The sequence below is a fragment of the Salvelinus fontinalis genome, chromosome 38, assembly GCF_029448725.1.
Source record: "Salvelinus fontinalis isolate EN_2023a chromosome 38, ASM2944872v1, whole genome shotgun sequence".
Lineage (NCBI taxonomy): Eukaryota > Metazoa > Chordata > Actinopteri > Salmoniformes > Salmonidae > Salvelinus > Salvelinus fontinalis.
Genome location: NC_074702.1, coordinates 15,406,891 through 15,681,068, shown reverse-complemented (window position 1 = coordinate 15,681,068; position 274,178 = coordinate 15,406,891). Strand labels below are relative to the sequence as shown.

General features: G+C 43.5%; 1 protein-coding gene across 1 annotated transcript; it reads left to right on the top strand.

Moving 5' to 3' along the window:
• The first annotated feature begins 30,729 nt into the window (after nucleotides 1–30,729).
• On the top strand, nucleotides 30,730–201,030 carry LOC129837170 (t-SNARE domain-containing protein 1-like). The gene is made up of 12 exons (XM_055903090.1): nucleotides 30,730–30,836; nucleotides 71,660–71,772; nucleotides 82,336–82,413; nucleotides 82,614–82,683; nucleotides 103,730–103,820; nucleotides 103,940–104,014; nucleotides 104,193–104,249; nucleotides 107,315–107,482; nucleotides 117,234–117,306; nucleotides 127,051–127,133; nucleotides 160,152–160,263; nucleotides 200,744–201,030. The coding sequence occupies exons 2-11, from the start codon at nucleotides 71,685–71,687 to the stop codon at nucleotides 160,245–160,247; spliced, it is 879 nt and encodes a 292-aa protein (XP_055759065.1). The 5' UTR covers nucleotides 30,730–30,836; nucleotides 71,660–71,684; the 3' UTR covers nucleotides 160,248–160,263; nucleotides 200,744–201,030.
• The last annotated feature ends 73,148 nt before the right edge of the window (nucleotides 201,031–274,178 follow it).

The following is a 274,178-nucleotide window of genomic DNA, read 5'->3' as shown; positions in this document are numbered from 1 at the left end:
AGAGAGAGAGAAAGAACAAGAGAGAACAAGTTAAACTGAGCACAGAGCAGGAGGGGTGAGAGGGAGAGAGAGAAAGAACGAGAGAGAACAAGTTAAACTGAGCACTGAACAGGAGGGGTGAGAGGGAGAGAGAGAAAGAACGAGAGAACAAGTTAAACTGAGCACTGAACAGGAGGGGTGAGAGGGAGAGAGAGAAAGAACGAGAGAGAACAAGGTAAACTGAGCACTGAGCAGGAGGGGTGAGAGGGAGAGAGAGAAAGAACGAGAGAGAACAAGTTAAACTGAGCACTGAGCAGGAGGGGTGAGAGGGAGAGAGAGAAAGAACGAGAGAGAACGAGAGAGAGAATGTGTTCCCACTATATGTTGATCAGCTTCCCGGTATCGATGGCATATATAGCCTTGTCCTTATCTGTCATACCAGGGCCTTTACAGCAACAATAATACAGCAACAATAATGGGTTTAAGCTAGCAGCAGTTTGTGGGAATGTGAGTGAAGGCCTTGTTACATGTACAGAAGGGAGAAAGGTAAATTGTGCCACTGAAGTCACCCTTGCCAATAATTCTACATCTTACTCAGTGACACATGGTTCAGTCTGTGTCCAGGGATTCATAGAGAAACACAGACAAAGACAGATATCTCTGAAATAGCAATACAAACAAAGCACCTCAGAGATGTGGTACAGGTGACGAGGTAACCACATTACACAGAGGCTCTGGGGAGCAGCACCAAAATAAACTAGAGAGAGGGGAAGAGGGTGGGGAGGGAGGATGGGGCAGGAGAAAGGGGAGGAAATGTGATTGAGGAAATCAAGGTAGGAACCAGAAAGAAAAACTGTATAGATAGATGGAGACATCCAGAGAAAGAGTACTTTGGTGAAGGCCCAACAAGCCCAGACACATTGTAGAGCTTGTCAGCTCTGTCAATTGCATTGGCATGGATTCATAGCCAAGGCACACCCAGTTCAGTGAGCGGAACCATAGTGTGTCAGAGATGTGTCTTGCATCCCATATGATGCCTCGGCTCAAACTGATCCCAGAAAGCACTCTAATAGTCACCAGGTACCAGATGGTTTCCCTCCCTGACCAACTAGACACGGATCAACAGAGGGCCACACACACAGGCAGGTTAAAGAGGGCACAACCTGACACACAGGCTTTCCAGCCCCACGCACCAATCAAACGCTCCGCAGCTGCTCCCAAACGACTAATCAGATATGGGTCACTAACAGATCCCTTCCATAGAACCTGGCTATCAGACAGGGTTGAGTGGATTGCATGCTGTTATAAGTAGAAATATCCAAGTAGTGGTCATACATCATGTCAGGATTGTATTTCATTAGGGACATGTCATGACAGGATTGTATTTCATTAGCGACATGTCATGTCAGGATTGTATTTCATTAGGGACATGTCATGTCAGGATTGTATTTCATTAGGGACATGTCATGTCAGGATTGCATTTCATTAGGGACATGTCATGTCAGGATTGCATTTCATTAGGGACATGTCATGACAGGATTGTATATCATTAGGGTCATGTCATGTCAGGATTGTATTTCATTAGGGACATGTCATGACAGGATTGTATTTCATTAGGGACATGTCATGTCAGGATTGTATTTCATTAGGGACATGTCATGACAGGATTGTATTTCATTAGGGACATGTCATGTCAGGATTGTATTTCATTAGGGACATGTCATGTCAGGATTGTATTTCATTAGGGACATGTCATGTCAGGATTGTATTTCATTAGGGACATGTCATGTCAGGATTGCATTTCATTAGGGACATGTCATGTCAGGATTGCATTTCATTAGGGACATGTCATGACAGGATTGTATATCATTAGGGTCATGTCATGTCAGGATTGTATTTCATTAGGGACATGTCATGACAGGATTGTATTTCATTAGGGACATGTCATGTCAGGATTGTATTTCATTAGGGACATGTCATGACAGGATTGTATTTCATTAGGGACATGTCATGTCAGGATTGTATTTCATTAGGGAAATGTCATGACAGGATTGTATTTCATTAGGGACATGTCATGACAGGATTGTATTTCATTAGGGTCATGTCATGTCAGGATTGTATTTCATTAGGGACATGTCATGTCAGGATTGTATTTCATTAGGGACATGACATGACAGGATTGTATTTCATTAGGGACATGTCATGTCAGTATTGTATTTCATTAAGGACATGTCATGACAGGATTGTATTTCATTATGGAAATGTCATGACAGGATTGTATTTCATTAGGGACATGTCATGACAGGATTGTATTTCATTAGGGACATGTCATGACAGGATTGTATTTCATTAGGGACATGACATGACAGGATTGTATTTCATTAGGGACATGTCATGTCAGTATTGTATTTCATTAGGGACATGTCATGACAGGAATGTATTTCATTAGGGACATGTCATGACAGGATTGTATTTCATTAGGGACATGTCATGACAGGATTGTATTTCATTAGGGACATGTCATGACAGGATTGTGATCATAAACAGATTTCATTATGTTACACTCTTAGAAAAAAGGTGCTATCTAGAATCTAAAAGGGTTCTTCAGCTGTCCCCATAGGAGAACACTTTAAAGAACCATTTTTGGTTCAAGGTAGAACCCCTTTGTTTCCAGCTAGAACCTGTTTGAGTTCCATGTCGAACCCTTTACACAGAGGGTCTTACATGGAACACAAAATCGTTCTTTGTACCTGGATCCAAAATGGGTTCTCCTATGGAGACAGAGGAAAAACCCTTCTGGAACCCTTCTGTCTAGGAGTGTAAGGCTAGCTGAACTAACGATTCACAATAAATTAATGTATGCAATACAATACAAACTCCCCTCACATGTTTTCTTTTTACTGTGTTTCCCTCCATATAGGGCTCTGCTATATGGATTGAGAGATGAAACCTGTCCATCTCTCTGAGCTGTCTGAGTGAGCTGAGGTTTTATACTATTGATCCTGACTACAGTATATTTTTTCCGCCTCCAGGAACTTTTCAAAGTGTTTCTGTAATTGCTGCTGTCATCAGGTTCCTGTGCCAGGGCCCACATCCATTACATCAGCAATTCATTACATTATGATTGTAAGTCAGGTGGGAATTAAATACTGTCATTTACATCCTTCTGTAGATACAGGTTCCTGAATCTAATATGCCAACTCTATGAAAAGATGTAGAATGCAGAGTCTGGGCTTCATCAGTTTCATCAGTTTGTGTGTGTGTGTGTGTGTGTGTGTGTGTGTGTGTGTGTGTGTGTGTGTGTGTGTGTGTGTGTGTGTGTGTGTGTGTGTGTGTGTGTGTGTGTGTGTGTGTGTGTGTGTGTGTGTGTGTGTGTGTGTGTGTGTGTGTGTGTGTGTGTGTGTGTGTGTGTGTGTGTGTGTGTGTGTGTGCGTGTGCGTGTGCGTGTAGTTGATGTAATTATTGCACGGTATGTGAGTGTGTGTATGTCTGAGTCAATGTGATGAAAGGCCTTGGATGTGTGTGATAATATGGTTTACCATATTCACTCCTATTGTGTTTCTGTCTATAACTCAACTTTTCACACGTCCATTTGTCTCATGTCTGAGACCTGTCGCCCATAGGGACGTCTGTTGATGGTTTATCACACAGTTGTCATGTTGTAAAAATACACAAGTGTGTAGAAATCCCTGACTCTCTTCATAAAGCCCAGGAGTGACAGGAAATCCATATCAGTCTTATGCAATTACGTCCATGCTGATTAGGTGAAAAGACTGGCTGCTTTATATTGCTTCAAGGCCATGGAGGAGCTGAGCTAGGTCTACCCTGCCACCTGGCATCCTGGCCACCCCAGACCCAGTCTCTCTCTCTTTCCCTTTCTCTGCTCACTACTGTCCCGTAGAACCCCAGCGTACACACACAGGCAGCACACAAGTGTACACAGGCACGTGCTTGCACACACCCACCCACAGACAAACACACATATTTAAAACTTTCTTCACCAATATCTATATGAACATTACAACCTTGTGAAATACTGTCCCCCTCATATTACAGAAAATAACAACGTGCACTTTGTGTTGCATCCATGCTGTCGTCTAGTGCATAAGGCCTCTGTCCTTTAGGCTGCCTGTTCCATCACGCTAAGCACATACCAATTCTCCCAATAGCATTGCACTAAGCTATATACTGTGAAACCGTAAACACTTTTCTATGAAAATTCTCTCCTAGCAGTACCATTAAACTCTTGACTGAAGGGAAATTGAAGGCCTCAGGGTTGTTGTGATGGTATTGTGTGGGTTGGTTGGGTGGACAGGATGTACTGTAGATACCCAACAGAGCTGATTTCTCTCATAGTAGGAAATGAAGGAGTACCCTGGTTGACACACACATCCTCCAGCAGCAGCTCTCTCTCTCTGTTGGTCACGGACCACAACGCTCCAGGCTTGATACAGCACAGCTCAGGCTGGAATCCCACCAAATTATTAAATAAACTTGGCTAAATGAAACCGTACAATATATATATATATATATATACTGTATATAATATCCAGTTGAAGTCGGAAGTTTACATACACCTTAGCCAAATACATTTAAACTCAGTTTTTCACAATTCCTGACATTTAATCCTAGTAAAAAATCCTGTGTTAGATCAGTTAAGATCACCACTTTATTTTAAGAATGTGAAATGTCAGAGTAATATTAGAGAGAATGATTTATTTCAGCTTTTATTTCTTTCATCACATTCCCAGTGGGTCAGAAGTTTACATACACTCAATTAGTATTTGGTAGCATTGCCTTTAAATTGTTTAACTTGGCTTTCCACAATAAGCTTTCCACAATAAGTTGGGTGAATTTTGGCCCATTCCTCCTGACAGAGCTGGTGTAACTGAGTCAGGTTTGTTGCTCCCCTCTGCCTGTCTGAACCTGACAGGTGTCTGCAAGCTAAATATAGCCACTTGGCTTGTTAGCTCCACACTCGAAACCCACTTACCTATCTGTCACTGTGTGCCTGTGTCTGTGTGTGTGTCTGTGTGTCTGTCTGTGTGTGTGTCTGTGTCTGTGTCTGTGTGTGTGTGTGTGTGTGTGTGTGTGTGTGTGTGTGTGTGTGTGTGTGTGTGTGTGTGTGTGTGTGTGTGTGTGTGTGTGTGTGTGGGTGTGTCAGTGTGTCGGTGTGTGTGTCGGTGTGTCGGTGTGTGTATGTCTGTGGCTGTGGCTGTGTGTGTGTGTGTGTGTGTGTGTGCCTGCGTGAGCCTGTGTGTGTGTGTGTGTGTGTGTGTGTGTGTGTGTGTGTGTGTGTGTGTGTGTGTGTGTGTGTGTGTGTGTGTGTGTGTGTGTGTGTGTGTGTGTGTGTGTGTGTGTGTGTGTGTGTGAGTGTCGCCAGAATGATGTAGAAAACATATTCCTTTGTGCAAACTATATAATGTGACTTGGATCTGTCTTGGATTATAAGGAGAAACATACATATCTGTTCACAGGTGAGTTCTGTTTTAGTGACACAGTTTTCTTCTTCTGATCTGGACGGAGTCAGATCTATGGCACACGGTCGGGTCTGGGCTGGTCTGTTCTAATCTGCTCCAATCTGGTCCAGTCTGGTCCAGTCTGTTCTGGTCTGGGTTGGTCAGGTTTGTTTCTGTTCTGGCCTGTTTTGGTCCCGTCTGGTTCGGTCTGGACTAGTCTGTTCTGGTTTGGTTTGGTCTGGTTTGTTTCTGGTCTGGTTTGTTTTAATCTGCTCCTGTTTGGTCCAGTCTGACCTGGCCTGGTCTCTTCCGTTATGGTTAGATCCCAGGGACATGGAGGATAACGAGGAGATGACTCCATTACCGACCGCTTCCCTCTGAAGGTCCCCTTCAGCCCCGGAGCGCCCAGAACATACTGCCTGGACAAAAGCAGGCAGCAACAAATCGATATGCAAAACATAGGAATACCGGGCAAGACAAATGGACTGCGAACAGGGAAGTGAAGTGGGAAATGGATTTTTAAGTCGCCCTGCATAGCATTTGCAAATGGAATTTAGAATAAGAAAGACTTGGGGAGAGAGAGGAAATGACGCTCAGTCAGTCACTAAAGTAGTGGGCTGCCAGAGAGCTCTGGGTCTGTGGTAATTATGTTCATTAAAGAACATTTAAGTCTCAACACTGAGTGGAGGCCTCCGTTAGACACACACCTCAACCATGAACCGAACTCGTCAGATTAACTGAAGGTCATGTGTGTATAGTGATGATACCGAATCACGTAGCCAATATGTTGATAAGAAATTGCCCACCATGCTAGTAATCAATTACATCACTGGCGAATATCTTAGTATCTTGTAACGGCTTTTGTCTGGTGAAGGAGAATAGGACCAAGGTGCAGCGTGGTAAGTGTTAATTTTAATAAACAAAATAAACTGAACACTGAAATGACAAAAATAATAAAGAGCGAGAACGAAAATGAAACAGTTCTGTAAGGAATACACACAAAACAGAAAACAATCACCCACAACCAAAATGGGGAAAAACAGGCTACCTAAGTATGATTCTCAATCAGAGACAATGATCGACAGCTGCCTCTGATTGAGAACCATACCATGCCAAACACAGAAATGGAAAACATAGAAAAACAACATAGAATGCCCACCCCAACTCACGCCCTGACCAAACCAAAATAAAGACATAAAAAAGGAACTACGGTCAGAACGTGACAGTACCCCCCCCCCCCCCCCCCCAAAGGTGCGGACTCCGGCCGCAAAACCTGAACCTATAGGGGAGGGTCTGGGTGGCATTTCACCGCGGTGGCGGCTCTGGTGCGGGACGTAGACCCCACTCCACCATAGTCTTGGCCCACTTAGGTGGCGCCTTTGGAGCAGCGACCCTCGCCACCGACCCTCAGACTGGGGACCCTTGGTCGAATAGACGGGCGACTCCGACAGTGCCGGAGTGACGGGCGGCTCCAGGAGCTCCTGACTGACGGGCGGCTCCGGCAGCTCCTGACTGACGGGTGGCTCTGGCAGCTCAGGACAGACGGGCGGCTCCGGCAGCTCCTGACTGACGGGCGGCTCTGGCAGCTCAGGACAGACGGGCGGCTCTGGTAGCTCAGGACAGACGGGCAGCTCTGGCAGCTCAGGACTGACGGAAGGCTCTGGCAGCTCAGGACAGACGGGCGGCTCTGGCCTGGAGAGAGAACCTGGAGGGAGGAGACGGAGAGACAGCCTGGTCCTCGGAGGAGGCACAGGATAGACCGGGCCGGGGAGGCGCACTGGAGGTCTCGAACTAAGGGCCTGAACAACCAGTCCTGGCTGGATGGTGATTTTACCCCGGCACGTGCGGGGCACAGGCACAGACACACGGGAGACACAGTGCGCAGAGCCGACGCAGGATATCCTGGCCTGAGGAGACGCACTGGCTGTCTGGAGAGAAGGGCTGGCACCATTCGTCTTGGCTGGATCCCCCCTGTAGCCCGGCAATTGCGTGGAGTTGTAACAGGCCGCACTGGGCTGTGCTGGCGAACTGGAGATACAGTGCGTAGAGCTGGTGCAGTATACCCCGGGCCGAGGAGACGCACTGGAGACCAGATGCGCTGAGCCGGCATCATCCCTCCTGGCTCGATGCCCACTCTGCGTGCGCACTGGGGACACCTTGCGCTTCCCCGCATAACACGATGTCTGCCCAGTCACTCTCTCGCCACGGTAAGCACGGGGAGTTGGCTCAGGTCTCCTACCTGACTCTGCCACACTTCCCGTGTGCCCCCCCCAAAAGAATTTGGGGGCTGCCTCTCGGGCTTCCTTGCCAGACGTGTTCCCTCGTATCGCCGGTTCCCTTTTCCTGCTGCCTCCGCTCTCCTGGCTGCCTCCACCTGTTCCCATGGGAGGCAATCCCTACCAGCCAGGATCTCCTCCCATGTGTAGGATCCCTTGCCGTCTAGAATGTTCTCCCAAGTCCAGGAGTCCAGTACCCTCTGCTCCTGGTTACCACGCTGCTTGGTCCTTTTTTGGTGCGTGATTCTGTAACAGCTTTCGTCTGGTGAAGGAGAATAGGACCAAGGTACAGTGTGGTAAGTGTTAATTTTAATAAACAAAATAACCTGAACACTGAAATGACAAAAATAATAAAGAGCGAGAAGGGAAACGAAACAGTTCTGTAAGGAATATGCACAAAACAGAAAGCAATCACCCACAACCAAAATGGGGAAAACAGGCTACCTAAGTATGATTCTCAATCAGAGACGATGATCGACAGCTGCCTCTGATTGAGAAGCATACCAGGCCAAACACAGAAATGGAAAACATAGAAAAACAACATAGAATGCCCACCCCAACTCACGCCCTGACCAAACCAAAATAAAGACATAAAAAAGGAACTATGGTCAGAACGTGACATATCTAATAATTTTACTCTGAAAACACAATAGGGTTGGTACAGGGACAAAACAAAACAAAAAATAGAGAGCCCAAACTGTGCCATAAAGCTGGAAATAATTTGTATAAACTCAACCATTAGTAAGGCTAATGGTGTTTTCTTTCTGTCTAATACTAATAAAAAAGATTTACGGTGCGGTTTTTATCATCTTTTGTGAAGCTGCAGTAAATGACTGACTATGACTAGATGAGGCCATAGAGTCGGAGTAGGTAGATGTAGATGTCCACTTGACTCCAGGAGAGAGCAGAGTAATGGAGATGCTGGAGGGGTGAGAGGCTGATGACAGATACATGTTCAGTGTTCTGAGAAGTTTGAGGTAATGCATTTATTTTCTTCTTCAGGAAACCCCCTTTAATTAGGCTCATCAGTGATGGAGCCACCTCCATTCTGCTCTTTCCCTGCTGCTGTACTTAATTCAATAAATTTTTATGTTCCATTTCCAGCAGACAATAAATCTAATTTCTCGCTTCTCACTCCAGTCCCAACGTTTTCACAGCAAATTGATTTCAAAGATTACTTAATTTCATCACCAATATGGAATGCTGAGTACAACAAGATCGAGGGAGGCGAATTCTGGCAAAGTGTGAAAAATGAATTGTGAAAGATCCTGGCGGTGCCCCAAATACCTCAGATGGCCCATAGCTCTACCTTTAGGAGTGGGATTGAAGTGAGAGGGAATATGAACCCGTATTCACAGAATCGCAGAGTAGGAGTGCTGATCTAGGATCAGGTCCCCCCTGTCCATATAATAAGCACGTCTGCCCTGAGACACTTTTTGAATACGGGCCCTGAAGCTTTTGTTTTCCTTAAATGCCTATGGATAGGAACCTCATATAGAGATTGGTGGGAAGATAGCAGCTATGGTCTCGGTGGTACCTACTGCTGTCTGCAACTTTAGCTCTATACAATGGGAATCCAAAGTGATTTGATTGGCTAATAGATGTTGTTTGTTGTGCCCACAAGGAGAGGCAGGTACTGTAGCAGTGCTCATACATATGAGTGATTACTGAAACAACATGGAGGCAAGAATCATTCCCTAATAACACATCTTTCCCTGCTGGTAGAATATTTGTTTTCTGGCTTAGTAATTTGCTCATTCATCCTTAATCGCATCAGCAGAGATGAGAAAGAGAAAAAATTTAATTAACAGAGGCTTTTATATCTCGTCAATCAACACCAGGTAGTGAGCGTAAATATTGGCAATTTATTTTTACAAACAAGTCTAAGTTTTTAGTAAGAAACTGAATTGATTGTGCATTGAAAAGCTGGCTGCTCCAGCTCTCTCAGATGCAGAGCATCTCAAATGAATGAAGCTGGTTGGAGTACACAGTGTTCACGCTGTTCACATTTGCGATTCCTGCTGAAAGCGATCTGCAATTGTCTTAATCACATGTTCCGTCATGCTTCTGAGGGTGTGTGTGTGTGTATGTGTGTGTGTGTTTACATGCACATGTGTGTGTATGCGTGTGTATGAATGTGTGTGTTTACTTGATTTTTACGTCTCACTATGAAGTGAAACATTCTCTCATATGTTCAGTTGTCTACACAGTATGCCAAGACACATTGTTTCATGATATTGTTTGTAATTTCGGTAAATAGAGGAAGATGAGAAAGCCTCTACAGATGCTAGCTGCTTGACAGCCGCTGAGAGTTCCCTATAATTGTTTGTCTGCAGGCTAAAGGGTGGAGTAGTGCCCTGAAGGAAGTTTTATTTTACTCTTCTTGTGAAAATGTTCAATCCTTTGTTTGTTGAAGGTCAGCAGGAATGACAGAAGAGAGGAAGAAACAAAGGATGAGGAGAGAGAGAGAGAGAGAGATAGAGAGAGAGGAGGAGGAAGCAGGAGCTAGTACAGAGCTCACATTTAAGTTATTTATTATTAGCAGCTTTTTCAAGCATGAAAGATTCATAAAGTTTTCATTTTCTTTCACTTAACAGAAGTCGTAAATGAAGAAGAATGTTATAAAAAATGTACGATGACAAAGTACTTTGTTTAACACAGTTCAACTTTTCAAAACCTTTGGTTGGTACACATTCACACAAACACACACACACACACACTGCACACACGCTCATTGCCTGCTAAGAGGAAACCAGACATACTCTCACCTAGGCTGACCTCTCTCATGTCACCTCATTGCTCTGGCAACATCTTCCATCCTCTCTCCCTCTCCTTCTGGACATAATCCATTATCTGACGCCTACAGAAACAATATACCAGGAAGAAGGTGATCTCCGCTCGCTGCCTGGGGGCTTCACTCCCCTCCGCTTCCTCTGCAGGGTCAGCAGGGTCAGTCAGAGAAAGCCCCAGCCAGCCGCAGCCAGCCCCATTGCATCGCAGGCAGAAACGCTTAAGTCTACAGATCATGTAAATCAGTAGGCCAGCCCGGGCCACCGCTGGCACCCTGCACCCCCATCACAATGGGCCTCCCTCTTTCGCATCTTCCCTCTCTTCTCTCTTTTTATTCCTTTTAATTAATGTCATCTAATTCCCTCCCCTACCATTTCTTAATTGTGTCAGCATTCATTTAGAAAATCACAATGCATAATGGCTGCCGCCAGTGGGAACATTTGACCCCTCGGCTGACAGAAAAATTAAAACCCGAAGGAAAAAAGAGCTGGCCCCGAGGGAAGAAAGGAGCCCACAGCGGTTTTTAAAGTAGTCCTCGATGAAAGTTTGAGGTAGGAGGGCAGTTTAAAGGAGTCCTTTTATACTGCTACGTGAGGTGTTAAGTGTCAGTGGCTGACCATTTAAAGTTGGGGTTCTGGGAGGGTAGGTACTGTACGGTGCCAGGGCTGCAGGGTAAATGCTAGCCAATGGCAGTGTAAGGGAGAATCTGGCAGATGAAGTTTGGCTATACACAGTTTCCATTTTAGGGAAATTGCTTTAGCTTTTGGTCAGTGTAAAGGCTATTATTTTTGCCATATATACTTAGATGGTTGAATATACTATGTTGACCTACAGTACATGCAACCGGCAATTGAAGTAAGCCACACGCAGTCCCCATTGGTCTCTATAGGTTTTAATTATTTCAGCCAAATAGACTTGCACCATTTTAATGGTTGAATGACTATATCTCTTACTTCAGTATTGTAACGGCTGTCTAATTCCTCCTCCTCGGATGAGGAGAAGGAGTAAGGGTCGGACCAAAACGCAGCGTTGTTAGATGACATAATGATTTATTACAGAAAGACGAAACACGAAAACTCTTACACAAACTACAAAACAATAAACGACGTATACAGACCTGAACTTAAGAATTTACATATATACACAAAGAACGCACAAACAGGAAAGACTAGCCAAACGAACAAACAAACGAAACAGTCCCGTGTGGTGCAACAGACACAGACACAGGAACAATCACAAACCAACAAACAGTGAGAACAGCCTACCTTAATATGGTTCTCAATCAGAGGAAACGTCAAACACCTGCCTCTAATTGAGAACCATATCAGGCAACACATTTAACCCAACATAGAAACACATAACATTGAATGCCCAACCCAACTCACGCCCTGACCAACTAAACACATACAAAAACAAGGAATACAGGTCAGGAACGTGACAAGTATATGGTTTAATGATCTGTGTGTCTGTGTTTAACTGCACCACAGCCACTTTCTACTCCCCATGGTTATTATTATATGAAGGAGATAATGTTGCAGCAGGTCCATTGAATTGTTCTTTGTTCCCTGCTGCACTATAATCAGTCTGGTGACACTGCTGATGTTTTGTCAGTAATGTAGTGGGAGGAGCCACACAGATTCACCAGCACTTACTCTGATTCACAATGTAATGCAAGATCTTTCTGAGTCGGCTGAGTGGGACTCCTAATCACTGTTATGCGTTTACATTCCTTTTTCTTTTGGTCCAGGGCTCCTCAAGAACTGCAGTTTTCACTGTAGCTTGGTGCTGTATGTGTGTGTGTGTGTGTGTGTGTGTGTGTGTGTGTGTGTGTGTGTGTGTGTGTGTGTGTGTGTGTGTGTGTGTGTGTGTGTGTGTGTGTGTGTGTGTGTGTGTGTGTGTGTGTGTGTGTGTGTGTGTGTGTGTGTGTGTGTGTGTGTGTGTGTGGGAGTGAGTTAGTGAGTGATTACTTAAGCCCCTGAGTGTAGGAGTAGCTTAATAGCCCTAAGGTACTTCACTACAGCCTCTTCAACAGTGTTACATCTGCAACATGTAAAAAGTGATGAGATATGTAAAAGTATGTGGACACTCCTTCAAAATGAGTGGATTCGGCTATTTCAGCCACACTCGTTGCTGACAGGTGAATAAAATCAAGCACATAGCCATGCAATCTCTATAGACAAAAATTGGCAGAAGATTGGCCCGTACTGAAGAGCTCAGTGACTTTCAACGTGGCACCGTCATAGAATGCCATCTTTCCAACAAGTTATTTTGACAAATTTCTGCCCTGCTAGAGCTGCCCCGGTCAACTATAAGTGCTGTTATTGTGAAGTGGAAACCAGTGGAGTCTGCTGTAGGGAGGACAGCTCATAATATGGGCTGGAACGTAGCAAATGGAATGGCATCAAATACAAGGTTCCATGTGTTTGATGTATTTGATACCATTCCACTGATTCCGCTCCAACCATTACCACAAGTCCTCCCCAGTTAAGGTGCCACCAACCTCCTGTAATGGAAACGTCTAGGAGCAACAACGGCTCTGCTGTGAAGTGGTAGGCCACACAAGCTCACAGAAAAGGGACCGTTGAGTACTGAAGCACGTAGCGCGTAAAACTTGTCTGTCCCCAATTGCAAAAGTCACTACGAGTTCCAAACTGCCTCTGGAAGCAACGTCAGCACAAGAACTGTTCGTCTGGAGCTTCATGAAATGGGTTTCCCTGGCTGAGCAGCCGCACGCACACAAGCCTAAGGTCACCATACGCAATGCCAAGCGTCAGCAGGAGTGGTGTAAAGCTCACCGCCATTGGACTCTGGAGCAGTGGAAACCCATTCTCTGGAGAGATGAATCACGCTTCACCATCTGGCAGTCTGACAGACTAATCTAGGTTTGGCGGATGCCAGGAGAACGCTACCTGCCCGGATGCATAGTGCCAACTGTAAAGTTTGGTGGAGGAGGAATAATTGTCTGGGGCTGTTTTTCATGGTTTGAGCTAGGCCCCTTTGTCCCAATGAAGGGAAATCTTAACACTACAGCATACAATAATATTGTAGACAATTCTGTGCTTCCAAATTAGTGGCAATCATTTGGGGAAGGCCCTTTCCTGTTTCAACATGACAACGCCCCCGAGCACAAAGCGAGGTTCATACAAAAATGGTTTGTTAAAATCGGTGTGGAAGAACTTGACTGGCCTGCACAGAGCCCTGACCTCAACCCCATAAAACACCTTGGCGATAAATTGGAACGCCGACTGTGAATCAGGCCTAATTTCACAACATCAGTGCCCGACTTCACAAATGTTATTTTGGCTGAATGGATCAAGTCACCGCAGCAATGTTCCGACAATGTTCTGAAAAGTGGAGGCTGTTACATCAGCAAAGGGGGGACCAACTCCATATTAATGCCCATGATTTTGGGATGAAATGTTCGACGAGCAGGTGTCCACATACTTTTGGTCAAGTAGTGTACTTGAGATATGGACAACATTTCAGATTGTGCTTGCAATTAAAGTGTGCTTGAAGGTCTTTGTGTAGTCTGGTGTAGTGTTGTCACGATACCAGAATTTTGACTTTGATACCGATACCAGGTTTAGTATCACAATACTCGATACCGTCACGATACTCAATACCAATACCAAAACCATATCATAACACAACAAAAGAAGGAATATTAGCCAAAGTCACAGAATGGCACTTCATTCAGTCAGAAACTCAGCTACTACTCTGGTCAATCGTTGGGCATCTTTTGAGTTCAACAGCATTACATGTTCAGTTTTTTACATCAACATTTTTCAGAGACAGCCATGTAACGTTATGCATTAATTAATCAATTATACAATCGTACAATCAATTTGACTTTGTTTTTACCAATCTAACTGCACAACAACATAATGTTAATATTTTTTTTGAAAAGAAAATCTCTATTGATAAACAGAAAATCAAGAATATGTAGCATAGGCCTACTCACAATACAGGTGAATGGGGGCTTATTTTATTGTACTGATCAACAACATTTGCATAGAAGAAGCTTCTTTTATAAAAATGTGAGCTAACAATGTGAGCAAGAAGGATTTTATCTAACAAAACGACCATGCATGTTGTAGCTGGGACCCTTTGGATTGCAAATCAGAGGAAGATTTTTTTAAAGTAAGTGAATATTTAATCGCTATTTGTGATTTTATGACGCCTGTCCTGGTTTAAAAATATTTTAATGTGGGGCGCCGTCCTCAAACAATCGCATGGCATGCTTTCGCTGTAAAGCCTATTGTAAATTGAACAATGCAGTTAGATTAACAATAATTTAAGCTTTTAACCAATATAAGACAGTTGTATGTACCTAGATGTTTAATATCCATAATTTGTATGATTATTTATTTGAATTGCAGGCCCTCCAATTTCACCGGAAATTGCCGACAGGTGTCCCGCTGGCGGGAAGCCTAGCCCTAAGAACGTCTGTGCAGCATGAGTGAGGACTGGGGAGCTAACACGATGCAGCTCAGACTCCCAGTGCAGAAATACCAAAAGTAACAAAAATTCAATTACCGAACCGCTTTTCATGTTCTAGTATCAAAAAAGGACAGAAGCTTTGGTATACCTCGTAATACTAGTCTGGTGTGTAGTTATATTTTTTTGTTCCCACTTCTGTTGAAAGGGTTTGAATTTAATATGCTGAGCAGGTCAGTAGACGTGACACTGATGGTGACACTGATCTTCCAGGCATCTGTATGGTGTGGCCATTCACAGTTGACCAAGAGGATGTGTGCAGCCGGCCTCTCCCAGAGGTTCCCTGGGTCTCCCAGTGAAGAGATGCGTGAGTGTGATCACCGTGCCTGGAGAGCCCGGAGAGGAGAGACATTAAGGAGACCTGACAGACTTGTCCTCCGTCAGCAGATGGAGTCCATCTATAATTCAGTCTGGAGGCAGTTTCATGCTGTTTCTCTTCGTTTCTCATCACTGTTTCCCATAGCCATGGGAAGTAGGGAGTGCTGGAGGTGCTGCAGCATCCCCTGATAAATTTAAATAATTTTGGCAAATGATATAACACATTTTTTTTCAACAATTATAATACTCTTGTCTGAACAAAAAAACATTTGAAATGTTACGCTAGAGAGCATAATTTAGCCGCAGAGTATCAATAGCTTCTAAAAAATAGCTGTGGAGTGTAGAGTGGTTTTAAGACAAGCACTTACAGTCGGGAAGGCCGCAATTTTGTACCAAATACAGTGCTTTAGGAAAGTATTCAGACCCCTTGACTTTTTCCAGCATTATTCGAAAACTGTTTAAGTACATTGGATTCCTCATCAATCTACACACAATATCCCATAATGACAAAGTGAAAAAAGTTGTTTGACAATTTTGCAAATGTAAAAAAAATATATTATAATTTATTTACATAAATATTCAGAACCTTTGCTATGAGACTCGAAATTGAGCTCAGATGCATCCTGTTTCCATTAATCATCCTTGAGATGTTTCTACAGCTAGATTGGAGTCCACCTGTGGTAAATTCAATTGATTGGACATGATTTGGAAAGGCACACACCTGACTATATAAGGTCTTACAGTTGACAGTGCATGTCAGAAAAAAAAACAGGCCATGAGGTCGAAGGAATTCTCCGTAGAGCTCCAACACAGGTTTGTGTCGTGGCACAGATCGGGGGAAGGGTTCCAAAACATTTCTGCAGTGTTGAAGGTCCCCAAGAACTCAGTGACCTCCATCATTTTTAAATGGAAGAAGTTTGGAACCACCTAGAGCTGGCAGCCCGGCCAAACTGAGTAATCGGGGAAGAAAGGCCTTGGTCAGGTAGGTGACCAAGAACCCGATGGTCACTTTGACAGACCTCTAGAGTTCCTCTGTTCCAGAAGAACAACCATCTCAGCAGCACTTCACCAATCAGGCCTTTATTGTAGAGTGGCCAGACGGAAGCCACTCCTCAGTAAAAGGCACATGACAGCTCACTTGAAGTTTGCCAAAAGGCAGCTAAAGGACTCTCAGACCATGAAAAATAAGATTCTGTGGTCTGATGAAACCTAGATTGAACTCTTTGGCCTGAATGCGAAGTGTCACGTATGGAGGAAACCTGGCACCATCCCTACAGTGAAGCTTGGTGGTGGCAGCATCATGCTGTGGGTATGTTTTTCAGCGGCAGGGACTGGGAGACTGGTCAGGATCACGGGAAAGATGAACAGAGCAAAGTACATTTGCAAACATTTCTAGAAACCTGTTTTTGCTTCGTTATATGGGGTAATGTGTGTAGATTGATCAGGGAAAAAACTATTTCAAAATTTTAGAATAAGGCTGTAACGTACCAAAATGTGCAAAAAGTCAAGGAGTCTGAATACTTTCCGAATGCGCTGCAGAACAGCTTGTTGCGTTCTGGCCGTAGACATATAATCCATAGAAGGGTTTTGGAATCTCTAACCCTGGCAATTTGACTATTAAACTCATGGGTATACTAGCAATGACAGCCTGTCCTGGCTTAAATGGGAACTATCATCTATGGTTGGTTGTGGCCGTCAGTTGCTTTTTGCAAATTTTTAAATGCAAACGTGACAAAAAAGTGTACAGTTTGGAAAGCAAATGCGTACTGTTGAAAATACGAATCTATCTGTAGAAGCTCAAAAATAATAATTCAAGAACTTTGAGCGATTCTGAGCAAAGAGCAATGCTTTTCAAAGTAGCTTATCTTGGAATAGGCTATTGGCACGAGCACATCGGCCATCACCGGTGAGTAGCCTAGGCTTCATCTTCATCATTGAGGGAGTCAGTACCACTGGAATATTTATTTAGTAGCCTACTGTAGCATATACATTGTATAATATGTATGTCTCTTCATTGGCCTGGGCTATTGTTGGCATTCAAGACCAGGTCATTATTATTGCTCTCAGTTTCCCATTCTCAGAGTAGCCACTCATTTCGTGTGGTATTGAAAAATATTCTACTAATCTCTTTTATCGTGTAAATTGCATAGAATTGCATGAAATGCGTTTATAAAAGGCCCCAAAAATCCAGATCAAGATCAAAATCAAGATCCTGTTAAAAAAAATTACCCTTTTGTGTGGAAATCTTAAAAACACTTCTGCTCAACTGTATGCCACTACACACATGTGAATATACATACATGCATAGCTTTATTAACTTTTACCATACTTAGAGGAGCTTTTAGGGTTAAGTGCCTTGCTCAAGGGAACATTGACTGATTTTTCACCTTGTCAGCTCAAGGATTTGAACCAGCAACCTTTCAGTTACTGGCCTAATGCTAGGCCAGCCTTTGCTGGACCCCAGCTAGCTTTGTAGGAATCATCTTGATCTTGCAAGCTTCCATTCAGTTTTGCTACTTGGGTCCAGTCTGCATTCAAACCGCATTCAACCAGTCTGCATTCAAACCTTCCCCACATTCAAACCATTTGAGCCCCTCCCTACCGCCACAGTATGGCCGGACCAATCAGCGTCCTCTGATAATCTGTGGGGGTGGTTTAGTTGATTACGACAATGAGAAGCGACTATACTTGGCGCAGAAGTCAAAAATCATAACAATGGCTTCTCTTGAGGTTGGCGTTGATGCTGCCATAGCAGCAGTGATATCAGAACTTGAAGTTCATTGAAAGAACAGCAAATAACTACATTGAAGACTTTCTTGGGGGAGAAGATCTTTTGACTCTTCTCCCAACTGGGTTCGCCAAGAGCTTGATTTACCATCTTATTTCGCTGCTAGTAACAAAAATGGGATGGATCGGGAACTAAATTCGCGTTAATGTGTCGCCGTTCATTACCCTCCATGGACCAGATCAGAGAGGCTTGCAAAGCTGGGGATCACTGCTATGCAGTTTGGTGTTAATAATGATTCCAACATTCTCCATGGATGTTTTTTTGTGGCGGAATACGTTGGCATCAACAGTGTATTGTTAAAACCTCATGAGGATTGTTGTGGATGAGGTTCATGTCACAAACAAATTGGAAATACACTGAGTATACCAAACACTAGGAACACCTTCCTAATATAGAGTTGTCCCCCCCACTCCCCCAACACACTTTTGCCCTCAGAACAGCCTCAATTTTTCAGGGCATGGACTCCAAAAGGTGTCTAATGCATTCCACAGGGATGCTGGCCTATGTTGACTCCAATGCTTCCCACAGTTGTGTCAAGTTGGCTGGATGTCCTCTGGGTGGTGGACCATTCTTGATAAACACAGGAAACTGTTGAGCGTGAAAAACCCAACAGCGTTGCAGTTCTTGACACAAACCGGTGCTCCTGGCACCTACTACCATACCCTGTTCAAAGGCATTTAAATATTTTGACTTGCCCATTCACCCTCTGAATGGCACACAAAAACAATCCATGTACCAATTGTCTCAAGGCTTAAAAATCCTTCTTTAAAAACTTCTTATGGCTGCAAGGCAAAGTGTTGAGTAGCCAGTAAAATCGTGCCCATTTCAAACGGCCTCCTACTCAAATCTTGCTCGTACAATATGAATATTATTATTCTTCTTGGATAGAAAACACTTTCTAGTTTCTAAAAGAGTTGGAATTATTTCTCTGAGTGAAACAGAAGTCCTTCTGCAGCACTTTTCCTGACCAGGAAGTGAAATATCAGAAATCGATGCTCTTTTCAACCTGATGCCTAAACATGGTCTTAACACTTAGGAGTCTGCTGACACTCTATACACCTTCCTATTGGTGTAAAGAGGATGTCAGAGAAGAAATTGTTTTGCTTCTCTTGGTCTGTGGTGGAAAAAAAACTATTTCTTTGACGTGACGGTCCACTTCCGGTACTCTGAAGGAAGTGGGATTGATTTCTGTTTTGCCTTGGTAACGAACGGCTAACGTCTCCGGCTCGATTTTTTTTTGATACATGTGACCATATCATCGTAATGTATGTTTTTTCAATATAGTTTAATCAGATTATTGAAACTTTATTCGGGAGTTTTGCCGTGTTCCGTCCTCTGACTGTGTTTACGTTGGAGAAATTTATGCCACTCGGCAAGTGCCAATGCTAATTGAAGAGGGACATTTGCCATTCTGAATGGAAACAACGACTCATCTGGACAGAGGACACGTTCTTCAACATTCTGATGAAAGATCAGCAAAAGTAAGACCCATTTTATGATGTTATTTCATATATCTGTCATGCATGTGAACTGGCCGTGGGCGCCCAATTATTTCTGTCTATTGTAGCTACGCTAATATAGCGATACATTTTGTTTGCGCTGTAAAACATTTAATAAATCGGAAATATTGTTTGGAATCACAAGATGCCTGTCTTTCAATTGCTGCAGACTATGTATTTTTCAGAAATGTTTTATGATGAGTAATTAGCTATTTGACGTTGGTGTCTGTAAATATTCTGTCTGCTTTCGGTGCAATTTCGGATTGTAGCTGAAATGTAAACTATGGTTTATACATGAAATATGCAAATATTTCGAACAAAACATATGCTATACAATAAATATGTTATCAGACTGTCATCTGATGAATTTGTTTCTTGGTTAGTTGCTATTTATATCTTTATTTGGTCGAATTTGTGATAGCACCTGATGGAGTACGAAACTGATTGAGTTAGAAAAAGTTGTGTCTTTTGCTAACGTGGTTAGCTAATAGATTTACATATTTTGTCTTCCCTGTAAAACATTTTAAAAATCGGACATGTTGGCTTGATTCACAAGATGTGCACCTTTCATCTGGTGTCTTGGACTTGTTAATGTGTGAAAGTTAAATATTTAAAAAATATATATTTTGAATTTCGCGCCCTGCACTTTGAGTTGGATGTTGTCATAAGTGTACCGGTGTCGGGCTGCCCCCGTAAAAGGTTAACCTGCCTCCTTCCCTTCATCTACACTGATTGAAGTAGATTTAACAAATTACATCAACAAGGGATCATAGATTTCATCTGGATTCACCTGGTCAGTCTATGTCATGGAAAGAGCAGATGCACTTAATGTTTTGTACATTCAGTGTATATACAGTATAGCACTGCACATTTCACACACACACACTCAAACCGACAAGAGACAAATAAGAAGAGAAGATACATATTTTAACTCTGATCTGTCATTGAGCTTGACATAATAGGATCACCACTGCAGACTGTCCACTGTCCCCAATGACTCTGGTCACTGAATATTAGCTGTCTTTATACTAACTACTATTATCTGTTCTTGTCCCAGCAGGCGATTCTGCCCTTCATCAGCCCAAGACCCAGCCAGCTCGGACAAAGAGATGGCTGGTCTGCTAAATAGTGATGTCATCTCAGACATTCTGATTCACATTGTGATGGATGGTCCTTTCTACTTTACTTTAGTGGAGTCAGGCTTATTAAGTCATGAATATGATTCTGTTACAAATGTATACATTTTATAACTCATTATTAATGTATTTTGGAATGTTGCCTAGTTCCATAATGTGTCATAATGACTCTGGGTCTGAGGATGGTTTCAGGTCAGGATGGACACAGCTCTAGACTGAGGATATGGTGTAGTCAGTGAACATGGTCAATATTCACTCCACACAGGCATCATCATCATCAGAAAAATCATTAAAGGTCTGGCTCATGCTTGACCGTCAGAACAAGGAAAATTGCAATAATCAATAAGTACATTTTACTGAACACTTGTCTGTTTTGTTATTCGGGATTGACTTGGCAGGTGTCCTTAATGTTTTATTTATTCAGTGTATAACTACATCATTTGATATTTAATGAGTCTGCGCTATCTTGAACATTAATTGGACTCCTAGCTACCTAGTAGTGCATGAGTACATTTGACATGCTTAATGTTCAACAAGTCTGAGATCTTATTTTGATTCTAGAATACAATGAGATGACACCTTTAAAATTGGTTTACCATGTAATTATATAGTTGTTTTATGTGTCTGAAATTTTACAGCGCTGTTGTAATGTCTATTGCATGAACAAATATGTTTATATCATTGTTGTTATTACACTTTTTTCAATTTGTCTCACCAGATGTCTCAAACTGTTTCATTCCCGACCATGTCAGTACCGGTTCACCTGAAGGAAGGCACTGAATCTATTATCAAGTCATAATGTTTTTTCTCATGGTTCTGCCTTGCTTTGCTGTATGTGTAAACATTTCTGCAACCTGGCACACGACATGGGAGATGCTTCCTCTGTAGAGGTTGGCCCCTGGACGTATTTCTGACTCCGGTTGCAATGTCAATGATATCACCAAACATCTGTCCCTGATTTGTGACACAGAGACATGCAGCCAGCTCCTCTTACCCCAGCTGGCACACAGTCTTAGCTGGAACAGTTTCTAGTACACCTCAACAACTTCTTGAAGTCATTTCTGAAGGGCCTGGGTCCAAACATGACTGAGCGAGCAGCCGACAGGATTAGCAAGTCCATTGGTGTCCCGAAGGATTGATGGACACCACAGACGCTGAGTTAGACATCAAAGCCAAGTGGCATCAATCATACTGCTCGCCAGAACATGGACACTCTCGCATTGTGGAGGTTTTCATGGAGGCAGAGCTGTGCAAAACCCAACCAGACATTAAAACCCCTATTGTGTATTCCTGCGCCTGTCTCCAAAATCCTTTATACCAGCGTGACAGAATTACCAACCCGCAAAATGAACACAGCAGGAAAGACCGAGCTGGCAACCATTGGAAGGACAGTACTACAGAGTGAGGACTGTCTCTCCAAGACTCGGTATCGCCATGGACAGTGTGCTGGCAACCATCCTGTGCTTGGAGGGGAGTGTGCAGTCCCTCCAGTCTCCAGCACCGATTCTGGTACCAGCTCCCACACCACAACCTACCTCCGTTTCACCGGAGCCGGTCCGTGGAACACCCCTGCCCTACCCGGAGCGCTTCGACGGCGCACCAGCAAGATGCAAGGGGTACCTTCTACAATGCAACCTGTACATCACTCACTACGCCGGGGCTGTTTCCGGGAAGAGACAGGGTTTCCACCGTCATCTCGGCACTGACCGGATGGGCTCTGGACCGGGGTGCCACAGTCTGGGAGTCAGACAGACCCAAGGTTGAGTCCTACGAGCGCTTCACCCTCCTCTTCCGCTCGGTGTTTGATCATCCTGTGGAGGGCCGAGAGGAGGATGAGTGTCTACTCTGACTACACAAGGGATCTTGGACCGCCTCTGAGTTCGCCCTGAAGTTCCGGTTCATCGCGGCCTCCACCGGATGGAGCGAGTTGGCTCTGGTCACCATTTTCCACAGCGGACTGTGGGAGGAGTTACAGCTGTCATTTGACCAGTCTCCTCTCCTTGTCTGTCAAGTCAACCAGTGTGCTTTCCTGTTAAATTCCCTGAGTACCCTAGCCCTTCACTCCCGTTAGCTCTGATTGATTCCGGAGCTGCCGGAAATCTCTTAGATAGCGCACTGGCCACTGCATTACGCATTCCTTTCGTTTACATTTACATTACATTTAAGTCATTTAGCAGACGCTCTTATCCAGAGCGACTTACAAATTGGTGCATTCACCTTATGATATCCAGTGGAACAACCACTTTACAATAGTGCATCTAAATCTTTTAAGGGGGGGGGGGGGGGGGGGTTTCTTGATTCTTGTTCACCCATGACACTCGTTCAGAACAAATCACATTCTTGATTATAGACAGCCCCATGCACACCATTGTTTTAGGTCTCCCCTGGTTGAGTTTGCATAACCCATTTATTTCCTGGTCCGAGAGGAGACTGCTGGGTTGGTTGCAGGGGGAGGTGTCTCACGGTATCTGTCAACACCACTATGGTGGAAAGTCCGGACTGTGCTTCTCAAGTGGATTTACCGGAGGAGTACCAGGATCTGCACCAGGTTCTCTCAAAGACCCAGGCTGTCTGCCTCACCATCGCCCCTGGGACTGTGCCATTGACCTGTTGTCTTACCCAGCCCTCCTGAGAGAACATGTCTATCCCCTCTCCTATGCGGAGACCGAGGCCATGGAGACCTATGTACAGGAGAGTCTCCAGCAGAGTTTTATCCGCCCCTTGAAGTCACCAGCCTCCTCAAGGTTATTTTTTGTCAAGAAGAAAGATGGGGGACTGCACCCCTGCATTGATTATCAAACACCGAACAAGGCCACCGTCAAGTTCAGCTATCCTTTACCCCTCATCCACGCCACCATCGAACAAATGCATGGGGCGCAGTACTTCACGAAGCTGGACTTGAGGAGTGCCTGCAATCTGGTGCACGTTTGTGCAGGAGATGAATGGAAGACTGCTTTTTCCACAACCACGGGTCATTACTAGTATCTCGTAATGCCCTTTGGCCTGTCTAATGCTCCTTCAGTCTTTCAGGCCTTCATCAATGAAGTGTTTCGGGACATGCTGGGACGGGGCATAGTGGTGTATATAGACGGCATTTGGTATGTTCCTGCTGACAGCGTCTAGCATGTCTTAGTGAGGTTTGTGCTGAGAAGACTGTTGGAGCATGATCTATATGTTAAACAGGATAATGTTTTGTTTTTCCAGCGGTCCATGTCCTTTTTCGGCTATCTCATATCCATTGAGGGAGTGGAGATGGAGGAGAAACGCGTCAGATCAGGCAGGTAATGACCCATCCCCAACTCTGTGAAAGCAGTCCAGCGATTCCTGGGGTTCGCCAACTATTTCCGGAGGTTCATCTGTGGCTTCAGCACAGTGATTGCGCCTCTTAACTCCCTGCTGAGAGAAGGTCCCCAGCAGCTTCGCTGGACGGCGGAGGAGGAGATGGCATTCGAGACGCTGAAGGCACGTTTCACCACTGCTCCCGTGTTGGCACATCCCGATCCCTCACTCCCCTTCATCGTCGAAGTGGATGCCTCCGAAGTAGGTGTCGGGGCTGTGCTGTCCCAGCGTATCGGAACCACTCCAAAGCTGCGGCCCTGCGCTTTCTACTCTAAGCAGCTGAGTCCTGACCAGAGGAACTATGACATAGGTTCCAATTCACGATTTCCTATAGGCCAGGCTCGAAGAATTTGAAGGTGGACACCCTGTCTCGCTTCTATGATGCAGAGGAGAGGCAGGGAGAGGAGACCCCCATCAACCCTCCGTGCCACATCATCGCGTCAGTGGTATGGGACTTGGATGCCGACATGCGGCAGGCCCTGCGTACGGAACCCGCACCTGCACAGTGCCTGGAGAACCGCGCCAACGTGCCCACAGGTGTGTGGGACCGCCTCCTTTCCTGGGCACACACGGCACCTGTGTCGGGTCATCACCTGCCTAATGGAGATGTACTGGTGGCCCACCTTGGCTAGGGAAGTCCGGGTTTACATCTCTTCCTGCTCCATCTGTGCTCAGTCTAAGACACCCAGACACCTCCCTTTTGGAAATTTTTCCCCTGCTGGTTCCACAACTACCCTCACCTCTCAGTGGACTTTGTAACTAACCGTCCCACCTCCCAGGAGAACACCACCATTCTCGTTGTTGTGGACCAGTTTTCCAAAGCTTGTCGCCTCCTTCCTCTGCCTGGCTTCCTCTGCCTGGCTTCCGTCGGCCATGCAAACTGCGGAGGCTCTTTTTACGCACATCTTCCGGCACTATGGGATCAGAGGATATTGTGTCAGATCGTGGCCCTCAGTTCACCACACGGGTATGAAAGGCGTTCATGGAACGTCTGGGGGTCATGGTCAGTTTCACCTCCGGGTATCAGCCTCAAGCAAATCGGCAGGTGGAGAGGGTCAACCAGGAAGTGGGCAGGTTGCTGCGGTGTTACTGTCAGGATCGGCTGGGGGAGTGGGCGGAGTTTCTACCATGGGCGGAGTATGCGCAGATTTCCCTTCGCGACTCCTCCACTAACCTCACTCATTTCCAGTGTGTGTTGGGGTATCAGCCAACCCTGGCACCTTGGCATCTGAGCCAGACCGAGGCTCCTGCGGTGGACGAGTGGTTTCGGTGTGCTGAGGAGATCTGGAAGTCTGCGCACACTCAAATCAAATCAAATTGCATTTGTCACATACACATGGTTAGCAGATGTTAATGCGAGTGTAGCGAAATGCTTGTGCTTCTAGTTCCGACCATGCAGTAATATCTAACAAGTAATCTAGCCTAACAATTTCACAACAACTACCGTATACACACAAGTGTAAAGGAATGACTAAGAGTATGTACATAAAAATATATGAATGAGCGATGGCCGAACGGCATAGGCAAGATGCAGTAGATGGTATAGAGTACAGTATCTACATATGAGATGAGTAATGTAGTGTATGTAAACATTATATAAAGTGGCATTGTTCAAAGTGGCTAGTGATACATTTATTACATCAAATTATTTCATTATTAAAGTGGCTAGAGATGAGTCAGTATGTTGGCAGCAGCCACTCAATGTTAGTGATGGCTGTTTAACAGTCTGTTTTTTAGTCTCTCGGTCCACGCTTTGATGCACCTGTACTGACCTCGCCTTCTGGATGATAACGGGGTGAGCAGGAATTGGCTCGGATGGTTGTTGTCCTTGATGATCTTTTTGGCATCCCTGTGACATTGGGTGGTGTCCTGGAGGGCAGGTAGTTTGCCCCCGGTGATGCGTTGTGCAGACCTCATTACCCTCTGGAGAGCCTTACAGTTGTGGGCGGAGCAGTTGCCGTACCAGGTGGTGATACAGCCCGACAGGATGCTCTCGATTGTGCATCTGTAAAAGTTTGTGAGTGTTTATGGTGACAAGCTGAAATTCTTCAGCCTCCTGAGGTATTTCGGCACTGCTGCACCTTCTTCACAACACTGTCTGTGTGGGTGGACCATTTCAGTTTGTCCGTGATGTGTACGCCGAGGAACTTAAAACTTTCCACCTTCTCCACTACTGTCCCGTCGATGTGGATAGGGGGCTGCTCCCTCTGCTGTTTCCTGAAGTCCACGATCATCTCCTTTGTTTTGTTGACATTGAGAGTAAGTTTTTTCCTGACACCACACTCCGAGGGCCCTCATCTCCTCCCTGTAGGCCATCTTGTAATTGTTGGTAATCAAACCTACCACTGTAGTGTCGTCTGCAAACTTGATGATTGATTTGGAGGCGTGCATGGCCACGCAGTCTTAGGTGAACAGGGAGTACAGGAGAGGGCTGAGAACGCACCCTTGTGGGGCCCCATTGTTGAGGAACAGTGGGGTGGAGATGTTGTTATCTACCCTCACCACCTAGGGGGTGGCCCGTCAGGAAGTCCAGGACCCAGTTGCACAGGGCGGGGTTGAGACCCAGGGTCTCGAGCTTAATGACGAGTTTGGAGGGTACTATGGTGTTAAATGCTGAGCTGTATTCGATGAACAGCCTTCTTACATAGGTATTCCTCTTGTCCAGATGGGTTAGGAAAGTGTGCAGTGTGATTGCGATTGCGTCGTCTGTGGACCTATTGGGGCGGTAAGCAAATTGGAGTGGGTCTAGGGTGTCAGGTAGGTTGGAGGTGATATGGTGTTTGACTAGTTTCTTAAAGCACTTCATGATGATGGAAGTGAGTGCTATGGGGCGATAGTCATTTAGCTAAGTTACCTTCGCTTTCTTGTGAACAGGAACAATGGTTGCCCTCTTGAAGCATGTGGAAACATCAGACTGGGATAAGGAATGATTGAATATGTCCGTAAACACACCAGCCAGCTGGTCGGTGCATGCTCTGAGGATGCGGCTGGGGATGCTGTCTGGGCTGGCAGCCTTGCGAGGGTTAACACATTTAAATGTTTTACTCAAGTTGGCTGCAGTGAAGGAGAGCCCGCAGGTTTTGATAGCGGGCCGTGTCAGTGTCACTGTCCTGTCCTCAAAGCGAGCAAAGAAGTTGTTTAGTTTGTTTTTTGAGCAAGACATCGTGGTCCGCGACGGGGCTGGCTTTCCTTTTGTAGTCCGCGATTGACTGTAGACCCTGCCACATACCTCTCGTGTCCGAGCCATTGAATTGCGACTCTACTTTGTCTCTATATTGACGATTTGCTTGTTTGATTGGCCTGTGGCGGGAATAGCTACACTGTTTGTATTCAGTCATGTTTCTGGTCACCTTGCTCTGATTAAAAGCAGTGGTTTATGCTTTCAGGTTTGCACGAATGCTGCCATCAATCCACGGTTTCTGGTTGGGGAATGTTTTAATAGACGCCGTGGGTACAACATCACCGATGCACTTGCTACTAAACTCGCTCACCGAATCAGCGTATTCATCAATGTTATTGACCGACGCTATGCGGACCATATCTCAGTCCACGTGATTGAAGCAATCTTGAAGCGTGGAATCCTATTGGTTGGACCAGTTTTGAACAGACCTGAGCACGGGCGCTTCCTGTTTTAGTTTCTGTCTATAGGCTGGGAGAAACAAAATGGAGTCGTGGTCAGATTTTCCGAAGGGAGGGCGGGGGAGGGCTTTATATGCATCGCGGAAGTTAGAATAACAATGATCCAGGGTTTTGCCAGCCCGGGTCGCGCATTCGATATGCTGATAAAATTTAGGGAGCCTTGTTTTCAGATTAGCATTGTTAAAATACCCAGCTACAACAAATGCAGCCTCATGATATGTGGTTTCCAGTTTACATAGAGTCAAATTAAGTTCTTTCAGGGTTGTCGATGTGTCTGCTTGGGGGGGAATATACATGACTGTGTATGCTCGGGAGCCTGACCAGAAGACCGCTCCGTCTGCCCCCAGACGGAGCGGTCTTCTGGTCAGGCTCCGTAGACGGCCACATCGCGCACCGCTCCAGAGCATACTACTCGCTAATGTCCAGTCTCTTGACAACAAGGTAGACGAAATCTGAGCAAGGGTTGCCTTCCAGAGAGACATCAGAGATTGTAACGTTCTTTGTTTTAAGGAAAACATGGCTCACTCGGGATACGTCATCAGAGTCGGTACATCCACCTGGCTTCTTCACGCACCGAAACAAGAATCGCCGTTGTTTTGGGTCGCCGGCTGGGATCCGATCCATTGTCCTGGGTGATGGACCAAACAGAGGATCCGCTTCGGGAAAGTCGTATTCCTGGTCGTAATGTTGGTGAGTGGACATTGCTCTTATATCCAATAGTTCCAACCGACTGAATGTAATAAAACCTAAGATTTCCTGTGGTAACAATGTAAGAAATAACACATAAAAAAACTAAATACTGCATAGTTTCCTAGGAACGCGAAGCGAGGCGGCCATCTCTGTCTGCGCCGGAAGTCACCTGTCTCCAGCGAGCCGTGTGTCGGCACAAGGAACAGGCCGACCGCCACAGCAGTGAGGCGCCTGATTTCTCCCCAGTCCACCGGGTATGGCTCTCCACCCGGAACCTGCCGGAAGCTGAACCCGCGGTTTGTGGGGCCGTTTAAAGTCCTGAGGAGGGTTAATGAGGTAACGTACCGTTTACCGTCCAGGATGTCCACCGCAGGAACCCAGCACAGCTCCTCTTGGCCGTACCCCTCCCAGTCGATGAGGTACTGGAGACCCCCCCCCCCCCCCCCCCCCCCCCCCCCGATGCCTAGAATCCAGGACCTCGCGGAGTGAGTACACCGGACATCCCTCGATGTCCAGAGGAGGAGGCTGGGCGTCACTGGGTCCAGCCTCAGCGAGGGGACCAGGCACCAGTGGCCTGAGGAGAGACACATGAAAGGTCTTGTTAATGCGGTAATCAACAGGGTGTACTCAGTCCGGGAGGTCCCTGATTCGAGGCGTGGGGGGGGGGGGGGGGGTGTGTCTCCAGTACCTCATCGACTGGGAGGGGTACGGCCAAGAGGGGCAGTGCTGGGTCTTTATTTGTATTTATTTATTTGTACAACTATCTGCTTTTATCCGTATAACTTTCCATGTATCATTGTTCTGTTGTTTACTGTAACATAGTAAACATCTACATTTCATTAATTCTTCTTGATGAATTCATTGTCCATAATCGATGACAGTTGAAATTGAACATACCACTAAAAGTTTTGAGAAAGAGTAATAAAATACCACAGTCTCATATCTGAGCAGTGATTCAACTAACTAACTACTATAGAACCAAAGTCTGCAGCTAAAACGTTAACACCCCCCACCTCCAAAAAAAAAAAATAACTAATGTTACTGATGATGTGCAGCATTTCTCATGTTTCACCTCGACCCTCCCTCCCTCCCTCTGGCCAGCAGTCTTGTACACAGAGGAGACACACATGGCCCAAACCTACCACAGAACTGTGGACGATGCCAAACATCAAACATGTCAGTTGAAAATGGAAACCACAGATGGTACTGTGTACCAGTTATAGAGATTCTATATTTCTACTTAAGTCTGTGGTACAAACAATCAGACAAAACACAGAGAGCAGTAAGATGATTATACTTTACAGAAGACTGTACTTCAAGATACAATATCATACACAATGGCAGAGATGATAGTGGTGGATTTAGGTAAACAGTAACAGTTTAGAGGACTATCGTAACATTAGATTGCACATACTGCCTTGACGCCACTTGACATGCATGACTGAAAGAGATACGCACCAGAGAATGTAGAACAAATCTAAAAGCTTCTGAAATACTGACCGTCCAAGAGAACAGACTTAGGCAGTAGTCCCATCCCTCTGTCCCTCCGTGGCTGTGGCTGCCATAAACACCCAGTGTGAGGGTGTGAAGGTCGACAGAGAGAGAGGCAGGGAGGAGTGATATTTTGCCAATGTTAGTTAGGGCATTCTTCCCCTGGAGAGCCCAGCAAGTGTCTCTGTGTATCTCTCTCTTTCTCTCTGTATCTCTCTCTCTGTGTATCTCTCTCCGTCTCTCTGTATATCTCTCTCTCTTTTTCTCTCTGCAGACTCTTCTTGTTCTAAGGTCCATAAACTGTAAGGGTCGACGCCAGAGATAAGAAGCAGGTACGGGGAGTCAAACATTTAATTGGGAACAGACAGAGGGGAGGTACATAATGATCATGGCAGGCGTGCACAATGCTGGGGAGCCTGGCTCCCTCGAGCGCCAGGGGGGAAGCGCGGGAGCAGGCGTGACAATAACAGTATTAAGTGGAATACAACACCATCGAACTCACAGGATATATCCCAGATATGAAACACTTCATTGGGAAAATGGAAGAAGTCAACATAACCATTTGTTTCCAGTTATAGATTTAAAAATGTAGTTAATTTCTATCACCGCATGCGAAATGTATATTACACAAATGACAGACATAGATTACCCATTGCATAAAGCATTAAGAAAAATGAATCCACTTTGTTTAATTTTCAATTTTTTCTGTTTCTATCTCTGTAATTGCTATTGTTCCTTGATTTCCGCAGTCAATTTGGCACTCATTACTGCATATCCCAGAGAGCATTTCTCCTGCCTAACCTGTCATATGACCGTGCTGCAGGAGCAGGTGGCAGGTCATGTGATGTTTAAGCCATAGCTGTCTGGAAGCTGCTGCTAAATTGGAGTTGAATCTCAGAGCACGACACTCACTCTCTCTCTCTTTCCAGAGGAAGGTAATGTGTGGGAAATCCATCCCTATTTTTCATGCTGTTTTCTCTCGTTATCTGAATAATGCTGTGGTCAGAGACAAAGGGAGCGGAAGGAGAGAGAGAGGAGGGAATGAGGAGGAGGCAGGGATGAGAGGGAAGAGAGGAAGCCATTAAGGATGCTCTTCCGTTGATGCATCCAGGAAGCAGAACCAGGAAGGACTGATATTTATTGTACTTTGCTCGTACGCTATGTGTCTAGCCTGTGTGTGTGTGTGTGTGTGTGTGTGTGTGTGTGTGTGTGTGTGTGTGTGTGTGTGTGTGTGTGTGTGTGTGTGTGTGTGTGTGTGTGTGTGTGTGTGTGTGTGTGTGTGTGTGTGTGTGTGTGTGTGTGTGTGCATGTGCATGTTTGTGTGCGTGTGTGTCAAAATATAACCTCGGGAGATGGAGTGATACATATAGGAATAGAGAGATAGATAGATTGTGGGATGTACTGTATATGCTGTTAATCTGGCTATCTCTGTCTGTTGTTAATCCACGCTCAGCTGTCTGAATGAGAACACTCAGCCTGCATGCTGCCGGCTTCCTCTTCAGGCAGGCAACCAATCAGCAATGCTTGATGCTCTCTGTTTATCCCTCTCTCAGCCAATTAGTTTGCACATGGTTTCCGACTGCCCAATCAGCTCCTTCCCCTGCTGCTGATGTGCTTTTTGTTGTCATAGACGTGGCAAATCATATGTGGATGAGGTTTACAGGTTTTGTTACGTTCTTATTAAATGATTACACATCAATACACATAATAATACTTTATATTTACTCTGCCACATTACTACATATAATAATACTATAAATTTACTCTGCCACATTACTACATATAATAATACTCTAAATTTACTCTGCCACATTATTCATATAATAATACTCTATATTTACTCTGCCACATTACTACATATAATAATACTAAACATGTACTCTACCACATTACTACATATAATAATACTCTATACGGTGCATTTAAAATGTATTCAGACCACTTGACTTTTACACATTTTATTATGCTACAGCCTTGTTCTAAAATTGATTACGTCCCCCCCACCTCATTAATCTACACACAATACCACATAATGACAAAGCAAAAACAGGTTTTTAGATTTTTTTGAAAATGTATTTTAAAAAACTTATTACAAATTCTACATTTACATAAGTATTCAGACCCTTTACTCAGTACTTTGTTTAAGCACATTTGGCAGCGATAACAGCCTCACGTCTTTTTGGGTTAGACGCTACAAGCTTGGCATACGTGTATTTCTTTGTAGCTGTTTACATACCACCACAGTCAGAGTCTGGCACTAAGATAGCATTGTATGAGCTGTATTCTGCCATAAGCAAACAAGAAAACGCTCACCCAGAGGCGGTGCTCCTAGTAGCTGGGGATTTTAATGCAAGGAAACTTAAATCAGTTTTACCTCATTTCTATCAACATGTTAAATGTGCAACCAGAGGGAAAATAACTCTGGGCCACCTTTACTCCACACACAGAGATGCATACAAAGCTCTCCCTCACCCACCATTTGGCAAATCTGTCCATAATTCTATCCTCCTGATTCCTGCTTACACGAAAAAATTAAAGCAGGAAGCACCAGTGACTAAATTGATAAAGAATTGGTCAGATGAAGCAGATGCTAAGCTACAGGACTGTTTTGCTGGCATTGAGGAGTACACAACATCTGTCATTGGCTTCATCAATAAGTGCATCGATGACGTTGTCCCCATGATGACCGTATGTATATACCCGAACCAGAAGCCATGGATTAGAGGCAGCATCCGCACTGAGCTAAAGGCTAGATCTGCCGCTTTCAAGGAGTGGGACTCTAACCCGGAAACTTATAAGGAATCCCGCTATGCCCTCCGATGAACCATCAAACAGACAAAGCTTCAATACAGGACTACTACACCAGCTCTGACCCTCGTCGGATGTGGCAGGGCCTGCAACGCATTACAGACTACACAGGGAAGCACAGCCGAGAGCTGCCCGGTGCACGAGCCTACCGGATGAGATAAACTACTTCTATGCTCGCTTCGAGGTAAATAACACTGAAACATGTATGAGAGCACCAGCTGTACCGGAAGACTGTGTGATCACGCTCTCCGCAGCCAATGTGAGTAAGACCTTTAGACAGGTCGACATTCACAATGCCGCAGGGCCAGACGGATTACCAGGACGTGTACTGCGAGCATGCGCTGACCATCTAGCAAGTGTCTTCACTCACATTTTCAACCTCTCCCTGTCCAAGTCTGTGATGCCAACATATTTCAAGCAGACTACCATAGTGCCTGTGCCCAAGAACACTAAGGTAACCTGCCTAAATGACTACCGACCTGTAGCACTCACATCTGTAGACATGAAGTCCTTTGAAAGGCTGGTCATGGCTCACATCAACACCATTCATCCCAGAAACCCTAGACCCACTCCAATTTGCATACCACCCCAACAGATCCACAGATGATGCAGTCACTGTTGCACTCCACACTGCCCTTTTACACCTGTACAAAAGGATCAACTATGTGAGAATGCTATTCTTTGACTGCAGCTCAGCGTTCAACACCATAGTACCCTCAAAGCTCATCAATAAGCTAAGGACCCTGGGACTAAACACCTCCCTCTGCAACTGGATCCTGGACTTCATGACGGGCCGCCCCCAGGTGGTAAGGGTAGGAACCAATACATCTGCCAAGTTGATCCTCAACACGGGCCCGTCAGGGGTGCGTGCTCAGCCTCCTCCTGTACTCCCTGTTCACTCATGACTGAATGGCCAGGCACGACTCCAACACTATCATTAAATTTGCCAATGATACAACAGTGGTAGGCCTGATCAACGACAACAACGAGACAGCCTATAGGGAGTAGGTCAGAGACCTGGCCGTGTGGTGCTAGGCCAACAACCTCTCCCTCAGCGTGATCAAGACAAAGAAGATGGTTGTGGACTACAGCAAAAGGAGGACCGAGCAGGCCCATCATTCTCATTGACGGGGCTACAGTGGAGCAGGTTGAGAGCTTCAAGTTCCTTGGTGTCCACATCACCAACAAACTAACATGGTCCAAGCACACCATGACAGTCGTGAAGAGGGCACGACAAAACCTATTCCCCCTCAGGAGACTGAAAAGATTTGGCATGGGTCCTCAGATCCTCTAAAGGTTCTACAGCTGCACCTTCGAGAGCATCCTGACTGGTTGCATCACTGCCTGGTATGGCAACTGCTCAGCCTCCGACCGCAAGGCACTGCAGAGGATAGTGCGAACGGCCCAGTACATCACTGAGTGCAAGCTTCCTGCCATCCAGGACCTCTATATCAGGCAGTGTCAGAGGAAGGCCCTAAAAATTGTCAAAGACTCCAGCCATCCTAGTCATAGACTGTTCTCTCTGCTACCCCACGGCAAGTGGTACCGGAGCGCCAAGTCTAGGTCCAAGAGGCTTCTAAACAGCTTCCACCCCCAAGCCATAAGACTCCTGAATATCTAGTCAAATGGCTACCCAGACTTTCACATTGCACCCCCCCCCCCCTCTCCACACCACTGCCACTCTCTGTTGTCATCTATGCATAGTCACTTTAATTAACTCTACCTACATGTACATACTACCTCACCTAACCGGTGCCACCGCACATTGACTCTGTACCGGCACCCCCCTGTATACAGTATATTGTTTTTTTTACCGCCCCTCTTTAATTACTTGTTACTTTTAGCTCTTATTCTTATCTTTTTTTTAACTGCACTGTCGGGGCTTGTGAGTAAGCATTTCACTGTAAGGTCTACACCTGTTGTATTCGGCGCGTGTGACTAATACAATTTGATTTGGGGAATTTCTCCCATTCTTCTCTGCAGACCCTCTCAAGCTTTGTCAAGTTGGATGGGGAATGTTGCTGCAGAGCTGTTTTCAGGTCTCTCCAGAGATGTTCAATCAGGTTCAAGTCTGGGCTCTGGCTTGGCTATTCAAGGACATTCAGAGACTTTTCCTGAAGCCACTCCTGTGTTCTCTTGGCTGTGTGCTTAGTGTCGTTATCCTGTTGGAAGGTGAACCTCGCCCCAGTCTGAGGTCCTGAGCGCTCTGGAGCAGGTTTTCATCAAGGATCTCTCTGTACTTTGCTCCGTTCATCTTTGCCTCAATCCTAACTAGTCTCCCAGTCCCTGCCCCTGAAAAACATCCCCACAGCATGATGCTGCCACCAACATGCTTCACCGTAGGGATGGTGCCAGCTTTCCTCCAGACGTGACGCTTGGCATTCAGACCAAGTAGTTCAATCTTTATTTCATCAGACCAGAGAATCTTGTTTCTCATGGTCTGAGTGTCTTTAGCTGTCTTTTGCCAAACTCCAAGCGGGCTGTCTTGTGCATTTTACTGAGGAGTAGCTTCCGTCTGGCCTCTCTACCATAAAGGCCTGATTGGTGAAGTTCTGCGGAGATGGTTGTCCTTCTGAAAGATTCTAAGGTTCTAAATAAAGAGTAAAAACTCACAGACAATTAGTTAAGCTCAAACTAAGTTTTTTCACCCACAGGGTCACACAGCTGCATAAGACAAAGCCATGTTCCCACCAGCACAAGTATACATACCCCAATTTAGGTGACGTCTTCTCCTTCCTTCGAAACATTACATCTTTATTGCTAGGCAGGAAGTTAAGTAATGTGGGTAATAAACTGTTCCTTCTCCCTTACTGTGACCTGACCTAACCTCGGCCCCCATTCTTCACTAATCCACAGCTCTCCACCCTTATCAGTGACCGCAACCTTGTGACTGCCTTTCCCTTACTCAGTAACATTCCAAGCCCCTGGCTCACATTCAACCTTAATTGACACCAGCATATACATGCCTCCTACAGAAAACCATTAACTTCTGGTGTAACAACCAGACTGTGGCTCTTCTCCTTTCCATAGGATACCTGATGATTAACAATATTTCAAGTTTGGAAGAACCCATCAGTGCCTTTCCAAATCATGTCCAGTCAATGGAATTTACCACAGGTGGACTCCAATCAAGTTGTAGAAACATCTCAAGGAACTTCTTATGGCTGTGGGCAGTATTGAGTAGCTTGGATGGATAAGGTGCCCAGAGTAAACTGCCTGCTACTCACGCCCAGTTGCTAATATATGCATATTATTAGTAGATTTGGATAGAAAACACTCTGAAGTTTCTAAAACTGTTTCAATGATGTCTGTGAGTATAACAGAACTCATATAGCAGGCAGAAACCTGAGAAAGAATCCAACCAGGAAGTGGGAAATCTGAGGTTTGTAGGTTTTCAACTCATTGCCTATCGACGATACAGTGGGATATTGGTCATATTGCACTTCCTAAGGCTTCCACTAGATGTCAACAGTCTTTAGAACCTTGTTTGATGATGCTACTGTGAAGGAGGGGAGAATGAGGGCTCTTTGAGTCAGGGCTCTGGCAGAGTGCCATGAGCTGACCACGCACGTTCACGTGATAGTTAGACCTGCGTTCCATCGCATGTCTGAAGAGAAAGGAATTCTCCGGTTGGAACATTATTGAAGATTTATGTTAATAAAAACATCCTAAAGATTGATTCTATACTTCGTTTGACATGTTTCTACGAACTGTAATATGACTTTTTGTCTGAACTGTCGCATGGACTTGCCCGCACATCATGAGTTTGGATTGTGTACTGAACGCGCGAACAAAAAGGAGGTATTTGGACATCAATTATGGACATTAGGGACGCAGACCCTGCCCCGCTTTAGGCTCCCCCCACTTCGGTGGTGCCTCCGGTGCAGGGATTGTCGCCGGGACCTCTGGACCGCAGATCATCGCCGGAGGTTCCGGACTGCAGAACACCGCTGGAGACTCCAGACTGCGGACTGCCGCTGGAGACTCCGTACTGCGGACCGTTGCTGGAGACTCCGGACTGCGGACCGCCGCTGGAGACTCCGGACTGCGGATCGCCGCTGGAGGCTCTGGACTGGGGACCATCGCTGGAGGCTCCAGACTGGGGACCGTCTCTGGAGGGTCCGGACTGGGGACCGTCGCTGGAAGCTCCGGATGGTGGACCGTCGCTGACGGCTCCGGACTGTCGACTGTCGCTGAAGGCTCCGGACTTGTAACCCTCGCTGAATGCTCCGGACTGGGAACCCTCGCTGAATGCTCTGGACTGGGAACCCTCGCTGAATGCTCTGGACTGGGAACCCTCGCTGAAGGCTCTGGACTGGGAACCCTCGCTGAAGGCTCTGGACTGGGAACCCTCGCTGAAGGCTCTGGACTGGGAACCCTCGCTGAAGGCTCTGGACTTGGAACCCTCGCTGAAGGCTCAGTGCCATGGATCATCACTGGAGGCTTCGTGCCATGGATCATCACTGCAGGCTCCGGGCCATGGATCATCACTGGAAGCTTTGTGCCATGGATCATCACTGGAGGCTTCGTGCCATGGATCATCACTGGAGGCTTCGTGCCATGGATCATCACTGGAGGCTTCGTGCCATGGATTATCACTAGAGGCTCCGGGCTATGGATTATCACTGGAGGCTTCGTGCCATGGATCATCGCTACAGGCTCCGAGCCATGGATCATCACTGGAGGCTTCGTACGTGGAACCGCAACAGGTCTCACTAGACTGAGGAGATGTACTGGAAGCCTGGTGCGGGGAGCTGCCACAACACATCCTGGCAGGATACCCATTCGAGCTCAGTGAGTGTGGAGAACTGGCACGGAACGCACTAGGCTATGAAGGCGCACTGGAGGCATAGTGTGTAGAGCCGGCGCAGGATATGCTGGGCCGTGGAGGCGCACTGGAGGTCTGGAGTGTAGAGCTGGCACAACGCGTCCTGGCTGAATCCCCCCTGTAGCACGGCAAGTGCGGGGAGCTGGAACAGGCCACACAGGGCTGTGCTGGCGAACTGGGGATACCGTGCGTAGAGCTGGCGCAGGATATCCTGGACCGAAGAGACGCACCGGAGGCCAGGAACGCTGAGCCGGCATAATCCGTCCTGGCTGAATGCCCACTCTAGCACGGCAACTGCGGGGAGTTGTAACAGAGCGCACCGGGCTATGAATGCGTACTGGAGACACTGTGCGCATCACTACATAACACGGTGCCTGACCAGTCCCACGCTCCCCACAGTAAGCACGGGGAGTTGGCTCAGGTCTAAACCCTACCTCCGCCAATCTCCCTGTGTTCCCCCCCTCCCCACAAAATGTTTTGGGGGCTGCCTCTCGTGCTTCCGTCATTGCCTTGACTCCTCGTATCGTCGTCGTTCTTCTTTCGCTTCTTTCTTCCGCCTGCTTCCATGGCAGGGTCTTGTCCCCTGCCAATACCCCCTCCCAGGTCCAGGATGTCCTCCACTCTCTTTTCTCCCGGGCCCAGTATCCCTGCTCCTCCTGGCCACGCTGCTTGGTCCTTTTTTGGTGGGGTGTTCTGTAACGCTCGTCGTCGTAAGGAAGAGTGGACCAAAGCGCAGCGTGGAAAGTGTTCATGATCTTTATTTGTCAAGAATCACTCAAACAAAAATAATGAATACAAAAACGAAAGCGAACAGTTCCGTCAGGCACATATACTAAACGGAAAATAACCCCGCACAAAACCCAAACGGAAAATGACAACGTATATATGACAACAATAGACAGCTGCCTCTGATTGGGAACCACACTAGCCAAAAACAACAACGAAATAGAAAACATAGATTCTCCCACCCGAGTCACACCCTTACCTAACCAAACATAGAGAATAAATAAGGATCTCTAAGGTCAGGGCGTGACAAATTTTATCAATTTTAGAAAAAGGCTGTAACGTCACAAAATGTGGAAAAAGTCAAGGGGTCTGAATACTGTCCGAAGGCACTGTATTTACTCTGCCACACTACTACACATAATTACACTCGATATTTACTCTGCCACATTACTACAGATAATAATACTCTATATTTACTCTGCCACATCACTACGCATACTAATACTCTATATTTACTCTGCCACATCACTACGAATAATAATAGTCTGTTTACTCTGCCACAGTACCACACATAACACTACTCTATACTTACTATGCCACATTACTACACATAATAATACTCTATATTTAATCTGCCACAGCACTACACATAATAATACTCTGTTTACTCTGCCACATCACTACACATAATAATACTCTGTTTACTCTGCCACATTACTACGCATAATAATACTCTATATTTACTCTGCCACATTACCGCACATAATAATACTCTATATTTACTCTGCCATGTCACTACACATAATAATACTCTGTTTACTCTGCCACATCGCTATGCATAATACTACTCTATATTTACTCTGCCACATTACTACGCATAATAATACTCTATATTTACTCTGCCACGTCACTACACATAATAATACTCTATATTTGCTCTGCCACATTGCTTATTGAAAACAATATAGAACAATATTTTTTTTATCTCTTTCTCTAAGTTTGAACCATTCTCTTGCTCTCTTATGTCTGTCTGTCTCTGTCTCTCTGTCTCTCTGTGTCTCTCTCTCTATCTCAATCTCTGTTTGTGGGTGCATCCTATAGATGACTCATCCCCACCTTTCTCTGTCTCAGTCCACCTCTGTAGTGAAGCACTCATTGTGGACTGTTCAAGCAACTACCACCCCCTTATCTTCTCACTTTTGTCAGGCATGTTTATATGTAATCCCCTATTGACCATTCTGTAGTAATGGCTAGTACTTTTCTCAGAAATAAGCTGAAGTATTTCAGCCCACCAATGCATTTATCTCCATGTGATCTAAATATATCTCTATGTGCTCTTTGTTTTCATGTGTTGTTATAAAGGGAAAGAAAAAGCCCGGTTCAACATCAAAGGTGGATGTCACCCATCATTATTGTGCAGACTGCAGGGTTGGAGTACAGCTGCAGGGGGTGTAGGTGCTGTCCGTGGTCCTGATATGGTTAGATTGACTGGCGGTAACTTTGAAAGGTGCTCTCCGTGGTTGTCATGGGTAGAGTCACTGTACAGACTCTGTTTGTGGTCCTTGTGTAGTTAGATTGACTGTACAGACCCTGTCTGTGGTCCTGATGTCTCAATAGGTGGACTGGTGGTAACCTATATAAGTGCTGTCCATGGTCCTGGTTATTGTTGTTCAGAGCACAAGGTGTGGCCAATCGGTCATCTAACTAACATACACACTGTCACATTCCATTCAGCACCACCAGGGAAAGGACCACATCAGATGCTACAGATGCTGCCCGTGGGCCTGATTTGGTCCTTTCCCTGGTGGTGCTGAATGGAATGTGACTGTGTGTATGTTAGTTAGATGACCGATTGGCCACACCTTGTGCTCTGAACAACAATTGCCCCTAAAACCAACTTCTCATTTAAAAAACAGCCTGGCATCGACATGAGTCAGAAACATTTATTCAACTGTCAAAATTGACAACAAAGTGTAAATAGGTTAATTCTGGGGGAAAAAGTCAGTCTCATCCAAAACAGAGTTTTGTGAAATTTGTGGTCGTGAACAATGTAAATAAAGGTTGGGTTTGTTTTCATTCTGCCCAAATGCCCACAACTGGCAGCACACAAGTAATCATCAATTCAGAATTCAGCTGCAGGCGACCCAATCGTAATTCCCTTGTTAAATGTGGGTTGACTTACGGGGCTAGTTAGGGACCATTACAAAATTACACAATGTACATGGGACAATATGTTAAAATCTCCAAATTTCAATGACTTATAAAACAATTAAAGTGTATAAATTCACATGTTGAAAGCATTTATTGAGAAAGCTATAAGGTGTGCAACATGAAAATATTGTCGCATTTACAATTTTGTGACAGTCCCTAACTATCCCCAGAGATAGACTATCCAAAGTCAAACTAACTTCGCTCGATCGCACGCCAGCTGGCTGAAGCTAATTGGCTAAATAATTTGGCTAACGCTTCCCAACTGCGAACACACGAGACACCCACATCAAACCACACGTTTGAATTCAGTCATGGTCGCTAGCATTTGTTAATGAACCAAATCTAAAACGAGGCCAAATCAGGACCTTTAAATCTGACTCACCTCAAATCAAATGGAATCAGGACATAACCATCCATTGTTTGATGAATTTGATTGTTGGTGATGCTGTTGCCAACTAATAATCATATCTCAAAGATTGGAGGAGGGAGGACATCTTGATGATGAACTCTTGAGGTTGTCATTCAGTTATTAATATGCCTGTGTTATCAAATGAATCCTAGGTCAACTACTCTCATTAATTACACCATTATCATCAAGACTGTCTGACGGCATCAATTACTAATCCAAGGTCATTTTCTCCATTACACTGTCAACTTGGTTAGATTGCCCAGGCAGCAAAAGAAAGGGTAATTCAACAACAACAAGTCATCACAATGGTAGTGTAATTAAGGGAACCATTTTCAATGTATGTATAAAAACAGGCATATCATTAAAACTGTTTTCCTCCCAATTGAAAGATTATGTTGAGCATGAGCTGAGGTGAGATGGTCAGATGGGATGGTAATTCTTATGATTGCATACTGAAAGTAAGAGACTGAATCCTGGGTAGTAATTGAGGCCCCATTGTGAAGGAAGGAGACAAATGGAGGAGTAGGCCATGGCTGTGGATTTACTAATTTGTGGATCAAGGCGGACAAGGAGGCGTGGCCATCTCCGATTCCCAATAACAAGGCCAGTGGTCTGTGATGTGTGAGTAATGGCTGGACGGAGGGTTAGACATGATTTAAAATAATCAGTTCTCATGAGAACCCAGATGCACTCCAATACAAGAGAAGCCGACTAATGGGTTGATGGGACAATTAAAAGTTTGCTGGTACACCAATGTTCTCTCAGAGGACACAGAGACTGGGTCAGGCAAATCAAATGTCAAATGAGAGACAGTCTACAACAAACTTCCATAAAAGCATCAATTTTGGTGTTCTTGCTTGTCTGCTTTCTACATGATTCTGTATTCTTTTACCTGAGATTAAACTCTCATGGTGAAAATAGTTATTTTGATGTGGCAACAGGGAATACTTGATGTGGCTTGGACCACTTTTAATTGTATTTTAACAAACATTATAAACTTCATTGATCTATTTTTGAAGCAGTTTGGATTCTGCAGATTCCACCAGTGTAATATCACCATTAACACGTATCAACTGTAAATACATGCACATAGTATATGTACACCATATGTTATTTTATTGTCTATTCTAATAAAACATCCCATTACTACATGTCGAAGGTTTTATCGTATTCTGCCCCTCTTTTGGCTGCATGCTTCGTCAATTGGAGGACCTTATTGATCATATCAGATTAGCTAAGTAATTGATTGTTACTGGTTATTAACCTCTCAGAACTCTGGGCCGGGCTACCGCAGATGGAGGACAGCCTCTAATCATTCACCAATGGCAGCCAGACGCTAATGAAATGAGTTCTTGGTTCTGCCTCACAACTCTGTTTGTTCCAGTAAGAATTGGCAAGGGCAATGAGATGCCAGAGTATACTTTGCTGGAGAAGGAAAGAAAACATCCAGAAAAAGCAGGAGAAATTGATGATCTATTAATAAAGTGTGTGTTGGTGTGTAGACCTGTGTGTGTACATGGGTCAGAAAATTAGACAAGTAATTAGTGTGGTTAAAATATGTAACAAATGACAAATATGATCCATCACACACTACATATCATAGCACAGATTTAAATTAAAACAGCCATCTATTATGTTAATCGAAATGTAACGTTTTTTTGTTTAGAGCACTCATAATTCTCCTTTTGTGGAAGCAATACATTGCAAATTTTTTGATGCCTGCTACCTTTGTGAGTCATGATAATCATGACAAATACCCAAACACACTGCAGATGGATTGTTACCACCCTCTGCTATGACGCGTCAGAGTCAAGATTCCAGAAAAGTGTCACCCCGACCCAAAGTATGCAATCACGTCCCTAGCCAGCTTGAGAATTATGATAAATGATGTCACACTTACAGTATGTCACTATACACACCTTGAGCCTCAGTTGGAAAGTCCACAAGTGTACGTGCCCAGATGACTTGTTGAGGTGTTTTCTATGTTGATGAATGTCATTGCTGCAGGGTTGTGATTATCTTGTCAGAACCAATAAGTCCCAGCCATGTCTATTGGGCTTTGTTTACACAGGCAGCCCATTTCTGATCTTGTTTCCACTAATTGGTATTTTGACTAATGCGATTAGCTCTGAATACGATATGATTTGAAAATATCTGATTTGATTGGTCAAAAGATCAGAATTGGGCTGCCTGTGTAAAGGTAGTTGCTTATTTTTTATATTTTTTCTGAAATGTCCTTTTATCTCTTGATGGTTGGCTATAGTCCTAATGATTCTGCTTCATGTACTGTGATACATCTTCTCACACATTATTCATTGTTCAATAACATTTCAAATGTTTTTGCCATAGACAATAACCATGTGCAGCCATGTGTATGTGTGCGTGTTCCCCCTTTCTCTTTCTGGGGGTTGTGTAGCCATGGTGATGCTGTGAGGGATCCAGGAAACAGATAGCCACAGGGTGAAGCATATGTGACAGGCAGAGAGAGAGGCACCAGTAGGCCACAGTGTGGATGTCCAGTTGTCCATCTGCTCCTCTCCCCAGCAAGGGTCAGGAAACCCCACAACCACAGAGGAAGAGGCTGTCTCTCCTAATGCCAAGCCCAGAACAGCCACCCTCCCCTGGGAAGAAGACTCCCACACGTCTCCCAGACACAGAGCCAGGGATGAGCCATGTAGGCTGGCAGTACTGGCAGTGGGACTCAGTCAGGCAGGCCTCCCATAGACAGCCATTGATGCATGGCAATGATGGCATTACTTCATGCAGAGTGTTTGTTTCTCTGCAGTAGGATAGGAGGGTAAGGAAGGGGGAGCCACAGTAGTGTTTGGTTCATCAGCCAAATGCCATTGCTCTTTCTCATGGCAGGCCAAGTCCACAAGCTGCTCCACCACGGACAAATCTGGGACCACCCATCCAGTAATGGAACGACACGGCTGGCTTTATCCAAAGGATGTTTTAGGACACATATTAGAATTCAGGTGCTAATGTTTTATCAGAGACATGAGAATTAAAACGTATAAAAGCAATTCCTAGAAGATGATTTTAGAGCAGATATTATTTGGAATTGGGTCAGTTTGAAGTAGTTTGATCTCACTTTGTCTCTCTCTCTCTCTCTCTCTATCTCTCTCTCTCTCACACACACACACACACACACACACACACACACACACACACACACACACACACCCTGTGGGTGCAGCTGGTCTAATGAAATATGCCAGCACACCCTTCCATTTGTCACTGAGCCGTGGGCTTGTGTGAGTACTTGGGGCGTTGGTGTGTGTGTAATGTGTGTGTGTGTTGTGTGTCTGTAGCGCGGTGGCCAGCTTGGGGGTCAGAGTCTTGGTCTGCTTCTCTGTTGACTTGGACGTCTGCTTGCCTCCCTTCCATCGCCCCGGGAGATTAGGTTTCACCAGCTGGATGTGTACTTTTGCCCCAGAACACACTCTTCAGTTTGTTAGACAAAACCCTGCCTCCCAGAAGTGAAATAATTCCCAGGTATTGTGGTTTAAATGCTTTTACTGTTATTCTTAATCTCCTTAAGTTGGTGTTCTAAAATGTAGTCATGTGACTCTGACATATCGGTGTTGAATTCTGGGGGTTTCTGTATGACGGGGACACTGATGTGATACCGTGATATGTGGTGGGAAGTGTGTGCTTTTCGCTGTTGTAGCTATACTCAAAAACTGTGATCATTTCTAGCTTGTTAGGGTATTTTCTTTTTTTGAATGGTCAGTTAAAAAAGAGGTCATATAAAATCTGTTTTCGAGAGAGAGAGAGAGAGGAGTGGTTTATGAGCACAGATTAACGAGAGGAGGTTTGTAGAATAACGAATAGTTACCCCTCAGGAACATCACCTTTTCACCACTCTACATTCGTATGCATGTCAGAGCCTGTCTCTCTCTCTCTCTCTCTCTCTCTCACACACACACACACACACACACACACACACACACACACACACACACACACACACACACACACACACACACACACACACACACACACACACACACACACACAGACAGACAGACAGACAGACAGACAGACAGACAGACAGACAGACAGACAGACAGACAGACAGACAGACAGACAGACAGACAGACAGACAGACAGACAGACAGACAGACAGACAGACAGACAGACTGTTTGTCTTCTCCACATCTGTCATTGACAATCCAATCAAACAAGTGCAGAGATGACCACCTCTTAAGTCCTCTCAAACAAATGAAACTGTCAAGGTCCTTCACACCCTCTGTTCTCTCCTGGCTGTGAAGGTCGCCCTTCATTCAGCATTCCTCGCTTGCCTCGCGCCATGTGGACCGACACTCTTTAAAGTGTTATTGATGCTCACCTGTATGGGCTATTTGTCTGCACATGCGGCTCAGAGGTGTGACTGACTTACCTGACTGATAAAGACCCCTGCCGAACCACTGTACTAGACAACTGTTCAGACAGGACAGTCAACAGAGTAGGAACTGTTTCACAGGTTGTTATATGACTCTTCCCACTGACTAAACATTGTTGTTTCAACGCCATTTCAATGCCTAAACCTTTTTTGGTTGATTTTATGTTGAATTTACGTTAGTTGACAACTCATTGTGAATCAAAACTAGACGATGAACTGACGTCTGTGCCCAGTGGGTTGTTTGTAATTGTGATCTCCTTTAGAAGTCTTCCTCAGTCATGGACGTGACTTTGTTCCATGTTGTTTTTTCTTTCTCTACTGTTTTAATTGTTGCTCTCATACCTAAAAAAAGGATTCATCATCATGTGGTCCTGTCCTGTATACCTACTTGTATAAACAGATTGAAGATTCAAAGATTCTCTTTAAAGTCTTCTCCTAATCATTGCATGCTATTAGCCCACGCTATCACAACATAACTACACTATAACTTATCCGTGAGTAGGAAATTATTTTAGCAGGAAATAAAACCGCTCTCAAATTAGCACTTTGTTGAATACATTTAGGGAACAAAGGCTGAAAAACAGCAACTGTTTTTACATTTCTTTAGGAAGACAGACACTGTAGTTAAAAGTAAGTAGCTTTGCAGTGCTGCTTAAATCAGTGGTACAGCCTCCTTCACACTTTCCTTGTAATCTCTCAGCTTTCCTTTCCAGTGGTAAATGAAATGATGGTGCTTCAGTCAGTGCATTGCCATAGACACCTCACCCAGCCCAACTTTACTTAAATAAAGGTGTCTTCTTCAGCGTATTAAGGCTGCTGACAGAACCACTGTCTCCATGGTTTCCATGGCCAATTAAGCAGTTTGGCCAATTAGGGAGGGGAGAGAGCTGTAGTGTGACTGGGGACTGATAACCCAATTCTCCCCTGTGGGTGCCTGGCGCGATCCGCCCAGCTAGCAGAGCAGACTGACGGTGGTGAGTTTGAGTCTGGGCCTCGTTTCATACCTCATACCTCCGCCAGTCTAGACGGCCAACTCATCACTGTGGAAACTCATAACACCTCAGTGGTTATAGTAACGGGAGATTTATTTCAGACGCTTCTGTAACACAGGTGGTTTGTTGAAATCCCACTTGCAGTAAATCTTGCCTGAGAACTGATGACTTGCGTTAGCTCCAAAGCCAAAGCCTAGTTTTTAGCACAGCGACCTAACACATTCACGTGCCGAGCAAAAGACTCAGGTTCGAAATCCAGTTGGTTACACTTGTGTGTAATGGAATATTTAAGGGGTATTGTAGAGATTGTCTGTCTCTAGTTGAAAGCTGACTAGGCTAAAGCAGTTAAAGAACCAGTTGGAATGGAGGCACTAAGTTACATCCAGGGAGTGTTGATCATCCTCCAGTATAGGCTGTGTGAACGGGGCTTTAGTGCACTTTGATGGATTTAACCCTTCCTCCTAACCCTCTCCTCTTGAGAGACACGGCTAAGCCCATTGGTGAAGCTGTATGTTTGTTATTTGATATACACATGCTGGTAGACACAGACAGAGATCAACCTGCCTGTGAGTGTGATGCGTGTGAAGCCTAGATCACTCCTCGGTCTCTGTGCTGTAGTGGGTGTGTGTGTGTGTGTCTTGGCCAGCTTGTCTGCTTGTGTTTGGATCCCCAGGGCCAGCACTGTGACAGAGAACAAACAGAGATAACACTACCTTTGTGGGCTCCAGCTCCATACAAAGACAGCTCCCCCTCCTTTAGTCCTTTATTTTATCCCCTCATCCACCGATCTGGAGATCAGAATGGGGTGATAATAGGGGGGTCGACCGCGGGGGGTGAACACCTGAGAGGGAGGGAGGGAGATAGTGTCAGGTTCACTGTTTGTTTGTTGCTATTTTGTTATCATTAACCAGCTTGTTTTAGGATGGGGTGTGTGTGTTTCATATTGCTAGACTGCATGTCGAACATACTTCCAAACATAAGCAAGCATTTAAAGTTAAATGGGTTCTCGCACACAAAATGCATATCAGCCAATTAAAACGTACTTGCATGTGACCGAACTCTAAATTGTAGCTCGTCCCATCAGACAAGATGGTACAAGTTAGCCTTATGCTAACTTCAACAGGTGGCACTGATTATATCCTGGCACAAGTTAATCAGCCAATTACAATCGTTGAAGTGGTTGGACACTTTCCAACCTTTGTTCATGGATGGGCAGCATGTCCAACATCATGTTCTGATCATCAAAGCAACTATCTTGTGTATTTCACTCATTGGTCAAATTGCTCTCTGTGTAAAGTGACTATTTCATGTAATTGTCACAGATTGTGGCAAGGTTTCGAATCTCACCCCCCCCCCCCCCCCCCCCATTTTGAAATGTTAATTTACATGTAGTGTGCAGTGCATCACACTTCTGTGAAATCAAACTGTCCACTTAGGAAGCAACACTGATTGACAATAAATTTCACATGCTGTTGTGCAAATGGAATAGACAAAAGGTGGAAATTATAGGCAATTAGCAAGACACCCCCAATAAAGGAGTGATTCTGCAGGTGGTGACCACAGACCACTTCTCAGTTCCTATGCTTCCTGGCTGATGTTTTGGTCACTTTTGAATGCTGGCGGTGCTCTCACTCTAGTGGTAGCATGAGACGGAGTCTACAACCCACACAAGTGGCTCAGGTAGTGCAGCTCATCCAGGATGGCACATCAATGCGAGCTGTGGCAAGAAGGTTTGCTGTGTCTGTCAGCTTAGTGTCCAGAGCATGGAGGCGCTACCAGGAGACAGGCCAGTACATCAGGAGACGTGGAGGAGGCCGTAGGAGGGCAACAACCCAGCAGCAGGACCGCTACCTCCGCTTTTTGTGCAAGGAGGAGCACTACCAGAGCCCTGCAAAATGACCTCCAGCAGGCCACAAATGTGCATGTGTCTGCTCAAACGGTCAGAAACAGACTCCATGAGGGTGGTATGAGGATGTGCCATCCTGGATGAGCTGCACTACCTGAGCCACTTGTGTGGGTTGTAGACTCCGTCTCATGCTACCACTAGAGTGAGAGCACCGCCAGCATTCAAAAGTGACCAAAACATCAGCCAGGAAGCATAGGAACTGAGAAGTGGTCTGTGGTCACCACCTGCAGAATCACTCCTTTATTGGGGGTGTCTTGCTAATTGCCTATAATTTCCACCTTTTGTCTATTCCATTTGCACAACAGCATGTGAAATTTATTGTCAATCAGTGTTGCTTCCTAAGTGGACAGTTTGATTTCAAAGAAGTGTGATTGACTTGGAGTTACATTGTGTTGTTTAAGTGTTCCCTTTATTTTTTTGAGCAGTGTATTTTTCCCATAATAGTACATGGATGTGTGTGAAACTGATCAACCAAAACGTGGAACGTTGTCATATATGCGAAAATGAGAAAATGTTGTCAAACGTTAGTAGTAGCTAGTAACCTAGTCAAGGATACATCAGTGCAATAATGGCACATTACATTTTGTTACAGACCAACAGAACAAGTAAACCTTGAATTTGTAGGGTTAAAATGGTTGGCATATTTTAAGAAATGCCATTGGTTTGTGAATATAAAGTCTAAGATCTTTCATGGGCTGATGAAGAAGTTGTGCCAGGATATAATCAGTGCCACGTGTTGAGGTTAGCATAAGGCTAACGTGGGCCATGTTATCGGATGGGAACAACTACAATTTAGCGTTTTGTCACAATAAATCAACAGTTTGTGCATGCGAACACATTGAACTTGAAATGATAATGTTCGCTTGTATGGCCCTATTGCTTAATTTGTATATCGGGAGGTACAGGAACAAAAAGAGAGTTGGGGTGGGGGGACCTGTGGAGCTCTGAGGTACCAGAAAATACATCAGAAAAAATTTACCTTGATAATGATAAAACATTGCATGCATATAATTTAATTTGCATAGTGGCATAGAGCAGTAGAGTAGAAGCGTTAGAGAAGTTGCACACATGGGGAACATTTTGAATGGCCTTGGGTCTGGGAAAATGTTTGCTTTTATAAACGCATTTCATGCAATTCTATGTCTTTTTACATGACTGAATACTTTGGCATAATCCTTTTGAATGATGCGTTCAAAACAACAGGGAACTGGGAACTTGGGGGGAAAAAACTAGCACCGACTGGGCAAAGTAATTTTGAATGGTCATCCAACTCGGAGTTCCAAGGCTGGGACTCAGGCGCCTTTACAACCTGAAGATCACTGATGTAATGATATGACCTCTGTAACGGCTTTCTTCCTGGGATGAAGGAGAGGACCAAAATGCAGCGGAGTTAGTGTTCAACATGTTTAATTAAACATTAACAAATACCAAAATAACAAACGTGAAAGCCGAGACAGTCCTATCTAGTGCAGAACACAAACACAGAGACAGGAAACGACCACCCACAATCCCCAACACAAAACAAGCCACCTTTATATGATTCTCAATCAGGGACAACGATTGACAGCTGTCTCTGATTGAGAACCATATTAGGCTGAACACAGAAACAGACGAACTAGACACACAACATAGATTACCCACCCCAACTCACGCCCTGACCAACTAAACACATACAAAACAACAGAAAACAGGTCAGGAACGTGACAGAACCCCCCCCTCAAGGTGCGAACTCCGGGCGCACCCCTAAAACTCAAGGGGAGGGTCTGGGTGGGCATCTGTCCGCGGTGGCGGCTCCGGCGTTGGACGAGGACACCACTCCACCACTGTCTTTGTCCCCCTCCTTAGCGTCCTTTGAGTGGCGACCCTCGCCCCCGACCATGGTCCAGGAACCTTCACCAAGGCCCCTCCTAAATAGAGGAGACAACTCAGGACCGAGAGGTAGATCAGGACAGAGAGGTAGCTCAGGACAGAGAAATCGCTCCGGACAGAGAGGTAGCTTAGGACAGAGGGACAACTCTGGACTAATGGCAGCTCCGGACTGAGTGGCAGCTCCGGACTGGGTGGCAGCGCCGGACTGGGTGGCAGCTCCGGACTGAGTGGCAGCTCCGGACTGAGTGGCAGCTCCGGACTGAGTGGCAGCTCATGACTGGAGGGCAGCTCATGACTGGAGGGCAGCTCATGCCTGGAGGGCAGCTCATGACTGGAGGGCAGCTCATGCCTGGAGGGCAGCTCATGACTGGAGGGCAGCTCATGACTGTAGGGCAGCTCATGACTGTAGGGCAGCTCATGACTGTAGGGCAGCTCATGACTGGAAGGCAGCTCATGACTGGAAGGCAGCTCATGACTGGAAGGCAGCTCATGACTGGAAAGCAGCTCCTGAATGGCTGGCGGCTCTGGCGGCTCCTGACTGGCTGGCGGCTCTGGCGGCTCCTGACTGGCTGGCGGCTCTGGCGGCTCCTGACTGGCTGGCGGCTCTGGCGGCTCCTGACTGGCTGGCGGCTCTGGCGGCTCCTGACTGGCTGGCGGCTCTGGCGGCTCCTGACTGGCTGGCGGCTCTGGCGGCTCCTGACTGGCTGGCGGCTCTGGCGGCTCCTGACTGGCTGGCGGCTCTGGCGGCTCCTGACTGGCTGGCGGCTCTGGCGGCTCCTGACTGGCTGGCGGCTCTGGCGGCTCCTGACTGGCTGGCGGCTCTGGCGGCTCCTGACTGGCTGGCGGCTCTGGCGGCTCCTGACTGGCTGGCGGCTCTGGCGGCTCCTGACTGGCTGGCGGCTCTGGCGGCTCCTGACTGGCTGGCGGCTCTAGCGGCTCCTGACTGGCGGACGGCTCTAGCGGATCCTGACTGACGGGCGGCTCTGAAGGCTCGTGGCAGACGGATGGCTCAGATGGCGCTGGGCAGACGGATGGCTCAGATGGCGCTGGGCAGACGGATGGCTCAGACGGCGCTGGGCAGACGGATGGCTCAGACGGCGCTGGGCAGACGGATGGCTCAGACGGCGCTGGGCAGACGGATGGCTCAGACGGCGCAGGGCAGGCAGGCAGTTAAGACGGCGCTGGGCAGGCAGGCAGTGCAGGCAGCTCAAACGGCGCTGGGCAGACGAGCAGTGCAGGCGGCGTTGAGCAGACGAGCAGTGCAGGCAGTTCAGACGGCGCTGGGCAGGCAGGCAGCTCAGAGGGCGCTGGACAGACGAGCAGTGCAGGCGGCGTTGGGCAGACGGCCGACTCTGACCTGCTGAGGTGCACAGTAGGCCTGGTGCGTGGTGCCGGAACTGGTGGTATCGGACTGGAGACACGCACCTCAAAGCTAGTGCGGGGAGCAGGAACAGGGCACACTGGACTCTCGATGCGCACTAAAGGCCTGGTGCATGGTACCGGCACTGGTGGTACCGGACTGAGGGCACGCACCTCAGGGCGAGTGTGGGGAGAAGGAACAGTGCGTACAGGGCTCTGGAGACGCACAGGAGGCTTGGTGCGTGGTGCCGGAACTGGAGGTACTGGGCTGGAGACACGGACCACAGGGAGAGTGCGTGGAGGAGGAACAGGGCTCTGGAGACGCACTGGAAGCCTGGTGCGTGGTGTAGGCACTGGTGGTACTGGGCTGGGGCGGGAAGGTAGCGCCGGATATACCGGACCGTGCAGGCGTACTGGCTCCCTTGAGCACTGAGCCTGCCCAACCTTACCTGGTTGCATGCTCCCCGTAGCCCGTCCAGTGCGGGGAGGTGGAATAACCCGCACTGGGCTGTGTTGGCGAACCGGGGACACCATGCGTAAGGCTGGTGCCATGTACACCGGCCCGAGGAGACGTACTGGAGGCCAGATATGTAGAGCCGGCTTCATGGCACTTGGCTCAATGCTCACTCTAGCCCGCCCAGTGCGGGGAGGTGGAATAACCCGCACCGGGCTATGCACCCATACAGGAGACACCGTGCGCTCTTCCGCATAACACGGTGTCTGCCCGTACTCCTGCTCTCCACGGTAAGCATGGGAAGTGAGCGCAGGTTTCCTACCTGCCATCGCAACACTACCCTTTAGCCCTCCCCCCAAGAAATTTTTGGGGTTTCTTCAAGGGCTTCCAGCCCCGCTTCCGTACTGCCTCCTCAGACCACCGCTCCTGGGCTTTAGCTGCCTCCATCTCTTCCCGAGAGCGGCGATCTTCTCCAACCTTAGCCCAGGGTCCTTCTCCGTTAAATATTTGCTCCCATGACCATTCCTCCTGGTACCGCTGCTGCTGTCGCTGCTGCCCGTTGCCACGCTGCTTGATCCTTGTTTGGTGGGTGGTTCTGTAACGGCTTTCTTCCTGGGATGAAGGAGAGGACCAAAATGCAGCGCAGTTAGTGTTCAACATGTTTAATTAAACAATAAACAATGAACATTAACAAATACCAAAATAACAAACGTGAAAGCCGAGACAGTCCTATCTGGTGCAGAACACAAACACAGAGACAGGAAACAACCACCCACAATCCCCAACACAAAACAAGCCACCTTTATATGATTCTCAATCAGGGACAACGATTGACAGCTGTCTCTGATTGAGAACCATATTAGGCTGAACACAGAAACAGACAAACTCGACACACAACATAGAATACCCACCCCAACTCACGCCCTGACCAACTAAACACATACAAAACAACAGAAAACAGGTCAGGAACGTGACAACCTCAGAGTTTCCAGTTGTCTTGAAAGCACCATAATACTGCACAAATGATCGAAATGACAGGCTACTTTGACACTGACAAACAGAGAATTAACAAAGAGGCAACTCAAATGAACTTTCTGATAGCTTTAAAATGTTCATTTAAAATGTTCATGCCAAAAGAGGTACCGGGAGGTGTTGGATCCTGTTTCGGTAAGATCCGGCTCAAATTAAGCACTGTATGTCCACCATATGTCTTATGTTAAGCACTGTATGTCCACCATATGTCATATGTTAAGCACTGTATGTCCACCATATCTCTCAGCGTTGTTGTGTTTTAATAAGGAGTCACACAATGGGTTCATGTTTTTGATTGTCTCGTCATCATTCAATAGACTGTTTATAAGACTGTTAAATAATGTGTGAATGTGTGTGTGTATCTCTGTGTGTGTGTGTGTGTGTGTGTGTGTGTGTGTGTGTGTGTGTGTGTGTGTGTGTGTGTGTGTGTGTGTGTGTGTGTGTGTGTGTGTGTGTGTGTGTGTGTGTGTGTCTGCTGTGATAACAGGTGCTGGTGATCGGTGGGGGGGATGGATATTATTTGGGGAATAGAATGGGGTGATTTATCTCAATAATGAGTATTTTTATGTGACAGGGCAATTTCACTGTCCATAAATGTGTTTCTTGCTTTTCTTTTTTCCTCTCTTTTGTTGTTAGAGACTCAGTTTATTGGCCTTAGGTCTTTTTTATGGAGTGGACAGAAAGTGAAAGAGAGAGAGATGGGAGAGAGAAAGTGAGAGCTTTAGCAAAACACATGAACAATCCTACTGTTTGGTTGCTTCAGCTGAAGGTGAGGATGAGGAAGACGGGGTAAAGAAGCACAACACTTTACTTTCTCAGCCCTGACTGTCCTCATTGATGTCTGAAAACACACCACCACAGACAGAATGACATTACTGTCCTCATTGATGTCTGAGAACACACCACCACAGACAGAATGACCTGACTGTCCTCATTGATGTCTGAGAATACAACACCACAGACAGAATGACCTGACTGTCCTCAATGATGTCTGAGAACACATCAACAAGGACCTTGGAGACAGTCTTCTTTGTGTGTTGTTTACAGGTAGTTGTCATTATTGGGTTATCAAGGCAACATTTGATCTGAGTTTACACACACTCACACATAAATTAATGTTGTTACCTGTTTCTGAAGACACGTATGAGTGCTAGCTTAGCAGCTCAGTGTGAATGTGAACTTGTTGAACGATAGCCAGCAGGTCTCAAGGTAATATTGTCAGATTAGCAATAGTTTTGATTAGGTTAGTGCTAACGGCAAAGCTGCAGGCCGCCAAATGGTAGCTGACCTTTTTGTGTTCAGTAATATGTACTTTATTGATTATTGTATTTTTTATTGTTTTGAGGTTCAAGCATGAGCCAGACCTAATGATTTTTCTGATGATGATGATGATGATGATGATGATGATGCCTGTGTGGAGTGAATATTGACCATGTTCACTGACTACACCATATCCTCAGTCTAGAGCTGTGTCCATCCTGACCTGAAACCATCCTCAGACCCAGAGACTCAGGCCAGGACCTGAGTCGTCATGACACAGTATGGAACTGGGCAACATTCCAAAATACAATTGGATACATTTTATAACCCAGAAATGTATCTGAATAATATTTCCGGACCCTTTATGACTTAATAAGCCTGACTCCGTTGAAGTAAAGTAGAAAGGACCCATCCATCACAATGTGAATCAGAATGTCTGAGATGACATCACTGTAACGATTCTCTAAATCCTCCTCCTCCTCAGACGAGGAGAGGAGAGAGGGATCTGAAGACCAATGTGCAGCGAGGTATGATGACATGATTTATTTAAGACATGACAAAACAACAAACACGACGTAGACAGAAAACGAACTATACTTGAATCAACTACAAAACAAATAAACGATGAAAACAGACCTGGACACGAACTTACATATAACGTGAAGAACGCACGAACAGGTACACGACTACAAACAAACGCTACAGTCCCGTGTGGCACGAACATACATACTGACACAGGAGACAACCACCCACAAACAAACAGTGTGAAAACACCTACCTTAATATGGCTCTCAATCAGAGGAAATGAAAACCACCTGCCTCTAATTGAGAGCCATATCAGGTCACCCTTAAACCAACATAGAAACAGAAAACATAGACTGCCCACCCAAACTCACGTCCTGACCAGCTAACACATACACAAACTAACAGAAAACAGGTCAGGACCGTGACATAACCCCCCCCTCAAGGTGCGTACTCCGAACGCACCACCAAAAGTCTAGGGGAGGGTCTGGGTGGGCATCTGACCACGGTGGTGGCTCCGGCTCCGGACGCTGTCCCAATCCCACCATAATAAATCCCCGCTTCTGTGTCTTCCTCAAGGTGGCGACCCTCGCCACCGACCTTGGACTGGGAACCCTAGACATGGGTCCCGCTGGATTTAGGGGCCGCCCCGGACTGAGGGACGGCAGCTCCGGACTGAGGGACAACACCGGACTGGCTGGCGGATCCTGGCTGGCTGGCTCTGGCGGATCCTGGCTGGATGACGGCTCTGGCCGGTCATGGCTCGCTGACGGCTCTGGCTGGTCATGGCTCGCTGACGGCTCTGAAGGCTGGTCCTGGCTGGACGGCTCTGAAGGCTGGTCCTGGCTGGACGGCTCTGAAGGCTGGTCCTGGCTGGACGGCTCTGAAGGCTGGTCCTGGCTGGCGGAAGGCTCTGGCTGATCCGGTCTGGCGGAAGGCTCTGGCTGATCCGGTCTGGCGGAAGGCTCTGGCTGATCCGGTCTGGCGGAAGGCTCTGGCTGATCCGGTCTGGCGGAAGGCTCTGGCTGATCCGGTCTGGCGGAAGGCTCTGGCTGATCCGGTCTGGCGGAAGGCTCTGGCTGATCCGGTCTGGCCGAAGGCTCTGGCTGATCCGGTCTGGCGGAAGGCTCTGGCAGCTCCTGTCTGGCGGACGGCTCTAGCGGCTCCTGTCTGGCGGACGGCACTGTAGGCTCCTGGCAGACGGGCGGCTTTGCAGGCTCATGGCAGACGGGCGGCTTTGCAGGCTCATGGCAGACGGGCAGCTTTGCAGGCTCATGGCAGACGGGCAGCTTTGCAGGCTCATGGCAGACGGGCAGTTCAGGCGCCGCTGGGCAGACGGGCAGTTCAGGCGCCGCTGGGCAGACGGGCAGTTCAGGCGCCGCTGGGCAGACGGGCAGTTCAGGCGACGCTGGGCAGACGGGCAGTTCAGGCGACGCTGGGCAGACGGGCAGCTCAGGCACCGCTGGGCAGACGGGCACACCTGTAGGGAGGAGACGGAGAGACAGCCTGGTGCGTGGGGCTGCCACAGGACCCACCAGGCTGGAGAGACCTACAGGAGGCTTGATGTTAAAAGGCACCTGAAGGACCGGGCTGTGGGGGAGCACTGGAGCTCTGGTGCGCAGCCTTGGCACCACTCCCCCAGGCTGGCATACTACTCCAGCCCGTACCCTCCAGAGTGCAGGCACAGGTTGAACCGGGCTGTGGATGAGCACTGGAGATCTAGTGCCTACTACGCGCACTTCTCCCTTAGGCTCCACTCCCACATTTGCCCGGTACGAGCGGAGCGTAGGCATAGGACGCACTGCACCCTCCCAGCGCCCCGGAGACACAGCACGCAGAGCCGGCGCAGGATACCCTGGACCGAAACTGCGTACCGGAGACCAGACGCGCTGAGCAGGCACAATACGCCCCGGCTGGATGCCCACACTCACTTGACACTTTCGGGGGGCTGCCCTATAGCGCACCAGGCTATGGGCACGCACTGGCGACACCGTGCGCTTAACCGCATAACACGGTGCCTGACCAGTGACGCGTTGCTTATAATAAGCACGAGGAGTGCGCTCAGGTCTGCTACCTGGCTTAGCCACACTCCTCTCTAGCCCCCCCCCAAAAAATTTCTGGGGTTGCCTCTCGTACCTGTCCCGCTGCCGTGCTGCCTCCTCATATCGCCGCCGCTCAGCACTCGCTTCCTCCAGCTCAGCTTTGGGGCGGCGATACTCCCCAGCCTGTGCCCAGGGTCCTTCTCCATTCAAGATCTCCTCCCATGTCCATGAATCCTGGGATTTCTGCGGTTGCTTTCGCTGCCCTTTTCCCCGCTGCTTGGTTCTGGTAATTTGGTGGGTGGTTCTGTAACGCTTCTCTAAATCCTCCTCCTCCTCAGACGAGGAGAGGAGAGAGGGATCTGAAGACCAATGTGCAGCGAGGTATGATGACATGATTTATTTAAGACATGACAAAACAACAAACACGACGTAGACAGAAAACGAACTATACTTGAATCAACTACAAAACAAATAAACGATGAAAACAGACCTGGACACGAACTTACATATAACGTGAAGAACGCACGAACAGGTACACGACTACAAACAAACGCTACAGTCCCGTGTGGCACGAACATACATACTGACACAGGAGACAACCACCCACAAACAAACAGTGTGAAAACACCTACCTTAATATGGCTCTCAATCAGAGGAAATGAAAACCACCTGCCTCTAATTGAGAGCCATATCAGGTCACCCTTAAACCAACATAGAAACAGAAAACATAGACTGCCCACCCAAACTCACGTCCTGACCAGCTAACACATACACAAACTAACAGAAAACAGGTCAGGACCGTGACAATCACTAGTTAGCAGACCAGACTACACTGTATTTGTCCCAGCTGGTTGGGTCTTGGGCTGATGAAGGGCAGAATCGCCTGCTGGGACAAGAACAGATAATAATAGTTAGTATAAATACAGCTAATATTCAGTGACCAGAGTCATTGGGGACAGTGGACAGTCTGCAGTGGTGATCCTATTATGTCAAGCTCAATGACAGATCAGTGTTAAAGTATTTATCTTCCTTACTTATTTGTCTCTTGTTGGTTTGCATGTGTGTGTGTGATATATATCTATTACACATACTACCGTTCAAAAGTTTGGGGTCACTTAGAAATGTCCTTGTTTTTGAAACAAAAGCACATTTTTTGTCAATTAAAATAACATCAAATTGATCAGAAATACTGTGTAGACATTGTTAATGTTTTAAATGACTATTGTAGCTGGAAACGGATGATTTTATATGGAATATCTACATAGGCGTACAGAGTCCCATTATCAGCAATCATCACTCCTGTGTTCCAATGGCACGTTGTGTAAGCTAATCCAAGTTTATCATTTTAAAAGACTAATTGATCATTAGAAAACCTTTTGCAATCATGTTTGCACACCTGAAAACTATTGTTCTGATTAAAGAAACAATAAAACTGGCCTTCTTTAGACTAGTTGAATATCTGGAGCATCAGCATTTGTCTGTTCGATTACAGGCTCAAAATAAACAAAACACTGATTGACAATAAATTTCACATTCTGTTGTGCAAATGGAATAGACAAAAGGTGGAAATTATAGGCAATTAGCAAGACACCCCCAATAAAGGAGTGATTCTGCAGGTGGTGACCACAGACCACTTCTCAGTTCCTATGCTTCCTGGCTGATGTTTTGGTCACTTTTGAATGCTGGCGGTGCTTTCACTCTAGTGGTAGCATGAGACGCAGTCTACAACCCACACAAGTGGCTCAGGTAGTGCAGCTCATCCAGGATAGCACATCAATGCGAGCTGTGGCAAGAAGGTTTGCTGTGTCTGTCAGCGTATTGTCCAGAGCATGGAGGCGCTACCAGGAGACAGGCCAGTACATCAGGAGACATGGAGGAGGCCGTAGGAGGGCAACAACCCAGCAGCAGGACCGCTACCTCCGCTGACACAAATACAAACCAAAAAAAAATACTAATACAAAATAAACTGACACAAATACAAAATAACAAAGTAACCTAACCCGAAAACAGTCCCGTGTGGCACAAACACTGACACAGGAAACAAACACCCACAAATCAACAGTGAAAACAGGCTACCTAAATATGGTTCCCAATCAGAGACAATGAAAAACGCCTGCCTCTGATTGAGAACCATATCAGGCCAAATGACAAACCTACACATAGAAACACAGAACATAGACTGCCCACCCCAACTCACACCCTGACCATACTAACTAAAGACAAAACAAAGGAAAATAAAGGAAATAAAGTCAGAAACGTGACAGATTGGTACTGTGCATTCGGAAAGTATTCAGAATCCCTTGACATTTTCCGCATTTTGTTACGTTACAGCCTTATTCTCAAATTGATTAAATAAATAAAAAATACTCGTCAATCTACACACAATAGCCCATAAGGACAAAGTGAAAACATTTAGAAATGTTTGCGGAAATACAGAAAAAAATCAGAAACTTTATTTACATACATATTCTAAACAGAAATTGAGCTCAGGTGCATCCTGTTTCCATTGATCATCCTTGAGATGTTTCTACAACGTGATTGGAGTCCACCTGTGGTAAATTCAACCCATTGGACGTTATTTAGAAAGGTGCACACCTGTCTTTATAAGGTCCCACAGTTGACAGTGCATGTCAGAGCAAAAACCAAGCCATGAGGTCGAGTAAGTGTCCGTAGAGCTCTGAAACAGGATTGTGTCGAGGCACAGATCAGGGGAAGAGTACCAAAAAATGTTAGCAGCATTGAAGGTTCCCAAGAACACAGTGGCTTCCATCTAAGGCACCTAAAGACCCTCAGATCATGAGAAACAAGATTCCCTGGTCTGATGAAACCAAGATTGAACTCTTTGGCCTGAATGCCAAGTGGCACGTCTGGAGGAAACCTGGCACCATCCCTACGGTGAAGCATTGTGGTGGCAGCATCATGCTGTGGGGATGTTTTTCAGCGGCAGGGACTGGGAGACTAGTCAGGATCGAGGGAAAGATGAATGGAGCAAAGTACAGAGACATCCTTGATGAAAACCTGCTCCAGAGCACTCAGGATCTCAGACTGGGTTAAACGTTCACCTTCCAACAGGAAGGCTTCTTTACAGCTTCTACCCCAAAGCCATAAGACTCCTGAACAGTTAATCAAATGGCTACCCAGACTATTTGCATTGTCACCCCCATACCCCCAATTTTACGCTGCTGCTACTCTCTGTTTATTATCTATGCATAGTCACTTTACCTCTACCTACAGTACATGTACATATTACCTCAATTACCTCGACTAACCGGTGCCCCCGCACATTGGCTCTGTACCGGTACCCCCTGTATATAGCCTCGCTACTGTTATTTTACTGCCGCTCTTTAACCTCACTAGGGTATGTGGGACGGTAGCGTCCCACCTCGTCAACAGCCAGTGAAACTGCAGGGCGCCAAATTCAAAACGACAGAAATCCCATAATTTAAATTCCTCAAACATACAAGTATTTTACACCATTTTAAAGTTACACTTGTTGTAAATCCAGCCAAATTGTCCGATTTCAAAAAGGTTTTACGACGGAAGCACAACAAGCGATTATGTAAGGTATGAGCCAAGTCACAGAAATAGACAGCTATTTTTCCAGCCAAAGAGAGGAGTAACAAAAAGCAGAAATAGAGATAAAATTAATCACTAACCTTTGATGATCTTTATCAGATGACACTCATAGGACTTCATGTTACAAAATACATGTATGTTTTGTTTGGTAAAGTTCATATTTATATCCACAAATCTGAGTTTAGGCAAGACGCTACTGTATCACTTGGCAAAAAGCCAGAGAAAATGCAGAGCGCAAAATTCAAATGAATTACTATAAAAATCTAACTTTCATTAAATCACACATGAAAGATACCAAATTAAAGCTACACTGGTTGTGAATCCAACCAACATGTCAGAATTCAAATAGGCTTTTCGGCGAAAGCAAACTATGCTATTATCTGAGTATAGCATATTTCAACCCTGCAGGCGCGACACAAAACACAGAAATTTATAGTAATTCATGCCTTACCTTTGACAAGCTTCTGTTGTTGGCACTCCAATATGTCCCATAAACATCACAAATGGTCCTTTTGTTCGATTAATTCCGTCGATATATATCCAAAATGTTCATTTATTTGGAGCGTTTGATCCAGAAAAACACCGGTTCCAAATTGTGAAACGTGACTACAAAATATCTCAAAGGTTACCTGTAAACTTTGCCAAAAAATTTCAAACTACTTTTGTAATACAACTTTAGGTATTTTTTAATGGAAATAATCGATGAAATTGAAGAATAACCTCACCCAATTTCTAAAGACTGTTGACATCCAGTGGAAGCGGTAGGAACTGCAAGAAGGTCCTTTAGAAATCTGGTTTCCCAATGAAATCTCATTGAAAAGAGAGTAACCTAAAAAAAAAAAAATCTGAATGGTTTGTCCTCGGGGTTTCGCCTGCTAAATAAGTTATGTTATACTCACAGACATGATTCAAACAGTTTTAGAAACTTCAGAGTGTTTTCTATCCAAATCTACTAATAATATGCATATCTTATCTTCTGGGGATGAGTAGCTGGCAGTTCAATTTGGGCATGCTTTTCATCCAAAATTCCGAATGCTGCCCCCTACCCAAGAGAAGTTAATTATTTGTTATGTTTCAATTTTTTACTCAACCAACAATGCAGTTTTAAGAACAATAAGTGTTAAGGGCTTGTAAAGTAAGCATTTCACCTGTTGTATTTGGTGCATGTGACGGGTACAATTTGATTTGATTTGAACACATACTCGCGTGCGTACACAAACACACACACACATGCACACACACACATATTTCCCTATGGTTTTCAATGCATTATTATTTAATCTCACAACTTTATGTGAGATGTGTAATTGACCCTAGACTTCTCTCATAAAACAATTAATTTGATTTCCAAGGGCTGTTTGAAAAGCTCTCTGGCTCTCTCTGCCTGAGCTGCAATTAGACGCTTCTTGTGCCGACAAATTAATGAGAGAGAGAGAGAGAGAGAGAGAGAGAGAGAGAGAGAGAGAGAGAGAGAGAGAGAGAGAGAGAGAGAGAGAGAGAGAGAGAGAGAGAGAGAGAGAGAGAGAGAGAGAGAGGCTCCCATCACCAGGGAACCCATGGCTGCTTTATTATTGATAGTTGAAAATATGTTATATCCCAAAAATGTTCCAGCACATTTGATTCCATTTTTATGTGCCTATTGTCTAGTACTGTAGATTTACTCTAGTAGTACTACGCAATCTCAAGTCGAACCCATGTCTATAGAAGACCACCAGCCTCAGAGACAAGATGGGGAGTGATGTATCAGTCAGCACACTCTCTGCTCAGCCAATCACAGAGCTCTATTGTGAGTCAGAGACCAGGGCGAGTGTTGATGACATCATCAGGCCAGGCAAAGAGGGAGAGGCTGGGTGAAGGCCAGGGGTGCGTGGGGCTAGCTGGTGCAGGGACCAGGAACACTAAGGCAATGAGTAATGACACAGTGGGACACCATCCACTCATTGTGTCACTACACCATGCAGTCATCTGCTCTGCTCTGACCTCACTCTTCACAGGGGTGATTGGCTGTACTGTGGGAGACACATATAGGATCTGTGTGTGTGTGTTTGTGTGTGTGTGTGTGTGTGTGTGTGTGTGTGTGTCTGTCTGTCTGTCTGTCTGTCTGTCTGTCTGTCTGTCTGTCTGTCTGTCTGTCTGTCTGTGTGTGTGTGTGTGTGTGTGTGTGTGTGTCTGTGTGTCTGTGTGTCTGTGTGTCTGTGTGTCTGTGTCTGTGTCTGTGTCTGTGTCTGTGTGTCTGTGTGTCTGTGTGTCTCTGTGTCTGTGTCTGTGTCTGTGTCTGTGTCTGTGTCTGTGTCTGTGTCTGTGTCTGTTTGAGCAGGTGTATATGTGTGTGTGTTGTGTTTCTATGTGTGGTATACACACATACAAGTGTGTATATATTCCTGTATAGAATGTGGGAAAAGAAAAGAGAATGTGTCTGAGAAAGTTGATCTGAAAATCTGTATATTTCTGTGTACTGCTCAGAGTGAGAGCACGGATTGCCTATGCACACTTCAGAAGGCTGGAGCACCAGGCACTACAGTGACTAGTGACTGGGCTGGGATTCAAGAGGAGCAGAGAGAGATCGTTTATTGTCTGCCAACAGTAATTCATCTTGCTGCTCTATGAAAATTAATCAGATTAAATGAGCACGTGGTTCCAGTGAATCTGATCTTCTGTCTCCCACTGAAGATGGGACTGAATCCCCCCTTCTCCTCTCTCTCTCCTCTCCCTCTCTCCATATCCTCTCTCTCTGTATCTCTCCTCTCTCTCTCTCCTTCTACCCCTCTCTCCATCTCCCCTCTCTCTGTCTCTCTCCTCTCCCTCTCTACTTCTACCCCTCTTTCTATCTCCCCTCTGTCTCTCTCGTCTCCCTCTCTCCTTCTACCCCTCTCTCCATCTCCTCTCTCTATATCTCTCTTCTCTCATTTTCTCCTTCTGTCCTCCCCCCTCTCCTCTCCTTTCTCTCTCTCTATCCCTCTCTGCTCCCTCTCTCTCTGTTCCTTTGCCACCCTTATGAGACAGTCATGAATGCCAGTGTTCACATACCCAGACCCGGGTGCCAGACAACACCAGACTGGCTTCAAAACCACAAAAGGGCAGCTGGACAATGACATTAGAACACAATTCCAAGCCTACTTAGTTCAATGCCTGCTGTTCACAGAGGGCTGAATGTCTTACAGGACAGCTTATGGAATCATGATACCATGTGACCTTTGGTTGTGATGCTGGTAGACATAGGGCTTCATAGATCTCATCATGTCACCTGTGTGTCCATGTCTTGGATAGAATAAACATTCACTATGCATTCTTTAACCTTTTCAGTGATGTTTTGCACACCTCCATATAGACGAGGGGGAGGCTGAGTCACGATGCATAATGTCACTGTGGGATCGGGGATTCAGTTCATACACACACTTATATTTATGCAAACGTACACACACAGATTGCCACATCACAAATTGTCACGTCTTCCGCCAAAGTCGGCTCCTCTCCTTGTTCGGGCGGCGTTCGGCGATCGACGTCACCGGCTTTCTAGCCATCGCCGCTCCATTTCTCATATGTCCATTTGTTTTGTCTTGTTCCATACACACCTGGTTTTCATTCCATAATCACACTGCATGTCTTTGTGTGTAATTGTTTATTGTTATTTGGATATTGTCAGGCGCCATACTTTTGTTATGTTCTGTGTTTTTGCCACGTTTATGTTTTTATGTGCCGTCGTTTTTGGACCGGAATTAAAGTGTGCCTGTTTACTACACTCTGCTATCCTGCACCTGATTTCGCCTCCCGTACACACCCCTAACAGAATTACACACCGAACCATGGAGTCAGCAGGAGCAGGTACCCCGGTTAGAGGAGTCGAGGAGCACGTCCAGGAACATTCTGCTATGTTACATCATCTTGGTGCCATGATGGATCACGTTGTCCAGACTATGGACCGCTGGGAGAGACAGGAAGTCTCCCCAGTGCCTTGACAAGCGCAACTGGGATTACCTCTACCTGTCCCGTCCGGAGCCAGTCCCAGTGGGATACGTCTCTCTCTTCCTAGGGAGTATGATGGGACGGCAGCACAGTGCCAGGGATTCCTGTTACAACTGGACATCTACTTGGCCACTGTGCACCCAGCTCCCTCGGGAAGGGAGAGAGTGTCTGCCCTCGTCTCATGCCTCTCAGGAAGAGCTCTGGAGTGAGCAAACACAGTGTGGGGAGAATGAGACACGGCATTGGACCACTTTGAGGAATTCACCCGTCGCTTCCGGGCCGTCTTCGACCATCCGCCCGAATGGTAGAGCAGCGGTGGAACGGCTCTTCCATTTGAGAAATGGGACATGGAGTGCTCAGGAATTCCCCCATGGAATTCCGGACCTTGGCCACCGGAGTAGGCTGGAACAACAGGGCCCTCATCGATCACTATCGGTGCAGCCTGCGTGAGGACGTCCGACGTGAGCTTGGCCTGCAGGGATGCCACCATCTCCTTTGACCAACTGGTGGATTTGTCCATCCGGTTGGATAACCTGCTGGTCACCCGCGGACAGAGGGGGCACTGTCGGTGCCATCTTCCAGCACCCCCGCTCCGGTGCCCATGGAGTTGGGAGGGGCTGCGCGTAGGGAGACTGGATGAGGAGCCATCACGTGCACCATCTGTGGCCGCAGAGTGCACACTGCCGGTCGGTGCCGTGCCAGTTCCTCTGGGAGTCGAGGCAACAGGCAGGACACTCTGGCGTCACCCCTGGTGAGTCTGCACCACACTCATCCAGAGTCCTCTGTTGACCACCTGTTTGTACTTGTTTGTTTCCCTGATTTCCCCCCGCATTTCCAGCATAAGGCGCTCGTCGAATTCAGGCGTAGCTTGGAATTTTATCGACAGAGCGTTAGTCCTTAGGGATCCCCATTATTCCTGTAGTTAGACCTTTCCCGTTTCACGCTCTGGATAGTCGACCATTAGGGTCCGTGCTAATCAGGTAAGCCACCATCTCCCTGGCTATGGAGACGCAGGGGGGTCACGAGGAGAAAATCAGTCTCTTCCTCATTGACTATCCTGCGTTCCCCGTGGTACTAGGCCTTCCCTGGTTTGCTCATCATAACCCCACTATTTCCTGGCAACAGAGGGCTCTCACGGGGTGGTCGCGAGAGTGCTCGGGGAGGTGTGTAGGGGTTTCCGTTGGTGTTACCATAGTGGAAAGTCCAGACCAGGTCTCCACCCTGCGCATCCCCCCAGAATATGCCGATTTGGCTCTCACCTTCTATAAAAAGAAGGTGACTCAATTACCACCTAATTGACGGGGGGATTGTGCGATAAACCTCCTGGCAGACGCTGCGCTTCCCAGGAGTCACGTGTATCTCCTGTCGCGAGCGAAGACGGTGGCTATGGAGACATATGTCTCTGAATCCCTGCATCAGGGGTACATTCGGTCCTCCACTTCACCTCCCTCCTCAAGTTTCTATTTTGTGAAGAAGAAAGATGGAGATCTACGCCTGTGCATTGACTATAGAGGTATCAATCAAATCACGATGAGGTACAGTTACCCACTACCTCTTTTCGCCATGGCGATTGAGTCAATGCATGGTGCGCGCTTTTTCACCAAACTGGATTTAAGGAGTAGTATAACATATATCTGGTAGGGAGACATTTACATTTACATTTAAGTCATTTAGCAGACGCTCTTATCCAGAGCGACTTACAAATTGGTGCATTCACCTTATGATATCCAGTGGAACAACCACTTTACAATAGTGCATCTAAATCTTTTAAGGGAGGGGGGGGGTCAGAAGGATTACTTTGTCCTATCCTAGGTATTCCTTAAAGAGGTGGGGTTTCAGGTGTCTCCGGAAGGTGGTGATTGACTCCACTGAGCAGCGAACAGTTTTGACTGGGCTGAGCGGGAATTGTACATCCTCAGTGGTAGGGAGGCGAGCAGGCCAGAGGTGGATGAACGCAGTGCCCTTGTTTGGGTGTAGGGCCTGATCAGAGCCTGAAGGTACTGAGGTGCCGTTCCCCTCACAGCTCCGTAGGCAAGCACCATGGTCTTGTAGCGGATGCGAGCTTCAACTGGAAGCCAGTGGAGAGAGCGGAGGAGCGGGGTGACGTGAGAGAACTTGGGAAGGTTGAACACCAGACGGGCTGCGGCGTTCTGGATGAGTTGTAGGGGTTTAATGGCACAGGCAGGGAGCCCAGCCAACAGCGAGTTGCAGTAATCCAGATGGGAGATGACAAGTGCCTGGATTAGGACCTGCGCCGCTTCCTGTGTGAGGCAGGGTCGTACTCTGCGGATGTTGTAGAGCATGAACCTACAGGAACGGGCCACCGCCTTGATGTTAGTTGAGAACGACAGGGTGTTGTCCAGGATCACGCCAAGGTTCTTAGCGCTCTGGGAGGAGGACACAATGGAGTTGTCAACCGTGATGGCGAGATCATGGAACGGGCAGTCCTTCCCCGGGAGGAAGAGCAGCTCCGTCTTGCCGAGGTTCAGCTTGAGGTGGTGATCCGTCATCCACACTGATATGTCTACCAGACATGCAGAGATGCGATTCGCCACCTGGTCATCAGAAGGGGGAAAGGAGAAGATTAATTGTGTGTCGTCTGCATAGCAATGATAGGAGAGACCATGTGAGGTTATGACAGAGCCAAGTGACTTGGTGTATAGCGAGAATAGGAGAGGGCCTAGAACAGAGCCCTGGGGGACACCAGTGGTGAGAGCACGTGGTGAGGAGACAGATTCTCGCCACGCCACCTGGTAGGAGCGACCTGTCAGGTAGGAAGCAATCCAAGCGTGGGCCGCGACGGAGATGCCCAACATTTGGAGAGGGTGGAGAGGAGGATCTGATGGTTCACAGTATCGAAGGCAGCCGATAGGTCTAGAAGGATGAGAGCAGAGGAGAGAGAGTTAGCTTTAGCAGTGCGGAGCGCCTCCGTGATACAGAGAAGAGCAGTCTCAGTTGAATAACTAGTCTTGAAACCTGACTGATTTGGATCAAGAATGTCATTCTGAGAGAGATAGCAGGAGAGCTGGCCAAGGACGGCACGTTCAAGAGTTTTGGAGAGAAAAGAAAGAAGGGATACTGGTCTGTAGTTGTTGACATCGGAGGGATCGAGTGTAGGTTTTTTCAGCAGGGGTGCAACTCTCGCTCTCTTGAAGACGGAAGGGACGTAGCCAGCGGTCAAGGATGAGTTGATGAGCGAGGTGAGGTAAGGGAGAAGGTCTCCGGAAATGGTCTGGAGAAGAGAGGAGGGGATAGGGTCAAACGGGCAGGTTGTTGGGCGGCCGGCCGTCACAAGACTCGAGATTTCATCTGGAGAGAGAGGGGAGAAAGAGGTCAGAGCACAGGGTAGGGCAGTGTGAGCAGAACCAGCGGTGTCGTTTGACTTAGCAAATAAGGATCGGATGTCGTCGACCTTCTTTTCAAAATGGTTGACGAAGTCATCTGCAGAGAGGGAGGAGGGGGGGGGATTCAGGAGGGAGGAGAAGGTGGCAAAGAGCTTCCTAGGGTTAGAGGCAGATGCTTGGAATTTAGAGTGGTAGAAAGTGGCTTTAGCAGCAGAGACAGAAGAGGAAAATGTAGAGAGGAGGGAGTGAAAGGATGCCAGGTCCGCAGGGAGGCGAGTTTTCCTCCATTTCCGCTCGGCTGCCCGGAGCCCTGTTCTGTGAGCTCGCAATGAGTCGTCGAGCCACGGAGCGGGAGGGGAGGACCGAGCCGGCCTGGAGGATAGGGGACATAGAGAGTCAAAGGATGCAGAAAGGGAGGAGAGGAGGGTTGAGGAGGCAGAATCAGGAGATAGGTTGGAGAAGGTTTGAGCAGAGGGAAGAGATGATAGGATGGAAGAGGAGAGAGTAGCGGGGGAGAGAGAGCGAAGGTTGGGATGGCGCGATACCATCCGAGTAGGGGCAGTGTGGGAAGTGTTGGATGAGAGCGAGAGGGAAAAGGATACAAGGTAGTGGTCGGAGACTTGGAGGGGAGTTGCAATGAGGTTAGTGGAAGAACAGCATCTAGTAAAGATGAGGTCAAGCGTATTGCCTGCCTTGTGAGTAGGGGGGGAAGGTGAGAGGGTGAGGTCAAAAGAGGAGAGGAGTGGAAAGAAGGAGGCAGAGAGGAATGAGTCAAAGGTAGACGTGGGGAGGTTAAAGTCACCCAGAACTGTGAGAGGTGAGCCGTCCTCAGGAAAGGAGCTTATCAAGGCATCAAGCTCATTGATGAACTCTCCGAGGGAACCTGGAGGGCGATAAATGATAAGGATGTTCAGCTTGAAATGGCTGGTAACTGTGACAGCATGGAATTCAAAGGAGGCGATAGACAGATGGGTAAGGAGAGAAAGAGAGAATGACCACTTGGGAGAGATGAGGATCCCGGTGCCACCATCCCGCTGACCAGAAGCTCTCGGGGTGTGCGAGAACACGTGGGCAGACGAAGAGAGAGCAGTAGGAGTAGCAGTGTTATCTGTGGTGATCCATGTTTCCGTCAGTGCCAAGAAGTCGAGGGACTGGAGGAAAGCATAGGCTGAGATGAACTCTGCCTTGTTGGCCGCAGATCGGCAGTTCCAGAGGCTACCGGAGACCTGGAACTCCACGTGACGAGTGGAAGACAGTGTTTAGTACCAACTCAGGGCATTATGAGTACTTAGTCATGCCGTACGGGTTGATGAATGCTCCATCTGTTTTCCAATCCTTTGTAGACAAGATTTTTAGGGACCTGCACGGGCAGGGTGTAGTGGTGTATATCAATGACATTCTGATATACTTCGCAACACGCGCCGAGCAGATGTCTTTGGTACGCAAGGTACTTGGACGACTGTTGGAGCATGACCTGTACGTCAAGGCCGAGAAATGGCTGTTCTTTCAGCAGGTCGTCTCCTTCCGAGGGTATCACATTTCCACATCAGGGGTGGAGATGGAGAGTGACCGCATTGCAGCCATGCGTAATTGGAGGTGCAGCGATTTTTAGGGTTTGCCAATTGCTACCGTAGATTTATCAGGGGTTTTGACCAGGTGGCTGCTCCCATTGCCTCACTGCTGAAGGGGGGTCCCGTACGGTTGCAGTGGTCGGCTGAGGCGGACAGGGCTTTTGGGAAGCTAAGAGCTCTGTTTACTTCGGCTCCCGTGCTAGCCCATCTGGATCCCACTTTGGCGTTCATAGTGGAGGTGGACGCGTCCGAGGCTGGGATAGGAGCCGTGCTCTCACAGCGCTCGGGTACGCCACCAAAACTCCGCCCCTGTGCTTTCTTCTCAAAGAAGCTCAGCCCAGTGGAGCGTAACTATGATGTGGGGGATCGGGAGCTGTTGGCAGTGGTTAAAGCATTGAAGGCGTGGAGACATTGGCTTGAGGGGGCTAAACACCCTTTCCTCATCTGGAATGACCACCGCATCCCGGAGTACATCCGGGCAGCGAGGAGACTGAATCCTCGTCAGGCAAGGTGGGCCATGTTCTTTACCCGTTTTGTGTTTACCCTGTCCTTCAGACCAGGTTCGAGGAATACGAAGGCAGACGCACTGTCCCTGCTGTATGACACAGAGGAGTGGCCCATGGATCAGACTACTGGCCTCTTGCCTGGTAGCGCCGGTCATGTGGGAGTTGGACGCGGACATTGAGCAGGCGTTACAGAACCCGCTCCCCTCCAGTGTCCTGTTGGGCGTATGTATGTTCCATCTGCTGTCCGTGACCAGTTGATCTATTGGGCCCACACGTCACCTTCCTCTGGTCATCCGGGGATCGGTCGGACGGTGCACTGTCTGACCGGGAAGTACTGATGGCACACCTTGGCTAAGGACGTGAGGGTTTATGTTTCCTCCTGCTCGGTGTGTGCCCAGTGTAAGGCTCCTAGGCCCCTGCCCAGAGGTAAGCTACACCCCTTACTCGTTCCACAACGACCTTGGTCAGACCTGTCTGTGGATTTTTTAACCGATCTACCTCTTTCACAGGGAAACACTACGATCCTGGTCGTTGTGGATCGTTTCTCTCAGTCCTGTCGTCTCCTCCCTCTGCCCGGTCTTCCTACGGCCCTACAGACTGCGGAAGCCTGTTTACTCACGTCTTCCGGCACTACGGGGTGCCTGAGGATATAGTGTCTGATCGGGGTCCCCAGTTTATGTCCAGAGTCTGGAAGGCGTTCATGGAACGTCTGGGGGTCTCAATCAGCCTTACCTCGGGTTTTCACCCCGAGAGTAACGGCCAGGTAGAGAGAGTCAACCAGGATGTGGGCAGGTTTCTGCGGTCCTATTGCCAGGACCGGTCGGTGGAGTGGGCGGCGTTCGTGCCCTGGGCCGAGATGGGACAAAACTCGCTTCGCCACTCCTCCACTAACCTCTCCCCTTTTTCAGTGCGTATTGGAGTACCAGCCGGTTCTGGCACCGTGGCATCAGGGTCAGAACGAGGCTCCTGTGGTGTACGACTGGTTCAGGCGCGCGGAGACATGGGAGGTCGCCCATGTACACCTTCAGCGAGCCGCGCTTCGCCAAAAGACCAGCGTGGGCCGTCACCGCAGTGAGACCCCGGTGTTCGCACCGGGGAACCGGGTCTGTCTCTCGACACGAAACTTGCCTCTCCGCCTGCCCTGCCGGAAGCTGCGTCAGCGGTTTGTGGGGTCATTCAAAGTCCTGAGGAGGGTGAACGAGGTGTGTTACAGATTACAGCTTCCCTCTGATTACCGTATTAACCCCTCGTTCCATGTGTCTCTCCTCAGGCCGGTGGTGGCTGGTCCGCTCCAGGAATCTGAGGTGCGGGAGGTCCCTCCACCCCCACTGGACATCGACGGGGCCCCGGCGTACTCCGTTCGTTCCATCCTGGATTCGAGGCGTCGGGCAGGGGGCCTTCAGTACCTTTTGGAGTGGGAGGGGTACGGTCCGGAGGAGAGGTGCTGGGTCCCGGTTGCGGATTTTTTTGACCCCGAACTGCTGAGGAGTTTCACCGTCGCCGGCCGGATCGCCCAGCGCCTCGCTCTCCGGGTCGTCCCTGAGACGACCCGTCCCCGAGACGACTTTCTAGCCATCACCGCTCCATTTCTCATATGTCCATTTGTTTTGTCTTGTTCCATACACACCTGGTTTTCATTCCATAATCACACTGCATGTATTTATTTATGTATTTATTTATTTATTTTTATGTAGATATTGTCAGGCGCCACACTTTTGTTATGTTCCGTGCTTTTGGCACGTTTATGTTTTCATGTGCTGTCGTTTTTGGACCGGAATTAAAGTGCGCCTGTTTACTACACTCCTGCTCTCCTGCACCTGACTTTGCCTCCCTAACACACCCCAAACACAAAAGTCCATCTTTTTCCCTGATGATTCCAGGAATCTACCAACCAGGAATATTGAAAACCTACTCAGATCCATATAGTACATCCACCAATCCAACTGATGTTGTTGTGTTCTCTCTGTTCCAGACAGACCCAAAACCACCCGGACAGGATGTCTTACGGATCCATCGATGGAGGCGCCTTTGGAGGCAGCCGAAACCCCTTCAGAGTCCCCAAGAGGCAGGGCTACCAACCAGTAGGTAAAGACAAACATTCACTTCCATGATTTCATGCTAACTTGAGCACCATATTTGCACCATAACTGAAAGAAAATGTTTAATTGACACTAATACATTTTAGTACAGTATAGAAAACAATAATGAGTTTGTCAAAGTGACATCATTCTGCCACAGGGCTTGGTGGCTGACTATGGATGGATGGAAAACACTACCACCCCTTGAGGAGAGGCAATCATAGGGTTCACTGCTGTGGAATAGTGTGTGTGTATGTGTGTGTGTGTGTGTGTGTGTCTGTGTCTGTGTCTGTGTCTGTGTCTGTGTGTGTGAAGGAAGAGGTCCAAGAGGTCATACTGTATGAAGTCTCTGCAGAGAAATAAAGAGTAGGGGGAGGCAGAACATATAGTGTTCTTTGTTTTACCATGCACATCAGGAAGTGATATTGCTATTGCTATATGCTCAAGACCTTTGAATATCCATGCACTGGTTTGGAGGGAATATGCACTGGTTTGGAGGGAATATGCACTGGTTTGGAGGGAATATGCACTGGTTAGGAGGGAATATGCACTGGTTAGGAGGGAATATGCACTGGTTTGGAGGGAATATGCACTGGTTTGGAGGGAATATGCACTGGTTTGGAGGGAATATGCACTGGTTTGGAGGGAATATACACTGGTTAGGAGGGAATATGCATGGGTTTGGAGGGAATATGCACTGCTTTGGTGGGAATATCCATGCACTGGTTTGGAGGAATTATCCACTGGCTTGGAGGAAATATCCACTCTACAGCTCACAACAGATATCCTATATCAAAGGAGTGTTATCGTGTTAATGACCTGAAGCAGATTTGTTGTGTGGTGTCAGGAACTTGGAGAGTGTTAGGGGTCATGGGTCAGTCTGGCAGTTATGACGGGGTGGTTGCCAGCGTCACTGCGCTACTCCATGACCTTTCACCTTTCACACATTAGCCTTGTAGTAGGGCCAGATTAAGGCAGGTCTCCAATGGGAATGAGTATTGTGTATTGTTCACTACCCTCCGTGTGTGTTAGTGTGTGTGCGTGTGCGTGTGTGTGTGTGTGTGTGTGTGTGTGTGTGTGTGTGTGTGTGTGTGTGTGTGTGTGTGTGTGTGTGTGTGTGTGTGTGTGTGTGTGTGTGTGTGTGTGTGTGTGCGTGTGCGTGTGCCTCTTTATATTTGATATGCTCTGTGTATGTATTCATACTTTTGTTCCTGTGCTATACAGTTCATTTTAACAGTGATCACAGCTGACACTCCAGTAAGAGTTGCTGGTACAATGCATTAATTAGGGTGTAGCTCAAATACCCAGTGAAGTAAGATGAATTTGACAGGAACAAACAAACATCAAACAAGCTCTTTTGTCTCTTAACCTGTCTAGGATCAGCGTGGCGCTAGCGGCACCCCCCCCCCCCCCCCCACTGAAAAACCAGTGCCGCGAAATTCAAAAAAAATATTTTTTTAAAATATTTAACTTTCACACATTAAAGTCCAATACAGCTAATGAAAGACACAGATCTTGTGAATCCAGTCAACATTTCCGATTTTTAAAATGTTTTACAGGGAAGACACAATATGTAAAGATGTACATCTATTACCTAAAAACACATTAGCATAATCCACCATCTTTTATTTGTCCACCAACACCAGTAGCCATCACCAATTCGGCTAAACTAAGATATTTATAGCCCCTAACCAACAAAAAAACTCATTAGATGACAGTCTGATAACATATTTATGGTATGGGATAGGTTTTGTTAGAAAAAAGTGCATATTTCAGGTAGATGGCATAGTTTACAATTGCACCCACCATCACAAATGGACTAGAATAATTACAATGAGCAACGTGTTTACCTAACTACTAATCAAACATTTCGTAAAAATACACAGCATACACGAATCGAAAGACACAGATCCTGTGAATACAGACAATATTTCAGATTTTCTAAGTGTCTTACAGCGAAAACACAATAAATCGTTATATTAGCTTAGCACATAGCAATTAGCAGCCCAGCATTGATTCTAGCCAAAGTGAGCGATAAAAGTCAACATCGCCAAAAGATATTAATTTTTTCACTAACCTTCTCAGAATTCTTCCGATGACACTCCTGTAACATCATATTACACATTCCATATAGAGTTTGATCGCAAATGTTTATATTTAGCCACCAAAATCATGGTTAGACAATGTGAAATGTAGACAAGCTGGTAAAGAAAATGTCCTTGCGCCACTTAGACAGTGATCTACTCTTATACATAAATACTCATAAACGTGACTAAAAAATATAGGGTGGACAGGGATTGATAGACAATTTAATTCTTAATACAATTGCGTTATTACATTTTTTAATTTATCCTTACTTTTCAATACAGTTTGCGCCTAGCGAAGCTACGTCATAAAACATGGCGTTCTAAGCCACTAAAATGTTTCGACAGAAACACGATTTATCATAATAAAAATGTCCTACCTTGAGCTGTTCTTCCATCAGTATCTTGGGCAAAGGATCCTTTCTTGGGAGAAATCGTCTTTTGGTGGAAAGCTGTCCTCTTGCCATGTGGAAATGTCAACTGCGTTCGGGATGAACTGAAAAGCGTGCCCAACTTTTCACATCGTTGCAAAAATAAATGTCCCAAAATCGCACTAAACGGATATAAATTGCTATAAAACGCTTTAAATTAACTACCTTATGATGTTTTTAACTCCTATAACGAGTGAAAAGATGACCGGAGAAATATAACAGGCTAAACTAACGCTTGGAACAGGAGCGGGTCGGTGACCAGCACGCGCGTTACGCACCAAGGAAAGAATGACTAGCTTCAGGGTTTTTTCATTTGTAGGGCCTGTGAACGTGCAATCGACCCCGTTGGAATCGTCATCACGTAAAGGCATCCAGGGGAAGACGTAAGAAGTGTCCGTATAGTCATAGCAACGACAGTGCCCTTTTAACTGCCTTCAGAAGAGTGGCCAACATTTCTGAAATCTGACTCCATGTCAGGGAAATTGCTGTAGAATGGGCTCTGTTCCACTTAGAGACAAAATTTCAACTCCTATAGAAACTATAGACTGTTTTCTATCCAATAATAATAATAATATGCATATTGTACGATCAAGGATTTTGTGGGAAGCCGTTTAAAAAATTAGCCACATTAGCATAAATAGTCTAAACAGCGCCCCCATCCCCAACAGGTTAACTCCTACATACTGTATAGCTGAGAGAAAGAAATGTTCACATTCACTCAGTGACAGTCTCTCTCCCCCTCTCTGTCTATCTCTCTTTCTCTCTCCCCATCTCCCTCTCTCTCTCTCTCTCTCTCTCTCTCTCTCTCTCTCTCTCTCTCTCTCTCTCTCTCTCTCTCTCTCTCTCTCTCTCTCTCTCTCTCTCTCTCTCTCTCTCTCTCTCTCACTCTTTCCCCCAACTCTATCTCTCTCCCTCCCTCTCTCTTTTTACCCATCTCTCTCTCTCCCTCCCTCTATCTCACTCTTTCCCCCTATATCTCATTCTCTCTTTCCCCCTTTCTCTCTCTTTATTTCCCCATATCTCTCTCTCTCCCGCTCCCTCTCTCTACCTTCCCTTCCTCTCTCCCTAGTGTATAAAGAGCAAACTGGCAGCCTCAGTACTATGGGGAGACAGATGGGGGCCTGAGCCATCAGAGAGAGTAGCTTTGATCACAGTGAAGCCGGGGCCATTTCAGCAGGCCGGAGCCTGTCAGATTTGCTGTTTGTGGCTTCTGGTGCTTGCTGCATGCGCCGATTGAGCTGTGTGTGTGTGTGTGTGTGTGTGTGTGTGTGTGTGTGTGTGTGTGTGTGTGTGTGTGTGTGTGTGTGTGTGTGTGTGTGTGTGTGTGTGTGTGTGTGTGTGTGTGTGTGTGTGTGTGTGTGTGTGTGTGTGTGTGACTGAGCTGTGTAGCAGTGGAGGGGGCTCAGGAAATGATCAAAGCCCAGGTAGGGTCTCTAATGGAGCTGTCAGTCAGGATAATCTTTCTCCTCCTTTCTCTTGCCAAACCTTTCAAGCCCTTCCAGCATATATGCAACTCTTTTCTTCTACCCCGGGTGGGTGCTTAGTCTATCAAACTCCGAGTAGGGTCTGTCTGTGATCTCTCGTGAACATTCACTCACACTTATTCTCCAATCTCTTCTCTTCGATCGCTTGTGGTCAAAAAGTGGAGGCACTCTATTTTGTTCGCTTGTGGAGAAAACCTGTCTGTTGGGGCTCTGCTGTTCCTGGTGTGTGTGTGTTTGAACAGTTGTAATGCCAATAAAGAGAACCACAGGTTGGTCCGGCAGCACACACCAGGTTGGTTGGGCCTTTTCTCGCCGTGTTCTCCCTGTTTTCTGGGCCTGACCCTGGGATAGACCAGTCTCGTTAGACCCCTCTAATGCTCTGTTCCACAGCCCCAGCCCTGGTCATTAGGATTGGTTGGGATGGAGAGCTGTTTGTCTGGGAGGAGACTTTGATGAGAGACCACTCTACCAGCCACAGGTACCGCTGAGGGTCCTTAAGTGGCCCAAGTGGGGTGTGTGCTGAGCAGCCATGACAATGTCATTGGAGCCGCTGGGAGTGAATTGGTTGCAGTGGTCTGGAGTCACATATTGAGGTAAGAACTAGAATGTTACTAGAACTAGAATGGTAGAATACCATAAAGCTTGGAAGAGTTGGTTTTGCTCAAGAGTTGGAAAACATTGTGGGAGTAAGTTAAAGGTTGTTTGTTTTGCTTCTTTTGTCAGATTGATAATGCATAATCATGCACGCTAACAACGTTCCAATGGTGAATCACCACAAATAATTAAATGTGTTTATCTAGCTTAAAGAACATTTTGAAATAATCAACATCTGTATGAAAGAAGGTATTGTGAAAGATATATTTGTAATTACCATTCGAAAGGTCAAGTTTTGTGTCAGACTCTCACTGCATCAGAAAATATTCACAATGGTATTTTTAGAGTGCTACAGAAGGCAACCGTATTGATAGGAGATTCTCCCACACATATTTGTGTAGTTGCATACTATGCATCATCAGTCTAATTCAGGGAAAAAGAGAGCCAGTTAGCACCAAGCAGATGGCAGAAGAGGCTCACACTCATAACAATTTCTCAGTGCATTTAAGAAAGTCCATTAGAACTATATTTAACTTTAGTGGGCATTTGACGCCTCTCCAACTTCAATGTATTTAGTATATGGATATCTGAAATATCAGCTATGAGTGTGACACAATTCATGTTTTGAGTTGCTGAAGATATATTGTTGGCTACATCACAGGAAAATAGTTGTATTTTCTGCCTGTGTTTTATCTTTGCCAACTTGGTTAATTTGTTATGGACGGGGGAGTGGGTGAGTGATTGAGAACTGTAAAGGGACTATTATCATCAGCCTTCCTGGCAAACAGCAAGGCTTGAACAGCATGGTGTTCTGGCTAAATGCACTGTTATTTTGGAACAGGAGAAGAAGACGCTTTCATGATCATCATTGAATGTGCTCCTGCATTGTCTATGTCTTCTGACTGGAACACACCAACAGAGGAGAAGAGATCACTCTGGAGGGGGTGGAGGGTAGAGCTATGTTGAAACGGTGAATCTTTAATGCTTGTTGTGTGTTTTTGTTGGCTTGTCACTCCAGGTACTGTATCCCCAGGCCTGCTCACATCATGCCCCAAAATAAACCTAGCATGAACTTTGTTATAGCAACTGCAGTGTAAGCAGGCTAGGCTATAGCATGTTTTATGGCAACCCAACATGGTCTGTGTTTAGTTGCGTAGTGTGACTGTCAGGATTTGGCCAGGATTGTTCTGGTTTTGGTCACTAGATGCCCCCATTGTGCTTTTTTGACCTTTTTGTTTTTCCCTTGTTTCCAGTTATTATTTGCACCTGTGCCTCGTTTCCCTTGAATGTATTTAAACCCTTAGTTTTCCTCAGTTATTTGCTCTGTGTTTGAATGTTAGTACCCAGCCATGCTGTGATCATTTGTTACTCCAGTTGGATTCTCTTGAGGTACTCTGGTTTTGTTCTCGTTTACTTATTTATTTGTTTATTCTTTTGAGGTTGTTTCCCTGCTGTACTTTCCACTTTGTGGATTTACCTTGTGACTTGGAGGATTTACCTTTTTTCTCTTGGAATTACTTTTGACGTTGTGGATTTATATTTTTGCCTGAACTTTCCTTTTTACTTTATTAAAACACTGTCTCAAGTACTCCTGTGTCTGCCTCATCTTCTGGGTTCTGCCGACTATTAGTGGCTCAGTTTGTTAAGTGACTGGCAGTGACTGTTCGAGTGTTGAACTTACAGTAGATTGTTCGGAAAAATATGGGAGTAAACACGAGCTTGTGAGAATTATCTGAGAATTACCTGACCTAGGTTAGATAGCTAGAATCAAGAATTGGCGTGCTTTTTCTCTCAAACTATTTGTGTGTAAGTATAAAAAGGCATCACATACTGAAATAGTCTTTAGAAGTTGGAAGCTACCATCCTCTGGGACTTGGATGAAGCAAGAAAGGAGAAAAAGCTATTTTTCCTCTGCAGTGGGTCTATGCCCAGCCTGGCCGTGTTTTAGGAAGAGTTTCCACAGTGGAACGACAGCTGCTGACCTCGAAGGTAATGAGATGGGAGCTTTTGATTAAGTTGCTCTCTGATTTGAGAGAGTGCATTTGCCGTATCGACAAGCGACTCTGCAAAGGCCAGGAAGTTAATTCGTCTCTCGCGTGTTGCTGAGGTTTTCATTCATCACTGTAGCACTGTGTGTTTTGCGTGTTTGCGTATGTGTAGGGAGAAATCAGCAGCTTCTGTATCGGTTGTTCAGCATTTCTCAACCTGTCGTACTGCAGTGTGAAGACACATTTTAATCACTTCCCTTTACACTCTCTTTATGGAGATTGTGCTGAGTGATGCAGTTGGATGTAGATCTGATAGACATTATGACGTGATTATAGGACTTCTTCCAAAGCACTGTAGAGACAGATAGTAGACAGAGATAGTAGACAGAGGAAGAAAAAATACCCAATTAAACACATGAAACATTTTTAAACATTTTTAAATGCCTATCTAAAAATTTTCCCAGACCTGGCTACCTTTCTATCCCTATCTTAGTCTTTCATCCTGCCTCACCCTTCTCTATTCTCTCCATTCCTTTCCTCTCTCCACCTCCCTCCCTCCCTTGTTCTTTCTGTGCCAGCTTGTCAGGCAGAGAGCCAGGACACTGTCCAGTGTAGCCGCCAGGAATCCAAGACCACCTTGCGGGGACATGGGGACACTCGAGTAATGACTGTGTCAGATACCCTCCACTAGTCATTGTCATGTGTGTGTGTCAGATAGTGATAGGTAAATACAGTGAAAATGAAGGAGAGAGTTTGCTCATGACTTAAAGTTTGTATACAGTGCATTCGGAAAGTATTCAGACGCCTTCATTTTTTCCACATTTTGTAACATTACAGCCTTTTTCCAAAATTGATTAAATCGTTTTTTTCCTCATCAATCTACACTCAATACCCCACAATGACAAAGCAAAAACAGGTTTTTAGAAACCTTTGCTAATTTATAAAATATAACATAAATATCACGTTTACATAAGTATTCAGACCCTTTACTCAGCACTTTGTTGAAGCACCTTTGGCAGCGATTACAGCCTTGGGTCTTCTTGGGTATGACGCTACAAGCTCGGCACACCTGTTTTTTGGGAGTTTCTCCCATTCTTCTCTGCAGATCCTCTCAAGCTCTGTCAGGTTGGATGGGGAGAGTTGCTGCACATCTATTTTCAGGTCTCTTCAGAGATGTTTGATCGAGTTCAAGTCCGGACTCTGGCAGAGCCACTCAAGGACATTCAAAGACTTGTCCCAAAGCCACTCCTGCGTGTACTTAGAGTCATTGTCTTGTTGGAAGGTGAACCTTTGCTCAGTCTGAGCTCCTGAGCGCTCTGGAGAAGTTTTTCATCAAGGATGTCTCTGTACTTTGCTCCGTTAATCTTTCCCTCAATCCTGACTAGTCTCCCAGTCCCTGCCACTGAAAAACAGCCCCACAGCATAATGCTGCCACCACCATGCTTCACCGTAGGGACTGTGATAGATTTCCGTCAGACGTGATTCTTGGCATTCAAGCCAAAGAGTTCAATCTTGGTTTCGTCAGACCAGAGAATCTTGTTTCTCATGGTCTGAGCCCTTTAGGTGCATTTTGGTGAACTCCAAATGGGCTGTCATGTGCCTTTTAATGAAGTGTGGCTTCTGTCTGGCCATAAAGGCCTGATTGGTGGAGTGCTGTAGAGATGGTTGTCCTTCTGGAAGGTTCTCCCATCTCCACTGAGGAACTCTGGAGCTCTGTTCTTGGTCACCTCTGGAGCTATCGGGTTCTTGGTCACCTCCCTGACCAAGGTCCTTCTCTCCCGATTGCTCAGTTTGGCTGGGCGGCCAGCTCTAGCAAGACTCTTGATGGTTCCAAACTACGGACAATTCCTTCGACCTCATGGCTTGGTTTTTGCTCTGACATGCACTGTCAACTGTGGAACCTTAAATAGACAGCTTTGTGCCGTTCCAAATCATGTCCAGTCAATTGAATTTACCACAGGCAGATTCCAAATAAATTGGTGAAACATCTCAAGGATGATCAATGAAAACAGGATGCACTTGAGCTCAGTTTCGAGTCTCGTAGCAAAGAGATGTACATAAAGTATTTCTGGGGTTTTTTTATACCAAAATTTGGAAAAATGTCAAAAAACCTGTTTTCGCTTTGTCATTATGGGGTATTGTGTGTAGATTGCTGAGAATTTTATTTATTTCATTCAGAATAAGGCTGTAAAGTAAAAAAAATGTGGAAGAAGGGGTCTGAATACTTTCCAAAGGTGCTCTATTTGCATATCTTTTCATTTGGGAGTGCTGTTTTGATGCAGGTCTCTGTGTGTGCGTGTGTGTGTGCGTGTGTTCATGCGTGCGTGTGTGTGTGTGTGTGTGTGATAATTGAAGACAGTGTGGCTGGAACCAGGTGGTGGAAGATAAAGGGTTTAGAAGGGATCCCGTCGTGCTACCGCTTCCCCACCAGCATGGGGGTATTTACGTAACACAGCAGTCTGCAGTGGATGGCTGAGCCTGCCACGATATCTGTCTCACACACATTCAACTCATTCTACCGTGAACCGGGCGTGGTCAGACATCACACACACATTGCAGACCTGACTACACATAAGCATTCACTCACACACACACTCAAACCCAACTAGCTAAGCCAACCCAACTAGCTAAACGTTACACCCACACTCATATATGAACACTCACATACTCACGGAGACAAACAAAGCCTAATCAGATGTCATACAAGGATGAACAGACAGAAGAGAGACCAGGGTAATGCCACTGGTCAGTGGGTAGAATGGTGCAGAGTAATCAATGTCCCCCCTGAAATCGCACTGACCATCCGTGTCATTGGGTGACCTTGTGTCACCCTTCTGTAGTCCTCCATCCTTCCATCTCTCCCTCTATCCCTCCATCAGCAGAGTGTGAAACACTGGGTCACTGATGCGAGGAGAGGGATGACTTAGCCCTCTGAGTTCCTCCACATAGACAGCGATGGTTCTATGTGAAGTAGCATGAACATTGAGCATCCGCCATTTATCATAACAATGGGAAGAACTGGACAAGTGTGTGTCGAAGGCGGGAGAATGTAGATCACACTAGGGGAAGTAAAGTTCGTTGAACTGAACAATGACACCATTTGAAAATGTATCGCTATCATGTTGCGTGAACATTTGACTTAATCCCTATTTTTTCCGCCACAGCAAACTGTCCATAGTTTGTTAAATCAAGTGAATGACCCTTAATATGCAGACGTGACGATCATATGTCTCAGTGAACTGCAAACCTTTCTGGTTGTTATTCTGTGCCTCAGTTGTGGTTATAGAGCAAAGCTTAATGGAACAATGCTTATACAATATGCAGGTTCAACATGCTTCCTCTTTCTTTTCCCGTACCTTTTCATTCCATCCAGTAATCCCCCACCACCCATTGCCTTTTCACACCTGCCGAAACACTACTGGTAGTAGTTGGAGAAATTTTTCAAAAATAACTTTACAATTACTCAATTGCAGTCACTTTAAGGGTCAGAATTAGACAGTCAGACCTTGGCCTGTGTTTTCTGTGTGCCTCTATGTTCTACCGCTATTGTTTTCCCCCAGTTGACAATGGTCAGTTCTTTCTGGCGTTCTTGCTCTGTGACATTCTGTCCTTTTGATCAGGGAGAATAGTCTTGCCCACAACCCATCAGCTGGACTCACGACTCACAGCAATTTACTTCCTGCTCACTGCTATTAGAAAAAATAAATATTCTTACCTATCGCTACTACTGAAATGGAAAAGACATGTCCATGACCTTCAGGTCATTAGGAAAACAGTGTACATTCCCTCAGAGCTATTTAGCAGTTACCTAAGGTGTTTGGTTCATAGTCGATGGACCCGGATTACAGTCCCGGACAGGGCTAAACCCCAAATTCACTGTAACACATTTCATGATAGAACATTGTTGTGTTTTATCTCAAATATCTGCCTTGTTATTGGTGTGTTTTTATCATGCTCCATTGAACTGAAATCATGTCTTCTTCTCCAAGCAACACAGGTCAGCTCCTCAGAGCTGCAAGACGTGTTTCAAGAGACCTCCTCCAACATTTTCCAGATCAACGCAAATGGTGAGTCTTGTAAATATGTGTGTGTGTGTGTCTGTGTGTATGTGTGTGTGTGTGTGTGTGTGTGTGTGTGTGTGTGTGTGTGTGTGTGTGTGTGTGTGTGTGTGTGTCTGTGTCTTTTCTGTTCTACTTTTGATATATTACTTTAAAAGCACTTGAACGTCTTTGATGTTTACCATACTATATGTTCCTCCCCATCTCAGTTGTAACATTAGAGAAGAGTCTTCAATCATTAGGAACGACCAGAGACACTGCTGAACTGCGACAGAGCCTGTGAGTAATCACAACACGCACACACACACACGGAAATTAAAGTAGTTACATATTCATATCAACACATTAGTGTGCAACTCAAGCGAGTCAATCAACGGCTTCCTCCCTCAATTTCACCAACCGTCTGAACACAAACCATTTATTGGTGTGTTATTGACATCACATACTGCTGCAACCATGCATTAGCTACAGTTAGAGTGTAGCCTGATACATAGCCGCTGAGTGTTGATGCTGCTTGTCTGTCACATTAAACCCAGTAGCTCCAGAACAGAGCATATTTTCTCTTTGTTTCAACGTCCTTTTTCATAGCTGATATTGATTCTACTTGTTTTAGTTGAGCTGCAAGCAATTACCAAATTCCTGCCTGATGACAAAGTGGCCAATCTGAGATGATTGTGTCTGTTTAAAATGCATTACACCCCACTGTGCTGCCTTGCATGTCATCAATTCCATCAAAACAATTTTAGGATCACCTTGGAAACCTACACTGTCTGACTCTTTGTGTGTGTGTGTGTGTGTATGTGTGTGTGTGTGTGTGTGTGTGTGTGTGTGTGTGTGTGTGTGTGTGTGTGTGTGTGTGTGTGTGTGTGTGTGTGTATGTGTGTGTGTGTGTGTGTGTGTGTGTGTGTGTGTGTGTGTGTGTGTGTGTGTGTGTGTGCGTGCGTGTTTCTTTTGCTTTCTGTTCATCAATATTGATACAGGAAGTGAACCATTATACACAATGCTCTGGGCTCACTGCTCTGAATTACTAGAAACAAAATGGTTTCCCATGTGATGTGACCCCTCTGTGTCAGCTGTCAACAGCTACAGTAATGTATGTATTCTAGTGTCTTGAAACTATGGTTGAATGGTGCGGTTGAATGGTGCAGTTGAATGGTTGAATGGTGCAGTTGAATGGTTGAATGGTACAGTTGAATGGTGCAGTTGAATGGTTGAATGGTACAGTTGAATGGTTGAATGGTACAGTTGAATGTTTGAATGGTACAGTTGAATGTTTGAATGGTACAGTTGAAAGGTTGAATGGTACAGTTGAATGGTTGAATGGTGCAGTTGAATGGTTGAATGGTACAGTTGAATGGTTGAATGGTACAGTTGAATGGTACAGTTGAATGGTTGAATGGTGTGGTTGAATGGTTGAATGGTACAGTTGAATGGTTGAATGGTACAGTTGAAAGGTTGAATGGTACAGTTGAAAGGTTGAATGGTACGGTTGAATGGTTGAATGGTGTGGTTGAATGGTTGAATGGTACAGTTGAATGGTTGAATGGTACAGTTGAATGTTTGAATGGTACAATTGAATGGTACAGTAGAATGGTTGAATGGTACAGTTGAATGGTACAGTTGAATGGTTGAATGGTGCAGTTGAATGGTTGAATGGTACAGTCGAATGGTTGAATGGTACAGTTGAATGGTTGAATGGTACAGTTGAATGGTACAGTTGAATGGTTGAATGGTACAGTCGAATGGTTGAATGGGGCAGTTGAATGGTTGAATGGTGTGGTTGAATGGTACAGTTGAATGGTTGAATGGTACAATTGAATGGTACAGTAGAATGGTTGAATGGTACAGTTGAATGTTTGAATGGTACAATTGAATGGTACAGTAGAATGGTTGAATGGTACAGTTGAATGGTACAGTTGAATGGTTGAATGGTACAGTTGAATGGTACAGTAGAATGGTTGAATGGTACAGTTGAATGGTACAGTTGAATGGTACAGTAGAATGGTTGAATGGTACAGTTGAATGGTACAGTCGAATGGTTGAATGGGGCATTTGAATTGTTGAACGGTTGAATGGTACAGTTGAATGGTTGAATGGTGCAGTTGAATGGTTGAATGGTGCAGTTGAATGGTTGAATGGTGTGGTTGAATGGTACAGTTGAATGGTTGAATGGTACAGTCGAATGGTTGAATGGGGCATTTGAATTGTTGAACGGTTGAATGGTACAGTTGAATGGTTGAATGGTGCAGTTGAATGGTTGAATGGTGCAGTTGAATGGTTGAATGGTGCAGTTGAATGGTTGAATGGTGCAGTTGAATGGTTGAATGGTGTGGTTGAATGGTACAGTTGAATGGTTGAATGGTACAGTTGAATAGTTGAATGGTGTGGTTGAATGGTACAGTTGAATGGTTGAATGGTGCAGTTGAATAGTGTGGTTGAATGGTACAGTTGAATGGTTGAATGGTACAATTGAATGGTACAGTAGAATGGTTGAATGGTACAGTTGAATGGTACAGTAGAATGGTTGAATGGTACAGTTGAATGGTTGAATGGTGCAGTCGAATGGTTGAATGGGGCATTTGAATTGTTGAACGGTTGAATGGTACAGTTGAATGGTTGAATGGTACAGTTGAATGGTTGAATGGTACAGTTGAATGGTTGAATGGTACAGTTGAATGGTTGAATGGGGCAGTTTAATGGTGCAGTTGAATGGTTGAATGGGGCATTTGAATTGTTGAATGGTGCAGTTGAATGGGTATTGGTACAGTTTAATTGTTGAATGGTGCAGTTGAATGGGTATTGGTACAGTTTAATTGTTGAATGGTGCAGTTGAATGGGTATTGGTACAGTTTAATTGTTGAATGGTGCAGTAAGATACATTTCATGCTGAGTGGATGCCACATACTCACAGCTACTCACTGCCACTTCAAGCAACTACCGTAACTGTAGCGAGGATGGTTGATTGATGGGGTGGATTGTTTTAAAAGGAGATTGTCTTCATCTACTATTGTAATGGTGGGCATATTGTTTTGTACACACAAACACCTTTGAAAGAGTGAAGAAGCCAAATCAAAACACATTTCCTTCATGCCTCTGGTTAAGCATGTTAGCCGACCATCTGCACCCACGGTCTACCTCTCTACTCCCCGCTACAACCACAATCTCACGGTTAATAGAATTGGACCTGTCCTTGTAATCGTGGAAATGCACACAGCAAAAGTCTAAGTGGATTAATCGCTCCCACCCTCTGAGTGTTATTGTCTTTGTTAGTGCATTAGGCATTCGGTGGCGACTTGTCCATAACCCACCAGAGGACGAGGACACTGTTTAGAGGAGAGGAGAGAGGGAGAGGAGATGGGGAGGAGAGGGGGAGAAGAGGGAGGATAGGTGATATGAAGGAGAGGTGAGATGAAGGAGAGGAGAGAGGGAGGAGAAGAGAGGGAAGAGAAGAGAACAGAAGCGGCAACAGATTCTGCTCTGACAGACAGACAGAAGACCAACTGCCGCAGAGGGCCTCGGAGAGCCTCTCCTCAACCAGCCATAAGGCATACCTTCTGCCACGGGCTCCCCACAGCAAAGCCCTCACACAGTACAGTACATTACAGTACAGACACTGGAGCTATAGATGGAGGATACTGTAGGAAACGTTTTGTCAATTACTGTATGTACCCAGGGCTTTCATCTTGCAGAGACAGATCCACATGTATCATAGAGTTAACTTGGAACCTTTCAGCAAATAAACCCTATGTTGTTTCATGGTGCTATAAAATGATATGATGCCATTTTTGATGGGATATTAAATAGTGTTACATCAGACACACTGATGTTCCTATAAACAACCTCCACACATAACTGCACAGTAATACCATACTATACTGCTTTTTTACCATCAAGAAATATTCTGCTAAATTCACATCTATTACAAAATCCACAAAACGAATGTGCTGTGAAATATATTATTGATAAAACAAACATGTCAAATATGCTTCTATCTGTTGATGAAAGAAACATTTACTGTGAAGAACATTAGCTAAATTAGCCCTGTGCTAATATTTAGAAACATTATACATTTTTTCCACTAAAGTAATTAGTTTTCTACCATGCTACATGGGTTTATTTGAGTCAATATGATCAAACTCTATTTAGTTTTTTGAAGACAGCACTATGGAACAATTCATTTAATGAAATCACATGATATAGAGAGAGTGATATACAAGGCTTGAAGGAGGGATGAAGAAGAAACTATATACAACTGCTGTGGTGCCTGCATGCATGCTTGCGTGAGAGGCCTTGAACAAATACTGTCTAAATTCACCAAATCTCCCTAGACCGTGTTGTGGAGATGTGCAATAAGAACATTGATTTAGTGTCTGGTGCTGTCTGTGCAGGCTGGGCTTAGCCTCCGAGCCTGGTGCTCCCCTCCAGCGTAGCTTGGACACAACATACTGCACAGGACAGCAGACCTGGGATCAAGTACTATTTATATTCATTTCAGATACTTTATCGGGGCTTGACTGAGTTTATGTGGCGCAATGGAAACAATGAAATAATCGCACGACTGCAAAATCTGCCAAGTTGATTGTCCAGACAGTCTACAGCAGTGTTTCCCAAACTCGGTCTTGGAGACCCCAAGTGGTGCACATCTAGTTTTTTGCACTAGCAGTACACGGCTGATTCAAATAATGACCTCATAATCAAGCTTTGATTATTTGAATCAGCTGTGGAGTGTTAGGGCAAAAAACTGAACATGCACCCCTTGTAGTCCATGGGACCAAGTTTGGGAAACGCTGGGCTAAATCAAACACTAAAGGTAGGATTCTGAATATTATTTGAACCCAGGCCTGATGTACAGTACATTCTGTCCTGGTGCTCCCTGTAGAGACCCAGGGATGAACACGGCTAAAGAGACCTTCTCCATACCGCCCCACCCTGGTCCTCAAATATTGATCTAAATCTGGAGAGAGGAAATGAGGGGGGAAAATAGAGAGACAGACAGTCCTCAGTGTATTAGTGAACTCAGAACCAGGGCCATGTCACTGTAATTCTCTGGCCACTGTGAGAAGAACCAAGCCAACCTAGTGGAAAACAGTGGGAAAATAGACTTCCTGTTTTTTCAGAGAGAGAGAGAAAGAGTGAGAGAGAGAGAGATATCTCGAGGTTGAAGGCCAAGCAAAAGTACAGTCACGCTAGCTTCTGAGGGGAGAAATAAGTTGAGCTTCAAGTACGGCCCCTAAAGCCAGAGAAAGTATGACCTCTGTGTTTTTGGTGTATGACTTATTGTGCTGTGTCTCTGTCACTCTGCATTCAAACCACTCATGAAAACAGCCATTCATAATGTTGTGCAGGAGATGAATACTGCTTTACTTCCCCCATTCATGCAAGATCGGTTGTACTAGAACACATGTAAAAGCTGCTGTTAAATGGGTGGGCAGAGCAGATACTCTATCCTGGGTTAATTAGAGTCTGTAGCTGTGGGCTGGATGAGGAACTTATAATATCCATGAAAAAAATCTAGTCAATCATTTTACCCTGATGCAGCTGAAAATTGGAGTTGGTTCACCATGCTGGATCAACAGTGTGCTCTAAGTGCTTTTAAATCCACCTGCATACTGTCACTAATAAGCTTGTATTTAAATCCACCTGTATACTGTCACTAATAAGCTTGTATTTAAATCCACCTGTATACTGTCACTAATAAGCTTGTATTTAAATCCACCTGCATTCTGTCACTAATAAGCTTGTATTTAAATCCACCTGTATACTGTCACTAATAAGCTTGTATTTAAATCCACCTGCATTCTGTCACTAATAAGCTTGTATTTAAATCCACCTGCATTCTGTCACTAATAAGCTTGTATTTAAATCCACCTGTACACTGTCACTAATAAGCTTGTATTTAAATCCACCTGCATTCTGTCACTAATAAGCTTGTATTTAAATCCACCTGCATTCTGTCACTAATAAGCTTGTATTTAAATCCACCTGTATACTGTCACTAATAAGCTTGTATTTAAATCCACCTGCATTCTGTCACTAATAAGCTTGTATTTAAATCCACCTGTATACTGTCACTAATAAGCTTGTATTTAAATCCACCTGCATTCTGTCACTAATAAGCTTGTATTTAAATCCACCTGCATTCTGTCACTAATAAGCTTGTATTTAAATCCACCTGTATACTGTCACTAATAAGCTTGTATTTAAATCCACCTGCATTCTGTCACTAATAAGCTTGTATTTAAATCCACCTGCATTCTGTCACTAATAAGCTTGTATTTAAATCCACCTGTATACTGTCACTAATAAGCTTGTATTTAAATCCACCTGCATACTGTCACTAATAAGCTTGTATTTAAATCCACCTGCATTCTGTCACTAATAAGCTTGTATTTAAATCCACCTGCATTCTGTCACTAATAAGCTTGTATTTAAATCCACCTACATACTGTCACTAATAAGCTTGTATTTAAATCCACCTGCATACTGTCACTAATAAGCTTGTATTTAAATCCACCTGCATACTGTCACTAATAAGCTTGTATTTAAATCCACCTGCATACTGTCACTAATAAGCTTGTATTTAAATCCACCTGCATACTGTCACTAATAAGCTTGTATTTAAATCCACCTGCATACTCTCACTAATAAGCTTGTATTTAAATCCACCTGCATTCTGTCACTAATAAGCTTGTATTTAAATCCACCTGCATACTATCACTAATAAGCTTGTATTTAAATCCACCTGCATACTGTCACTAATAAGCTTGTATTTAAATCCACCTGCATACTGTCACTAATAAGCTTGTATTTAAATCCACCTGCATACTCTCACTAATAAGCTTGTATTTAAATCCACCTGCATTCTGTCACTAATAAGCTTGTATTTAAATCCACCTGCATACTATCACTAATAAGCTTGTATTTAAATCCACCTGCATACTGTCACTAATAAGCTTGTATTTAAATCCACCTGCATACTGTCACTAATAAGCTTGTATTTAAATCCACCTGCATACTCTCACTAATAAGCTTGTATTTAAATCCACCTGCATTCTGTCACTAATAAGCTTGTATTTAAATCCACCTGCATACTATCACTAATAAGCTTGTATTTAAATCCACCTGCATACTGTCACTAATAAGCTTGTATTTAAATCCACCTGCATACTGTCACTAATAAGCTTGTATTTAAATCCACCTGCATACTGTCACTAATAAGCTTGTATTTAAATCCACCTGTATACTCTCACTAATAAGCTTGTATTTAAATCCACCTGCATACTGTCACTAATAAGCTTGTATTTAAATCCACCTGCATACTGTCACTAATAAGCTTGTATTTAAATCCACCTGCATACTGTCACTAATAAGCTTGTATTTAAATCCACCTGTATACTCTCACTAATAAGCTTGTATTTAAATCCACCTGCATACTGTCACTAATAAGCTTGTATTTAAATCCACCTGCATACTGTCACTAATAAGCTTGTATTTAAATCCACCTGCATACTCTCACTAATAAGCTTGTATTTAAATCCACCTGCATTCTGTCACTAATAAGCTTGTATTTAAATCCACCTGTATACTATCACTAATAAGCTTGTATTTAAATCCACCTGCATACTGTCACTAATAAGCTTGTATTTAAATCCACCTGCATACTGTCACTAATAAGCTTGTATTTAAATCCACCTGCATACTGTCACTAATAAGCTTGTATTTAAATCCACCTGTATACTCTCACTAATAAGCTTGTATTTAAATCCACCTGCATACTGTCACTAATAAGCTTGTATTTAAATCCACCTGCATACTGTCACTAATAAGCTTGTATTTAAATCCACCTGCATACTGTCACTAATAAGCTTGTATTTAAATCCACCTGTATACTCTCACTAATAAGCTTGTATTTAAATCCACCTGCATACTGTCACTAATAAGCTTGTATTTAAATCCACCTGCATACTGTCACTAATAAGCTTGTATTTAAATCCACCTGCATACTGTCACTAATAAGCTTGACTGTGACCTTCTGTTGTATCTTAGGTAGGTAAAGGAAACATGCACACACACACAAACGCACACACACATGCACACACACCCATGCAAACACACACACAAACACACACACACACACAGGAACCAAAGGGATTAATAAAATGGCTAAACCTCTGACTGATGTGTCATCGTTTAACGGTTCAGTCAAAGACTTCTCAGACATCCAGAGGATTACACTAAACTCACGGCTAGTTCATGCATTATCACGCCACAACAGGAACAACATGTCTGATCTATGTGGAGAAGGACTGTGCCTTTGGATCTGCAGGCATGTAATGAGTTAACCTAATACACAGGAGGTGAATGTCCTAATTCTGTTGTCCTCAGGCCTACAGTGTATTCACTGTATGACATGGATTGGGATAACCTGTACGTCAATGGTTTTAACTTAAAACCATGCAACAAATGACATGTCAAATGTATGCATACAACACAGCACTTATCATCAACATTATCATCAACATCTTCCAATGCTTCATGTACCAAACATAAGAATCCATTATGACCTGTTTTAATGGATACCCGTGGGTCATCTATGAGTCAGTTTGCACCTGTTCTAGAGAGTTAGTTTCTATGGATCATCTGTGTAGGTTTATGCCACTGTACCGAGCAGTATGTTGTGCCAAACTCTCTCGGTTCACATCGCCCACTCTAGAGGACCCTCTCACACTCTTCTGACGTATCACATTACAAAGCTATTGAGATCTGTTAGTCACTTGCGCCCCCACAAAGATCTCAAGAGTAGGGACTCAGCAGCAGAAAAGTATGGAAAAATATAATGTGAATTGCAGTCAGTCACCTCCGATGACTTTCTCCTTTGTATTAGAGAGAGAGAGACTTGACTTTTTGTCTTTCTTTACTGAAACATTCTTATTTCATTTAAAACTCACCCCCCCTTAAAAAATAAAAACCCAAATTATATCCTGTACTTCATACATGTACCATACTCACCTTTCCATCTACCACATGATACAAACCACCATCATAATACCCAAAACAATGCCCTTTCCTACAACCGTATATCCAAAACATCTTCTCCAGCTATACAGACAGCCCCCCAACACACCATATCTCCTCAAACATCTCCACACATTTTATAATTTTATAGAACTCAAACTCAACCCTAAGGCGCGCAGAGACCATCCCATTAAACAATAGTAAAGGGTCTGTTATCCCACCACCTTTGACCCTATTCCTGCTTGTTAGCCAAATGGCTAACTTTGCCTGAGCAAACAGAAAATTCAACAAAACACATTTGGCTTTCTAGTTACTCGAATACCTGTATCCCATTATAAACATCCCAACAGCAAAAACCACCCCCAACCTCTCACACAGACATTCCAACAGAGACATTAATGGCATTAACCTGGTGCACACAGAAAACACATAAATCACAGTTTCTTTCATTTGACAGAAAGGACACCCCTTCCCGATTCCCTGTTCAACCCGTGCCAACCAGCTGTTAGTGGCCATGGCTCCATGAAGAACCCTCCACTGGAGGTCCCCTGACCTCTTTGGTACTGGGGGTTTGTAGAGCGCCCTCCATCTAAACCCCACCATACTCTCCTCCCCACATACCCCCTGCCACTTATGTGCCTTCACTCCTGTTAGGCTTCTAATGTTCCTAACCTTAACGCAGAGGTTGTAGAGGGCTTTACCTCCCACACCCTCAAACTCCCCCAGGCTCGGAGTGTTAAAATCTAACAAGTCCTCCAGACCCCCTTGCCAGTCTCCAGTCTCTGCCGTCACCTGCAGTGGCGGAAACATTGGTGGCCCCTCTCCCTTTGGCCTCTCAAACACCCCCCTTACCGGCTCAGACAGTGCCTCCTGGACCTCCTCCAGGAATCTCTCCAGCAGCCTAAGAGACGTTATTCCTGTTTGTTGCGCCAAGACCTCCGGGGTTTTCCACCCTTCCTCTCCCAGCAGTCTCAGGTCACCCAGCCTTTGTAAACCCCCTGCCATCAGTTGCCTCTGCAGGGTGGCCGACTGAACCGATCTCAAAGGGATGGCTGGGTTGTGGAAAATAGGCTCCTCCCACACCCACAGCCCAGGCTCCACACCCCCTTCTCGTGTGGCCCTTAGCAGCTGCAAGGCCCTCAGCATTGCAGAGTAAAAATCTGAGAGACCTGCTGTACCCAGCCTCTCCAGCTTCATGAGGTACAGCTGACGGTCCAACCCTAATCCGCCAGCTCTCCTCAGCAGCGCGCATGCTGGTTCCCTCCAGCCAACATCAGTATGGTACAGCAGTCTCTGCACCGCCTTTAGCCGGAAAGCAGCCATCCTGCTCTCCAGTTCCACCAGGCCCTGTCCTCCTTCGTGGACAGTCATGTACAACACTGCTGCCTTCAGCCAGTGATGGCCCGACCAAAAGAAGTCCACCAGCTTGCGTTGCAGGTCTGTGAGCAGACCGGCGGGGGGGTTGAGGACAGCCAGTTTATGCCATAGGGAAGATGCCACAGGTTGTTAATTATCAGCACCCTCCCTCTATATGACACTTGGGACAGGAGCCACCTCCACCTGGCCAGTCTTGACACCACTGCCTGTGACAGCCCCTCCCAGTTCTTCCTGACCCACCTCTCCGAGCCCAGGTACACCCCCAACACTTTAAGCCCTTCACAAACCCACTGCAAACCCCCTGGAAGCAGAGGAGTAGCCCTATTCCCCCATGCCCCGCCTAACAGAGCTTTGCTCTTGCCCCAGTTTACCTTGGCTGATGAAGCTCCCTCGTACACCTTCAGATTGGTCTCTAGTGCCAGCATATCTTGACCATCCCTGACCATCACAGAAACATCATCTCCATATGCTGACACTGCTATTCCTGTCACCACACCCATGCCTGTCCATCACACTCCCTGCAGTCTCCTGCATAGCAATCCTAAAAAAGGCTCAATGGCTAGTGTGTATAACTGCCCAGATAGAGGGCATCCTTGTCTAATGCCCTGTCTCACCCAGACTGGCCTACTGAGCCCCCCTCCCACCTTGACCATACATGATGCCCCAGCATACAACAGCTTCACACAGGTCACAAAACTCTTCCCAAACCCAAACACAGACATCACATTAAACAGAACTCATGATCCACTCTATCAAAAGCCGTCTCTTGATCTAAAGAGACCAGTCCAAAGTACACATTAGAACCTCTCGACAAGTCCAACATGTCCCTAATTAATGGGACTTTTGGAATTTTCCGTTCTTTCCGCCAAGAGAGGATGGGAATGTTCGCGCCACAATGCTAGCCAAGGTTGCTAATTCGACAGAAGAAATGGACATTCTAAAACCAAACAACGATTTCTTCTGGAAATAGGACTCATTGTACAACATTCTGATGGAAGCTCAGCAAAAGTAAGAAAACATTTATGATGTTATTTCGTATTTCTGTGTAATATGTTGATGCCTATTCTCCGCCGTGTTGGTGAGCGCTGTCTCACAATAACCCAAGCTGTATGTTGTGGTAAAGTTATTTTTAAAAATCTAACACAGCGGTTGCATTAACTTCTTTGAGCTGCAAGCCCGAAGCCGGGCACAATATGACAACAGCCACTTCAAGTGCAGGGCGCAAAATAAAAAATATATATTTTTGAAATATTTAACTTTCACACATTAACAAGTCCAATACAGCATATGAAAGATAAACATCTTGTGAATCCAGCCAACATGTCCGATTTTTAAAATGTTTTACAGCAAAAACACCACATATATTTATGTTAGCTCACCACCAAATACAAAAAAAGGACAGACATTTTTCACAGCACAAGTAGCATGCACAAAGCCAACCTAACTAACCAAGAACCAACCAAACAACCAAGAAACAGCTTCATCAGATGACAGTCTTATAACATGTTATACAATAAATCTATGTTTTGTTCGAAAAATGTGCATATTTGAGGTATAAATCTGTTTTACATTGCAGCTACCATCACAGCTACCGTCACAAATAGGACCAAAGCAGCCAGAGTAATTACAGACACCAACGTCAAATACCTAAATACTCATCATAAAACATTTCTGAAAAATTGATGGTGTATAGCAAATTAAAGACAAACATCTTGTGAATCCAGCCAATATTTCCGATTTTTTAAGTGTTTTACAGCGAAAACACAATATAGCATTATATTAGCTTACTACAATAGCCTACCACACTACCGCATTCATTTATCAAGGCACGTTAGCGATAGCAATAGGCACGTTAGCGATAGCGAATAAACCAGCAAAAGATATATAATTTTTGACTAACCTTGATAAGCTTCATCAGATGACAGTCCTATAACATCAGGTTATACATACACTTATGTTTTGTTCGAAAATGTGCATATTTAGAGTTGAAATCAGTGGTTATACATTGTGCTAACGTAGCATCTTTTCCCCAGAATGTGCAGATATTTTTATGGCACTCAACTATTCTGACCAAATAACTATACATAAACGTTACTAAAATATACATGTTGTATAGGAAATGATAAATACACTAGTTCTTAATGCAATCGCCGTGTTAGAATTCTAAAAATAACTTCATTACGACATCCAGTTTAGGTATAGCGAGAGAGTACCCAAAATCTGGGCGCAAACGACTATTTCACATGTTCGACAGATATATGAAATAGCATCATAAAATGGGTCCTACTTTTGACGATCTTTCATCAGAATGTTGTACAAGGGGTCCTTTGTCGGGAACAATCGTTGTTTGGATTTAGAATGTCCTCTTCTCCAGTCAATTAGCACGGAAAGCTAGCAAAGTGGCGCAAAGCTCTCCTTCCTGAACAAAGGCACACAACGCAACACGTCTAACGTCCCGAAAAAATTTCAATAATCTAATAAAACTATATTGAAAACACATACTTTACGATGATATTGTCACATGTATCAAATAAAATCAAAGCCGGAGATATTAGTCGTCTATAACGACAGCTGTACAGAAGGCAAAACCAGGTCCCTTCACACGCTCTCCAGAAAACAGGAAACTGGTGACACGTCATACAAAGAGCTTTTGTTCGACCCCAGATCAAGTTATTCACTCCATTTCTTCTCTCAATGCCTGTCGACATCTAGTGGAAGACGTATGAAGTGCATCTATACTAATAAATATCAAGGACATTAATAGGCAGGCTCTAGAACAGAGCATCGATTTCAGATTTTCCACTTCCTGTTTGCTGTTTGCTGCAAAAGGAGTTCTGTTTTGCTCACAGATATAATTCAAACGGTTTTAGAAACTAGAGAGTGTTTTCTATCCAATAGTAATAATAATATGCATATTGTACGAGTAAGAATTGAGTACGAGGCCGTTTGAAATGGGAACCTTTTATCCGGCTACTCAATACTGCCCCTCTAGCCCAAACAGGTTAACTTCTTAGGGCTGCAGCCCGACGTCGGTACACTTATGACAACAGCCAGCTCAAGTGGAGGGCGCGAAATTCAATTTTTATTTTTTTTTATATTTAACTTTCACACATTAACAAGTCCAATACAGCATATGAAAGGTATAATTCTTGTGAATCCATCCAACATGTCCGATTTTTTAAATGTTTTACAGGGAAGACAAGATATGTAAATCTATTAGCTAACCACGTTAGCAAAAGACACCACTTTTTTTACTCCACCAGTTTTTTACTCCATCAGTAGCTATCACAAATTCGACCAAATAAATATATAAATAGCCACTATGACAGTCTGATAACATATTTATTGTATATCATATGTTTTGTTAGAAAAATGTGCATATTTCAGGTATAAATCATAGTTTACATTGCAGCTACAGTCAGAAATTGCACCGAAAGCAGACACCAACGCCAAATAACTAAATACTCATCATAAAACATTTCTGAAAAATACATAGTGTACAGCAATTGAAAGACAGGCATCTTGTGATTCCAGACAATATTTCCGATTTATCAAGTGTTTTACAGCGAAAACACAATATAGCGTTATATTAGCTTAGCACAATAGCCAGAAACACTTGGGCGCCGGCGACTACAACAGATATATGAAATAACATCATAAATTGGGTCTTACTTTTGCTGATCTTTCATCAGAATGTTGGACAAGGTGTCCTTTGTCCAGAACAGTCGTTGTTTGGATTCAGAACGGACACTTTCCCTCTTCATTTAGCACGCGCGCTAGCCGGGTGGCACGGATCTCTCCATATCAACAAACGGAAGAGAACGGAACACGGCAAAACTCCCGAAAAAAATGTCAATAATCTGATTAAACTATATTGAAAAAACATACTTTACGATGATATGGTCACATGTATCAAATAAAATCAAAGCCGGAGATATTGGTCATCCATAACGGCAGCTAAACAGAAGGCAATCCCACTGTCCAGCGCGTGCTCCTCAGAGTACCGGAAATGAGGGACACGTCATACAAAGAGCCTGTATTCAACATCAGACCAAGATAAACACAAAATTTCTTCTCTCACAGCCTCTGGACACCCAGGGGAAGGTCTATGAAGTGAACGTAGACTCTTACGTTTCATGCCCATGTATAGGCAGGAAGAAAAGCAGAGCGTAGATTTCAGACTTTCCACTTCCGGGTCAGGAAATGTGCTGCAGAATGAGTTCTGTTTCACTCAGAGAAATAATTCAAACGGTTTTAGAAACTAGAGAGTGTTTTCTATCCAATAGTAATAATAATATGCATATTGTACGAGCAAGAATTGAGTACGAGGCAGTTTAATTTGGGAACAATTTATTACAAAGTCAAAATGGCGCACCCCTAGTGTCAAGAAGTTAATGATGTCCCTTAACACTCCCACTGACACTGAATGAGGCTCTTCCCCATTTCTGTCTTTTGTCAAATCCATTGTACAGTTCCAGTCCCCTCCGACCACCAGCGTCTCCTCAGGCGCTACCTGTGAGAGTTCCTGTCTAAGACTCCCAAATAGAACCCCTCTTTCTCTCCCTGTGTTAGGCGCATACACATTTATAAAGACAAAACCCATGTTGTGAATTTCTGCTTTAACAACAAGCAGCCTACCCTTACACACCTCCTTTGAGGAGCAAATGTTTACAGGCAGACCCGGTGCAAAAAGGACTGCCACCCCTGCACTAAGATTTGTCCCATGGCTCAACACACTTGCCCCTTTCCACCAGAGCCCCCAATCGACTTCATTCACCACATAACTATGCGTCTCCTGCAGAAACAACACCTGTACCTTTTTTGGTTTTACATATTTACACAACACACTCCTCTTTCCCGCATCTCTGGCGCCATTTATATTGAGCGAGCCTACGCGAAGAGAGTCTCCATAAGAAGTGGGAGAAAAGCCAGCAGAGAAATAGACCAATAGCAAAGCTCAAAAAGCCCCAGTGTCAGAAAGAAATTAAACATTTAAACAGTGTCTGAAGGTAAACCTTTACGCACTGTTGTGACCCACTTCCTCAACCTAAACCGTTTCTTGGGTGAGAGGACACCATGCCCCTCGTTTCTCATAGCATGTTGTACTGATCTTACAAACTTTCTAGGATCAGAAAAAAAAGCCTCAAGATTAACTTTTTTCCCCTGAGTCTCATTCAGGAACCTTGTCAGTTCTCTCAACGTGTACTTAGACCCCTCTGGTTGACTGGCTGTCAGCTCCGGGCCCATTGAAGAGGAGTCTGAAAAAAATAACTCATCATCCTCTTCCTCAGACTCACTTTCATCCTCATCTCTATCTCCCACCCTGACCACCTACCCTTTCTCTCTGGTTAGGGCCTCACCCACAGCAACAGGCAACATTTCCATGGTGCCTTTGTCCACACCCTTTTTCCTTTTCCGCTTGACACTCTCCTCCTCCCCCCTAATCTCTTACACTTCCCCACTATACTCTCCTCATCCACTAGAATAACCTGACTAGACCCAGTATCATCTACACCACCCTCCATAGCATGACTAGGCCCAGCATCATCTACACCACCCTCCATAGCATAACTATGCCCAGCCTCAGCTACCCCACCATCTCAATCCTGACTAGACCCAGCCTCCGCTATACCACCATCCATAGCCTGCCTAGACCCAGCATCATCTACACCACCCTCCATAGCATAACTAGACCCAGCCTCCGCTTCCCCACCTAGCCTGACTAGACCCAGTCTCCACTTCCCCACCATCTCTAGCCTGACTAGACCCAGCCTCAGCTACCCCACCATCTCTATCCTGACTAGGCCCAGCCTCATCTACACCACCATCTCTAGCCTGAATAGGCCCAGCCTCTGCTGTCTGCATCTCCTTACCCCCTGCACTTTGACCTCGATTTCCTCCACTGGCGCTTGCATCCTCACCTTGTCTACGATCTTTATGTGGGCACGCAAAGCTCTTATGCCCCAAATCCCCACACTCAAAACACCGTAGACTATCTGTGCTGGCAAACCCTGCATAGAGCCCCTCCCCATGCCTCACTTTAAAGTGCACATTTAGCTGTTGCTCATTGTTGTTCAGAAACATAAACACTTGCCTCCGGAACGAAACAACGTGTTTAACGGCATCTGCCTGAAATCCTGCTGACAGTACACGAAAACCGCTAGCCAACTTACCAAAACAACTCAGCTCTTTCCTGATTTGATCATCCGTAATAAACGGAGGCAAATTTGCCACTACCACTCTTGTTGAAGAGGTAGAGAGAGGTGAAATTGACACCAACACATCCCTTACAAATATTCCGCTAGCAATTAGCCTCTTTTCATGAACACAACCACAGCTTTGTTCATTCTAGAAGCAGAATGTATAAATTCAGCTCCTACCTGTTCACCGACCGCGAGCAGAACCTCCTCCACCTTAACTCTGTTCTCAGGAACACACCTGAATCCATGCTGTATTGACAGCGTCTCCTCCGCGCTAGGCTGAGAAGCCATCGCGCACACCACACCTTCCAAACCCCAGGAAAGTTACTCTGTCCTCTTCCACCCTAACTTTGAAAAAAACTTTGGATACCGCTAAAAACAATATTGCATTAACCTTCCACCATAGAAAATTACATGTAAAGATAAGAATCAAGAAAGTTAATTAGGATAGAGCCCTCCACACCAAACACTCAAACTCCAAAAAACACCCAGCATGCACTGCGAGAGAGAGAGAGAGAGACAGCAGGGTTCTGTTGAGACAGACTGCTTATTTCTAAGGTCATAAGAGCTCACAGACAGTTTAATTTCAACCAGTTCAGTTCCATCCACCATGTTGCCTCAACACAATATCACTAGCCTCAGCCCTCACCTGAACTTAAAAACAACTAACAAAACCTCATCCAGAGACATTACTACTCCACTGAGACTAGGGTTGGTTTGGTGATGCTGATTGCTGTTGGAGACAGAGTGGTTGTTCCACCAATTCAGTGCCTTTTAAGAAGTGTAACTTGGTGTCACGCCCTGATCTTAGAGATCCTTTTTATTCTCTATTTGGTTAGGTCAGGGTGTGACTAGGGTGGGCAATCTATGTTTTATATTACTTTGTTGGCCGGGTATGGTTCCCAATCAGAGACAGCTGTCTATCGTTGTCTCTGATTGGGGATCATACTTAGGCAGCCTTTTTTCCACCTGTAGTTTGTGGGATCTTGTTTTTGGTACTGTGCTGTTTAGCCCTACTAGACGTTACGTTTCGTGTTTGTTGTTTTTTCGGTGTTCTTTTAATAAATTAAAATGTACGCCTACGACGCTGCACCTTGGTCCGATCCTTCCATCGACGATCGTAACATTTGGTCAAAAACATTTTCTGATTTCATCTAATTTTAACATTCTGTCATAAAGAACACATTTCCATCTTCATAAAAACAAGAGGTAAAATTTAAGAAATGACCATAGTAAGTGCCGATTCAGTGCCAAATAATGTAACAGGGTTGTCGGTAACAGGGTTGTCGGTAACAGGGTTGTCGGTAACAGGGTTGACGGTAACAGGGTTGATGGTAACAGGGTTGACTGTAACAGGGTTGACTGTAACAGGGTTGACTGTAACAGGGTTGACTGTAACAGGGTTGACCGTAACAGAGTTGACGATTTAATCTTAAATCAGCCATGAATTCCCTTATGACAGGGAGAACGGAAGCTAGTTGTGTGCAACAGGGAGTGGCAATTTAATGCAAGTTCCACAAAAAACAGGTAATTGCTAAAATATTTCTATCCTGCATATCTATAGGTAGCAGCGATGATGTGTTATGCTCAGTTTTGCACCATAAAACACCAGAAAATGTCCAAAAAGAGTAGAACAAGCTCACTTGCTTTTAGACTATGATTTGTTTATAGTTTCTTTAAGAGAAAAACATATAAAAGGAATAGTTTCACCATATTATAATGAGATTCAGTTCATGTATGTCACGGCCGTCAAAAGGAGGAGACCAAGGCGCAGCGTGGTATGCGTACTTTCTTCTTTATTCTAAGAATGAACACTGAACAAAATTAACAAAATAACAAAACGAACTGTGAAGCTATAGAAATGAGTGCTGAACAGGCAACTACACATAGACAAGAACCCCTAGATACACAAAAACCCTAGACAAGACAAAACGAGCATACCCACTCTAGTCACACCCTGACCTAACCAAAATAATAAAGAAAACATAGATAACTAAGGTCAGGGCGTGACAGTACCCCCCCCCCCCCCCCCCCCCCCCCTCAAAGGAGCGGACTCCCGAACGCAAACCTGAACTTATAGGGGAGGGTCCGTGGGGGCATCTACCCTCGGTGGCGTCTCTGGTTCTGGACGCCGCCCCTCCTCTTTACACTGAACCCTCCGCCTTTATAGATCCGGACAATGGATCATCGCCGGAGGCTCTGGACTGCGGATCATCGCCGGAGGCCCCGGACGGGGGACCGTCGCTGGGGACCCCGGGCCGGGGAGCGTAGCTGGAGGTTCCGGACTGTGGCCCGTCGTTGGAGGTTCCGGACTGTGGCCCGTCGTTGGAGGTTCTGGACTGTGGCCCGTCGTTGGAGGTTCCGGACTGTGGCCTGTTGTTGGAAGTTCCGGACTGTGGCCCGTCGTTGGAGGTTCCGGACTGTGGCCCGTCGTTGGAGGTTCCGGACTGTGAAACATCGCCGGAAGCTCTGGACTGGGTACTGTCGCCGGAAGCTCTGGACTGGGTACTATCGCCGGAAGCTCTGGACTGGGTACTGTCGCCGGAAGCTCTGGTCTGTGGAAGCGCACTGGAAGCCTGACGCGTGGTGCCGGAACTGGTGGTACCGGGCTGAGGACACGCACCTCAGGGCGAGTGCGGGGAAGAGGCACAGGCCGTACTGGACTGTGGAAGCGCACTGGAGGCCTGATGCGTGGTGCCGGAACTGGTGGTACCGGGCTGAGGACACGCACCTCAGGGCGAGTGCGGAAAGAGGGCACAGGACGTACTGGACTGTGGAGGCGCACTGGAGCTCTAGAGCGTATAGCTGGCACAATGCGTCCTGGCTGGATGCTCACTTGAGCCCGGCAAGTGCGAAGAGCTGGAATAGAGCGCACCGGGCTATGAATGCGTACTGGAGACACCGTGCGCATCACTGCGTAACACGGTGTCTGACCAGTCACACGCTCCCCAGCACGCCTGCTCTGCAGTGCTCTCCATGCTAGAACCTCTCTCCGGAATCTTGCGTTAAACTCCTCATCCGGCTCCTTGACTGGCTCTATGTGCCCTCACAAAAAAAACTTCTTGGGGTTTCTGTGGCCTACCTCATTGGTATTTCTCCTCGTAATATCGCCGTTCCGCTTTTGCTGCCTCTAATTCCTCCCTCGGAAGGCAATACTCCCCAGCCTGCGTCCAGGTTCCTGCTCCGTCTAAAATCTCCTCCCAGGTACATTCCTCCTTAACACGCTGCTTGATCCTTTTATGGTGGGTTCTTCTGTCACGGTCGTCGTAAGAAGGAGACCAAGGTGCAGCGCGGTATGCGTACATTCTTCTTCATTCTAAGAATGAACACTGAACAAAACTAACAAAATAACAAAACGAACCGTCAAGCTATACAAAGGAGTGCTGAACAGGCAACTACACATAGACAAGAACCCCTAGATATACAAAAACCCTAGACAAGACAAATTAGGATACTCACCCTAGTCACACCCTGACCTAACCAAAATAATAAAGAAAACATAGATAACTAAGGTCAGGGCGTGACAATGTAATAGGGTTGACCTTAGAATGAGGGACACTAATCACATTAAATAAATACGATTCTTCAGAAATGACAGTAACTAGGGCTTTACAAGGATGGTGAAAATGTTGAGATTATTTGGGGGATTAAGTGATTTACAATCTCCCTAGAAGAAATGTATTGCATTTTTCATGTGGTCTATATTAAAGGACATTTTATGTAATATTGCAGGAGTTTAAAATGCAATATTGGTGCACAATTTAGACTGATAATAAAGGTACGCAAAAGGCACTACTCTCATGGAATGACCCAGAGATGCTTCAGTAAATTTGTTTAGGAGTGTTTAGGAGGAGACGTTGAAAATAAATGTGAAAAGATACAGGCAGCCAGGACTGATATTAGTGCAAGAACATGTTTTTGAGCATGTAAATGTGACTATTGTCTATCAGAGATTTTAATATGATTTCCACAATTACAAGAGTGTCTGAAATCAGTAAACTTACTGAGGGCATGTATCTTTTTGTGTTGTCTTCACAATGTACTGTTTGGCCAATTGCGCCATGAGTGACAGACTGACAAGTTGAATTGTCTAAAATTATACTTTTCGATTGAATCGCCATTGCCACTATTTGATAATAAATATGATTGTAGACAATAATTGGGATTCATTCGTTCAACATAATAATCCATATTGTCCTTGGCTGAAAGCTGTAGCCATAATGAGTGCACTTCAATCCTCCCACCACTGGGCAGCACTGTAGTTTGTAAGTTGCTGTGTTTTTTGACGGTGAAAGCCTGGGTGGCTCCTATTTGTTCATCCCTGGCAGAGAAAGAACACCCAGCGCCCCTCACTGTGCCACTGGATAGGGCCTAGCCCTACCTCTGCTCTGTCAGACTGTCGTTAATATTGATTCACTTAATTGGTTGAACTTAACTCTCTCCTATGGAACTCTGAGAGGTCGCCCTAGCCAGCCCAGAATGCACACTGTCCGTTCTAGAATCCAGCGCCAGGGGATAAAAGCTGCCATGTCCTGCCACGTCCTCCAGAGTTCACGACCCCGAGAATAACCTCACTAATACCACCTTAGAGGCTAAAGACTATGTGCGTCTCTTTCTCTCTCTTTCACTTTCTCCTTCTTTATCTCACTCGCTTTCTCTTTCACTCTCTTTCTTCCTTTCTTTCTCTATGTATTTATGTCATTCTCTCTGGCTCTCTTTCTCTTCAATTCCAGACATTCTATACAGCAGCAAACCAACAAAGTCATCACCAGCACCAGTCAACTCATCAAACAACTCTCTGACATCATCACTGGCTCTACACGGGTTAAAAAGCTTTTTTCATCTATTCTTCCAGACTTTGTATCTAATTAAATACACAGAAGCAGAGACAGGAATTAAGATAATTGTCACTAATCTTCGTTCTTCTTTTCTTGTTTTCACAGCAAGATCGTCTTCGCCTGACTAGACTTAAGACAGAACTCTCAGAGTCGGTTCAACGCTATGGAGATCTGCAAAAGGTTCCCTTGCATTGCCTCATGTCTTCTCATCTGTTTAGTGGGGTGTTGTTCTATAGAGAATGGTGACCTTGTGACATGAAAAATAAAGAGCTGCAATACACGGCTGCAATATACAGTATGTCTGACAATATGAACTAAATGCTTCTCTCATGCTCTCTCTCTTCTTGTGTCTCTTCAGAAAATTGCAGACCGTTCGAGGGCCTTGCTACCCCCGGCACAGACAGAAATGAAGCAGGTGAGTTTGATGCACAGTGTATCAGTCTGTACCTTCTTCACAATGGCCTTTGTTCCATTGTGAAGGTGACAACGCTCATTAGAGACAAAGATAATAAGCTTGGCTCTCCTTGTTTGATTGCCTTCTTATAAGAGGTTCTTTGAAGCTTTGTCTAGTGTCTCCTCTCTTCTCTTCGCTCTTCTTTCAGTTCTCTCCCCCTCTCTTCTCTTCCCTTTTCTTTCTGTTTTCTCTCCCTCTCTTCTCTCCACTCCCAGACAATATATTTGCTATACATCCAAGTCCCTTCAGTACTGCCACTGTTGTTCAACACATTATCTGTATTTTTATGTCAGTTGAAAAGTTCCAAAGGGACAGACACATTATGGGTTTGAGCTGGGTTATATGTACATTCTGCAGGACAAAGTTGTCCCGACTACATCAACACAGATCTTCCCATCCCTTCAGGGGAGGAGGAGGTATGATAAGAGATCTGTGATAGGATGATCCTGCTTTTTTTCACTGAGGAAGAGAGGCAGGTGAAAGTTAGGAAGAGAGAGAAAGATTGAGAGAGAGCGAGAGAGAGAAGAGACAACAGATAGGTTGGTATTGTATACGAGCCACAGACAGTATAGCCCAGAAGAACTAGATAAAAAATAATTTGAGGTAAAAAAGGAAGAGATGGACTCTGATACCATGTGATGATTCTATCCATCCACCTTTTTTATGCTTTCATTGGTAACCATCACTTTCAGACTACTAAAATGGAAAAATTATAATCCAATCTATATTCAGTCAGACATCACAGAAATAGACTCACATACAGTGGAAAATCATGACAATTAGTATGTCTACATTATGATTATACATATAGTCATGGGCTATACCATATTAAAACGGGCTTGAGGTCAGATAACAGGTATCATTTTGATACACCAGAAAGCATTGAGTCTGGAGACCTCTCTCTCTCTCTCTTCTGTGTAACCCGTCGTTCTTTCCCCAAATCTAAGGAGTATTTTGTCTCCCGTGGTGACAAATGATTACATGAGATATATATATCCTTCTCAGAACACCTTTGGGGACAGGAGAGGAGACAACTAAAACAACAATACACCAAAGTCATTTGTTGTAAGTCAGAGATGAATGAACAGTGAATCATTTTGAAGGTGTCACATTTCTATGAGTTCTAAGAGGGACTGAGCGGATTTTTTTTTTACCTCTTCACAATACAATTAAATCATGATTGAATTTATTCATATATCACACCGGCAATAACAACACTGAAAACTGCACTGGTCCTTATCAAAAGCACTCAATAAAGCTAATGAGAAACTCAGACATCCTTTATGATGCACTGTGTAGTGTTACTGTGTTGTATGTGACACTGTGTCACTGTATACTGAATCTTACTGGCATCCACTTACCTGTAAGTTACTGTAAAAAAAGGTACAGTATATTGCCGTACATTCAGAATAAATGTTTAACAATACATTACTGTAAAGTACATACAGAACCTTTTTTTTACAGTAACTTACAGGTAACTGACTGCCAGTAAGTTACTGTAAAAACAACCAGATATTTTTCTTTACAGTGATGTCTCATTTAGCTGTTCATGCTGGTAGCTAGGCTGTCATTGCCTGATCTCCATCTAACCTTGTATACTTCCTCGTGGTTTCACTGTAATGTCCTGGAATAATATCAGTACGATCATGTCAAGTAGAGCGTTGCCTGAAAATCAATGCAAATAGCTGTAACTTATGTTGATGTTATGGAAACATATTTCACATTATCCCTAACTTCCCCTGAAAAAGTTCTCGTTTGAAATCATACTGAGCTCAAATGACCCGCTGGAGAATACACAAACTCAGGTATCAAGGTTCTCCTTACACACCCCTGAACCCTACAGCACCAGGACACCAGAGGCTTATGTATTAAGGCTTATTTTCTGCTGAATCAATTTCATCAAGGTCTTTTCATTATGCTGGCTCAAGAGGAAAACGTCTCAGACTCCAGATATAAGGACAGGTTACGTAACAGTGATTATCTTCAGTGAAGAAAGAAACTTCAATGGACCGCAAAAGTTATTCCTTTTTTCATAAATGTGAATTTCTTCACAAATCACTACATTTCTGCAGTTTTAGGGAAAAGCAGTTGGTCTGTAATTTAGTAAAGCCCGGCCAAGAGACCTATACCTCGGATGTCAGTAACACTATTGTAGCAGATGGTGCATATTCATTGACAACAAAAAGCAAGAACAGCACAGAAGGCAGAGCAGATAGGCTGTGTGGTTCACATTGAGTGGGCAGACCAAAGACACAGGCCCCTGTGTCTAGCCCCTCCCTCCTCCGTACTGAAGAAGCTACCCACAGTAAGGGAGGAACGACAGGATGATTGGATACACTGTGGGCAGGAAAAACAAAAGCCACCTCAGGGTTTTATCAATGGCATAAATATGCAATTAGGGGTCAAAATTAGCAGATCAATGTGGGCCTCTTTCAGTGACCGACTCCCACGTTTCCATTGAGTGTGCTGAAAGGAGAGCGAGCTCAGTAAACTGTCTGCACAGAGAAGAAAGGGGTCCTAGTCCTTTTTGATTGAACTTGGGAAAACGGTGTGAAGAGGGGGTGGTAGCTGTCTAGAGTGATATATTTAAAGTGTAAAACATTCTAGTTGTGTTAAGGTGAAATTGTATTCCGGGTGTACAGGATGTTTTCCCCCCACTGTCTGGCCTCTCCGGTTGACTCGGGTACTGTGTCTCAGATCATGGCAAGCACAGACGACCATGAGTCAGCCAGGGGTTAGCCCTGGGCTGTGAATCACACTGTCTGGCCTAGACCATTAGTGGAGTCAGAGAGAAAGAGGTGCAAGACAGAAGCAATGTAGATTGGTATTCTCAAAACAAATCTAATTATAATGTTCTCTTGTTTACATGTTTGTTTGTCTGTCTGTTCGTGTGTGTGTGTGTGTGTGTGTGTGTGTGTGTGTGTGTGTGTGTGCGTGTGTGCGTGTGTGTGTGCGTGTGTGTGTGTGTGTGTGTGTGTGTGTGTGTGTGTGTGTGTGTGTGTGTGTGTGTGTGTGTGAGAGCACAGAGTCCCCAGACTCCATTTTCAGAGCTGTGTGAGGAGGGGGGTCCCCTGTTTGGCGGTGCAGCAGAGAGCTCCGAGAAGGATGGACAGGAGCAAGCGTTCCTCTCAGAGATCAGTGAGGAAGACGTGGAGGCCCTTCGCCAGAGAGAAGAGGCCCTGCTGCAGATTGAGGTATGGAGCTCAGACATCCACATGCTGTACCTTAGTTTACAACACCCTGCCTTAACGTCTCAGTGTTCCTGAGGAGAAACGGGCAAAAACCTTCTACTTTCCAATGGCACTGTTGCTTTCAAATGAATGGTTTGCTATCTAAAGAATGCAGTGTTCAAAGGGAGAGTTGAGGTAATCTATTTGCCAGTAGTAAGGGCAGTAATCCATCTATCCAGCATCAGCTTTGGGCTGGTAGCCGTGTCTTTAGTCGAGTTGTTTTGAAAATTACAACACTTTCCAGCCAAAGTGCCCAGAGTATCCGTAGATTGCATGGAGAGACAGAGAAACACTCAGAAATAACTAAGTAAAAAACAAACAAACATTGTGATAAAGCTTGTCGTTTACAAAGTGGCCAGAGAGTGCAGTGCCCCGACGCTATTGTCTTCAGAGAGGTCAATAAAAAACACTCTACTTTAGTAAATAGACACTCAGCCAATCCCAGACTCCACCTCCCATCTGGGCAACCTATTAGTATTATGTCTCAGTACTGAAGCCATTTTCACCATCTCTTCTGCATATTAAACGCTACCCAATTACCTAGGCGCCTTTACGGGCTTGTTTGTTCTCTTACCTAAGTGTGGATGGAATCACAATGTTCACCAGACTTCCTTTCACGGCTCGTTTTGAAATACAAAGCATCACATCAGGTAACTACAGAGTGACGTCCCAAATGGCACCCTATTCCATATTTAATGCACAACAAACCCATAGGACTCTGGTCAAAAGTAGCACACTATATAGGGGATAGGGTAGCATTTAGGATGCAATCAGGTCTGATTCCACCCAAACAGCTGTTTCCCTCTCTTCCGCCGGTGTCTGAGACAGATGTGAAACCAGATAGATGTGAACTCTAAACGACAGGATCACTCCGCTGTGGGTGACTTAAATGGGTCTGATTTCAGAGAGGTTTCAGATATTTGTCATCGGCATCTCCTGACGTTAGGTTTATCCTATAGGTCCCTCTGTGTATTTTGTGTACTCTTTGGAGAAAACTTGGGAGAAGAAAAAGAAACACTAATTGCTTTAATCAACAACAACATATGGACATCATTCAAGAAAGGAGACCAGAATTTCACACAGCTTTAGAAATGACACCTTGATACAGCCCATTCCAGCTGAAGGGAGTTTACAATCCACTGCAATGTGTGAAAAGACTTGAAGACTAATAACAATACTTTTGGGGGAGTTGTATCTATCTGTAGTCAGAGTCAGACATTTCAGAAGTTTTAACATCGATGTTCAGAATCACCTCATCTAGCCACATCGCATGAGCCTTTTCCGAACAAGACTGGAAAAGTAGCAGCATCAATCTGTCCTCATTGAGTGGTACAAAAGCACCAAACTACTGAATGAGCCTCAGACACCACTTACAGCTTAATTTGTGTGGAGCGGTCGGAGATGGAGGTAGTCATGATAATTGGTTGTTCAGAAAGGCACTGAGATGGAGAGATTCACTTGATTGGTAGCTCAGACAGGGTTGTCTGGCCTCTGTTTTAGTCATACCCACACAGATAAATGTCAGAGTGACTTCCCTGGCAGGTGCTAAGGGGCCTGATGGTGTACCTTGGTGAGCCTAATAATATCTGACAATGTGCTTTTCCCTATCCATAACCCCACCCCCATCTCTCCAAAGCCCCCCCCCCTCTATCTCTCCTCTTTCATTCTCTCCTCTTCCACTCTGTCTCCCCTCTCTTCATCCATCTCCCTGAGGACCTTAAGATCAGTTCTGTCTGCTGTTATCCAAGGAGAACAGTATCAGCACTTCCCCTCTGAGACAAAAACATGTTGATCTGTTGCCTTGGGTTGTTTGCCATCGTGTGTGTGTGTGTGTGTGTGTGTGTGTGTGTGTGTGTGTGTGTGTGTGTGTGTGTGTGTGTGTGTGTGCACTCAGGCAAGACGTTCTCGCTGTGAATGGAAGATAAAGAGTGCAGCAGTTTTCAAACAGGGACCAATGGGGAACATGGGAGGTTACAGTGGTTCTCTCCTACTGACGGTCCGCTACCTACACTAAGGATACTCTGCTGTTCATTTTACACACCAACACTGGGATCAGTCAGGAGGAGTTTGACACCATAGAAAAAGAATAACCATATTGGATGGACCCATGTGTAGCACATGGGGATGTGTGAAACGTACTCCTCAGCCTGAAGTGTCCCCACTTGCGCCAGCGAATAGCTAGCTTTTTGCGTGGCGCCGACTGGTAAGACTCTCTAGGAGGGCGGTGACGTGTGATAGCAAGGCAGAGGTCCTGGGTTCGAGCCTCGGTGTGAATCAGGAAGAAGTGGTGCCCACTAAGCAAGCAGTGTGACGTCCTTTACAGGTGCAGTCAGATTACTGTGGTCTGAGAGGCTTTAACACTGTTCTAGTCATTCTATGTTTAACATTCTTCTGGGATGGGTAAATCAATTCAGGCCTATCGTCCTTGACTACCATGATATTATTATAAATGCTTAGAGAGAGAGAGACAGAAGATAGACTATAAGGTAGTATCAGGCTTAGGTGGCAGAGGTTTATTCTGCCTCTGTACCATCTATACTGTCAGCTCCCAGCTGCCCGTCACACACACTGTGATCGTCGACGCCGAAGATCATTTCATCAAAAATAATTCAAAAAACAGCTCAGGGCAAAGCAGAGGCCAGCTTTCAAGGGGAATCTGAATACAACACCTGGCCCTGTGAAGAGGTAAAAAAACGGCAAAGCGTGTCTCTCCTACCAATGCATCCACAGGACAGTGAATCTGATGCTCTGCCCTTGGAGATAGGTAGCACCCCCTACATGCAGCGAGCAGAGATAGCATGCAGAGATAGCATGCAGAGATAGCATGCAGAGATAGCATGCGCTAGATGCAGCTCTCAGGTGTGGTCATAAAAAGAAAAACAGATTGATTTAAATCTTGCACATTATTTTGCAGTATGTGTAGGAACAAACTGCAACATCAATGGTCTGCATAGCACAGACCTGTAGGAATATATGGGACTTCCATGGATGTTGCAGGATCCCCAGATGATTATATGCAATCAGTTACATGTAATCTGATTACAAAAAACTGTAATCAGTCACGTTACCATCAAAAATATTGTAATAAGATTACAGATACTTTTGAAATACTAGATGATTACATCTTGGATTACTTTTAAATTCAGAAAGGATGTTTGTGAAAAAATATGTTAAAACACCTTTCTGTTTTCTCAATGACATTCAATTCAGCATTCAAAAAAGGTGCAAGTTAAAGTTTGTTCTAAATGAGCGAACTGACCACAAGTCAGACACCACTATGATGACACACCAAATGTGTCTGATGGATATTTTTGTCTTCTTCTAATGTAACAGAAAATAATCAGATTACGTTACTGACCTTGGGTAATCCATTAATTTCATTACTGATTACAATTTTGGACAGGTAATCTCACCATAAAAGGCTATGCATATGAAATACACACCTCCCTAAAATTGACCGTATTGTGGTAGAAGAAATCACAATGACATACCGTATCCTCATCATGGAGACACACAAACAAAATAAATCACAATATGAATGTAATAAATACACAATATAAATCACAACACAACCTCAACACAAACCTTCAGCAAACAGGACCCACGCAACAGGAAACCTTCAAATGGAAATAAACCCCCTTAAATATTGTCATTCTGGCCATGCCTCTGGCTGTCATTCGGTTCATGTGATGTGCATCTCTTTAGTGTGTGTTCTGGGGTTGTAGGTCTTTGGACAGCTGAAGGAAAGGCAACATTTGATTTTACATTCTAAACCGTTTACTCAGCAAGGGCAAAAAAGACACATATCATGCTCCAGCCCTTTGAAAGACAGTGCATGTGAGAAAATGTCATCGTTTTCCCTCTTCTTTTCACCAGTAAGTGTGCACATAAATCTGCTTAACAGTTTTTCTGCTGTGGCAGTGACACTGTGTCCTGTTGCCCAATGCCTTTGGGCTGGGGTGGTTAGATATGGAGAGAATTTTCTAGCAGTGCTTAACACATTTATCAGAAAGAGAGGGAGGGAGGGAAGAAAATGGAGGATGGGGAGAGAGAAAGAGAGAGAGAATGGTAGAGAGAGAAAGAGAAAAGGAGGGAGAGAAGGGGAGGGTGCAGGACAGAGAGAGAGAAGTCTGTTGGTTCACACTTTCATCCTCCAGGTATCTAGATGGTTGTAGAATGGATTTACATGATCGTCAGTGTTGTAATGCCTTGTCATAAGGGGTTGGTGATTTCAAGGTACTTTCATGTAATGGTGATGACAGCTACAGTAAACTGCCTTTGTATCTAGTCTACGGAAGATTCCTTTTCAACTATTGATAATGACAGGGAGAAAGGCCACAATCCATCATATAAGGGCACAAGGCGAGACCCAAATGCAGACACAAGAGGCAGATGATTGAGCTCCAATATTTATTATAACAAAAGGGGTAGGCAGAAGGCAGGTCTGGGACAGGCGAGAGTTCATAAACCAGGTCAGAGTCCAAACAGTACCAGGCGATAGGCAGGCTCGAGGTCAGGACAGGCAGGGGTACAGTGAACAGGTCCGAGTCCAAACAGTACCAGGGGATAGGCAGGTTCGAAGGTCAGAACAGGCAGAGTGGTCAGGCAGGCGGGTTCAGTGTCAGGACAGGCAAGGGTCAAAACCAGGAGGGCTAGGTAAAAACAGAAACTCGGGAAAAATGGAGCTAGAAAAAATGCTGGATGACTTGGCAAAACAAACTGGCACAGAGAGACAAGAAACACAGGGATATATACACTGGGGATAATAAGCGGCACCTGGAGGGGGTGGAGACAATCACAAGGACAGGTGAAACAGATCAGGGCGTGACACATCAATCATGGTTAATGCGTTTTATTCAAATTGACTGCTTGATTGAAAGTCATAGCAGAAAATGGACTGGCTCTGAGCTTTCAAAGAAGAGAAGTAGCCGTCCTTTCAAAATGAGAAAATGAGTGACCGTGCAACGGGAAGAAGGGAGGAGAAAATGAGTGACCGTGCAGTGGGAAGAAGGGAGGAGAAAATGAGTGACCGTGCAGCGGGAAGAAGGGAGGAGAAATGAGCAGTGTTGACAGCAGATGATGAGTAATGTGCCTGTGCAGGGTGAATACAACATCACCTCAAGGTGCCAGGATGAGAACAGGCATGGCAGGGCAGTAATGACTTGGTCTATCTCTTCAACCAGTGTCTGTCTGCACCTGAGAATCAACATACATAGCATTACCCCATCTATGTTCAGACAAAAAGTATCGATTTTATAGAAAATCCTCAGAGAGCTATTGTCTGTCTGTCTGTCTGTCTGTCTGTCTGTCTGTCTGTCTGTCTGTCTGTCTGTCTGTCTGTCTGTCTGTGTCTCTGTCTCTGTCTCTGTCTCTGTCTCTGTCTCTGTCTCTCTCTCTCCTCTGTTCCAGTCTGGTTGACAGGTATGCTCTCGTTCCTCGGCTGGTACACAAAGGACAGGTGGGTGGCTCACCTGTTGGAGGGTGACGGAGCAAGCCCTGAATCTCCCAGACTCCTCCTCATGGGGCGGTGCCAATGCCAGGCACTCATCAGAGCTTTGAGCCGTGTGGCTGCGTTCGTTGGTCGTGGCTGAGCTGCATACCCAATTAGGTCCTATTTCTGGTGCTGCTATCATTTACCTGGAGGAGGAGGGTATTATTTGCTTCACTAACCCACAGTTGAGTCCCTTCCACTCCGCAGACACCAGAGGTGATCTCTACACCCGGTCAACTCTAACTCTCACAGGAACTTCAATTCCAGCATATTCATGTCCTTCTAGAGTTTTGCTGGTCCTGGTTGAAAACGGAGTCATTGTTTGGGACTCCATGCATTTGTTCTCTTCTCCAAGGCTTCATATGTCCCTCATCTCAGCACGACAATGACTGTTTAAAAACATAATGGGCAAACTATTTCCTTTCCGTTGTGATCTTGATCCTCATGTTTAACATTTGGTAACATATTATATATGAGCCATAACTGGGATGGATCCCACAGGATACATCAGCTTTTTACAGAGGAGAATACAGTCCTATTCTTCCACTTCCTCCTTATTTAGTGTGCACTAAAGCACTATCCGTGCACTATCAGCCAATCGACTGGTCTTGTCTTCACCGCTAAGCCTTTGGAATCAACTCAACCTGCAATCTCTCATGGCAATGCTCATATCAGCCAATCGTCAGATCTAATTTCTGGCGGTGTCATCCCGACCCAGACTCTTGTTAGACTTCAGGAACATGAGGAATGGAACAGCGGTGGCGACCTTGTGGACTTGTCAATCAGCCGCTTGTTTTTGTCTCCTTTATCTCAGCGTACAGTTTAATTGTGTGTCTGGTATTGTTACGGTGGCCTCTGTGTCAGATGGAACTGATGTCTGCATCTGTCTGACATTTATTTCACATGAAACAAAGACAGGCCCCTCTGCCTCTTACAAGAGCTCTGTTTGTTGACTGTCAATTGCATCACAGAAACACCATAACAGATGTGGTATTGACATGAAGAGTCAAACTACTGACTCCCGTGACTTCGACATACTCTCATTGGTGGAGAAATGACCCAGTGGTCTTACTTGACTAAAAGTAAATATACCTTCAGAGAAAAAATGACGTAAGTAAAAGTCACCCAGTAAAATACTTCAGTAAGCGTATAAACGTATGTGGTTTTAAATATACTTAAGTATCAAAAGTAAAAGTATAAATCATTTCATATTGCCTATATTAAACAAACCAGATGGCACTATTCTTGTTTTTTTTATTTACAGATAGCCAGGGGCACACTCAAACTTACAAACGAAGCATGTATGTTTAATGGGTTTGCCAGATCAGAGGCAGTAGGGATGACCAGGGATGTTGTCTTGATACGTGTGTGAATTGGACAATTCTCCTGTCCTGCTAACTATTCAAAATGTAATGAGTACTTTTGGGTGTTGAGAATGGAGTAAAAAGTACATTATTTTCTTTAGGAATGTAGTGAAGTAAAAGTATTCTAAAATATATACATCCCCAAAATACACAGACACCCCCAAAAACTACTTAAGTAGAACTTGCAAATATTTTTACACCGCTGCATACTATAGACAAACTGACATGGGAAATTTCTTCACCACCGTGATTTATGAAAGAGGAGCTGAATTGCTAGCAAGACTACTATCACGTTTCAGGTAAGACCCAAATGCAGTAGTAAATGAAATAAATGTTTGTTACAGCATCAGGGGCAGGCAAACAACAGGTCAAGGCAGGCAGGGGGTCGATAATCCAGAGCAGTGGGGCAAAGATACAGGGCTGCAGGCAGGCTCAGGATCAGGTCAGGCAGAGGTTGGTAACCCAGAGTAGTGGGACAAAGATACAGGGCTGCAGGCAGGCTCAGGATCAGGTCAGGCAGAGGTTGGTAACCCAGAGTAGTGGGACAAAGGTATAGGACGGTGGGCAGAACAGTTCACAACTGGGAAAAACAAGAAAACAGGAACAAAAGCGAGACAGGAACAGAGGGTGAAAACCGCTGGTAGGCTTGACAAAACAAAATGAACAGGCAACAAACAAACAGAGAACACAGGTGATAAGTACACAGGCGATAATGGGGAAGATGGGTGACACCTGGAGGGGGGTGGGTACAAGCACAAGCACAGATGAAACAGATCTGGGCGGGACAACTACGAATAGTCTTGGGTAAGAGTAGGATTCCAGTTCCTAATACCTTAAGACCTTTTCCCAACATTTGTCTTTCAAAGGACTCTGGTTGTCTTTTGAGGTCATTGTTCTTTTGTCTGTTGATAATTAATTCAAAGCGTACAGGAAGTGCCGCAGAGCATATGGAGCATAGCCTGTCCCCATCCCAGCATGGGTCAACCCTCTCTGTGGGACATTATGTATGGTTGTTGGGGTGGGTGTGTGGGTAGACTGAGGACCTCCTGTTTAAAACCGAGTGAACCAGGCGCTGGGAGGCCAATGTGGAAGAGTGGCCATGAGCTTAATATAACCCTATAAAACATGGAAAAGGGCACACATCTGGCCCTAAGCCTGTCCACTACCACTCTACCCCCAGGGTGGCAGGGATCTGAACAAATAGGCAGGCTAGATGTAGATAGGCAGGCTAGAAATGTTTTAGCAATTACCTTTTTTTGTAAAACTTGCATTAAATTACCACTCCCTGTTGCACACAACCAGCTTCTATTCTCCCTGTCATAAGGGGATTCATGGCTGATTTAAGATTACATCGTCAACCCTGTTACGGTCAACCCTGTTACATTATTTGGCACTGAATTCCTTTTTTTAACCTCTTTTACCTTTTTTATGAAGTTGAAAATGTGCTCTTTATGACAGAATGTAAAAAATAGGTGAAATCAAAAAATAATTTGACCAAGTTACACTTCTTAAAAGGCACTGAATTGGTGGAACGACCACTCTGTCTCCAACAGCAATCAGCATCACCAAACCAACCCTAGTCTCAGTGGAGTAGTAATGTCTCTGGATGAGGTTTTGTTTGTTGTTTTTAAGTTTAGGTGAGGGCTGAGGCTAGTGAGGCTAGTCTCTCTCTCTCAATCTCTCTCTCTCTCTCTCTTCTACTCACACTCTCACTTATGACTTTGTCATAGCGTTCTGTCATTGGAATGAACTGAGTTCAGATTGCCAGCAACTGCTTTGCCAGGTAAAATAAATGTGTTGTTATTCTATTCCTGTGTGATGGAGAGGGTTGCCCAAAGACGAAAGCAGCAAGAAAGTCTTTAGCGTCACAAGGTTTTGCCAGAGGCCATTTTGGATCCAACCAGATGGTGTTTGCCAAGAGCCAGGATGGCTGCTGCCAGTTTCCACAGCAATATCAGACACCTGTGATGGATGGCCCAGTGGGTGAGGCTATACAAACGCAGCTGTGATTGCATGGTGCTATAATGGAGGAAAGGGGGACCTGTGAGAAGGAGATAGACAGAGGTTTTATACGCCTTCATATTGCTTTGAGCTGATACACAGTGAACAGATTCAGAAAACTGGCGATGAGGTAAAAAAGTGCAGGTCACCCAGTGTGGTAATTCTCCCTCTCTCTGCAGTGGCCAGACTGCACACTGAAACGAAAACAGAAGTGAACAACACTATCAATTACTGTGTTCATACATGTTTAAAAAGTTTTATATGAAAGACAAATTTACATTTAGTTTTTAATGGGCTTAGCGTGGTGGATTTTTAAAGGGGCAGTGCAGTCAAAAACTAGATTTAGCTGTCTTTTATAAATATTTCCACAATATGAGGTTGGAATAGTACTGTGAAATTGTGGAAATGAAGATAATTCCCTTTTAGTGTAAGAGCTGTTTGACAAGACAGCTTGAAATTTCAGCTCATTTTGCATTTGTGGAGTTTTGGCCTGCCTGGCATCATCACCAGGCGTTATAAGTTAATAGACTAATAAAATGCTAAATGCCTTTTTGCTAAGAAACTATTTTTTATTATTTTTGACCATTTTCATTGAAACAATGACAGTACTTATTAATTGTTAACCAGAAATGATTTGATATTCTGATTTTTTTTTAATGGCTGCATTGAACCGTTAACTTCTCAGAGAGTAGTTTCGATATATTTCTTGAAATTGTTTCATGCTTTGACTTACATATCCCTGTCTATTTTGGGGAATCCATCAGGAATATAGAAGAAGAAAGCCCGGGAATGCGGATGGCCCATGACCTCTGGAGTAGAATGCATTTATTTAACCCTTCGTTGTCTGTTTCCTTTTCAGAGGGACATGTTGGATGTCAGCCAAATCATGCGAGATCTGGCCAGTATGGTGCACGAGCAGGGAGATGCCATAGGTGAGACATCACGTGTGTGTGTGTGTGTGTGTGTGTGTGTGTGTGTGTGTGTGTGTGTGTGTGTGTGTGTGTGTGTGTGTGTGTGTGTGTGTGTGTGTGTGTGTGTGTGTGTGTGTGACGCATGTGTGTTTTTATGATTGCCTGAACTCCTGTGTGCAGTCATCCATGTCTGCATATTACTCTGTCTGTATTTTACTCTCTGTGTCTTTGTAATCCCTTTGATATTTTGAACAACTTTACAGCATCTCTTTCATCATGAGTTAGCAGACTTAATTAATCACCTCAGGACTCCCATCAATCAGACAAACTTTTGAACCTTAACACGTAATAAATGGTTGCTTGACAGGTGGGTTACAATAACAACAATGGTTAGAGGACAGGACAGCATGTCCCAGTCTTCTGTTATTGATAAACAAGTCCTGCAACCCAGCGGTGATCTAGACTTGGCAGAGAGAGGGAAAGTGTGGTTCAACGCACAGACAGAGAGATTCAACAGCACCACCATCACCCTGCAGAGAGATACAACAACACCACCATCACCCTGCAGAGAGATACAACAACACCATCACCCTGCAGAGAGATACAACACCACCACCATCACCCTGCAGAGAGATACAACAACACCACCATCACCCTGCAGAGAGATACAACACCACCACCATCACCCTGCAGAGAGATACAACAACACCACCATCACCCTGCAGAGAGATACTACAACAACACCATCACCCTGCAGAGAGATACAACACCACCATCACCCTGCAGAGAGATACAATAACACCACCATCACCCTGCAGAGAGATACAACAACACCACCATCACCCTGCAGAGAGATACAACAACACCACCATCACCCTGCAGAGAGATACAACAACACCACCATCACCCTGCAGAGAGATACAACACCACCACCATCACCCTGCAGAGAGATACAACACCACCACCATCACCCTGCAGAGAGATACAACAACACCACCATCACCCTGCAGAGAGATACAACAACACCACCATCACCCTGCAGAGAGATACAACACCACCACCATCACCCTGCAGAGAGATACAACAACACCACCATCACCCTGCAGAGAGATACAATAACACCACCATCACCCTGCAGAGAGATACAACACCACCACCATCACCCTGCAGAGAGATACAACAACACCACCATCACCCTACAGAGAGATACAACAACACCACCATCACCCTGCAGAGAGATACAACACCACCACCATCACCCTGCAGAGAGATACAACAACACCACCATCACCCTGCAGAGAGATACAACAACACCACCATCACCCTGCAGAGAGATACAACACCACCACCATCACCCTGCAGAGAGATACAACAACACCACCATCACCCTACAGAGAGATACAACAACACCACCATCACCCTGCAGAGAGATACTACAACACCACCATCACCCTGCAGAGAGATACAACAACACCACCATCACCCTGCAGAGAGATACTACAACACCACCATCACCCTGCAGAGAGATACAACAACACCACCATCACCCTGCAGAGAGATACAACAACACCACCATCAACCTGCAGAGAGATACAACACCACCATCACCCTGCAGAGAGATACAACACCACCACCACCCTGCAGAGAGATACAACAACACCACCATCACCCTGCAGAGAGATACAACAACACCACCACCCTGCAGAGAGATACAACACCACCACCATCACCCTGCAGAGAGATACAACAACACCACCATCACCCTGCAGAGAGATACAACACCACCATCACCCTGCAGAGAGATACAACAACACCACCATTACCCTGCAGAGAGATACAACACCACCATCACCCTGCAGAGAGATACAACAACACCATCACCCTGCAGAGAGATACAACACCACCATCACCCTGCAGAGAGATACAACAACAACATCACCCTGCAGAGAGATACAACACCACCACCATCACCCTGCAGAGAGATACAACAACACCACCATCACCCTGCAGAGAGATACAACAACACCACCATCACCCTGCAGAGAGATACTACAACACCACCATCACCCTGCAGAGAGATACAACAACACCACCATCACCCTGCAGAGAGATACAACACCACCATCACCCTGCAGAGAGATACAACACCACCATCACCCTGCAGAGAGATACAACACCACCATCACCCTGCAGAGAGATACAACAACATCACCATCACCCTGCAGAGAGATACAACAACACCACCATCACCCTGCAGAGAGATACAACACCACCATCACCCTGCAGAGAGATACTACAACAACACCATCACCCTGCAGAGAGATACAACAACACCACCATCACCCTGCAGAGAGACACAACACCACCATCACCCTGCAGAGAGATACAACAACACCATCACCCTGCAGAGAGATACAACAACACCACCATCACCCTGCAGAGAGATACAATAACACCACCATCACCCTGCAGAGAGATACAACAACACCACCATCACCCTACAGAGAGATACAACAACACCACCATCACCCTACAGAGAGATACAATAACACCACCATCACCCTGCAGAGAGATACAACAACACCACCATCACCCTGCAGAGAGATACAACAACACCATCACCCTACAGAGAGATACAACACCACCATCACCCTGCAGAGAGATACAACAACACCACCATCACCCTGCAGAGAGATACAACAACACCACCATCACCCTGCAGAGAGATACAACACCACCATCACCCTGCAGAGAGATACAATAACACCACCATCACCCTGCAGAGAGATACAACAACACCACCATCACCCTGCAGAGAGATACAACACCACCATCACCCTGCAGAGAGATACAACAACACCACCATCACCCTACAGAGAGATACAACAACACCATCACCCTGCAGAGAGATACAACAACACCACCATCACCCTGCAGAGAGATACAACACCACCATCACCCTGCAGAGAGATACAACAACACCACCATCACCCTACAGAGAGATACAACACCACCATCACCCTGCAGAGAGATACAACAACACCATCACCCTGCAGAGAGATACAACAACACCACCATCACCCTGCAGAGAGATACAACAACACCACCATCACCCTGCAGAGAGATACAACACCACCATCACCCTGCAGAGAGATACAACACCACCATCACCCTGCAGAGAGATACAACAACACCACCATCACCCTGCAGAGAGATACAACACCACCACCATCACCCTGCAGAGAGATACAACACCACCATCACCCTGCAGAGAGATACAACAACACCACCATCACCCTGCAGAGAGATACAACAACAACACCATCACCCTGTAGAGAGATACAACACCACCACCATCACCCTGCAGAGAGATACTACAACACCACCATCACCCTGCAGAGAGATACAACAACAACACCATCACCCTGTAGAGAGATACAACACCACCACCATCACCCTGCAGAGAGATACAACACCACCACCATCACCCTGCAGAGAGATACAACAACACCACCATCACCCTGCAGAGAGATACTACAACACCACCATCACCCTGCAGAGAGATACAACAACACCACCATCACCCTGCAGAGAGATACAACACCACCATCAACCTGCAGAGAGATACAACAACACCACCATCACCCTGCAGAGAGATACTACAACACCACCATCACCCTGCAGAGAGATACAAAAACACCACCATCACCCTGCAGAGAGATATTACAACACCACCATCACCCTGCAGAGAGATACAACACCACCATCACCCTGCAGAGAGATATTACAACACCACCATCACCCTACAGAGAGATACAACAACATCACCATCACCCTGCAGAGAGATACTACAACACCACCATCACCCTGCAGAGAGATACAACACCACCATCACCCTGCAGAGAGATACAACACCACCACCATCACCCTGCAGAGAGATACAACACCACCATCACCCTGAAGAGAGATACAACAACACCACCATCACCCTGCAGAGAGAAACAACAACACCATCACCCTGCAGAGAGATACAACACCACCATCACCCTGCAGAGAGATACAACACCACCATCACCCTGCAGAGAGATACAACAACACCATCACCCTGCAGAGAGATACAACACCACCATCACCCTGCAGAGAGATACAACACCACCACCATCACCCTGCAGAGAGATACAACAACACCACCATCACCCTGCAGAGAGATACAACACCACCACCATCACCCTGCAGAGAGATACAACAACACCACCATCACCCTGCAGAGAGATACAACACCACCATCACCCTGCAGAGAGATACAACAACACCATCACCCTGCAGAGAGATACTACAACACCACCACCATCACCCTGCAGAGAGATACAACAACACCACCATCACCCTACAGAGAGATACAACAACACCACCATCACCCTGCAGAGAGATACAACAACACCACCATCACCCTGCAGAGAGATACTACAACACCACCATCACCCTGCAGAGAGATACAACAACACCACCATCACCCTGCAGGAGATACGACAACACCGCCATCACCCTGCAGAGAGATACAACACCACCACCATCACCCTGCAGGAGATACAACAACACCACCATCACCCTGCAGAGAGATACAACAACACCACCATCACCCTGCAGAGAGATACTACAACACCACCATCACCCTACAGAGAGATACAACAACAACACCATCACCCTGCAGAGAGATACTACAACACCACCATCACCCTGCAGAGAGATACAACACCACCATCACCCTGCAGAGAGATACAACACCACCATCACCCTGCAGAGAGATACAACAACACCACCATCACCCTGCAGAGAGATACAACAACAACACCATCACCCTGCAGAGAGATACAACACCACCACCATCACCCTGCAGAGAGATACAACAACAACACCATCACCCTACAGAGAGATACAACAACACCACCATCACCCTGCAGAGAGATACAACACCACCACCATCACCCTGCAGAGAGATGAACTGGAGACAGGGGGGATGATATGGAACACTAGTCACTGAAAGAGAAAAACATGAGGAAGGAGAACAGGAGATTGAAGATGTACAGATACTGCAGCAGACTGGATGGAAGAGAGAGAAAGACGAACAAGGGAAGCATAAACGAAGCAGCATGACTGATCATACTTGTGCATATCAGTGTGTGTGCCAAACCAAATTCTGCTGTACATATGTCTCTGGTATGTGTGTGTACCTTTGTGTGTCCGAGGTTGAGATCTCATAAATGAAGGAAAAGGATTATTGTATTCTAATTGGTCCACTGTGTGGGAGAGTGGCCCTGAGTCTGGCTGTTTTAATCCATCTAGAGGACAATGACCTTCTCTTTGATCTATTTTGAAATGTTCTTACTTTTTAACTGCATTGTGGGGAAAGGGCTCGTAAGTCAGCATTTCACAGTAAAGTCTTCACTTGTTGTATTCAGAGCATGTGACAAATACAATTTGATTTGATTTGAATTATACTTTAGACTCATGCCAAGTTTCCAACTCTCACAGACTCAATGCTACAAGAGAGCAGGCAACAGGCAACGAGAGAGAAACAAAGAGGAACTGGAGAGCAATACACAATTTATCCCAGATTCTATCCATAATTAGGGTACTTAACATTTAGAGTGAATAATGTTCAGCCTTATGGAAGGCAATATTTAAACAAATGGCACTTTTGTTTCCTAGATAAGTTCTGGATGGAGCTGACTATGTGTGTTAGGACAGAAATAAGACTTGTTTGTTGTTTGGCCTTTAGAGAGAGGGTTTTTTGAGGTGAACACACAGGAGGGAATCTCTCCTTTCAAATTCAATGTCCCTCCTCATTTCTCTCACATGTAGAGCACAGGGAAAATAAGGGGAAATAAATAGTGGCGATTTCTAAGAAGTTAAATGTCAATTGTTGATGAAATTGAGTACACTAGTAAAATGCCATTAGAATCTCATTAAATGTATGTCTCTTCAATTTCTGTAGTCGTCCTTCATGTGAGGATATAGGGAGGATATATTTTAGTATGAATATGAGGGTACACATCATGGATACAGTGAGACTGTAGATACATTGAGACTGTGGCTACATTGAGACTGTGGATACATTGAGACTGTGGCTACATTGAGACTGTGGATACATTGAGACTATAGATACATTGAGACTGTGGCTACATTGAGACTGTGGTTACATTGAGACTGTGGCCACATTGAGACTGTAGATACATTGAGACTGTGGATACATTGAGACTGTGGATACATTGAGACTGTGGATACATTGAGACTGTGGCCACATTGAGACTGTAGATACATTGAGTGTTGTAGAGGGAAGTGGAACATTGGTGTGGTGGGAAAGTGCTAAAGTGTGTAAGGATGAACATGATGGCTTGAGGTGGTAACTGTGAGAGGGTGTTCAGCTCACCAGTGTACAGAGTCAAGGTGCTCTGTCCAAGTACCTGAGAGCTGTACTACTCTACTGCTGTAGTCTTTTCCACATCCATTATGGACCACAGACATAATGTTTCTCTCTCCCATCCAACCTTGAAATAGAATCAGGTAAATTGCCTTTTTTGCTTTTCTGTAGCTGCGGTGCACATGGTGAGCTTTTTATTTTTATGTGTATAATAAAAGCTTGGTCTGAATAAGCTGATGAGGCTATTGTAACGGTCCTGACCTGTTTTATGTTGTTTTTGTATGTGTTTATGGTCAGGGCGTGTGTTTTGGGTGGGCAGTCTATGTTTTCTGTTTCTATGTTGGTTTTGGTTGCCTGGTATGGCTCTTAATTAGAGGCAGGTGTTTTGCGTTCTCCTCTAATTAAGAGTCATATTTAGGTAGGGTGTTCTCACTGTTTGTTTGTGGGTGATTGTCTTCCGTATCTGTGTTATGTTTGCACCATACGGGACTGTTTGGATGTTCGTTTCGTTTTGATGTAGTCTGTTCCTGTCCGTGAGTTTTACGTTAGTTATGTAAGTTCATGTTCAGGTTTTTCGTCTACGTCGTTTTCTTGTTTTGTAATTTTGAAAGTGTTTTGTTTTCGTGTTGCCATCATCGTGTCAATAAAAAGATGGCTTATTTCCCGAATGCTGCATTTTGGTCTACTGATCCTTCTCTCCTCTCCTCGTCCGAGGATGAGGAGAACGACAGCCCTTACAGCTATAGGGGGGCAAGGGGGCTGAGGCATGTGGAGGTGTCCAGAGGAGCAGCGGGGGAGCGGTAGAGGGGTAAATTGAGAAATCAACAAACCCAGGAAGTTTGGATTAGTGCTTTTTGGAGGGTGTGGAGTTGAAAGTAGCTTCTCTGTGACAAAGCCTCTGCTTCCATGTGGTGACACATTCGACAAAGCCACAGGTCACGCTGTGCCAGAACTGATGCAACCAACAGCAACGAAAAAGACAGAGATAGAGAGACAAAGAGAGAGACAAAGAGAGAGACAGAGAGACAGAGAGAGAGACAAATAGAGAGACAGAGAGACAGAGAGATGATACAGAGAGACAGAGAGACAGAGAGACAGAGAGACAAAGAGATTGAGAGAGACAGAGACAGAGACAGAGAGAGAGAGACAGAGAGAGCGACAGAGAGAGAGACAGAGAGAGCGACAGAGAGAGAGACAGAGAGAGAGACAGACAGAGAGCGAGACAGACAGAGAGCCAGACAGAGAGAGAGACAGAGAGAGACAGAGAGACAGACAGAGACAGACAGAGAGACACAGACAGAGAGAGACAAAGAGACAGACAGAGAGCGAGACAGACAGAGAGAGAGACAGACAGAGAGAGAGAGACAGACAGAGAGAGAGACAGACAGAGAGAGAGAGACAGACAGAGAGAGAGACAGACAGAGAGAGTGAGAGAGAGAGAGAGAGAGAGAGAGAGGGACAGACAGAGGTGAATTTGTGTCCTGCATGCTTGAGGTTCGGCCAACCAAACATTTGTTTTTAGTAGGGGAAATAATTGGATTTAGGTTTGAATTAGTTCTCACTGGCTACAGTAACTATAGTTGGTGTGGTGTAATTAATAATTGGTTGACACCGTCATGAAATGTATGACAGAGTATGACTTTTGAAAGCTCCGTTCTCAGATTATTCTCAATTATTCTCTTCCAATGAGGAAGTAATTAAACATAGATATTCGATTAGAATGTTGTGCACCATCAAAACTCAATATACTACATCTTCGATCAAGCGTGACGCTATTTACAGTGTTGTGACAGAGAATGTGTGTGCATCCTTTTCCAGTTTATTAATGATCTTGTGCAAGTGATTATGTAAATAAGGAGAGAAATCCAACTGAGTTGGTCTATCCATAAACACAGTTGTGCGTTATTCTAAGATTTTGAAGCTTCACGACCATGGAGAGTGCACTCAAGGAAGTTGATAGTGACATCATACGAGCAGCTCAATCGGAGCGATGAGATATTATGACGGCTTATCAAATAGAACATCTTCTTTCTCTCTCTCTTTCCCTCCACTTCCACCTTCCTCCCTCTGTCACTGTATGTTTACAACAGCAGGTGATGCACTTTCTGAGTAAGATCAAACCTTTCAAGGCTACCAATGTGTGTGCAAAGGAACAGTGTGTACCCAATTCACCCATTCAAAGTATGAATGTGTCATACAAGCACAAGCACAATCACACAGACAACAGCACGCATGCACGCACAGCTCAGTCGGCGCAGGCCAAAGACACAAGGACCAGCGAACAGAGAGACATGAAATGAGCAGAAGAAACCCCACTTTGAGCCTCTAGGAAATTAAATAGAAGTGTAACTGTACATGTTAAAGAGGATGTGGAATATTTTTTCACCTTGCTCACATAACGGCACCACAACACAAATACTGTATGCTATGGTGTAGGGGTGTGAACGTTTAAACGAAATTGGGATCCTTAACGTTAAGAAATATCCGGGAGGCCCATGGGACCGGGAGGCCCATGGGGTGTCGAAAAATTGGCCCAGCGTCGTCCGGGTTAGGGAGGGGTTAACCGGCAGGGATATCATTGTCTCATCGTGCACTAGCGACTCCTGTGGCAGACCTGGCGCAGTGCACGCTGACCAGGTCGCCAGGTGTACGGTATTTCCTCCGACACATTGGTGCGGCTGGCTTCCAGGTTGAATGTGCGTTGGGTTGAGTTTCGGAGGGCGCATGGCTCTCGACCTTCGCATCTCCCGAGTCCGTACGGGAGTTGCAGCGATGAGACAAGACTGTAACTACTACCAATTGGATACTACGAAATTAGGGAGAAAAAATGGGATTTTTTTTTTTTCTTTTTTACTTTTTTTTTCTTTTTAAGATGCACGTGTTCTCAGAAGTACGACAACTAATCAGTCTCCTCCATTCCAAAAATACTGAACCTTAGAAGTCGATTCTTTTCGGAATCTAATCTTGATTAGAAGCCGTAGAGCTTCTTGACACACTGCTCATTTAACCCGGAAGCCAGCCGCACCAATGTGTCGGAGGAAACACCGTACACCGTACAACTGGCAACCGAAGTCAGCGTGCACGCGCCCGGTCCGCCACAAGGAGTCATCCCGGCCAGCCAAACCCTCCCCTAACCCGGTCGATGCAGGGCCAATTGTACACCGCCTCATTGGTCTCCCGGTCGAAGCCATAGAAGCTATAGAATGAAAGAGTACCCAGTGTGCTTCAACCTGGTAAGAAAAGGTCATAAACTGGGGGACATGTTGTACTGTGTTGCTATAAAATATATCTATGTTGCTATAAAGTATAATCATTATATTTACCATGCTTTTATGTCTCTTCAGATAGCATTGAGGACCACATTCAGACCACCACATCCAACGTGGAGTCAGCCAATCAGGAGCTAGCAAAGGCCAGCCATCACCAGGTGCAGTAGTGTCCTCGTTTCATTGTCCAGGTTCAGTGATGTGTGTGTGCGAGTGTGTGTGTCTGTGTGTGTGTGTGTGTGTGTGTGTATGTACTTGCAGGCGGGTGTGCGGGCAGGCGTTTATGTCAACTAAATGCAGTTCCTGTATATTGTCATGTCTGTGTATTGCTGGTACTGACATTACATTTTAATGGAGATTTTCAGGTGTCATGCTGATACACATCTATTTACAGGATCAGTAGGACAAACATGATATCAAATAAGAGGGTTTGCTATTTCATTACTACGTTATTGCGTTCATTACGATGCTGTGGAAATAACAATAAAGATCACATTTTCATGTCATATTTTATTAGCTTTTGCCGTTAGCTAAATTAATTGGACTGATTGAAATAGTAAAACGGTAGCCTAGAGTCTTATAGGAAAATCAAACAGATATACCAACACTGAACTCCAATTCCATAAACAACTGTTGCTTCCACCAAGATAATGATTATGAGGTTTCAATTTCATTGTACAACTTTATTGACTAAGAAGAAATATGTTAGTAATGTGCATCAGATGGTAGACTGCAATGAAGTATTACTTGGCTAGGATTTGTTTCTGATTTCTTTTGAGTGACTCTCAATTCCATTTGGTAGCACATTCACAAAATGCCCAAGGTATTTTTTTTTCATTTTCCTTGTGTATATTGACTAGCAATTTTATGTCATACTTTTCCCCCTTGTCATCCTTGCTAGGATTATATCACAGTAGGGCTAAGAAGTCAGTGTTGGTAGCATAGGCCTGTAGTGTTTAGCCCTCTGGCTATCTTAAATAATATATTGACAAAAGTGTTTTTGGGTTAATTAAAATGTCACCTTTTCTGTTACTAGTAGTAGATAGCTTCTATCCAACACAGTGAGGTTTTATGACTCTGATACTCTGTCTGCAAACACACACGTCATTTAGCGACTTACAGTTCATTCATCTTAAGATAGCTAGGTAGGGCAACCCCATATATCAGTCACAGTAAATACATTTTTCCTCAATAAAGTAGCTATCAGCAAAGCCAGTGCTAGTAGGGGGGTACATGGGAGAACTTGAACACCAGGTGGGCTGCTGTGTTCTGGATAAGTTGCAGGGGTTTGATGGCACAAATGGGGAACCCAGTCAACAGCAAGTTGCAATAGTCCAGATGGGAGATGACAAGTGCCTGGATTAGGACCTACGCCACTGCCTGTGTCACGTAGGGTCGTACTCTACGGATATAGTATAACTGAGCCCTGAGGGGCACCAGTAGTTAGAGCACATTGTGCAGACACAGATCCTCTCCACATCACATGGTAGGAGCGGCCTGCCAGGTAGCATGCATTCCAAGAGTGTGCAAAGCCTGAAATTCCCAGCCCTGAGAGGGTGGAGAGGAGGATATGATGGTTCGTCATCTCGAAGGCAGCGGATAGATCTAGGAGGATGAGAACAGAGGAGAGAGAGTCAGCTTTGGCTGTGCGGAGAGCCTCTATGACACAGAGAGCAGTGTGAGTGACCCGTCTTGAAGCCTGACTGGTTAGTGTCAAGAAAAAAGTTTTGAGAGAACTAGCAAGAGAGTTGGTCAGAGACAGCACGGTGAAGTGTTTTGGAAAGAAAGTAAATAAGGGATACCGCGGACTGTAGTTTTTGACGTCAGAGGGATCAAGTGTTTGTTTCCAGAGAAGGGGAGCGACTCTGGCCGTATTGAAGTCAAAGGTGACACAGCCAGTGGTCAGGAATGAGTTTGAGGGAAGTGAGGAATGGGAGAAGGTCTCCAGAGAGTGTCTGGAGAAGGGAGGAGGGAATGGGGTTGAGCAGGCAGGATATAATCTGGAGAAAGAGGTCAAGGTTTAGGGTAGTTCTGTGTGAGTGTCACAAGTGGACTAAATAGACTGAGTGAATGAGGAGCGGATGTTGTCAACCTTCTTTTCAAAGTGGTTGACAAAGTCGTTCGCAGAGAGGGAGGGGGGAGGGGGGGGTGGAGGATAAAGGTGGGAGGAGAAGGTTGAAAATCATTTCCTAGAGGTAGAGGCAGAAGCTTGAAATTGAGAGTGATAGAAAGTGGCTTTAGCAGCGGATACAGAGGAAGAGAATGTATAGAGGAGGGATTGAAAGGATAATAAGTCCTCCGGAAGTTTAGTTTTCCTCCTTTTTTGATCAGATGCCCGCAGCCCTGTTCTGTAAGCTCGCAGTGAGTCATTCAGCCACAGAGCAGAAGGGGAGGGCCGAGCTGGCAGGGAGGAAAGGAGACAGTGGGAGTCATAGGATGTGGAAAGCGAGGAGAGTAGGGTCATAGAGGCAGAATGAGGAGACAGGAGGGAGAGAGAGAGTAGTAGAGCAGATTTCCCCAACTGGCGGCCTGCAGGCCAAATCAGACCCGACAGCAATATTATTTGACCCAACAAATTAATTATTAATATTATTTTAATTTAAAAAACAATATAACAAAAAGAAAATTAATTAGAGGTAAACAGGCCTGGTGCTGAAAATATTATCATTCATTTCAACAATAATCTTAATTTGACTTTACAAATAACAAGAGGGCTTAATTGGAGTCTATTTCTTCCAAGCCTAGGTGTAACGGTCGTCTTTCGGTGAGTGAGTAGACCAAGGCGCAGCAGGTGATGAATACATAATGTTTTATTGACAAGACGGAAAACACGAAACGAAATACACTTGAAATGATAAACAAAATAACAAAACGAACTAGACAGACCTAAACTATGAACTTACATGAAACGAGGAACACATGAACAGGAACGACCGAACGAACGAGACGAGACAGTACCGTGTGGTGCAAAATACACAGACACAGCGACAATCACCCACAAACAAACAGTGAGAACAACCTACCTTAATATGACTCTCAATTAGAGGAAAACGCAAAACACCTGCCTCTAATTAAGAGCCATACCAGGCAACCCAAAACCAACATAGAAACAGAAAACATGGACTGCCCACCCAAAACTCACGCCCTGACCATCACACACATACAAAACAACAGAAAACAGGTCAGGAACGTGACAGAACCCCCCCCCCCTCAAGGTGCGAACGCCGGGCGCACCAGCACAAAGTCCAGGGGAGGGTCTGGGTGGGCATCTGACCACGGTGGTGGCTCAGGCTCCGGACGCTGTCCCCACACCACCATAGTCACTCCCCCCTTCCGTATCCCCCTCCCAATGACCACCCTCCAACTAAAACCACCTAAATGAAGGGGCAGCACCGGGATAAGGACCAGCACCGGGATAAGGGGCAGCACCGGGATAAGGGGCGGCAGGTCCGGGCTGAGGGACTCTGGCAGGTCCGGGCTGAGGGACTCTGGCAGGTCCGGGCTGAGGGACTCTGGCAGGTCCGGGCTGAGGGACTCTGGCAGGTCCGGGCTGAGGGACTCTGGCAGGTCCGGGCTGAGGGACTCTGGCAGGTCCGGGCTGAGGGACTCTGGCAGGTCCGGGCTGAGGGACTCTGGCAGGTCCGGGCTGAGGGACTCTGGCAGGTCCGGGCTGTAGGGCAGCTCATGACTGTAGGGCAGCTCATGACTGGAGGGCAGCTCATGACTGGAGGGCAGCTCATGACTGGAGGGCAGCTCATGACTGGAGGGCAGCTCCTGACTGGCTGGCGGCTCTGGCAGCTCCTGACTGGCTGGCGGCTCTGGCAGCTCCTGACTGGCTGGCGGCTCTGGCAGCTCCTGATTGGCTGGCGGCTCTGGCAGCTCCTGACTGGCTGGCGGCTCTGGCGGCTCCTGACTGACGGACGGCTCTAGCGGCACCTGACTGACGGACGGCTCTAATGGCTCGGGACAGACGGCCGGCTCTAATGGCTCGTGGCAGACGGATGGCTCAGAAGGCGCTGGGCAGACGGATGGCTCAGAAGGCGCTGGGCAGACGGATGGCTCAGAAGGCGCTGGGCAGACGGATGGCTCAGAAGGCGCTGGGCAGACGGATGGCTCAGAAGGCGCTGGGCAGACGGATGGCTCAGAAGGCGCTGGGCAGACGGATGGCTCAGACGGCGCTGGGCAGACGGATGGCTCAGACGGCGCTGGGCAGACGGATGGCTCAGACGGCGCTGGGCAGACGGATGGCTCAGACGGCGCTGGGCAGACGGATGGCTCAGACGGCGCTGGGCAGACAGGCAGTGCAGAAGGCGTTGGGCAGACGGCCGACTCTGCCCTGCTGAAGCGCACAGTAGGCCTGGTGCGTGGTGCCGGAACTGGAGGTACCGGGATGGCGGCACGCACTTCAAGGCTAGTGCGGGGAGCAGGGACAGGGCACACTGACCTCTCGAAGCGCACTATAGGCCTGGTGCGTGGTACCGGAACTGGAGGTACCGGGCTGAGGGCACGCACCTCAGGGCGAGTGCGGGGAGAAGGAACAGTGCGTACAGGGCTCTGGAGACGCACAGATGGCTTAGTGCATGGTGCCGGAACTGGAGGCACTGGGCTGGAGACACGCACCATATGGAGAGTGCGTGGAGGAGGAACAGGGCTCTTAAAACGCACTGGAAGCCTGGTGCGTGGTGTAGGCACTGGTGGTACTGGGCTGGGGCGAGGAGGTAGCGCGGGAAATACCGGACCGTGTAGGCGTACTGTCTCCCTTGAGCACTGAGCCTGCCCAACCTTACCTGGTTGCATGCTCCCCGTAGCCCGTCCAGTGCGGGGAGGTGGAATAACCCGCACTGGGCTGTGTTGGCGACCCGGGGACACCATGCGTAAGGCTGGTGCCATGTAAGCCGGCCCAAGGAGACGTACTGGTGGCCAGATATGTAGGGCCGGCTTCATGACATTTGGCTCAATGCCCAATCTAGCCCTACCAGTGCGGGGAGGTGGAATAACCCGCACTGGGCTATGCACCCGTACAGGAGACACCGTGCGCTCTACTGCGTAACATGGTGTCTGCCCGTACTCCCGCTCTCCACGGTTAGCCTGGGAAGTGGGCGCAGGTCTCCTACCTGCCCTCGGCCCACTACCTCTTAGCCCCCCAAGTAATTTTTGGGTAGTACTTGCGGGCTTCCAGCCTTGCTTCCGTGCTGCCTCCTCATAACGTCGCCTCTCCGCTTTAGATGCCTCCAGCTCCGCCTTGGAACGGCGACACTCCTCTGGCTCTGCCCAGGGTCCTTTACCGTCCAGGATCTCTTCCCATGTCCAATCCTCCTTTTCCCACTGCTGCTGTCGTTGCTGTCCGTTAACCCGCTGCTTGATCTGGGTTTGGTGGGTGATTCTGTAACGGTCGTCTTTCGGTGAGTGAGTAGACCAAGGCGCAGCGGGTGATGAATACATAATGTTTTATTGACAAGACGGAAAACACGAAACGAAATACACTTGAAATGATAAACAAAATAACAAAACGAACTAGACAGACCTAAACTATGAACTTACATGAAACGAGGAACACATGAACAGGAACGACCGAACGAACGAGACGAGACAGTACCATGTGGTGCAAAATACACAGACACAGCGACAATCACCCACAAACAAACAGTGAGAACAACCTACCTTAATATGACTCTCAATTAGAGGAAAACGCAAAACACCTGCCTCTAATTAAGAGCCATACCAGGCAACCCAAAACCAACATAGAAACAGAAAACATAGACTGCCCACCCAAAACTCACGCCCTGACCATCACACACATACAAAACAACAGAAAAAAGGTCAGGAACGTGACACTAGGCCTATATAAAATAACTTAACTGGCTGAGGTAGGCTATGAGGCTTAACAGCATCTTTCAAAATAAAAAAAAGATATGTCCTAATATAAGTGGGATGTTTTTATTAGGCCTATTTACAATTGCAAGTGGCCAAAACTGTAGCATCCTAAATAAAACAATAATTTAAAGAAAAAAAGACAATGTCTGTGTAACGCCCTGACCTTAGAGAGCCTTTTTATTTCTCTATTTGGTTAGGTCAGGGTGTGATTAGGGTGGGCATTCTAGTTTCCTTATTTCTATGTTGGGGTGGTTGATTCCCAATCAGGGGCAGCTGTCTATCGTTGTCCCTGATTGGGGATCATATATAATTTTTCATTTTCCATTTGGGTTTTGTGGGGTCTTGTTTTCTGTTTAGTGTCTGTACCTGACAGAACTGTTCGCTTTCGCGTTGTTATTTTGTTTGAGTGTTTTTTGATAAATAAAGTCATGAACACTTTCCACGCTGCGCTTTGGTCCACTCCTTTCGACGAGCTTTACAGTCTGTATCTGAATTTCTGTATCGGTATAGCGTGTTCCTGTAACAACAGACCAAACACAAAATACTGTCAGCCTGAGACCTAATTATCCCTGGATAAGTACTTACAATAATGTTAGTATTTACTCATTAAAGTCATGTAGGCCACTAAGTGACTTACTCAATGGGAAAAGTTGCATTTCCCCTCGGACACGATCTTGTGGATGTCGTGTGAGATGGATGTGATTTTGATTCGCAGGCAGTCCTCGATTGATTTATGTGAAAGCCGATTCCAGTTGTGAATCTATACTGCGTTCATAGAGGAAAATTAAGACTCACAGGTGTACATTGATCCAAACATTGTTGGCACATAAAATGCATGTTTCTTTATTGTGCTTTATTCCTCTGAGCATGCCACACAAAACGCACACAAGGACTCTGCACTCCTGAGTGCATCCCTGAGATGGCTCGATGTCTGGAATTCAATCAGCTCAGTTTGAATTGGGGACTCATCCAGCAAGGGTATCGTTTTCTTAGCAAGGGAGGAGAATACTCCACCTGGGCGGACAGTGAGAGGATCATGTACAAACGCAATGATATCCTTGGGCATGCTGTAGTCTTCAAATCTTGTGGAGAAGTTGTCTGGTCCCTCTGCCTGTCGTTCTTCAGTGTGCTGAAGTGCATTAGCCTTCCAGATGACAAGTTGAAATCAAACAACTCAAGCTTCCTAGTAAATGCCTCAAGTTTTTCCACCATATCCATGACTGTTTTCCCTCTTCCTTGTAACTGCAGATGTAACCTGTATAAGTGACAGAATTCATTATGTTATTGTCACTGAGTTTATTATGCACTAATCAGATGTGTTAAACATTTTGTTTAATTTGTAGGGTTAGCCAATTAATTGTGCTAGCATAATATACTAACTATGTTCTGGCCCGCCATCTATTAGCTCAGAAAAAATTGGGCCTGAGGCCATACCTAGATGACGAACCCTGGAGTAGAGGGAGACAGAGAGCAAAGACTACATGACCTTCTGGGTAGGGTTGGAAGAAAGGGAGACAGAAAAGGAAACAAAGTAGTGATTAGAGACCTGGAGGAGGGTTGCGGTAGGCGAACAGCATCTAGCAAAGTTTAGGTCAAGCGCATTGCCTGCCTGTGAGTGGGAGGGGAGGGGAGGTCAAAAGAGGAAAGGAGTGGAAAGAAAGAGGTTGAAAGAAATGAATCGAAGGCAGACGTCGGGAGCTTGAAGTCTCCCAGTGGACTGAGTGGTGAGCCAACGTCAGGAAATTAACTTATCAAGATGTTAAGCTCATTGAGGAGCTCTCTAAGAGCACCTGGTGGGCAATAGAGGACAACAATGTTAACCTTGAGATGACAAGTGACAGTGACAACATGGAATTCAAATTAGGAGATGGACAGGTGAGTGAGGGAGAGAATAGAAAATCTCCACCTAGAAGAATTGAGTAGCCCCTGTGCCACCCGCGAAATGACATACCCAAATCTAACTGCATGTAGCTCAGGCATTGAAGCAGGGATACACATATTCTTGATACCATTTGAAAGGAAACACTTAGAATTTTGTGGAAATGTGAAATAAATGTAGGAGTATATAACACATTAGATCTGGTAAAAGAGAAAAATACAAAGAAAAATATAAAAAAGATTTGTTTTTTACCATTATCTTTGAAGTGCAAGAGAAAGGCCATAATGTATTATTCCAGCCCAGGTGCCATTTAGAGTTTGGCCACTAGATGGCAGCAGTATATGTGCAAAGTTTTAGTCTGATCCAATGAACTATTGCATTTCTGATCAAAATGTTGTATCAAGTTCATAACTGAGCACTCTCCTCAAACAATAGCATGGTATTCTTTCACTGTAATAGCTACTGTAAATTGGACGGGGCAGTTAGATTAACAAGAATTTAACCTGTCTAGCCCCGGGGTGCCGCTAGCGGCACATCCCCCCCACCCCCACTGAAAAGGCAGAGCCGCGAAATTCAAAAAAAATATATTTTTTTAAATATTTAACTTTCACACATTAAAGTCCAATTCAGCTAATGAAAGTCACAGATCTTGTGAATCCAGCCAACATGTCCGATTTTTAAAATGTTTTACAGGGAAGACACAATATGTAAAGATGTAAATCTATTAGCTAAACACATTAGCATAATCCACCATTTTTTCTTTGTCCACCAACACCAGTAGCTATCACCAATTCGGCTAAACTAAGATATTGATAGCCACCAACCAAGAAAAAACCACCTCAGATGACAGTCTGATAACATATTTATGGTATAGGATAGGTTTTGTTAGAAAAATGTGCATATTTCAGGTAGATGTCATAGTTTACAATTGCACCCACCGTCACAAATGGACTAGAATAATTACAATGAGCAACGTGTTTACCTAACTACTAATCATCAAACATTTCGTAAAAATACACAGCATACACTAATCGAAAGACACAGATCCTGTGAATACAGACAATATTTCAGATTTTCTAAGTGTCTTACAGCGAAAACACAATAAATCGTTATATTAGCATAGCACATGTGCAAACATTACCCCAGCATTGATTCTAGCCAAAGAGAGCGAAAACGTAAACATCGCCAAAATATATTATTTTTTTCACTAACCTTCTCAGAAGTCTTCAGATGACACTCCTGTAACATCACATTACAACATACATATACAGTTTGATCGCAAATGTGCATATTTAGCCACCAAAATCATGGTTAGACAATGAGAAAAGTAGCCCAGCTGGTCAGAAAATATCCTGCGCCATATTAGACAGTGATCTAGTCGTGTACATAAATACTCATAAACGTGACTAAAAAATATAGGGTGGACAGCGATTGATAGACAATTTAATTCTTAATACAATCGCGGAATTACATTTTTTAAATTATCCTTACTTTTCAATACAGTTTGCGCCAAGCGAAGCTAAGTCAAAAAAAATGGCGTCCTAAGCCACTAACATTTTTCGACAGAAACACGATTTATCATAATAAATTGTTCCTACTTTGAGCTGTTCTTCCATCAGAATCTTGGTCAAAGAATCCTTTCTTGGGTCTAATCGTCTTTTGGTCGAAAGCTGTCCTCTTGCCATGCAGAAATGCACATTGCGTTCGGCATGAACTGGAACGGTGCCCAGAGATTCACAGTGGCTCAGAAATAAATGTCCCAAAATCGCACTAAACGGATATAAATTGCCATAAAACGCTTTAAATTAACTACCTTATGATGTTTTTAACTCCTATAACGAGTAAAAATATGACCGGAGAAATATAACTGGCTACACTAATGCTTGGAAAAACAGTAGGTCGGTATCCTCCGCGTGCATGACGCACAAAGAAAAGAGTTCCTACCTACAGGATTTTTTCATTTATAGTGGCTGTGATTGGGCAATCGATACCATTCAAAGCGTCATCACGTAAAGGCATCCAGGGGAAGACGTAAGCAGTGTCCGTATACTCATAGGAATAACAGTGGCCTTAAAACTGACTCCAGAACAGGGGCCAAAATGTGTGAAATCTGACTCCATGTCAGGGAAATTGCTGTAGAATGAGTTCTGTTCCACTTAGAGACAAAATTTCAACGCCTATAGAAACTATAGACTGTTTTCTATCCAATAATAATAATAATATGCATATTGTACGATCAAGAATTTTGTAGGAAGCCGTTTCAAAAATTACACGATTTCCATAAATAGTGACAACAGCACCCCCTAGCCTTAACAGGTTTTAAGCTTTCTGACATTATCAGGTATGTCTATGTCCTGGGAAATGTTCTTGTTACTTACAACCTCATGCTAATCACCTTAACGTACGTTAGCTCAACCGTCCAGTGGGGGACCCACCGATCCTGAATTAAAGTAGATGGCCCTAGCTATCAAAAAGACAGCAACATATTAAGACAAAAAGTCTAATTATCCTCCTGGAGATAGCAGGAGTCCTCTATCTACAGATTGAAGCACATACAGTACACAAACATTCATACAGGCACACAAGCATAAACACCCACACATTTGAGCTGATGTACTGTATCATACTTTTTCAGTTTATTGTACTTTATTTTATATCTATGGTTTGAATATCACTGTCCTACTTAGTGATTTGTTGTCAACAGCAGCCGACCCTCTTCCTATATCCTTATCTCTCTAATGGCTTTTCTTTGACATTTTCCTCTCTCTCATATCTACAACCGTACACACACATAGATTTCCAAAATGCGATGTCAGGGATTTATCCGCTTGTTTCAGAAAGGTGCTTTTATACATTTATTTTATTGGATGGATCTAACAACACCTGAATAACTTACACAGTTACTCTCCCTGAATAACTTACACAGTTACTCTTCCTGCTTAACTTACACAGTTACTCTCCCTGAATAACTTACACAGTTAATTTCCTGAATAACTTACACAGTTACTCTTCCTGCATAACTTACACAGTTACTCTTCCTGCTTAACTTACACAGTTACTCTCCCTGAATAACTTACACAGTTAATTTCCTGAATAACTTACACAGTTACTCTTCCTGCATAACTTACACAGTTACTCTTCCTGCATAACTTACACAGTTACTCTTCCTGCATAACTTACACAGTTACTCTTCCTGCATAACTTACACATTTACTCTTCCTGCATAACTTACACAGTTACTCTTCCTGCATAACTTACACATTTACTCTTCCTGCATAACTTACACAGTTACTCTTCCTGAATAACTTACACAGTTACTCTTCCTGCATAACTTACACAGTTACTCATCCTGCATAACTTACACAGTTACTCGTCCTGCATAACTTACACAGTTACTCGTCCTGCATAACTTACACAGTTACTCTTTCTGCATAACTTACACAGTTACTCTTCCTGAATAACTTACACAGTTAATCTTCCTGCATAACTTACACAGTTACTCTTCCTGCATGACTTACACAGTTACTCTTCCTGCATAACTTACACAGTTACTCTTCCTGCATAACTTACACAGTTACTCTTCCTGCATAACTTACACAGTTACTCTTCCTGAATAACTTACACAGTTACTATCCCTGAATAACTTACACAGTTACTCTTCCTGAATAACTTACACAGTTACTCGTCCTGAATAACTTACACAGTTACTCTTCCTGCATAACTTACACAGTTACTCTTCCTGCATAACTTACACATTTACTCTTCCTGCATAACTTACACAGTTACTATCCCTGAATAACTTACACAGTTACTCTTCCTGAATAACTTACACAGTTACTCTTCCTGCTTAACTTACACAGTTACTCTTCCTGCATAACTTACACAGTTACTCTTCCTGCATAACTTACACAATTACTCTTCCTGAATAACTTACACAGTTACTCTTTCTGAATAACTTACACAGTTACTCTTCCTGAATAACTTACACAGTTACTCTTCCTGAATAACTTACACAATTACTCTTCCTGAATAACTTACAGTTACTCTTCCCTCATAACTTACACAGTTACTCTTCCCGCATAACTTACACAGTTACTCTTCCCGAATAACTTACACAGTTACTCTTCCCGAATAACTTACACAGTTACTCTTCCTGCATAACTTACACAGTTACTCTTCCCGCATAACTTACACAGTTACTCTTCCCGAATAACTTACACAGTTACTCTTCCCGCATAACTTACACAGTTACTCTTCCCGCATAACTTACACAGTTACTCTTCCCGCATAACTTACACAGTTACTCTTCCCGAATAACTTACACAGTTACTCTTCCCGCATAACTTACACAGTTACTCTTCCCGCATAACTTACACAGTTACTCTTCCCGAATAACTTACACAGTTACTCTTCCCGCATAACTTACACAGTTACTCTTCCCGCATAACTTACACAGTTACTCTTTCTGCATAACTTGCACAGTTACTTCTCCTGAATAACTTACACAGTTACTCTTATATGGGTAGTTTATCTAAAGTCTTACAGAATATTGCACATGTACACCATAAGAAATACTCTGCTGTTGAAAAAAGTTATATATTACTGTAATATATCCCAAAAGCCAATTCACAGATCTACGCTGTGTCACGTCCTGACCATAGAGAGTCCTTATTTTCTATGGTGGAGTAGGTCAGGGCGTGACTGGGGGGTTAGTCTAGTTTATATTTTCTATGTCGGGTTCTAGTTTTGTATTCTATGTTGGTGTTTGGTATGATTCCCAATTAGAGGCATCTGGCTATCGTTGTCTCTAATTGGGGATCATATTTAAGTAGCATTTTTTCCACCTGTGGTTGATGGGATATTGTTTTGAGTTAGTGCACGTAGCACCTCTGTAGTCACGGTTCGTTGTTAGTGTATTGTTTTGTTTTGCTAAGTTTCACTTTCTAATAAATTATGTGGAACTAAACATCCACTGCGCCTTGGTCCGATAATTATTCCAGCGAACGTGACACGCTGTCATTTTGATTTTTCTGCTGGATTACTAAAGTTTATAGACACCATATTACTTTCCCCCCAAAGTTTTGTGAGATTTGCTCTCCTTCCTACAGCCTTATTTTTTCTATTTCATGCTGTTTCTATGCTGCTCTACAAGTGAACGAGTGAGTGAGCAAATGAGCGAGTGCACACAGCTTTCCCATTAATTGTCATTTCATTATCTCAAGGAGAGCTGAGCTGTGACCAAGCTCACGCAGAGCAATTTAGCTCTCTGCCAATCCATATGGCTGTTTCTAGTCTAGAGGAAGAGAGAGGGGAGAAGAAGAGAGAGACACTGTGCAGTGGGAGATATAAAAAGTGGTAGGGAGGAAAAGAGATTGAAGGAGAGAAACAAGAGAGAAAGAGAGAGACTGTTGAGGAGGGAGGAGAGATACAGAGAATGGGAGAGCGAATGAGAGCGAGAAGATGAGTAAGAGAGAGAAGGGGAGCAAGAGTGAGACTGTTGAGTAGAATGGAAGGATACAGAGAGCGAAAAAGAGAGAGTGAGAGAAATAGAGAGACACACACACAGAGACATACAAATGGCAGAAAGGCAAGGGCACAGTTCCATGAACTCAGTCAAACAACTCTTTAATGCTGGTGCACATGCACCGTTGAACATCAGCACCAATGGTCAATTAATAGGGGATGACATTTTCGTCCGTGCCCCACCATGTCAGACGGCTTTACACTGAAAATAAATTGAATCTATAATCCATTAGCCTCAGGCAGATTACTCCTCTCACATGAAGATTCCTCAAGTTACAACACTGATGTTGTGTCTCAGCCCCATCCATGTCCAACAGCCCAAGATGAACTGTGATTGTTCATTACTATGTAACGATACCATTATATTATCCATTCCCCATGTTGCTAGTGAAACATAGCTGTTTTATTATGTATTGAATAATGGTTTAATATAGACTTCATTTAAGACACACTTCGGTTAGTGTTACATTTCATTTCAAATGTCTGTTGGCCATTAGATTACGTTGATTATGGGGAATGTGTTTGTAATGATTTACAAATTAGCAAACTCAATATGCATAATGATTCATTGAAAGGCAATAACTCACTTGATGGTGGTTACCATAATTACATCATAGGACGTCACAGTTTCTGTTTGAAACCCGTCAGCCGCCTTTGTGGAAAATGTATCTCCTCTTGTGATCAATATGACATATTTCCGCTATCATGCTAATTCAGATGGTTTGTTTTTGGAGCTCCTGGTGTTATCATTTTGCTGGAGACAGGGAGGGAAGGAAGGAAGGAGGAAGGGAAGGGAAGGTGGGGGAGAGCGAGAGAGAGAGAAATGCAGACTATATTATGCCTGACAGATAGAAGACAGAGAAACACTGAAAACGGGCAGGGGCACAGTAGGGTTGAGCGGTATCCAGATGTTCATATTGTCACACCATCATTCTCTCACCCCGGGATTTACGGCATTACCGGTTTAGTACACAAGGGTGCACCAAAAGCCCATTGGGTGTCACCAGAATGCTAACAAAATTAGCACAAGTAATAGTGAATTTTCATGGAAGCTGCTAGTTTAAATATGCTAAGTAGTGCAAACGATAATAAATGAATTGCAACGACAGGCAATCCAGATCATAAAGTTATACATATATAGGTAGGAGCTACTGAATGTCATATTTGGGGAGTTTGGACCTTTACAAGCGAAAATGAACGAGAGACATTGTGCAAATGAACAAAGCTTTGACGCATGCAGTACTGTCTCTCCAGTGTGGAGTCTGAAGTGGCTAGGACAATGGGCCTGCCTGCTCTGCTTGGAGAAGAAGGGGTAGGAGCAGACTGATGGGCCAAGAACAGAGAGTAGAAAAAACACAAGGAAATCAAGATAGAAGTGGCAGCTTTACAAATAACTCATCCAAAGGGCTTTGACTTCTCAAACATGTTAGAAACCTAACATTATGTGATGCCCCATCAACTTATGAATTCAGCCACGTACTTAGTAAGTTAAAACCTGTCTAGGATCAGCGTGGCGCTAGCGGCACCCCCCCCCCCCCCCCACTGAAAAACCAGTGCCGCGAAATTCAAAAAAAATATTTTTTTAAAATATTTAACTTTCACACATTAAAGTCCAATACAGCTAATGAAAGACACAGATCTTATGAATCCAGTCAACATTTCCGATTTTTAAAATGTTTTACAGGGAAGACACAATATGTAAAGATGTACATCTATTACCTAAAAACACATTAGCATAATCCACCATCTTTTATTTGTCCACCAACACCAGTAGCCATCACCAATTCGGCTAAACTAAGATATTTATAGCCCCTAACCAACAAAAAAACTCATTAGATGACAGTCTGATAACATATTTATGGTATGGGATAGGTTTTGTTAGAAAAAAGTGCATATTTCAGGTATATGGCATAGTTTACAATTGCACCCACCATCACAAATGGACTAGAATAATTACAATGAGCAACGTGTTTACCTAACTACTAATCATCAAACATTTCGTAAAAATACACAGCATACACGAATCGAAAGACACAGATCCTGTGAATACAGACAATATTTCAGATTTTCTAAGTGTCTTACAGCGAAAACACAATAAATCGTTATATTAGCTTAGCACATAGCAATTAGCAGCCCAGCATTGATTCTAGCCAAAGTGAGCGATAAAAGTCAACATCGCCAAAAGATATTAATTTTTTCACTAACCTTCTCAGAATTCTTCCGATGACACTCCTGTAACATCACATTACAACATGCATATACAGTTTGATCGAAAATGTTTATATTTAGCCACCAAAATCATGGTTAGACAATGTGAAATGTAGACAAGCTGGTAAAGAAAACGTCCTTGCGCCACTTAGACAGTGATCTACTCTTATACATAAATACTCATAAACGTGACTAAAAAATATAGGGTGGACAGGGATTGATAGACAATTTAATTCTTAATACAATTGCGTTATTACATTTTTTAATTTATCCTTACTTTTCAATACAGTTTGCGCCAAGCGAAGCTACGTCAAAAAACATGGCGTCCTAAGCCACTAAAATGTTTCGACAGAAACACGATTTATCATAATAAAAATGTCCTACCTTGAGCTGTTCTTCCATCAGTATCTTGGGCAAAGGATCCTTTCTTGGGAGAAATCGTCTTTTGGTGGAAAGCTGTCCTCTTGCCATGTGGAAATGTCAACTACGTTCGGGATGAACTGAAAAGCGTGCCCAACTTTTCACATCGTTGCAAAAATAAATGTCCCAAAATCGCACTAAACGGATATAAATTGCTATAAAACGCTTTAAATTAACTACTTTGTGATGTTTGTAACTCCTATAACGAGTGAAAAGATGACCGGAGAAATATAACAGGCTAAACTAACGCTTGGAACAGGAGAGGGTCGGTGTCTTCCACGCGCGTTACGCAGCAAGAAAAGACTTGCTAGCTAAAGGTTTTTTTCATTTGTAGGGCCTGTGAACGAGCAATCGAGCCCGTTGGAATCGTCATCACGTAAAGGCATCCAGGGGAAGACGTAAGAAGTGTCCGTATAGTCATAGCAACGACAGAGCCCTTTTAAATGACTTCAGAAAAGTGGCCAACGTTTCTCAAATCTGACTCCATGTCAGGGAAATTGCTGTAGAATGGGCTCTGTTCCACTTAGAGACAAAATTTCAACTCCTATAGAAACTATAGACTGTTTTCTATCCAATAATAATAATAATATGCATATTGTACGATCAAGGATTTTGTGGGAAGCCGTTTAAAAAATTAGCCACATTAGCATAAATAGTCTAAACAGCGCCCCCATCCCCAACAGGTTTTAAACTAGGTGTTAATGCATATTAACGCAGGAAAAACATATAAACATATAAGAAATATCTTGCAGTGTTTTTTATACACAGATCTAAAATGCTTTTTATTGTAATTTCTGCTCGGCATCAGACTCCTTTTGTGCATCAGTTGCACTTCTAAACTCCGATGAGAATTCACGAACGGGCATTCTATTAGCAGACAGCGCTCTGAATGATGTGGAGCTACTTTTCTCTGGTACTTTTCTCAGTGAAGCCAGCCTATTTTTTCAAGTAAAATGCAAAATTAACTTGAAGCAAAACATTAGAAAATGTAGCTGGCTACATTCTTTCTATGATCAAATCAAATCAAATGGTATTAGTCACATGCGCCGAATACAACAGGTGTAGACCTTACAGTGAAATGCTTACTTACGAGCCCCTAACCGACAGTGCAGTTTCAAAAATACTGATAAGAATAAGAGATAAAAGTAACAAGTAATTAAAGAGTAGCAGTAAAAAATAACAATATGTACAGGGGGGTGCTGGTACAGAGTCAATGTGCGGTGGCACCGGTTAGGTGAGGTAGTATGTACATGTAGGTAGAGTTAATTAAAGTGACTATGCATAGATGACAACAGAGAGTGGCAGTGGTGTGGAGAGGGGGGGGGGGGGGGCAATGTGAATAGTCTGGATAGCCATTTGAATAGATGTTCAGGAGTCTTATGGCTTGGGGGTATAAGCTGTTTAGAAGCCTCTTGGACCTAGACTTGGGGCTCCGGTACCGCTTGCTGTGTGGTAGCAGAGAGAACAGTCTATGACTAGGGTGGCTGGAGTCTTTGACAATTTTTAGGGCCTTCTTCTGACACCACCTGGTATAGAGGTCCTGGATGGCAGGAAGCTTGGCCCCAGTGATGTACTGGGTTGTTCGCACTACCCTCTGTAGGCAATGATGCAACCAGTCAGGATGCTCTCGATGGTGCAGCTGTAGAACCTTTTGAGGATCTGTGGACCCATGCCAAATATTTTCAGTCTCCCGCTTCACGACTGTCATTGTGTGCTTGGATATGCCTAAACATTAGAAATATGATGGCCATGCATTGTTTTTGCTTTTTCATTGTAAGCTCATTTAGTTGTGTGGCTGCCAGCCAAATAGCGTTGCACTTCTGTTGTCATCTGATGAAAATGAAGCTATATTATGCCGAATGTGCTACACTAATGTATTTTCTGTGAAGGAAAACTATAGTTACACCCCTGATCACTCTATCGAAGTAAAAAAAACACTGTTGACTTTCAATATAAAATGTGACCCCTGTCAATACACAGCTGGACTCACCTGCTACCGCTTTCTCCTATTGTGCTATTTACAAACAAACACGTGACTGGCTGAACTGTGCTGGAGAACTAAGTAAGCTTCATAATGTAAAATAATGTGACAGGTGAAATAAGAACGCAATGTGCTTTATCTCCTAAAACATTGCACAAGGTGACTGCAGGTATTTACTTAAAAAATAGCTACAAATATTAAAATGTATTGAAAAACTTAAAATAAATATTTTCAGCAGTTTTGGTGGTATTGAAAGACCATCCAGTGGCTATTTACAAATACCCCAGTATACAGAATAAACAGGAGGCTGAAGAAATTTGGCTTGGCAGCTAAAACCCTCACAAACTTCTACAGATGCACCATTATGAGCATCCTGTCGGGCTGTATCACCACCTGGTATGGCAACTGCACCGTCCGCAACAGCAGGGCTCTCCAGAGGGTGGTGCGGTCAGCCCACCGCATCACCAGGAGCACACTGCCTGTCCTCCAGGACATCTACAGCACACTGTGTCACAGGATGGCCAAGAAGATCATCAAGGACCTCAGCCACCCGAGCAACGGCTTGTTCACCCCGCTACCATCTAGAAGGCGGAGACAGCACAAGAGCATCAAAGCTGGGACCAAGAGACTGAAAAAACGCTTCTAGCCGGCCTCCAACCAGTACTCTGCCCTGAACATTAGTCACTGTCACTACCACTCGGTACTCTACCCTGCACCTTCGAGACTGTTGCCCTATGTATATAGTCATTGAACACAGGTCACACTTCATATGTATACTGCATTCTAGTCAAGGCTCATCCTATATAACTACTGCTGTACACACCTTTTCTATTCATATACTGTCCATAATGTCTATACACACCATCATATACAGGACATATACACTGAGTGTACAAAACACTGACATGGACTGACCGGGTGAATCCAGGTGAGTATGATCCCTTATTGATGTCACTTATTAAATCCTCTTCAATCAGTTTAGATGAAGGGGAGGAGACAGGTACAAGAAGGATTGTTAAGCCTTGAGACAATTGGGACATGGATTGTGTATGTGTGCCATTCAGAGAAGGAATTGAAGTGCCTTTGAACGGAGTATGGTAGTAGGTGCCAGGCACACTGGTTTGACTGTGTCAAGAACTGCTACGCTGCTGGGTTTTTCACGCTCAATAGTTTCCTGTGTGCATCAAGAAGGGTCACCACCCAAAGAACATCCAGCCAACTTGACACAACTGTGGGAAGCATTGGAGTCAACATGGGCCAGCATCCCTGTGGAACGCTTTCGAACACTTTGTAGTGTCCATGCCCCGACGAATTGAGGCTGTTCTGAGGGCAAAAGGGGGTGCAACTCAATGTTAGGAAGGTGTTCCTAATGTTTTGTACACTCAGTGTATGTTTATATTCCGCACTCTGACACTGCTTGTTCTAATATTTCTATATTTATTTATTAATATATTTTTATTTTGGGGATTTGCTTGTATCATTCTTACATATTACTGCACTTTTGGAGAGCATTTCGCTACACCCGCGATAACATAATATGTGTACGCGACCAATACAATTTGACTTGATACAAGGTCAATACACACTAAAACATCCACAGACTGTCATTGTGTGCTTGGATATGCCTAAACATTAGAAATATGATGGCCATGCATTGTTTTTGCTTTTTCATTGTAAGCTCATTTAGTTGTGTGGCTGCCAGCCAAATAGCGTTGCACTTCTGTTGTCATCTGATGAAAATGAAGCTATATTATGCCGAATGTGCTACACTAATGTATTTTCTGTGAAGGAAAACTATAGTTACACCCCTGATCACTCTATCGAAGTAAAAAAAACACTGTTGACTTTCAATATAAAATGTGACCCCTGTCAATACACAGCTGGACTCACCTGCTACCGCTTTCTCCTATTGTGCTATTTACAAACAAACACGTGACTGGCTGAACTGTGCTGGAGAACTAAGTAAGCTTCATAATGTAAAATAATGTGACAGGTGAAATAAGAACGCAATGTGCTTTATCTCCTAAAACATTGCACAAGGTGACTGCAGGTATTTACTTAAAAAATAGCTACAAATATTAAAATGTATTGAAAAACTTAAAATAAATATTTTCAGCAGTTTTGGTGGTATTGAAAGACCATCCAGTGGCTATTTACAAATACCCCAGTATACAGAATAAACAGGAGGCTGAAGAAATTTGGCTTGGCAGCTAAAACCCTCACAAACTTCTACAGATGCACCATTATGAGCATCCTGTCGGGCTGTATCACCACCTGGTATGGCAACTGCACCGTCCGCAACAGCAGGGCTCTCCAGAGGGTGGTGCGGTCAGCCCACCGCATCACCAGGAGCACACTGCCTGTCCTCCAGGACATCTACAGCACACTGTGTCACAGGATGGCCAAGAAGATCATCAAGGACCTCAGCCACCCGAGCAACGGCTTGTTCACCCCGCTACCATCTAGAAGGCGGAGACAGCACAAGAGCATCAAAGCTGGGACCAAGAGACTGAAAAAACGCTTCTAGCCGGCCTCCAACCAGTACTCTGCCCTGAACATTAGTCACTGTCACTACCACTCGGTACTCTACCCTGCACCTTCGAGACTGTTGCCCTATGTATATAGTCATTGAACACAGGTCACACTTCATATGTATACTGCATTCTAGTCAAGGCTCATCCTATATAACTACTGCTGTACACACCTTTTCTATTCATATACTGTCCATAATGTCTATACACACCATCATATACAGGACATATACACTGAGTGTACAAAACACTGACATGGACTGACCGGGTGAATCCAGGTGAGTATGATCCCTTATTGATGTCACTTATTAAATCCTCTTCAATCAGTTTAGATGAAGGGGAGGAGACAGGTACAAGAAGGATTGTTAAGCCTTGAGACAATTGGGACATGGATTGTGTATGTGTGCCATTCAGAGAAGGAATTGAAGTGCCTTTGAACGGAGTATGGTAGTAGGTGCCAGGCACACTGGTTTGACTGTGTCAAGAACTGCTACGCTGCTGGGTTTTTCACGCTCAATAGTTTCCTGTGTGCATCAAGAAGGGTCACCACCCAAAGAACATCCAGCCAACTTGACACAACTGTGGGAAGCATTGGAGTCAACATGGGCCAGCATCCCTGTGGAACGCTTTCGAACACTTTGTAGTGTCCATGCCCCGACGAATTGAGGCTGTTCTGAGGGCAAAAGGGGGTGCAACTCAATGTTAGGAAGGTGTTCCTAATGTTTTGTACACTCAGTGTATGTTTATATTCCGCACTCTGACACTGCTTGTTCTAATATTTCTATATTTATTTATTAATATATTTTTATTTTGGGGATTTGCTTGTATCATTCTTACATATTACTGCACTTTTGGAGAGCATTTCGCTACACCCGCGATAACATAATATGTGTACGCGACCAATACAATTTGACTTGATACAAGGTCAATACACACTAAAACATCCACAGAGGAAATATCTCTGGGCAGACAGACAGTCAACATACTTATCTATTGATGCTTTTAGTCTTGGAGCAGGAAAGGAGGTGCAGCAGGTCTGTCCTTTATATAGTTCTTTAACAACAATAATTTCCCCAGAAGGTCAGTTCTCTACTTGAACAACAATTCAACATCCTCCCCGTCTCTATCCATCTGTGAAAACTTCAGAATTGGAGTTGAAAGCAAAATTCTACTTGGTGCTTTAAAACGTTACATTATTTCCATTATATGATTCTCACTAGGGAAACCATGCTCTATACATATTCATGTAACGTACAGCCGATGTGTTTGTCTTACAAAATAAGCCCATTTCATAGACACAGATACATGAGAAACATAGACACAGATATATGAGAAACACAGCCAGAATATCAGAGTGCAGCTGGGCTAAAGTTAGTGGTGCTGTCTGAGACGATGCAGGGACCAAGACAGGGACAGGGACCGAGACAGGGACATGGAGAGGGAGAGGATTGTGGTGCTGTCTGAGACGATGCAGGGACCAAGACAGGGACCGAGACAGGGACAGGGAAAGGGAGAGGATTGTGGTGCTGTCTGAGACGATGCAGGGACCAAGACAGGGACAGGGACCGAGACAGGGACATGGAGAGGGAGAGGATTGTGGTACTGTCTGAGACGATGCAGGGACCAAGACAGGGACAGGGACCGAGACAGGGACAGGGAGAGGGAGAGGATTGTGGTGCTGTCTGAGACGATGCAGGGACCGAGACAGGGACAGGGACCGAGACAGGGACAGGGACAGGGAGAGGGAGAGGATTGTGGTGCTGTCTGAGGACCGGGACAGGGACCGGGACAGGGATGAGGACATGGACAGGAAGAGGTTTGTGCTCTTGTCTGAGGCGATACAGGGACAGGGATGAGGACAGGAACAGGGAGAGGTTTATGGTGCTGTCTGAGGACCGGGACAGGGACCGGGACAGGGATAGGGACAGGGATGAGGACAGGGACAGGAAGAGGTTTGTGCTGCTGTCTGAGGACCGGGACAGGGACCGGGACAGGGATGAGGACAGGGACAGGGAGAGGTTTGTGCTCTTGTCTGAGGCGATACAGGGACAGGGATGAGGACAGGAACAGGGAGAGGTTTATGGTGCTGTCTGAGGCAATGCATATCAAATCAAATCTTATTTGTCACATACACATGGTTAGCAGATGTTAATGCGAGTGTAGCGAAATGCTTGTGCTTCTAGTTCCGACAATGCAGTAATAACCGAACAATTTCACAACAACTACATTATACACACAAGTGTAAAGGGATGAAGAATATGTACATAAAAATATGTGAATGAGTGATGGTACAGAGCGGCATAGGCAAGATGCAGTAGATGGTATAGAGTACAGTATATACTGTCGTGTCTTTGGCTATGCCGGATTAATTGATATGACATGCTATTCTATAAAATCCTTTCTCTGTAATTAATATTACCTGATTGAGCTAATCATGTAAATGTTATTAACTAGAAAGTCGGGGCACCACGAAATAATATTTATAGAGCTGTTATCTTCCGAATAAACTCTTAAAGACCTAGTAATATTTTACATCAATAGCAGTCAATATTAATCGTCACCTTATTTCAGTCTCAACTGAAAGTTGTAAATTCTTATCTTATCTTCACGAACCCTGGCTAACAAGTTGAATCAGCAATACAAAATTGGGTTTAATTATTTATTTACTAAATACCTAACTAATCACACAGAATTACATATACACAGAATGAATCATGCCTTGATGACCAATAATGTCATAAAGGAAAACGTCCCTCGTGGACGGAGCAGAGGAACACAAAGGAAAGTGGGTTGGGTTTGAGTGAAAGAGCAGGAAGACTGAGGAACAAAGGGAGAAGCCATGCTATCATAAATACAGGATCTTATGCATTCTAAATTAACGCCCATTTGGAAAAGGAAAATGCACTGAATATTTACTCTGAGCTGTGCTTCAATAGGTTGGTGGTAAATGGAAGGCCGTGTTGCCCAACAGAGTCCTTTGTCCTTTGAAGAGTGTCTCTGGTGGTGAACGGGATACATTGTAGCGTCGTCGTTGTGTGGTAGACGGAATACTCTGTCTGTCCTTTCCTAGCCCACGTTTACAGCTGCTGTTGCTAACTCAACGGCCAGGATGTCTCACTTCTTTAGTGAATAAGAGTTCAACGTTCATACCATTCACAACCAAAGCTCACGCTGAGGTTAGCTTAGTTCTGTAGTTGACATGTTAGTCCTTTTTAACGTATGGACCGTCGTCCTCACGTCCTCGGAACAGGAGATTACATTTTCGTCAATGCTTATATAGTGGAGGGAGAAGGGTGTGTTTTCATAGTTTTATAACCCATGTATCTTCACAGGGGCGGGCCACTGATTGAGCAGAGCCCTAACCTTATGAAAAACCAAATCTCTCATTTGGAATCTCTCAGTAAAATTACATTTAATCTTTTCACCAATAATTTTATATTCAAATATTTAAATTGCCCAACAATTCCATGTGAATCTGATAACTATAATATGTAGACTTTCCACTGTAGAGTTTATGTTATCCTATCATTGATGAGAATGTTTCAGATGACAACCAAACTGACATCATATTCATTAAGTACCAACGCATATGTTCAACTGGTCAGATTACCAAAATATGGTTAATTTCCCCCCCTAATTTATTTGATGTTCCCAGACTCTGTTAAAACATCTTATGGCTGCAGGGGCAGTATTGAGTAGCTTGGATGAAAGGTGCCCAGAGGTGCCCATAGTAAACTGCCTGCTCCTCAGTCCCAGTTGCTAATACATGTATAGTATTATTACTATTGGATAGAAAACACTCTGAAGTTTCTAAAACTGTTTGAATGATGTCTGTGAGTATAACATAACTCATATGGCAGGCAAAAACCTGAGAAAGAATCCAAACAGGAAGTGGGAAATCTGAGGTTGGTCGATATTCAACCCAAGTTCTGGTTGGAACTTTATTGAAGATTTATGTTAAAAACATTCTAAACATTGATTCAATACATCGTTTGACATGTTTCTACTGACTGTTATTGTCAGGACCCGGTGCGAGAAACAGTCACTAATAATCGTCAGAACCCAGAAGATGAGGCAGACACAGCAGTACTAGAGATGGTGGTTTAATAAAAGAACAAAATTCTTCAGGCAAAGAAACTAAATCCACAATGTCCAAAAATAAAGCCAAGAGGCACAAAATGGAAATCCTCCAAAATACAAAAGAAACTCCACAAAGTGGTAAAAAACAGCAGGGAAAAACAAACCTCAAAAGTAAACTCAAATAATACACAAGAACTAAACCAGAGAACCTCTGGAAAATCCAACAAGAGAAATATCTGAATAAAACAAGGCTTGGGCTGGGGCTGGGTGCTAACTTACAAACACTGAGCAAGGAACTGAGGAACACACAGCGTTTAAATACTAACAAGGGAATGACCTACAGGTGCAAACAATAATTAGAGCAAGAAAAAACAAAAGGTACAAAAAAGGTGCAATGGGGACATCTAGTGACCAAAACCCGAACAGTCTTGGCCAAAACCTGACAGTTATGGAACTTTTTGACATTTCGCCTGTTTTTAGTGAACGCGCTTCCTGACTTTGGATTTGTTTACCAAACACGCTAACAAAAAGAGCTATTTGGACATAAATGATGGACATTACCGAACAAAACAAACATTTCTTGTGGAAGTGGGAGTCTTGGGAGTGCATTCCGACAAAGATCAGCAAAGGTAAGTGAAGATTTATTATGCTTTTTATTAGTTTTGTTGACTGCACAATTTGGCGGGTAACTGTATGGCTTCCTTTTGTGGCTGAACGCTGTTCTCAGATTATTGAATATTGTGCTTTTCCCGTAAAGCTTTTTGAAATCTGACACAGCGGTTGCATTAAGAACAAGTGTATCTTTAATTCTATGTAAAACATGTATCTTTCATAAAAGTTTATGATGTGTATTTATGTCATCTGACGTGGCTCGCTGCAATTTCTCCGGATATTTTGGAGGCATTTCTGAACATGGTGCCAATGTAAACTGAGGTTTTTGGATATAAATCTGAAATTTATAGAACAAAACATATATGTATTGTGTAACATGACGTCCTATGAGTGTCATCTGATTAAGATAATCAAAGGTTAGTGATTAATTTATCTCTATTCCTGCTTTTTGTGACTCCTGTCTTTGGCTGGAAAAATGGCTGTGTTTTTCTGTGATTTTGCGGTGACCTAACATAATCGTTTGTGGTGCTTTCGCTGTAAAGCCTATTTGAAATCAGACACTTTGGTGGGATTAACAACAAGATTACCTTTAAAATGGTATAAGATACATGTATGTTTGAGGAATTTTAATTATGAGATTTCTGTTGTTTGAATTTGGCCCCATGCAAATTCACTGGTTGTTGTCATATCATCCCATTAACGGGATTGCAGTCATACGAGGTTTTAACAAAAGCTATTCAAGAGTCCCTCTGTAGAGTCAAGAGAGAGAGGGAAGGGAGAAAGGTATTTATGGGGGAGTCATAAACCTTACCCACAGGCCAACGTCATGACAATACATATGAGATGAGTAATGAAGGGTATGTAAACAAATAAAAGTGGCTTTGTTTAAAGTGGCTAGTGATACATGTATTACATAAAGATGGCAAGATGCAGTAGATGGTATAGAGTACAGTATATACATATGAGATGAGTAATGTAGGGTATGTAAACATTATATTAAGTGGCATTGTTTAAGGTGGCTAGTGATACATTTTTTACATACATTTTTCCATTATTAAAGTGGCTTGAGTTGAGTCAATATGTTGGCAGCAGCCACTCAATGTTAGTGGTGGCTGTTTTTAACAGTCTGATAGCCTTGAGATAGAAGCTGTTTTTCAGTCTCTCGTTCCCTGCTTTGATGCACCTGTACTGACCTCGCCTTCTGGATGATAGCAGGGTGAACAGGCACTGGCTTGGGTGGTTGTTGTCCTTGATGATCTTTATGGCCTTCCTGTGACATCGGGTGGTGTAGGTGTCCTGGAGGGAAGGTAGTTTGCCCCCGGTGATGCGTTGTGCAGACCCCACTACCCTCTGGAGAGCCTTACGGTTGTGGGCTGAGCAGTTGCCGTACCAGGCGGTGATACAGCCCGACAGGATGCTCTCGATTTACGCATCTGTAAAAGTTTGTGCGTTTGGTGACAAGCAGAATTTCTTCAGCCTCCTGAGGTTGAAGAGGCGCTGCTGCGCCTTCTTCATCACGCTGTCTGTGTGGGTGGACCAATTCAGTTTGTCCGTGATGTGTACGCCGAGGAACTTAAAACTTACTACCCTCTCCACTACTGTCCCGTCAATGTGGATAGGGGAGTGCTCCCTCTGCTGTTTCCTGAAGTCCATGATCATCTCCTTTGTTTTGTTGACGTTGAGCGTGAGGTTATTTTCCTGACACCACACGCCCGTCAGGAAGTCTGGAAGTCCAGTACCCAGTTGCACAGGGCGGGGTCGAGACCCATGGTCTCGAGCTTGATTACGAATTTGGAGGGTACTATGGTGTTAAATGCTGAGCTGTAGTCGATGAACAGCATTCTCACATAGGTATTCCTCTTGTCCAGATGGGTTAGGGCAGTTTGCAGTGTGGTTGCGATTGCGTCGTCTGTGGACCTATTGGGGCGGTAAGCAAATTGGAGTGGGTCTAGGGTGTCAGGTAGGGTGGAGGTGATATGGTCCTTGTCTAGTCTCTCAAAGCACTTCATGATGACGGAAGTGAGTGCTACGGGGCGGTAGTCGTTTAGCTCAGTTACCTTAGCTTTCTTGGGAACAAGAACAATGGTGGCCCTCTTGAAGCATGTGGGAACAGCAGCCTGGGATAGGGATTGATTGAATACACCAGCCAGCTGGTCTGCGCATGCTCTGAGGACGCGGCTGGGGATGCCGTCTGGGCCTGCAGCCTTGCAAGGGTTAACACGTTTAAATGTTTTACTCACGTCGGCTGCAGTGAAAAAGAGTCCACAGGTTTTGGTAGTGGGCCATGTCAGTGGCACTGTATTGTCCTCAAAGCGAGCAAAGAAGTTGTTTAGTCTTTCTGGAAGCAAGACATCCTGGTCCGCGACGGGGCTGGTTTTCTTTTTGTAATCCGTGGTTGACTGTAGACCCTGCCACATACCTCTTGTGTCTGAGCCGTTAAATTGCGACTCTACTTTGTCTCTATACTGATGCTTAGCTTGTTTGATTGCCTTGCGGAGGGAATAGCTACACTGTTTTTGTATTCGGTCATGTTTCTGGTCACCTTGCCCTGGTTAAAAGCAGTGGTTCGCGCTTTCAGTTTCGCGCGAATGCAGCCATCAATCCACAGTTTCTGGTTTGGGAATGTTTTAATAGTTGCTGTGGGTACGACATCGCCGATGCACTTGCTAATAAACTCGCTCACCGAATTAGCGTATTTGTCAATGTTGTTGTTTGACGCAGTGCGGAAAACATATGCCAACCCACGTGATCGAAGCAATCTTGAAGCGTGGAATCAGATTGGTCGGACCAGCGTTGAACAAACCTGAGCGCGGGAGCGTCCTGTTTTAGTCTCTGTCTATAGGCTGGGAGCAACAAAATGGAGTCGTGGTCAGCTTTTCCAAAAGGAGGGGTGGGGGAAGGCCTTATATGCGTCGCGGAAGTTAGTATAACAATGATCTAGGGTTTTACCAGCCCTGGTAGCACAATCGATATGCTGATAGAATTTAGGGAGTCTTGTTTTCTTGTTTTAGCCTTGTTAAAACTCCCCAGCTACAATCAATGCAGCCTCAGGATATGTGGTTTCCAGTTTACATAGTGTCACAAACCCGGCTCAAAGCCCGTAACAAAAGGGAGACAACGTGGAGATAAGGAATAACAAAATATATTTATTAACTAAGGTAACCTAAATGCAATTAACAATGGTGTGTAATCAGTAATCAGTAGTGTAAGTGAGTGTTTTGCATGCATAAATGTGATAATGTGGTATGTTGAAAGGTGCTAAAGCAAACAACCAAAAAGCCACAACAAAATCTATGACGGTATCTGTATGGAGAGAGTCTCCTCCATGAATGGGGAAGTGGTGTATTTATCCTAGGACACACCGGGCCCAGGTGTTTTCCATGTAGCTGACGACCCTCCCAACTCCGCCCACCGGCATCCTAATAAGGAAACAAGAACAAAGAGAGAATACGGCAGACAGAGTGGGAGGGTCGTCACAATAGAGTCAAATAAAGTTCCTTCAGGGCCGTCGATGTGTCTGCTTGGGGGGGAATATATGCGGCTGTGATTATAATCGAAGAGAATTCTCTTGGAAGATAATGCGGTCGACATTTGATTGTGAGGAATTCTAAGTCAGGTGAACAGAAGGACTTGAGTTCCTGTATGTTGTTATGATCACACCACGTCTCATTAATCATAAGGCACACCCCCCTGCCCCTCTTCTTACCAGAAAGAAGAGGGGAACCAGCTGGCTGTACTGACTCCGATAGTGTGTCTCGAGTGAGCCATGTTTCCGTGAAGCAAAGATCGTTACAGTCTCTTATGTCTCTCTGAAATGCTACCCTTGCTCGGAGTTCATCAACCTTGTTGTCAAGAGACTGGACATTAGAGAGTAGTATGCTAGGGAGCGGTGCGCGATGTCCCCCGTCTCCGGTGCCTGACCAGAAGACCGCTTCGTCTGCCCCTTTTACGGTGTAGTTGTTTTGGTTCGCCAGCCGGGATCCGATCCATTGTCCTGGGTGGTGGGCAGAACAGAGGATCCGCTTCGGGAAAGTCGTATTCCTGGTCGTAATGATGGAGAGTTGACGTTGCTCTTATATTCAGTAGTTCCTCCCGACTGTATGTAATAAAACCTAAGATTACCTGGGGTACCAATGTAAGAAATAACACGTAAAAAAACGAAATACTGCATAGTTTCCTAGGAACTCGAAGCGAGGCGGCCATCTCTGTCTGCGCCGGAAGTCTAGAGTAGGGACAAGGACGGGGACAGGGACAGGGACAGGGAGAGGTTTATGGTGCTGTCTGAGGCAATGCGGAGACAGGGACCGGGATGGGGACAGTGAGAGGTTTGTGGTGCTGTCTGAGGCGTTGCAGGGACAGGGACAGGGACAGGGACAGGGAGAGGTTTGTGGTGCTGTCTGAGGCGATGCAGGGACAGGGACGGGGACAGGGACAGGAAGAGGTTTGTGGTCCTGTCTGAGGCGATGCAGGGACAGGGACTGGGACAGGGACAGGGACAGGGAGAGGTTTGTGGTGCTGTCTGAGGCGATGCAGGGACAGGGATGGGAACGGGGACTGGGACAGGGACAGGGGGAGGTTTGTGGTGCAGTCTGGGGCAATGCAGGAATAGGGATGGGGACATGCAGGGGTTTGTGGTGCAGTCTGAGGCGATGCAGGACAGGGATAAGGACGGGGACAGGGAACGGTTTGTGGTGCTCTCTGATGCGATGCAAGGACAGAGACGGGAACGGGGAGAGGTTTGTGGTGCAGTCTGAGGCGATGCAGGGACAGGGATGGGGACAGAGACAGGGAGAGGTTTGTGGTCCTGTCTGAGGCGATGCAGGGACAGGGACTGGGACAGGGACAGGGAGAGGTTTGTGGTGCTGTCTGAGGCGATGCAGGGACAGGGATGGGAACGGGGACCGGGATAGGGACAGGGAGAGGTTTGTGGTGCAGTCTGAGGCAATGCAGGAATAGGGATGGGGACAGGCAGGGGTTTGTGGTGCAGTCTGAGGCGATGCAGGACAGGGATAAGGACGGGGACAGGGAACGGTTTGTGGTGCTCTCTGATGCGATGCAAGGACAGAGACGGGAATGGGGAGAGGTTTGTGGTGCAGTCTGAGGCGATGCAGGAACAGGGATGGGGACGGGGACAAGCAGGGGTTTGTGGTGCAGTCTGAGGCGATGCAGCAGAGACAGTGACAAGTGACAGGGAGGCTGTCACAGGTCCACTGAGGGTCCCAGGACTGGCCGTGAGTGTTTGTTTGCTGCTCCTTTTATATATCATTATCAGGGGTGACTGGGAATTTGATTGTACACATTTCACATAATCCCATTACAAAGGAGGCAGCTAGTTTTACTCTACCAGATACGATAAAGGAGGAAAAAATGATGACACTAATCATTGCGTGCCATTATTATTGTATTATTAAGACATTTCTCCTCTCACACATTAGGTAAATAGCTTTCCCCTCCCGGAAACTCAATGTGAGATTGTCTATCTGTATGAGAGAAATGGTGATGAGTTTGGAGCATGCTGGCACACGGTCTGACATGACTTGCAGCTGCTAATAACCGCGGTGAGGATCATCTTGGACTGTGAAGATGCAGTGTAGTAGCCTCATGTTTCCCACACCCTGAGGCACTACACCCTGTCCCTGGCATGGTTGTGAAATGCATGAACACCTTTAGATGGCAATATGCTTGTGAAATTTACACATAACTGGTGCCACATTGTCATGTTTGGAGACATGAAACAATGTTACGGTATAGCCAGAAAAATATGTTAACATTTTGGCGTTGGTGACCATTTCCAAATGCATCTTCACCAAGAGATCAAGCTTTCTTCAGCAGAGGTCTTACTCCGCTCCTCTGACTTTGAGATAAACTGAGTGGATTCAAGGTGCCACATATTGTATAAAGCTCATTTCTCTTTCAGCCCCTCTCTAGCTCATTCTAACCCAGCTGCTGCTTGTCCTTGACCAGACCTTTATGCTGACAAAGGGGATTTCTTAGAACCTCGCCATGACAATGACAACACTGAGACTGAAAGGATCAGGGATGAGAGCCAGCGGGAACAGGCACGGGTGGGCAAGCGGCAGAGAGAGAGATAGAGAGGGGGAGAGGGAGAGATAGGGAGATGGGGACATATGGAGTAATGGAAGAATAGACAAATGAGACTATGAGGAGTCATTTGACCAAATGCTTGAGGTTAAGGTTTGTCCTGTTCTTGGTCATTCAGACTGAGCGGAATAGAACCGGGGAGATCCTCTCTACTCCTCTACTCCCCTCTCTTCCTTCCAGGGGAATGCAGTGTACATGGTCATCAACCACAAGCCTACAGGACACACTCCCCTGGGGATTAGGAAATGAGTGATAAGACCATTTCTTCCTTGTCTCAGTTCTGTCTCAGCCCCCCCCCCCCCCCCCTCCCCTCTGCTCTCTGTGTGCCTCCCTCATCCATTCCTCTCTCACAGCCCTGTGGCTGGACAATTCCAGTTTAAAAATACTGCAACAGTTCCTTTGTTATAGTAACCCATTTCTTTCCCCCTCTCTACCTTATTTATTTTTCTGTTCTCCCTAAATAAGAGTGGAATAGGGATGAGAAAGAGAGAGGGAGGGAGAGAGAGAGACTGCACCGTGTGACTGCTGTGTGCAAGCAGGGAAAGGGAGAGAGGATGGGAGAGAAAGTTTATAAGGCACAGTTTATAAGGAAATGTGAGAGAGAAGCCGGGGAATCTGTGGTGGCCAGCTGCAAGAGAGGAGATAGCGGAGAAAGGCTTTTAATTCTCAATCCCCACAGAGCCTTTGAAAATTACCAATCTTCTTATCACAGACGCAGGGCTGCTTATGCAAATTGTTGTGGAGTGGAACGTTTAAACTGAAAATTACTCGACAGCAGTTTTTTTCCTTCTCCTCTCTCTCTCTCTCTCTCTCTCTCTCCACATAGAAAGCCTGTTTCGAGTCTCAGAAGATGAATTACTTTGAAGCGAGTCAGGATTTAAAGACTCCACACCCAGCTCTGGTCTAACGCAGCCGCTCTCACTGCCTTTGTAGCGGAAAACGGGGAGGAAAAAAGAGAAAGAAAAAGCATTTGAAAACAACATTCTGGTCTCACCTCCCTGCTCTGACACATCACCCATCGCCTGAGGAGGCTAGGAGCCAGGGAAATATAGAAATATCTCTAACCCCTGCTCTGACACATCACCTATCGCCTGAGGAGGCTAGGAGCCAGGGAAATATAGAAATATCTCTAACCCCTGCTCTGACACATCACCTATCGCCTGAGGAGGCTAGGAGCCAGGGAAATATATACATATCTCTAACCCCTGCTCTGACACATCACCTATCGCCTGAGGAGGCTAGGAGCCAGGGAAATATATACATATCTCTAACCCCTGCTCTGACACATCACCCATCGCCTGAGGAGGCTAGGAGCCAGGGAAATATATACATATCTCTAACCCCTGTTCTTCATTCTAGTTTTTTTCATTTCTAGTTGAGGTTATTTTTCATTCATTTTTTAAAATAGATTTTGTTACTACACATTGAGAGTTATGAACATGGGCGGATAACACAGCTTGTGTTCTATGTGGGGAAGTTGTTTGAACCATTTCAAGTTTGAAGTTACACCACAGGCAATATTAGAAGAAAAAAAGTTGATAAATGATGTTGAAACAATTCCCAGTCCATAGATATAACCCCTTCTAATGAAAAAGAGGATAGAGAGCATGTGAAGGAAAATGTTGTTGTTTCTGTGTTCTGTGATCAGACACCACTGGCTCTTAATGGTACCTCTCATCATTAATCACCAAGCACTTGACCAAACTCAAATCAAGTCTTTATGATAAGTTATTTCGGAAAATACATTCTGATGTACAAACCTAATGTAACCCAATAACCCACAATTGTGTTTCAGCCATTTCACCTGGTATTACGATGGGTGCCTGCATGGTGTCTATTTAGTAGGGAATGTTGGGAAAGTATTTGGTGTGTAACTCCAGGGAGGAGATTAAATGTTTGTGTTGTATGTATTGAATATGTTGCAGATTATATCGTTTTCTAATTGAATCTAATCTGATCTGACCCACAGAGGGAGATTAGGAAGAGGAAGTGTTACATGCTGGTTGCGGGAGGCTTCATCCTCACCCTCCTCATAATCATCATCGCTGTGTCTGCAAGAAAATGAAACCAGAACCCCAGAGGTAAGCCTCCTAAACCATCCGCTACTACTGCTGTTTATAAACCAGCAACAGCCCAAAAAACAGACCTTTACTTAGTATTGATATTGTTATACAGGTACTATATTAGCGTATTGATTGCTATATTGACATTCTATTCTGATTGTCATCTGCATAGAGGCCTGAGACGCAGTGCAGACCCTCAGAATATGGCACAACATATTAAAAGAGAATTTAGCTTTTTTTAAACCAAATGTAAATGAAATGTTATAGAAGCGTCCAGATACTTTTCTTCAGATTTCACTTGTTTTTGAGAAACTTACCCCAACCAGCGATTCACTTCCTCATCCTCATTGTGCAGTATTGGGCTCTGAAAAACATCAACAAATGCTCCAAAAGCACCCAAATTATTCCTTTTAGATTCGGGAAAGTTCTCAGTATAGTGATGCAAGTCTTTAGATGTTGTACACATGAAATTGTGTCGTTATGAACATTGTTACTTTTATTTCTTATTCTTATTCATATTTGTTATACTGCGTTGTTGGTTTGGGGCTTGTAAGTAAGCATTTCACTGTAACCTGTGACTAATAACATTAACATTTGATATCTGCAAACCAGGATGAGGAACTTTATCGCTGGTTGGGGTAACTTTATCAAAAACAAGTGAAATCGCTAAAAAGATAGTGTCTGGACAGCATGCCATTTATATAAAAAGAGATTTGGTTGTAAAGGGCTAACTTGACCTTTAAGGATGTGTTCAGTGGATGCGTTCAATAGTTGTATTTTGTGATAAGAATTTGGGGTCAACTCAGAGAATGTATAGAGATTCTACAAAAACACAGCTTTTTAATTGGAGTGTCAGTAATGTGCAGGAAGGTTTCTTTCTTGAATTGGATCAATAATTGGAGTCATAGTCAGAGGACACACTATGAAAGTGACTGACATTGACGTGCAACGTTCATAGCAACAAGACAGCAAATTCAACCAAAAAATTGCAAATTGATATTTAAGTATTTTCTGTCAAGAGGAAATGTGGTGGGAAAATGATTTATCTTCATATATAACAGTGGCTGAAATACTGTAGATGGGTAAATCAATGTTCTCTTAATGTTCCTAATTTCCGATTACTTCTGTTGGTATGATCTGAAAAGGCTTTTAACCACTTCAGTTTCCCTGTATGTGGTATGTTGGTTAGGCAACCAATACTTGACTATTTCTTGCTCAATGTGTGTTTATCACAGAGCAAGCCATTGTGTATAGAAAACATTAGGAACATCTTCCTAATATTGAGTTGGACCCCCTTTTGCACTACGAACAGGCTCAATCCGTTAGGGCATGGTGCCGAAAAGCGCTCTACAGGGATGCTGACCCATGTTGACTCCAATGTTTCCCACATTTGTGTCAAGTTGGCTGGATATCCTTCGGGTGGTGGACCATTCTTGATAAACCGGGGAAACTGTTGAGCATGAAAAACCCAGCAGCATTACAGTTCTTGACACAAACCGGTGCGCCTCACACCTACTACCATATCCCGTTCAAAGACACTTACATTTTTGTCTTGCCCATTCACCCTCTGAATGGCACACATACACAATCCATGTATCAATTGTCTCAAGGCTTGAAAATCCTTCTTTAACCTGCCTCCTCCCCTTCATCTACACTGATTGAAGTGTATTTAACAAGTGAAATAAATAAGCCATCATAGCGTTCACCTGGATTCACCTGGTCAGTCTATGTCATGGAAAGAGCAGGTGTTCTTAATATATTGTATATTGCTGTTCCTTCACATTATCTTTTTACAGACATTTGTTTTCTTCAGTTTGGACAATGAAATGGAAATGGAATTCCAACCACAAGTAATGATTTTTGTTCACTTGTAGCTTCACATAATCAGTACTTTAGGTGATTAGATTTGTACCAAATCATTTGGAGCAGATGAGATGGAATTTCTCAAGATGGTGTTGGTGTTGGTGTGTGTGTGTGTGTGTGTGTGTGTGTGTGTGTGTGTGTGTGTGTGTGTGTGTGTGTGTGTGTGTGTGTGCGTGTGCGTGTGCGTGTGCGTGTGCGTGTGCGTGTGCGTGTGCGTGTGCGTGCGTGCGTATACACTGAGCCCTATAGAAGAGGAAGAGTACAGGCTTAGCAGAACCGCCTGGGTTCTTGCCAAAGCAGACGCAGCCATAAGCCTGGTATAGTCTGCCAGTTCTTGTACCAGAAACAGGATCCAAATAAACACACAGAGTTTAAACAGAATGAAGTGTTCCGAGTATGTACCAACAACAAATTCAGTTTTCCTCCCATTGTTGTTGCTTGTTGGGCATCCTTCCATTCTCCTTGATGCTGTTGAATGATTTTGAAGAAAGTACCGGTACTACACTACAGTACTCTCACAAAATAATAATAATAATCCCTAATAATAATATCTTTATTTGTATAGCTCTTTTCAGTACTCCCACATACTCTAGCTGGAGTAGACTATAGTATGTTATACAGAAACATAATGAAAGACAGAGAGAGACAGACAGAAGGGCACAGCATTACATAGTCATAGAGAGGGGAGACATTGACAGGTACGAACTATGAACACACAGTGAGGGTTAGAGAGGATATAAACTGAGCAAAAAAAGAAACGTCCATTTTTCTTTCAAAGATAATTCGTAAAAATCCAAATAACTTCACCTGTTACGCGAGTGCAGCAAGGAGCCAAGGCAAGTTGCTAGCTAGCATTAAACTTATCTTAGAAAAACAATCAATCTTAACATAATCACTAGTTAACTAGACATGGTTGATGATATTACTAGTTTATCTAGCTTGTCCTGCGTTGCATATAATCGATGCGGTGCCTGTTAATTTATCATTGAATCACAGCCTACTTCGCCAAACGGGTGATGATTTAACAAGCTCATTCGCGAAAAAAAGCACTGTCATTGCATCAATGTGTACCTAACCATAAACATCAATGCCTTTCTTAAAATCAACACACAAGTACATTTTTTAAAACCTGCATATTTAGTTAATATTGCCAGCTAACATGGATTTCTTTTATTAACTAGGGAAATTGTGTCACTTCTCTTGCGTTCTGTGCAAGCAGAGTCAGGGTATATGCAGCAGTTTGGGCTGCCTGGCTCGTTGCGAACTGTGTGAAGACCATTTCTTCCTAACAAAGACCGATATTAATTTGCCAGACTTTTACATAATTATGACATAACATTGAAGGTTGTGCAATGTAACAGCAATATTTAGACTTGGGGTTGCTGACCCATCGAAAAAATACGGAACGGTTCTGTATTTTACTGAAAGAATAAACGTTTTGTTTTCGAAATTATAGTTTCCGGATTTGACCCTATTAATGACCTAAGGCTCGTTTTTCTGTGTGTTTATTATATGATAATTAAGTCTATGATTTGATATTTTATAGAGCAGTCTGACTGAGTGGTGGTAGGCAGCAGCAGGCTCGTAAGCATTATTCAAACCGCACTTTCCTGCATTTGCCAGCAGCTCTTCGCTGTGCTTCAAGCATTGCGCTGTTTATGACTTCAAGCCTAAGACCTTTAAACAGGTCAACATACACAAGGCTGCAGTGCCAGACGGATTACCAGGACGTGTGCTCCGGGCATGTGCTGACCAACTGGCAGGTGTCTTCACTGACATTTTCAACATGTCCCTGATTGAGTCTATAATACCAACATGTTTCAAGCAGACCACCATAGTCCCTGTGCACAAGAACACAAAGGCAACCTGCCTAAATGACCACAGACACGTAGCACTCACGTCCGTAGCCATGAAGTGACTACAGCTCAGTGTTCAACACCATAGTACCCTCAAAGCTCATCACTAATCTAAGGATCCTGGCACTGAACACCTCCCTCTACAACTGGATCCTGACTTCCTGATGGGCCGCCCCCAGGTGGTGGGGGTAGGTAGCAACACATCTGCAACGCTGATCCTCAACAAAGGAGCTCCCCAGGGGTGCGTGCTCAGTCCCCTCCTGTACTCCCTGTTCACCCACGACTGCATGACCAGGCACGACTCCAACACCATCATTAAGTTTGCAGACGACACAACAGTGGTAGGCCTGATCACCGACAACAAAGAGACAGACTATAGGGAGGAGGTCAAAGACCTGGCCAGGTGGTGCCAGAATAGCAACCTATCCCTCAACGTAACCAAGACTAAAGAGATGATTGTGGACTACGGGAAAAGGAGGACCGAGCACGTCCCCATTATCATCGGCGGGGCTTTAGTGGATCAGGTTGTGAGCTTCAAGTTCGAAGGTGTCCACATCAACAACAAACTAGAATGGTCCAAACACACCAAGACAGTCGTGAAGGGCACGACAAAGCCTATTCCCCCTCAGGAAACGAAAAAGTTTTGGCATGGGTCCTGAGATCCTCACAAGGTTGTACAACTGCAACATCGAGAGCATCCTGACTGGTTGCATCACTGCCTGGTACGGCAATTGCTCGGCCTCTGACCGCAAGGCACTACAGAGGGTAGTGTGTACGGCCCAGTACATCACTGGGGCTAAGCTGCCTGCCATCCAGGACCTCTACACCAGGCGGTGTCAGAGGAAGGCCCTAAAAATTGTCAAAGACCCCAGCCACTCCAGTTATAGACTGTTCTCTCTACTACCGCATGGCAAGCGGTACAGGAGTGTCAAGTCTAGGACTAAAAGGCTTCTCAACAGTTTTTACCCCCAAGCCATAGACTCATGAACAAGTAATCAAATCGCTACCCGGACTATTTGCATATTTTTACGCTGCTGCTACTCTCTGTTTATCATATATGTATAGTCACTTTAACTATACATTCATGTACATACTTCCTCAATTGGGCCGACCAACCAGTGCTCCCGCACATTGGCTAACCGGGCTATCTGCATTGTGTCCCGCCACCCACCACCCCCTCTTTTACGCTACTGCTACTCTCTGTTCATCATATATGCATAGTCACTTTAACTATACATTCATGTACATACTACCTCAATCAGCCTGACTAACCGGTGTCTGTATGTAGCCTTGCTACTTTTATAGCCTCACTACTGTGTATAGCCTGTCTTTTTACTGTAGTTTTATTTCTTTACTTACCTATTGTTCACCTAACACCTGCACTATTATTTAGAGCCTGTAAGTAAGCATTTCACTGTAAGGTCTACACCTGTTGTATTCGGCGCACGTGACAAAAAACATTTGATTTGATTTGAGCTTTCATATGTTCTGAGCAAGGAACTTAAACATTAGCTTTTTTACATGGCACATATTGCACTTTTACTTTTTTCTCCAACACTGTGTTTTTGCATTATTTAAACCAAATTGAACATGTTTCATTATTTATTTGAGACTAAATTGATTTTATTTATGTATTATTTTAAGTTAAAATAAAAGTGTTCATTCAGTATTGTTGTAATTGTCATCATTACAAATATATTTATTAAAAAAATTGGCCGATTAATTGGTATCAGCTTTTTTTGGTCCTCCAATAATCGGTATCGGCATTGAAAAATCATAATCGGTCAACCTCTAATAAGGACAGGTATGAACAAACACTGAGAAGGATAGAGGATATAGACACTGAAAGAGACACAGAGGCAGATGGGCAGAGAGGAGAATAGCGAGCACTATAGATCAGTTTAATGAGAGTGACGACGACAGAAATAACTGTGGAGACGCTTCTGCTCTCGAATCAATAGCCTGGCTCTTTATGGTGCACTAAATAACGCCATAACTGCCCCCTGACACTTATTTCTGCAAATTATAGTGCCGGCACCGCCTTCACATCTTGTTTACAGACTCATTTGGGAAGTGAGATTTTTCCATGTGCATGTTAGCACCATGTGCTAACTGTAAATACACAAGGTCTTTGTGTGTATGGGGAGGAATGGTCGCTGAAATCAGGGGTGCTAAAAGAGAGAAATTTCAGGGGGTTTCGTCTAATCAAGCAGTGACCGTGGACACTAGAAATGTGCCTGTCCAGTCTGTATCCTAACAGTTAAACTGACTGTTGGATATCATTATGCATCTAGATATTAGTACAGTTACTGGGATTCTCCTCACACGGGGCCCCATTTACGTAATGGATTTCCCCTATTTACAGTGCCTTGCAAAAGTATTCACCCCCTTTGGCGTTCTTCCTATGGCGTATTTCGTATTTCCTATTACAACCGGTAATTTAAATTGATTTTTATTTTTATTTCATGTAATTGACATACACAAAATAGTCCAAATTGGTGACGTGAATTGAAAAAATATTACTTGTTTCAAACAATTCTAAAATATAAAGAACGGAAGAATTGTGCGTGCATATGTATTCACCCCTTTGCTATGAAGCCTCTAAATAAGATCTGGTGCAACCAATTACATTCAAAAGTCACATAATTAGTTAAATAAAGTCCACCTGTGTGCAATCTAAGTGTCACATGATCTGTCACATGATCTCAGCATATATACACCTGTTCTGAAAGGCCCCAGAGTCTGCAACACCACTAAGCAAGGGGCACCACCTTATAATCGGCACCATGAAGACCAAGGAGCTTTCCAAACAGGTCAGGGACAAAGTTGTGGAGAAGTACAGATCAGGGTTGGGTTATAAAAAAAATCTGAATCTGAAACTTTGAACATCCCACAGAGCACCATTAAATCCATTATTAAAAAATGTCAAGAATATGGCACCACAACAAACCTGCCAAGAGAGGGCCGCCCACCAAAACTCACGGACCAGGCAAGGAGGCCATTAATCAGAGAGGCAACAAAGAGACTGAAGATAACCCTGAAGGAGCTGCAAAGCTCCACAGCGGAGATTGGAGTATCTGTCCATAGGACCACTTTAAGCCGTACACTCCACAGAGCTGGGCTTTATGGAAGAGTATCTGAAAAAAATAAGCAAACATATTTGGTGTTCACCAAAAGGAGACTCCCCAAACATATGGAAGAAGGTACTCTGGTCAGATGAGACTAAAATTGAGCTTTTTGGCCTTCAAGGAAAACGCTACGTCTTGCGCAAACACAACACCTCTCATCACCCCGAGAACTTCATCCCCACAGTGAAGCATGGTGGTGGCAGCATCATGCTGTGGGGATGTTTTTCATCGGCAGGGACTGGAAAACTGGTCAGAATTGAAGGAATGATGGATGGCGCTAAATACAGGGAAATTCTTGAGGGAAAACTGTTTCAGTCTTCCAGAGATTTGAGACTGGGAAAGAGGTTCACCTTCCAGCAGGACAATGACCCTAAGCATACTGCTAAAGCAACACTCAAGTGATTTAAGGGGACACATTTAAATGTCTTGGAATGGCCTAGTCAAAGCCGAGACCTCAATCCAATTGAAGATCTATGGTATGACTTAATAATTGCTGTACACCAGCGGAACCCATCCAACTTGAAGGAGCTGGAGCAGTATTGCCTTGAAGAATGGACTAGATGTGCCAAGCTTATAGAGACATACCCCAAGAGACTTGTAGCTGTAATTGCTGCAAAAGGTGGCTCTACAAACTATTGACTTGGGGGGGGGGGGGGGGGGGGGTGATTAGCTATGCACGCTCAAGTTTTCCGTTTTTTTGTCTTACTTCTTGTTTGTTATGCAATAAACAAATATTTTCCATCTTCAAAGTGTAAGGTTGTAAGGCAAAAAAATGCCAAAGAGGGGTGAATACTTTCGCAAGTCACTGTATCTAATATTATACAAACCGCATAGTGGTGCATGTCCCATCCAATACATTTTGCATGTGAAGGACCACTAATCAGTGTGGTGTGCATACAATTTGCAGTCAACATTGTCTGATAATGACGCATTAGCACATTTGCTCTAAAAATGGACAATTGTATTCCTTTCTAGTAACAGTTGCCATTGTGGCTAAAAAAGTATTTCATCATCATATTACACCACCACTACTACAACACTATATTGGAATGGTTGATTTGATGGGACTCTCCTCTTAACTGGCTTCAAACAGGGAATCATGTGAATGGACATTCATGGGAGACCCTCTACTGCAGTGCATTAATGAGTAGTCAGGTAGCGTTGTACAAACACACACACACACATATGCACACACACACACCGGAAGAACAAGTAAAGCGGGGGGCCAGGGACACAGTGCTGTCTAATTATAGAGAATCTCCAGTTTACACAAACACAATCAGAGAGATTACAAACACATCCTGGAGCTCCCTCAAAACACAAAGCACATCCTGGAGCTCCCTCAAAACACAAAGCACATCCTGGAGCTCCCTCAAAACACAAAGCACATCCTGGAGCTCCCTCAAAACACAAAGCTCATCCTGGAGCTCCCTCAAAACACAAAGCACATCCTGGAGCTCCCTCAAAACACAAAGCACATCCTGGAGCCCCCTCAAAACACAAAGCACATCCTGGAGCTCGCTCAAAACACAAAGCTCATCCTGGAGCTCCCTCAAAACACAAAGCTCATTCTGGAGCTCCCTCAAAACACAAAGCTCATCCTGGAGCTCCCTCAAAACACAAAGCACATCCTGGAGCTCCCTCAAAACACAAAGCACATCTTCACACATACCGTGCCTTCAGAAAGTATGTATTTTCCATTTTGTTGTGTTACAGCCTGAATTGAAAATGGATTGAAAATTATTTTTTTTATCTCACCCATCTATACACTATAACCCATAATGACAAAGTGAAAACATGTTTAGATATTTTTACATTTATTGAAAATGAATACAAAAATATCTACTTTATTAAGTATTCACACCCCTGAGTCAATATGCTAGAATCACCTTTGGCAGCGATTATAGGTGTAAGTCTTTTTGGGTAAGTCTCTAAGAGCTTTGCCCATTGTTCTTTGAAAAATGTTTCAAGTTCGGTCAAATTGGTTGTTGATCATTGCTAGACAACCAAGTCTTCCCATAGATTTCAAAGCAGATTTAATTCAAAACTGTAACTCGGCCAGTCAGGAGCATTCACTGTCTTCTTGGTAAGCAACCTCAGTGTGGATTTGGCCTTGTGTTTAGGTTATTGTCCTGCTGAAAGGTGAATTCATGTCTGGTGGAAATCAGACTCAACCAGGTTTTCATGATCAAATCCCCAGTCCTTAACAAATACAAGCATACCCATAACATAATGCAGACTATGCTCAAAATTATGGAGAGTGGTACCCAGTAATGTGTTGTATTGGATTTGCCCCAAGCAAAACACTTTGTATTCAGGACAAAAAGTTAAGTGCTTTGACACATTTTTTGCAATATTACGTTAGTGCCTTGTTGCAAACAGCATGCATGTTTTGGAATATTTTTATTCTGTAGAGGCTTCCTTCTTTTGAATTATGGTGGAGTAAGTACAATGTTGTTGATCCATCCTCAGTTTTCTCCTATCACAGCCATTAAACTCTGTAACTGTTTTAAAGTCACCATTGGCCTCATGGTGAAATCCTTGAGCAGTTTCTTTCCTCTCAGGCAACTGAGTTAGGAAGGATGGCTGTATCTTTGTAGTGACTGGGTGTATTGATACACCATCCAAAGTGTAATTAATAATTTCACCATGCTCAAAAGGATATTTAGTGTCTGTTTTTTTTGTTTTTTTTTATCAATCTACCAATAGGTGCCCTTCATTGCGAGACATTGGAAACCTCCCTGGTCTTTGTGGTTGAATCTGTTTGAAATGGACTGCTTGACTGAGGGACCTTACAGATAATTGTATGTGTTGGGTACAGAGATGAGAAAATAATTCAAAAATCATGTTAAACACTATTATTGCACACAGAGTTATTCCATGCAACTTATTATGTGACTTGTTAACTTCTTACCTCTTGCACTTATTTAGTCTTGCCATAACAAAGGGGTTGAATACTTATTGACTTAAGACATTTACATGTTCCATTTTAATTAATTTGTACACATTTCGAAAAACATAATTCCACTTTGACATTATGCGGTATTGTGTGAAGGCCAGTGACATAAAACACACATTTAATTGGTTTTAAATGCTGGCTGTAACACAACAAAATGTGGAAAATGTACATTAGAGTGTCTAGTTTGAGAAACAGATACCTCACAAGTCCTCAACTGGCAGCTTCATTAAATAGTACCTGCAAAACACCAATCTCAATGTCAACAGTGAAGAGGCAACTCCGGGTTGCTGGACTTCTAGGCAGAGTTGTTACGAACGCCTCTAGGAAGAGGGAACGCAACACACTGCTACAACTCAACTCCCCGTGGAGTGAAAGAGGTATGGGACTGTAGGTGCGAGAAAGGATGACAAAAGGCAGAGAATTTACCGTTTACTAGGAATTTATTCCGTCACACTGTAATTTTGGGGAAAAGGGCCAGCCAAAGCAAAGAAAGTAAATGTCAAAGCCCCCTCTCCTACCTTACCTGCCTACCCACTACTTACTTAACTAGCACCACCTGGTGCACTAACCAAAATACAGGGGGCGGTCCGCCCAGGTCTTACCTAGTGTGCATAGACAGTGTATATACTACGGATATTTGTATGCCCGCGGGCCTCTTGCCTAAGCACTCCCTAGGTGCCTTCCCCTTTCTCCCTGGGAACAGAAAAACAAAAACAATTTCAATAATCAAACCACTGCGTCCTATTGACACACAACAGACACAGCCAATCAGCTCTCTGACTCAACCAACACAGGACACACTAATCATCTCTCTCCTAACAACAATCAACACAGGATATCACCCTCATCTCTCTTCTGAGCAACAGAACACTGGCTTATATTGCTTCAGAAGGAGTCTGTAATTGAAGACAGCTGCGTCCTCTGACAAGAGGGCGGGGTCAACTCCAATTTGCCATGGAGTCGACCAATCAGCTGCTTGGGGGATTCCAGGAAGCCATCCTGAAACATACACATACAAAACCACAACACAGAAACTGGGGAACGTAACAAGAGTTGCAAAGAAAAAGCCATATCTCAGACTGGCCAATAAAAAGAAAAGATTAAGATGAGCAGAAGAACACAGACACTGGACAGAGGAACTCTGCCTAGAAGGCCAGCATCCCGGAGTCATCTCTTCACTGTTGACGTTGAGACTGGTGTTTTGCGGGTACTATTTAATGAAGCTGCCAGTTGAGGACTTGCGAGATATTTATTTCTCAAACTAGACACTCTAATGTACTTGTCTTCTTGCTCAGTTGTGCACCGAGGCCTCCCACTCCTCTTCCTATTCTGGTTAGAGCTTCACTTTCTTGGCAATTTCTCACATGGAATAGCCTTCATTTCTCAGAACAAGAATAGACTGATGAGTTTCATAAGAAAGTCTTTGTTTCTGGCCATTTTGAGCCTGTAATCAAACCCACAAATGCTGATGCTCCAGATACTCAACTAGTCTAAAGGCCAGTTTTATTGCTTCTTTAATCAGAACGACAATTTTCAGCTGTGCTAACATAATTACAAAAGGGTTTTCTAATGATCAATTAGACTTTTAAAATGATAAACTTGGATTAGCTAACACAACGTGCCATTGAAACACAGTAGTGATGGTTGCTGATAATGGGTCTCCGTACGCCTATGTAGATATTCCATTAAAAATAAATATAATTTACAACATGAACAATGTCTACACTGTATTTCTGATCAATTTGTTGTTATTTTAATGAACAAAAAATGTGCTTTTCTTTCAAGAACAAGGACATTTCTAAGTGACCCCAAACTTTTGAAAGGTAGTGTATGTCCGAGTGATTCAGATTTGTTATTTTTTTATGTTTTGCATTAGCTAGACTACATATCCACAGTGAATGTAATTTGTCACAAGCATGATCATATTTATTCATCCTGGTCAAAAGCTTTGTATGTTGTGCCATCGGCAAAGCACATGTTCCAAATCTTTTGAAAGTGGTTAATTTAAATTACAATTTGCTAACACTGATAATAATCCCTTATCATTTCTGACATGTCAATGTCACTGATAATCTGAGACAGTTTATCTTTGGTTGTTTGGTATACATTCAGCTATTTCGGTGAGTTTAGCTGATACATTCTCACTGTCCTCTTCCGGCTCATAATTTGCACACAGCCAAGCCATCTGTTCACGTCCATTTACTATATTTGAGTGATTTCTCCCTGATGAGAGACAATTTTTCCTTTTTTACTACATGTGTATGTATGTACCTGTGTGTATATGTGTGTGTCATTGTGTACATTGTAGCTCTCATCAGGAAGAAATCACTCATATATATATATGAGTGATTTCTTCCTGATGAGAGCTATAATGTACACAGTGACACACACATATACACACAGGTACATACACACAAACTTAGAGGTGTCTTTATCAGTCCATTCTTCCTCATCATCTGTGCCTGTTTGGTTGGCATGTGGCTGTGGTCACCCCACCTGTAGGCTTATAACTTAACAGATCTGAGGTCCCCTACTGGGACACAGCTCAGTGGGGTTTTCTACTGGTCTGGGATCAGTGCCCAAGCCTTCATTAAGGAAGTAGATTCCCTCTATCAAACAGCAACACTTGCTCACATGTGTTTTCCCTATTTATCTTATAGATCTTGTACATGTGCATTTCCCTCCACATGGGCTACCCTCAACCAAAGGAGAACATAGGTGTCATGCCCAATTGCACCCCATTTCTGTTTTAGTCCACTAATTAGTCCACCAAAAGGGTGCCATTTCAAATGTAGACACATCAGTCCTTCCTAATTCTCCAACATATTTTTCCATTTATAATTTCAGATATTCATTCTTTCCATTTTGCGAGAGGAGAGAGAAGATGCCTATATATCTGCCTTTGGGTATTTACTGTCCTCTCCGTCTAAACTTCAGGATGACTTTAAACTTGTCCTCCCTTCCTTGGTTCCTTCAATCTGCACCAGATGCAGTCAGGCTGAACAGCTGCGTATGTTAGTGGCATATGCAATTATAAAGTAAGCTCAGGATATTTGTGTTGGAGGGAGGCAAAACTGAAGAGGCCTACAGGGCCCGGACCCCTAGCTTTAAGTGGATCATTGGGTAGGCTGGGAGAAGGTGACCGCTCAGTTTAATAGCGCTTCATTAATGCAGGAGTATAGTCTCAGCATTCATCCACATCTGATCCTCAGGTAACACTTGATTTAAACTATGAGTAGACTATCAGTAAGATGTTTGCAACATGTCTATTGACTTGCAGCTACTTGCCACTACAATGATTCTTCACATTGACTGGTATAGTAGTGTGGATATTGGAACAAAGCCAGTATCTCTCTGTATCAGGAATCAAGGTCAGACCCAAGTGCAGACTGTGTGAAGTAACAATGTTTATTGTAACAACAGGGGCAGACAAACGACAGGTCAAGGCAGGCAGAGGTCGTTAATCCAGAAGTGGAGTTTAGGCACAGGACGGCAGGCAGGCTCAGGGACAGGCAGAGTGGTCAGGCGGGCAGGGTGGAGACAATCACAAGGACAGGTGAAACAGATCCGGGCAGGACACTCTGACTCTTAAAACATTCTATCACCAAGACAGAACATACAGTAAATATCCCTCAGATGCTAAGTATGCCACATAGATAAAAAGAGAGCCCTTGACACACTCTGAACTAAATGTGTCCCATAGTCTTTATACCTGACAAAAGGTAAGGGACAGCCAGATAGCTGTAAATCAGGGTCAAGTTTGTGCAAGAAATACATATAAATCCGAAAGGGGTGTTTGGTTATGTTGCAAGGATTGTTGTAAAGTCGTCCTGTTTTGGGTCAGAAGACGCTGATTTAAGTCATGTATTTTAAGCCTTGGGTGAGGCTGTGAGAACCCATGCCTCCAGTCCATACCTTTCGTGTCCCAGACAGCACTAGTGAAATACTGTGACATGAAAGTACCAGACAGACTGTGACTTCCTCTAGCTAGCTGTCGTTGTTGCCTCAGGAACAGGCTAGAGGGTGGGTGACATAGCTAGCTTCACTGTTTTCACACACACTTCCTTATTCAATCAAAATGAGTCTAGTCTAGTCAGTGGAGATAAGAGAGGAGGAACTGTGCAGCTGCCAATGTGATTTTATGTATCTTTTGTGCTCATCCTTGTCTGAATAGTACATCACTGACAGTCTCTTTGCTTCCTCAAGGGAGCAGTGTGTTACTTTGATATGTTTTGCAACTTGTTGAATGTTCCTAATGCAGCTTTTATTTAGTTTAGTGCTGATTCTCAAATATTCACTGTCATTTTGAATGTATTCTCCAGTGTTCTATGATTCACAATGCCAATAGTTGATATTTTTAATATACAGAAATGGAGTTGACATAATATTGAAATATTTTCCACAATTTTAAGGCATTTCTGAGCGGTGCTGCAGGAGAAATATGTATTTCAATACCATAAAAATATTGATAATCATAATCTGAAATATGGGAGTTTCAGGGATCAAACGAGGTGTCAAAGCTTGTTTATAACTTATGTGTTCACACAGCTTTCTTGCTGAATTTCCAACACGGATGAAGCCACATTTCAAGCACTTTTTTCTTCTGATAAATATTAAAGAATTAGTGCAGCAGATCCATGTTAAATTTAGCATCCAAAGCTGCTTTCCTCACTATAATGAAACACTGCAGACAGGCTCATACTGAAAGAGGCTTATTCAAATGATTTAAAAAGCTAAGTTGACAACACAAAACAGGGATCCAGCAACAACGAGACATTGCAAAGATGAGACAAGATTTTTTTGAATATAATTTTTTTTATATAATATTTATAAAATAGTGACTTATGAAAGGTCTTACCACCGAGAATGGTATAAGTACTCTGAAGTTGGGAGTTATTACGTAATTTGAATATTACCATTAATAGAGAGCCCTTATGTTCAGACAGGTGGAAAAATGTTACTTAATGACACCCTCAGACAGGAAAGATGACACATGAACCTACAGTTTTCAAACAAAACATTGAACCAGAAAAAAATGTTTTACATGCGGGCAATTCCACGCCAGGAAGGCTCGGAATTATTTTTGGTATCTCTGATTGTTCTTGCAATTCCCACGTAGAAACTTCATTTGGAGAAAGGAAGATTGATATGCTTTTTACATTTGTAACAAAACATTTTGGGGAGAAAATCATGATGAAAGTGGCAATTTTAGGTTCTTTATAGAATTATACATACCTCCTGTAATATGGAATATGAATAGATTCTGAAATAAACATTTCACATTAATTTATTCCATGTATTCAATCTCAAAAGAACACTTGAATTAAAAAAATATAAAATGTCATATTGCTTTAAACAAATATACTCAGGGGTGAAAGTTACACGGAACCCAAACCGGTTGTGCGCGTGCGCCATCGTGCGCTATCGTGCATAAATGTTTTTTTCCCCCCCAACACCAAACGCGATCACAACACACAGGTTAAAATATCAAAATAAACTCTGAACTAATGACATTCATTTGGGGACAGGTCGAAAAGCATTAAACATGTATGGCAATTTAGCTAGTTAGCTTGCACTTGCTAGCTAACGTTAATTTGTCCTATTTAGCTAGCTTGTTGTTGTTAGCTAATTTGTCCTGGAAAATAAACATTGAGTTGTTATTTTAATTGAAATGCACAAGGACCTCTACTCCGACAATTAATCCACACATAAAACGGCCAACCGAATCGTTTCTAGTCATCTCTCCTCCTCCCGGGCTTTTCATCGTTTAACTTATATGGTGATGGCATCTAAACTTTCATTGTATTATCATGACTAACGGCAAAACAGTTTGTTTTTCAATCACCCACGTGGGTATAACGAATGAGGAGATGGCACGTGGGTACCTGCTTCTATAAACCAATGAGGAAATGGGAGAGGCAGGACTTGCAGCGCAATCTGCGTCAGAAATAGGAATGAGTTAAATTTTAGCCCTTGGCGTCGCAGACGCTCGTTGGCGTGCGCGAGCAGTGTGTGTGCAATAATTGAATAACATAGATTTCTAAATTTATTTTGCAATGCTCGCGCATGCGACGCGAGCGGAGTAGTCAGCCTGTTAGAATTCACTGTATCACAATTTCATTGGGTCAGAAGTTTACATACACTAAGTTGACTGTGCCTTTAAACAGCTTGAAAATTCCAGAAAATTATGTCATGTCTTTAGAAGCTTCTGATATGCTAATTGACATCATTTGAGTCAATTGCAGGTGTACCTGTGGATGTCTTTCAAAGCCTACCTTCAAACTCAGTGCCTCTTTGCTTGACATCATGGAAAAATCAAAAGAAATCAGCCAAGACCTCATAAAAAAAATTGTAGACCTGCTCAGCAAGGAAGAAGCCACTGCTCCAATACCGTCATAAAAAAGCCAGACTACAGTTTGCAACTGCACATGGAGACAAAGATTGTACTTTTTGGAGAAATGTCCTCTGGTCTGATGAAACAGAAATAGAACTGTTTGGCCATAATGACCATTCTTATGTTTGGAGGAGAAAGGGGGAGGCTTGCAAGCCGAAGAACACCATCCCAACCGTGAAGCACGGGGGTGGCTGCATCATGTTGTGGTGGTGCTTTGCTGCAGGAGGTACTGGTGCACTTCACAAAATAGATGGCATCATGAGGCAGGAAAATTACATGGATATATTGAAGCAACATCTCAAGACATCAGTCAGGAAGTTAAAGCTTGGTCGCAAATGGGTCTTCCAAATGGACAGTGACCCCAAGCATACTTCCAAAGTTGTGGCAAAATGGCTTAAGGACAACAAAGTCAAGGTATTGGTGTGGCCATCACAAAGCCTTGACCTCAACCCTATAAAACATTTGTGTGCAGAACTGAAAAAGCGTGTGCAAGCAAGGAGGCCTACAAACCTGATTCAGTTACACCAGCTCTGTCAGGAGGAATGGCTAAAAATTCACCCAACTTATTGTGGGAAGCTTGTGCAAGGCTACCCGAAACATTTGACCCAAGTGAAGCGATTTAACGCCAATGCTATCAATTACTAATTGAGTATCTGTAAACTTCTGACCCACTAGGAATGTAATGAAATAAATAAAAGCTGAAATAAATCAATCTCTCTACTAATATTCTGACATTTCACATTCTTAAAATACGGTGGTGATCCTAACTGACCTAAGACAGGGAATTTTTACTAGGATTAAATGTCAGGAATTGTAAAAAAAAACGGAGTTTAAATGTATTTGGCTAAGGTGTATGTAAACTTCCGACTTCAACTGTATATATATATATATATATATATATATATATATATATATATATATTATTTATGTGTGCCTTTCTAAATCATGTCCAATCAATTGAATATACCACAGATGGACTGTGGAGAAACATCTCAAGGATGATCAATGTAACAGGATGCACCTGAGCTCAATTTCGAGTCTCATGGCAAAATGAATACTTATGTAAATAAGGTATTTCTGTTTAAATGTTTATTATTTTGCAAACTTTTAAAAAATTGTGTGTAGATTGCTAATGATCTTTTTAAAATCTATTTTAGAACAAGGCTGTAATGTAACAAAATGTGGAAAAAGGGAAGGGGTCTGAGTACTTTCCGGATGCTTTGTATTTACACATTATTCTTGTTAAATTTATTCAATCTCTGTCAAGTTAGTTGTTGATTATTTATGGACAGCTATTTTCAAGTCTTGCCATAGATTTTAAAGCAGATTTTAGTCAAAGGTGTAACTATGTCGTCTTGGTAAACAACTCCAGTGTATATTTGGCCTTCTGCTTTCGTTTATTGTCCTGCTGAAAGGTGAGTTTGTCTACCAGCAGACTGAACCAGGTTTTCCTCTAGGATTTTGCCTGTGCATAGCTCTATTACAATTATTTCTCATCCTAAAAAACTCTGTAGTCCTTGCCGATGACAACCAAACCCATAACATGATGCAGCCACCACCATGCTTGAAAATATGAAGAGTGGTACTCAGTGATGTGTTGTGTTGAATTTGCCCCAAACAAAGCATTATATTCAGACATAAAGTTTACCACATTTTTAGCTAATTTACTTTATTGCCATATTGCAAACAGGATGCATGTTTTGGAATATTTATTTTCTGTACAGGTTTCCTTCTTTTCAACATGTCATTTAGGTTAATATTATGGAGTGTCAGGTTTTGGCCAGGACTGTTCAGGTTTTGGTCACTAGATTTCCCCATTGCACCTTTTTTGTACCTTTTGTTTTTCCTTGCTCTAATTATTGTTTGCACCTGTGTGTCGTTCCCTTGTTAGTATTTAAACCCTGTGTGTTCCTCAGTTCCTTGCTCAGTGTTTGTATGTTAGCACCCAGCCCCAGCCCAAGCCTTGTTCTGAACATATGATTCTCTTATTGGATTTTCCAGAGGTTCTCTGGTTCAGTTCTTGTGTATTTTTGAGTAGTCTTTTGAGGTTTGTTTTTTCCCTGCTGTTTTTACCACTTTGTGGAGTTTCTTTGTATTTTGGAGGATATCCATTTTGTGCTTCTTGGCTTTATGTTTGGACATTGTGGATTTAGAGTCTTTGCCTGAAGATTTTGTACTTTAATTAAACCACCATCTCTAGTACTGCTGTGCCTGCCTCATCTTCTGGGTTCTGACGATTATTAGTGACTGTTTCTCGCACCGGGTCATGACATGGAGTAACTACAATGTTGTTGATCCATCCTCAGCTTTCTCCTATCACAGCTATTATACTCTGTAACTGTCCGCCACACTAATCCAAGATGGTGGACTGAACATAGCTATGTAGACCACCTCAAGATAAAAACTTAATATTCAATGTCGGCAAGTTAGACTAAATATTACCATTACACAATCTGGTGGGTAATAATATTCAATCTGGATAACAACACAAAACAAATCATAAAACTAGAGAAATTTATCGACAAATATTAAGAAAACAAGCAACACCTTAACATGACGGAGAGTAAGACAGGGGAACCAATCCCAAAACAGAAGAAATGTGCCTCTTCCACAGACACAGACAATTTCATATTTTTACCACTGGGAATGGTAAAGGTCGAAACCGATCTGTTAACCTTTCACGAGTATCTACCCCGGGTCCGGGTGCACCCCCCCCCCCCCCCCCCCCCCCCCACACACTGAGTAGCATCGCTAGCATAGCGTCACAATTAAATAGTAGCATCTAAATATCATTAAATCACAAGTCCAAGACACCTAATGAAAGATACAGATCCTGTGAATAAAGCCGCCATTTCAGATTTTTTAAATGTTTTACAGGGAAGACAAAATATGTAAATCTATTAGCTAACCACGTTAGCAAAAGACACCATTTTTCTTTGTCCACCATTTTCTCTCTCCACCAGTAGCTATCACCAATTCGGCCAAATAAAGATATTGATAGCCACTAACCAAGAAAAATCCTCATCAGATGACAGTCTGATAACATATTTATGGTATAGGATAGGTTTTGTTAGAAAAACATTTCGTAAAAATACACAGCATACACTAATTGAAAGACACAGATCCTGTGAATACAGACAATATTTCAGATTTTCTAAGTGTCTTACAGCGAAAACACAATAAATCGTTATATTAGCATAGCACATGTGCAAACATTACCAGAGCATTGATTCTAGCCAAAGAGAGCGATAACGTAAATATCGCCAAAATATATTAATTTTTTCACTAACCTTCTCAGAAGTCTTCAGATGACACTCCTGTAACATCATATTACAACATACATATAGAGTTTGTTCGAAAATGTGCATATTTAGCCACCAAAATCATGGTTAGACAATGACAAAAGTAGCCCAGCTGGTCAGAAAATGTTGTGCGCCATATTAGACAGTGATCTAGTCTTATACATAAATACTCATAAACTTGACTAAAAAATATAGGGTGGACAGCGATTGATAGACAATTTAATTCTTAATACAATCGCGGAATTACATTTTTTTAATTATCCTTACTTTTCAATACAGGTTGCGCCAAGCGAAGCTACATCTAACAAAATGGCGGCATAAGCAATTTACATTTTTCGACAGAAACACGATTTATCATAATAAATTGTTCTTACTATGAGCTGTTCTTTCATCAGAATCTTGGGCAATGAATCCTTTCTTGGGTCTAATCGTCTTTTGGTCGAAAGCTGTCCTCTTGCCATGTGGAAATGCCCACTAACGTTCGGCACGAACTGGAAACGTGCCCAGCTGTTCAAAGTGTCTCAGAAAGAAATGCCTCAAAATCGGAATAAACGGATATAAATTGCTATAAAACGGTTCAAATTAACTACCTTATGATGTTGTTAACACCTATAACGAGTAAAAACATGACCGGAGAAATATTACTGGCTAAACAACAGCTTGGAAGGAGGCGAGTCCGGATTCCTTCGCGCGCCAGGCGCAGGCAGCCAAAGGAAGTTACTTCCGGTATTTGGTGATTTATAGAGGCACTGATTGGCAATCGACTCCATTCAAAGCGTCATCACGTACTGACATCCAGGGGAAGACGTAAGAAGTGTCTGTTTCTCCATAGCATCTACAGGGACCTTTAAACTGACTCCAGATCAGGGGCCAAGATGTCTGAAATCTGACTCCCTATCATGAAAAGTGCTGTAGCAGGAGTTCTGTTTCACTCAGAGACAAAATTCCAACGGCTATAGAAACTAGAGAGTGTTTTCTATCCAATAATTATAATAATATGCATATTGTACGAGCAAGAATTGAGTAGGAAGCCGTTTAATGTGTAGAGCAAATTATGCTAATGCGAAACAGCACCCCCTATAGTTGCAAGAAGTTAAAATCAATAAATTACAAACTGGGTATACTTGAACTAGTCAGTAAGGACGTAAAAGAGTTGAAGGCAAGCCTCGAGATGAGTGGTGAAAAAGCTGCGACATTGGAGAAAGACACAAACAAGCTAAATGGAGTAGTCAATAAGATTGAAACCAAAGTTATTGAACTTAAAAAGGAGAACATCGTTCTGAGAGAAGCCTTACTTGACATACAGACTAGATCCATGAGAGAGAATCTGGTACTTACAGGTATCCTAGAGAAAGAAGGAGAAGTTCCTGAATCTGTAGTTAGAGAGTTCCTATTTACAGCGCTTCAGATCCCACGTGAAGCTATCAACAAAATCCAACTCTAACGTGTACACCGCTTCGGACAGAGAGGGCAGAGGTATGAACGCCCAATCGTTGCCAAATTTGCTTTTTTTAAGGATAAAATAATGGTTTAAAGCCTGGGTAAAAGACTTGCTGGCACGAAAATAGGCATGAATGACCAGTTCCAGAAGGAAATTGCAGAACAGCGTAAAGTTCTGTATCCAATTTTCAAAGAAAATAGATTGAAATGGAAACGCATAGATCTCGTAGTCGATAAACTGTATTTTGATAACAAATTGTTTAGAAACACAAAGACTACTCCATAGCTATTTTAAAAATCACAAAGTTCACATTGAGGAGGCAAATTATGAAACACACAATTCTAGCCCTGTTATGGATTGTAATAATACAACAACAAAATATAGCTTTTCTATGTATCTTCAAATATAACTAATTGGAACAGAAAAGCACTAGTTCAACATGGTGGAGATAAAAAGTCAGTAAACAGAATGTGTGGATGGATGGATGGTGTGGTGTGTGTTCTTTTGGTGTTTGGGAAAGTGTGGCGTTGAGTGAGAAAGGAAATCATTGCATATCGCAGAACCAATGTATTTCTGTGAGCAGGGGTTGTGAGAGAGCTTTCAATGTTGTGCAGATGAGGGATAAACATTTTATAATGAATTATACATCTTATTTATTTATTTATGTATTGTCCTATCATGGTGGAACAGCGTTTTAAAATAAATTATACATCTAATTTATTTATTGTCCTATCATGGGGAACTACATTTTAAAAATAAATTATACATCTAATTTATTTATTTATGGGCCTCTATTGATGGAACCCTATACTCTAGACACCCATTTGAACAACCTAGATACTAAGGAGAAGTACCTATCTGTTTTATGGGCCTGCCGTAAGCGGCCTGTATGCAGCCAAAATGCAGTCAGAGACCTTCTAGAGCAGCACCGCCCCCTCAAGATTCTGAGCCTGCCTGGCAGGGATGGTCCTGCAAAGCCAAAGCCCCCTGATGGGAGAGCATAATATACAAGGACATTCTCAAAGCTGCTAATGAGAACCTTGACAACCTTGTACCTAGCAGGTGGGGATTCCGGTGGGGTGCCCCCACCCAGGCAGTGGCAGTGCTGGCAACACTAGCTGCAGAAACCCATGGGGATGGGGCCACACTCGGACATTCAGTGAGGGGGCATATTATTGTGGCCCTGGTGGCACAAAATCAAAGGTCTGACTGCATGGAGATGCTTGGGAATATTGTCACTACGGGGGACCATGTTGTGGGTGTTTCAGTGGAAGGGGGTATATCCGACCTCCATCATTTAGGACGTGACAACGGTTAATCAAATCTCCCCATTTCTGACAAAAAAAATTGCGCAGTTTTGCAGGCCTTTCTTATACAGCTGCAACTGTATATGCATTCGTAAATCAAGACTTTTCTTGAATTGGGCTCTGGGATGGTGCAACTGTTGAGAATCTGAGACTATGGTTGTTGTGGGGGAAAGGGGTTGAGTGTGTATGAGTGTGTGTGTGTGTATCCCACAACTGTTGCGAGGGAGTAAAATATGCTAGGGACAATATTGAATGATTCACAATAATTGTTTGCTAATATAATAATTGCTTGCCATAATGTAATTTTGGTAAAGGCGAGACTGGTGAGAGGTAAAAATCCTTTGCATAAATTGCCTACATTACTACAAATATTAATAGCTAATAATATATAATACAAATCGAGGTGAGGGCGATGGAAATGCATTTGACGGTTGATCTGCTTCTGTTCTGTGGCTGGCACTGTGTGCTCTTTTCGAGGGATGGGTCCCAGTCTCTCCGAGGCTATGGGATCCGGGGGGTCGGGGGTGGTCGAGCATTGCGATGACAACCCAACTCGGGACGAGGAGGTTTTTTAGCAGGTGGAATAGGGGGGACCAATTGGAGGTTTACTTAGTAGCAATGCACATATCATGGTTCAGCTATATTTACACTCAATCATCATATTACTTTTTAATGGTACGTTTACAAACAGATATTTTGATAAATAGAATTGAAACCTGTGGTGAAATAAGTTTAGCCAGTTATAATTGTAATGGCTTAGCAGATAATAAGATAAGACTGTCAGTATTTACCTGGCTAAAAAAGAATGAATATAATCTCTATTGTTTACAGGAAACTCATTCAACAATTTTAGATTAAGTTTTGTGGAAAAAGGACTGGGGGGTCAAATATATTTCTTACATGGGCAAAGAAATTCAAAAGGGGTGATGATATGAATTAACAGTAATTTTGATTCAAATGTGCAAATCGTCCAAACAGATCATCAAGGTAGATGGATGATTTTAAATATGTTATTGGACAATAAACAGATATGGCTTATTAACCTATATGGTCCAAATAATGATGATCCAAGCTTCTTTGAAAATATATATAAGAATTTAGCAACTCTACAAGCAACACTAGACTCTATTATTATGATGGGGGATTTTAATACGGTTTTAAATACCTCTATGGACCGTGAAGGATATCACACTACAAACTATCACCCTCAGGCACTTAAGGAAATCATGAATGTCATGGATATATAGGAATTAGTGGATATATGGAGGCTTAAATACCCTGACCTAGTGAGATATACATGGCAGAGGCTTAATCAAGCTAGTCGTCTTGACTACTTTCTTATGTCATTCTCTCTGGCACCAAAAGTTTTTAAAAAGTGTTGATGGGGACAGAATACGGTTGGATCATCACATAATTGGCATTTATATTAATCTTACAGAATTGCCACGTGGGCGAGGATATTGGAAATTTTATCAAAGCCTACTGGAATGATAACTTGTTTATAACTAGGACAGAAGAATTTATAACTGACTTTTTCTGACATGACATAGGTACAGCAGATCCCCTTATTGCATGGGACACTTTTAAATGTGCCATGCAATTCCCTACTCATCTATAAAACAAAAGCAATTTAGGTCAAAAGAGTCCATATTAACAAAGGAAATTGAAGGACTGACAGTACATAGCAATAAAAATAGTACCATAGAGGCACAGAATAAGTTAGTGAAAAATCAAAAAGAAATGGAGGAACTTATTCAAGAAAGAACCAGTGTAATATATTATAAAAAATATAGCGAACTGGATGGAATATGGGGAAAATGCACCAAATCATTTTTCAATCTTCAACATAGAAATGCCACCAAATAAAATGTATTAAAACTTGTTACAAATGATGGAGTCACACATGATTCACTGAATTATATTTTGAAAGAGGAAGTAAAGTACTTTAAGAATATGTTTTCGTTTCAGTCTCCTCCATCTCCACTAACCGAAGCTAATTGAATGGATTTGTTTTCCTATTAATAATGTAAAATTAACATCTGTGCAGAAAGACTCATGTGAAGGCCAAATTACAGAGGAACTTCTTGATGCAATTAAAGCCTTTACGTCTGGGAAAACTCCAGGGCTGGATGACATACCAGTGGAAGTATACCAAACGTTTTTATCTATACTCAGAGGACCATTATTAGCATGTTTTAACCACTCCTATATAAATGGTAGATTATCAGACACGCAACAAGAAGGTCTGAAACAGGACCCAAGTGGTATATATAAAGATCCAGTCCATTTAAAACATTTGAGGCCTCTTACACTTCAGTGTTGTGATGCAAAAAATCTAGCTAAATACTTGGCTCATAGAATTAAAAAGGTATTTTCAGATATTATTCATCCAAATCAGACAGGTTTTTTACATTGACGATACACTGGCGATAATATAAGACAAGTACAGGAAACAATAGAATACTGTGAAATATCGGGGAAACCAATCCTGGTTTTCAAAGCTGATTTTGAAAAGGCTTTTGATAAAGTACGACTGGAGTTTATATATAAATGCCTAGAATATTTCAATTTTGGAGAATCTCGTATAAAATGGGTTAAAGTTACATATAGTAACCCTAGGTGTAAAATAGTAAATAATGGCTACATCTCAGAAAGTTTTAAACTTTCAAGAGAGGTAAACAAGTTTGTCCACTATCGGCATATCTATTTATTATTGCAATCGAAATGTTAGCTGTTAAACTTAGATCCAACAATAATATTAATGGATTAGAAACCCGTGGCTTAAAAACAAAGGTGTCATTGTATGCTGATGTGTCACGAATCCCGCCGAAGATGGTGCCTCTTCCCGTTCGGGCGGCGCTCGGCGGTTGTCGTCTCCGGCCTACTAGCTGCCACCGATCCCCTTTTCTGTTTCATTTAGTTGTGTCTGATTTGTTGCACCTGTTTTGTGTTTAGGTTTATTGTGGGCTATTTATACCCAGTTGGCCCGCTGACTTTTGTGCGGGCTTGTTTTTCTGTTTGTGGTGTTTCGTTATTTCTTGTGGTGTCTGTTCCGATTAGATTTAGTCCTGTTTGTTTTTGGACTGTGACTTGACGCGCCCTTGTGTGTGTGGCGTAGCCGTCTCGCTGTTATTTTTGGAATATTAAATCCACGATAAAGTTCGATAAAGTTCATATTTCTTTCCAAAAACCTCAGTTTACATTGGCGCCATGTTCAGAAATGCCTCCAAAATATCCGGAGAAATTGCAGAGAGCCACATCAAATAACAGAAATACTCATCATAAACTTTGATGAAAGATACATGTTTTACATAGGTTAAGAACAAGTTAATCTTTAATTCTATCTAGGGTAGGTGGGACGTTAGCATCCCACCTCATCAACAGCCAGTGATACTGCAGGGCGCCATATTCAAAACAACAGAAATCCCATAATTTAAATTCCTCAAACATACAAGTATTTTACACGATTTTAAAGCTACACTTGTTGTAAATCCAGCCAAAGTGTCCGATTTCAAAAAGGTTTTACGACGAAAGCACACCAAATGAGTATGTAAGGTGTGAGCCAAGTCACAGAAAAAGACAGCCATGTTTCCAGCTAAAGAGAGCATTAACAAAAAGCAGAAATAGAGATAAAATTAATCACTAACCTTTGATAATCTTCATCAGATGACACTCATAGGACTTCATGTTACACAATACATGTATTTTATGTTCGGTAAAGTTCATATTTATATCCAAAAATCTGAGTTTAGGCAAGACGCTACTGTATCACTTGGCAAAAAGCCTGAGAAAATGCATAACGCCACATTAAAATGAATGACATTGTAACGGTCCTGACCTGTTTTATGTTGTTTTTGTATGTGTTTATGGTCAGGGCGTGTGTTTTGGGTGGGCAGTCTATGTTTTCTGTTTCTATGTTGGTTTTGGGTTGCCTGGTATGGCTCTTAATTAGAGGCAGGTGGTTTGCGTTTTCCTCTAATTAAGAGTCATATTTAGGTAGGGTGTTCTCACTGTTTGTTTGTGGGTGATTGTCTTCCGTATCTGTGTTATGTTTGCACCATACGGGACTGTTTGGATGTTCGTTTCGTTTTGATGTAGTCTGTTCCTGTCCGTGAGTTTTACGTTAGTTATGTAAGTTCATGTATAGGTTTTCGTCTACGTCGTTTTCTTGTTTTGTATTTTGAAAGTGTTTTGTTTTTCGTGTTGCCATCGTCGTTACAAATAAAAGATGGCTTATTTCCCGAATGCTGCGTTTTGGTCTACTGATCCTTCTCTCCTCTCCTCATCCGAGGATGAGGAGAACGACAGCCCTTACAGAATCACCCACCAAACTAGGACCAAGCGGCAAGGGAGTGCTCAACAGAGCAACAAGGACTCCTGGACTTGGGAGGAGATCCTGGACGGTAGAGGACCTTGGGCTCAGCCAGGGGAATATCGCCGTCCCAAGGAGGAGTTGGAAGCAGCGAAGGCTGAGAGGCGCTGGTATGAGGAGGCAGCGCGGCGACGCGGTTGGGAGCCCGTGAGTCAGACCCAAAAATTTCTTGGGGGGGGGGGGCACACGAGGAGTGTGGCAAAGCCGGGTAGGATACCCGAGCCTACTCCCCGTGCTTACCGTGGAGGTAGAAGGCGTCGTACTGGTAAGACACCGTGTTATGCGGTAAAGCGCACGGTGTCCCCAGTACGCGTGCTTAGCCCAGTGCGGGCTATTCCACCTTGCCGCACTGGGAGGGCTAAGTTGGGCATCGAGCTGGATGTCATGAAGCCGGCCCAATGCATCTGGCCACCAGTGCGTCTCCTCGGGCCGGCGTACATGGCACCAGCCTTACAGGTGGTGTCCCCAGTTCGCCTGCATAGCCCAGTGCGGGCTATTCCACCTCGCCGCACTGGCAGGGCTACGGGGACCATTCAACCTGGTAGGGTTGGGGAGGCTCGGTGCTCAAGAGCACGTGTCCTCCTTCACGGTCCGGTAGACCCGGTGCCACCTCCATGTACCAGTCCTCCGGTGGCAGCCCCCCGTACCAGGCTGTCTCTCCGGGTTCTCTCTCCAGCTGTTTCCTCCTCTCCAGCGCAGCCAGTGCCTAGACCACGCACCAGGCTGTCTCTCCTTCTCCTCCCTACAGAGCCGTCCTGCCATGACCAGCCAGAGCCGTCCTGCCATGACCAGCCAGAGCCGTCCTGCCATGACCAGCCAGAGCCGTCCTGCCATGACCAGCCAGAGCCGTCCTGCCATGACCAGCCAGAGCCGTCCTGCCATGACCAGCCAGAGCCGTCCTGCCATGACCAGCCAGAGCCGTCCTGCCATGACCAGCCAGAGCCGTCCTGCCATGACCTGCCAGAGCCGTCCTGCCATGACCTGCCAGAGCCGTCCTGCCATGACCTGCCAGAGCCGTCCTGCCATGACCTGCCAGAGCCGTCCTGCTATGACCTGCCAGAGCCGTCCTGCTATGACCTGCCAGAGCCGTCCAGTCAGGACCTGCCAGAGCCGTCCAGCCAGGACCTGCCAGAGCCGTCCAGCCAGGGCCTGCCAGAGCCGTCCAGCCAGGGCCTGCCAGAGCCGTCCAGCCAGGACCTGCCAGAGCCGTCCAGCCAGGACCTGCCAGAGCCGTCCAGCCAGGGCCTGCCAGAGCCGTCCAGCCAGGGCCTGCCAGAGCCGTCCAGCCAGGACCTGCCAGAGCCGTCCAGCCAGGACCTGCCAGAGCCGTCCAGCCAGGACCTGCCAGAGCCGTCCAGCCAGGACCTGCCAGAGCCGTCCAGCCAGGACCTGCCAGAGCCGTCCAGCCAGGACCTGCCAGAGTCCCTCAGCCAGGACCTGCCAGAGTCCCTCAGCCAGGACCTGCCAGAGTCCCTCAGCCAGGACCTGCCAGAGTCCCTCAGCCAGGACCTGCCAGAGTCCCTCAGCCAGGACCTGCCAGAGTCCCTCAGCCAGGACCTGCCAGAGTCCCTCAGCCAGGATCTGCCAGAGTCCCTCAGCCAGGATCTGCCAGAGTATCTCAGCCGGGACCTGCCCCTTGTCCCGGTGCTGCCCCTTATCCCGGTGCTGCCCCTTATCCTGGTGCTGCCCCTTGTCCCGGTGCTGCCCCTTGTCCCGGTGCTACCCCTTGTCCCGGTGCTGCCCCTTGTCCCGGTGCTGCCCCTTCTCCCGGTGCTGGCCGTTCATTTAGGGGATGTTAGTTTTAGGGTGGTCATTGGGAGGGGAAGACAGAAGCGGGGAGTGACTATGGTGGTGTGGGGACAGCGTCCAGAGCCGGAGCCACCACCGTGGTCAACTGCCCACCCAGACCCTCCCCTGGACTTTGTGCTGGTGCGCCCGGCGTTCGCACCTTGAGGGGGGGGTTCTGTAACGGTCCTGACCTGTTTTATGTTGTTTTTGTATGTGTTTATGGTCAGGGCGTGTGTTTTGGGTGGGCAGTCTATGTTTTCTGTTTCTATGTTGGTTTTGGGTTGCCTGGTATGGCTCTTAATTAGAGGCAGGTGGTTTGCGTTTTCCTCTAATTAAGAGTCATATTTAGGTAGGGTGTTCTCACTGTTTGTTTGTGGGTGATTGTCTTCCGTATCTGTGTTATGTTTGCACCATACGGGACTGTTTGGATGTTCGTTTCGTTTTGATGTAGTCTGTTCCTGTCCGTGAGTTTTACGTTAGTTATGTAAGTTCATGTATAGGTTTTCGTCTACGTCGTTTTCTTGTTTTGTATTTTGAAAGTGTTTTGTTTTTCGTGTTGCCATCGTCGTTACAAATAAAAGATGGCTTATTTCCCGAATGCTGTGTTTTGGTCTACTGATCCTTCTCTCCTCTCCTCATCCGAGGATGAGGAGAACGACAGCCCTTACAGACATGAAAGATATCAAATTAAAGCTACACTGGTTGTGAATCCAGCCAACATGTCAGAATTCAAATAGGTTTTTCAGAGAAAGCATGCGATGCTATTATCTGAGCATAGCACCATTGTAAACAAAAGAGAGAAAACATTTCAACCCTGCAGGAGCGACACAAAACGCAGAATAAAAATATAATTAATGCCTTTTTGTTTTTTTCTTTTTTTTTTCTTTTTTTTTTTTTTTATTTCTTTTTTTTTTAGGGGTGGATCAGCTTAGTATTGCGGAAAGAATGTTGCTTCCAATGTAATTGTCTGCATCATTTCCATTCCCCCATATTTTGGGTAAATATATATATCCATATACGTATGCATACATATACACATATATACATACACATACCTATATAGACATACATACTTTTTTAAAGAATATGCCTTTATTATTATTCCCCGCGACCCTACCACCAATCCCCCAATTGGAGTAAACTTATAAACACTTCTGCTTTTACCTTCAATTTCTACATCTTATACCTATCTTACAGACACAGTCCACTTTACAATAGTTCTCTCTTATTTGTTCTTAGTCCTTCCTCTATTTCTGTTGTCCATCCAATTTTATTTCCACTTGTAACTGTGCTATTTCACAAAAGCTCCGCACCTATACACATTTCACAGATCCCGTATGCCCTATATTGTTTATCTTGTTATTAGTCCCACCCTTCAGCTCCACCCAACCCCTCCCATCTATCTTCCAACATCATCCATTTCGGATTTCTATTTGCCATACATTTCTCAACTGTGCTGTGATGCTTCACAAAAGACCTGAACCTTCCTATTCTCATAGCTTCTACAGATTGTAAATTAAAAATAAACATCTTTGCCAAAATAATTATTATATTATTGATTGATTGACTATGGCTTTTCAAATCCCCCAGTATTGCTATCTGTAGTGTTAGTTTTAGGCAAATGTTGCAATTCTTCAGCCATTCCTGGACCTGTGACCAAAAACGAGCTACATATGGACAATACCAAAATAAATGATCTAATGACTCTGCCTCCTCACAACAGAATCTGCAGAGCTGGGAAGATTGTATACCCCATATATATAACATTCTATTAGTTGCAAGAATTTTGTACAGTAATTTATATTGAAAAATTCGAAGTTTTGAATCCGGCGTTGTTTTGCGTATCAATTCATAAACCATGTGCCATGGAATGGGTACATCGAAAATCTCTTCCCAACTATTTTGCAATTTGTATGGCACAGCTGTTAGTTTTTTGGTCCTTAAATGAAATTGGTATATGTTTTTATTTCTCACACTTTTCTTTAACCATTTTTGTTCTTTAATACAGGGCCGACATACAAGTTCCTTACTTTTTTCCCCTTCTACTTGCCTCTTCCATTTTTGTGGTAATGCTGCAATTAATTGGTTGTAATTTTGGGTAGAGCAGACTTTTCCATATGTCTGTGTTAGCTGCATGTGTGACATAACTCCACCAGTCCTATTTATGATATCATTCACAAAAATTATACCTTTTTTAAACATTTCTTCGATAAATACAGTTTTTTTATCAATTATTATATTTGAATTTAACCACAATATTTGTTGTACTATTTGTTCCGTCCTTTCAGGTGGATTAAACTGAAATTGCAACCAACTTTCTAAGGCTTGTTTAAAGAATAAGGATATTTTGGAGATGATTTCCTTTTCAAACAACCGAAAATGAGCAGGTGTAATCTGAATAAAGGGAAAAAGGCCCTTCTTGAACATAGGATGAGACATTCGTACCAGTTTACTAGAGAACCAGTTTGGATTTAAGTATAACTTTTGTATGACCGATGCCTTTAGTGAGAGGTCTAATGCTTTAATATTTAATAATTTCTGCCCTCCGAATTCATATTCGTTATATAAATAGGCCCTTTTAATTTTATCTGGCTTGCCGTTCCAAATAAAATTGAATATTTTTTGTTCATATAATTTAAAAAACAGGTCACTAGGTGTAGGCAAAACCATAAGCAAATAGGTAAACTGTGAAATGACTAAAGAGTTAATTAGGGTGATTTTTCCACAAATAGACAGGTATTTTCCTTTCCATGGTAGCAAGATCTTATCTATTTTTGCTAACTTTCTATAAAAATTTATTGGAGTGAGATCATTTCTTTCTTTTGGGATTTTTATACCGAGTATGTCCACATCTCCGTCAGACCATTTAATTGGTAAACTACATGGCAATATAAAATGTGTATTTTTTAGTGATCCAATACGTAATATGGTACATTTATCATAATTTGGTTTTAATCCAGAGAGGATAGCAAAGGTATCTAGATCCTCTATGAGGCCCTGGAGAGACTCTAGTTGTGGTTTTAAAAGAAAACATGAATCATCAGCGTACAATGACACCTTAGTTTTTAAGCCATGGATTTCTAATCCTTTAATATTAATGTTTGATCTAATTTTAACAGCTAACATTTCGATGGCAATAATAAATAGATATGCCGATAGTGGACAACCTTGTTTTACTCCTCTAGATAGTTTAAAACTTTCTGAGATGTAGCCATTATTTACTATTTTACACCTAGGGTTACTATACATAATTTTAACCCATTTTATAAGAGATTCCCCAAAATTGAAATATTCTAGGCATTTATATATAAACTCCAGTCGTACTTTATCAAAAGCCTTTTCAAAATCAGCTATGAAAACCAGGCCTGGTGTCCCCGATATCTCATAGTGTTCTATTGTTTCCAGTACTTGCCTTATATTATCTCCAATGTATCGTCCATGTAAAAAACCTGTCTGATTAGGATGAATAATATCTGACAAAACTTTTTTTATTCTATGCGCCAAGCATTTTGCTAGGATTTTTGCATCACAACATAATTAAATTAATGCCTTACCTTTGATGGGCTTCTGTTGTTGGCACTCCAATATGTCCCATAAACATCACAAATGGTCCTTTTGTTCAATTAATTCCGTCGATATATGTCCAAAATGTTCATTTATTTGGCGCGTTTGATCCAGAAAAACACCGGTTCCAACTTGCTCAAACATGAGGACAAAATGTGTCAAAGGTTACCTTTAAACTTTGCCAAAAAATGTCAAACTACTTATGTAATACAACTTTAGGTATTTTTTAACGTTAATAATCGATAAAATTGAAGACGGGATGATATGTGTTCAATACAGGATTAAAACGATATGTAGCATGCCTTCTGTTTGATTGAAACGCATGTCTAGGACACCAGGAGTGCCTCGACTTCAAGATGGCCATATTTCTTCATTACACAAAGGAATAACCTCAACCTATTTCTCACGACTGGTGACATCCAGTGGAAGCCGTAGGAACTGCAAGCAAGTTGCTTAGAAATGTGGTGTCCCAATGAAATCTCATTGAAAAGACGGTGACCACAAAAAAAGAAAAGATCTGAATGCTTTGTCCTCGGGGTTTTGCCTGCTAAATAAGTTATGTTATACTCACAGATATGATTCAAACAGTTTTAGAAACTTCAGAGTGTTTTCTATCTACATCTACTAATAATATGCATATCTTATCTCCTGGCGATGAGTAACTGGCAGTTGAATTTGGGTATGTTTTTCATCCAAACATGAAAATGCTGTCCCCTACCCTAGAGAAGTTAATGCAACCGCTGTGTCAGATTTCAAAAAAGCTTTACGGCTAAAAACACAATATTCAATAATCTGAGAACAGCGTTCAGCCACAAAAGCAAGCCATACAGTTACCCGCCAAATTGTGGAGTCAACAAAAGTCAGAAATAGCATTATAAATCTTCACTTACCTTTGCTTAACTTCATCGGAATGCACTCCCAGGATTCCCACTTCAACAAGAAATGTTAGTTTTGTTCGGTAATGTCCATCATTTATGTCCAAATAGCTACTTTTGTTAGCGCGTTTGGTAAACAGATCCAAAGTCACAAAGCACATTCACTAAAAGCAGACGAAATGTCAAAAAGTTTCGTAACAGTCAGTAGAAACATGTCAAACGATGTATTGAATCAATCTTTAGGAGGTTTTTAACATAGATCTTCAATAATGTTCCAACTGGAGAATTCCTTTGTCTTCAGAAGTGCGATGGAACAGAGCTCGCTCTCACATGAATGCGCATGGTCAGCGCATGTTCAGGTCATGGTAGACCTTACTCAATCCCTTCTCCTTCAGCCCCACTTCACAGTAGAAGCATCAGACAAGGTTCTAAAGACTGTTGACATCTGGTGGAAGCTGTAGGAAGTGCAAAATGACCCATATCACACTGTGTATTCGATAGGCGATGAGTTGAAAACCTACAAAACTCAGATTTCCCACTTCCTGTTTGGATTTTTTTCTCAGGTTTTTGCCTGCCATATGTGTTCTGTTATACTCACAGACATCATTCAAACAGTTTTAGAAACTTCAAAGTGTTTTCTATCCAATACTAATAATACTATGCATATATTAGCAACTGGGACCGAGGAGCAGGCAGTTTACTCTGGGCACCTCTGGGCACCTTTTCATCCGAGCTACTCAATACTGCCCCTGCAGCCATAAGAAGTTAATTCTGTGTAGTTACAGGGTTAAAACAGAAACAACTCAAAGATGAACAGTTTAGGCATTCATTTCGAGTGGTTAAGTTTAGGGCTATGGTTTGGAGAAGGCTTAAAACTAAATAGAAGATAACAACGCGCTTGGTGTTTCCGTCAACTATCATCAACTATTCTAACGGCATTGTAAACCACGGTGATGCAGTGGTCTAAGCAGCGCGCTCCGTATTTTGTTGCCCAGTGCTGGGCAATCATTTTTCTTTTTTTTGTGAGTGCTGAGGAAGGCATATATCGACGTTCTCACAACCTTTTCAAATGCTTTAAATCGAGTCTATTTGTAGTGATCAGGCTGCTGACAAGAGGAATGTATAGGGCTAAAAAGGATCTAAAATGGCCACTTTCATCATGATTCTCGCCAAAATGGCTTGTGATACAAATATAAAAAGCATATTCAACATCAGTCCTCTCAATTAAGTTTCTATGTGAGAAATGCCAGAAAAATCTGAGTTACCCAAAATACTGTATTTTCTGGCCTTTCTGGTGTCCATAAACACCTGATTTTGAAACTAAAGCCAAAAAGGAAAATAACCATGCAGTAAGTACTCATGTGAAATGAAAGGAAATCAGAGTACAGAGTAGCTATTAATCCATAGATGTCACAGAAGTAACTGCTGCATTATAATTTTCTGTATTTTTGCCACTGAAAGAGAGATCTCTTCACTAGCAATGCAGTGAGAGGGAACTTGTGCGCCTTGCCATGAAGTTAGTGCAGTGCTTTTGTGGTCTACTACCGTTAATCCGTGTCTATGAACAAGTGTGACAATAAGCTCTCTGTCTGAACTGCAATCCTCTTAGGCAAGGCTTTGTGGGTAAACTCGCCTCATGCAAATTCTAAACCCCATTTAGCTTTGAGGGACTAGTCAGCTGCATTGAGATTAATGGTCGAGTGACTACTTGATTTAATAGGGTTATTTCACTGCTTACGGGGGAAAGTAAACAACAAAGTTAATGCAAGACATTCGTCACTGACGTCCTCAATCTATCCTCTGCTCTATGAGGGAAGGGAAGAAAACACTTTCTTTTTGCTTTCAGAATGTTTCACTCTGACTGTCACTTTTCTTTTTGTTGACTTCAGATGTTTGGGAGACTTTGCAGTTTTTTATTATTGAGAAAATGACTGTATTTTGTTAAATGATAGAAGTCAATTTAAATAAAAGTATTCCATTTGTGTTTCAGGAAAACAATCAAATTCAGATTGTTTTGATATTGTGGATTCAGGTCTTGTTGCTCAACCTATTTCTGCTTCTGATATCTTCCCTAAAGTAAGAAGGAAATAGCTAACTAAAATGGAAGAAAGAAAACAATGTGCAAATAATTAGAAAGTATATTTTGTGTGTAGAAATTATTGCGGTAAATTAGATTGTATGGATTTAAAAAAACTCTATTAGCAATAAATGCTATGGGGAGAAAGTGCTGTGCAATTTTCCATTACGGGGTGAAAAATGACAATTCTTGTTTATCTTTTTCCATGCCGTCAGCTTACTCCCAACTTTGCTGCAGGGGATTACTGTGACTCTGTGGGTGACTGTCACTGACGTTTCTCTTTCCGTGAGAAAACACAACACTATGTGACACAGGTGATCTGAGACTAGCAGTAACACATTTCACAAACTAGTAGCTATGGTCAAAATGATTAACACAGCTTTCAAATACATGTTTTAATTACTCTCCATTTACACTAAATCTTATCATTTCAGAATTATACTCCCCAAACACATACAGATATAGACCCTCCACATCAAAACACACACACACACACACACACACACACACACATATCTCCAGCTGCCCAAACCGCCTGTCTGCCTCCAAGCCTGCTCAGCATAGCCAGCATTCTCCAGGAAGTAGAGCTGAGATTACCTAAAGCTGATTGGCCAGCGCCTTAATGTGTGAGACCTTCCAACGTACAGCTTAGGCTGTCATTACATCAGCCTGATCAACACAGAGCTCCTCACACAGACAGATGCCGTTTTGGAGAGAGTCAATCGAGGGATAGAGGGAAGGATGGATGGTGGTAGCAGCTTAGGTGTGGAGGGACCTCACATGGAGGGTTAAAGAGGCAGCATAAATCCATCCACTATGTCATTGTGTTCACCAGTGTATTTGAGTGGACAGACTGTAGGTCTGATATTCAGTACAATGGGTGAGCTAGGTTCATACTGGATATACTGTTGTACACAACGGTGTAGCCATCAAATGTGTTAAGATAGAGAGACTGAGTAATATAGATACTTGAATGTGAGTGGTCAAACTAGGCTGTCATGCGAAATATCTGCTTCTCCTCTTCTCTCTTTCCCCCCACAATCACACACACACCACCCGGTCAACCTGTTGGCTCAGAGTCTACGCCATTCATCCAGCCTGTGACTGACAATCGATAGCTGTGATAGCTGTGCCGTGGAGCCAGTTTGGGTTGTATTTGATACGGCCTATCAGCTCCATGCATCTGGACACTGGCTCTGCTGGAAATGGGCCGTGACGGACAGAACAGGGTCCTTCAAAACACAACCCCTCCCCAGCTGCTCACATTGATCCCATCCACCCTGGATTTCAGTTTGACTTCTAAATCTTCCTTCACTCTGGCTGGGCGATAGTAAACACCTCCACCAACTCACTCAGTACAAAGGGGATTTGACATGTATTTTTCAGTGCAGGCAAATGAAGGGAAGCTGGATCATTGTAATGGGTGGAATGGATTAAGGTATCAAACGTGATTTAATGTGACAGCAGCCTCCACTGGTCTGTTGTCTGACTTGTCTATGTTATCTACAGTACAGTACCTTGACACTTTCATCAATATATTTTTTTAATTCAGTTTATCTCCTGTCTTTTTCTCATTAGGCTGTCTGTCTGGAGTTTTTATATTGTTTGATTGCAGGAAATGGATATACTGAGGCACATTACCAGATGTCTAAACTGCTGCAATACTATTTCCCTCAGCTTGTCACTCGAGCATTCATCTTGGGGACTGTCTGTGTTTATTGGCTTTCATACCCTCCCTCCTAACCTTCCTCCTTTCCTCCCTCCTAACCTTCCTCATTTCCTCCCTCCTTTCCGCCCACGTCTTTCAATGACAAGGTGGAGTTAAGTTCAAACAGCTTTCTAGCGCCCCCTTGCTATACCCAAGATACACTGCAGAAGATTCATCTGTGCGTGTGTGTGTGCACAAGTGTGTGTGTGTGTGTGTGTGTGTGTGTGTGTGTGTGTGTGTGTGTGTGTGGGTGTGGGTGTGGGTGTGTGTGTGTGTGTGTGTGTGTGTGTGTGTGTGTGTGTGTGCGTGCGTGCGTGCGTGCGTGCGTGCGTGCGTGCGTGCGTGCGCATGTGTGTGTCTCCCAGACTCTTCCGGAAGGAGAAGGGGGTCTCCGTTGTGGTGGCACAGAGACAGAGCTTTGAAGTGGGTGATACTGGCAGAGCTCTCTCCCTCTGTGTGTGTGTGCCAGGGAGACGGGTTAGCCTCATGCCCTCTGATCTCTTCAAAGTACCATATCTCCCTACAGTTACTCTCTACCTCACGCTCTCTCCTTTTCTCTTCCTGTCGTTTTCTCTCTTGATCTCTCTCTGTTTCTCTCTCTCTCGTTCACTCTCTCTTTTACTCACTCTCATTCTCAATTACGCACTCTCTTTGTCTTTGCTTGTTCTCTACTCTGTCCCATTCATTTTATCCACCATACTCCCCATTTTTATCCACAATTCTCCCAATTTTTAGTTCCCTATTTCTCCCTGAAACGTTTTGTTCTCTCATTCCATCTGTTCATCTGTGCCTTTATCTCTTCTCTCCCCCCTCCTTCCTGGCATCATTCCAACCTGTCTGGATCAGGACATCGTTCAGATGGGTATACAATCACCAATCTGACGGAAGCCTGGGGTCTTTTCATAGACAGAGGTCTGCAGCGTAGTCATCTTCATCCCCCTGTCAAACGTCATACTCTTTCCTCCTCTCCCCCCTCCACCTCTCTAAGATCAGAATGAATGATCGGTTGGTTGAAATCCAGCACTTGCAGAAAGAGGAAATTAAGAATATTTGTATAATTATTTAACTACATGTACCGTACATGTGAGCAGTATAAGTAGCAGTAGAAGTAATGTTGTCCGTTAGTTTACTCCAATCAGGGTATGGATGGTAGGGCAGGGTGCAGATAGATTGTGGGTTCTATCAAGTTAATTGTTTGCATCATTTCTTTTATTTTCTTTTTTTGTATCAATTATATTCCTTTATACTCCCCCCACCCCACCATATTGACATCATATTAGCTATCATCATAGTCAACATAGCTAGAACTAATGCGTTAGTAAACCCGCTACAATCATGCAGTACAGTGTACAGAAAGCAGTTGAGCAATTACACTGGCGGGCCTTGGTGGCAATAAATTAATAAAACCTAAAGCGTATCTTGACTTAGAAGAGTTCCAGTGTTGGATAGCCATAGCCAGCTAGCTAACATAGCATCTCTCTCTGTTTGAGTCAGGTGTTTGACTAGGCTAAACTAGCTAGCTGCATTCACTAGCTAAGTAAGTGAAAGTGAAAGTGAAAAGAATACAAGGAAATATAGCCAGCTCTCCCTCTCTCTGTCTTGCTTCTCCTTCAATTTTAAAGAAAATAATTTGTTTAAAACTGTTCAAATACTCCCCAGATTGTATGCACTACAGTACCAGCTAGCTGTAGCTAATGCTTTCAGTACTAGATTCATTCTCTAATCCTTTGATTGGGTGGACAGCATGTCAGTTGATGCTGCAAAAGCTCTGAAGTTGTCATAATTACTGTGTAAGGCTATGGAAGGGGGTTAGAACCATGAGCCACCTAGGTTTTATATTGAAGTCAATGTACCCAGAGGAGAACGGAAACTATCTGTCCTCCGGCTACACCGTGGTGCTACCCAAGAGAGTGCTGTTGAGGCTACTGTAGACCTTCATTGCAAAACAGTGTTTTTTCATGAATTATTTGGTGACGTGAATATACTGTATTTAGTTTTATCTCAAAAAGATAACTTTTTGTATGTTTCACAATTTAAATAAAAATGAAATTCACTGGGTAGGAAGGTCCTCCCCTTCCTCCTCTGAGGAGCATCCGCTGGTCCTGAACCTCCATATTTGTAACATTTCTACCAATATTGCCCTAAAAATAAATGCTTTACCAAAGAGCATAATGATATATAAGCAGGTCTGAGTTTTCCATTTTCAATTTCCTTGTTTTGTGTGTCGCAGGAACTTGGAATATTGTAAAGCTGCTGGTTGCACTTGCTGCCTTTCTTACACTAGGATCTATCTTGACAAAAATAGATATTGTCTGAATTAGACAGACCTACATGAATGAAAGTTGAATGAAAAATAAAACACCACAGTGGTGTATTTTTTTCTCAACTTCAGTTGTATGGGTCTTTTCTCTTCTAGACTCTTACCCAAACAGGCATCCCTGGCTCCGGGCAGTCTCAGCCAATGGCCATCTCTCAGAAACGATTGCAGGAACTCTGCCCCCATTTCATAGACTGTGGCCTCTCTCAATCCCTCTCCTCCCTCTCTCTTTGTCTTTCTTTCACCCTTTCTTTCTCCTTCCCTCTTTCCCTCTCTCTTTGAAAGAAGGTGGGGTGGGTTTTAATCAGAGATTGGCTGGTCAGGTCCTGAGTAGCAGTAGATAGAGAGAAGAGAAAGAAAGAGTGAGGAGAGAGATTGCTGGAGAGAAATCTGCTTTGGTGATTAGCCCTCTCTAATTAGCCCTCTCGAAAAGCTCTGACGAAGGCCGTGAGGCCGATACGTAAACTTATTAAATATCGGTGATACTACCAAGAGCAGTGTGTGGTTTCCTTTTTCCTTCATCATGATTAGCCCTCTCTGACATGACCGCCAGACCCCTCCAATGGATGTTGTTTGGAAAGGTAGTTATGGACTGACTGGAGAGGAGAGGAGAAATAGAGAAAGATGGACTGAGTGACAGACAGCTTGGAAGAATGGACTCCATAGTGTCAGGTGTGAGGCAGAGGTAGTTGGAGGAAGAAGCCATTGTTTGCCCTGTGGGTGTTGTTTGCCCTGTGGGTTCAATATAAAGCCGATCTCAGCAACAGGTCTATGTGACTCACCCCAGATGTCTATTCATTTACACCTTCAATTATGACATGGAACGATAACGATTGAATAGTTCAACATAACATAAACACTTCATCGAAAGCACAATACATGGTATTTCTCAGCACAATACATGGTATTTTCTCAGCACAACATACAGTATAACCCTGAAATCATCTTAGAAGTTGTATAGTTAGACACATAACACAAAACATCTAAAGCACAATACTGTATATTTTATTTTCATATTGTGTACTGCATAACCCTGAGATCATCTTAGCTACGTGTTGTAATTAACAGATGAGTCTCCTGTTGGCCAACTCCTGAGGATCATTTGAGATAAAAGTGATGCACTGTGGCCTTTTGTGGTTCTACTTTATGCCCGTCACAGGGGGCTGCTGATTAATCAACCATTTGGATCTCCAGCTGGTTGAACTCTGGCCCAGACTTAATTAGAACTCATACACTGACCACCAATCATAAGTTACTACCACGACCTTGTGGCACTTCCATAATAAAAAGTACAAATTAGTTCCTTACCAATTAATAATTCATAAAATAAAAGGGAAAATAATATAAGCCCAAGGCGGTTAGTAGTGGATGTAAAGGTAAAGGTAAATGTACATGAATATTACACCTGTGGTATTGGCTTAGACTTGGTTTAGAAAGCTTAGCTTTGTGAGTAGCCTACATTAGTGGTTGTCATCCCATCGTTAGCTTGCCTATATAGCGCTGGTTAATGATTGATGCATGTTGTCTGGTGTGCTTGTGTTTCCCAGGTAGCTGCAGTCATAGTGCTGTGACCTCTCTGCTTCTTCCCCACCGTACCGCCTGACCCCTGACCTGTACCAGCTGTCTCAGACAGGAGGAGCCTGCCCCACACCAACACCTCTACTTCGTCATGGCTGTCCCTCCTTGGTTATGTAGTTAGATATTTGGTGTGCGCAGGTATATGAGTGTGTGTGTGTGTGTGTGTGTGTGTGTGTGTGTGTGTGTGTGTGTGTGTGTGTGTGTGTGTGTGTGTGTGTGTGTGTGTGTGTGTGTGTGTGTGTGTGTGTGTGTGTGTGTGTGTGTGTCGGGCAGGGGGCGGGCAGGGGGCGGGCAGGGGGGGGGGGCGGGCAGGGGGGGGTTGCTGGTACTTCTATTACCATCTTCAAATGAATGGCATAGTAGTCTACTGTGGTTCATTTCTACTGTACCTAACTGTGGTAGCTGTGGCAGCCAACCAGCCAATCATGGAAGAGAGATTTTGATGTATCCACTTACTTTACCCTGTTTTCCTCTGTGTTTGTTTACTTGTTTTTGTTTTTTAAGCACTGGATCATATTTATCTGATGCTACTGTATCTACGAAGTATGATATTAAAATGTTGTGTAGTACTTATGATTATATGAATACATAAATGATCAATAGACAATAATGTATCAAATGGTATGATGAAAACCTACACTACTTTAAAATATGATTTACAGCTTTTTTCATAGTCCTATTTTACTCTTGCTATCCTCTCTCTCTCTCTCTCTCTCTCGCTCATGCAAACACAGACACACTTGCACACAAACACTTCTATCTGCCATGATCTGAGTGTAAAGAGTGGAACATGTGACATAAATTACACGTTTGTTGATCGCCTGAAGCACTCACCCTCTGGCCAATCAATAGGCAGTAGAGTCAACCACTTTCCCTCCATTCCCTCCAAATGTATCATCCTGTTACATATTTTCCAGGAAGGCTTATTTAGAGATAGTAATAGGCTTAATTAATCTCTCAGAGGGGTGATTATCATCTCTCTGACTTCTCCTCTGGGCTGTACGTGTGTGCTATCACTGAGTTCTTTGAAAAGATGGGTAAGACTCTTCAGTGTGCAGCTTCAGTGTCAGCTCCGAGCCTTTTCTGCTTCCAACGTCACGCATCCTTTATTATCACTCTTCCCTCACCATCCCCCGGCATCAGTGGGCTCTAGCTCTTAACTCATCGCATGCATACACAAATCTGAAGAGTTTTACTATTGTTATTTTCTCTTAGTCTTACTGAGTCAGTGTGCCCAGATATTCATTTTTGTTTTTTAATTTGTACCTTGCAGAGAAAAGGAACAAAATGAACCTAAAGCACCAAATTGTTTGTGAATCTATCACAGGACGTTGGTGGCACTCTAATTGGGGAGGAAGGACTCGTGGTAATGGCTGGAGCGGAATATTTGAATGGTATTAAAAACATCAAAAACATGGTCTCCATGAGTTTGATGCCATTCCATACTCCATTCCAGCCATTATTATGAGCCGTCCTCCCCTCAGCAGTCTCTAGGTCTGGCATCTTTATTCAAATCTATGCATATATTTAAGGTGATGTGACTTACTGTAGCTTCTCATATCCCTGACAAAAGCTTAAAGTTTCTAGAATTGTGGTGTGGGCGATGAGAAGATGAATGATGGATACTTGTGAAGGTTTTCTGTTTGGATTAAGTTGTGCTTTATTGCTGTGATATGTTCCTTCACTGCTTGTAAAAATTCTCAGCGTCGCAAAATATGATTATTCACAATATGAATTATATTTTATGAGAACGTTGATGTTCAGAAAGGAATTTGTAGCACCTTCTATTACTCCTCAGCTCTTTATTTTACCATTGTAAAATTTACTTACATTGTGTCTTTTTGATAAATAAAATCTCCTAAATATCAGAAGTGAATATGAGAATGTTTTACTCTTTCAAAATAGCAGTACTATTGTGTTTTGTCTGCTGTACAGATTGACCAATGATTGAGACCTACAGTATGTTAGTGGTTCAATATGTCCTCTTACACATGCTAACTTTGGTACATACAGTTGAAGTCGGAAGTTTACATACACTTAGGTTGGAGTCATTAACCTCTCTTGGGTACGTGAGACGTTAGCGTCACACCTCTTCAACAGCCAGTGAAACTGCTGGGCGCCAAATTCAAATAGAGAAATACTCATTATAAAAATTCAGAAAACAAAGCATATTTTCCATAGGTTTAAAGACTAACTTCTTGTGAATCCAACCATGGTGTCAGATTTAAAAAATGCTTTACGGCGAAATCATACCTTACGATTATTTGAGAACATAGCCCACTAGACAAATCATTACAAACAGTAACCAGCCAAGTAGAACAGTTACAGAAGTCAGAAATAGAGATAAAATTAATCCCTTACCTTTCCACAAGCTCAAACGCAGTCAAAACAGGAAGACAAAAAAATCTAAATTGTATCCGTAAAGTTCATAGAAACATGTCAAACAATGTTTATATTCAATCCTCAGGTTGTTTTTAGCCTAAATAATCAATAATATTTAAACCGGACAATAACGTTGTCAATTTAAAAGGTCAACCAGAAATGCAGTCGCTCCGTCTCGCGCATGAAAAAGCTCTGTGACACTTTAGGGTCCACTCATTCAGACTGCTCTCATGTTTTAGAATACAAGCCTGAAACAATTTCTAAAGACTGTTGACATCTAGTGGAAGGCATAGAAACTGCAATATGAGTCCTAAGTCAATGGATACTGTAATGGCATTGAATGGAAAACTACAAAACCCCCCCAAAAAATACTTCCTGATTGGATTTTTCTCAGGTTTCGCCTGCCAAATCAGTTCTGTTATACTCACAGACACTATTTTAACAGTTTTGGAAACTTTAGAGTGTTGTTCCATCCAAATCTACCAGTTATATGCATATCATAACTTCTGGGCCCGAGAAGCAGGCAGTTTATTTTGGGAATCATTTCATCCAAAATTCCGAATGCTGCCCCCTACCCTAGAGAAGTTTTAAAACTCGTTTTTCAACCACTCCACAAATTAATTGTTAACAAACTATAGTCTACTTAGCGCATGACACCGTTCATTTTTCCAACAATTGTTTACAGACAGATTATTTCACTTATAATTCACTGTATCACAATTCCAGTGGGTCAGAAGTTTACATACACGTTGACTGTGCCTTGAAACAGCTTGGAAAATTCCAGAAAATTATGTCATGCTTTAGAAGCTTCTGATAGGCTAATTGACATAATTTGAGTCAAATGGAGGTGTACCTGTGGGTGTATTTCAAGGCCTACCTCTTTGCTTGACATCATGGGAAAATCAAAAGAAATCAGCCAAGACCTCAGAAAATAAATTGTAGACCTCCACAAGTCTGGTTCATATTTGGGAGCAATTTCCAAACACCTGAAGGTACCACATTCATCTGTACAAATCAAATCAAATCAAATGTATTTATATAGCCCTTCTTACATCAGCTGATATCTCAAAGTGCTGTACAGAAACCCAGCCTAAAACCCCAAACAGCAAGCAATGCAGATGTAGAAGCACGGTGGCTAGGAAAAATTCCCTAGAAAGGCCAAAACCTAGGAAGAAACCTAGAGAGGAACCAGGCTATGAGGGGTGGCCAGTCCTCTTCTGGCTGTGCCGGGTGGAGATTATAACAGAACATGGCCAAGATGTTCAAATGTTCATAAATGACCAGCATGGTCAAATAATAATAATCACAGTAGTTGTCGATGGTGCAGAAAGTCAGCACCTCAGGAGTAAATGTCAGTTGGCTTTCATAGCCGATCATTAAGAGTATCTCTACCGCTCCTGCGGTCTCTAGAGAGTTGAAAACAGCAGGTCTGGGACAGGTAGCACGTCCGGTGAACAGGTCAGGGTTATATAGCCGCAGGCAGAACAGTTGAAACTGGAGCAGCAGCACGGCCAGGTGGACTGGGGACAGCAAGGAGTCCTCATGACAGGTAGTCCTGAGGCATGGTCCTAGGGCTCAGGTCCTCCGAGAGAAAGAAAGAGAGAAAGAGAGAGAGAATTAGAGAGAGCATACTTAAATTCACACAGGACACCGGATAAGACAGGAGAAGTACTCCAGATATAACAAACTGACCCTAGCCCCCCGACACATAAACTACTGCAGCATAAATACTGGAGGCTGAGACAGGAGGGGTCAGGAGGCAAAGTGGCCCCATCCGACGATACCCCCGGACAGAGCCAAACAGGAAAGATATAACCCCACCCACTTTGCCAAAGCAAAGCCCCCACACCACTAGAGGGATATCTTCAACCACCAACTTACCATCCTGAGACAAGGCCGAGTATAGCCCATAAAGATCTCCGCCACGGCACAACCCAAGGGGGGGCGCCAACCCAGACAGGAAGATCACGTCAGTGACTCAACCCACTCAAGTGACGCACCCCTCCTAGGGACGGCTTGAAAGAGCACCAGTAAGCCAGTGACTCAGCCCCCATAATTGGGTTAGAGGCAGAGAATCCCAGTGGAGAGAGGGGAACCGGCCAGGCAGACACAGCAAGGGCGGTTCGTTGCTCCAGAGCCTTTCCGTTCACCTTCACACTCCTGGGCCATACTACACTCAATCATATGACCCACTGAAGAGATGAGTCTTCAGTAAAGACTTAAAAGTTGAGACCGAGTCTGCGTCTCTCACATGGGTAAGCAGACCATTCCATAAAAATTGAGCTCTGTAGGAGAAAGCCCTGCCTCCCGCTGTTTGCTTCGAAATTCTGGGGACAATTAGAGGCCTGCGTCTTGTGACCGTAGCGTACGTGTAGGTATGTACGGCTGGACCAAATCGGAAAGATAGGTAGGAGCAAGCCCATGTAATGCTTTGTAGGTTAGCAGTAAAACCTTGAAATCAGCCCTTGCCTTAACAGGAAGCCAGTGCAGGGAGGCTAGCACTGGAGTAATATGATCAATTTTTTTGGTTCTAGTCAAGATTCTAGCAGCCGTATTTAGCACTAACTGAAGTTTATTTAGTGCTTTATCTGGGTAGCCGGAAAGTAGAGCATTGCAGTAGTCTAACCTAGAAGTAACAAAAGCATAGATACATTTTTCTGCATCATTTTTGGACAGAACGTTTCTGATTTTTGCAATGTTACGTAGATGGAAAAAAGCTGTCGTTGAAACAGTCTTGATATGTTTGTCAAAAGAGAGATCAGGGTCCAGAGTAACGCCGACCTCCTTCACAGTTTTATTTGAGACGACTTTACAACCATCAAGATTAATTGTCAGATTCAACAGAAGATCTCTTTGTTTCTTGGGACCTAGAACAAGCATCTCTGTTTTGTCCGAGTTTAAAAGTAGAAAGTTTTCAGCCATCCACTTCCTTATGTCTGAAACACAGGCTACAAACAATAGTACGCAAGTATAAACACCATGGGACCACGCAGCTGTCATTCCGCTCAGGAAGGAGACGCGTTTCTGTCCTAGAGATGAACGTACTTTAGTGTGAAAGTGCAAATCAATCCCAAAACATCAGAAAGGACCTTGTGAAGATGCTGGAGGAAACAGGTACAAAAGTATCTATATCCACAATAAAACGAGTCCTATATCGACATAACCTGAAAGGCCACTCGGCAAGGAAGAAGCCACTGATCCATAAACTGCCATGAAAAAGCCAGACTACGGTTTGCAACTGCACATAGGGACAAAGATCGTACTTTTTGGAGAAATGTCCTCTGGTCTGATGAAACATAAATAGAACTGTTTGGCCATAATGACCATTGTTATGTTTGGAGGAAAAGGGGGGAGGCTTGCAAGCCGAAGAACACCATCCCAACCGTGAAGCACGGGGGTGGCTGCATCATGTTGTGGGGGTGCTTTGCTGCAGGAGGGACTGGTGCACTTCACAAAATAGATGGCACCATGAGGTAGGACAATTATGTTGATATATTGAAGCAACATCTCAAGACATCAGTCAAGAAGTTACAGCTTGGTCACAAATGGGTCTTCCAAATGGACAATGACCCCAAGCATACTTCCAAAGTTGTGGCAAAATGGCTTAAGGACAACAAAGTCAAGGTATTGGAGTGGCCATCACAAAGCCCTGACCTCAACCCTATAAAAGATGTATGGGCAGGACTGAAACAGTGTGTGCGAGCAAGGAGGCCTACAAACCCGACTCAGTTAAACCAGCTCTGTCAGCAGGAATGGACCAAAATTCACCCAACTTATTGTGGGAAGCTTGTGGAAGGCTACCCGAAACGTTTGACCCAAGTTAAACTATTTAAAGGCAATGCTACCAAATACTGATTGAGTGTATGGAAACTTCTGACCCACTGGAAATGTGATGAAATAAATAAAAGCTGAAATAAATAATTCTCTCTACTATTATTCTGACATTTCACATTCTTAAAATAATGTGGTGATCCTAACTGACCTAAGACAGGGGATTTTACTAGGATTAAATGTCATGAATTGTGAGAAACTGAGTTTAAATGTATTTGGCTAATGTGAATGTAAACTTCTGACTTCAACTGTAAATCTAAACCTCTACCACGTGTTCCTTTATCGTGGCACTATTGTACCCAAATTGATGGACACGCTTAACCCAAAAGATGGGGTCAATTTTTCACAATGGTAGACTCAGATAGCACGCCCCTCTCTGTAAATAGGACATGGACAAGCTGATTAATCCTTAGGAGAATGTGTGCTGATGGGAATTTCAATTTTTAGGAGAGCAGTTATCACTTTTTTGGTCAACGTCGGCTAGAATGTTAATAGTGTTTTGCAGAAGGAAAGGCTGTGAGGATGTGGTTTGAAGTGCTGTTGAAGTGAAAGGCTTCACTTCTATATTGGAAAGGCTTCTCTCCAGTACATATGCCTCTAAAGTAAAGAGCCCTTCTTTTAATATACTAAACTTGAGAGCACAAGAGTCGCAATAAAGGTATTTTCTCCAGTGATACACATAGGGCAAGGATCATCCATTGTTTGAGTTTGCAGACAACTGACAAGGAGTAACGGGGAAAACTGAACTATTTTATCCACCGAACAATGACCCACTACAACAAGTGCCCATTATTAAACATGTGCAATAATATGTCCCACTGAAATACCTGTTTGTCTGCCTATTAGGGACCCCAGATCCAGCCACACAATGCTTTTCCAAACACAATACCTTTACTTGCGTTGGTTTTATCAAAGCTCTCTCTAACCTTCAAGTGCCTTATAATACAAATCCAACGGAACCTCCAAAGAGAGATATGGCGTGTCCTATACAAATCATATAACTTCATTGCCAGCTTCTAGGATTGCGTCATTTTACAAACCCTCTTCTTGAGCAAGGACAGATGTTATGTAAGTACTTTAAAGTCATAGTCAGAAATTCACGGTCTCATCCTGTAAGACATCTTTGATGAGAGGAATAAATAAGAGAAAGAATATGTTTTATTCTCCCTCTCAAGACACTCAGGGATGTATGGTTTTTAGAACCCTCCAAGAATTGCTCTGATAATTTGCTCCCGCTATTCCAACCTCCTGAATCTTAATCATACGATGCTCTGCTCTGTTCGCTGCAATCAGACATGATTAGCTTGTCCTGATGCCAGACCAGAGAGCTACAGCTCCAACCGACCATTAGGACAACACAGCACAGGGTTTTAAATAGATTTCATTCACATAAAACGTTTTCTGTGTCTGTACTATCTGTGTCTGTTCTCTCTGTTTCTCAAGTCATTAGATTTTAGGGCTATTTGTAATTACCTTTAGTGCGGTTTGAGACGTGGGTTTGAAGTCAAGTCATTTCTCTCAATTTAACCCTTTAGAACCAATACCGGCTGTCGACTGCCTTCCCTTAAATTACTATGGCCTTGTGTTTCTAACAATAATATACGTGTCAATATCACAAAGGGTATGCTGTCATTTTACTTTTTTCTTTTTCTTTTTACTTCATTACTCAAAATGACAGCGCAGACGTGACTTTTCATTGTAAAAGAGGCTGTATCTATGTTGCTTGATGATACGAGTTCAGACATGTCCTTGCACTTTAAATAGCGATAATGTTGAGGTGAATAAAATAAGTAAACAGTAGATATACACTACCGTTCAAAAGTTTGGGGTCACTTAGAAATGTACTTGTTTTCCATGAAAACATACATGAAATTAACTGCAAAATTAATAAGAAATATAGTCAAGATGTTGACAAGGTTATAAATAATGATTTTGAATTTAAATAATAGTCCTTCATACTTTGCTTTCGTCAAAGAATTCTCAATTTGCAGCAAATACAGACTTACAGACCTTTGGCATTCTAGTTCTTAACTTGTTGAGGTAATCTGAAGAGATTTCACCCCATGCTTCCTGAAGCACCTCCCAAAAATACGGTCAAGCTGCTCCCACAACACCTCAATAGGGTTGAGATCAGGTGACTGTGCTGGCCACTCCATTTAGACAGAATACCAGCTGACTGCTTCTTCCCTAAATAGTTCTTGCATAGTTTGGAACTGTGCTTTGGATCATTGTCCTCTGTCCAGAGCCTGTGTTCTTTTGTCCATCTTAATCTTTTCTTTTTATTGGCCAGTCTGAGATATGGCTTTTTCTTTGCAACTCTGCCTAGAAGGCCAGCATCCCGGAGTCGCCTCTTCACTGTTGACGTTTAGACTGGAGTTTTGTGGGTAGTATTTAATGAAGCTGCCATTTGAGGACTCGTAAGGCATCTGTTTCTCAAATTAGACACTTTATTGTACTTGTCTTCTTGCTCAGTTGTACACCGGGGTCTCCCACTCCTCTTTCTATTTCAATATGTCCCTGATTGAGTCTGTAACACCAACATGTTTCAAGCAGACCACCATAGTCCCTGTGCCCAAGAACACAAAGGTAACCTGCCTAAATTACTACAGACCTGTAGTACTCACGTCCGTAGCCATGAAGTGCTTTGAAAGGTTGGTAATGGCACACATCAACACTATTATCCCAGAAACCCTAGACCCACTCCAATTTGAATACCGCCCAAACAGATCCACAGATGATGCAATCTCTATTGCTCTCCTCACTGTCCTTTCCCACCTGGACAAAAGGAACACTTACGTGAGAATGCTATTCATTGACTACAGCTCAGCGTTCAACACCATAGTGCCCTCAAAGCTCATCACTAAGCTAAGGATCCTGGGACTAAACACCTCCCTCTGCAACTGGATCCTGGACTTCCTGATGGGCCGCCCCCAGGTGGTGAGGGTAGGTAGCAACACATCTGCCACGCTGATCCTCAACACAGGAGCTCCACAGAGGTACGTGCTCAGTCCCCTCCTGTACTCCCTGTTCACCCACGACTGCATGGCCAGGCACGACTCCAACACCATCATTAAGTTTGCAGACGACACAACAGTGGTAGGCCTGATCACAGACAACAACGAGACATTCTATAGGGAGGAGGTCCGAGACCTGGCCGGGTGGTGCCAGAATAACAACCTATCCCTCAACGTAGCCAAGACCAAGGTAATGATTGTGTACTACAGAAAAAGGAGGACCGAGCACGCCCCCATTCTCATCGACAGGGCTGTAGTGGAGCAGGTTGAGAGCTTCAAGTTCCTTGGTGTCCACATCAACAACAAACTACAATGGTCCAAATACACCAAGACAGTCGTGAAGAGGGCACGACAAAGCCTACTCCCCCTCAGGAAACTAAAAAGATTTGGCATGGGTCCTGAGATCCTCAAAAGTTTCTACAGCTGCAACATCGAGAGCATCCTGACTGGTTGCATCACTGCCTAGTACAGCAATTGCTCGGCCTCTGACCGCAAGGCACTACAGAGGGTAGTGTGTACGGCCCAGTACATCACTGGGGCTAAGCTGCCTGCCATCCAGGACCTCTACACCAGGCGGTGTCAGTGGAAGGCCCTAAAAATTGTCAAAGACCCCAGCACCCCAGTCATAGACTGTTCTCTCTACTACAGCATGGCAAGCGGTACCGGAGTGCCAAATCTAGGAGAAAAAGACTTCTCAACAGTTTTTACCCCCAAGCTATAAGACTCCTGAACAGGTAATCAAATGGCTACCCGGACTATTTACATTGTGTGCCTCCCCCCAACCCCCCCCCCCCCCCAAACCCTCTTTTAACGTTACTGCTACTCTCTGTTTATCATATATAGTCACTTTAACTATACATTCATGTACATACTACCTCAATCAGCCTGACTAACCAGTGTCTGTATGTAGCCTCGCTACTGTATATAGCCTGTCTTTTTACTGTTGTTTTATTTCTTTACTTACCTATTGTTCACCTAACACCTTTTTTTGCGCTATTGGTTAGAGCCTGTAACTAAGCATTTCACTGTAAGGTCTACACCTGTTGTATTCGGCGCACGTGACAAATAAACTTTGATTTGATTTGGTTAGAGCCAGTTTGCGCGGTTCTGTGAAGGGAGTAGTTCACAGCGGTATACAATATATTCAGTTTCTTGGCCATTTCTCACATGGAATAACCTTCATTTCTCAGAACAAGAATAGGCTGACGAGTTTCAGAAGACAATGCGTCGTATCAATGCTTCATATACTCAACTAGTCTAAAGAAGGCCAGTTTTATTGTTTCTTTAATCAGAACAACAGTTTTCAGGTGTACTAACATCATTGCAAAAGGGTTTTCTAATTATCAATTAGTCTTTTAAAATGATAAACTTGGATTAGCTAACACAACGTGCCATTGGAACACAGGAGTGATGGTTGCTGATATTGGGCCTCTGTACGCCTATGTAGATATTCCATTTAAAATAATCCGTTTCCAGCTACAATAGTAATTTACAACAATAACAATGTCTACATTGTATTTCTGATCAATTTGATGTTATTTTAATGGACAAAAAAGTGTTTTTTCTTTTAAAAAACAAGGAAATGTATAAGTGACCCCAAACTTTTGAATGGTAGTGTATGTTTGGTGTTGTCGATGTTTGACGCTAGGGAATAGCTCTCAGATTAGCAACTCATGTCATGATAACTTGGTGGTGGTGGTGGTACTCAAATGATTAATCTCTGTCTTGGTGAAATAGTTGCACTGTTTAGCTGTATATAGTCAGCTAACTAGTTTGTTGTTTTGTATTGTTTATAGCAATACAATTAATATGGAAATGGCCCAAGATGCTTGCTATAGCTAGTTAACTAGTTAGTCTGTTAGGCAAGAAAAGTTGTGTGTAACAGTAAATTAGGGCTGCGCTCACGAAGTGTCATCCTCAGCTTTCTATTTGACTAGCTAGCCATACAGACCACCAGCTAACTAGCCAACAAAATGAAGGCTAAAGTAATTTGATTTTATCTGTTGGGCTTACGTTATGGTTTGTCATGTTTGCTAGGTGCAGATATTCAAAGGCTATAAATTGCCTCGTTTTCCTATTATTTGACAGCTTAGCTGTCGTGCTACTGTAGTAGATGCCTGCACAGTGAAGCTCATATGGTGAGTTGGATATTTGTTTACATAGCCAGCTAACAAGTAGCTTTTTGATCCTGTTTCTACTGAAGCAATTCATTTGGAAACTGTCCCAGCTTCGAAACTAATCAGCGAACATTGGCAAACTCTGTAGTTAGTCTGTCAGGCAAGAAAACAAGAGTTGATTGGAGGAGAGTAAAAAAGAAAAATCAAAAGAAAAAAAAGAGGGGGTGGGGAGGCGTGTAATTGTATCACACAATTTATTATGGAAAGCCCTTATTAGGAAGAGAGTTTGTGTATGGTTGAGAAAAAGAAAGAGGAAGGAAGAGAGAGAGAGGGATTATTTTCCTGACCACAACTGTATCCTATGTGTTGCTCCTCTCCCTCTATTACTCTGTTCCTCTAGGTCAGTGAAAGTGAGGGAAGTGATGTGGAGAGTCAGAGCTCAGCAGCAGAAGCCAGGGAGGAAGAGGACCTAGAGATGATTGGAGGGATAGAGATGTGGAGGAAGGAGGGAGGAGTGGGCGGAGAGGAGATTGGTGGTAGAGGAAGAGGGAGAGGAAGAGGATGAGGGAGAGGACGAAGCAGAGGGAGAGATTTGAAAATTATATATATTTAACTAGGCAAGTCCGTTAAGAACAAATTCTTATTTACAATGACGGCCTACCCCAGCTAAACCCTAACCCGGATGACGCTGGGCCAATTGTGCACCGCCCTATGGGACTCCCAATCACGGCTGGTTGTGATACAGCCTGGAATCGAACCAGGGTCTGTAGTAACGCCTCTAGCACTGAGATGCAGTGCCTTAGACCGCTGTACCATTCGGGAGAGAAGGAAGCAGAGGGTGAGGCGGAAGAGCAAACCCGAGGGGAGCCTACGTTTCCATGGAGTGTGTCTGCCCCAAGTCCCACAATTCACCATTGTACCACACAACCTGGGCCTAAATTGACAGTGGTATGGGGTTTTGGAGTTGTTTTTAAAAGTGTTAAGAATTTACATCTGTTCCAGAGCTTGTAATGGATTACAACAAGAAAATGGGGGGATTGACCATCTTGACCAAATGAGGAACTATTACAATGTTGGACACAAAGGCAGAAAATGGTGGAAGTATATGTTTTGGGGTATCCTCAACATTACCATCATAAATGTATACATTGTGTGAGGGAACCTGCGAAGCCCCCTTCCCAGAAACCGCTGGTCCCTGAAGTCATTCAAAATGCAGCTTGTGCATTCACTTTGTGATATGGCTACAGCGGCAGGAAGAGGAGAGCCAGGAGTGTGGCACCAGGTCTTCTAGACCGAACTGTAACTCATTTAAAAGCAGGTGAAATTTGAAGGGCGCAAGAGAGGGTGTGTAGTGTGCATCCTGAGTGGACACAAGGGAAAGGGGGGGCGATGTGTAGAAACCTCCTTTGGGTGCTCTACGTGTTCTGTGCCACTTTGCATGATGGGGCAGAGCTTCCAGAAGTTCCATGACATGTTGTAGGCTAAATGCAAACACTAAATGACAGTGTGAAATGTGAATTAGTCCTAGAAATATTTTATTGTCTCTGAACAGTTGTGTTTACTGTCTTCTCTCTTTATCTGTCTCTATCTAATACTTGTTGCATTCACTGAATTGCCAAAGTAAACTACTATTTCTATGTGTGTCACGCCCTGACCTTAGTTCCGGCGGTGAGGGTCCCCGCTCTAGAGGCGCCACCTAAGTGGGCCAAGCCAGAGGTGGAGCACCAGAGCCGCCACCGCGGTGAAATGCCCACCCAGACCCTCCCCTATAGGTTCAGGTTTTGCGCACCTTTGGTGGGGGGAGGGGGGGGGGGGGGGGGGGGTACTGTCACGCCCTGACCTTAGTTCCTTTTTTATGTCTCTATTTTGGTTAAGTCAGGGCGTGAGTTGGGGTGGGCATTCTATGTTTCTTCTATGTTTTCTATTTCTATGTGTTTGGCCTGGCATGGTTCCCAATCAGAGGCAGCTGTCCATAGTTGTCTCTGATTGATAACCATACTTAGGTAGCCTGTTCCCACCTGTGTTTGTGGGTAGTTGTTTTCTGTTGTGTGTCTGCACCAGCCAGAACTGTTTCGGTCGTTCTCTTTGTTATTTTTGTTATTTCAGTGTTCATTAAATAAATATGGACACGTACCATGCTGCACCTTGGTCCTCTCCTTCCAACAGCCGTTACAATGTGTTGTGTCAGGCCTGGTCTGGTCTGTACTAAATCTAATTGAGAGAGGTTATTTACATTTTGAAATAGTTGTTTGCATTTTTACATTGTTACAGAACTTTATTTTTATTTATTGAACCCTTATTTTACTAGGTAAGTTGACTGAGAACACATTCTCATTTACAGCCAAGACCTGGGGAATAGTTACAGTGGAGTGGAGGGGGATGAATGAGCCAATTGTTAACTGGGTATGATTAGGAGACCGTGATGGTATGAGGGCCAGATTGGGAATTTAGTAAGAATCGTTGTCAATCAAATAGCCTGATTTGTGTGGGTTTTGAAATACTTTCTGAATATTGTCCTCCTGTCACATTTTGGATTAAAAAAATGTATATAAATGTCAAACATATTTATAAGTATAATATATTATACTTGGTACATTTTAAGTAATTTAGTCAAATTTACTACAATTTAAATACTCTGTTTTTTTGTTGTTTTGAGTGTTAATCATTTTTTGATAGTGAGTGTCTGCACAATGGAAGACAAAATGAGCGTTATTCCTATTTACATGAATGTGGTGTCGTATTAAGGAAGAGGTTGTGCTCTTTAAAGGTAAGTGAACTTGTAATTGTCATTTTTTCTTTTTTTTGAGTTATGTCAGTTTGTTTGAAATGTGTGAGAAAATGAGCTTGATCTTGAAAATTCTCAGTAATCTACAGTAGCATTCTAGAATTATATTGGGGTTTAAAGGGTTAACAGTTTTAAATTATACTGAACAAAAATACAACCATTTCAAAGATGTTACTGAGTTACAGTTCATATAAGGAAATCAGTCAGTTAAAATAAATTCATTAGGCCCTAATCTATGGATTTCACATGACTGGGAATACAGATAGGTATCTGTTTGTCACAGAAAGCTTAATACTAAAGGTAGAGGCGTGGATCAGAAAACCAGTCAGTATCTGGTGTCACCACCATTCGCCTCATGCAACACAACACATCTGCTTTGCATAGAGTTGATCAGGCTGTTGACTGTGGCCTGTGGAATGTTGTCCCACTCCTCTTCAATGGCTGAGCGAAGTTCTGGATGTTAGAGGGAGCTGGAACACGCTGTCATACATGTCGATCCAGAGCATCCCAAATATGCTCAATGGGTGACATGTCTGGTGAGGCCATGCAAGAACTGGGACATTTTCAGCTTCCAGGAATTGTGTATACTGTAGATCCTTGCGACATGGGGCTGTGGGTTATCATGCCGAAACATGAGGTGATGGCGGCTGATGAATGGCATAACAATGGGCCTCAGGATCTCGTCACGGTATCTTTGTGCATTCAAATTGCCATAGATAAAATGCAATCTTGTTCGTTGTCCAAAACTTATGCCTACCCATACCATATCCCCACCGCCACCATGGGGCACACTGTTCACAATGTTGACATCAGAAAACCGCTCGCCTACACGACGCCATACACGTGGTCTGCGGTTGTGAGGACGGTTGGACGTACTGCCAAATTCTCTAAAATAACGTTGGATGCGACTTATGGAAGATAAATTAATATTCAATTATCTGGCAACAGCTCTGGTAGATATTTCTGCAGTCAGCATGCCAATTGGATGCTCCCTAAAAACTGGAGACATCTGTGGCGCTGTGTTGTGTGACAAAACTGCACATTTTTGAGTGGCCATTTATTGTCCCCAGCACAAGGTGCACCTCTGTAATAATCATGCTGTTTAATCAGCTTCTTGATATGCTACACCAGTCAGGTGGATGGATTATCTTGGCGAAGGAGAAATGCTCACTAACAGAGATGTAAACAAATGTGTGTACACAATTTGAGAGAAATAAGCTTTTTGTGTGTATTGAACATTTCTGGGATCTTTTTTTCAGCTCATGAAACATGAGACCAACACTTTAAATGTTGCATTTATATTTTTGTTCAGTGTAGTTATGTCAAAGTCATTACACATAGCACTATAATCAGCATGCATCCCAAATTATTATTACTTTATTCCTGACTCACAAGCTAGCACATTTGGTTCCTTGGTACTTAAATGTGTTATTACCATAGCATTTTGTATGTTCTCTATAGTTGTACTCTATGTACTTGAACATATACAGTTGAAGTTGGAGGTTTACATACACCTTAGCCAAATATACTTAAACTCAGTTTATCACAATTCCTGACATTTAATCCTTGTAAAATTCCCTTTCATAGGTCAGTTAGAATCACCACTTTATTTTAAGAACGTGAAATGTCAGAATAATAGTAGAGAGAATGATTTATTTCAGCTTGTATTTCTTTCATCACATTCCCAGTGGGTCAGAAGTTTACATACACTCAAATAGTATTTGGTAGCATTGCCTTTAAGTTATTTAACTTGGGTCAAACGTTTTGTGTAGCCTTCCACAAGCTTCCCACAATAAATTGGGTGAATTTGGCCCATTCCTCCTGACAGAGCTGGTTTAACTGAGTCAGGTTTGTAGGCCTCCTAGCTCGCACACACTTTTTCAGTTCTGCCCACATATTTTCTATATGATTGAGGTCAGGGCTTTGTGATGGCCACTCCAATATCTTGACTTTGTTGTACTTAAGCCATTTTGCCACAACTTTGAAAGTATGCTTGGGGTCACTGTCCATTTGGAAGACCCATTTGCGACCAAGCTGTAACTTCCTGACTGATGTCTTGAGATGTTGCTTCAATATATCAACATAATTGTCCTACCTCATGATGCCATCTATTTTGTGAAGTGCACCAGTCCCTCCTGCAGCAAAGCACCCCCACAACATGATGCTTCCACCCCCGTGCTTCACGGTTGGGATGGTGTTCTTCGGCTTCCAAGCCTTCCCCCTTTTTCCTCCAAACATAACGATGGTCATTATGGCCAAACAGTTCTATTTTTGTTTCATCAGACCAGAGGACATTTCTCCAAAAAGTAAGATATTTGTCCCCATGTGCAGTTGCAAACCGTAGTCTGGATTTTTTATGACGGTTTTGGAACAGTGGTTTCATCCTTGCTGAGCGGCCTTTTAGGTTATGTTGATATAGGACTCGTTTACTGTGGATATAGATACTTTTGTACCTGTTTCCTCTAGCATCTTCACAAGGTCCTTTGCTGTTGTTCTGGGATTGATTGGCACTTTTCGCAACAAAGTACGTTCATCTCTAGGAGACAGAACGCATCTCCTTCCTGAGCGATATGATGGCTGCTTGCTCCAATTGTGTTTATACTTACGTACTTTTGTTTGTACAGATGAACGTGGTACCTTCAGGTGTTTGGAAATTGCTCCCAAGATGAACCAGACTTGTGGAGGTCTACAATTTATTTTCTGAGGTCTTGGCTGATTTCTTTTGATTTTCCCATGATGTCAAGCAAAGAGGCACTGAGTTTGAAGGTAGGCCTTGAAATACATCCACAGGTACACCTCCAATTGACTCAATTGATGTCAATTAGCCCATCAGAAGCTTCTAAAGTCATGACATCATTTTCTAGAATTTTCCAAGCTGTTTACAGGCACAGTCAACTTAGTGTATGTAAACTTATATCCCTTCTGGAATTGTGATACAGTGAATTATAAGTGAAATAATCTCTCTGTAAACAATTGTTGGAAAATTGACTTTTGTCATCTACAAAGTAAACTTCCGACTTCAACGGCATAAATTGACCAATTCGGCACATTTGGGCAAAATCCTGGTAGACTTGATGCAAAATATCGTGCAGTGAGGTAACTCTTCACTGGATCAGTCTGAAACGTTGCACACACTGCTGCCATCTTGTGGACAAAATATAAATTACACCTAGGATCCTATCTTGATGTTTTGCCTTTCTCTTGCATTTCAAAGATGATGGAACAAAACAAAAATTTGCATTTGTTTGTATTATCTTTTACCAGATCTAATGTGTTATATTCTCCTACATGAATTTCACATTTCCACAAATTTCAAAGTGTTTCCTTTCAAATGGTATCAAGAATATACGTATCCTTGCTTCAGGTCCTGAGCTACAAGCAGTTAGATTTTGGTACATAATTTCAGATCCTTAAATTAATAACACTGCTATCTTATGTTGGGTTAACTTTTTTGAACTCGAAGCACATATAGGACACATGGAAATTAATTTCCTTAGGCATTAATTATGCAAACACATTTATTTGTTATTCTGACACTCATCAGTGAGATTCTAGCCTTTAATCTTCTGTTCTGGAAGGAGCTACGTGCCATGTCTTTTTATGCATTCCAAGCTGTTCATTTTTGTCTATTCAAACAGACCCCTTTTCACTGAAAACAAGCACTCATTACATCAGGTGTGGCCAATTAGTGGGCATGGCCAGCACACCTGAACACAATTAACAAGACAGAGGATAAAGAGAGTTTTGGTGATGCTAAGAACAGAATGTATGTTTTTTTTTAAACTTTAAAAATGTTTTCTTGTGGTTTTTATGGAAAGTTTTCTTCACGTTATGAGAATGGAATGTATGTTTTTCGATAACATTCTTAGAACGTTCCCTGAACATTACAAAAGTTTACTTCGGATTTTCATGAAAAGTTTTCTTAACGTTCTCTGAACAATTTGAGAACATGACTTTAAATAGAACGATAAAGAAACATATAGGAAACGTTATGCTGAAGTACTGAAATTCCCACAGAAGAACCTTGTTTTTTAACATTCTTGGAACAATTTCAGAACATGACTTTAAGTAGAACCATGAGGAAACCTGTAGGAAATGTTATGCTGATGCACTGAAATTCCCACAGAAGAATGTTGTTTCATAACATTCTCTGAACTATTTGAGAACATTCAAATCAGTTGGAGAACATTCCTAGAACATTACCAAAATTGTAATTAAATGTAACCATGTTTGAACTTTTAGTGAACATTCTGTTATAGTAATGAAATACCAAGAAAAAATGTTTTGTCAAGTTCCTTAAACGTGCTGAGAATGTTCAAAAGCCAAGCAACTATCATGCACCATTCCCAGAAAGTTGTGGGAAGGTTGTATGCAAAATAACCATATGACAACACTCTCACCAAGCTCTAAGAAACATATGGTTCTTAGAACATATGTGTTTCCCGAACTCTGACCTGGAGACCCCAAGGGGTGCACATTTTGGTTTTTGCCCTAGCACTACACAACTGATTCAAATAATCAACTCATCATTATGCTTTGATTATTTGAATCAGCTGGGAAACACTGCTATAGTCAACTAACTAATTGACTGAGAAGCACCATTACTGTATAGGGTTGTCGTTGTAAGATTGTTGGTGTGAAGTTATTATTGGGAGAGCTGTGAAAGTCATGAGGTTTTTTTCATGCTTTTGTCTGGCTTCACCTGGCTTGAGCCCATAGAACTGGGACCAGAGAGAGTGAGAATTTGCTAATCTCAGGCACTAAATTCTCCCTCCCGCTACTGTCTGGATTAATGATGACAGCCTAGAATCATATAGCTACTTAAAACAAAGATGCTGACTATTTGTTCCCTATCCATCTTTATCTCTGTATTAAAACATTGGCTAAGTGGCAGAAATAGTACATCATTATCTCCTCTCTCTTCTCTGTGTCCGCTGCTCTGGTAGAAGGATATAAACCAATGGTTTATGGCTCCTAGGGGCCCTGTGAATCACCCAGGCCTCTGTGGGGACATGTTAAAGGCTTTCTAATAGGCTGTAGGCTGCTGCAAAAGCATATTTCTGTTTTTTGTGGCTTCTCCTTTACATCTCCTTACATCAGGGTGCTCGATCTCCATTTCGACTCAGCCAATGGATGCCCTCCATCTATATCCTCAGCCAATGGATGCCCTCCATCTATCCTCAGCCCTGGTGAAGACAAGGGCACCACCTATTTTCCGCCATATTGCTTTCACATACCCAGTCCTAGGTAATGTCCCAATTATCTCTCCTTCCCCCCAAAGTGTGCACGTTTTCACTTCCCTTTACTGATTTGAAAGGACATTACTGGTAGAAGAAATATAGTGGAAACTTTGAAATTCCCACTAGCCCATACCTCCTCCAATCCAATTGCTTAAGATTTGCAAGAAGTAGTGATGCACACTTCAGGAGAAAGGAGATATTATTGGGACACAACCCTAGATAAGGGGGTGTGAATCTGGGCATAACTGAGGGAACAACTTTCTGGAATGACATACAACCTAGTAAAGGACACTGGAAGATTTGGCTCAGTACCTTTGTGAGGCGCCAACTTCAAAGACTGGATGGTCCGGTTTCAACTCTAAACTTAAATGGAAATCTGTCCTTTCCAAAGAAATAGAAGGCGTTGTCTTCTAGGATTTTCTCTCTGTCTTAATTTTAGCTTTGTCCTTCTTTCATCTTGAATTGGTTTCATCTTCCTTATGGTCACGCTGTCTTTATATCCCTCTTTGTATGTCTATATATACATCCACCTAAAATAACTATGGTATGGTATATTGTATATTTCCTGAGTACCTTTATTAGGGAATCAGAACAGCCTGAATATTTAAGGACAGAAAGTTAAATTGTGTTTGTTTGTGTCTTCGCTAGCAGGTTATTGTTACTGTATGTCTCTTTGGGACTATATATACATTCACTGCAGTCACATTACGGCTTTCACATGGCATTGCAAACAGGAGAGTGCAGGCTGGGGATCAGTAATAAGCAGCTATTTACCCTGTCTGCCTGTCTGTCTGTTTCCTCTTCACAGCCACACATGCCTCTTTATACGACAGCCAACACAGCCTGCAAATCAGCTCCTGACAGATACAAGAAGGAATATGAAAGAGTAGCGGGCCATGCTTATTATCAATGATTTCTCCACCACTCAGGGGCTGGCATTGATCGCTGCACGTGAACTGTCGGGCACACAGTCAACGGAGGATGTTTATGTGTCAGGGTGTACTGGCGGGCCGCTCTGCTCTGACAGGATGCCTCTTATCACTGACATATGGATAAATGTCTCTCCTCTCCTCAAGAAGCTTCCTGACTCCTCTCAGGCCATCTCCCCCTGTCTCTTTCCATCTCTCACACCCACCCATCCCTCGCTTCTTAAAGAGCAACAAAATGTCACATATCCAAATCCATAAACAGTGATGTATGAGCCCACTAACAGTGTGTGTGAGCGTGTGTGTTTGTGTGCGTGCGTACACTATGTTGGCAAATGGGATTCAGAGCCTAAGGCATGTGATCAAGACAGAAATGTACTAGTTGAATGGTAGGGAACACTCATAAAAACCACACATCTCTATCCTCCCTCCTGTGAGAAAGACAAATATGCTCTCCTACATTGATGATACTAGAGAAGTAGGTATAACAATAGCCTCAGTACTGCCCTTCCTGCAGTCAGCATGTCTATTAAAAGACTGATTATAGTTCCAGCCTATACTGTCTGGTCGTATACTGTAGTATGTACTCATCAGTGGTGTCAGCACTATATGTCTCTATTCTGATATATCACAGGTAGGGCTTCCATCATGTACACCATGTCTGTGCCTGAGCAACCGTCCCTCCCCTCCCTCTCCACCCTCACCCCCAACCCAGAAGTCAGCCTGTCCCAGAAACGCCCATCACACATCTTAACGACATGAAAGATTCATGGCCCGAGTAAAATAGCCCATTATCTAACTGGCAATAGACAAATTGTGGAACCCGGGCACTCCGTCATGAAACAACGATAATACTCTGGACGCTTCCCAGAATTGCGAGCCCCAGGTACTGCGTCCCTCCGATCTGTCAGAGGAGAATTATGAATATTTTAGGAAATTAGATTAAAAGAGATCAGTTGAAATCAACAGGAGGATGAACAATGAATGCAGATATTGCAGAGGATCAACTCAGACTATAGTCCACAAAACCAATACATTGAATACTGTAGTATTTTACTGTGGTATAATGTACTATTTACAGTTAACTATAGTATAAATACTGTATTAAAAGAACATTTGTATATATTATAGTAAATAATGTAGTGTTTTTGCGGATTGTACTATACTGTAGTATTTACTGTAGTGATTTTGCAGACTGTAGTATACTGTTAGTATTTACTGTAGTGATTTTGCAGACTATAGTATACTCTTAGTATTTACTGTAGTGATTCTTCAGACTATAGTATACTCTTAGTATTTACTGTAGTGATTTTGCAGACTGTAGTATACCGTTAGTATTTACTGTAGTGATTCTTCAGACTGTAGTATACCGTTAGTATTTACTGTAGTGATTTTGCAGACTGTAGTATACCGTTAGTATTTACTGTAGTGATTTTGCAGACTGTAGTATACCGTTAGTATTTACTGTAGTGATTTTGCAGACTGTAGTATACCGTTAGTATTTACTGTAGTGATTCTTCAGACTGTAGTATACCGTTAGTATTTACTGTAGCGATTTTGCAGACTGTAGTATACTGTTAGTATTTACTGTACTGTTTTTGTGGACATTACTGTAGTATTTACTATAGTGTTTTTGTTTTATTATCTTTGACATAGACGTGGAGGCTTTCTCTTTCAGGAAACCTACTGGAGAAATACTACACTGAACAAAAATATAAACGCAACATGTAAAGTGCTGTTCCCATGTTTCATGAGCTGATCCCAGAAATGATCTTCCATAAGCACAAAAAGCTCATTACTCTCACATTTTGTGCACAATTTTGTTTACATCCCTGTTAGTGAGCATTATATCCTTTGTCAAGATAATAAAGACCTTTTGAGGGGTAAAACGGATTCTGATTGGCTGGGCCTGGCTCCCCAGGGTGTGGGCCTGGCTCCCAAGTGGGTGGATCTATGCCCTTCCAGGTCCACCCATGGCTGCGCCCCTGCCCAGTCATGTGAAAACCATAGATTAGGGCCAAATGCATTTATTTCAATTTCCTTATATGCAAATCATCAAAATCTTTGAAATAGTTGCATGATGCATTTATATTTTTGTTCAGTATAAAAGAGCACATTTTCCATAACATGTAGTAGGTAGGATTGGGATCTGAATGGATAGTTCAGAACTTCTGTTTTTTTTCATAACCTGTAGGGAATATAATATATGGTCTATTTGAGTAGGTTTGTAGGTTACTTACTTATGGGTGTCACAATTTGTGATATAGTGTCACGCCCTGACCGTAGAGAGCTTTTTATGTCTCTATTTTGGTTTGGTCAGGGTGTGATTTGGGTGGACATTCTATGTTAATTTTTCTATGTTTTGTATTTCTTTGTGTTTGGCCGGGTGTGGTTCTCAATCAGAAGCAGCTGTCTATCGTTGTCTCTGATTGAGAACCACACTTAGGTAGCTTTTTCCCACATCGTTTTTGTGGGTAGTTATTTTCTGTTTTGTGTTTTGCACCTTACATGACTGTTTCGGTTTCATTTATTCTCTTGTTATTTTGTTTAGTGTTCAGTGTAAATAAAAAACATGAACACTTACCGCGCTGCGCTTTGGTCCGACTACTCTTCTTCAGACGACGAAAGCCGTTACAGAACTACCCACCACCAACGGACCAGTCAGCGTGGTATGGAGGAGCAGGGGGTTCAGGACTCCTGGACATGGGAGGAGATATTGGACGGTAAGGGATCCTGGAGACAGGCTGGGGTATATCGCTGCCCGAAAAAGGAGAAAAAAAGGAGCTGGAAGCAGCGTGGTACTGGTCAGACACCGTGTTATGCAGTAAAGCGCACGGTGTCTCCAGTGCGCGCTCATAGCCCGGGGCGCTATATGCCAGCCCCCCGCAAGTGCCATGCGAGAGTGGGCATCCAGCCAGGGCGGATTGTGCCAGCTCAGCGCGCTTTGTCTCCGGTGCGCCGTTTTGGCCCAGGGTATCCTGCGCCGGCTCTGCGTACTGTGTCTCCAGGGTGCTGGGACTGTTCAGATCGTCCTATGCCTGCGCTCCGCCCGTGCCGGGCTAAAGTGGGAATTGAGCCAAATGGAGAGGTGCGAGTGGTAAGCACCAGATCTCCAGTGCTCCCCCACAGCCCGGTTCGACCTGTGCCTGCACTCTGGAGGGGCCGGGCTAAAGTGGGCATTTAGCCTGGATGAGTGATGCCAAGGCTGCGCACCAGGGCTCCAGTGCTCCCCCACAGCCCGGTTCATCCGGTGCCTCCTCTATGCACCAGGCCTCCTGTAGGTCTTCCCAGCCTGGTGGGCCCTGTGGCAGCCCCATGCACCAGGCTGTCTCTGCATCTCCTCCCTCCAGAGTCTTCCTCCAGTCTGGACCCTCCAGCGACGCCCTCCAATCCGTAGCCTCCGGTGTCGCCCTCCAGTCCGGAGCCTCCAGAGTCGCCTTCCTGTCCGGAGCCTCCAGAGTCGCCCTCCTGTCCGGAGCCTCCAGAGTCGCCCTTCAGTCCGGAGCCTCCAGCGACGCCCTCCAGTCCAGAGCCTCCAACGAGGGTCCCCAGTCCCATATTGCTCCCCTAGATGTAACGGTTTTCTTCGTGTCTGAAGAAGAGTAGTCGGACCAAAGCGCAGCGCAGCGTGGTAAGTGTTCATGTTAATTTATTAAAAACAGAACACTAAACAAAATAACAAAAAGAATGAAACGAAACAGTCCTGTCTGGTACAGACACAAAGACAGAAAACAACTACCCACAAAACTGCTTTGCTTTATCTTGGCCAGGTCGCAATTGTAAATGAGAACGTGTTCTCAATTTGCCTACCTGGTTAAATAAAGGTTAAATAAAAAAAATAAAAAAAATTTTAAAAAAAAAACACAGATGGGAAAAGGCTACCTAAGTATGGTTATCAATCAGAGACAACGATAGACAGCTGCCTCTGATTGAGAACCACACCCGGCCAAACACACAGAAATAAAAAACATAGAACACCAAACATAGAATGCCCACCCCAACTCATGCCCTGACCAAACCAAAATAGAGACATAAAAAGGATCTCTAAGGTCAGGGCATGACAGGCAGGGTATATGCAAATTAAATACTGTAGTATTTACTATAGTTAAAAAAGTGTTGTGTTTTTGCAGACTGTAGTGTTTTTGCGTACATTACTGTAGTATTTACTAGTGTTATTTTGCAGATAATACTGTAGTATTTACTGTAGTATTCTACAGTATACTGCAACATTCTATAGTAAGACACATGATCGGGGGATACTGCAGTGGTTAGTATAGTATTCTACAGTTTACTACAGAATTCTAAAAGTGTTTTCATGTGGGTTTTTATTTGTGTTAAAGGTCAGAGGTTTGCTCTCTGGAGATTCTCTTTTGTCCTGTCGTCTGCGTTGAGCAAGTGAAGCCACGCCGCTAACTAAAAGTGTCACGGTGATGTCCACAGACCTAAGACGGCCTCAGTGGGAGGGAGTGAGACTGACCAGCAGGCACCAGGGGGACTGTTACTGACCTGATCATATATGACTTCAAGATTGTAGATGGTGTGTGTGTTTGTGTGTGTGTGTGTGTGTGTGTGTGTGTGTGTGTGTGTGTGTGTGTGTGTGTGTGTGTGTGTGTGTGTGTGTGTGTGTGTGTGTGTGTGCGTGCGCATACAGACCCTCATAGACATCCAAGGCTGCCTGTTGATCTGCAGAGCTCTTTAACTTGTGGCTGTGTCTTACACATCATTAGGGAGTGTGACCTTTGGCATTTGAGGCTTGTCCTAACTTTAACACACACACACACAGCACAGATGTCAGATGGAGCTGTAGAGCGAGAGGTATAGTGTGTAGTTGTGTGCAGTGGTGTGTAGTGTGTAGCAGCTTTGCTCGTTACTGACAAGCCTTTCATGTGAATTCTCTTCCTGTTTCATTGCAACTTTAAAACACCTTAATAACCCTGTAATTGACTATGTATTTTTGTAATCCTGTATGATCTGTTTCCTCTACCATGTAGCCAGGTCGCTTTGGATGAAGGCGTCTGCTAAATGGCATATATTATTAAAGTCTCCTTTGACTCTGCCAACTAGCTGCCCAGTGTAGTTACCATTCCTTTGAAATAGATGGCAGCCAACGCTAGTTGACGTCACTACTCTAGCAACAGGGACACGGCGTTAGTGCCCGTTGAAAGTAGTTTTATCTTCAAAGCAAGTTTATCTGGTTACGCTTGAACCTGTTGTTATAGTGGACAAGCTAACTAATACTATTTTTACACAAGGTGCAAGCATTAGGCTTATGTCTTGAAAAAAATGACAGCAAGCTAGATTTACTAAATTAACTGGTTTTATTTAAACTCAAACCCTATGTAGATTCCACTTGATTCTGGGTATGCACGCCTTGTAGAAGAGACAACACACGCAGGGATGACACGCCGTACACCTCGTCCAATTCTCCCTTGTGCCCATAGGGTGAACTGACGATAAGCTGCCAGCCTGTGTGCTCTGCAAATGAAATCATAAGAAAAGTAAGTCTAATACCGAAACTAAATCATAATGTATTTATAATGAGCACGTCCAATTATTGGTTAGAATGAGATTTCATAAATCATGATGCTGTCCGCAGTTCGAACTCCGATTGTTTTATCAAAAGGGGAATGCATTACCATCACACCAAACAGCGCTTCTGATAAACATCGTCATAGGTACTTATTATATACACTGCTCAAAAAAATAAAGGGAACACTTAAACAACACAATGTAACTCCAAGTCAATCACACTTCTGTGAAATCAAACTGTCCACTTAGGAAGCAACACTGATTGAATATAAATTTCACATGCTGTTGTGCAAATGGAATAGACAAAAGGTGGAAATTATAGGCAATTAACAAGACACCCCCAATAAAGGAGTGGTTCTGCAGGTGGTGACCACAGACCACTTCTCAGTTCCTATGCTTCCTGGCTGATGTTTTGGTCACTTTTGAATGCTGGCGGTGCTCTCACTCTAGTGGTAGCATGAGACGGAGTCCACAACCCACACAAGTGGCTCAGGTAGTGCAGTTCATCCAGGATGGCACATCAATGCGAGCTGTGGCAAGAAGGTTTGCTGTGTCTGTCAGCGTAGTGTCCAGAGCATGGAGGATGACTATTATTATTATGACTATATTATGACTATTAAAAGCATCTAGATATGATCTCACATCTCACATTCTTTTAGAGTAACATTTCTTTTATAACAGAGGAGATTTGCAACATTGTTTCAATATTCAAATTCGATCTCAGACTGTCCCATAGTAATGGAAGGGTCGGGAGTCGGGACGAGAGAGAGAGGCAGGCAGTGTTTCTCAGCCAGTCGAAAACATGAATCAGCTGGCATAATTTTTATGGATATGTACAAAGAAATGTAAATTGAAAGAAGGTCAAACTAAATGAAGTGCAACTAGTTTGCAGTCTTTATAGCTTCAGAAGTTATGAAGTTATTGTGTTAGCTGTGTTGTTGGCTAGCTCCTCTGAACAATAGTGTCCTAACGAGAGAGCACGTTTTCTATACCAGGCGAAATCGTGCCTCGTTAGCTCATTGTTATGGATGTATCCAAATAAATGTCACTAGAAAACAGCTTAAACAAATGCAGCTACTGTTGTTATTCTATCTGCACTGTTTGACATGACTGTAAGTTAGCCATAGTTGGCTAGCTAACAAACAAGGGACAAGAACCTTGCCAGCCAGTATGGCAATGGAACATTTAGAACAAACGACTGGGTCGCGTCTCTGGTAACCGAACCAATAGAACAAACAACCAGCCGGCTTGGGAAGCAACCCTAGATTTGTTTCGGGACTATATCTTGTGGAAGGATGAAAGAGCATGAATAAATTCATCAAAATAACATTTTTTTATGAAAATGTCAATCATTATTTGAAAATGTTGGTAACCCGTTGTATAAATGTGATAATGCCCTCGAAGCCGGTGTTTGGAGGATATATCCTAACAACACCCGTACCAAGATGTCCTCCAAACACCGGCTTCTCGGGCATTATCACTTAATTAATACACACATACACACACATACACACACATACACACACACACACACACACACACAGCACAGGGACTGATGGAGTGTGTAACGTGTCCGATGTAGTTGTAGAGTGAGTTGTGCAGTGGTGTGTGGTGGTGGGTGGTGGTGTGTAGTGTGTAGCAGCACTACTCGTGAAACACAGGTTTCTCATGCATAATGGATCTGGATCTTACCGCATCTTTAAAAGAGCTAGCTGTCGCTGCCAGTTAAGGCCCCGGCACACACCCTATTACCCCCACGTCCTGCCCAGCCTGCGCCTCCGCTCTGAACATTAACACGTCTGTTCTCATCATCCGTGTCTGCGGATCCACGCTTCCAGCAGGAGTTAGGGAAAAGACAGGCAGGGAGGAGGAGGGACATGAGAGGCAGCTAGGTAAGAAGTGTCCCCACACTGCAGTCCACACAAGCTCAATATGTGTTAGCTCATTTGGGGGAAATGAAACAGGTAAACAAATTAGATGCACTAGTTTCATTTTATTTTTATTTTACCTTTATTTAACTCGATAACTATGATGGAGTTTGGTTGTATATCACTGAACTGTGTTCTTGTGTTATTGCCTATGAAGTAATGCAGTAATCACACATTCAAACTCGCTGATCTCTTTCTCTGAGGTGCACTTGCAATACTTGTACTTATATTGCACTAACAATAAGTACACTTGCAATACTGAAATACACCTGTTGAATGATCTATAATATGATGTTCATTTACCCTCATATCTGGTCTACCTGTTTTTCTCACCAGCAGCTAGCAATGACTGCAACCAACTCAGACCCAAAACGCCTTCAAATGCCCAAAAAAAGGAGGTTCAGTTCAGTTCTCTCATTCTCTTCCATTTACATTTTTTGAACAGCCGTCAGGGAGGTACACATTTCGGTTGTTACATATAACCTGGTTACCTCCTGGTTTCTGTTTTGGAACGAGGAGAGGAAAATGACATTCTGTCAGTGCTGGGTGCTAGGGGCGAGATGATGCCTCTGGATACATGGTGAGGACTAGGCTGTCACTGTAAGCAGTCAAGCGCTTATTCATGAAATGGAATTACATTCTGACAATGGCTCCGCTCGCTGCTTGCTTTTGAAGCAGCCTGTCATTTTTTTCTGAACTGTAAATCCTTTGGCTAGCACCTAGCACGGGCTCCTCTGTTCACACACACACATACACGCTCGTTGCTCGTACACCACTATGTCTGGAGGAGTGGGATTGCAAAAAGTCAGCCCTTTATTCCTGCACAAAAAGAGCAGGGTTTCTCTCCTTCTTCAACAACTCCTATAATAAAATCTTGAGGATAAGGCAAACAGATTTCAAGTTTCAACATCTATTTTCTATTTGCACAGGATACAACAGGTGTAAAAGAGCATATTGAAAATCCAACAATGCAGTGATAATACTAATACTAATATTGCTAATAATAAAAAATAGAATAAAACATTTAAGCAAGAATAAAAACCACGCAAGAACTACGATGACAGTTAAAGAAACGAGAATGCAAGTACAGTTGGAGTCGGAAGTTTAGATACACCAAGGTTGGAGTCATTAAAACTCGTTTTTCAACCACTCCACAATTTTCTTGTTTTAACAAACTATAGATTTGGCAAGTCGGTTAGGACATCTACTGTGTGCATGACACAAGTAATTTTTCCAACATTTGTTTACAGACATCTTATTTCACTTATAATTCACTGTATCACAATTGCAGTGGGTCAGAAGTTCACATACACTAAGTTGACTGTGCTTTTCTGGAAAATTCCCCAAAAGGATGTCATGGCTTTAGAAGCTTCTTATGAGCTAATTGACATAATTTGAGTCAATTGGGGGTGTACCTGTGGATGTATTTCAAGGCCATACCTTCAAACTCAGTGCATCTTTGTTTGACATCATGGGAAAATCAAAAGAAATCAGCCAAGAGCTCATAAAATAAATTGTAGACCTCCACAAGTCTGGTTCATCCTTGGGAGCAATTTCCAAACGTCTGAAGGTACCACGTTCATCTGTACAAACAAAAGTATGCAAGTATAAACACCATGGGACCACGCAGCCATCATACCACTAAGGAAGGAGACGCGTTCTGTCTCCTAGAGATGAACGTACTTTGGTGTGAAAAGTGCAAATCAATCCCAGAACAAGCGCAAAGGACCTTGTGAAGATGCTGGAGGAAACAGGAGGGACTGCAGGAGGGACTGATGCACTTCCCAAAATAGATGGCTTCATGAGGGAGGAAAATGCTGTGGATATACTGAAGCAACCTCTCAAGACATCAGTCAGGAAGTTACAGCTTGGTCGCAAATGTGTCTTCCAAATGGACAATGACCCACGCATACTTCCAAAGTTGTGGCAAAATGGCTTAAGGACAACAAAGTCAAGGTATTGGAGTGGCCATCACAAAGCCCTGACCTCAACCCTATAGAACATTTGTGGGCAGAACTGAAAAAGCGTGTGCAAGACAGGAGGCCTACAAACCTGACTCAGTTACACCAGCTCTGTCAGGAGTAATGGGCCAAAATTCACCTAATTTATTGTGGGAAGCTTGTGGAAGGCTACCCAAAACGTTTGACCCAAGTTAAACAATTTTAAAGCAATTTTACCAAATGCCACCGGGAATTATTTTTTAAAATATATTTTAAATGTCAATATTTAACCAGTTAGGCTAGTTGAGAGTAAGTTCTCATTTACAACTGCGACCTGGCCAAGCTAAAGCAAAGCAGTTCAACACATACAACAACACAGAGTTACACATGGAATAAACAAACATACAGTCAATAATACAGTAGAAAAAGTATATATACAGTGTGTGCAAATGAGATAGGATAAGGGAGGTAAGGCAATAAATAGGCCATGGTGGCAAAGTAATTACAATACAACAATTAAACACTGGAATGGTAGATGTGCAGAAGATGAATGTGCAAGTAGAGATACTGGGGTGCAAAGGAGCAAGATAAATAAATAAATACAGTATGGGGATGAGGTAGTTGGATGGGCTATGTACAGTTGCAGAGATCTGTGAGCTGTTCTGACAGCTGGTGCTTAAAGCTAGTGAGGGAGATATGTCTCCAGCTTCAATTATTTTTGCAGTTTGTTCCAGTCATTGGCAGCAGAGAACTGGAAGGAAAGGCGGCCAAAGGAAGAATTGGCTTTGGGGGTATGAAGCGAGGGCTAGCCAATGAGAGCGTAAAGGAGTGGTGGGTAGAATATGGGGCTTTGGTGACAAAGCGGATGGCATTGTGATAGACTGCATCCAATTTGTTGAGTAGAGTGTTGGAGGCTATTTTGTAAATGACATCGACGATGTCGAGGATCGATAGGATGGTCAGTTTTACGAGGGTATGTTTGGCAGCATGAGTGAAGGATGCTTTGTTGTGAAATAGGAATCCGATTCTAGATTTAATTTAGGATTGGAGATGTTTAATGTGAGTCTGGAAGGAGAGTTTACATATTCTAAGTCAGAACCGTCCAGAGTAGTGATGCTGGGCGGGCTGGCAGGTGCGAGCAGCGATCGGTTGAAGAGCATGCATTTAGTTTTACTTACATTTAAGAATAGTTGGAGGGCACGGAAGGAGAGTTGTATGGCATTGAAGCTCATCTGGAGGTTAGTGTCACGACTTCCGCCGAGGTCGGTCCCTCTCCTTGTTTGTTCGGCGGCCGACGTCACCGGTCTTCTAGCCATCGCCGATCCACCTTTCATTTTCCATTTGTTTTGTCTTGGTTTCCCGCACACCTGCTTTGCATTCCCTCATTACTCGTCTTGCATATAACTCTCTGTTTCCCCCCATGTCTGTGTGTGGAAGTGTTATGTGTAAAGGTATGTGTACTCCAGGCTGGTTTGCGCCGGGTTATTGTAACCCGTGTGTGTTTCGTTTTCTGAGTGCCGTGTTTTGTTCGCCTCAATAAAGGGCTCCGTTTGCTACCCATTTCTGCTCTCCTGCGCCTGACTTCCCTGCAGCCAGTTACGCACTCCATTACAGTTAGATAACACAGTGTCCATGTAATGAAAGAAATAAAAGCTGATATAAATCATTCTCTACTATTATTCTGACATTTCACATTCTTAAAATAAAGTGGTGATCCTAACTGACCTAAGACATGGATTTTTTACTAGGATGAAATGTCAGGAATTGTGAAAAACTGAGTTAAATGTATTTGGCTAAAGTGTATGTAAACCTCCGACTTCAACTGTATATACAGGTCAGTGCCAGTACATTTTGAATCATTGATCAATTTGTACTCATTAGTTATTAACCTGAACAAACATATTAATTTGTATTTTTACACCCAAAAACATTTTTTGTGTTTGAGCATAATACTTTACATTTTTTCTGTTGGAATTACAGATGAGGAGTTTATAAACGCAACATATAAGAGCAGGGAATACACAATAAGAGGAGGGACTTACATTTACATTATTTGGAAACTCCAGAAGAAGAGATGCAATTCTGCACTAGGCAGGATTCGAATCACCATTATAGTGTTTTCAAGCTGTTCCAGGTTAGGTCTCCCAGTCTCCGGGCAAGGTGTTGCACAACTCTTGATTATGTGGTGTTACAACACACTCCTGTCAGTCCCAATACCCTCAGAACCATGTGATTCAATACTCCAGCAAAGTTCATGTTTCATCTCCTTTAAGTTGGGAGCAGCTCAGATGTCACTACTTTTAATGTTACAAAGGACTTCATTTTTACAGTGTACATGTCAACATCTGTAATAGTGACCAGTAGCAGGATAAATAGATAAATACTAACGGTAATGGCAATCAATAATCAATGAACAGCAGCATAGTGGAGTAATAAATATGTGTCTGAGTAAGTAGAGACCACTGGATGGGCAGAGTCAGTGTGGATAGTCTGTGGGAGAAGGAGATAAGTAGTTGTTAGCCATTTAATTCTTATGGCCAGGGGATAGAAGCTGTTTAGGATTCTTTGTCTGAGCCTTAATGCACCGGTACTGCTTGCTGGACAGGAGCATGGAGAACAGTCCATGTTACGGGTGGCTGGAGTCTTTGGCAATTTTTCGTGCCTTTCTCAGACACCGTCTGGCATGTACGTCCAGGATGGCTTGAAGCTCGCCCCCAGTGATGGGTTGGGCCGTCCACATAACTCTTTGTAGGGCCTTCCAGTCGCGGATGGTTCAGATGCCATACCAGACGGTGATACAACCAGTCAGAATGCTCTCAATGCAGCTGTAAAAGTTCCTGAGGATCTGAGGGGCCATGCCAAAAAATGAGGGAGAAGAGGCATTGCCAAGCCTTCTTCACAACAGTTGAGAGGACCATGTTAAGTTTACATTTAATAAAAAATGCATGTTTAATACAGGCAGGTTTTGCTTAGCCTTACCATTCATACAGTAGGAGAGCAAAGACAAGGTCACATCAGATCTAACTCTGTATATTTCAGTAGCCAGTTGTCATATGTTAACTTGCTATGCCAACAAGTTACTGTAGTTCCCTCCTTTGTGCAAGTCTCCTTGCAGGATCATTGCAGCATTGCAAATAACTAGTGAGCAGATTTTTAATCGGAAAAATTGATTTCATGCATTTGAATATATCGATTTATAAATCAAATTGATGTTGTGAAGACAGGCATAAGTCCTACACTAGACAATGACATCATCTCTACGAGCCCCAGAGAACAAAATGTGTCCTCTTTCCCCTGTCAGTTTCTGCCCTCACCTCCAAAGGGGAAATAACATAACTGTAATTAACATAATATCTCTTCTGGCAAGATGATTTCGCCCCTTGTGAAAATTATTTGGTACACTGTCAAAATTTCTGAAGTAGAGATGTCATATTTGTCAGAAATAATTTATCAAAAAACTGCCTGACGCATTCCTCACTTTATGAACTTTATACTATTTGTACGCTACTTCTGGCACATTGTGTTAGCAATGCCTTTTGGCCCGAGGGTGAGATGTGGGTGAAAGTATGACCCAGGCACAATTACTTTCTTTTCCTCCTGCGACAGAGAGTTGAAACCAAACCAGATGGCTGTATTCATTAGAGTGGATGGAGTCATCAGCCTCTCACTGTGTCTCTTCACAGCGCTTCCATTCAGAGAATCCATCCCACTGACACTGGTAAAATGGTTTGACTCATTTCTCTCTACAGCGTGTTGCTTTGATAAAAATGATCAAAGTAGGCACAAAGCGAGGTGAGGGGCAAGAAACCAGACAGAGAACCAAACATCAATTTGGTTGAATTAAACAGCCAATTCTCCAGAGGTTAGAAGAGTTTGCGCCTTTATGCTTCAGAGGGAGAACTAATAAAGGTAGAAGTCACAGCACCTTCTGGGAGAAACGTAGAACAGGGTTAATTATCGTGATCTAAAGCCTCCAGTAAGTAATTAGAGACCTGGAACTGACTCAGATATACTGCTGAACAGAACTACCTACGTGCATCAGCCCTCACAGCACTCATATTTTGCAGATGTTATCGCAGGTGCAGCAAAATGCTTATGTTTAAAGCTCCAACATTGTAGTAATACCTAACAATACAAAACAAGACACACAAATCCCAAAAATTTAAAGAAAGGAATTAAGAAATGCCTTAAATATAAAATGTCTTATAAAGCATTAGTAACTGGACACTTCCTGTAAGCGAATTAGCTAATTAGTAAGACTAACTAACTGACAGTCCATGCATATGTGTGTGGATGTACCTGTTCGTCTATGTACAGCTGTATCCTCTCCCCTGGTCCACTCTGTTCCATAGCCTACTGCCTCACTGACCACCCTCTCCACTCAGACCACTCCATCTCCAGCTCCTTTACTGGTCTGGGTGCCCCTCCACCCTCCCCCTCCTTGCATGCCGTCCCTTCTTCCCACCCTGCCTGTGACTGGTGACGTGGACCACAGTCCTCATCACAGCAGGCTATTACTCATCCTTATTACTAGACAGCCACACATAAGTCAACAGCAGCTGGGAATAAGCAGCTAGCACACATCGCAAGACAGAGAGACTCTCACACCCCTGAACCAACACTGCCATCTATTTTAATAAAGATGTATGTCTCCAACACCGACCAAAAGGAGATGGAGAGGAGGAGAGGGTGAGGGAGAAAGAGAGGGAGTAAACAAGAGAGGGAAGAGGGATCAAGGGAGAGATAAGGGGGGGGGGGGCAGAGAGAGAGAGAGAGAGAGAGAGAGATCATAAAATGTCATAAGAGCATCAACGTGTAGAGACGAGAGTTGCATGTAATTGGTTGGTAGAGTTCTGTGGAGGGAGACCTCTCCAGTGTGAGTGGTGATGGGGAGTGGACAGACAGCCTTCAGATTGATAATATAAGTGACACATTAAAGATGCAATAATAATTCATATGTCATTTTTTATGAGATTTCCTGCCCGTGCAGCAGAAAAATGATGGGACATTCATTCACAGTCCATCCCTGAGGATACTGACAGCATAGCAGGGCTACTTCCACTACCATCATCAGACTTCAAGCACCATGAGTAAAACTAATGCCATGTGTAGTCAATCATTAACTGATACTACCCATCCAATGCGCCCGTACCATCCACTGTGTGTGTGTGTGTGTGTGTGCGCGTGTGCGTGTGCTCGTGTGCATGTGCGAGTGCTTCATCGACGCTCTTCTGATGTCTCTGAAGGGAATTGAATACATTATCTAATTACAATGTTGCAGGAAAGTGAGTGGCACACCACTGAATAAAATAGTCACCAAGCCACCCATTGAATAAATCAAATCTTAATTAAACAGTGTTATTAATTAATGTAGTATTTGAAGAAAGAGCAGTCATTTATGACAGAGCTGGGTAATCATATCAAGAACCAATAGAAACATGGCAAACAGAAGCCTCAAGTGGTAACAACATCTTACTGAGAATCTGTCTGTGTGTTTCTCTCTTCAAGTACTCTACTGTTCTATTGGATGCAATGTAATCAATACAATGACACTGGACATAATGCTGTGATGTCCAGCATGGGCTAGAGCATGGTACAGTATACACGTTGTAGTGCATGGGGGTGATAGTGGTTAAAAAAACATCATTTATAAGTCTGATATGCCTCAGAGGATTATGACCATTAACTATGCCTCTCAAAAGCAAAGTTCAACACTAAAATATAAATAATTGTTTCAGGGAGAACTTACAGTACCAGTCAAAAGTTTGGACACACCTACTCATTCCAGAGTTTTCTTTATTTTTACTACATTCTACATTGTAGAATAATAGTGAAGACATCAAAACTATGAAATAACACATATGGAATCATGTAATAACCCAAAAAGTGTTAAACAAATCTAAATATATTTTATATTTGAGATACTTCAAAGTAGCCACCCTTTGCACACTCTTGGCATTCTCTCAACTAGCTACATGAGGTAGTCACCTGGAATGCATTTCAATAACAGTTGTGCCTTGTTAAATTTGTGGAATTTCTTTCCTTCTTAATGCGTTTGAGACAATCAGTTGTGTTGTGACAAGGTAAGGGTGGTATACAGAAGTTAGCTCTATTTGGTAAAAGACCAAGTCCATTTAATGGCAAGAACAGCTCAAATAAGCTAAGAGAAACGACAATCCATCATTATTTAAGACATGAAGGTCAGTCAATCAGTCAATCCAATGTACCATGCTCTAGTTCTCTCACGTCACCCCGCTCCTCCGCTCTCTCCACTGGCTTCCAGTTGAAGCTCGCATCCGCTACAAGACCATGGTGCTTGCCTACGGAGCTGTGAGGGGAACGGCACCTCAGTACCTTCAGGCTCTGATCAGGCCCTACACCCAAACAAGGGCACTGCGTTCATCCACCTCTGGCCTGCTCGCCTCCCTACCACTGAGGAAGTACAGTTCCCGCTCAGCCCAGTCAAAACTGTTCGCTGCTCTGGCACCCCAATGGTGGAACAAACTCCCTCACGACGCCAGGACAGCGGAGTCAATCACCACCTTCCGGAGACACCTGAAACCCCACCTCTTCAAGTAATACCTAGGATAGGATAAAGCAATCCTTCTGCCCCCCCCCCCCTTAAAAGATTTAGATGCACTATTGTAAAGTGGCTGTTCCACTGGATGTCATAAGGTGAATGCACCAATTTGTAAGTCGCTCTGGATAAGAGCGTCTGCTAAATGACTTAAATGTAATGTAATGTAAATGTAATCCGGAAGATTTCAAGAACTTTGAACGTTTCTTCAAGTGCAGTCGCAAAAACCCTCAAGCGCAATGATGAAACTGGCTCTCATGACGACCGCCACAGGAAAGGAAGACCCATAGTTACCTCTGCTGCAGAGGATAAGTTCATTAGAGTTAACAGCCTCAGAATTGCAGCCCAAACAAATGCTTCACAGAGTTCAAGTAACAGGCACATCTCAACATCCACTGTTCAGAGGAGACTGCATGAACCAGGGTGAAATAGAACCTAAAGTACGTTACTGGTCGAATTGCTGCAAAGAAACGACTACTTAAGGACACCAATTAGAAGAAGAGACTTGCTTGGGCCAAGAAACACAAGCAATGGACATGAGACCGGTGGAAATCTGTCCTTTGATCTGATGAGTCCAAATTTGATATTTTTGGTTCCAACCGCCGTGTCTTTGTGAGACGCAGAGTAGGTGAACGGAATATCTCCGCATGTGTGGTTCCCCCCGTGATGCATGGAGAAGGAGGTGTGATGGTGTGGGGGTGCTTTGCTGGTGACAGTGTCTGTGATTTATTTAGTATTCAAGGCACACTTAACCAGTATGGCTACCACAGCATTCTGCAGCGATACGCCATCTCATCTGGTTTGCGCTAAGTGGAACTATCCTTTGTTTTTCAACAGGACAATGAACCAAAACACACCTCCAGGCTGTGTAAGGGCTATTTGACCACGAAGGAGAGTGATGGAGTGCTGCACCAGATGACCTGGCCTCCACAATCACCCGACCTCAACCCAATTGAGATGGCTTGGGATAAATTCGAACGCAGAGTGAAGGAAAAGCAGCCAACACGTGCTCAGCATATGTGGGAACTCCTTTAAGACTGTTGGAAAAGCATTCCAGGTGAAGCTGTTTGAGAGAATGCCAAGAGTGTGCAAAGTTTTCATCAAGGCAAAAGGTCGCTACTTCGAAGAATCTCAAATATATTTTGATTTGTTTAAAACTTTTTGGTTACTACATGATTCCATATGTGTTATTTCATAGTTTTGATGTCTTCACTATTATCCTACATTGTAAAAATAAAGAAAAACCCTTGAATGAGTAGGTGTTCTAAAACTTTTGACTGGAAGTGTATATGAAATATGGTTTTCATCACAGCTACAATTTTCCCGTGTATTATGTGAGATGATTTATTCATATAAAAACAACATCAGGCTGTAACAAAGACAAACAGGCTGTGCAGACAAAGTGTGCGATTCATTATTGTGTGTGTGATTCAATTATGAACAGGGCCAACGTCTGTGCATCCTCACTGTAACAAATTGCCTCCCAGAACATCATTAATGCTCAACATAAATCACTTGTCGTATTTCATTATGGCACAGATCAGCAAGGGATATGCTCTGATTTTCCCCCAGAACTTCCCACTTCCCACTTTGGCCTTGCAGCCTGCTTGGAGTGTGTGTAGGTGAAGATTGTGTGTGTGTTTTGTAGTGTGTTGTGATAATGTAGCTCTGTTTATTTATCCTGACATGCAGAAAGAAGACATACGTCTACTTTTGTAATATTAACGTAACACTTTTCATCAGTTTACAGACCTGTGCCTTCTCATCACTGCTTACCTCACTCGCTACTTGCTATAGCCTACAACATATCTGTACCTACACTGTTACCCTGACAATACCAGGTCTGTGCCGTTCAATGGCTCGATACAATACAATGTTTTCACCAGGGTGAAATAGGACCTAAAGTACGTTACTCTTAACCTTGTACAGAGCTGTGTGCATACCAACCAAACATCAAACCAACCATCCAGCCATATGTGCAGTGTACATGAAATAAAAGCTCATAGGGTCTCACATGACTTAGTCTGCCTAACATACTTTGGAGATCACAGCTATGGTCAATTGAGCTCTCAACCATTTGGTAAATCTTTATTCAGCACAGGAGGGATAATGGTCACCACAGGGGGTTCAGTGCCTGTAAGCACCAATCTCTTTCTCTATTTTTATTTTTATTTCTATTTCTCTCTCTCTCCCCCAGCTTAAAATATCCCCAGTGACCTCCATTCATGATCATTGAGGTTTTCGCTTCAGCATTCAACCCCATGAGGGTGTTTGAGATGAGAGCTGAGAGACCAGATGCAATGGGCTCACAGAACAGAAATAGGCTATATATATACAGTGCCAGTCAAAAGTTTAGACACACCTACTCATTCAAGGGTTTTTCTTTATTTGCACTATTTTCTACATTGTAGAATAATAGTGAAGACATCAAAACTATGAAATAACACATGGTATCATGTAGTAACCAAAATAAGTGTTAAACAAATCTAAATATACAAATCTAAATATATATTTTATATTTGAGATTCTTCTATGTAGCCACCCTTTGCCTAGATGACAGCTTTGCACACTCTTGGCATTCTCTCAACCAGCTTCATTAAGGATGATTTTCCAACAGTCTTGAAAGAGTTCCCACATATGCTGATTTTCCTTCACTCTGCTGTCCAACTCATCCCAAACCATCTGAATTGGGTTGAGGTCGGATGATTGTGGCGGCCAGGGCAGCTGATGCAGCACTCCATCACTCTCCTTTTTCCTTCTTAGTCAAATAGCCCTTACACAGCCTGGCGGTGTGTTGGGTCATTGTTCTGTTAAAAAACAAATGATAGTCACACTAAGCCCATCCCAGGTGGGATTGCGTATCGCTGCAGAATGCTGTGGTAGCCATGCTGGTTAAGTGTGCCTTGAATTATAAATAAATCACAGACAGTGTCACCAGCAAAGCACCCCCACACCTCCTCCTTGCTTCACGGTGGTAACCACACATGGGGAGATCATCTGTTCCGCTTTATTACTTTAATTCATTTTTTTTATTTAACCTTTATTTAACTACTCTGCCTCTCACAAAGACATGGCCTTTGGAACCAAAAATCTCCAATTTGGACTCCAGACCAAAGGACAAATTTCCACCGGTTTAATGTCCATTGCTTGGCCCAAGCAAGTCTCTTCTTATTGGTGTCCTTTAGTAGTCGTTTCTTTGCAGCAATTCGACCATGAAGGCCTGATTCACACAGTCTCCTCTGAACAGTGGATGTTGAGATGTGTCTGTTACTTGAACTCTGTGAAGCATTGTTTGGGCTGAAATTTCTGAGGCTAGTAACTCTAATGAACTTATCCTCTGCAGCAGAGGTAAATCTGGGTCTTCCATTCCTGTGGCAGTCCTCATGAGAGCCAGTTTCATTATAGCGCTTGAAGGTTTTTGGGACTGCACTTTAAGAAACTGTCAAAGTTCTTGACATTTTTCGTATTGACTGACCTTCATGTCTTAAAGTAATGATGGATTGTTGTTTTTCTTTGCTTATTTGATCTGTTCTTGCCATAATATGGACTTGGTATTTTATCAAATAGGGCTGTCTTCTGAATACCACCCCTACCTTGTCACAACACAACTGATTGTCTCAAACGCATTGAGAAGGAAAGAAATTCCACCAATTAATTTTTAACAAGACACACCTGTTAATTGAAATGCATTCCAGGTCACTACATCATGAGAGTGTGCAAAGCTGTTATCAAGGCAAAGGGTGGCCATTTGAAGAATCTCAAATATAAAACATATTTTGATTTGTTTCACACTTTTTTGGTTACTACATGATTCCAAACAGTATGTGTTATTTCATAGTTGTGATGTCTTCACTATTATTCTACAATGTAGAAAATAGTACAAAATTAAGAAAAACTCTGGAATGAGTAGGTGTTCTAAAACTTTGGACAGTTAGTTTATATAGATTACATATATTTCTGGAGGCTGAATAGATGTTTGCATTTGGCATTCATGTTGTTAGAATTGTTCATCACTATAGCTAATAGATATATAGCTTTTAAATGTTTAATATATACAGTATATACCTTAAATATATAGTGTGTTAATCCCAATTGAGGCACTATTCTTTATGTATTGCACTACTTTTGACAAAGACCCAAAGGGCATTTGGGACACAAACATATTATTTTGATATTACATAGAGGCCATTAAGTCATTTTGAAGTTGCATTCCCTTTAAACAGAACAGGCATTCTCTGTGATTTGTCATGGTCTATTATGCAGTCATGTTGTGGGCCTTGCCAAAATAAACCAAGGCCAGGGTCATTAAAACTGTCTATTAAGAAACCAGACATAATCACATCCTGGAAATTGGTTCTTCTTTATTTTGAAAGTAGCATAACAATTAATGTCCTAATCATCCTTCCTGAAACATATTATTCAGTTCATTTGGAATTACCCTGTTGTTAGCATAATGACTAGAAATAAACAAGACACGTTATAGTTAACAGAATTAGGCAGCTAAGAAAGAGTAATAAGGAAAATGATCAATGTAAAGCAGCATACAATGGCTAGACATCTCAACAGCCTCTCAATCCATTAGGTCACTTATATGATGAAAAATCATTGTCAGGGTTGCCATATCTCAGTAGCCGGTGAAGCTTTGCCATACATATATAAACATCTCAACAAGGATTTACACCAGCAATGCTACATCAATAAAATCTTAATTATGTCATTTTTCACTCATCACGTCCTTATTTGTGACCCCATCAAAAACGTGGATGTGAGGTTTTACCCTATTGCCCCTCAAGAGAGTTGAACTTCTCAATGACCTTTTGACTAATAGTGATAAAACATCTATGAGTGTTCTTGAAATTCATCTAATTATCTATAAATCAGGAATACAACACTGCGCCTGGGCAACAATAACGATTTGACAGATCCACATTGATCGGGGAATCGATTCTTCTATGAGGTTCTAAACAGAGTGTCACGGCCGTTGCTGGAAGAAGACCAAGGTGCAGCGTAGTGAGTGTACATTTTCCTTTTTATTTCAAAATGTCGCCAACAAAACAACAAACAAAAAACAACTGTGAAGCTTACAGGGCATTAGTGCCACAAACAAAGATAACTACCCACAACGAAAGGAGGGAAAAAGGGCTACCTAAGTATGGTTCCCAATCAGAGACAACGATAGACAGCTGTCCCTGATTGAGAACCATACCCGGCCAAAACATAGAAACACAAAATCATAGAAAACAAAACATAGAATGCCCACCCCAAATCACACCCTGACCAAACCAAATAGAGACAAAAAAAGTCTCTCTAAGGTCAGGGTGTGACACAGAGGACAACAGGGTCAAAGGTCATGAGTCATGGGGGTCATCCTGTTTCTCAGGGGGACCAGACTAATTTTGTGAACTCAAAATCATGGGAAATCTATGCAGGAAATGCGAGAGAAATCCATTTCATTAATTAAAATGTCTTGAAGGAGGACCCATATCACCTCGCTCCTTAGCTACACTCTCTTTCTCCAACCTGGTCTCAGAACATTTCATATTGTTCTGTATGTAAATCCGAGACACTCCATTTAGTATGATATGTTATGTTTGGTATGGTTGCATATTCAGATGGTTACTTAAGGCAACAACGAAAGGAGGGTGGTTGGTCAGGGTGGATGGGTGGGAGTATAACGTAAACATCTAGCAACCCAAATGTTGCGCTTTTGAATCTCATCACGAACTTTAGCAGTTTAGCTAATTATCAACATTCAACTACTTACTGCTTTTTAGCTACTTTGCAACTACTTAGCATGTTAGCTAACCCTTCCCCTAACCCTAACCCTAACCTTAAACCTTTACCTAACTCCTAAACTTAACCCTAACACCTAACCCCTAACCCTAATACCTAGCCTAGTTAGCATTAGGGAACTAGCTAACATTAGCACCTAGGCACCTAGCTAGATTTTGTAAAATATCATACTTTTTGCAATTTCGTAACATATTGTACATTTTAAAAATGTATAACATATAATAATAATTGTAATTCATAACATATCATACGAAATGGGTAATGGACCACCACAAATTTATACAGATGTACAGAATAGTACGAAATGCTCTGAGACCAGCTTGCTCTCTCAGCCAATTAGATGGAAATTGGTAAGGTTGGGAGGCGCAAATAAAACAAGATCTAAAAAGAATCGATAAATGTTTCATCAGATTTAAAAGACAGCGTTAGCCTTAGCTTTATGGAGGCTGAGACACACTTTCAGGGTGGCCAAGTCCTTGGGTTTAAAAGAAAGGTTTATGGGGCTGTAAACACGGCCCAATTCTCTTTTCCATTTCGACCACATAAAGATCTGACACATAAGTAAATCTACAATGGAGATTGGAGTCCCCTCTTTGGCCTCTTCTCTCTTCCTTTATTCTTCTATTTCTCTCCATTGTCTCCTTTCTCTCCTCAGGGCTGGATCTGATGTGGGATGAATCTAGAGATCAGGATTCTGGGTGATTGTGGTTTATATCAAAGGGGAATACAGACCTATTGGGTCCTGCGATGTTACTAATTATTTATCTTGGGGGTGGGGGGGTAGTTCAGTAGTTGACTTGACTTAGAGTATTCACCTCTCCTTATATGACTTTTGTGTAGTTAGAGACGAGAAGATACTGGCTGAAGGACTGGAACTCTCAGGTAAGAATGACACAGAGACAATTCACCATTACTGCACTTGGGTTTTCACGAAACCAGCCAACAGAATAGGGTGCAAAATTAATATTAATTTAGCATGCAAACACGCAGGGCAAGCTAGTGATTTGAAATCAGTACTCTACATGGGAACAACCAGTTCAATGTATTGATGTTGCTAGAGACGAGTGACAGAAGAATAGAAACAAATTGGGAGAATAACTTTCATCTGTTCTAATATAGTGTAACGATGTGCGCTGAGAGTCGGGAAGCATGTTCAGGGAGCGAGTGTTTTAATAAATAAACGAAACATAATACAAAACAAGAAACCACGACCAACACACAGACATGACACAGAAACAGGAACAATAACGCCTGGGGAAGAAACGAAAGGGAGTGACATATATAGGGAAGGTAATCAGGGAAGTGATAGAGTCCAGGTGAGTCTGATGACGTGCAGGTGCACGTAACATGGTAACAGGTTTGCGCCACAATGAGCAGCCTGGTGACCTAGAGGCCGGAGAGGGAGCACACGTGACATATAGCTTTGATCGAAGAGGGCAAAAATGATCTTCTCCATGCTGCAAACCGTTCTGCAACTTTGCAAAGCACATGTGCATCAAGTACGCAAAATGTGGGCCAATGCGCACATTTGTGGTTAAAAGGTTGCGAAAAGCTTTTTTTTCTCCTCAAACCTCTAGTTCTGTACACATTCTCAGGTGTGTCCACAACATTTTAGATGGGGCTCCATATGAGTAAGAATCGAAAAGTGTCCTAATCCATAAAAGTTTCTGAGATATTAGTAATTTGTTTTGATATGTGGATGAGGCATTTGTATCTGAGACTGAATGTATGATACCTAAATAATGTTCCATGAAAATTATACTAGTAAAGTCCATTAGAATAATAATAACCCAACTGATTCGTCCACCATTAGGAATATGCTTCCTCCTACCTATAACTATACATGCAGTTCTGCCTCTATTTCAGATACAGTATATACAGCCACATACTGTACAGTAAACCCATCTAAACAGCCATGACCGACCTATAAACAGCAGAAACCCTCTCTCCCTGGTTGCCTGGTCCACCTGGACCCCGGTGAGTATCACACAGGGGCCGTGTTAAATTTGGGTCAGGACTTTATTAACTGTAACAGATGCCTTGGTGCTCAGTCGGCCTACCATGGGGTGGGGGAATTGCATTTGCGGTTTGGCTCTGCACTGACAGAATGGCAGACAGTTATGATAAGAGAGCGGCAGAGCGGAATCCATTTAGCCCCAGTCAGACCTCCCCAAAGGGGGAGAGGAGAGGGGAGACCCAGCCAGGAAAGTGGGAGTCTCACTGTGGGAGGCAGAGGGAGAGCCAGGGGGAGGTGGAGGAGAGGGAACAGGTCGTATGGGGGAGAGAAGATAGAGGAGACCCAGTGAGGCTAGTGGGAGTCTCACTGAGCCTGCAGTGTGAGAGGAAGGTGGGGGAAGCGGAGGGAGACGGAAGAGGCAGGGGGAGGTGGAGGAGAGGGAACAGGTCGTATGGGGGAGAGAAGATAGAGGAGACCCAGTGAGGCTAGTGGTAGTCTCACTGAGCCTGCAGTGTGAGAGGAAGGTGGGGGAAGCGGAGGGAGACGGAAGAGGCAGGGGGAGGTGGAGGAGAGGGAACAGGTCGTATGGGGGAGAGAAGATAGAGGAGACCCAGTGAGGCTAGTGGTAGTCTCACTGAGCCTGCAGTGTGAGAGGAAGGTGGGGGAAGCGGAGGGAGACGGAAGAGGCAGGGGGAGGTGGAGGAGAGGGAACAGGTCGTATGGGGGAGAGAAGATAGAGGAGACCCAGTGAGGCTAGTGGGAGTCTCACTGAGCCTGCAGTGTGAGAGGAAGGTGGGGGAAGCGGAGGGAGACGGAAGAGGCAGGGGGAGGCGGAAAAGAGGTATGTGGGAGAGAGGGGAAGAGGGATCTGAGGGAGAGCCGCCTGTACACATCGCCTCAACCTTCCAATTTCTCCATCATTAACTTCTTATGGCTGCAAGGCAAAGTGTTGAGTAGCCAGTGAAATCGTGCCCATTTCAAACGGCCTCCTACTCAAATCTTGCTCGTACAATATGAATATTATTCTTCTTTTTGGATAGAAAACACTTTCTAGTTTCTAAAACAGTTGGAATTATTTCTCTGAGTGAAACAGAAGTCCTTCTGCAGCACTTTTCCTGACCAGGAAGTGAAATGTCAGATATCGATGCTCTTTTCAACTTGCCTATACATGGTCTTGACACTTAGGAGTCTACTTACAATCTATACGCCTTCCTATTGGTGTAAAGAGGATGTCAGAGAATAAATTTTTGTGCTCATCTTGTTCTGTGGTGGAAAAAAACTTATTTCTTCGACGTGACCGTTCACTTCCGGTACTCTGAAGGAAGTGGGATTGACTTCTGTTTTGCCTTCGTAACGAACGGCTAACATCTCCGGCTCGAATTTTTTTTGATACATGTGACCATATCATCGTAATGTATGTTTTTTCAATATAGTTTAATCAGATTATTGAAACTTTATTTGGGAGTTTTGCCGTGTTCCGTCCTCTGACTGTGTTTACGTTGGAGAAATTTATGCCACTCGGCTAGTGCCAATGCTAATTGAAGAGGGAAATTTGCCATTCTGAATCGAAACAACGACTCATCTGGACAGAGGACACCTTCTTCAACATTCTGATGAAAGATCAGCAAAAGTAAGACCAATTTTATGATGTTATTTCATATATCTGTCGTGCATGTGAACTGGCCGTGGGCGCCCAATTGTGTCTGTCTATTGTAGCTACGCTAATATAGCGATACGTTTTGTTTTCGCTGTAAAACATTTAATAAATCGGAAACATTGTTTGGAATCACAAGATGCCTGTCTTTCAATTGCTGCAGACTATGTATTTTTCAGAAATGTTTTATGATGAGTAATTAGCTATTTGACGTTGGTGTCTGTAAATATTATGGCTGCTTTCGGTGCAATTTCAGATTGTAGCTGAAATGTAAACTATGGTTTATACATGAAATATGCAAATTTTTCGAACAAAACATATGCTATACAATAAATATGTTATCAGACTGTCATCTGATGAATTTGTTTCTTGGTTAGTGGCTATTTATATCTTTATTTGGTCGAATTTGTGATAGCACCTGATGGAGTAAGAAACTGATGGAGTTAGAAAAGTTACGTGGTTAGCTAATAGATTTACATATTTTGTCTTCCCTGTAAAACATTTTAAAAATCGGACATGTTGGCTTGATTCACAAGATGTGCACCTTTCATCTGGTGTCTTGGACTTGTTAATGTGTGAAAGTTAAATATTAAAAAAAAAAATAGATTTTGAATTTCGCGCCCTGCACTTTGAGCTGGATGTTGTCATAAGTGTACCGGTGTCGGGCTGCCCCCGTAAATTAACCTCACTTAACCATCTAACCACCTTTAGAGTCGATCAGAGATGACTCCACTGATGACGTATACAGGCAGGATTGGGAATTTGATCAGACAATTTAGATGTGATCAGTCAATCTAAAATGTTGAGTAAATCTTACTGGGCTTCCTTATTGTGGTAATTATATATTCATATGTTCAACAGGGAGACACTATTTCTGAAAATATATTCATTAAAAAAATCACACATTCACTTTTTATAATAAAATAATTTTCTGCAGTATTTGTATTGACTTAGATCAAAACAGTAAAAGCTCAAATATGGCTAGCTGTGAGGATGTATTTTATCACAAACAGAGCAGTGTGAAGGATTTGATCTCCTTGGATTTGTGTTGATGCTAAACTAAACTGGTGTTATTCATCTCTCTTGGACTGCAGTGTTCCTGCCCGTATAGCATTCATGCTACCAGCTGGATCCACCAGATGTGTCTATAACAAATCACCAACACAGCCATTGACTGCTGGTTCAGATTCATAAACCTAGCAATTGACTGCTGGTTGACTGCTGCTCAGATCCCTATAGTGTAGGGATTAACTGGTGACACAAAGTGCTAACCAGGGCGATTAACTGCTGCTTGGATTCATAAGCGTCGTGATTGACTGCTGTTGGCACAATTGCTACCACCAGAGTCAGTGGCAGCTGACAAACGATGGTGGGAATGGCAGCGGCGGGTGGCGAGGGAAATTACCCAGCCCTATCTGAGGCCGCTGGTAATCATTCCACATGCCTTCCACATCTCTCTCAGTGGCTTTTTACTGCCACACTCAATCACAGGCCTAGAGATAATACTACAGAACAATTACAGTAGAGGACATTATGTGGACTCCCTGCATATGAGTGTGGGTTTATTACATATATTACTTGTGGTGTTACATAGACAATATACAAAGACATCTCAACTGGAGAGAAGAGACACCCTTCGCTGCCTGGTGATGTCTCTAGAGGGCTCCCTGTGGCCTGCAGGGACACACTCAACCAACATCTCTCAAAAGATAGAAAACACCATTAAACGTGAGAACATGTATTTGACTGCAGCATGAGGCAGCTTAAGACTGTTGGCTCATGAATTACCATTGTCTGTTTTCTCTTAATTTGTCACACCCTGATCTGTTTCACCTGTCTTTGTGATTGTCTCCACCCACCTCCCCATTATTCCCTGGTGTATTTATCCCTGTGTTTCCTGTCTCCCTGTGCCAGTTTGTCTTGTTTTGCCAAGTCAACCAGCGTTTCTCCTAGCTCCTATTTTTCCCCAGTCTCTGTTTTTTCCTAGCCTTCCTGGTTTTGACCCTTGCCTGTCCTGACACTGAACCCGCCTGCCTAACCATTCTTCCGGCCCTGACCTCGAGCCTGCCTACCGCCTGGTATTGTTTGAACTCTGACCTGGTTAATGAACTCTCGCCTGTCCCCGACCTGCCTTTTGCCTACCCCTTTTGGTATAATAAATATTGGAGCTCAACCATCTGTCTCCTGTGTCTGTATTTGGGTCTCGCCTTCTGCCCTTATATAATTGTTCGTTGCTTGGAGAGAAAAAAAAAACGATTCACAGAGAGAGAAAGCGGAAGCTGCTTAACTCAATTTGTATTATGTTTTAATTGACTGTACGGTGGCTGGGTGTTTGGCACGATGCAATTATGAAGAGTGGGCGAGGAACACACCACATTACAGTGCATTAAAGTCAATTAATTGGGAACACCGTCCTCCGTGAGGCATTGTGTTCCTCCAGTGACCAGCAACTTCCCTCGTAAGCATTTTACACACTTGCGGTTGCGCAGTGTCCTCTGATATAAATGTTTTATAAAGGCAAGCCAGTCCCAGGAGCCACAAAGGATTCTAATGCAGGAGAGAGAGGAGAGAGATGGTGTGTATGCAGGCAGGCAGAAGCACCAATCTGTTATCATTGAAGGTCTGTTGAATGCCTTTTGTACAGGAATCTTTGAATGTTCATGTCCATCCGTCAGCATCTGAAGAGTCTGCTTTGTGAATGCAACATAATAAGAACCAATGTGTTGATGGCTGCTCTTTGTGTTTTTATACAGAAGTAGTTGTCATGTATTGAAGCACCGCCAACAGGTTGCGAAATAATTAGTTACTTTGAGAGTGTTTTTTCCTGCCTTTCATTCGCAGGTTTATGTCCAGAAATACTGACGTTTTTTAATAGGCCAACATTTCTCTGCTCCATTGATGTGCTCCCTATTGTTGACATCTCTATAGTACAAGTGAAGGCTATGCGGCAGGGGGTAGCTGGGGGCTAGGAGGGGGCTAGGAGGAGGCTAGGATGGGGCTAGGAAAGATCCAGGAGGGGACTAGGGGGGGACTAAGATGGGGCTAGTAGAGGGCCAGGAGGGGGCTAAGAGCGGGCTAGGAGGGGGCCAGAAGCGTCTCAAAAATTCCTAGGAATCCTGTTAAGACCTGTTTTAAGGCAACAAAACTGTCCGGCTTAGTGTAGGATTTAATATGATGTTAAGACACTACTTAGACAAACTCTGAGCCAGGAGTAAAATCAACTCCCCAAATTTCTCTCAGCTGGTATTCATGACAGTTTGAGGTACCACAAAGGAAAGTGTAATGTGTTTCGTCCTCTTTGTCTGACGAGGAGTAGTAGGAAGGATCGGAGGACCAATGCGCAGCGTGGTAAGTGTCCATTTTAATTATATTATAAAACTGAACACTAAACAATACAAAATAACAAAGTGCAAAATACTGAAAAAACCTGAAACAGTCCCGTATGGTGAAAACACTAACACAGGAAACAACCACCCACAAAACCCAAAGGAAAACAGGCTACCTAAATATGGCTCCCAATCAGAGACAACGACTGACACCTGCCTCTGATTGGGAACCATACTAGGCCAAACACAGAAATAGACAACCTAGACAAAACAACATAGAATGCCCACCCACATCCGACCCTGACCAAACAAAACATAGAAACATACAAAGCAATCTATGGTCAGGGCGTGACAGAAAGCTAGTGATGACGCTCCTTGACCAAGATGCAAACAATGGGGAATAACCAATCGTGAATAAGGCATTGCCAGCTGTGAACTCAATAGCACGCACCTTTTAACCCAATTATGATATTTAGAATAATGTGATTTTATAGCACTACGGTTATATCAACACACACATCACTCCCGTTCAACAACTTTAAATTGCTTTAGGCATTGTCACTTGCCGATAATGTTGCATAAAACGTTTGAAAGATCTATCATTTTAACCGAACCCAATCAAAGTTAACATAGGCCGTAGATGCTTTCAATTGCCCCACTTATAGGCATGTCCAATTTATGCATATTTTTTAACAACGTGATATTGCGCTCCAAATGGGTAACATGATAGGTTAATGAAATAATCTAAATCTAAATATGTGATTATTTCTAGTGGTGCCTAAATATTTAGGCATGTCATGTGAAATAGGCCTTGTGAAATCATTGTCAAAATCATTGTCAAAAGAGATACTGTTGCATGTAGGTCTAGATTATTTAAGGGTTGATCATATAAAAATATCAAAACATTCTTTCAACTCCAAAGCAGTTGCCTGTCTGGTGCAGGAACTGACTCGCTGCCTTTTTCTATTATCAAGACACCTGCTGGTAACTCTTAACTGGTTAGGACAGCTCATGAAGTCTCCTAAATAGCTGTCAACTAGGTGGAACTCTTATGACTAAAGAGGCTTACTTTTACTTTTACCCAAAAGAGTAGGAGTAAAATGTCTCTATTCTCAGCACTTTCGACCAATTTTCTACTCTGAGACACTTGGTGGATACCTCCCCTGATCACAGAGAGGGTCCTTTCACCCTGCTGCTACTGCACAGCTCTACTCCCTCCTACTACCACAGACCTATATCTGCATATAGGCGCTGTTGGATGAAAAGCTCTGTTTTGGATGTAAGAGGGTTTCATCCGACAGCGACGATATCTCAGCAGGCTTACATAGTCACAGAGGCTGCATACTGTATGATTTCCCTGAGACCTGAAGACCTGCATGCAGGTTATGCGAAGGCTTTAGCTCAGCAGCTTAACATAGTCTTGCGGTGTCAGTCACACAAGTAGCTGTACTAGCTAGAAAGGTAAAGTGATATAAAGTGGTGCTCTTGGGAGATATTAACACAGTCCAGATTGACTGTGGAATGTATCTGTTAGCAGACTGAAGGGTAAACAGTCTCTGTGAGTGAAAAGTTACCATGGAGTCATACAGGTGTCTTTCCAGACTTTGACAGACATTTATCGAAACAGACCATATTAATGGTGACTGAATGAATGTGTATCCTTTGTCGGACTGTACGTCTTAAATAGACAGTTTACACAGTAATCCTTTAGGAATGCAATGGAACGGTAAGTGGTTGCTTTATGATGAGGTTCCCTTGAGAACTTCTCATTAGATGAGTTGTGTGTGGAGGTTCCTTATTGAACATGTCCCACTAAACCATAACATAATGATAATATGACATAATCTGGTTTCTAAGGGTGTCACGTTCGTTGAAATGATCAGACCAAGATGCAGCGTGGTATGTTTCCATCCTTTATTTTGGAATAGAAAACTTAAAGAACAAAATCAACAAAATTAACAAACGAAACGTGAAGCTATAAATATGCTCACAGGCAACTATACATAGACAAGATCCCACAAAGCACAATGGGTAAATGGCTACCTAAATATGATCCCCAATCAGAGACAATGATAAACAGCTGCCTCTGATTGGGAACCATACTAGGCCAACATAGAAATATAATTCACCTAGATAACCCACCCATAGTCACACCCCGACCTAACCAACATAGAGAATAAAAGCTCTCTATGGGCAGGGCGTGACAAAGGGCATACTGATAATGTGACACAACCTGGTTTCTAAAGGCATACTGATAATATGACACAACCTGGTTTCTAAAGACATACTGATAATATGACACAACCTGGTTTCTAAAGACATACTGATAATATGACACAACCTGGTTTCTAAGGGCATACTGATAATATGACACAACCTGGTTTCTAAAGACATACGGATAATATGACACAACCTGGTTTCTAAAGACATACTGATAATATGACACAACCTGGTTTCTAAAGACATACGGATAATATGACACAACCTGGTTTCTAAAGACATACTGATAATATGTCACAACCTGGTTTCTAAGGGCATACTGATAATATGACACAACCTGGTTTCTAAAGACATACGGATAATATGACACAACCTGGTTTCTAAGGGCATACTGATAATATGACACAACCTGGTTTCTAAAGACATACGGATAATATGACTCAACCTGGTTTCTAAAGACATACTGATAATATGTCACAACCTGGTTTCTAAGGGCATACTGATAATATGACACAACCTGGTTTCTAAAGACATACGGATAATATGACACAACCTGGTTTCTAAGGGCATACTGATAATATGACACAACCTGGTTTCTAAGGGCATACTGATGATATGACACAACCTGGTTTCTAAGGGCATACTGATAATATGACACAACCTGGTTTCTAAGGGCATACTGATAATATGTCACAACCTGGTTTCTAAGGGCATACTGATAATAGGACACAACCTGGTTTCTAAAAACATACGGATAATATTACACAATCTGGTTTCTAAGGGCATACTGATAATATGACACAACCTGGTTTCTAAAGACATACGGATAATATGACACAACCTGGTTTCTAAAGGCATACGGATAATATGACACAACCTGGTTTCTAAAGACATACGGATAATATGACACAACCTGGTTTCTAAGGGCATACTGATAATATGACACAACCTGGTTTCTAAAGACATACGGATAATATGACACAACCTGGTTTCTAAAGGCATACGGATAATATGACACAACCTGGTTTCTAAAGACATACTGATAATATGTCACAACCTGGTTTCTAAGGGCATACTGATAATATGACACAACCTGGTTTCTAAAGACATACGGATAATATGACACAACCTGGTTTCTAAGGGCATACTGATAATATGACACAACCTGGTTTCTAAGGGCATACTGATAATATGACACAACCTGGTTTCTAAGGGCATACTGATAATATGACACAACCTGCTTTCTAAGGGCATACTGATAATATGACTCAACCTGGTTTCTAAGGGCATACTGATAATATGTCACAACCTGGTTTCTAAGGGCATACTGATAATAGGACACAACCTGGTTTCTAAAAACATACGGATAATATTACACAATCTGGTTTCTAAGGGCATACTGATAATATGACACAACCTGGTTTCTAAAGACATACGGATAATATGACACAACCTGGTTTCTAAAGGCATACGGATAATATGACACAACCTGGTTTCTAAAGACATACGGATAATATGACACAACCTGGTTTCTAAGGGCATACTGATAATATGACACAACCTGGTTTCTAAAGACATACGGATAATATGACACAACCTGGTTTCTAAAGGCATACGGATAATATGACACAACCTGGTTTCTAAAGACATACTGATAATATGTCACAACCTGGTTTCTAAGGGCATACTGATAATATGACACAACCTGGTTTCTAAAGACATACGGATAATATGACACAACCTGGTTTCTAAGGGCATACTGATAATATGACACAACCTGGTTTCTAAGGGCATACTGATAATATGACACAACCTGCTTTCTAAGGGCATACTGATAATATGACTCAACCTGGTTTCTAAAGACATACTGATAATATGACACAACCTGGTTTCTAAGGGCATACTGATAATATGACACAACCTGGTTTCTAAAGACATACGGATAATATGACACAACCTGGTTTCTAAGGGCATACTGATAATATGACACAACCTGGTTTCTAAAGACATACTGATCATTTGACAATCTGGTTTCTAAGGACATACTGATAATATGACACAACCTGGTTTCTAGGGGCATACGGATAATATGACAACCTGGTTTGTGAGGGCTGAAGACAATGAGTCTGTAACATAAATGGTGTTATGGTTAATTGACCTGGAAAGGCTAAAGCCTATGGATTGATCTCTTATGGGGCAGGAGCAGAACTATTACCATCACCTAAAGTCTATTTTCCTTCTTTAAAAAAAATCTAAATTACATGTGAAGGACACAGGATCAATTTGATTCACTCTGGCTTGATTTGCTCGACTGCTTATGGCAGCCGATTAATTTGAGTAAGTACAGCCGGGTCCTGCTGCCTGCCTGTGATGTGAGGAGAGGAGGACTCACAGCCAGACTCATTACCCATCGAAATTCAAACTACTTGGTACAGTATACTATCATGGTGTCACCAGATCTCTGTGTGTTTTATATGGCCATATGTCTCATATCGAGTCCCGGTATGACAACAGGAATATATTCCAGTTCTATAAGGTTAATACTGACAAGTACCTGCTAGAGCTAGACTGAATCTGTACTCAATCCATTCAAGTCAAGTATAACCAGGTCATCTGATGACCATTCCATCATCGTAGAGAATGCTGTTTCTTTTTTAGTGTTATTTATAGATGTGTCAAGAAAGAGAATGTAGATGTCTTTGAGAGAGAACATTGGTCATGTCACATGACTGCCCTTTAATTTCCTCAGGGCACTAGTCACCACTATTGATAATATGCATGGTGGAACAGTGGACACTAAGCTGAGTTAAACATCATTTTATTTTACAATATGAATGATTCAAGATGCCTAAAATTCCAACTTCTGCAGCGGCCTTACAACATTTACTGCGATGCATGCCTCCGCAGAAGTCAGAGCAACCATACGTTTTGCGTTTCGCAGAGCAGAGCTATTGTGAAGGAAGTTGCCAAGGAAGGGATTTTGTGTTTATATAGGACCTCCCGCCCCCACCTACCGTCAACCAATCATGTCAATTTGGAGATATACGGAGTCCTCCACATTCTTACAAAATTGAAGAGGCGCATGGCACAGAGATTGATTTGGCCTCTGCATGTCTTCGGAGGCTCCGCAATTGCATCGCACTCTCCATCGGAACAAGCATAAATGGGCTTTTACTGTAACTATACAGTAGCTGAGAACTTAACTGCAATCCCACATCACCTCATGAATAAAATGTGTAGTTACATTTTAATCATTTAGCAAACACCCTTATCCAGAGTGACTTACAGTATTGAGTGAGTAAAATGTGTAAATACTTTTTCATACTGGAATCAAACCCACAATCCTGGAGTTGCAAGCCCCATGCTCTACCAACTGAGCTTCAAGTTGAACTGGGTACTTTACTCTCTGGTATGGTAGTGGTGTGTGAGTGTATGTGTGTGTGTGTGTGTGTGTGTGTGTGTGTGTGTGTGTGTGTGTGTGTGTGTGTGTGTGTGTGTGTGTGTGTGTGTGTGTGTGTGTGTGTGTGTGTGTGTGTGTGTGTGTGTGTGTGTGTGTGTGTGTGTGTGTGTGCATGCGTGCGTTTGTGCATGTGTGTTGTGTTGCGTGCGTGCGTGTCTGCCAGTGTACATGCAAGTATATCTTTGCGTGTGTGTATGTGCTTGCGAGCGAGTACTTCTTTGCATGTGTCCGAGCACATGTTCAGCCGCCACTGTGTGGAGATGAGTTGCTTTGTTAACTTCTTGAGAATACAGGGGGTGCTGTTTCGCATTAGCATAATTGCCTCTACAGATTAAACTGCCTCTTATTCAATTATTGCTGTTACTATATGCATATAACCATATACCATTGGATAGAAAACAAGCTATGGTTTCTAAAACCGTTCCAATTTTGTCTCTGAGTGAAACACAGGTCATTTCACAGCACTTTCCCTGAGCCAGAAGAAGATTGCAAGATGTGTATGCTCGCTTCAACGCTCTGCCTATATATGGTCATGCCACCTATGACCCGAAACACACTTCATTCTTCTTCCTCTGGGTGTCAGGAAGTTGTCAGAGGAGAAATTTTTTGTTTATCTTGTACTGACGTGAAATAAGACCTATTTCTTTAGCGTGACCGACAACTTCCGGTTTTCTGAAATGCGCGTTGTAGAGGTGCCATTGTCTTTTGTTATGCTGACGTTACGGATGAAAACTATCTCCGTCTCGAAGTTTGTTTGATACATGTGACCATATCACCGTAATGTATGTTTTTTCAATATAGTTTAATCAGATTATTAGAATTTTTTCGGGAGTTTTGCCGTGTTCCGTTCTTTGAGTTTTTTAACTTTGGACAGGGACCGTGCCAGTCGACCAGTACCCAGGCTAAATGAAGAGGGGAAGTTGCCATTGTGAATGGATTGAACGACTCATCAGGACTAAGGACACCTTGATCAACATTCTGATGAAAGATCAGCAATAGTAAGAACCAATTTACGATGTTATTTCATATATCTGTCGTGCATGTGAACTGGTCGGGCGCGTCCAGCTGGTTCTGGCTGGCCTGGTTATGCTAATTTAGCGCTACATTTTGTTTTCGCTATAAAACATTTAAAAAATCTGAAATATTGTTTGGATTCACCAGATGTTGGGCTTTCAATGTCTGTACACTGTGTATTTTTTCTGAAATGTTTTAAGACAAGTAATTAGTTATATAACGTTGGTCTCTGTAATTGTTCTAGCTGCATCAGCACTATATCAGATTGCAGCTGCAATGTAGAACTGTGATTTATACCTGAAAAATGCACATTTAAAAAAAAAAAACTATGCTATACCATAAATATGTTATCAGACTGTCATCTTATGAATTTGTTTGTTGGTTAGTGGCTATCAATATCTTAGTTTAGCCGAATTGGTGATAGCACCTGATGGAGTAAGAAACTGTTGGAGTAAGAAAATGGTGTCTTTTGCTAACGTGTTTAGCTAATAGATTTACATATTGTGTCTTCCCTGTAAAACATTTAAAAAATCTGAAATGGTGGTTTTATTCACAAGATCTGTGTCTTTCATTGGGTGTCTTGGACTTGTGATTTAATGATATTTAGATGCTACTATTTAATTGTGACGCTATGCTAGCGATGCTAATCAGTGTGGGTGGGGTGGGGGGTGCTCCCGGATCCGGGTTAGGTACTCTGTAGATGTCGCTACAAAAGTAGATATATTTTTAATGAGTCAGCGTGTGTTTAAATGCACCCAGGCCACTGTGGAGAATGTTGCTGTCACTTCCAATCTCACATTATCCCTTTCTCCACTCCCCGAGCTTCTAATGGGGAATTGTTCAAATAAAACGCTTTAATTATGGAGATGGCTTAGGGTTTTAATGGACTAGGTGTGAGCTAGTGGTGGACTCTCATATTCTCTTCTCTCTACTCTCCTCTTCAGTTTAGAGGAGGTCAGAGCTTAGTCAGTAATCAGTCCTTTAAGAATCCTTTAAGAATCTATGGTGGTGTTTTTATCTTCTTCTAGTGACATCTTTTTAAAGGGTGCTATATGGCTGTAGGGAAAGAGGGAAGGAGGCGAGAGGGGTGTAGATAGAAGGAGGATAGAGGAAGGGATGTAATGATCAGAAAACGAAGTTTGTGATTGGAGGGCAGGAGATGAACGCCCAAAGCAAACACGACTATTCTTTAGGACTCCCAGCTCACAGGAGATTTCATTTTCTCCACTTCACAATTGCAGCTCTCCAAATATACAGTATAGTGTGGAAACATAAAGCCAAGCAAACACAGGTCAGAGCTGCCAGAACCTCTCAGGCTGTAAAATGATCTATATGTTCTCTATTTCACAGTGAGACTGTCATCAGGCAGTGGGAGAGTCACTCACACTTGGCGATGGTTGTGGGTGATAGCGTAGGATGTCAGGCACAGACTGATAATGAGCCCAGAAGACAGGACTCAGAGAAGTTTAAGTACAAACCACTGTGTTGTACTGTATTGTAGTGTATTGTATTGTGTTGTAGTGTATTGTATTGTATAGGTCGTTATCCATAAAACGTCACAATACGGTGCTGAGGGGCGAGGAGACCCCCAGCTCCGCTAAAACCATTGACAGCTACGTGCTGTTTTCAAGGGGTTGTTAAATAAATGTTGTAACTTTTTGGTTTTTATATCATCACCTCTTGAAGAACTACACAGTTCAGATTATTCCAAATGTAGCTCTATCAGAGTTATACAGCAAGTAACTGCATGTTTTTCCATGATCAGTAACGATCAAAGGATCATGTCTTTTCAGATACGTGAGGGTGGTCGATCCATTTGGCATGTAACTAGCTAGCTAAGCAAACAATACGTGTAATTTAGCTTGCTTCATCAGAGTTAAGACTTTTGGAAAGAGCTTAACATTGGCAAGTCCTCATTATGGCAAAGTTCATTTCGACTACTGTCATCACCACTATACAGTACCAGTCAAAAGTTTGCACTCATTCAATGTTTTTTCTTCATTTTTGCTATTTTCTACATTGTAAAATAACAGTGAAAACATCAAAACTATGAAATAACACATATGGACTCACGTAGCAATCAATAAAGTGTAAATCAAATTAAAGTATATTTTATATTTGAGGTTATTCAAAGTAGCCACCCTTTGCCTTGATGACAGCTTTGCACACTCTTGGCATTCTCTCAACCAGCTACATGAGTTAGTCACCTGGAATGCATTTCAAATAACAGGTGTGCCTTGTTAAAAGTTCATTTGTGGAATTTCTTTCCTTCTCAATGCGTTTGAGACAATTTTTGTTGTGACAAGGTAGGGGTGGTATACAGAAGATAGCCGTCTTTGGTAAAAGACCAAGTCCATATTATGGCAAGGACAGTTTAAAAGCAAAGAGAAATGACAATCCATTATTACTTTGAGACATGAAGGTCAGTCAATACGGGAAATGTCAAGAACTTCGAAAGTATCCCCTTAGAGCACAGTTCCCTTTAATGTGATCAAAATCAACAACATCCGGTGAAGCTGGAGCACGCCAAATTCAGATTACAAAATTGCGCCCCACACCAAAATGCTTCTCCAAACCAGCACAGGCGTCACAAAAGTAACAAATAGCGATAAAATATATCCCTTACCTTTGAAGATCTTCCTCTGTTTGCAATCCCAAAGGTCCCAGCTACACAAGAAAAGGTAATTTTGTTCGATAAAGTCCTTCTTTATATCCAAAAAATGTCAGTTTAGTTGGCACACTTGAATCAGTAATCCACTCGTTCAACATGCATACAAACTAATCAAAAAGGTTACGAGTAAGGTTCGCCCAAAAAAGTCAAACAATGTTTCTAATTAATCCTCAGGTACTCTAATATCTAAATAAACAATAAAATTTAAGAAGGAGAATAGTATGTTCAATAGGGAAGATAAATAACGAAGAGCGCACACCTCATTCACGCTCAACAAGACTACATTTCTAATGAGAGACACCTTGGAAGAACTACAACTACTCGGTAATTTTTCAAAAAACAAGCCTGAAACCCTTTCTAAAGACTGTTGACATCTAGTGGAAGCCATAGGAACTACAATCTGGGAGCTATGTATTTGTATATCCCATAGACAAGCATTGAAATGGACTGTGACCTCAAAAAAAACATTTTCCGGGTGGATTTTCCTTGGGTTGTTGCCTGCCATATCAGTTCTGTTATACTCACAGACATTATTTTAATGGTTTTAGAAACTTCAGAGTGTTTTCTGGGCCTGAGTAACAGGCAGTTTACTTTGGGCACGTCATTCATCCGAACTTCCAAACACTGCCCCCTAGCCCTAAGTTAAAGTGCAGTAGCAAAAACCATCAAGCGCTATGATGAAACTGGCTTTCATGAGGATCACCACGGGAAAGGAAGAACCATAGTTACCTCTGCTGCAGATGATAAGTTCATTAGAGTTAACAGCCTCAGAAATTGCAGCCCAAATAAATTCTTCACAGAGTTAAAGTAACAGACACATCTCAACATCAGCTGTTCAGAGGAGACTGCGTGAATCAGACCTTCATGGTCGAATTGCTGTGAAGAAACCACTACTAAAGGACACCAATAATAAGAAGACACTTGCTTGGGCCAAGAAACACAAGCAATAGACATAAGACCGGTGGAAACCTGTCCTTTGGTCTGATGAGTCCATAGAGCATGGAGGTGGAGGTGTGATGGTGTGGGAGTGCTTTGCTGGTGACACTGTCTGTGATTTATTTAGAATTTAAGGCACACTTAACCAGCATGGCTACCACAGAATTCTGCAGTGATACGCCATCCAATCTGGTTTGCGCTTCGTGGTACTATCATTTGTTTTCCAACAGGACAATGACCCAAAACACACCTCCAGGCTGGGTATGGGCTATTTGACCAAGGAGAATGATGGAGTGCTGCATCAGATGACCTGGCCTCCACAATCACCCGACCTCAACCAAATTGAGATGGTTTGGGATGAGTTGGACAGCAGAGTGAAGGAAAAGCAGCCAACAATTGCTCAGCATATGTGGGAACTCCTTCAAGACTGTTGTAAAATCATTCCTAATGAAGATGGTTGAGAGAAGTCCAAGAGTGTGCAGAGCTGTCATCAAGGCAATGGGTGGCTACTAAAATGTAATATATATTTAGATTTGTTTAACACTTTTTTGGTTACTATATGATTCCATATGTGTTATTTCATAGTTTTGATGTCTTCACTATTTTTCTACATTTTAGAAAATAGTAGAAATAAAGAAAAACCCTTGAATGAGGATGAGTGTCCAAACTTTTGACAGGTACTGTAGATGGCAAGCAAATCAAACAATTTTTGGATATAGCCATCTAGTTTATCCCCTGAAAGTTAGCTTGTGAACTAGCCATATTGATGTCATCAGTCATTAGCTAACATTAGGTGGCCAATTTGATGTGATCCATCAATCAAGTCTACCATGTATGTCACCAGCAATCGTGATTAAACACTCTTAAAAACTATTTTGAAAAGGTTATAATGTTATCTAACTTTGCTAGGTAGACCTCCATTAGTTGGAGAAAAAAACACATTCGGTCTACTTACCGCTATGTTTTAAGTTTCCACGCTGTAGCTTGCAAAGTAAACATTATCAGCTAACAGAACATCGGCAAATGTGCCCTTCTGCTGCTTGACAGACAGAGCCCACAAAGGATAGGAAATTAACCTAAACCTCTCATACTTGTCAGGTATAGTTCACTTATATTTTATATCACTCAAATATCTAACTAATGGTGACCAATATTGAGCGATATTGTGAGGCTTTCCTCACGTATCTGAAATGACATGATCTGCTGATGTTTACTGATCATGAAAAACATGCAGTTACTTGCTGTATAACTCTGATAGAGCTAAATGTGGAATAATCTGAAATGTGTAGTTCTGACTATACTCTTGAAGGTGATGATATTAAAACCAAATAGTTTTAACATTTATTTAACAACCCCTTGAAAACGGCATGTAGTTGTCAATGGTTTCAGCAGAGCTGGGGATCTCCTTGACTCCCAGAAGGCAAATCAAACACTCTGCACCTTATTGTGACGTTTTACTGATAACGACCTATAGAATTCCTTTCACTAAGAGCTTGACTGTATCATCCAGGACCTCCAAGCAAATCATTCTTCAGAAATATTAACAAAGAACGTAGTTCAACTTCCTATTTTGTAATGTAATGTAATTTCTCAGTAAATGCAAAGGGCTGCTAAATGTTCTCTGTAGTTGAAGTTTTCATTCCAACATCGCCAGAAGGGTTGAGCAGACTACCAACAAACTGAAGTTAAACTCCCAATAGGTTAACCATAGATTTGAATGATCTGCTCATACTATTATGCTGATATTTAATGAGGGATGGCCATCCCACACAAACACACACACACACACACACACACACACACACACATACATTGATTGTTATCGTATTGTAACTTTGTGAGTCTGGGACACAGAAACCCTGTTCTTCTTCTATCTAATTAATACACGGCAGATAGACCTCCAGCCCTGTGAGTACCTTTATCCAGGACATACTCCCCACTGATGCTACCTAGCATTAAATCAATAAGTGATGGATTGTAATGTCTTGAATCTATTAACCATGCAGAAAGACAAAAAAGAGGCTAAGGCTCGCCTGGCCACTCATTCTCGTCCTCAACTCAATTTTGTTAAACACAGAGCTGAATAGACCCTCTCCAAAAAATAACATGTGAGGCATTGTGCTTGATTAATCAAGTATTACATTTGAATTATTTAAGGAGGATCCTGACAAGACAAGACTCCTTTCTCTTTTTTTCTCTCTCTCTAAAGCACTCTCTCTCTCTTTTGTCTCTCACTCTCTCTCTCCTTTGTCTCTCTCTCTCTCTCTCTGTCTCTCTCTCTTTGTAGATAGTGGACAGGATCAGAAAGAGGAGGATGGTTAAAGAAGGGAAGGATAAGTGATCATGGGGGAAAAAAGGAGAGGAACAATACCAGAGTGTGAGTGAACCATGTAATTTGTCTCTGACAAGGGTGGCATAAGTCAGTCATCTTTTGTAAATCAAACACCAAGTACTTGTTTTTAAACACACTTCAATTATTTTGACAAATATGGCTGATTGCAACCTGAACTATGATGAAAAATTACCATCATGGCTGCAAGGAGATACAGTATTCAAGTGCTGTCATAAGAAGTAATAATATTTACCTGAACCAATCATCTGCCCATCATGCAACAGATCACAGGGTAATTCTCCCCTTCAGTTAGTTTGAGAAACACTTGCACTTGTGACACTTGAACATTGATTTTCAGGTCACCAACAGGAAATGACATCAGGATATGGAGAGCAGGTGTGGACAAGTAAATCAATCAGTACAACAAACCAATCAAATGTTATAGTTTAGCTAAGCACCATCATTAATAAACTCTAATGATGGTGCGCTCACTGTCTCCATCGCTCTATGTCTCTCTCTCCCTCGCACTCTCTCTATCTCTTTCTCTCTCTTTCCCCCCACCTCTCGCTCTTCTCCTCTCTCTCTCTGACAGCAGAGATCTGCCTCTCTCTAATAGGGCTGGGGGCAGGGACAGACAGACAGACAGGCAGGTTGGGCAGGCCTATTGAAGCCTCCAACAGAGGACCTATCCTCCTGCCATGGCATGGTTCTCTGTATCCTCTGTCTCAGTTTGGCTGTCCTCTATGTGTCATCAGTACACATGGAGGGGAGGGGAGGTGGTATGAGATAAATGGCTAACAGGTAGGATGATGGTGAGCCTGGTGCATAATGAGAATAGAAGACCTGACCATGTTTAATATACACTGACACACACTGGCAAACACACAAACGTACACGCATACAGTACACGCTCATACACACGCACACACACAGATTGGCTAACACACACACACAAACACACCATAACCTCACGACTGCTGAACCAAACATAACAGTGCATCTTCCACCAATATCCTCTCCATGCTCTGATGCACCATCTTTGCTCACTTTATTTGAGTTGTTCTGAGGCACACTGAGCCACCATGTCATGGCAGAAAAACAAAGACCCAAGAAAAATCAAAATGTTGAAGAAATGGAACATGCTGACTTTTGAGCAAGAAACACTTGCTTTCCACACGGCACAAGCTCCTACCAGGCAATACCCAGCCTTATTGGTGAGGCATAGCGAAGAGGAAAAGGTTAAAATTACAGGTCATCTGTTTTGATAGAATACTTATTCCAAAAGGAAGATAAACCAGCCTCCCTAATGGCAATTGACAAGCATTTTTGTTAAAAGCGCGGTGATTTGTAAAACCAGCTCGATGGAAACTCAGTAGCAATTTTGACTCAGCTGCTGCCAGCTCATTTCTCAATATCTCTAAACCCAACAAAAGGATACATCCAATCTTACACAAGTCAAACACGGCCATTCTGTTATCATTAGAAACACACTGACATTTGCAGTCCGTAGGATGGCTTCCATTGGACAATTGAAACACACAACGACCACTTGACTCTTAAGTCATCCTTGAATACCAACACCCTCAATGAACCTCGGGCGGGCTTTTGAAGCCAAGATGGTGAATGAAGCGATTACATGTTCTTTCTCTCAGCCTCAAGATGAAAAAGAGGGTAATTTCATATCAGAGATTATCATCATGTGTGGTGATAAAATCCTGATATTATTTTGAGGAGTCTTTTTGAAGGAGGAAAAGAGAGAGAGAGCGAGAGAGAGATAAAGAAAGAGAGAGCAAAGTCCCTCCCTTTTGAAGAGACATGAAGTACTTCAAAATAAACTTTATTTTCTCATTTTGCTGGGGTTGTAACGCATCAGTACATCAACGGCGTAGAGCTACTATTAGAACAAAGGCACGATCTAGAACCAAAAAGGTTTTCCGGCTGTTTCCATAGGAGAACCCTTTGAAGAACCCTTTTTGGTTCCAGGTAGAACACTTTTGGTTGTAGGTAGAACCATTTTGAGTTCTATGTAGAACCCTTTCCACAGAGGTGTAAGGCACAATTTGTTCTACTGTTAATTCAATCACAATGGGCGGGTCTCTTTCTCTCTCTCTCTCTCTCACACACGCACGCACGCACACACACAAACAAACAAATAAACAAACACACACACACACACACACACAGATCCAGACCTTATTATATCAGCCATTTCCTAATAAAAAATTACTGGGGGAGAAATCAACTTGACATCAGAAGAAGTCTGGGGCGTCCGCCAGCATTGTAGAATTTTGCATTCCCTGATTGTGACGGCCATAATGGCATGTGGTGATGGTAGGTAGAGGTGTTTCTGGAAATCAAAGGTCTGTGTGTGCCTGTTTGCCCGAGATAGCAGAGAGGAGCTGAAAACCCATCTCACTACTATCTCTGCCTAAGACACACACAAAGATACAAATAAACACACACACACACACACACACACACACACACACACACACACACACACACACACACACACACACACACACACACACACACACACACACACACATAGAGGATGTGCTTGTTGGTAGGCAGTATATGGAAGCCTGCCTGCCCTGGACTTACAGAGAGATTGGGCGGAACTGGGAAGATAAAAACACACCAGGGCAGGAGAAGAAGGAAAGGGGAAATATAGAGGGAAGGAGGAAATGAGGGGTGGAGATGTGTGTTCTGTTTGATAAGAGCAGGGAGGTCTGTAAAGGTTTTTAATTGACCTGTGTGAGGCCAAAAGCATGTAGAGGGGGGTTAGTGCTGGATAAAGGCAGGGGGACTGGGGTAACGTGCTTTAGAATGAGGGAGGCAGGAGAGGGAAAATGTTATACGGTCAACATGATAGATGCAGGAAGTGTTGTGAGATATTAAATAACGATTTCTTGTGATTTCTGTGCAGAAAATGCTAAATGTAGGAGCATGGAAGATGGCAAGGAAAGAGCATAGCTAGAAATGCTGGAATATGAATGAATAATTTTGTCAAAATCTTTTAGTGACGTTCACTTAGTGAAGTTCCCTGTCAATTATTGTGGAAACTATGGCTTGACCTACACTGTTGGAAAAAAGGGTTCCTAAAGGGTTCTTCAGCTGTCCCCATAGGAGAACCCTTTTTTGTTCCTTTTTGCTTTGTGCGTGCATGTATTGTTGTGTTGTGTGTACTGCTTGGCTTGGCTGGCTCTGAGAGTAGAGTTATCTTGTTGTGTGTGCCTGATGAAGGAAAGATAATGCCTTTACTTCTACCTTCCTGTGTTGGCTGGCAGCGTGCAGCGATGGGCCTCTCTGTCTCACAATTATAAAAAAAAAATACATGAATAAATCACGTGAAAAAATAAAACCACTTGAACGTTTTCACATGAGAAATATCATATACACTGCTCAAAAAAATAAAGGGAACACTTAAACAACACAATGTAACTCCAAGTCAATCACACTTCTGTGAAATCAAACTGTCCACTTAGGAAGCAACACTGATTGACAATAAATTTCACATGCTGTTGTGCAAATGGAATAGACAAAAGGTGGAAATTATAGGCAATTAGCAAGACACCCCCCAAAACAGGAGTGATTCTGCAGGTGGTGACCACAGACCACTTCTCAGTTCCTATGCTTCCTGGCTGATGTTTTGGTCACTTTTGAATGCTGGCGGTGCTCTCACTCTAGTGGTAGCATGAGACGGAGTCTACAACCCACACAAGTGGCTCAGGTAGTGCAGTTCATCCAGGATGGCACATCAATGCGAACTGTGGCAAAAAGGTTTGCTGTGTCTGTCAGTGTAGTGTCCAGAGCATGCAGACGCTACCAGGAGACAGGCCAGTACATCAGGAGACGTGGAGGAGGCCGTAGGAGGGCAACAACCCAGCAGCAGGACCGGTACCTCCGCCTTAGTGCAAGGAGGTGCACTGCCAGAGCCCTGCAAAATGACCTCCAGCAGGCCACAAATGTGCTCAGTCCCCTCCTGTACAAGCTGTTCACTCAGGACTGCACGGCCAGGCACGACTCCAACACCATCATTAAGTTTGCCGATGACACAACAGTGGTAGGCCTGATCACCGACAAGGACGAGACAGCCTATATAGAGGAGGTCAGAGACCTGGCCGTGTGGTGCCAGGGCAACAACCTCTCCCTCAACATGATCAAAGGACAAAGGAGATTATTGTGGACTACAGGAAAAAGAGGACAGAGCACGCCCCCATTCTCATCGACGGGGCTGCAGCGGAGCAGGTTGAGAGCTTCAAATTCCTTGGTGTCCACATCACCAACACACTAACATGGTCCAAGCACACCAAGACAGTTGTGAAGAGGACACGACAAAACCTATTCCCCCTCAGGAGACTGAAACTATTTGGTATGTGTCCTCAGATCCTCTAAAGGTTCTACAGCTGCACCATCGAGATCATCTTGACAGGTTGCATCACTGCCTGGGATGGCAACTGCTCGGCCTCCGACTGCAAGGCACTGCAGAGGGTAGTGCGTACGGCCCAGTACATCACTGGGACCTCTATACCAGACGTTGTCGGAGGAAGGCCCTAAAAATTGTCAAAGACTCCAGCCACCCTAGTCATAGACTGTTCTCTCTGCTATCGCACGGCAAGCGGTACCAGAGTGCCAAGTCCAAGGTCCAAGAGGCTTCTGAACAGCTTCTACCCCCAAGCCATAAGACTCCTGAATATCTAATCAGATGGCTACCCAGACTATTTGCATTGCCCCCCCCCCCTCTCTTTTGCATCTATACTGCTCTCTGTTGTTATCATCTATGCATAGTCACTTTAGTAACTCTACCTACATGTACATATTACCTCAACTAACCTGTGCCTCAATTTACCGATACACCCCTGTATATAGTCTCGCTATTGTTGTTTTACTGCTGCTCTTTAATTACTTGTTACTTTTATTTATTATTCTTATACGTATTTTTTAAAACTGCATTGTTAGTTAGGGGCTCGTAAGTAAGCATTTCACTGTAAGGTCTACACCTGTTGTATTCGGCGCATGTCACTAATACAATTTGATTTGATGAACATACATCAGTTGAAGGTCACAGTTCTGCTGTATGAAGGTCACTGCCTGTTACAAAGGCAATTCTTAGTTTCTACGACAATTTTATTTCACCATATCAACATGATCCATTGACCTGCCCCAAAATATTTTATTCTGTCCACTGTTCCGCAAATGTCCCGCAAAATCGTTCTCTTGTCCCGCATTTGGGCTATTTTTAGATGTGGTCACCCTAATCCCACTAGTGGAAGCATTCCTATTGCAACATGTTAACACCATCTTTTCACATGTGAGGAGAATAACATTATTTCAACCCCCCATGTGAATCTGCAATTCCACATTTAAAAGTGAAATTTTCAGGGCCTCCCGGGTGGCGCAGTGGTCTAGGGCACTGCATCGCAGTGATAGCTGCGCCACCAGAGACTCTGGGTTCACGCCCAGGCTCTGTCGCAGCTGGCCGCGACCGGGAGGTCCGTGGGGCGATGCACAATTGGCCTAGCGTAGTCCGGGTTAAGGATAGTTTGGCCGGTAGGGATATCCTTGTCTCATCGCGCACCAGGACTCCTGTGGCGGGCCGGGCGCAGTGCGCGCTAACCAAGGGAGCCAGGTGCACGGTGTTTCCTCCGACACATTGGTGTGTCTAGCTTCCGGGTTGGAGGCACGCTGTGTTAAGAAGCAGTGCGGCTTGGTTTGGTTGTGTTTCGCATGGCTGTCGACCTTCGTCTCTCCCGAGCCCGTATGGGAGTTGTATCGATGAGACAAGATAGTAATTACTAGCAATTGGATACCACGAAAAAGATTGGGAGAAAGGAGGTAAAATTTTAAAAAGTGAAATTTCACACATTTTCACACACAATTTTCACATTCTTACATGTGAAACTGCTAATTTCATTTTCATTTTCACATGTATTTGTATTTGTATTTATTTCAGGATCCCCATTAGCTGCTACCAAGTCAGCAGCTACTCTTCCTTGGGTCCAAACACATTAATGCACTTACATTACATATAAAACAAAAGATGAAAAAAGTACACATATGACATTATTACACCACTACATATCTACAATACAAAATGTACAACACAAAATGTACAATACCACCATACCACCAGTGCCGACTCGTCATGTTTTGAATGGGGGTTGCCTGTTGTGCATGTTATTTTGGCATTAATTCGTGTCACATATCAGTTTGCAAACAATGCAAAAACATATATATATATATATATAATTGAGTTAATGAAGTCGCATACAAACATGGTCTCATTTTTGCCTTCTTGAGTAAGGCAGCACCAAAATGCAGTTGTTCAGCCTAGCTCAGGGCTTTCTGTGGTGGTGGGGCAGCCAGCGTAAAATACGCAGCATAGGCGTTGATAATGTTCTCTAGATGCTCCATGATTGGCTCAGGGTACTGTCACTCATGGGTACACGACGTCACTGCCAAATCTAAGAATAGAGCTTGAAAATTCAAGCCCCTTAGGGGCTGCCATAGAGTTACATTAGAAGTGCCTATCCAGAAAGGCTCAAGGTCATTGGCCGCAGATAAAATTACGTCAAATCACGTTCTATCTACAGTCATTTTGATTGGCCTGATCATGTCAACAGCATACTTTCAAAATCATCATGAATCAAGTCAACAATCTACTGGCAAATCATATTTAATCATTGTCATATGAAGAAACATAATGGACATAAACATTTCATAAACAAGTTGGAAATCACAAATTCAACAATGAGTGTTTTGGAAGCAATCAGTGTCTCACGGCAAGCATTGCAAAGCAATAAATAGCCTGCTCTTCAGTGGATTGGGTGTGTGGTCCCAATTCTGGGTTTAACCTGTTGAGGATGGGGGCGCTGTTGTGACTATTTATGCTAATCGTGTAATTTTTGAAACGGCTTCCCACAAAATCCTTGATCGTACAATATGCATATTATTATTATTATTGGATAGAAAACAGTCTATAGTTTCTATAGGAGTTGAAATTTTGTCTCTAAGTGGAACAGAGCCCATTCTACAGCAATTTCCCTGACATGGAGTCAGATTTCAGAAATTTTGGCCCCTGATCTGGAGTCAGTTAAAAGGGCACTGTTATTGCTATGAGTATACGGACACTGCTTACGTCTTCCCCTGGATGCCTTTACGTGATGACGATTTGAATGGGGTCGATTGCGCGTTCACAGGCACTACAAATTAAAAAACCCTGAGGCTAGTCACTCTTTTGGAGCTGCGTCATGCGCCTAGAGGACACCGACCCGCACCTGTTCCAAGCATTAGTGGAGGGAGTAATATTACTCGGGTCATGTTTCTACTCGTTATGGGAGTTAAAAACATCATAAGGTAGTTAATTTAAAGCGATTTATAGCAATTTATATCCGTTTAGTGCGATTTTGGGACATTTATTTCTGAAACGCTGTGAATTGCTGGGCACGCTTCCAGTTCATCCCGAACGCAGTTGGCATTTCCACATTGCAAGAGGACAGCTTTCCACCAAAAGACGATTACTCCCAAGAAAGGATCCTTTGCCCAAGATACTGATGGAAGAACAGCTCAAAGTAGGACATTTTTATTATGATAAATCGTGTTTCTGTCGAAAAATGTTAGTGGCTTAGGACGCCATGTTTTTTGACGTAGCTTCGCTTGGCGCAAACTGTATTGAAAAGTAAGGATAAATTAAAAAATGTAATTCCGCGATTGTATTAAGAATTAAATTGTCTATCAATCCCTGTCCACCCTATATTTTTTAGTCACGTTTATGAGTATTTATGTATAAGAGTAGATCACTGTCTAAGTGGCGCACGGACATTTTCTCACCAGCTTGGCTACATTTCACATTGTCTAACCATGATTTTGGTGGCTAAATATAAACATTTTCGATCAAACTCTATATGGATTGTGTAATATGATGTTACAGGAGTGTCATCTGAAGAATTCTGAGAAGGTTAGTGAAAAAATTTATATATTTTGGCGATGTTGACTTTTATCGCTCACTTTGGCTAGAATCAATGCTGGGCTGCTATGTGCTATGTGCTATGCTAATATAACGATTTATTGTGTTTTCGCTGTAAGACACTTAGAAAATCTGAAATATTGTCTGTATTCACAGGATCTGTGTCTTTCGATTAGTGTATGCTGTGTATTTTTACGAAATGTTTGATGATTAGTAAGTAGGTAAACACGTTGCTCAATGTAGTTTTTCTAGTCCATTTGTGACGGTGGGTGCAATTGTAACCTATGCCATCTACCTGAAATATGCACTTTTTTCTAACAAAACCTATCCCATACCATAAATATGTTATCAGACTGTCATCTGATGAGTTTTTTTCTTGGTTAGGGGCTATAAATATCTTAGTTTAGCCGAATTGGTGATAGCTACTGGTGTTAGTGGACAAATAAAAGATGGTGGATTATGCTAATGTGTTTTTAGGTAATAGATGTACATCTTTACATATTGTGTCTTCCCTGTAAAACATTTTAAAAATCGGACATGTTGGCTGGATTCACAAGATCTGTGTCTTTCATTAGCTGTATTGGACTTTAATGTGTGAAAGTTAAATATTTAAAAAAAATATTTTTTTTGAATTTCGCGGCTCTGCCTTTTCAGTGGGGGGGGGGGGGAGTGCCGCTAGCGGCACCCCCATCCTCAACAGGTTTTAAGGGTCTCTTTTATAAGCTTAAAACGATAAACATTCAACATTGGCCATGCTGTTGCGTTCAAAACAACTGTTAACTCTGAACTGGGAAATCTGACTTCAATGAGTTCAAGACAACTGCGAACTCGAGAACAAATTTGCTCCGACTGGGTAATATGTTTTGAACGGTCATCCAACTCTGAATTGTAAGTCGGGAACTCGGGCCTCCTTCTAGAGCTATGACCTGAAGATCACTGATGTCATCATGATTCGACCTTGTTTATTTCCGAGTTCCCAGTTATCTTGAAAACACCATAAATCCAGAGAATGCTAGACTTTGATGACAAAATTTGCCCACGAAGGACTGCCACGCCACCTTCCTGTTCATTGAGCACAGCACAACAAGGTGAGTCCAAAAATGTCTTGTACGTTGCTGCATAAATTATGTAATATGCCAGGAAGATATGTACACTGTAGCTAAGAAAGTAATACTAAGTGTATTTTGTGTAGTAAGCTGTTAGTAGCCCACCTAATAATTTGGTCTATTTTCCCCTCTTAATATTGCCTACTGTTCTGACTTGGTGGTGCACATGTAGCCTATCACCTGTTTTATAGAAATGTAATCATTGAATATTGTGAGCGTCTGCTTTGTCTGCTTATATTCCCCCTTTACTTATCCTACAGTTCTGACTTGGTGTACAGGGAGAACACTGTAAGAACACCGCATGTTCTGAATTCTGTCACTGTATATTTCAAAATTGCTGAACAAATAGTTAAATTGCCCTCGTCTGTCCTAGCTCGCTAATTAATGTCTTAATTGAAATTACGGATTGCCTCTTATCTGCCTGTCTTCCCCTTATGCCATAGTTTGTACATCTCAATTGTCAGTAAACACCACATTTGTTTAAGCAAGTCAGCCATATCAGCTATGTTTTTTAAAAGGCAGTAAATGAGGCTGAATAAACTGTTTCGCTGCAAGATAAGGCTCCGCTGATAACCAGGTGTAGCACTGGTAAGGTGTTGGGACAGCTGTTGGGACTCTGCTGTTAGGATAGCTTTATGTAGGCCCTAACAGTTGTGGGCACAGTTTGTCACCGTTATGGTGAATTTATGTATAGTTTAGTGTTGTGTTGTGTTGTGTAGCAGCTTTGCTGGAATGCATTCTCAACATTTCTTTTTTATTGCCCCACGAAGATTTACATGCTAAAATCACCACTGCATACAACAATATTACAATATATGTGTATGCGTGTGCCTGTATTTTTGTGTGCGTTTCTTCACAGTCCCCGCTGTTCCATAAGGTGTACAGTGGCTTGCGAAAGTATTCACCCCCCAGGGCATTTTTCCTATTTTGTTGCCTTACAACCTGGAAATAGAATCGATTTTTTGGGGGGGGTTGTATCATTTGATTTACACAACATGCCTACCACTTTGAAGATGCACATTTTTTTTCATGTGAAAACTATTCAATCCCCCCCCCCAAAGGCAACCCCCCCCCCCCCCCCCCCCAAAGGCAATACTTTGTAGAGCCACCTTTTGCAGCAATTACAGCTGCAAGTCTCTTGGGGTATGTCTCTATAAGCTTGGCACATCTAGCCACTGGGATTTTTACCCATTCTTCAAGGCAAAACTGCTCCAGCTCCTTCAAGTTGGATGGGTTCCGCTGGTGTACAGCAATCTTTAAGTCATACCACAGATTCTCAATTGGATTGAGGTCTGGGCTTTGACTAGGCCATTCCAAGACATTTAAATGTTTTCCCTTAAACCACTCGAGTGTTGCTTTAGCAATATGCTTAGGGTCATTGTCTTGCTGGAAGATGAACCTCCGTCCCAGTCTTAAATCTCTGGAAGACTGAAACAGGTTTCACACAAGAATATTTAGCACCATCCATCATTCCTTCAATTCTGACCAGTTTCCCAGTCCCTGCCGATGAAAACATACACACAGCATGATGCTGCCACCACCATGCTTCACTGGGGGAGGATGTGAGGTGTTGGGTTTGCGCCAGACATAGCATTTTCCTTGATGGCCAAAAAGCTCAATTTTAGTCTCATCTAACCAGAGTACCTTCTTCCATATGTTTGGGGAGTCTACCATATGCCTTTTGGCCATCACCAAACGTGTTTGCTTATTTTTTTCTTTAATCAATGGCTTTTTTCTGGCCACTCTTCCGTAAAGCCCAGCTCTGTGGAGTGTATAGCTTTAAGTAGTCCTGTGGACAGATACTCCAATCTCCGCTGTGGAGCTTTGCAGCTCCTTCAGGGTTACCTTTGGTCTCTTTGTTGCCTCTTTGATTAATGCCCTCCTTGCCTGCTCCGTGAGTTTTGGTGAGCAGCCCTTTCTCTTTAATGGTGCTCCGTGGGATGTTCAAAGTTTTGGATATTATTTTAGAACCCAACCCTGATCTGTACTTCTCCACAACTTTGTCCCTGACCTGTTTGGCGAGCTCCTTGGTCTTCATGGTGCCACTTGCTTGGTGGTGCTCCTTGCTTGGTGGTGTTGCAGGCTCTGTGGCATTTCAGAACAGGTGTATATACAGTGGGGAGAACAAGTATTTGATACACTGCCGATTTTGCTAGTTTTCCTACTTACAAAGCATGTAGAGGTCTGTAATTTTTAACATAGGTACACTTCAACTGTGAGAGACGGAATCTAGCCCCGAAACCTGAAGGATCTGGAGAAGGTCTGTATGGAGGAGTGGGCCAAAATCCCTGCTGCAGTGTGTGCAAACCTGGTGAAGAACTACAGGAAACGTATGATCTCTGTAATTGCAAACAAAGGTTTCTGTACCAAATATTAAGTTCTGCTTTTCTGATGTATCAAATACTTATGTCATGCAATAAAATGCAAATTAATTACTTAAAAATCATACAATGTGATTTTCTGGATTTTTGTTTTAGATTCCGTCTCTCACAGTTGAAGTGTACCTATGATAAAAATTACAGACCTCTACATGCTTTGTAAGTAGGAAAACCTGCAAAATCGGCAATGTATCAAATACTTGTTCTCCCCACTGTATATTGAGATCATGTGACAGATCATGTGTCACTTAGATTGCACATAGCTACAGTTTAATTAAATAATTATGTAACTTCTGAAGGTAATTGGTTGCACCAGATC

Bases quoted from the DNA above. Each gene is read 5' to 3' on its own strand.
- LOC129837170 (XM_055903090.1), top strand. From the start codon at position 71,685: ATGTCTTACGGATCCATCGATGGAGGCGCCTTTGGAGGCAGCCGAAAC. The intron at 104,015-104,192 runs GTTCCCTTGCAT...GTGTCTCTTCAG, and splicing joins GCTATGGAGATCTGCAAAAG to AAAATTGCAGACCGTTCGAG. The intron at 127,134-160,151 runs GTGCAGTAGTGT...TCTGACCCACAG, and splicing joins CAAAGGCCAGCCATCACCAG to AGGGAGATTAGGAAGAGGAA.